A 288,358-nucleotide genomic window follows, 5' to 3' on the forward strand; every position below is an offset into this window, starting at 1 on the left:
GGATAATATTCTCCAATTGTGGCTGATTGAAGATACCAAGAGCTGTATGACAGCTTCTTTACTCATTTGGAGACAGGACATAAAGGAAGCTGGTTTTGTAAAATGAGTGAGGAAGCTGGACTCGTAGAAATACGTCTCAGCACAGCATAGTCCGGATTGAGCAGAACTCAGAACACTCAGAACTTAGTTAAACTATTGATTTTAACAAACCTTTTAAGAAACTGCCACTCACCCAAGACAGATGGATCCAGATGCATCCAACTGGGTGGCACGTGAATAATGCAAAAAAAAAAAAAAAAGAAAAGAAAAGAAAAAAAATCATAATAATTGCACAATCAACTTTGCCTGTGTAATGCAAGCCATATTTTCGTTGCATTTGGTCTGAACGTACCATTAATGGAGTAAGAGGAGGGCAGAATAATTGAGAAATGCGACAATTTACTTTGGAAATAAATAATAAAGACCTACACTAACCCTTCAATCATGTGCAACTCGTGAAATGTCACATAAATATCAAGCGTTTAGTCTTTAAATATGAGCGTACAGTACTCGACCCAAACTATGCCGAAAGTTATATTCATGATTTGTGCAACATATAATTTTTTCACTGTAAAATATTGCACAATAACATTAAGATTTAATGTGGTACGTGAACAGAAGCATAAGGATTTCTTAACACAGGTTTTGTGAACTGTCACAGTTACATGTCAGGATCGGGTTATTATAGACAGATTAAATATTCAACTGTCATGTATCATCACAGTAACAGCTTTACATACATTAGAAGCTGTAAACACACAAAAAAACATTATAAAATATATCCTGTGGTTTGGTGCCGACCTGTATACTGAACATATAAGAAGTAGATAACATTTTGAATATCAGAGAACGTTACAGACATTGTTTTTGGTTCCTTTCTGTTTCCTGAATATATCAGTATGTGTGTGAAAGTGTAAATGAGAGACATTAACTTATAGCACTTTATAGAAGGAGCTTTATAAAGTTCACTCCATTGACTTGTATCAGTTCAAGGGGCGGAGCTGCCACATCTAATATGGCGGCGACGCCGACGTATCGCAGCAGCGGGCCAACCCGCTCAGTGTGGCGTGTATAGATTCATGTCTAGGACCGTCACCAGTTCAAGTGTCGTACTGGTCGCGTGCACTATGGCACGTCAAAATTACCTTCGGTCAGACCTCGGCCGGTCAGGTTCAGCTGGCCGCTTTTCCTCGCAGCCTTCAGCAGACCTAAAGGAACAGTCGGCTCGGTCTTTTCCGTCCTAAAGCCCGCAAGAGAGTCCGCCTTCGGTCTTTTGAATCGTGACATTATCTGTGTGTATCCTCGTACCACTGGGCTGTGATTGTCTAAATTTACGGGGAGAGTCTGCTCGGCACTTGCCTGATAAAAATAACCCACAATTCATTGCAATCCGGATGTGACGTTTTCGTTTTTCACGAAAAAACAACATATAGGAGTAACCAATGATGAATGTTTAAAACAGTAAATTAATTTGGCAGGCGATTCTTTGTTTCACGTCAGTTAACGTCAGGCAATGATATATATCATAATGAACGATTACATTTCACATTTATGTAAATACATGTACAAGCAGGCATGACTGTAAAACATTCCATTAAATATAATGACACTGATTAGAAAATATTCTTTTTCAACCTATTAAAATATAAAATACCTTGAAGTTGTAATAATAATGATATATGGAACAGCATCATAAAGGAAGTTATCTGGTATTGTTGAAGAAGTTAACATCACAATAAAAGATCATTACTACTGTACTGAATAACTGGCTCACATGTCATTGTAACCTGAGATTTTGAGAATAAAGTCATATTATTATTACAAGTAAAAAGTCAAAATAATACAAGAAAAAAGTCATGGTATGAGAATAAAGTCATAATTGTAGGCTTTTTTAGACTAAAAGAGCAGTCCTCCCCTGCATTAAAGTGAAACTCTCAACAAAAATCAACCTAGGCTTTATTTGTGAATGTATATGAGTCAAACCTTCGTGTAAAAGCATAATTGCGACAAAAGAGGCACTTTTAAGATTTACCATAGTTTCATTTCAGGCAAACTAATTTTCAATGGAGCGCTGGGGCACTCTTACACTAGCATCAAAATCTCTTTTTCTCATGAACACGAGCATTGAGAACATTGTTTGTGTGCACAGAGTTTGCTAAAAAGAAAGTTTTTGAACAACTCACGTTAGCAGCTGTATCTTCGGCACGCCGCTGTCATGGCAGACAAAAAGTGTTGATCCCGGAGTGCGACCGAACAGGAAGGAGAGTAATGGTGGACCTCTCTTCAAGCATTTTGGCACTTCAGCACCACATTTATTATAAGTATCAGTTTTTTGAAAATAATATCTGTAATACTTTACAGTAATGGTATGTCAATTAACATTATTTATTGTTCAAATTACCATTAACACAATTAATGGTTAACTAATATGTCAAGTAATCATTTGTGTGAATGCTGAAGGCATTCATCTTCTTAAAATGCTCATCTTTCTGCCTTTTCACCTACGTTAAACATTAAGCTTCATGTTCAGCTATGAAAATGTTCAGCTATCAATATGTTCCACTTTTTAAGCTCTTTTGGCCTTTAACTTTGCAACTTTTCCAGATTTTCGACTTTTTAATCTTTTCAGCAGTACATTCAGAAGATTTCCGAAAGCGTTTCAGCCTTTCGTAGGAAATACAATTTTTTTCTAGTTATTTGTGATTCTGTGCGTTTTTTTGGCTCTCTTCTCCTTTTTCAAATCTTGAGCTATTCAAAACATTCAAATATCAAAATGTTCAGCCTTTTTAGGACATGATGGTGTGTATTTTTCTCGTTTCTATCTTTTATACTTTTGGAGATATTTGCCCATTCATCCTTATGGGGATTTTTTCAAATTTCATTCTGCTATAACTTCAGCATACCTTCAGCTATTGAAACCATTCAAATATTAAAATGTTCCGCTTTTTAAGCTCTTTCAACCAACTTTTTTCAAATACTCAGTTTTTTCTAAAAATCTTTTTAACATTGCCGCAAATGTGAAAAGCTTCAAATCCTCTTCAAAACTCATCGCCTTTCAACCTCTTCTTCTAACCCTTTTAAAAATCTTGTATGGTTTTGAAATCATCACAGTTTGAGTTTTAAGGATTTTTAGCTCTTCTGATTTTATAATGGGTGTGTATTGCGTCGGCTAGAGTGTGCACGCACCAACTGCCGCAGCCCAGAGTGTCGAGCAGCTGGAAAAAACGGGAGAAAAATTCTCTTCAGCTCAATTTGGTTCCCACATCTTTTTCTTGACATAGACAATATATGCATAGAAATGTAGGAAAACGTGTTGGCTTTCAGCTGATGGTCTTATTTCAGATGTGGGACGTACGGTTTTGGATTTAGAAACCCGAGAGCGACAAGAAGCCAGGCAGCTCTCCCATAAGCCGCAATATTAATTTTGAGCCGAAATTTCTGGGGAAGAGCAGACGGTACCTGTTCTCTCTCTCGCTCCTGTGCCCTCATTTTTCACTTTCCAGAAATAAAAACAACATGACTGCGTTCAGCAACTCCTCCTCTAACTCACCATATAGATATTTCGGTGACCACCATTACAGTTTTTTCAGAAATCGGAGGAGTTTGGGAGGCGTTTTCCCATTCATCCTTATGGGGAATTTTTCAAATTTCATTCTGCTATTACTTCATCATACTTCAAGCTATAGAAACCATTCAACTATTAAAATTTTTAAGCTCTTTCAACTTTTTACCGTTTAGCTTTTTAACTTTTCAACTTCTTTAGAAATTCGTCTTTTTCTAAACAAAATTTAACACTGAAGTAAATGGGAAAATCTTCAAATCCTCCTCCAAACTCATCGATTTTACACCTCTTCCTGTCCTTCAAACTTTGAGCTAGAGACACCAGTCCAACTTTATAACATATACATATTTTGGCAATAACCATTATAGTTTTATCAAAAACCGCAGGGGTTTGGCAGGAATTTGGCAGGCATTTTCCCATTCATTCTTATGGGAACATTGTCATCTTTGGCTCTTTATGCCTTTATCCTTTCAAATTTTCATCCTTTTCTCACCTTTTTAAGCTCTTTCTGCCCTCTTACCTTACAACTTTTTGGCCTTTTCAGTTTTTTTTCCACATTTTTAAGCTCGTTTGTACAGCTTTTCAACCTTTTCAGATATTCATCTTCCTGCCTTTTCAACTCGTTCAAACATTCAACTTCATGAAAATGTTACACTTTTTAAATTCTTTCAGCCCTCTTCAACTTTTCTGTCTCTCCATCTTCTTAAAATATTAATCTTTCTGCCTTTTCAACTCCTTCAAACATTCTGCTTTCTATTCCGCTATGAAAATGTTCAACTTTTTAAACTCTTTCAACCCTCCTCAGCTTTTCTGCCTTTTCATCATTTAAAAATATTCCTCTTTCTGCCTTTTCATTGTCTTCATACATTCAGCTTGATGTTCAGCTATCAATACAGTATGTTCAACTTTTTAAGCTCCTTCGGCCTTTAACTTTTCAACTTTTTCAGCTCTTCAACTTTTTCATCTTTTCGGCAGTACGTTCAGCAGATTTCGCTTCAGCCTTCAGCATTCACACTGTATTTTCATAGGAAATACACATTTTTCTAGTTTACTAATGGTGATTGTAATTAAGGTGTTAATTCATTTAAATAGTTAAATTAACACAAATTAACTAACAATATTTTTTTGTGACACTTTGAATTTGAAGAAATCACACATGTATTTAACATTTTATGATTCATTCCAAATTTGAAAAGATGAAGACTTTACATTACAAAGTAAATACAATTATTTCATCAACATTATTTATCATTTTGATACGAAATGAAAAACGAAAATATGATTCAAAAATTTTCCAAGATATGTTTGCACATAAGTCCACAAAGAAAATGAATACATGGTGAATTTGTTAGGCCGAGTGGAGTGTGAACCCAAGAGCGGACTTGGAGGCAGAACAGAGTTAGAAACTTGGTGATTTATTGAACACTGAATAACGAATGCTTGAGCGCACCCGACGTCCCTGTCGGGTAGAGTGCAGACAGTCTGTGTAGGGGTTTTCCCCAAGTATGCCGGTGTCGAGCCGGGGACGCCGGGCGGTGCAGGGCGAGGGAGAGCCGGGAGAGGTGCGAGGAGCTGGGAGGCTGGAGCAGGTGGTGCAGGTAGCCGACAGGTCGTGTGTCACTGGGAGAAAAGGACACGAAAGTAATTAGTCTCAACAAGAGAGTGGAGAAAATAGTTGAAGCCGTAGTAGCTACAATCTATGTGAGCCATGTACCACATCTAGTCGTAGTAATCATCTGGCAGCAGGCAGCGTGAAGACCTAGGCTTAAATCAGCAGCCACTGATTGCCAACCTGCTGCAGGTGCGTCTGTGACGGCGGCTCCAATAGTTGACAACTCCGCCCAGCCTCTCCAAGCGCCTCTGCAAACATAGGTCAGGAAACGCAAAAAAACCCACACCAAGCACACAATATAATACAGACATAACAGAATTATGGTTAAGTAGTGCTTCTTTAGTATCCTCTTGCAGTTACGATGTGTCGATTTAAGAATACATCTTTTCAATATCAGAACAAAGGTCACAAGGAGCATCAATAAATGTAGTGAAAGCATGATTGTTCATTTTGTATCAAAAAAGTCTACAATAAGGGTCACAAAAAGCATTCATTAATGATTGATTATGATTAAGTACGTAAGTTCCTCAATTGGACTGACCTGGGCGGCTATGGCTCAGGGGCAAAACCAGTGTTTTGTTACTGGAAGGTAACCAGCAACCTTCCGATCACTAGTCGACCTGCTCTACCCACTGAGCTACAGCCGCCCCACCGCAAGTGAAGTACAAGTACCAAATATGGGTTTCTGTTAGGACCCAATGCAGAGAACGGAGACTGGAAGTAGTGACTGAGGATTTGTCTGTACAAAATATGATCTCCAAAGGGTAGTGTAGATGAGAAGCCCGGTTTGCAAAGACAGTTCAGGGGAGATCAGGAAGTCAGGGTGAGGGGTAGTGGCTAATCAGGAGGCCTGTGGTGAAAGCAAAAGCTCTCTGGAGGCTGTAGGTAATGCCTGGAACCCACTGGAACCCAGTAGCGAAGGCGAAGGCTGGGACCCACTGGATGCCGGTGGCGAAGGTGCTTAGAAGCGCTGGCTCCATGCGCCTGGTGAAGGTGGCTACCAGGAACCTTGGTCACAAGCCCTGCCACCATGGTGTCCTGCTTGTCTCTGAGGCCTCAGATAGAACCTCAGGACTTCAGCGGTTGCTGAGGGCTTTCAGCCTGAGGGGTCGTTGATCTGTGTTCACCACAGTGGCAGTGTCTAGTCTAAGACTAAGTACATTAATACTTAGACTTACACTTGTGAGCCATTTTCCAGATGGTCCTATTGAATAGGTAATGCAGACCCAAAGTGATAATGGTATTCTAAGTTTGAGTTGAGTTGAGTTCTAAGAGTGATACTGACGTCAAGATTGATTAGACTATCATAGAATATTTACTGGAAACAGGAGAAACAGCTGGTCTGGTCCTCAGCTCCTTCTGCACAGCCTTCAGCTCCTCCTTGTTGCCCAACCTAAAGGCCCTCTTTTTCTCCTTAAGTAGGGCCTTCATGTCAGAGTTTGCTGTTTGAAAAACAATGTACAGTCCTGGTGGGTACAGAAGTTCTGTTATGCAGCCTGTTAAGCTGTCGATGTCCACATGAGAAACACACAGTTCTTCCCACACAGTTGAGTCAAAACAGTCCTTCAGAGCCTCCTCAGACTCTTTGGTCCATGCCTCCCTGCTGCTGACATAAAATAAGGAGAGGGTTTATTGTCTCTGGTGTGGCAAGTGACATGTTCAGTGCATTTACATGAAACTCGAGAAAACCAAATTACTGTGTTAGTCCAACTATGGTTGGATTTTTAAGATGCATGTATAGACCTTAATCTGACTAAAATCAGACCGGATCAGATTTCTCATAGTCGGATTAAAACATCTAGATTATTCGATTGATAGTCACATTACTCCTACATATCGGATCGGATCGGATTTTGCGTTCTGCACAGGCTTGAGATTTTTTTCCTGTGGCCATGAGCCGGAAGTAGAGGGACAGCGGCAGCGGTGTCTTCCTCCAAAATAACCGCAAGCAAGGGCGCCATTGTGCATCTAGTTTGTGTAATTATCATGTACACCATATACAAAATGTACAAAGATGTAGCTTCTCCTTGCTCTTCGTACGCCATCTTTCTCGTATGCCGAGGTAGAGTTTGTTGTTGCCGGTGACGTAAAGGGTCAGCCGGAGGTGACTTTATTACCGCTAGTTGAAATGGGTACAGCGCCACATAGCGTACCTGGGTATGACACGCCTCAGCCAATAATCTGATTTTCTCACCGCATGTATACACGGACAATTGCAGTTGTCTGACTGAGTAGTATAGTCGAACTATGGCTGTAATCTGACTAAGCTGTGCATGTAAACGTGCTGACTGTATGAATGTGGGCAGGGTGGAGGACAGAGAGGCATGATTGAAGTCCCCAGAGATGAGGAAGAGGGCCTGTGGGTGCTGTGTCTGCAGTGAGCTTGTGACTGAGTGGATGACAGTGGGGGGATGTACACAGCGAACACAATCACCTATGGCAAGCCGTTTTAACATTTAATAGCTAGACTGGATATGTATTGCAGATATCTGTAATTCAGTTCTTCCTAGTCAAAAAGAACATTTCAGATGTCCACAATAACATTCTTCCTATCCACAACTGTGATTTCAGATATCCACAATGACAGTCTTCCTATGACATTCAGATATCCAAAATGAAAAACTATTCCAGATATCCAGAATGTAATTTTGAATATCCAAAAATACATTGTGACTAGTAAAAATGTCATTATGGATATCCACAATATATATACAGATGTCCACAATTGCATTTTTACTAGTCATAATACAGATTGTGGATATCCGTAATGCCATTTTTACTAGTCACAATGTATTTTTGGATATTCAAAAGTACATAGTTATGCATTTTGGATATCTGATATGAAAATTATGACTAGTAAAAATTGGATTGAAGATATCCGAAATGGGAGTTTTTCCTAGTAAGATTTCAATTGCAGATATCCAGAATGTTCATTCTAGATATCCAGAATGTAATTGTGGATATCTGAAATTGAAAGCCAAATACACATGAATGGCAAAAGTGACGTCATTTGTCCTAGGAAGAACGTCATTGTGGATATTTGAAATGTTATTTTTGACTAGGAAGAAGTGAATTAAAGATATCGGCAATACATATCCAGTCTAACTATCAAATGTTAAAATGGCCACTTATACTTTTTAAGGATTTTTAGATATCTTAAATTTAGTTTTGACTAGTACAATCAAAGTTGTAGACATCTTGAACATTTCTACTAGTAAGAATATCATTGCGGACATCTTTAATTACCATTCTGACTAGTGAGAATACAATTTTGACTAGCAGAAATGCTATTATGGCTATCTAAAATGCAATTACAGATAGGAATGTGGTTCGATTAAATGTTAAAACGGCTTGCCATAATCACCTGTGTGAACTCCCTCGGGAGGTAGTACGGCCTCATGCTAACAGCTAAAAGTTCAATGTCCTTACTGCAGACCTGTTCTTTAACAGTGATGTGCCCAGAGTTACACCAACTGTCATTAACAACCACAGCCAGCCCTCCTCCTCTCTCTTACCGTTCTCTGCCGTCCTGTCTGCCTGCCATAGTTGAAACCCGTCCAGATTAGCGTCTGTGTCCGGGGTCAGCTCCGTTAGCCATGTCTCACTGAGCACCATGATGCTGCACTCGCGGTAGTCCCTCTGATGTCGGGTCAGTGATGTTAGCTCACCCATCTTGTTGGGGAGATTCCCCATGATGACAGGCAGGAGGATGAGTCTGTAGCATCCCTATGGCGATGGCGAGCAGCTCTGGCACGACACCTGCGTCTCTTCCTCTTCAGCTCGCCGGGGACATCAGGCCGCTGGTGTGGTGAAACCGTGGTGCTACTGACGGCCAACAGCTGATCCCTACTGTAAACAATAAGGCTGCCTACAGGCTCCCTGGGTACACCAGAAAACAGTGAAAAAAGCAGTGATAAGACCAGAGCAAAAAAATTATGGTCTCCATACTGCCCAAAGAGAGAGCTCCAAAGAGAAGTAATTAAAAACAGTCAAACAGTACAAAAAGGAATATAAAAAGAGGAAAAAGTTCTAAAATGAGCGAGAGCTGCTGTCACAAGCCCCATTCACACTGCAATTTGGATGCAGGGATCCTGCGCCAATTTCTCTCCACTGTGTGAATGTCTCTGGAGGTAATATCAGAGGCGGATAAGCCGGCTGCGCATATCAAGGGTGTGTTGATTGTACAGTTTGATAATTGCACAGGTCTTTCACTCAAATTAATAAAGAGAAATGTTCGACAAAGCAATGTTACATGACCAAACAAGAGTAACGTAATAACTGTAACTGTCTTTGGCAACTTATATGAGGAAAAATATACCAAAAATATACGTGGAGTAGTGTCTGTCATCCTGTCGATACCAGGGTACTGTTAAGATTCTGGACAATCAGTACTGTTATCGGTACTTTTTTTCCCCCAACTTTTTGTTTAAAATGATTTTTAACCAGTTTTTGATATGGATGGTTTTTGAATGTCTACCCAACTGTAATCATTATAAACCTAACAACAAACTCTGTGACTTGACGTTGCAGAAATGAAACCGGTTGCTGCTGCCAGGCGCTGCAGTCTTTAGCGTTAGCCAGGATGCTAACTTTACTGGCTTAGTTATAGCAATCAAACACACCGCACTCCTTTAGCTTCAGATTATGCACTAGCTCCAAGTGTGATGATGGTGTCATAAAAACAAGAACAACAAGTGTTCCCGACCAAATGATTAGTAGAAGAGCTTGTGTTTGTCTCTTTTTTGAGATTTGTGTGCCGGTGTCAACACAGAGTGTTTTATTTTGAAAAGTAACCGTTATATTGTTATTTCTGTCATTGACTTCCTGTCTGCTTAGCGCTTTATTCAGCTGAATTGCTGCGTCATGCTCCGGCATCCACCAGATAGAAAGTCCTGGTTATCTGTTGCAGAGTATTTGTAATTGTACAGCTTCTGTTCTGTTGAAGCTTTATTATTACCTTGTGGTAATAAAAAAGAAGATTGAATCTTTTGACATCTTGTAAAGTCTTTATTTTTTTTAAACTCAAAATTACATGCTGTAGTATTGATCGGTATTGGTATCGATAAAATCGTAACGATATACATCCCTAGTCACGCCTCTTAAGGAGCCACAGCACTGGCTTTCTGTGTGAATTACACAGTGGTTCATCTTCAAGGCAGTGATGCCTCCCTCTGTGTGAATGACCAATGGCAAAGTATTGGCAAACTGCTGTTATGGCGATAATGTGGCATCTCTGTGTGAAAGGGGCTAGTGGCTGCCACACACGCAGTGCCATCTTAACCAAGAACGTGTTCTACTTGGCTTTTAATGATGAAATACTTTAAGATGACACGGTAAAATATACTATTGTGAAGATGTTTTAAGCTGCACAGCTGGTGTCTAAGTTATTTTATGTTTTATAGTTAATGGGAGAAGTTTCCCATTTTCAACCTTACCGCCATGTTAAAAAGTTTGGGATATAGTGTAAAACGGATGAGGTTTTTGGTGATCTTCTGTGCCTCTGGGGCACTGCTGTTATTATTCCATTGCCATTTAAGACATTAGTTGACTGACAAATGACAATGTTAAAAATCTGAAAATATGTCCCTTTAAGATTATATACATGATACGACAATGTACTGTGGAGCTCTAGTAAAGGTGTTGTATTGAATAAAGAAATGTAGGAAACAAATACTTCTCTCTTTTGGGGGGATACATTTATGTTAGAGCTAAGTAATTATATGAAGCAAATTGCTCTTTTCAATAACACTTAATATGTTTGAATATAATTTAAATCAACAGTGGTAAAACTTTTTTTTTTCGTACACTATACTTAAAATGCAAGTTAAAGGAGAACTTCGGTCGATTTAAACATGCAGCTTCGTTGCTCAAGCTACCCTTGACTTGCCAGTACCGAAGACGTGAACACATTTGGTCCAACCATTACAAGGCTCCGTGAACGGAGCGTTAGCATTGACAGCTAACAGCATAGGGTCAGAACTTTACACTGTGTTTTAAGTGTCTTAACATGCTCCACATCTCACCCCAAAAGTCATGCAACGTCAGCAGACACCTTACAACACAGCACTGTAGTGTGTATGACTCAAAATGAATAAAAAAGTAGTTAAAACAGTGAGTTTGTGCAAGTCACCACACACCAGTTTGTTGACATCTGTGTCCTCTGGTAGTTAGACCAAACTAGTCAAGCTGCTTGCAAGCTTGCCTCTATTCAGAATTCCCTCTTATTTAAATCTGGGCAGCTTCATCACAATTGATCTTGGCCTTTTAGCTTGCTCTTCATATTTTTTCTGTGACTTGTAAGAGAAGCTTGGCTCCTTTAAGACATTGGGCAGAATGCCGTGGTAGGGAAAGGTGTGAGAGCAATGGTGGCTGCACTTAGAACAGTTAGGTTGAAGCATCTGGAGCAGAGGTAAACTTTATCAAAGAAGCTATCTAGTAAGAGTAAGTGCACTGTACAGGTTAATTAAATTCAATGTATTTTATTTGTAGAGGGACCATTTACAATATTAACCATAAATGATGCTATTTGATGCATTGTACCACAGTTAGCTCAGAGCTAATTTTCATTTGCAGTCTTTTTGGCTACAGTTTGACAATGAATAAACTCTGAAGCTCCTCAACTTCCTTCTGTTAAAGCAAAAGCTATCACTATCCATGCTAAGGCTATCCATGTTGATGTTGATGTTGCAAGAACAGCATTCCAAATCATATGTAATGGGTCACTGCAGTTCCGTTTGTCTCACATAAGCTGTAAAATCTTCATTGATGATGATCCAGTTGTCTTCAAGCTTTTTTTTTTTTTTTGCCTCTATTCAGAACTCCCTCTTGTTTAATTCTGGGCAGCTTCATCACAATTGATCTTGGCCTTTTAGCTTGCTCTTCATATTTTTTCTGTGACTTGTCATGACTCCTTCATGGACTCCATCAATGATGAATCTATTATTTGGAAGTGCTTGAAAATGTCTGAAAACCAGTTGCAAACCACATAACAATGTTCAAATTATATATTATAATATACTAGGAATCCCAAATCTCCCAAAAGCTTCTTCAGTATCATTTAAAGAATAGCTCTTCAACCAGCTTGTCTCATTTTAAGCAAATTATAATGCTAACTAATTTCCCACATAAACTCCTCCACTAGACATGCTCCCCTCAAGATTTCTGAGAGGCACTGCAGATGGTTGGCCCACATGTTCTAACCATAATTAAGATTAGTTACTGTCTAAGATCCGTTGCCACTGAATTTCCTAAATGAATAACAGTAATATTTTTGAGAAACATCGATCAGGTCTGGCCATTCGAGGAACTGCAGTTTGTGGCACTTCAGCATTGGCTTAATTAATAACAATAATAATAATAATAATAATAATAATAATAATAATAATAATAATAATTTTGTGTAATCTTCCACCTCCAAGCTCATATCGTCCAATATGACCAAACACTTTGGTCACTATCCATACAGGGTAGGGCATAGTCAACTGATGACACTGCCTCTACTGATTTTACTTTACTGCCTTTTTGGAGTGATGTGAGAAGACAGATGTTCCCACACTGTTAAGAGATGTGCTCTCATTAATTTATTGCGCCCCTTTAAATAAGTTTTGTTTTGTTGTGGCAACCATGGATTTATGTTGATGACATATGATGTGTGGTCATGTGACCCACCTGTTATGTTGATTACCTGCAGCTGTACAGAATGAAACCCATGTGTGCCGTGATTGCGGTTATTCACACAAAGAGAGCTAACATGTGCAGTGTGATGCGTTAAACGCTGTGAAAGAAAACTCTGTTAACACACACTTAAAGCATTGCTATTGATCTAGAATTTCACATTTGGTAGTCAGTTTGAAGATGCTTTTCAGTATCCCATTCCTTTTCCCCTATTATGTAACTAATGTTGCCACATTTTGTGATTCACAAGTAATGATGTATCCTTATATTACCTATGGTTTATGAAGTAAACATATCTTATTAATACCTGATGGGAAAATTGTTTTCACCTATTTATGCAGTTACCACAGTCCCAAATGTACAGAGATATACACAGGACTGTGGGCTGAGTTGGTGGCACCCTCAAGCAGTTATGGTTCTGATGCCTTACAGAAGTCACAGTGTCTTGTCCCCGTGGAGTGCTGTCTTTGTAAAGTCAAGCAAAGATGACATTTGGTTTGATCATTGCCAGTTTTGTTTCACGTGAAACAAAAAATTAACACTGATTATATGTAATCCAGACCATGATATTTTCCCATAAAACCTAGCAAGTAGTTTTATCTCCTAAATCTTGCCAACCAGCAACTGAAAAGTGGAAAAATTCTTTTAAATACCCGAAAACAGCAAATTTACTAAATCTCATGATAAAAAGCCATAAACAAAACGTTGATTAGGTGGGATGCATATTCTGCTCACCCATACCAAAGTTCTATGCATAACCCACTCCCCAGCTTATGATATTTATTTCTAATTTAAGGTAATTGAGAACTTATCATATCAGCGCCGCCCCTCCCTATACGCAGAACACGTATTATGCGCAGGGCCTCACGATCCATGAGGGGCCCCAGTTTGCGCAAGGGGACGCATTCTCCTCAAATGCGCAAAGGATGCGCATCGCTGTAGTGAGGCGCGCATAGAGCCTCGAGTCAGCTCGAGGAGGGAGAGAGAGAGAAAAAAAGATGAGTAATCTGACACCGCACGCGGTGCTGCAATGATTGACAGCGCGCTGCATCTGACCAAGCAGCGGTCAGATGCGCCGACAGGCAGCTGGATGCAGGTGGAGAGATTTCCTCCAAACGGCAATATGAATCGGGAACAAGCAAAAGAAAGAAAAAGTTAAAACAAGAGGAGGCTTGTGCTTCTCTTGAGGGTGGGTATGTTGTTGAAATAAAAAAGAAAAACTTTGAGGCACAAACACCCCAGCTGCTAATCATGAGACAGAAGAGAGGATCATTCTGTCTAGATGTGGACTGGAGATTACATTTTCCAGCGGCCCTGATTATCATTTACTGAATGTCTTGTTAACTGCATACATTCACCTCTGATGAAGGAGTGGTTAATGGACTAGTTGGTGGTCGTGTGTCTGTCTATGCTATCAGTAGAAGTTTTTGGCTATTTTTATGGAGGTAGAATGTCGCCATCTCTTGGTGAATTTAAATCATAAGATTAGATAAGATAAATTCAGACAATCTTTTATTTGACCCACAATGGAGAATTTTAAAACGTTGCAGCAGCAAACAGCAGTGTAGGAATGTAGAACCTAAGTACAAAATGTAAAAATAAGTATATGAAAATATTTAAATATAGAAATATCATCAAATCAAATCAAAATGAATATTATTATTAGTTACAGTCTTATGTGCATTAATTGCATTTTTAATTTTCCGACAGACAGCTGCTCATAAAACCATCCAAACAGTATGCAAGGAAGTAAATCATCTTTCTTGCACGCAGATGTCAAATACATACACTGTTGTAAAACTGTGTGCACTCAGAGCACTCGCTGAGACGGTCAGGAAGCTTGCTGACGCGTGAACTACCAAGTCGGGCGAAGCACCAAGTTTTTAGGGAGTCCCCACCTCTGCAGTACCCAGGAAGCGAGCTGCCACCCCTCCAGTTACCAGTCTACACTGTGACTTTAACCAGCCACCCTTCAGTGCTTGAGCCAAGTCCCCAAAGACCGAGCCACTGCTGCCCCAGCCACCCAAAGAAAAGAACTAACAAAATGACCAACGCACGGTCTGCTTACTGTGAAGTTTAAGTGCACTTTAAGTGGTCCTTTTCAGCAGAGGAAGTTGGATGCACTCATTTCAGCTACCACATTATAGTGTACTTTGTGAAATTTGTGTAGAACTGTATAGGGGAGATATGTGCCCAATAAAAAGGGACTGGAATGGAAGGGAGCAGAGAGAAAATACAGCAGGCTGGTGTGTGAGGAGGACCAGACAGTGAGAGGCAGAGTGGTAGAAGGTGGATGTAGCACAACTCTCTTCTGCCGCAGCCTACCGGGCGGGGGAGGGGGGGGAGGGTTACTGCCGTGGAGCCGAAGCTTGACGCGGGACGTTTCTGGTCTCGAGCACCGCGGATTTACTTCACCTGGCACGCGCACGATGATGGAAATGAATATGGAATGATAACGACCGACAGCGCAAGATGGGAAGGCGTTGATATCCGCTTTAACTTCCCCCGGTGGCGGCTCGGCTTCGAAATGGTAGGACTAAAACTGTTCCAGTAAAAAACGTAGTAGAGTGCCCATTCCTATTGGTGTGCTGTTCCGTGTTTTCCATGAAAGACGCAATGTGAGGAGTCAATGAGTGACATCAGTTACGCAGCTTAAAGTGAACCAGAATGTCAGCATGTGTCTTCTCTATTTCTCCTCATCGGATAGTTAGTTGCAGCGTCCGGACATGTAGCTAGTCCGGTACACGAGATTTGCCTGAAGAGTTTATCTGAGGCTAAATATCATTTAAAAATTTACCAAATAAAATATCCCATGCACACCTGCACACATATGTGTCCGACACAACATAACTTGAAAACGGGGTTGATTGTCAGGATCCAACCTCATATTCGGCAAACACATTACACACAATACACCACATACTCTCCCATAACATTAAGTTTTCCAATCGGTTTCGCCCATTCTTCCCATTGGCGTCTTCCGTCAAGCACACAGTGCAGTGCAGCAGTGTCAAGCGATTATCAAACTTGATATTTTATTGACATAACGCTCATTTACAGTATTATATATATGCCGAATTTGTCAGAAGACTACCAAAGGACAGAACACTCTATGTATCACATGAGACGATGAGTGTGTCTGACGTGAAACAAGTCTGCTTAAAAGTCTGACAGTTTTGAATGAAGTTTGGAGTGACGTCGCCTCCGTGCAGGAGAACGGGGCGTGTTGGCGTTACACGGGTTTTATCCCACTGTGGTTTCTGACCCCTGGCGGCGCATGAGTAGGCGAACATCATGCCTTGGTATATGCGTCTCTGCTCTGCAGTCGCGGTTCAAAGTTATCGAGTTTGGGGCTTTAGAAGAAGAGCGTGCAGCGGCAGGCCCGTCTGCCTCGTTGCCTTTCGTCACGCGAGACGTTGAAAGGCCAAGTTGAAGCTCGCCCCAAGCCTCCCTCTGTCCGTGTGTGTGTGTGTGTGTACGTGTGTGCGTGAGAGAGAAAGAGAGGGAGTGAGACACACACACACACACACACACACACACACACACAGAGCGATTGTGTGCACGCGCGTGTTAGTCAGCAGAAAATGGCCGCAGTTAAAGCCAGCGGGCTGTGTTAGAATGATAGGCCGTCAGAGGGCCTCCTGTCCCGGCATGCATCTCGAGTAGAGCGACCCTAAGATGAATACAGTGTTGCAGCTGGTGGACGCAGTCAGTCCAGTTGGAAGCTGCCACAGCTGAGCAGAGAGTCACCTGACAACAAGTCAGATGCCACTGTAGAGACGAAAGAAGTTTAATGTTGCCAGATAAATCCTTCTGAACACAGCTTCCAATGTCCACAGCCACTTACTTAAAAAGTATAGGCTATATATTTGTCCCCTTACAACCTACCAGTGTATAGGCACCCACAGAGCCTGCCATAAAAAGCCTGTCACAAAATGAGGTTTGTAAAGGAGCAGGGTTAAAAAGTCAGCAACATTGGCTGAACACACTAACAGCTGTAAAACATCAGTGCGTGCAAAATGAATCCAGATTACTCCATCCCCGAAATCCATGCAATGACCATGCTGTCTCTGTGACTGTCCTCATTTCTGCTCTTACTCCTTCCACATGCAGATGTCACCTTTTGCTGAGGTTGATCAGGGTCAACCTGGACAAACATTTTCACCATTTGTCACAAATCCCAACTTTTAAGATAAAATTGATATATAGGCACTGGTTCCTCCTGGCCTAACCCATACAAACAATGGGTTGTAGCATTATAGAATGCAGAATTTAACTGCACAGCAGCAGCAATGCCTGTAATTACTTTTCAATGTTACGTTTCAAACGTTAGTAGTGGAGGCTGATGTCTGCTGTTTTCTTCTAGAAAGGCGCATTGTGCTAGTGAGGGGCAGTGGTGGCCTTAAGGTTAGAGAGGAGAGTGTTGTGATTGTGACTAGAGGGTCACCAGTTGAAATCTCTGGATCTGGGTGGGGAAGTGAAGTGTAGTATAGGTTGCCCATGTAGGATGCTGCAGGAAAGTTTTGTCTTGTAGTCGCGTAAATGAAAGCATGTTCACACATTACGACCCTTTCTCCCTCAGACAAGTGTGTGTTGTGATGCTCAACTCATGCCCATGTAGGAAACCAGAGAAAGACATTTTAAAAATTCTCTGTTTGGCTCTAAGTAACTTTGAAGCTTCTGACTGAATCACTTTACCTCTTTGTATCAGACATCTGCTGTATTTTGCTGTTTCATTTTGTTCATCGGCTGTTTGGGGAGTCGTGATAAGTTACTACCGCTGAAACCCCATCTTTTGCTGAGTATGCTGTTTCATAATTAAAGCTTTTTCAACAACAGAATAATGGGGGATTTTATTGTGAAAAACTGAGGGAAAAATAGACTTTGTTAGTGGCTAGCTTATTATTCGTGTGTTAACCGCTGCTCTTTTGATCACCAGCCACAGTAACCCTGATGCAAAGGAGATGCAAATCCTGACAGGCTGTCATGTGTAGAGACCCCAGACAGACCAAAAGAGATGCACTGCAAGTTAGCACTTTAACTTAATGTTACTGTTATGGATCTTACCTGATTTCTGTGCCACAATTCAATTTCATTGTATTTTTTTAACCGGCAATACACAGAATCAGAAAAAGATTTATTACCAAGAAGGGTTTTACACCAATGAGGAATTTGTCTTGGTGGGGAAGTTGTATACATGTAAGACAATAAAGAATGAACAAACAGTGACTATGGTATGTACAATATAAACAGAGGCATAAAGTGTGAATGACATAAAGATAAATAAAGATGGAAGGACTGGAATGTGCAAAAGTTAAAGTTATAAAAATGCACACGAATTAGCAAACAAAACAAGACAGAACAATGCGCACCAACACACCGTGGCTGCTGTCCGTGGCGCCATCTTCCATACAATTCAAAAATCAACCCAAAGCTGCCAGCTGGTATTACATAGACACACAGGAACTTTACTGCACCCTTTTGATATCTGTCAGTCCTCGTATTAGATATGAAACCACATTTTATTCATAACCAAATGGTGGAAAATGTAATGGCTGAATCAGATCCAAGCTCTGCTTCAACATGTCATTAAGTAAATATTTATTGATGGATATAATGAAACCATCAGAGTTTACATTGGTTCCCTATAAACCTCACTATCGCTGTACAATTCTGTCTGCCACTGGGCAGGTGATCACCCAGGAAAAGGAAGGTTAACTAGCGATTCATTTCTTTTATCGACTAAATGCTTGAATAAACTGAAGTTTTGTGCTGTGTTGTTGTTATTTGCGACTCTGAGGAAATCAAAAAGCTTCCATTTTTTAGTGCCAACAATATTACCACTTGGAGACCAAGACTGGACAAAATGCTCTGTTACCACTTTAAGTAAAAGTGGCTCCACCACACAGTAACTGTTAAAACAAGCAAAATGACACAAGTATTATCATCAAAATATATTTAAAGTTAGAAAAGTGATGGTATGTATTTACTAAGAATGCAACCTTTAGTTATACAATTATATTATTAGATTTTTATTACTGACGCATTAGTCTTTAACAATGTATATAAGATGATCGTCATTTTTGTGTACCATCTTAATCTGTTAAGTTGTCCAACTTATAAATATTGCAATTAATATAATTTAGTGAAGTTAAATGTACAATGTTTCCCTCTGAACTGTAGTTACCTAGAACTATGATGTTGCATAAAATAGAAATTGGCACAGCATTTAATTGATGATTTTTATGATTCAAGTCCTTTATTTTTAAGGAGAGTTTTGGTCATTTTTATATGTAATAGTAGGGTCCTGTTGGCCATACAAGTGATAAAAGAAAACTTTATTTATCATCCTGACTATGAAGTTGTCAAAGAGATTTGCTCATAATCATTTACTACAGGTAGCAAATAAAGTAAGCATAAAAAAACATTTCTATTTCACAGTCAAACCTGATTAACTTGTTGTTTCTTTTCTTTTTTGCTTTTGTTCTGTCTGTACTGGTTTGTTTTTAAACTTAATCATCAATAAAAAAGAAAGAAATAATCGGTAGACCAATTTTTCACATCATTATCTGTTTTATATCAAAATTATATTTTTTTCTTTCGTTCCACATTCTGGTAATTAACTTACTGTAATATTATAAAATTTGACATAGTAGTAGTGTACAATGCTGCATGCTCATGCCAACAGTTTACCCATTATGTTGGCTCCTTACGACAAATATACTATAACTGAAAGTGTTTGTTTAGTGAATTATGGCATCAGTAAGTTACTAACCAAACATTATGTGCCAGAGAGATATGTATAAGTAACATGAGCAATATGTACTTGAGGTAAACGTCACACAAAACTTTAACCCTTTTTTGCCAGTTGTAATGTGAGTGACTAGATGCTCTAAGAGGTCAAACTAATGCATTGGCAACAAGGCAGGGAACATTTCATTGGTCAGCAGTAAATATGGCATTATATTGGCTCAGAAATTTTGACAGTATTATTGTACAGGATAATTGCAGAGAGCAGGATAGATCTGAGAGGAAGAGTTTTGCAAGCTGAAGCAGCCAGAGTAGGAGAAGGGCTGAAGCTGAGCACACAAAATCTGTACCAGCAATAATATATTAGCTTGCAAGCATACCATTTGAGCACAAGCAGAGGATTTCAGTGCAAGAGCAGGGCACTTTTTTGAGGAAGACAATACAAATTATAGCTGCTGCGCAGTGATGGGTCGGGTCTTTGGCAAATTTAGACAATTCTGAGCAACAAACAGGAGAATAGGAAGACAAGACCGTTGATAACAATGTTCATTTTGGACCACTTGAGGCTTGAAGTCAGAACTTCTGGAACCAAAGACTGTCATCTATCTCTCTGAGCTAATTGGCAAATGGCAATACAACAATGGCTTCACAAACTGAGTAAGCCATTCACTGTTGTGCAGGCAGATTTGAAACCACTGTAAACAAAATTCAGTTATCAAGACAAAAATCTGAAAATACTCTAGGGGTGGAACGGTTCATCAAAAAAAATCCGTCCCGTTCGGTACGCTTGTCACGGTTTGGGGCGCATGTGTACCCTCGGTTCATAGGCATGCGCAACTTCTTTTTCTCATTTACTAACGAGGCGAAGCGTGTACACTCCGGAACAGCAGGTGGCAGCACTGAGCTGGATGCCAACCGCCAGTAAACAAGAAGAAGAGCTACGAGTTGGCTGTGTGTCCGGCATTGCGGCTCGCAGGCTAGCTTGCAACATAGACATAATATATGTAGACGCCTCATTGCGTGCTGGAACATAATCCTGCTTCGCCGCCATCTTGATTTATCATTTTTGATAAATCAAAAATTTGAGAAAAAGTTTTGTGGAGGACGGTCTGAAGATGCTCTAGCAAGTTTGGTGACAATTAGGCAAAAATTGTGGGAAGAGAGGTTTTACAAGTTTTACAGGTTTTGAAAAAAACTGAGTGATGGACTTCATAATTTGTAATGAGTTTAAGTGGACTAAAGTTTCAGCAGTATTGGGGCTACAGTTTGGTGAAAGTTTCAAAACTGTAGCATGTACTGTTGATTTTGTAGGTATTTTTTTTGTAAGTTTTTAAAATCTAAATGCTTATTGTGCCCTCCCCAGGAGGAATATTGACATGTCCTTCGAATGAAGTAAATCTGGCATTGGGCTGGACATTTCTGTAAAGTTTGGTGAGTTTTCGCCCATGGGAAGTATGACTTCCTCGGAAGAAAGAAAGAAGAAAGAAAGAAAGAATTCCTAGGAATACAATAGAGTCCTGGCAGCTTAGCTGCCCGAACCCTAAAAAATAGTTAAGTCATGCACTTAAATTGAAAGACTGAGCTCTTAAATAAAGACAGAGACAGTTAAACAGTTAACAGTAGCCCCTTTTAGATAGAAAACCCCCAATATACTGCCTTCTGTCTAAATCTGTGGCCCTAGCTTCAGAAGGGACAGCCAAATTGGCGGCTTGCTGTGCAGTATAAAAACGGCTTATGATAAATAGGTTTCTGCAGAAAATAGTGAAAATCTTTCTTTGTTTCATGGGATAGTAGCATTTCTGTCAAACCAGAAAAAGGATAATTCTAGTGCTCCATATCAACTAACCAATGCAAACCGCTGTGTAAAATGCTGTACCTAACAGTCTTTAAAGCCTTTTGGGGGTTCTAGGCTTCCTGTTGGTTTTGTTGGTGGTGGCATATGTCAGCTTCCAGAAATACGTTGAGTCTCTAGTCCTGGGTCGTTGTCATTTCAAACTGTCATGGTTCCACAAATGGTATAACAGTCCAGTCTCCGCCTCCCTGTAGTCCCTAACATGTGGAAACAGAACACAACTGCTGAAGTGTATTTCATAATCATGCACAACCTATCTCGTCTAAGTATTAACTGTTACAAATTTTCATTCTGTTCGACTAAACATCATCCAAACCAACTCACCCATATCAATTTTAATGAAAGACAGTTTGCAATGTGAAAGATCACTGGTGAGAACCCAAGAACAAAGAACAGATCATGTTGCCAGGGAGGAGTAGAAAAACAGAAAAGTGCAGCTTGTCTGCATGGTGAACTGCTGTCTATTTTTTAGTCAAGTGTAATCTGTGTGTGTGTGTGTCTGGTTGTGTTTTTGTTAGACTGTGGGCAAACATTTTTCTCTGTCAATGCCAAGTATCATGTATTTAGCGACAAGTGTGACAGAATAGAGATGAAATAACAAAAGAAAAAAAAATATTGATAAAGTAATTGATCAATTAATTAATTCTGGAGAGTTAAATTCGCATATACACAGACACACATCTCATGAGCAAAACTTCCCTCGTAACTAACAATCTTGACAGAATTCAGCTATCAGCTAACAAGTTTTACCTACAAACACTGTCCAGTATATCATTTATTAGGATATGTTAACAACATTTTTCTTGAGGTGCATTCGATAGACTTGGAAACATCATTAAATATGATGACTTGATGGCTGTAGTCTTATGAAAGAATGCTGTCTGTATGAATATTATGAATAAAAACATTTTATTTGTGCTAGTGCATGTGTGTTGTGAAATAAAGTGTATTAAAATAATTTCATGGTGTCCATGATAGTTTAAAAGCTGGGAATTCTTTCTAGAACTTAATGCACAGTCAAATCTGTCGAAAACTGCTGTCTGGGTCAGTTTATACAAGATTAAAGGTACAAGGTGAATGTAACGTCACAGTCTGAGGAGTGAAGCTGCTCTGTAGTCTGGTGGTATGTTAGCAGATACTTCTGTATGTGTTGTCAGAAGGCAGCAGGATGAACAGTCTGTGGCTGGGTGGGTGTTGTCTTTTAGTATCTCTGTGCAGACATCTCACTTCACTGATGCCACTGATGCTCTGTAGATGGTAGCAGTGATGTTCTGCTGGGTTTGATCACCTGCTGTAGAGCCTTCCAGTCCTGGGTTGTGATGAATCATGCCAGTTTGTGAGGTTTCAAGTTGGAATGCTTTCTATTGCTCCTCTGTAAACGTTGACCAGAATCTTGCTCTGGAATTGAGCCTTTATAAGATTCCATAGGAGTTGTAGAGCCTTTTCTGTTTAACCGCGGTGGTTAAGTGTGATGACTAAGATAGGTTCCCAGTAATGGTAATTGGATGTTAGGAGTTAGCCTTGTCTCTGTGAAGATATGCACACAACAGTTTCTGATTCTTATTGCTGAGTGAGCCATAGTCACACCTCATCCACATTTTCCTCTGAAACCAGAAATTAGGCGGAAGAAGGCTTGTTAGAGGAACTGCTCTTGGTCCAGTGTTACCTCTAGGATTTTTTTAGCAGCGGGGGCAGGCTCTCTGGGGAGCCGTGGCGGCGTAAACAAATGACACTTGACTGCAGATTTTACTTTTATGCCCAGCATAATCCCCCTTTTTATTGAATGGCTGGCATAGAAATGGCTTTTTAAAGGCTGAATGTAACAATAAAAAATAATAACAAAAATACAATGATAAAAAAATAAAACAATATATAATAATTTCTTGGTGGAGCTGTAGAATCAGTGGCAAAGTTTGCACCCAGGCTCAGAACAATGAATTTTTCTGGGTTTTTTATAGAAGAGCTGTAAGGCTCTGGCCGGAAATTCTTGAGAGGTGGCCCGCTGATGCTCGGCAGCATACATGCTGCAAGGTGATCCCCCTGCAGTCTGTTTCTCAAGTCAGACTTCACCTACAAATAGAAACAATAATGAGATTGTTTCTGTGAATGTCCTACACCTTAATCATTTTAAAACTGTTTCTAGTTTGTGTCTGATGATATATTATAAATGTCTTACCATGTTCATTGTTGAAAAATCCCTCTCACAGTTTACACTGGAGATGGGAACTGTCAGGGCAATGGCTGCCAGCTTGCTCATTAAAGGATACAGCTGTGCCCATTTGTTATTCTGGGATGACAGTTTTCCCATTGCAGTCACTTTGTCCATATCCTGAAACACAGTGGGACGACACGTCATGACATAGGTTCCTCCATCATCTTTCTGCTGATCTCCTCCATTAAATTAATTTGGACCTAACATTTTATCTTAAAAGCTGCTTGTATGATGACCATTCCTGCAGCAGAGTGGTTTCAGGCTAGTGTGAAAACACTTCGCTTTCCAAAACTCCTCGTAGTCCCTTTTTAAAAGTATGTTTTTCTGTGATCTCACCTTTACTTTTAAGTCCTTAAGGCCCAAGGACTCTGCTGCAGCTTTTCAGAACAGCAGCTCTGTTGGCACTGTTATGGAAGTATAAGTGGAGCTACTAGGTGGTCCATAAAGGTAGCCATGTAAGGAACCTGAGATGAGGCATCTCTACATGCCAGGGCCAGGTGATGGGCAGCACAGGCAACTGGCAGCAACCAGGGAAAGGCATCCTGCAACTGCTTTGCTACACTATGCAACTTTCCTGTGATAAGAAAAGAAAATAATATATCAAAACACGTAACAAATTCATGTTCTCTCCAACTTCATGTTCACTAGGTATAATGTGAAACAAGCAGTAAAATAAACTTTTTTTTGTCCAGCACTCCCTTTATGGCTGTGACAATGCTGTCTGCCTTCCCATCAGTAACATGCACAAGGTCAAGAAACTGGCTGTAGAGTTGGCCTTCTGCGTTCATATATCTGAAAAACATTGTTAAAAAGACATCTTCAACATATGTGTATTACTGATTCAGTCATTAACTATTGTCCTCTCAACTTAATAATACCTGACATGCAGATCTAGCTGCCTCTTCACTGAGACATCTGTGCTCTCATCCACTTCCAATCTGATAGCCACAGAGGACTGGATGTCTCTGAGGATTGGCTCCTCCACTACTGCAGCCAAGATCTCCAACATCTCATCTATTACTGTGTGAGACCGGTAGTTTGTGGTTTTTCCAATCTAAAAGTAAAATATATTAAATATAGTTTTGAGATTGAGGCAAGCTGACTTGCAGTGATGATATGCAAATGTAAACAATACACAGTAGCATGATAATTTTTTACCTTCAACTTTTTGAAATAGCCACATCCTAGCAACTCGGCTAGCTCAAGAAGAGCTGGATAACTTGTGTGATGTGTTTGTTCTCGTTTGGTTAAATAGTAGAGGCATGTAAACCCCCCAGTGACTGCCCCCTCCAGTGACTGCCTCTTGCTCCAGTACAATGACTGGATCAAAGGCAGCCACAACAGAGGAACCTATGCAGAGCAGGTACAAAGATGTTATTGCAAGACAAAGCAGGTTGTACTAATAATGATCTGCTCCATCAGTTTAAATGAACTCCTATTAATTCACCTTGTGTCAGTAAGGCCTGTGACCTCACACTCTGTGTGTGGTGCTCCGTACTCATGTGCTTATCCAAGTAATCCACTGGTTAAAGTTGACAGCCGTCCTCAACGAATGGCCGCTTCCCTGTTCCTCTTATTGGTGCCTGCTTATGCTGCCGACATAAGCAGCAGAACATTCCTATAGGGACAGAGTAAAGTCAGTGGCATTATTGATCATTGAGCTTACAATGGAAATACACTGAATATACTTATTATTTTATTGTTTATTTATTTAACAGAAATATTTACATGTATATTATGCAAAAAAAAGGGTTCCACTGAGTGGAACCGGCTATTTTTTTTAACCCATTTAGGGTCCCAGCCTGATAGCCTGTGCTTCCCTTTAGGTTTTTCTCCTCTACTCTCATCTCTCTCTCCTGCTCCTTCACTGGGATCTCCCCCTGCTGTACTTTGCTCTCCTTCACTTTGTTCCACTGCTCCTCCCTGTCTAATGTTACTCGTCTTATATGATTACATAAAACATTAACATTAGATTATTTACACTCACATCACATCTGATTACAAGTGTGAACACAATTTTTTCCGAACCATCATCATTTGAGTCAGCAAAAGGCTAATGATACCTGACTAGTGTCATCTTCATCAGGTGTCTTTCTCTTCTTTGAGAAATATTTGAACAAGCTCGTCTGAAAATGCAGTCAGCAGGTACATCATGGCGTATATTCACTTAATGCTATCAATTAGTTTACTCACTTTAGCGACACTGAGATGAGCTGTCACCGGGCCCAATTAATTAAGCTACCGATATGTTACGTAACCTTAGCTGGCCATCAATATTTTGCGAATATCTATTGAACTTATAAAATCTATTATAAGTTTTCTTAAGCTAATAAGTCTACCTTTTCTCCGGTGAGTCGTTGCCCTGTTTTCAAGATGGCACTCCTCTGACTCTCCGACCTGGTGCCTGGGTGCTTGACATGATGTCACTTTCAAGGCTGCGCTCTCGTGAGTAATTAACATCGATAGCACCAGTAAGTTTCATTGCTAAATGAATGTAGAGGAAACACTGTGGTCCAATTCAGGTCAGCTTAACTCTGATGCCACCTCTCATTCCTGTTTTCTTGGGCCGGTCACATTGCTTTAGGTGACATTTTGTCCTGCTGGTCTGGCTGATGGCTCGGCAGATGCCTCTTGTCGAAATCCTCTCACTGCCTGCTGCAATCCAAACCTCACAGTTCCTTTTCCAATGTTGATGAGTGAGTCAAATTTAATCCAGCCCCTGAAAGAAATGGTCAAACAAAACATGAAATTTTCAAGACAGGTGGGAGCCAAAATATCTGGTCACTCACATAAAGGGTAGACCTTTTTGTCTGGCGTGTGGAGCTGATGTGGCCATATTTAAAGGATATAACTTAAGATGACACTATGAAACAAAACGCTAGGACAAGTACAAGGATCTTGACAAACAGCAGAAGCTACAGAAGGTGGAAGAGTTAAAATGAAGTTCAAAAAAGCAAGCCTCAAAGTTAGGCTTCCGTTAAAGCTAGTTCTATTGTCTACCTTGCCACCAATCTACAAAAACACCTGATGAAATGGGAAAAGACCTCATTCCCTTGCTGGAGAGCAGCGACAACTGATAAATTCATCCTTGGAGTGAACTCCAGCTTGAGCATTACAGAGGAAATTTGGGGAATTAAATCAATCACACAACCACAGGAAAATCTTAATGTGTAAATGAAATGAAGCTACCTTGGGACAAACTGGTAGGGCTGATGGCAGATGGAGGTGAAAAGAGTGGACTGGGGGCAGGATGCTTGAGAAGATGAGGGAGGAGAGTTAAGCAGATGAACTGACAGTTTATTCATGCATCATACAACAGCAAACGTTGTGTGGTAAAGCCCTGAAAATGGAACATGTAATGAGCACTGTAACACAGACAGTTAACTTTGTAAAAGCCAAAACAGCCCATATCACTATTATCCAAGCTGCTGAAGCCGGCATACTTTGTGGGGCCCAAGTAAGCACAGAGAAAGTTAGAGAAATGATAAACATGTTCCACATTACGACATCTTAGCGGGAGCAAGGCATGTTAAGTCGATCAATGCACTGATGGATTAGGAAATATAAAAGCAAAATACTGTTTACAGCTGCTAACGTAACAACCAGATCCTGACATGTAAATGTGATATCTGTGGGAATAAACATGTCAGGATCTGGTTATTGTAGACACAGATTCAATATTTAACTGTCATGTATCATCACAGTAACAGCGTTACATACGTTAGCAGCATTATAAAAATACATCCTGTGGTTTGGTGCTGACCTGTATACTGAACATATGAGGAGCAGTTAACATTTAAAATCATCAGAGAACGTTATTCACATTGTTTTTGGTTACTATCTGTTTCCTGACTATATCCATATGTGTGAGACATTAACTTGTAGCACTTTGTAGAAGGAGCTTTATAAAGTCCACTCCATTGACTTGTATTAGTTCATGGGGCGGAGCTGCCACATCCAAAATGGGCGCGACGTCGAGGCACGGTCCAGCTGATCCCTTCAGTTTATTGCTGGGAAGACTGACTGTAAAGTACCATGTGTTTCATGGGTCTGACTGTGAGACTGCAGTCTGCTCCACACTGACTACCAGCAGCTCTTCACAGCAGCTTCATTACGATCTCCGTAAATGTTAGAGCATTTGCGCACTGGAAAAAAAGGTGCGAAGTATACAAAGTATACTGGGAATTATGAGCCAAAATGCACTTTCCTTGATTACAGTGTCACCTAGTGGTGAAAATTGAGGACAAAGATAGATTATTAATTTTTTTGGCAGGTGTGACGTATATTCCAAGATTGGTGAGTTTTGGGGTGTGATCAGGCAGTGAGAAATGCAATCATTTGGGCCAAAAAAAAAAAAATCGTCATTTGAAAAACAAAAGGAACCTCGCAGGTTGAGACCTACTCGGGCCCTAATAATAATGAAAATGGTGAATTTCTTGTTGGAGTGACAGTTTGGTGTTTCTTGTGTATCTGGTGATGATACATATGCGTACCGAATTTTGTTCATGTATGTGCATGTAGGAGGCGGGGCTTGGATTGTTAATATTCCAGGGGGTGCTATACAGTCCCCTAGTAACCCCTGGTAACGCCTTTCTTCAGCTATCCTCAGGAGGGCAAGTTTCGTGTTAATCAGACCAACTGATGTGGAGATATAAAATACTTCAATTTAAATTGCGCCACCTAGTGGTCGTCTGGCAAATTTTGCACAAAGGCTCGGGAGCTCAAGGGGAAGTAGTCACCTAAGTTTCATGTCATCGGGACAGACAATTTGGAGTTATGCAACACTTTGTGTTTGAAGGAAAATGTTCAGGAAGTTGTTATTTAATAACTTATGATGCGCATGTGGCTATGGTGTGCAGTGATTGGCTCTGGGGCACATGACTATGGTGGCTATGGTTAACAATGCTAGCGGAGTTTGTAAAGCATTTCTGAAATAGTTTATTAACGGTATCATTGTAGTCCAAACAAATGCGATGTTGCACACCCTTGAACCAAGCAGCAGCCATGTTGAAACTCTCAGGTCAGTCTGATCCTGATCTGCAGAGATATTTGAGGCATACATACACAGACACACAAACAGACAGACACACACAGAGACAGACAGTGATTCCTTGCTTTTGTAGAGAGATTATTGTTATTATTAGTACTTACATTATCGAAAATCACTATTTGTAAAAATGATGTTTTTTTTAAAAAACATTCTTTTTATTGAATGTTTTCAAAATTATAACAGTGTATATACAGATTATATGAAATATGTAGCAAATTCAGAATACATCCACAGCAATGATCTCAAAAGTCCTTATTAGGTCTAACAGTTCAGGTAGTTACACTCTGAGTTCCAAGGTACTCCAACACCCAAACTTTGCTGTAAAAAGGTCCCTCTGACCATTAATACCAAATCTTAGTCTTGCTAGAGAAATATAGTCTGCTATCAAAGACTTCCACAGATTCCACTTCAGAGATATGAAGAGCATAGATAGAGTATAAATAATTTTGGGGAGAATAACCAGAAAGATTGACTCTGCCAAGAAAGGATACAGGAAGCTTCCTCCAACTTAACATCTTGTCCTTAATGTGTTTTACCATGGGGTTAACATTTTCGGCATAAAGTTGACTGATTTTAGGTGTTATTTTAGCCCCCATGTATGTGAATCCATTTGGTGCCCAGCAAAAGGGTTTTACAAAGTCAGGTTCATATTCATACGAGAAACCGAGAGGCATGATTTCAGATTTTGTAAAATTAACCTTGTATCCAGAGATTTGACCGAACTCGTTCACACAATTGATTAGTGCTGGTATTGAGTTTGGTGGGACTGTTAATGTCAGGAGGATGTCGTCCGCATACAGCAGAATTTTGTGCTGTGTTGTTCCTATCACCGTTCCTCTGATGTTGGAGGTTTGCTGGATAGCAATTGCTAGTGGCTCTATGGCTAAAGAAAACAACATGGGTGATAGTGGTGACCCTTGAGCTGTACCTCTGTTAAGTTGAAATTGGGCAGAAATTAGACCGTTTGTTGAGAACTAGGCACTGGGCATTTTGTTTAAAAGCTGTACCCATTGAACAAAATCCGATTGAAAGCCAAATCTTGTCAACACTTCAAGCATGTATTTTTGCTCAGTACGGTCAAATGCTTTCTCTGCATCCATTGCTACTATAGCACTTGGAGTTTGATGAAAGTTAAGATAGTGAATAATATTAATTAAACGTCTTGTGTTATTTGATGAAGTACGGCCTTTTATAAACCCGGTTTGTCCTGCATTAACTATATCAGTCACCACTCTTTCTAGTCGATTAGCCACTATTTTTGAAAGTATTTTTACATCCACTCCAAGTAAGGTAATCTGGTGATAAGAAGCACATATTTCTGGATCTTTCCCTTTTTTGGGGATAGCTATAATATGAGCTAAGTACATAGATTTTGGGAGTTCATCCTCTTCAAAAGATTCACCTCACATGTAAGCTTATAAAGCTTACATGTGAGGTATGATTATATCATTCATTCAGATTATATCATTCAGTCCAATAATTCTGACGTTTTGTCGACAACTCTGGTTCTTGTAATTCTCTTTTCCATTGCTTTTTTCAGCGCTGACTCCACCGATTCAAGCCGTGGTGTATTAGCCGCTGAGTTGTCCTCCAAGTTGGACACTCGTTGTTCCACCATCCCCAGTCTGTCCACTAGCTTGTCTAGCTTTTCTGACATCTCTGTGACTGGTTTCAGGATATTAGTGAGTTTAGTGTCCAGCATCTGCTCAATATTACGCGTCACCTGCTGAACCACTGTGCCATTGCTAGTGGCACTGGCAAACTCTTTCCCAAGGCTCGGCACAGGACTCTGGCTCTTCTTCGTTTGCTAGCTCCAGCTCTGTTTCGTCATCTGGATTAGCTAGCGCTTCGCTAGCCACTGACTTGTTGCCCTTTTTCCGAGTTTCTCTTCTTTTTGATCCAACAGATGTCACATTTACATGTCAGGGTCTGGTTATTATAGACACAGATTAAATATTTAACTGTCATCTATCATCACAGTAACAGTGTTACAGACATTAACAGCTGTAAACACTCGTAAAGACATTATAAAATCCATCCTGTAGTTTGGTGCCGACCTGTATACTGAACATATACGGAATAGTTTATAATCATCAGAGAATGTTACACGCAGTGTTTTTGGTTCTTATCTGTTTCTGATTGTTGCATCTTTGCGGATCACCTAAAAGGGTAAAGAGTCTATCCATTGTAGTTTGACAAAATATAGGCCCCCAAACAGCATCTTGCATAGGGCCCCCAAAAAGACAGAAATGGCCCTGGTAACGAACCATAGTAAACCAAGGCTTCAAACCTTTATTTACCAAACCATAAATTTTTTGTGTTATTACCACCAAAGTGTCTGTACAATGTTGACCGAAAGCTGATACATGTCAAGTGTAAACAGCATGTTACTATACTGCCTTTTCCCTCCCTTGATCAATGATTATGATCTGAATTTATCATTGGGACTGTCAGTATGTTTGTCCTGTCCTGGTGGATAGAAATGATCTGATACTGCTCTGTCACAGCTGGTGAAGTACTAGTCAGATCCGACCAGTGTAGGCAGATGATTCATGACTTGCCCACATCAGGATTACCAAATCCACCAGCATGGAAGATTCTGTACAGACCGGGAGTTGCCTGATTATGCCGATATATTACTGTTAAAATACAGTCCATGTGACATGTCTTAACTCAGGACATTTAAAGTTGTTTGGTTATTGATCACTGTGTGTGTACCATATGATTTATTTATGTTGATCTGTCTGTTTAACATGTAGGATGAATTCCATCCATTTATTGAGGCTCTGCTGCCCCAGGTCCGTGCCTTCGCCTACACATGGTTCAACCTGCAGGCTAGGAAAAGGAAATACTTCAAAAAACATGAGAAAAGGATGACTAAAGAAGAAGAGAGAGCTGTCAAAGATGAACTGCTTGGGGAGAAGGCAGAGGTGAGATGAATATTTTAGTGGGTGATAGTTAAAATATATATATTTTTTTACTTAGTTTTACAAAGTAATGAACATATGATACTTTTACACACTGAAGTAATTTTATGTGTTGTCAAAACAGTGTTTTGCAGCAAATATATATATATATATATATATATATATATATATATATATATATATATATATATATATATATATATATATATATATGAAGGTTTATATATAAAACATGAAGGTTTTTTTTAATTATGTAGAGGTATACATTTTTTGATATATTAATAGACGTGACTTTGTTCCTAGGTGAAACAAAAATGGGCGAGCCGTCTGCTGGCCAAGTTAAGAAAGGATATTAGACCTGAATGCAGAGAAGACTTTGTCTTGTCAATTACTGGAAAGAAAACAGCATGCTGTGTCCTGTCAAACCCCGACCAGAAAGGCAAAATGAGACGGATAGACTGTCTCCGACAAGCTGACAAGGTAAACAAAATTCTTCCTAATAGTACAGGTTAATTTTCAGTAGGCGAGTGTGATAAATAATAGTAATATTTATCAGCGATACAACTGTTGAAAAATTAAAAGCTGAAGCATAATATTGATGACCTCAGCCTAATAATCATTAAACCATATAGTGGTGAAACATGAAGGCCATTATGATAATTTGGCAATGGAACTTTATAATTACACCTCTCTTTGTCTTTCTTTCACCACTATCGCCTCTATTTCTCTTTCTCTCAGTCTCCTTTCCAGTACAAAAGTTCAGCTTTGCCTGACAAAGTCTTTTCATTTTTATCTGTATTAAACACATGGTCAACTGATATTTACATGCTACCACAGTCTGTTAGAATTAAGACCTGAAGATACCAAGGCTAGCTACTGGGCAGAGTTTACACTGCACCAACGTTTCCATCACAACACATCTTTACACCACTCGTTGTAACAGTCAGCAAGTTTGCATTTGTTTTTGCAACCTTATTACCATCCGTGTTTTAACAGATGCTGTATAGACACTGGTCTTCTTCCATACTGAGTTAATAAGTACATTTCTGCCACTCCTTTGCCAAACACACTGACCTGACACCAGCTGCACTAACTGATTAAAATATGAATTCACCAGTATTTCGTGGCTCACAGCCAATAGGGACCAGGTAAAAGTTTTAGGGGCGGGTCGCACCTTGAGTTACAGTTTTTCACAGCTTTTGGGCCTTTGTTCTGCTTCTCCTCACGTTGATAAGGCCCTCGTAATTAGGCTGTTGATTTCCCATAGAGGGCTTCTCTTTGTCTGAGCCATGTGGCACGAGGCCCAACACATGGTTGATCTGACACAGGTAAGATTTATTGGCCCTCTAGCTATCCCTGTCCTCTGGCTGGTTGTGTCCTTGTGAAGCCTTGTGTTTTGTCCCCACAAACAGCTGGAAGTGTAGCAACATCCCAACTGCTGTTTTTGTTCCCCATGGTCCCCAGATTACTATTTTAAGTAAGCATTTCCTCCCCCTTCCAACCTAGGAGGTGTTGCTCTCTGCAGCTGGTCTTCAACTTAAGCTCCCCTGTCTTCAATGGCACTCTTAACAGTTGCAATATGACTTCATTGATTTTAGCTAAGTATTGTACTGTTCTGTTGTCTGGCCGTGGTGTACCTACAGTCGTGGTTAAAAGTTTAGAGATACTTGTAAAAAACAAACACATTACTGCTGATTGTGGCCAAATAAGTCATGGCTACAAGCAGGGGATTCCTGCCTTTTTTTTGATGCCTTTGCCAAGTTGAATTAAAGCATTTTCCTCCAGAAAATAATTTTCTATGTCTGTGTTATTAGCAACAAACTTCAGTTGAGCTTTAAGGTGCCGCATCTAGAGGAAGGGCTTCTTCTTTGCACGGCAGCCACTCAACCCGTGAAAAACACCCTTAATTATGGACACAGGTGATAGTTTGTTTTTTTTCATCCTGATAGAATAAGGTTTGTAAGTGTCTTTATGGGAGAAATTCCCTTGGGAGAAATTCACAGATAACACAGCAGTTAGAGTTCTCAGCGGGTCGGGCCCGCCCAACAAACCCGACCGGACCCACAGGTTCGGGCCAGGTTCGGTCTGAAAAAATACGCAAATGAGGCAGGTCAGGCGTCCTTTTTTATGAAGCACATTTGCAGGTTGCAAATCATATATCATTTGTTGTGAATCATCGCTGTTCATGTGTGGTGAAGAGTAAGTCTGGCTGCTTGCTTGATGGGGAGGGGCAGACGCAGACCTGACACCGCTGCGTATCATAACAAGTGTATGAGGAAAACAATGCAGGCACACGGGGTGTCGGGTTCGGACCAGGTTTGGACAGACAATTCATGCTGGTGTGTCGGGCTGCGTCGGGTTTGGGCTTAAAATCCTGCGGGCCGGGTCAGGTCAGGTTGTAATTTTCAGGTGGGTTGAGAACTTTAACAGCAGTCCTGAGGGAAATAATTGAATAAAAACTATAATAATAATAATAATAAATATAAGCATACTATATATAGTAACTGTCCTTGTGTGTATGTGCTGTTTGCAATATATAATAAATGTGAAAATAGATGTGGCTGTGCAAATGTGCAGAGTTCAGAGTTCTGAGATATTAAAAAGACAACAATGTGCAGGCATCTGAGATATTAAATTAAAAACCAACAATGTGCAAAATATGGGTCTGAGATAATAAATAACAGCAGACCAAAAAAATAACAAAAAACAATCAGTCTTAAAGCTACAGTGAAGTGTATAGTTGAGTCCTTAAAGTGAGACTCCCTCTTTCATCGTAATTATGCTTTTACCGGAAGGTTTGACTTATGTACATTTGCAAAAAAAAAAATGCCTAGGTTGCATTTTGGAGCGAGTTTCACTTTAATCAGTGGGGAAAGGAGCTGTGGTGCTGTGTTGGTAGTGTTGTGTAGTCTGATCACTGATGGTATGAAAGAGCCCCCCAAGTGCTTTTAAGCATGTAGCTGGATGAGTCTGTGGCTGAACATGCTCCTGAGTTGCCTCAGCTCGATGTGGATAGGATGAGAGGGATTGTCTATTATAGCTTGCAGCTTTCCTCTCATCCTCCTCTAACCAGATAGTAAAAACTCCAGCGCCTTCCTTGTTCTTTCTTTCTCACTCGAAACCCTCTACTCATTTAATGCAAAGCTATTATTATTATTATTTGTTATTATTATTTGTTGTCTGCCGCTTGAGCTCAAATTCCCGTGAGCTGGAATGGGCCAGAAACTTGAAACTTGGCCCAATGATTGGAAATGATGTGCATCAACTTTTACTAAAATATGAGCCCAGTCAGCCACATGGTAGCGCTGTAACTAAGGCTTGAAAATGCATTTTTGGGAAGGCCATGCCCCTCACACAGTTAGTCTGATTGACTTGAAATTTGACACACATGTCCAGCTCCATGTGCTCTACAACAAAGCTTCTTGGACCATTAAGTTCCACCTACCTAGATTTTTTGCTAATTAGCATAATGTGAAAAACAGGAAAATGAATAGAACTTTTGAAAGATTTAATCTACCAACACCGGGGAATGAAAAGACAAATTTCTATTATAATTAGCCAGATTGGTCAAAAAACATGGCCGACAAGGACCAATGTATTTCTGCAATGAGCGGGGCTTAGAAATGATTGGCCATAACTCCCACACCCTAGGTAGGTTCACAACAGGACTGTGAATCTGCCTGCCAAAGCCTCTTGAGCTCAACCTATAGGGGGCGTTATAAATGCTACACATGTGTATCTCAAAGACCATTAGATGGAATTTCACCAAATGGTATGCATGCTATAGAGGCGAGTACTAACTAATATCTTGAATGCCATGTTTACAGGTCAAAGTGGGCGTGGCCTATTTGTCATTAACCATCATTGTTTGCGTTTTTATTAATTTATGGCGAGCTGGAAGGACCCAGAGACACGAAATTTGGTACGTTGAGTGAAAAATTTGATGCCAATCCATCAGATGGGGGCACTATAACATAGGGTGTAAACTTCGAAAGGCTCTCCCTGCCAAGCCATAAGTGTTATTCATTTGAAATTCTTTCATACACGTCCTCCTGATAATCCTCCACAAAAAACCTCTTGCACCATGAGAGCTGCTATTACATTAATTATTATGCTAATTTGCATAATTATCTCCACATTTCTCCCAAAATTATCATGATCATTGAACTGTGATTACTTAAATATTATAGTACCTGTTGAAACTTTGAAAAACACATCAATAGGCAAAATTTTAATTAATATTTTAACGTTCAAATAAAGTGCCATTAGCATGTAGCTGAAAACCCAGTTTGGAGAAATCTGGGGTTCATCATTGGTATGTGTGGCACAGATCTTTGAGGAACACGGCAGCCGATGTCATCAACTGTGGGGGATGAGGGTCAGGATGGCTGGTTTGGGGCGAAAGAGATTATAACCTACAGATTGCCGCTTGTGGCTATATTTGGTAGTTTGCTTTCCTAGACGGCTAATTCGACATTAGAATGCTGCGTCACACAAACTCATGGTCTCTGCATGCAACTAACCAACCTCTCAAACCTGGCATCACACACACACATGGACACACACACACACACACACACACACATACACACTCACACATTCCTTGAGGCTGGAGCATATCACACCTACATGTGACATCCGTGACCACCACTGTTTCTTTGTTCTGTCAGACACACACACGCACACGCACACACACGCACACACACGCACACACACACACACACACACACACACACACACACACACACACACACACACACACACACACACACACCTGTATGTAGTAGTACACATTAGTTATTGTGTGTTTTCATGTTTGTGTTGAATGAAAGACTTTTGAACCTTCTTGCTGTTTATTTGATTTTGTACAAGACTGAATGTTGCCAACCTCTACACTGTCAAGAACTCCAAAATCCTTCAGCCATTACAGCTGTTATGGTAATTTTGGTTGTAGTTATTAAGTTAATTATTAATCAGAGTTATAAATAGTTTAGTACCTTTTTATGAGACCGATTTAGTGAATTTGCTATGTTTTCCCTTCTTCAAGGGTAGTGCCCCAACGTAATCTAATGTAAATTTAATCATATTATTTATCATAATTAATAGTTATCCCTGATAATCTTTAATTATTATTGATAGTTAAATTTTAAATAAAACTCCCTTTTAATGTCGCATAAACACTACTTAATTGTACCTCGTGTAGCGCAAGGCCCAACAATAGTGACTCACAACTGTGATGCACAAACCCCCCACTCTCAGCCTCAAGATACTACATACTTAGTCAAGTTGACCAGCACCAGCCTTGCTTGCAGTAAGTTAGCTCATTGAAATGCTTTCCCTTTTTAACCTGTTTTGTTTGTAGTTAACAGTTTCAAGCTTTTCCATTTTCATGATAAGTCAAAGCAAACAGCATGCATCATGTGAGAGAAGTGCTCTTTGCATTATTGAATATATGTTTTATGCATGATGCTTGATGGTTGTGTTTAGAATGTCACAGGTTATAATCAATGGTGGAAAGAAAATAATGATAATGCAAGACATTTTTGAAATAGTGTTTTTTTGCTCAAAATGTCTCACATAGTTTAATGAGCCCCTGAGCAGATAACCTGCAAGGTCCATATTGTTTTTCGAATGATAATTCTTAGTCCAAAATGATCACATTTTTCACTGCCTGAACATACCCCAAAACTCATCAAACTTGGAATATAAGGCACACCTGGTGAATTTTTTTTTTTATAATCAATTGTGGGCTTTACTCTCCACCTCTAGGTGATGCTATAATCAAGGAGGAGTTTTGGCTTATAACTCCCATATACTTAATCGCATATTCAATAACCTTATATGCATGTGTCCACTGTATTGTGCTGAATCTCATGATATAGGCCCCGTCCATTTCTGCCTAGAGTGTTTTTCGCAAATTTGCAAAACGTCAGAAATCTATTTTTTAGAACTTAGAGGACTACTTTTTTGAGCCTACCACTCTGGATGCTGGAATGTTTGTGAGACTACTGGACGATGATACTTTCAGCTTCTTCCTGAAACTATTTCATTGCATTATGTGGACGTTCTCTTCAGACAGCTCCAGAAGCGGCCCATCGTCTCAGTCTTTGTCCGGGGAATCATGCAGCAGTTCACACAGATTTTCTGGCTTCAGAGTACATAACTAAATTCCAGCAGTAGCAGGCAACCGATGGCAGCATGCCCTGACATGCGGAACCTGCAAGGTCCCTATCTTTTTTCTAAGGAATATTAGGGCCTGAGCAGGTCTCAACCTCCTTATTGTTTTTCAAATGATTATTATTAGGGCCCGAGCAGGTTGCAGACCTGTGAGGTTGCATGACCTGCAGGCTCTGTAGCGCACCTTATTGTTCTTGCCTGCCTTCCACATGCATAGATGAATGAAATTTGTTATGCAGATTCATCATGAGCAGACGCACAAAAAAAGTCAAGGGACTGATACCATCACTCCAACAGGAAGTCGGCCATATTGATGTATGCCAGCTTTTTTTTTTTTCAATTTTTTTCCTTCGCCTTGAAGCATTAATTCTCTATAGCTTCAACATACAATTTCCTATGTACATGTAGATGGTGTAATGACATCCTTGAACAGATTTAACACAACAGACTTCACAGTCAGTCAGTATCATCCTCAGACCTTGAAGATGAAAACCTGTTAAAAGCTTTTGCCTGTGTCATACCTGCTGGCCATGGTGGTGCAGTCAATTAAGTCCTTTGCCATAATGCATCAGGTGGCTGTAGCTCAGCGGGTAGAGCAGGTTGACTAGTGATCGAAAGGTTGCTAGTTCAAATCCCGGCTCCGGGCAGGGCTGAGCTGCATGTCGAAGTGCTGAACCCCACATTGCTCATCAGTGAGGGCCCTGCGATGAGCTGGCGACCTGTCCAGGGAGTACCCTGCCCTCGCCCTGAGACAAGGCTGGGATTGGCTCCAGCAGCAACACCCCGCGACCTCATGGAAAGGGATAAGCGGTTACGGACAATGACAATGATAAAGCATCAAGTCCTTGTAACTTCAACATACAATTCCCCTCCTACACCAAATCTCTGTCATGAATGTAGAGGGAGAATGTAGAGGATTGAGTCGCCCTGAATATATCTGTGCATCAAAACTGTGTCATCATCACAGCGCCACCAATTGGAAGTTAGACAAAAAAACATCATAATGTAATGCCCCGGTGTGTGAGTTTGAGTTAGTTCAGTAGCCTGTGTCTCAGTAGTAGTTGTATAGTAGCCAGCAGTAACAAGCCCCGACGTCAGCGTGCCCGACAGCAGCACACCCGACGGCAGCATGCCCCAGCGCGTGTGGACTGCGAGGGCCCGTTCATCACTGCTTGCAGCTTTGATTTTTATTTTTTTCTTTATCCCAAATGATTGCGTTTTTCACTGCCTGAACAATTTTATTTGGCATACACATCAGTCTTGTCATCATGAATTTTTACCACTAGGTGGTGCTATAACCAAGTGTGTTTTGGCTATTAACTCCTATATACCTCATCACACATACCTCATCACACATTCAAAAACATTATATCCACACATTCCCTTTTTTTTCCGCAAATGTGTGAAATGTCGCAAACATATTTTTTCGAACTCCTCCCAGGCAATTGCACCAATTTGCACGAAACTCTGCACACAGCACCTCTGGACTATTGCTCACAGAACGGTGTGCAAAGAAAGTCCCGATTCAACATGATGGCAAAGTTAGGAATTCATATTTTTTTGGCGAAAATAAAAGAACAGGAAGTGTTGCATATCTCCACATTGGTGTGTCTACTTGACATGAAACTTGGGTCAGTACTTTTTGCTACACATTTGCTTTAGGCTCCATGCACAATTTGGGGATTCTCCCAGGTGGCGCTCTGGTGGCAATCTAAGTACATTATTGACACTGTGGCCCAAACCATAATGATTAACTGAAATTTTATTCATGTGGGTGGTACAGATTGGTGCCAGTAGCTCACATAGCAAAACTGACCTGTGTCCACCAGCAGGTGGCCCTATAATCAGGGCAAAGGTGTTTTGGCCAATAACTCTCACATACTATCTTGCATATTCAAAAAAACCTTATATCCACATGTTCCCTCATTTCAGCTGAATTGGTTGATACAGGCCACACCCATTTCCGCAAAATCGCGAAATGTGGTACATATCCCTTTTTCATCGCCTCCAAAATTCTGTGAAATTCTGTCATTCTGCTTGCATCGCAAAATAACCTAAAAACACACATCGCTGGCATTTTTCATCGATATGTACGAAAATCAATGAGCATGTATATCATGACCCAGATGCACAAAAAATCCTATTGGATCCAATACCCCAAACCCAACAGGAAGTCAATTGAATGGTCACTTTTAGCAAAAAAATTGCGAGAAAACAACTTGAGGGAGGTTTGGGATGGGATGAAAACAATCACAGGCTGCAAGGAGGCGGATAGCATAGTGGAAGGAGATGAGCTGAAAGCTAATCAACTCAACCTCTTTTATAAAAGGTTTGACTGCCCACCTTCAGCGGCATCGGCCTGCCACTCCCACAGCTACCCCTACCTGTCCACCCCATGCCCCTCCTCACTTTCACCTCCACCACCAGCTGCTGCCTCACCCCTCCCCCATGCTGCGACCACAGACAGTGTGGCTCCACTCAACCCAGCAACCACCAATCAGCCACCACCCGTGGATGCACCTGCTCCCAGGGGGAGCAGCAAAGACAGTGAGAGCCCTCTCCCTCCGATCATGACAGCAGACCAGGTTAGAGCAGAGTTGAGGAGAATAAGAACTCGGAAAGCGTGCGGGCCTGATAAGGTTTGTCCCAGACTACTCAAAGCCTGTGCTGTGGAACTGGGGGAGCCTCTTCAACATGTATTTAACCTGAGCCTCCGACAGGGAAAAGTTCCAGCACTATGGAAAACTTCATGCCTCATCCCCGTCCCTAAGAAGCCACATCCACGGGAGCTAAATGACTTCAGGCCAATTGCTCTAACATCTCACATAATGAAAACCATGGAAAGACTGTTACCTCTCCTCCTCAGACCCCAGATCCGCCATGCACTCATGCCACCACCGTTTGCGTGCCAGGAGATAGTGGGCGTGGAGGATGCAGTCACATACCTATTGCACAGAGCGCACTCTCACCTGGACATAGGGGATATGTGCTGTGAGAATCATGTTCTTTGATTTCTCCAGTGCCTTTAACACCATCCAGCACCTCACACTGAGAGACAAGCTCTTGCAGATGGATGTGGATGCCCACCTGATTTGCTGGATCACAGACTACTTGACAGAGAGGCCACAGTTTGTCAGACTGAAGATCTGCTTTCCTGACACTGTGGTTAGTAGCACTGGCGCACCACAGGGAACTGTGCTCTCACCAGTCCTGTTCACCTTGTACACGTCTGACTTCTGCTACAACATGGAGTCATGTCACGTGCAGAAGTTTTCGGACAACACTGCAATTGTGGAGTGTATCAGGAATGGGCAGGAGGATGAGTATAGGAACCCGGTGGATGGCTTTGTGCAATGGTGCTGACTCAACCATCTGCAACTGAACACTTCAGAGACAAAGGAAATGGATCACAGGGGGACAAAACCACCTTTGCTGCCAGTCTCTGCTGAAGGACACAAGGTGGAGGTGGTCACCACATACAAAGACCTGGCAATACACTTGGACAATAAACTGGACTGGTTATCCAATACAGATGCACTCTATAAGAAAGGGCAGAGTCGGCTTTAATTCCTGAGGAGGCTGCGGCCCATCAGTGTCTGCAGCAAGCTCCTCTGAATGTTTTACCAGTCTGTCACTGCAAGTGTACTCTTCTATGCTATTGTGTGTTGGGGTGGCAGCACTAACAAGAGGAACTGGGCGGCTGGACAGGTTAGAAAGGAAAGCTGGCTCTGTTGTTGGCATTGAGCTAGAGGGCATAACATCAACAGCAGAGAAATGAACACTGAACAGGATGCTGGAAGTCCTGGACAATGACCACCACCCACTACACAACATTTAACAGACAGAAGAGTATCCACAGTAACAGACTTCTGTCATTGACATGCACTACAGACAGGCTGAAGAGATCCTTTGTCCCCAGGGCGATCAGGCTGTTCAATGCCAAACAAAAGGGGAGGAGAGAACTGGATTTTTCAACATGAGTCTCTTTCTGCCCCTAACGTCACATCACTGTGCCTGCTGTCCAGTTTACAGGCTATATTAGCCCTCCTGCACACAACCTGGATGGTGCCCTTCACATGCACATTGACATTTACCCCTGTTGATGGGTACAATTTTTAATTTTAATTTTTAATTTTTATTTTATTTGTACTCTATATTTTAAGCTAACTTTTTGTGTTCTTATGTCTTTATTTTTGCTCTACAAATGTTATTTTTTTCTAGAAACTATTTTATATCATGCACATTCTTGTTATTTCCACATTCTGTTATTCTGTCATTCCCAAATTTACCAAAAACAACAAGCAGAGTTTGAGCTGATTATATCCCTGCACTGCCTTCTTCACATTCTTTTTACTTTTCTTTATTTTTACTATTATAATTCTGTGAGTGATCTGTATTTTATGTGAGTGAAATATGTGTGTATGTGTGTCTATCGATCTATCGATCTATCGATCTATCTATCTATTTATCCATCTATCTATCAGTACCATTCTGCTAACTCATTGATGCTTCGGTATTAATGATATGATCATGTCATATATATAATAATATAGCAGTCAGAGGTGCCAAACTTAAAGTGGTGGTCAAAGGTCCTTGCCTGGAAGTCAACAAATTTAGTTGAACTTCACATATTCTGTAAAGAGAAGTGGTTAAAAATTCAGCCAGAGGACTACCAGAAGCTTGTGGATGGCTTTCAGAAGCAGCTGAGATGAAAATGACCAAGAAACATTGAACAAAATATTAGAATAACGGTATGTTTACTTTTTACCAAGCAGATTTAGCCACATTTTTAGAAGACCCATAGGAAATTCATGATTGAAGCAAACTTCATGAATGTTTTTTGTGACAAAGTAGTAAGTGTTCCACTCATCCCATCACAGAAAATGAGAGCTGTATAAATCATTGGAGCACAAGACTGCCATGATATACATGTTCTTTACAAATTGATGTAAATGTTTGACCATTACTGTAGGTACTTTTGCACTTTGATAAAGACAAGCAGTTTCTGCGTGAGTGTATGAACAAGATTGTTGTGCAACGGTATTTGTCTAAGATGCAGCGGGCACCAGCCAAAATCTTGCCAGGGTCAGGCACCAAATTGGTCAGGGCCGGCTCTGGCTATGACCGTAACAGAATATTGCCATGTTAATGTCTTCAGACTGGAATTCTTATCAAACGTGAAGTTTTGCGCAGATTCAACTTTGTACAGTTGAGTTACAGCAACTTCCTGTTTCATGGCGAAACATGTCCACAGCTTTGAGTGATAAATCAGTCTTCAGAATAAAGCATCATCAATGTCTGAAGTGTTTTGTCAGCATGTTTGAACTGGACCAGGTAATTTTGCTAGATGGAGAACATCAATGTTTAAAAAAGTAATTTCCCATTGTCACTTGGGGGTACTGGGATTTAGTGTTTGCATGTAGATGTGTTCCGGCCAGGACTGAAAGAATATTTATGAATTATATTCATGGCCTAGTTTAATGAAAACGCAAGGTTTAAATAAACTTTTGAATGTAGGGATGGACTGGCAAGCAATTATGCCCCGCCCATGGCCCATTAAACCATCTGCCCAGTTTCAGTAATTTTTCCATGAAGTTAAAAAGCAAGATGTTCTACATCACACTGCCAGTACTGCCAGACTGTAAGTTGTGCTGTTGCCGGGCCTTAGCCCATGTAAAGCTGTAAAACCCCACTTAAGCCCCCCATTTGAATATTTTCTAAATTCAAATAAATATGTAAGTTAATAACCAATTTCAACAAAAGGCAATGGAAGGGGAAACACATATGATCTCTTGTTCAAATATTAATCTGAACACACATACACACTATCATCCATTCTCCGCAGTTAGAAGAACTTTTACCAAAACATATAGAGCTTTTTCTTGTATAGCCATATAGTGTGCAGTACCAAGAGAAGTGAACTTGAACCATTTGATAGTTACACAACGTGCCCTGTGCCATAACCTCGCTCCTAGGCCATGAAAAATACGGGAATGGACGCAGTGGATGGTAATAAATGTAAAGTATTTATTATAATGAATTAAACAACTGATGAAATAACTGCAAATGTGAGGTGTGTCAGTCAGTAACGTCAGTGGTGTAACTGTAGATGTGTGAGCAATGAGGTGTAAGGTGTTGTGATGCAAAACAGAACAGAAATCAAACAAAAGACATCATTAGTTAATTTAGTTAAGGACAGACAAACATCTGGTTTCATAGGTATTGCACTACAATATCATCTGATTTGCTTCATGTTCATTTTCATATTTAAGAATCTGGAAAAAACAGCCTCAAAGCAGGAGCATGTCCCCCCCCCCGCCAGTATGCCTTTTGCCTTTAAAGTACTTCAAATGAAGCAGTAGGAGAGCACAAGTGTAGTGTTTCCATGTGGTTTATTGACAAAGATTTATGTTGTTTTTAGTCAATAATGATGTTGTTTTTTGTCTTTTCAAGGTGTGGCGGTTGGACCTGGTAATGGTCATCCTGTTCAAAGGAATCCCATTAGAAAGCACAGATGGAGAGCGGCTGGTAAAGGGAGGCCAGTGCTCCAATCCAATCCTGTGTGTCCAACCTCGACACATCTCTGTCTCTGTCAAAGAGCTCGACCTCTACCTCGCTTACTATGTACAAGAAAGAGGTATGCAATAACAAATCAAAGTCACTATGAAGAGCTTTCAGTTTGTTGATTCTAGTGGCCCCTTTTGACAAGAGGGGTACAACAGTGCCTGCTGTTGTAAAGTATTTCCTAGAGTTAATGTTAATGTATCTATACGTGAAATGTGAAATATGTAATCAGACCCAAGCACAGGCATTATTGATAACTATGGGTTCATATACAGTGTACTTTTGTTAAAATTTAAATAGCAACTTACAACATTGGGATGTTGTACTAACTCAGTGAAAGACACGACTGACACAGACTGTGAAAATTGCAGTAATCCACTGTCACCATTATGCAAAGTACAGGATTGATAAACACACAGAGATGATGCTGTAAGGCTGAACCTGACTTCAAACAATTTTACAACTGTTTTAAAGAGAAATCAATCAATCAATCAGTCAACGCTTTCTTGTCATTTTGCTGTACCAACACATTAGTACAACACAAGTTAGATTATGTTTCTCCAGGATAAATAACATAGGACACAATAAATAACACACAACAGCTTGTGGATGGAAGGTGTTGATGAGTCTGTTAGTTCGGCCTTTTTGACTCCAGAACAGCTTTCCTGATGGCAGCAGTGGAGAGGGTGGGAGGCGTCCCTGATGATGTTCAGTGCCCTGCTCCTGCAGTGGCTTTGGAAAAGTTCTTGGACAGAGGGGAGGGAAACTCTGATGACCCTCTCAGCTCCTCTCACTATTCTCTGCAGAGCTTTTTTGTCTGACATACTGCAGGAGTACCATGTCGAGATACAATATGTCAGAACGCTCTCCACCAAACCATTGTAGAAAGTCCTGAGGATGCTGATGGGGAGATGCTTGTTTCAGCTTCCTCAGGAAGTACAGTCTCTGCTGGGCCTGTTTCGTGGTCCCTGAGATGTTTTTATTCCAGCTTAGGTCCTGCGAGATCTGCACTCCGAGGAACTTGATGTTCTCCACTCTCTCCACTGTGCTGCCAGTGATGCTGACTTGGGCTGTGACCTCCAGAAGTCGATAACCATCTCCTTTGTTTTGTTTGCATTGAGCACCAGATTATTTTCTCTGCACCAACCCTCTAGGTGTTTAACTTCTTCTCTGTACATTGATTCCTCAATTCTATGAATGAGTCCCACCACTGTGGTGTCATGCGCAAACTTGATGATCTGGTTCCCCTCATGTCTGGATGCACAGTCGTGTGTTAGCAGTGTCACAGCCTTGAGGTGATCCAGTGCTCAGTGTGATGGAGTTGGAAGTGTTATTTCCTACATGGACAGACTGAGGTCTCTCTGTCAGAGAGTCCTGGATCCAGAGACGTGGCAGTGTTCAGTCCGAGTAGGAGGAGTTTCTCCATTAGTCTTTGAGGGATGATGGTATTGAATGCTGAGCTGAAATCAATGTACAGGATTCTGGTGTAGGTGTCTATCTGGTCCAGATGAGTGAGGACTGAGTGAAAAGTGGTGGATATTGCATCCTCTGTGGAGCGGTTTGGACGATAAGTAAACTGAGACGGGTCATGTGATACAGAGAGGCTGACTGTGATGTGTGGTTTGACAAGCCGCTCAAAACACTTTATCACAATTGGTGTCAGTGTGACAGGTGGTAGTCGTTCAGACAGGATACAGCTGATTTCTTTGCTACTGGTATTATAGTGGATGTTTTGAAGCATCTGGGGACGATGGCCTGACTGAGGGAGATGTTGAGGATGTGAGGCAGAACATCTGCTAGCTCACCAGCACAGGTTCTGCGCACATGTTTCAGGATGTTATCCGGGCATCCCGCTTTCTGTGGATTGACCCTGGTTACCCCTCTGGTTGTTGGGTTTGGTGCTTCAAAGTGTGCAAAGAAGATTTTGAGCCTGTCTGGAAGAGAAGCATCATCGTCGTTGACCCCCTGCCTGGACTTGTAATCCGTCAGTGCTTGGACTCCTTGCCACATCCGCTTGGTGTTTCCTGTGTCGCATAAGTGTCTCTGGATTTTCTCAGCATAGGTACCACTCGCAGCCTTGATTCCCTTTGGGAGCACAGACCTGGCTGAGCAGAGATCAGTCATATCTCCTGCCCTGAAGGCTGCATCTTGTGCTGTCAGCAGCAAGCGCATCTCGGTAGTCATCCAGGCTTCATGGTTGCCACGAGCAGTGAAAGTCTTAACTACAGTGACATCCTCTGTGCACTTTGCAATGCTGCTGGTTAAGTAGGAGCAATGGTACTGCTGGTCTGGAGGGGTTAGCCTTAAGCCTAGCAAGGATTCTGGCTTTCTTCCCCCTCTTTTGTTTATGTTCACACCGCTATGGTTGGCTGGCTCCGATAAGATCCCGTGCTGGTGTAAAATGTCCAAAACAGCTGTAAATTTTGAATACTGAAAGTCTGGGATAAGTAAGACACACAAAACTTTCACTGTCATTGATCCCTGGAGGGGCCGCTGCATCCATGCGCACCGCCATTACCATAGCAACAAATTTAATATATAAGTAACAAACCAGATTTGTTGAAGATGTTTCTGAAGGTACCAAGAAACCAGTGTCTTTCTGTGTTTGACAGCATAGATCAGAGGATTATGGTTTTAGATGTGGAAGATTGACAGATATAGATGGTGTAAGGGATGGAAGTAGGTGATGAAGAAGTAAGTTTGAAACACCTGAGAAAGAACATGGCTTCAAAGGTTTTTTTCAAGTGTGGAACTGCTGCCTAGTTGCAAAGTGCAGGATTTGGGAAATTTATATTGTTTAAACTCCATGATTTGCTTGTGGGTCACTTTCTCTCTCACCTCCTTCAAGAGTAACAGGGGTAATATCAAGCAGTCATTATCTTTAGCAGGTAAATCAGGTCGCTGACCAAACATCATTAAAAGTGTTGTTATTAATGAGATATAAAAGCATCAGACATGTTAGATCAATTTGATGCACACACAATGACACACCACAACTTAATTTTTTTTTTCATTGTGGTGTGTCATTATGTGTACATCAAATTTAAGATCAATCAGATGTACACACAATGACACACCACAATGAAAAAAAAGATTAAGTTGTATGTAAGCTAATGGGTGATCCAGGGGGTTTTCTATCCCAGAAGTTGTGATATGGTCTAACTTGGCAGGTGGTACCTTATAGTCACCTGGTCATCTTACAGTATTTGCTTTTACAACTGCAAACTAGTGGCAAGGGTTAAAAACAAAGATATATTTGTGTGAAGGGTTTGATAAAACATGATTTCAGCATCTAACTTGTTGACCTGAAATACTGAAATGTATTAATACAGCAACATTTAATTGTATTTGTTAAAAGATAAAAAGGGTAGTTGTAGCCTGAGGAAATATTTTATTTAACTTTCCATTTTGGAACAAAAAAGACAAAATGTATGACACTTGCTAGCTTTTCAGACCTTTCAACCACATCCCACAGTCCTCATTTACAAATGTATGCTCAGTGTATGGAACACCATTCATGGTTAAGGTGAGGTTATGTTTTAGGAACCAAATGCAGACACATACACAGGAGGCAGAAATTCCATAAATGAGCCCCAAATCTTTACATAAGTGTTATATTTCCCTTTGATAACATATGTATGTCTCTCTAGCGCAAGGCATTGCAACCCAGACTCACTTGCCTGGTCTGTGAACAGACTTCCATGACAGTGCAATATTATGTTTAGCTTCAAGAAGACAAAATATTACCATCTTCTTACTGCTACTGCTAATTGTACAGTTTGCTGGGAAACATCCAAAAATACAAAGTTTGGGACATAATGGAAGTTGTTCCTTAACAAAGATGGATATAATTATAATAAGCTCTTTCCAAAATTCTTGAATGTGGTTGCATTCCCAGAGACAGTGAAACAAGCTACCTTCATGAATACCACATTTGACACAAGTACCTGGAGTAGTACGGTAAATGCACTGAAAAAAGGGAAATATTGGGTCTTTGAATTTACAAAAGTGAAGTTAGTAAAAGCAACATAATTAATTTATATTCTATTAGTGAACATGATTTAATCAAGTACATTTAATGTGTTTATAAAGAATGTTGAACTAAGTAGTTTCTTGCAAGTTGATTAGAATTAATCAAATTAAAAAAACAAACTCATTGTAATCAAGTTTAGTCTCCGCAGTTCAAATGTCGCTGTCGTTATCCCTCCGGAACAGAAGGGGGCTGTAGTTGGATGCCAAAAATAGACCACGAAGAAGACCTTTCAGAAGGAAAGACCGGGAACCCTAACAAACGGATCCATGCCGTGAATGGAACGTTGTGGGAAGGTCTCCATGCTTTACAGCAGGAGGTCGCGACCTACTTTCTGAAAAAGTAAGTTCTTCAAATTTATATATGTTCCTGTTAGAGTGAGTTGGGCAACAGTTGACTTGAGCCATGTTTTCAAACAGTAACGTAATATAACAAGCCTGTTAACTCTGTGTACTCATAGCCTATTTGCATAACATATTGGGGAACTTTAGCTAACACCTGCTAGTTAATTTACTGTAGACAGTAAGCCTCAGCGTGTGTTTCTCTGCTGAGCCTGCAACTCCCGGGCCCGCTGCTGCCCACAGTGCAACAGCCGCTGGAGAGCAGCCGTAAGCCAGCTGTGTTGAGTGAATTTCATCGAACTTCGCCTCTGTAGCAGACTGTGATGATGGTGGGTGGGGGAGGAGGAGAAATAAGAACTTGTATGAAGTTATGACATGTTTAGGATTGTGTGTAACTATGTGTGTGTCATGATTTGTGTGATATGTAAGTCATTAAAAAGCTTTAAATTAGAATTAATGGGGTTGTTATTTCAGTTAAAATGTTGGTGATTAAAAGGTCTTACATTTAAATTCACGGGGTCTTAATTTACTCTAACCTAGCTTCAAAATTCTGTGCAGTGTGTCAGGTCCTTGAAGTGCTAAAATGTCGGAAATTCAATTAAATAAATATTAGTTAACTATTCTAATTTTTTCCCACCATACTACTATATTTTATACTGGATATGACATTTTAAATTATATTGATGTCTGATTAATATTCTTTGTGTTTCTGCAGAGTAAAGGGCTTTGAAGATGGCCATGCCTGTGATTATGAAGATCTTACTGACTGATGGCAGCTGTCAGAGGCTGAGTCTTGCACGTGGACTCCCTGAATCTCTTGAAGACCTCATGGCTGAAGTCAAAAAACAGTGTAACCATCAGGGAAACAACAGACTTCAGTGTATGGACTTGTTGTTTGGGATTGAGTTTATGAACCTAACTTCAGTTTCAAAGGTGGAGGACAGAGGGACTCTAAAGGGGTGTTCAGACCAAACACGATAGACGCGAATACAATCGCTTGAGATGCTAGTATTGCGCCACTTGATCATTTTGGACTATTCGCTTCATTCGCGTCATTCGCACTTCTCGCGCTTGACGCTCAGGAGGAAAAAAAGACAACGTGCTTGCCTGCTCATTTTTGAACCGGTATTTCTCAACCTGCTCTCTTTCCACGTCGATCATGGCTGATATCACTAGTGTGCACTGTACCTGCTGTACAAGTCCCAGAAACGCCGGAAAACCACCCACCGTCGTGTCTGGGTTCATGAAGTCCCCCGGAGACACACAGAGCTGGGGGAATTTCACTGTCTGCTCCAGGAGCTCCGTCTGGATGACGACCGGTTCCAGCGGTACCTCAGGCTGACCGGAGCCCAGTTCGAGGACCTGTTAGCTTGGATCTGTGCCCACACACAGCTACAATAAGCTTCTCCTCCATGTTGGTCTGAATGTAAACAAACGTAGGTGAGGAGACGTCGTCGGCTTGAACTCGTCGCTGATTGGATGTCGCGGCGCGATGCAGCCTGAAAAGTTCAATATTTTCAACTTTATTCGTGTCGCTTCAGACGCTCCAGACGCTTCATTCGCGCCACTGCTGCCTGAATCGCGTGTCATCGCGCCATTTACAGCAAATGAGTCTTCATCACTGTCAGGTGAACTTCTAGATACAGATGTACTGTCATCAGATGAGTCTACAAGCTCAAGGTCCTCCTGGCCAGCTGTGTTTCATGTACCTAAGTTCTCCCATGATGCAGAATTAAAACTTCCGTAAGCAAGTTTAGTCTACTTTAAAAATGGCACTGTACTCATTCCAGATCCCAAGTTGAAGTCAGCCATCCTTGATGGGTTAGTGCAGGAAAATGTGCAGTATAAAATCTATGTTAGCAATAAGGAGATGGAACAAGTAGCCCAGAGTCTCATCAAGAAACAACCATGTCGAACTGAGAAGGGGTCCCGTAGTGGATATGATGGATGGAAGATGACTAACTACCGCACACAACTGAGAAAACTGGGACGGCTAGAAGTGACAGTGAACACTTTAAAAAACAAACCTGTTGGAAAGCATGTGTTGTTGTGTTGTTGTTTTTTTTTTTATATATTTGCTGTTCAGGATGCACTTGTGCAGCACTAACTGTTCACAGTTTTTGAATGTGCTGCAATACATGACTTGGGGTTTGTATTTTGAATCCACTGGTGTTATAATGGTTACAGCTTTGTATTTCTACACTAAAGTTACTGTATGCGTGTGATTTGCAAAGTTTCAGGGAAGAATACAGTACATTTTTTCAATTTAATAACTTTTGATTTTTGTATTTGCATACAACACAAAACTGATGTCCACAATGCATTTGGCTGCATTCTAACCTGGGTTGAAAGGAAATAATAAAATTGCTTTTAATTTACGTGATGCATTAAAAAATTATTAGCATTAACAAATCAAGTTAATTATATTTAAAAATCAGGTATCCTGAACGTGATATAATCACTTTCACACTACTTAATTAATTGATGTTGCAGTAGCTTAAAAAAATAAGTTTACCCAACTAGATTATTTTAAATACCTGAACATGACTGAAATATTTTGGTTTAACAAGTAAGAATTCATGGTACAGATGAGTGTACAAGTACTGCCACCCCTCTTGCATGAGAGAATGAGAGAATGAGAATGAGGCAGATATGACTTGACCTTGCCACCTTTTTTTAAGGGGGTGTATTCACTGGAAAGTAAATGGGTTTCCTGAATAAACGCTATCTGTGTTTTAATCTGGTTCAACCTGGGCGCTACTTGTTTTAATTTCACTATCTTCCTAAGACCCCTAATGTTCCATGAAATGGTATTTATTTTAGTATGACCGCTTATGATGGAGTCAGTAAGCTTAGCTTATTTGCAACCAACTTATTAACCATGTGTTATAATAAAGTGAAAAGTGTGCCTTCAGAACAAACAAATAAAACAGTAAATAACAAGGGCTTCTCCCAAATGAGGCAACATCAATTAGAATTAGGCTAAACCCTGTGTGGCTGAACACGCACATCTCCCCTCCCTCCCAGTTACTGGATCCCAATTAGACCGAAGCCTGATCCTGTAGAGGAGCAGTATTGCAACCAGTAGTGTGAAAAGAAAAACAAGTAAAGCAAAAATAAGTCGGATGTGCTCCGACGGAATGCATATTTATGTGGATGGAAAATACAATGTTCACATGCGATCCAGTATGGTGAGTCTTTTGTTAGTAGCCTGCCTGATAGAACAAAGTCTATGTCAACCTCCAAGCTCGTTACCAATTAGGCAAAGAGTTTACCAGCGATCACTCAGTCAAAGTTCCCTGGTACTTGCTGCGTTTCAGTTGATGACTCTTTCTGCATGTCGTGGTTGGTGTTCGCCTTCTTAATTTTTCAGATGAATTCTTCAGCATGGGATGGGGAGGTGAAGTAGTGCCAGCTCTTGTTGTGTAGGATTCGCATTTTTGCCAGAAACAGAATCCCATATTCCTTATGCATTTGGCACATACTTTGTTTCACTCCGTCAAAAAGTTTCCTCTGTCTTTGGACTTCATCCGGGAAAAACATGACACGGCCACCTGCAATTATGATTTCGTCTTTCAGATGCGCTGCTTTCATAACTTGATCTCTATCTCGATAAGTCAGGAATTTCACCAGAATAATTTGTAGCTGAATTCCATCCGACCCCCGCCGATCCTGGGTCAGCTGTAGCATTTTTTCCAGTCTGTAGGCTTGCTCGATAATTAACGGTTGTCCTGTTTCTATGTCAAGTGCATTGGGAAGCCATGTCATCAAGAATATACAGGCGTCTCCCTTCTCCGATCCTTCGGGTAATCCAACCAGCCTCAGATTGGAGCGGCGTTGTTGGTTTTCCAGCTCTTCCATCTGAGAGGTGAGTTTCTGGACTTTCTTCTGCGTGGTGTTGGCTAGGGTTGCTAGCGAAGTGATCCGGTCCTCCGCTGTGCTAATGAGGGTTTCTGCTTCTGTGGGTCTTTCAGAAAATGTCCCTATAGCTTCTTTTATTTCATGTAGCTGTATGGAAAAATCATTCCTCAGGGCTTGTATGGCCGTTCAGATCTCGCTTGTCGCGGCTAGCCTCAGCTTGCGTTAGCATCTCGCCAGGTTCCTGGTCCACTGTGTTTTTAGGAGGTAGGTTTCTCCCTCGGTTTTTTGACATCGTGCAAAATGTGTCTTAGCAAATATTTTTGGTCACAAATAGTTCAATTCAGATACAAAGAGATGGTAGAAATATATTAATTTTGTCGGAGTCTAGCCAGACATGTCTGCTTAGTTGCGTGTCATAACTGGAAGCCCCAGAAAAGCAAAGTTCAAATCAAATGAAAAGATAAGAAATCAAAATTGAAACATACCAACGGGGAAGACACAGGAGGAGACACTAGACACTCACTCGCTGTGAGATGGACGGAGGCTGAAAGAGGCTGACAGAAACACGGGGTACATCGTGGAGGGCATCCCAAAATTAATTGACAAAGACAAGAGGGAGAACAAAGACTATATACAGACCCAATAATGACAAGTCGAGGAACAGCTGAGTAGAATGAGGAGGGAAGAGAATGGGTGAGGTGACGAAGGGAAACACAGAGGGAAAAACACACTGGACACACTGAAAAGCCAGAAGAGACACAAAAGGACATGGATTCAAAATAAAACAAAAAGACACTGATTCATAAGATTTATCTTATATCTTGTGGGAGTTGATGTAATCCCTGCCTGTGATGGCCTTCTTGTACCAGATCTGAATGTTCTCCTTGATCTATCTCCTGGATCCTGGTTGACGACATTTGACCTCTTCTCTGCTGATGCTGTGAGCAAGTTTGAATTCCTAACCTGCACCCTTCTGCTCTCTCTCCATTTGAATGTTTATTTAGAGGCACTGCCACAAAAAGTGTCATTCCGAATCAGTTCACCTTATGGGGGAGTGGGTTTTTATTTTTTAATATTTTTTTTGGCCTTTTCTGGCTTTATTGACAGGATAGCTGAAGAGTGTGACAAGAAACAGGGTAAGAGAGGGGGTGTCACACGCAGCAAAGGGACCCGGGCTGGGAGTCAAACCCGGGTCTGCTGCAGAGCCTCGGCAGATGGGTCGTGTGTGTTACCAACCGAGCTAAGCGGCGCCCCGGGGAGTGGGTTTTTATGCCCTCCAACACTGAGTCCGCATCAATTCAGGCTTACAAACCACAATCCTCTAAGGTAAAGCACTTAGTAGATCAGGCCAAAAGAGGTACTGTTGCCAATTCTCCACCATTGGTTGTTCACACAGAGCAAAGCATCTCCAACGTAAAGACGAACCGCTGTGTAATTCACACAGAAAGCCGGGTGCTGTGGCTTCTACAGAGCACCATACAGGCCACAATGATGACGTCTTTGTGTTTTCAAGGTGTTTCCCAGGTGTCCTTTTGTCAGTCTAAATCCGCTGACAGTTTTTAATCATATGGATGCTGTTATAATGTGTTCTGAGTGAGATCCTGACCTACCAAACATCCTGGAAAGTGACAAAGTTACGTGTTTCGTTCTAAATTACATAATTACACATTGCCCTTCATCGGAAGAATGCAATGGAAAAACTATACTGCATTACTGATTGATAATACACTGGCCAATTGGAAACGTGCTTGTAAAATTTTAAAAATGGATAACGAATGTATATTAGTTAGAGAGATGGCAGAGGACCCAGACTTTATTCTTAATAGAACAGATAAAATTCTGGAAGGGTTAGGGCTAAAAAGGGACTGACAAAATATTCACAATTAATTACAAATCACACAATCAACTCTTATGATTATATGATGATTATATATTGCAAATATGAATTAGAATCAAAACATTTCTTTAAGTACCTGCAGGTCAGAAGCTACATGAGTAGATGTTTAGAAGAGGGGACATCAGAGCTTGAACTGATTAACTATATGACGCAAAACAGAAATAAAATCTGTCAAAAATGTATAAGATCCTGCAGAAGTATAATGAGGTAGAGAGTAACATAAAAGAGAAGTGGGAGAAAGATTTAAAAATCAACATAACAGAAGAGTGGAGAAGAACACTAGGCGGAGAACAGGAGCTGAAATATATACATATGCTTTTTACATGCCCTGTATTAAAAACATACTGGGAAGGAGTTAGGGAAATCCTAAAGTACATTTTTGAGCTTAAAGAACCTTTGCAGGTACAACATTGGTTAGGTGTTTATTTAAAAGGAAAGATAAGAGCAAAGGACATTTATTTTTTTAATATACTGAGAGTAACTGCCTCAAAGCAGGTGACCAAAGCATGGAAACAACCAAATACACCAAATTTAAGAACATGGCTACTAACAACAGAACAAAGTTTAGAGATGGAAAGACTAACTTTTGTAAATAGGGAACAATTACTTATTTGGAAGAAGTTATACTGTAAAGAAAGACTGATAAAAACGGTGGAAACATTTCATCAAATTAAAGACATTTAACTAAATGGTCCCCACACCACCACTAATACTCACATGCACCACCCCTTATTTTCCCATTAGTTTAATTTACGATATTCTCTTATATTATTATGTATGTATGTATGTATGTATGTATGTATGTATGTATGTATGTATGTATGTATGTATGTATGTATGTATGTGTGTATGCATTTATTTATTATTATTTTATTTATGTATTTATTTTTATCTTTATTGTTAATTCCCTTTCTTTGAGATCCTCATTTGGGAAATACCAGTTTGCATTGTGTATATGTCTGTCCGTTTATTATATGGTTTGATATTTACTTTGTGAATATATACCTGGGAAAAGAAGAGAAAGAGGGAAAAAGCGGGGAAAATGCAAGGTACAATATTGCAAAGAAAATTAAATGAAATTCCAATGCCACCTGATCCGTGCCATTGGAATTTCAACTACCATTTGAGTTCGGCAACAACAGTCACTGACATTATGATTGTCCTCTTTCTTACCTTTTAATTATATTGTTTATTTTTTACTACTGTTTTACTACTGTCCTTTGGCTGCTGTGGCAAACAAATTTCCCTGTTTGTGGGACAATAAAGGAATACTGATTCTGAATCTGATTCTGAATCTTTTGTATATTCCACAGTGTGTTAATAAAGTATTGCCTTATATAATGTTGTACTTGCTTTTTCCAGAACTAATACTTTAAAGAAGGTACCGTGCACCTGTTGAATTTGATCAACAGGTGCACGGTTTAGAGGTCTTAGAGGTCTTAGAGGTCAAAGTTCACCTCTGATCTGCAAATTTCAACTTTTAGCAAAAAGAAACAATGCTGTTTTTTGTGTCTTGTTTATAGAAGCAGAGAAGTCAGGTCTAGTGATGTCAACCAGTCCAGTAAAATATTACACTACCAATCTGCAAACTGCCACGGCACTGTTGCAGGCCTTTTACACTTTGTCATCAATATCATAACACTTAGTAACTCTGGTTGATGCATGACATCACACCGGGTTCAGTGCCTCACTAAGGTGGGCATAACCTCTACAGTGACTGAGAATGCAAGCTTATTCTATTGATTAAGATTTGCATTTCACACCATTCCTTGGGTGAATGATGAGACCAAGTAATTAATCCTTGGGGTCCACTGTAATGTACTGAAAATCTTGACAATTCTCTGAAAGGGTTTGAAAAGGTTCATGCCCACAGTCTGCCAGAAGGATCATTCGATTCATAGATTTCATTGCATTTGCCCATAGAAACAGTGTTCATATTTAATGATTTGTTTGTTGTGAGCAGCCTGCTCCTCTGTGTCCTCCTCCAAAGGAAACAAAGTTAAAGTACATAAAGCTCTAATTTGCACATATGACTGAAGCAATAAACGACAGTCAGGGGATCAAGTACAATTATTTTATTAATAGTTAAAGTGGCAAATTTCACAAAAGTGACAGAAGTTGTGCAACACAAAAAAGGGCACAAGGTTAGGTGTATCATGCAAAGACAAAAAAAAGAGTGCAAAAGCAACGTAGTGCGCGGTCAGCAACGGCGTTTAGTCGAGGAGACTGATGACGGGTCAAAAGAATCAAATTCTTCCATCGTGCGGTTGTGGTACTGTGCGGGGGGCAGAGCCTTCTCTTGAGGGCTGGAGCAGGGTATTGTCTTGTTGGGGTGGCAATTCTGCGCCACTAAGTCACACAGAAAAGAGGAATGACTCTGCATCTCCTGGACCAAGACACCAAACATGTTCATATGTTCCGACATATCCCGTCTGGCAGTCTCTCTCACCTCCCTCAGGACCTCCCTCTCCTCTCTCCACAGTTCCGCCTCGTGGGCCCTTTGTTCGCTGCGACGTAGCTGCTCCTGCTCCTCATGTTAGTGGTCAATCTCCTGAAGCAGGTCTTTAATTTCCCTACTGATCACATGGGGCTTCCATTTTTTGTTCAGAAAAGCACACAGAGAAAAACACGTAACAAAAGCACGAACAGCAAGATTTACCTGGTTTGTCACAAATGGGATCCCTGTCTTCACATGCGTTGGTGTCGGTGCCGCTAACCTCCCCGGTGGCCGTGTTGCTGCTGCAAGTTGGAGACGGTGTGACCACGTCCTCAGCCGCCTCCATGCTGCCCACCAGGTTTACCGGATTAGCTGAGTGGCTTGTTGCCCAGATGAGAGATGACTGACAAAGTCCAGCTGTTCTCGGCCACTCCTGGAGTTGTGATCGTTGACCTGGTGATATTTTCTCCTGAGTGACTTGAGCTTCGTAGTGACCTCGCATTTGTCTCCCGCATAGCCACACTCATTGAGACATTTGGAGAGCCTTTCTAGCAACAGGCCATCCTTCACTGTCCCTGAGAAATGCCTGTTGATCTCAGCCTCTGCTCACAGAGTAAGGAGCTCGCGAACCTTGTTGTCACCCCAGTTCCCAGCCATGTTGTACGTTGTAGGTAAATGTTAAATGCTTACTGCTGCCAGCTGTTTTTTAAATCCGCTGTGGGTAACCCCACTTAACACGTCATGGTGGGTACAGTGTTATCAACACAGAAGTTTATGTAGTCCGTTATGCAGCCTGTTAAACTGTCAATGCCATGAGAAACACACAGTTCTTCCCACACAGTTGAATCAAAGCCCCCTCAGAGCCTCTTTAGACCTGTCAGTCCATGCCTTAACTGCGCGGGTTTCCACTGGTTGCCTGTTTACGAGGGGCTTCTACACAGGCAGGAGATGCACAATCTTCCCAGGGGAGGGAGGGGGGATGAGTTGTATGCCTCCTTGTTGTTGGCATAAAATAAGTCCAGTGTTTTATTGTCTCTGGTGTGGCAGGTGACATATTGTGTGAATGTGGGCAGAGTGGAGGACAGAGAGGTATGATTAAAGTCCCCAGAGATGAGGAAGAGGGCCTGTGGGTGCTGTGTCTGCAGTGAGCTTGTGACTGAGTGGAGAACATCACAAGCTGCATTGGCGCTTGCAGAGGGAGCGATATACACAGTGAATACAATCACCTGTGTGAACTGCCTCTGGAGGTAGTACGGCCTTGTGCTAAAAGGTAAAAGTTTGATGTCCCTACTGCAGACCTGTTCTTTAACGGTGATGTGCCCAGAGTTACACCATCTGTCATTAACAAACACAGCCATCCTCCTTTCCTCTTGCAACAGACACAACCAGTAAGCATTATGCAAACGAGTATGTGATTATGTCATCAATATGTAAATGAAAGTATGATGTCACCTGGCGACTTTTAGCGACTTTTGGAGCTAGTGCCAGCTACTTTCATAGGAAAAGAGTTGGCAACACCGCCTGGACCATCATCAAATGTCAAGATGGTCTATGTTGTTTGCCTCAATGTTCCATATGTTTTCTGATAATCATCCACCTTCCAGTAATTGTTCCAGAACTTGTGTATATATAACCATGACAACCACCATGTTTGACGCAGGTGAAAGCTTTTGATAACTTTTCTTGTTCAAGGTTTGAGGATGATACTAAGTGAATTGGAAGATTGTGGTGTTCAATCTGTAGGAGGAGTTTGTAGGAGCCATGGAAATCGATCAAAGTGGGGGTGAAATGGGAACTTTGAATCAAAATAGCCAGCTTCCTGTTAGAGTGACAGTTTGGTACCATGATGTTTTTTGTTTCTGAATGTCATTCATGTATGTGCATGTAGGAGGTGGGGCTTGGATTTTTAATATTCCAGGGGGCGCTTTAGAGTACGATGGTAACACCTTTTGTCAGCTATCGTTAGGTGGGAATTAGCAATAATTGTACCAAGTTTGGTGTTAATCCGACCTCCTGATTTGAAGATATAAAATCCTTCAATATAAAGAGTGCCACCGAGTGATAATCAGCCAACATTTTGCACAGAGCCTTAGGGGCTCATGGGGAAGTAGTAACCTGAGTTTCATGTCATTCGGACGGACCACTGTGGAGATTGTACAGGAAGTTGCTATTTAATAACTTGAGCATTCTTTGGACTATCAAAATTCTTTTAATAGCATTTTGTCAGAGGGATCCACAGATGCTGTGTTCAAAGTTTCATGACAATCTGTGAAATTTCCTGGGAGGAGTTCGAAAAAGTAGGTTTGTGACATTTCACCAATTATCAAAAAAAAAAAAAAAAGAGGTTGGCAGAAATGGTTGTGGCCTAGACCACAATTCAGTGAACGCGTGGATATAAGTTTTTTGAATGTGCGATAAAGTATATGGCAGTTATAAGGCAAAACACACTTTCCTTAATTATAGTGGCACCTAGTGGTGGAAATTCCCAATGACAATAGTCAATTTTCGCCAGGTGTGACCTATATTCCAAGTTTGCTGAGTTTTGGGGTATGTTCAGGCAGTGACAAAAAATTCATCACAACAAAAACAAGCAGGACCTTGCAGGTCTGTGACCTGCTCTGGCCCTCAATATAAAAAGAGGAAAAAGCTCAAAAGTGAGCGAGATCTTGCGCCGATATTCCGCTTCACTGTGTATAAACTATTGCAGTGGAATAGGGGGGACAATTTGGTTCTGCCCCGATCCGCCAGTGGAGGTAGTAACAGAGCTGCAACAGAGGCAAGACAACCGAAGGGTGAACGTGTAACTCGGCAGCATGGAACTGGGGTGTGTTGGTCTGATGGTGTTCAGTCTGACAAGTGTGTCTCACACACTCACAAAGCAAAGTTACAACAACAAACAACAGTAATGTGGTAGCAGGTAGTGTCTTCAGCATCATATATGAGGAAAAAAATAACAAGTTTGTATGTGGAAATGTGATTCTGTCTGTCTGTCCAACCAACTAACCCACCCAAACAACAGCATCTGTACAGCTCCTGCAGTTGAATGATGATGAGTATGTGAAAACAATTTAAAGGAAAAAAATAACTTACCATGTCTTTGTCGCCTTGAACTATTATATTGTTATAGTTACTGTCTCTGGCACCTTACAGAGAAAAAAAAATTCTGTTCAGTGGTTGACCCTCCCAACCGAGACTTGGGAAACAGCACCCCTCCTCACGAGTGAAAGCCAGGCAAGACCTGCTATCTACTGATGTAAATTATGTGATTCCTTACATACCTTTTTCACTTTCCACGATGCATGATGGGTCAGGATCTTAATCACAACAATTTATAACAACGTTTGCACGGTGTTAGAAAAAACAAAGGTGGTCAGATGTCAGAAGTTGATTAACTGCTGGTATGGGATGCAGGGAAGCAGGTTAAATGTATTGATTTGTTTTTCCCATAAGCTTACAATTGTAAATAGACTGCATTACTACAGTACTTTTCCAGTTTACTGACTGCTCAAAGTTCTTTACAACACTTGTCACTGCTGCCATGCAAGGTGCCAACTGGAGAAGGAGTGGAGGGTTTAGGGGCAATAGAGGTGGACAGGTTGCTGTTGATATTGGCAGTTTTTGTTTGGAAAAATGAAAGGAAGGAGTTGCATTTATTGGTTGTGAAGGAGTTTAAGGTGTTATCAATGGGTTTGAGAAGTGCGTTTATGGTGGCGAAGAGAGCTTTAGGGTTGGTGGAACCAGAGTAAATGAGTTGGGAATAGTTTGGTGAGAGCATCCTTGTATGCTGTAGATGGTCTGTATATGCTTGGGGATGGGTAGTTAGACTAGTTTCCTTGCAAGTCTTTCAATTAGAGAAGGCGTGAGCAGCAACCACAGTACTGGAGCAGGAGGACCAGAGGAGACCTAGTTGGGACATATGCTTTAATTTCAGAACGGGACATTAAGCTTTTCAATTATCTTTCCCAAGCAAAAGTAATGAATCCAACTGACGACTATATGGTTGCCAGAGAATTAGTCTGACTTCCTGAGTATTTCTGATGACCCCTAACAGCACTATCTCTGCCTCCATAGTCAACCCACACTTTCAGTCAAGGCATATTCACCTGCTATGACAGCCCCCTAAATTTCCGATGATAAGCCTCAACCAGTGACATCAAAATTTGGAGCGCTAACTGCACCAGTCGAATCATGAATTGAACTCTCCTTGATCAGTTCCAGCTTATAATGCTGTAACTGCTAACGCTCTTTCTCCTGTTTCTCCTGTTGCAGCTCAGCCTCACATAGCCTAACAATGCTTTTTAACCTCTGAATTTCAACAGCTTGTTTCTGTGCACAGGTAACCTGATCCCTTTCCAGAGCCCCTTTCTCATGTTTTCTCATGTTCCAAGTTATATTTATACTGCAAAACGAAGATGTTCACAATTCCAGATCAAGTCTCAAGTCTTTGAGGGGAAGGTCCAAGTCAAGTCTCAAGTCTTTTATGGTTTTAATGAGCATCGCTGCATGCCATCTGGTCTGCTTAAAACACTGCATAGTTATATCTAAGGAGTTCAAACCATGTACTGTAGTATTATCACTCCTTTTTCTATTAGCATAGAGTATTATCAGCCTTGATTAGTTGTTAGGTATTTGATAACTTTTAACAGGCTATTGCAATGTAATATGATAAAAAAACAATGAAAACTTTACTTTAAAATGAATAACTGTATTTTGCTTTGCAACGTAAATACACAGCTACAGTAACTAAATGCAAAACACTATAGCCACCAAATAATTTGAAATATATTGCCAAAAGTCCATAAACTGGCAATATTTAAACATGAGCAGTTTGAAAAAAAAAAAAAGATAGCTACCATTTGTCAAAATTAGCACCTGTCTTTCTGTGACAAAAATGATTTCTTGCATGAACGTAAAACTCGTGATAAAGTTAATCTCCCTTAGCTACCAAGCTAGTAGTAAGCTAACGTTAACATTAGATAGCAGATGCTAAACGTTTTTGCTAACCACCCATGGTTGCTGAGGTTAACTTTTTCATTACCAAGTGACTGACCTATCTGGGTGTGTTTTTCAGGTACCTGATGAAGTTTGATGTGGTCGATCCAGCATACTTTATATTCATTCAGCAAGCATTGCATTTGGTGATTCTTTTGTTTGCACCTTTTGTGTAGTTTCTATAGGCAAATTTATGACAAATATGACAGCGGCAGGTGTTGTGCCCATCGACATAGGGTTGCTGTCATCTGTGGCTGTGTGCACCAGATGTGTATGCTTGTGCATGAGGGAAAGACACTCCTTCTACATTTTCTTGATGGTGATGCACCAAAAAATAAAAAATAAAGATTGTTCACAAATCTCAAATCTGTGTCGCGTCCCAAGTGTTTCGAGGATGAGTCTCAAGTTAAGTCTCAAGTCACTGAATGTACTTAAGTGACACTTGAGTCCAAGTCCCCATTTCTGCTGCAAATTAAACTCTTTTTGCTCCTCAAAAGTAACTAACTACATTCGTTACTGCAGCAGACAAAACCTCCAACTGAACTAAAGTCCCTGTTACCACACTCACAATGCAGTTGCTCTGTCCCTGACCCGCGAGTTAAATCTCATATTGCTCTGGTACTTTATGTGCCATTTTGGTGCAAATTAACTGAACCTGAGCCTTTGTCACTACACACCTTTTCTCCCTATTCAAGACTCCCCTTTTGTCTTTTTCTGTCTTGTTACGGCTTTAGTATTTTTTCCTCTGGCTACGTATGCTGTGCGCGATATGCTCTGAATCAGTCAGTGATGTTGATGCTGTGTGCAGAGGTGCAAAATAAAACTAATGGATAATTCCCCTCAAATGCATTACATTAAAGTAACAAGCCTGATTTGAAAATGTAAGGAGTAGAAAGAAGAGACATTTGTGTTGAAATGTAGGGAGTAGAAGTAAAAAGTTGTCAGAAAACACAAATACTCCAGTAAAGTGCAGTGGCTATGTATTTGTACCCTGTTACTTCTCGCCTTCCCAACAACTAATCAGTGAGCCAGTAGTTTGGCCTCCTGGGAAAGACACTGAATTTAATTGGCAGAGCTGACAGCAGATTCCAACAGTTCTGCCTGCCATCCTCCTCCAAGGAGCCTAAAGGTATACTACCAATAAAATAAAAGCATTCTCTTGCTTTGAATACAGCATTTACATGTATTTTTTGTTGCAGACACAAACAACCTTTTTTGATAACAATTCACTCAGCACGTTTACATGCACAGCTTAGTCAGATAACTGCCATAGTTCGACAATGCTACTCAATCAGACAACTGCTACTGTTCGAGTATACATGCCGGTGAGAAAATCAAATTACTGTCCAAAGCATGTCATACCCCAGTACGCTAGGTGGCGCTGTACCTACTTCAAGTAGTGGTAACAGAGCAACCGCCGGCTGACCTCTTTAAGTCACCAGCAACAACTCTCGGTATTCGAGAAAGATGGCGTATGAAGAGCGAGACAAAGCTACATCTTTGTACATTTCATATATGGTGTACATGATAATTACATAAACTAGATGCACAATGGCGCTCTTGCCGCTTCTGTCCTTCTACTTCCGGTTCACAGCCCCCGTAAAAAAATAAAATAAATCTCGAGCCTGCACAGAGCGCAAAATCCGATCCGATCTGATGGAATGTTTAAATGCAGGTGTCACGCTATGGAGATAGGAGGTGGACCCAAAATGCAGTTTTCTCTCAAGACAAGAGGCAGGATTAATGGGGAAAACAAAAGGCAAGCTTTATTAAACAAAGCTGAAATGTGACAAACAAAACCAATGACCACAAAGGAAAATGTGTCCAAGGACCAAAACCTAAGTAGCAACACAATAGCGAGACAAAGTTGCAAAGGAAAATACAAAGTGCAAATCAAAAATCAAAGGTCAACTCAAACATGGAAAACTGAAAACCAAAACATACCACGAGGGGACTGGAAACAGACAGGAGCAGGAGCAGGAGCAGGAGCAGGAACATGAACATGAACATGAACATGAACATGAACATGAACAGGAACATGAGGCAGACAGATTCAATGAACAGACAAGGGCCACGTTTCCCAGATTCGATTGTTCTTAAGGACTTAAGAAGGCTCTTAAGAAGGGTTTGGCTAAGAAGGATCACTAAGATATGGGTGTTTCCCAGACACGTTCTTAACTGCCTTCTTAGGAGAACCTTAAGATCAAGTTTCTTAAGAAGCTCTTAGAGGCAGCATAATTAAGTATGGCTTTACAGCCATACAGAAAAGTGACCGTGATTGCCCGAAATGCATCATTTGTCTGGAGACCCTCTCAAACGAGTGTTTAGATGTTAGTTAATAATTTTCTTATGCCAAAAAAATGTAATAATTATTGAGTAGTGAATAAAAGTTAGAAAATACATTCTAAAAGTTTATGTTTCTTTACATATTTTGTAGCATTGTCTGTGGGTTTGTGGGTCACCAGCCAGAAGGTAATTCTGTTTGGGGGGCCTTGGCGTGGAAAAGTTTGGGAACCCCTGGCATGGAAGACAGCATTTACTTATATTCCCCATTATTTTACATCATTTTGTTTGTTCATCTTTTAAAAAAAGCCCATGCACTTACTTTACTACTGTTTACTACTTACTTTTAAAAGTAAAGTTACCGAACACTGCTGTCAAGCAAAAAGTGTGCCTTTTTTATGAACGCTGTCATCATCAATGTTGGAAGCTATAAAGCATATCATAGACAAATGTAAAAATAGCCTTTAAAGTATTTTTTCATGAAAGGGTTGAAGGAACCTTGCTTCTCTTTGTGACCAACAGTGCCTGTTAGCTGTGCTAAAATCACAGTTAAGTACAGCCATAGATTATTGCTTGTATATTGACCTTTGTTGCAGAGAAAGTAAATGCTGAAAATACAATTCTTCAATGGCTGATAAAAGAGAAAAATAAATTCTTATACTACTAAGTGTTTGTACCATCAAGATTCCACATCCATGGTGGTAGTTCTCCTCACTTGAATAAGTTTAGATACTGGCAATTGCAGTGTTGTCCCAACCATAGACATATTATGTACATAGATTCTGCACTGACTCACTGGGTGGTATGATGACGTTGCTGCCATATTGGATGTGGCAGGTCTGCAAATACAAGTAGATTTGAAAACTCTGCGTTTTCTGATTAAAAAGCACTAAAGTTTACATTTAACTTATTTTGACGAATCGCTTTTATATTCATTTATTTTTTATATACACTTAAGCACTAATAATGACAATCATTGAGACAAAAAAATTAACAAAGTCTACAACTCAAAAGAAGACACTGCAACTGAGCCTGTTTTCTTTTCTTTCAGTGAAAAGATATACTCATGACAGAAAATTATACACTTTTTTATTTATATTTTTCACATTTTGTTGTAGCCTATATAATAACATTTCATTGTAAAGAAAGTTACCTATAACTGCAAGTCAGCTATCCTGAGGAAAATTTAGTGGACATAAAGGCTGCCACATAAAAAATACATACACTTGGTGCAGTAACAGACAGAAGTGTGACACAGATTTGTGATGTAAATGGCCTTCCCCTGTGGAACGTTGTACACACACGGACCTAACATAAAAACATGAAAACAACAAAAGTACACTTTCTAAGCACATGCTATGCTTTTGATCAGACAGTTTTTGACTAACTAACAACTGAAGTATTTATGGTCAGATACTTCCGGTTGATTCAGTTCAAACCCAAATTCAAGAAAAATTTCCTGGTCAGGCATGCACAGGTCATATATATATATATATATATATATATATATATATATATATATATATATATATATATATATATATATATATATATATATGAAGAAATATGTATATAGATTCTCCTTGAACCTCCACCATACCATGGTAGAGGGGTTTGAGCACCTGAATGATCCTAGGAGTTATGTTGTCTGGGGCTTAATTCCCCTGGTAGAGTCTCCCAAGGCAACAGGTCCTAGGTGACGGGTCAGACTAAGAGCGGTTCCAAAGCCCCAGATGAAAGAAATTAAAACAAGGACGTTCACGTCGACTGGAATGGCCGGAGGGCGTCTGGCTCGGGAGCCACTGGATTTCATCTCTGCTTTTCGCAGATGATGTTGTCTTGTTGGCTCCTTCGAGCCAGGACCTCCAGCATGCCCTGGGGCGGTTTGCAGCCTAGCCAAGTCTGAAGCAGGTGGAATGAGAATCAGCACCTCCAAGTCTGAGGCCATGGTTCTCGACCAGAAAAAGGTGGCTTTCTCCCTCCAGGTTGGGGGAGAGCTCCTGCAAGCGGCCAAAATGAGTTTCCTCTGCAGGGGCGCTCCTTTAGAGATAGGGTGAGGAACTCTGTCATCCTGGAGGAACTCAGAGTAGAGCCGCTGCTCCTCCACATCGAGAGGAGCCAGCTGAGGTGGCTCGGGCATCTGTATCGGATGCCCCCTGACACCTTCCTCAGGAGGTGTTCCTGGCATGTCCCACCAGGACAAGCTGGAGTGACTATGTCACTCTGTTGGCCTGGGAACACCTTGGGATCCTCCCGGATGTGCTGGAGGAATTGTCCGGGGAGAGGGAAGTCTGAGTGTCCCTGCTCAGACAGCTGCCCCTGCGACCCGGCCCCAGATAAGCGGAGGAAGGTGGATGGACGGATGTATGGATATATATAGATTAGTTTGAAGTTTATTCAAGTGGACAATAGTATTGTCTACAGCAGGTTGTACATCTTTCAAGTTGTAGGGTTGTCGAATAGATGTGCAGAATAAGTTGATGCATCTGTTTAAAAAAGATAATAGGGTACAATAATCTATTTGAAGTTTACAGTTTATGTTAGCTAATTGTATGTACTATGTAGAGTGCAAATAACCACTGTCTATGTTAATATTACACGTTGTCTATCTGTAATCTTACTCTTTTTTACCTCCATGAACTGATTCTAATTGTGTAAAAGTCATGCACAAGTGTTGTGTTGTTGCCTTGAAGACACAAAGGCAGAATGAGTGAAAAGACTTTGAATGGAGACCTAAGTTAAAAGTGGCAGAAGAGCCCAGTGTGAAGGGTGCTTTTCCCCCTGAACAAAATGACAGGTGACTAGCGGTGGAGGATACTGCAGGGAGTGCTAGCAATCATTAACTATCTAATCTACTACATCCAATAAGTGTCCTTTCTGTTGCCAGAGATAATTAATCTCTCTAACTGTAATGAAAAATGGACTAAAGTTGACTTCATCTTTGGTGTTGGCATCAGAGGGATGAGGTGGAAAAATTACATCTGACAAGAGACAATTTTTGATTCAAACAAGCTAAGCTAGCAATAAAAAAAATACTGAAAATGGTTCAGAACCGGATTTACATTCTTGTGTCATTCAGTGTTTGTTGCTCATGGGGAAGTTCATGAGGATTTCAGATTACTTTCCCTAACAAAGAAATTAGATAAGTTTATTTTACATTGGTGTTTCTTTACAGCAAGTTGTGTAGTGATGTGATTAATTTGACCAAACTTTGTTACTTGTTAGTTGTAAGTAAATAGTTTTGTCTCTCTCTCTCTCTCTCTCTTTCTGAATGTTAATCTGGTACTTAAAATTGTCTCTATTGTGAAGTGTTTGAAACAAACAAGTCTCTCACACGCCCATTCTCTTTCTCCAGAGGCGGAGCAGAGCAGCAGTCCCAGTCATACAGGAGTGGGCTCTGATCAGGAAGACAGTCGAACAGCTACCATGGGTAATGTAAAGGATCTTTCATAATAGAGAAACATTGTTTGTGTTTTGAAAATTCACTTTGTTACAATTTATTATGTAAAGTTCATGCACATGTATAATCGCAATTATTTCTGGGGGCCGCTGTGGCTCATGAAGTAGAGCAGCTCATCCACTATTCAGAAAACTGGTTTGTCCGTTTGGCACTGCGCAGCTTTTTTCATTTAGATTCAAACTGGCAATCAGAAATCATTTTTACTCATCATACATATTTATGAGAAGTTGTAGGATCTGATATACATTAGATCACCTTGGAGTACCACCCCAGACAGATAATTTTCCTCCCTTGACGGCTGCCGGGCATCAGTTCACAACACCTGCATCGGACACAATCAAACTCTGGGACCGTGCAAGTAACTGTACATTTCCATTTCTGCTGACTGGGTAGATAAGGTAATTACAATTGGCTTACCTTCACCTGTAGTAATGGCCTTATTTTAAGTTTTTGCTGCATTTCACCAGGTTTCCATTAATTTATCCTTCATTGTCTTGTGTTTGTGTGATCCAGCATTCTAGTGCGCTGTTGTGTTTTGTCCTTTGTGTATAGTTCAGTAATAAATGTGTTACCTGTACACAGATTGGTGTTCTGGTTTTCTGTGAGCTCTAGTTCAGCCACTGCATGTCTGCACAATACTTTGTTACACTGCTATCTGAGTTTAGAGTTAATTCCTTTCCACACCTTGGTGGGTTTTTAGGCCTATTCTTGGCTGTACAGCAAGATACTTTATTGACATTACTGAGTGGACTAGGCTGTCATCTCTGTGGACAAATAATGACCTTAATAATTCCTATTGATGCATAAATCCCCAAAATAAAGCTAGCTAAATTTTAATCTAACTCAGTACTACAACCTTGATGTGAAAATCTGTTTTGTTTTACTAATTGTCAAGCTCAGTGGAAGTATTTTCAGAGATAAGTACAGGAAAGAGAGAAGGGCTGTGAAGGAGCAGAGGAGTGGGGCAGATACCACTGTGATGCTGCCATTGGTCCATCCACAACTTCACCCTGCTCTGTTGCACCACCACAGGCACATAGATCTGCTCCCCCTGCTAAAGCACAGAGAGGTCAGTGACTGGCCTGGCCCCCCCTGGGATGTGGTACATGGAGCCAAATGAGGAAGGGCCACACCACCTCCACCAAATGCCCTCTGTGTTTCAGCAGGAAGATCCAGAAGTCCTTAACAAAGACTTTGCTGAAGAGTAGCATTTCCCTCCAAGTCTAGTACTGGCTCTTAAAAGACTTGATAATAGAAAAAAAGCACTTCCGCACTTCAAATTCCCTATGTTAAGCTTGTCTTTTTGCTTATACTGTAATCAATAAACATGTTATTGTCATAGTGATATTAAAAAGTTCAAATGTGTCTAGATGTTTAAGTCTGTAGATGTGTAACAAATCAAATGAATAAGTTGGTTTCAAATGTACCTGTGTCTAGATGTTTTGTTTTACAGGTCATTTGTTTGTATTTCTTTACAATTTTCTGTTGATGGTTAATAAGTTACGAGGTGTTGCTTTAAATGATATGCTGAAGATGAAGATATGGAAAATATTTGTTTTGCATAATTCTACTTACTACAACTATTACTCTTTACTACAACCTACTAACACTACTGCTGCTACAACTACTACAGCTTTGACTCTTACTGCAACTATTGCTGTTAAAACTATTTGCATCAATTGTATATTAATTATGGATCTGTAGGAGGTAAAAAAGTCCATGTTATGTCCCGTCATAGTCCCTGCGTTTGCGTGGGGTCTCAGCATATCTGTTCTGAGAGGGAAGGACATAAAAACATAGGGGACAGGGCCCAGTTCCACTGCTACAGGGAGAGGGGTGTATTCAGGCAGGTTAAGGTGTCCCTTGGCTCAGGGCCCTGCCAAAAGCAGAGGCATACAGCAGCAAGGAGACTGAATTAAGGGTTTCCCTTATAGTTAAAGACAAGTCAACCATTGCAAGCTGGGGCCTGGAATGTGATGTGCTTCCCATCAATTGCACCAAGGCAGTTGGTAAAGGCACAGAGGATGCTGAAATAATGAGCAATTATCCTTCCAGGGCATAGACATGTAGTCATCTGGAAGGCAGCTCCATATTGCTTCACAGACATCCTTCACTATACCTCCAATGCAGCACTCCACTCGGTTGCTAGGTATCATAGTTCAGTAGGAGTCTCGTTAAGCCTTTCTTTTACAGTCCCCTAATTAGCAGGTATTTACCTGGTAAATTCATGGTAACACAAAAGTGTTACTAGGTAATTGCCAATGGTAATATGAAAGTAAATACAATGAAACTATGGCCAAAATACTGGGCATTTACCTGGTAACTACATGGTAAATTGTAGTGTGTTATTGGGTAATTACTAACAAGGTAAGTGCAATGAAACTATGGCCAAAATGCTTGGTATTTACCTGGTAACTATGGTGAATTATAGTGTGTTATTGGGCAATTACTGCTGATAATAAGCAGGTACCTACAGTGCCCTAATTACTAGCAATTTACCCAGTAACTATATGGTGACAAAAATGTGTTACTAGGTATTGTATTTACTATCTCATTACCATTGGTAATTACCTAGTAACACTTTTGTGTTACCATGAATTTACCAGGTAAATACCTGGTAATTAGGGGACTGTAAAAGAAAGGTTTACCGTAGTCTCCTATTGCAAGGAAGCTGTACTGTGAGAAAATGAGACAAATGTTAATGGAATTAATTTGTCAAGATAACTTTTGTCAGCATAACTGTCAACTATTCTTTATTTTCATCTAAGTGGTTGTCTTATTAGTAATACCTAAGTTTAGTCCAATTCAATGAGGGAAAAAGTCAACAAACAAGAGAAAACTGCTTAATTTACTTGCTCATGACAGATTAAACCTCTTTTGCATTCCAAAATGTTTTAACTGCTGATAAATATTGATCCCAGCCATACTCATTAAAATGGGTTACTAAAGCAAGTACTTATCAAATAATGTATTTTTTTTCCTAGCAAAGTATGGAATGAGAGGGTTAGGATTACAAAATCCCAAATCACCATTGGCAGATGCACAGATGCTCTGTTGGGCTGATAGTCTCCCTGAAAGTTGTCAACAAACAGAAAAAGAGTAAAAACCAAAGAGGCACTATCGTACATATAGCTGTGAATGTCAGGATACCGTATTCATAGAGACAAGACCCACATACAGCATTTTCTCTCAATGCACAAGCTCTCCATCCTAGCACTCTTGAGTGTATTGCCAGCACTTTTATCCCTAAAAAACACTATATAGTATTCCATGCAGTGTAAAGCATAGGGAAACATAAGTGACGTCAACACAGGAACTGGTTCAGGGGTAGGTGTTGAGCCGGTTGGAGTGAGGACCCAAGTGCGGACAAGCAGTGCGGAAGCAGATAATAGTTTCGAAAAAGGTGATTTATTGATCTTTGATATTGCGGGAGTTGAGTGCTCCAGGCATACTGTCCATCTGGTAGCGTGGAGGTGGTGGCGCAGGAGCTGTAGCTTACAGGGATGCAGGAAGTGCCGGGGAGTTGAGAGTGAGGCAATGCCTAAAGAGGTACGGAGGGCTGGATGGCTGGAGCTGAGCGCACAGGAAGCCGGCGGGTGGGTGATCACTGGAGGAAGGGCACAAAAGTAATTAATCTCACAGAAGAACGAAATAACATAGTAGAAACTGTAGTAATCTACAGTCTATTTGCAGCCATGTACTATTTCTAGTCGATAGAATCATCTGGCAGCAGGTAGCGTGAGGAGCTAGGCTTTATCAGCAGCTGCTGATTGCCAACCTGCTGCAGGTGCGTCTGTGACAGCAGCTCCGGTCATCGGAAAACTCCGCCCAGCCTCTCCAAGCACCTCTGTAAGCACAAGGCAGAAAACACAAGAACCCACACCAAGCATCACAATACCCCACAAAATATTACAGGACATGACACTGGGCCCACATGCATTTTCAGTTTACGCTCCATGTATGTCCACATGCAGTCGAGTCTCCGTCAAGTGTTTATAAGGCGAGTTAATACATTTCTAAAGTACACTACAATGTGGAGACTGGCCATTTTTCCTTAGTTAAAAGTGAGGTGATGGGGTAGATTGGCACTCCTGTCACTACAATTCCAGTCAAGCTAAAAAAGTTAGTCCTCAACTTTTACTTGGTGGAACATGGCCTGAATGTCACCCATGAATGCCACCACTTCATTTCTGAAATGAAGAAGAACTCCAAGCAATGAGCTGGTGAGGTTAGGACCTGGCAACAATTCACTGTTCAAGGATGCTCCTTGAAATGTGGCCCGGAGTGATCCTTTCCTCGGATGGTGGACACCATGGTGAGGGATGTACCACACCTTACCCCTTTCACCATGCAGCTGTTGCTGAGGCACTTGCTCTGCATAGTTCTTACTGATGAGCGTGTTAATATGCCCAGCATACTCCTGATGCAAGTGTTTGTTGTTCAGCAATTTTCTCCTCAAACCCTGGAGCCTTTGCTTAGTCACTGCAAAGTTTTTAGGCAGACAGACCTCTTTTTCAGTTTCAAACAGTACCTTCCCTCCTGAAGTACTGCTGAGCACTCCATGATTTCCAGAAACCTATGGTCTTCTCTGGACATTTCCCTCTCCTTTATGGTCTTCTCATTAAACTCATGACTGTACTGCTTGACCAGCATTTCTTCAAGCTTGCCCACAGAAATCCTGTTCTCTATCGCCAAGGGCAGCTCCAACTCCGAAGCACCACTGTTTCCATTCAGTGGTCCATTAACAACCCATCCAGGCACTGTCTTTATAGCATATGGGCCATTCCCGCTACTGTTAATGACCCAAGGTTCTAATATCTTGGGAGCATTGGTTCCAATTAACAGGCTGACATTTGCTTTTATGTTTGGGATGTTCACCTAGGACAAATATGGCCACTTTGCCAGTTCTTCAGACGTTACCATGTTATTACCATTGACCGGCATTTTTGTCTGTGTGAGAACCTCTGGGAGAATATGATAGTCATTGCTGTCCAGATTAGATACCTCCAAGCCAGTTAATGAGTATGCTGGAACCACTGTTTTCTGCCCCATTGTGCTCAACAGAAAGTTGTTTTTTCTCCCTGTGATGTTCAGCTTCCACATTAGATGTTCTGAGCAGAGTGTTGCCAAACTTCCTGGGTCCAAAAAGGCATAGGTTTTTATTGTGTGATTTCATTTTGCACTTTTGACCTTTACAGGCAGGATGGATAACACACACCAGTCCTTACCAGCCCCTGTATGTCCACATGTTTTAAGTGAAGTTGGCTGGTGAGATGTTTCAAACTGTTCTGGGGCTGGTTGCCTTTTAATATGAAGCACAGTGGGATGGGTATGACTACATATTTTACATGTCAGGCGGCTTTCACACTCATGGCTCACGTGTCCCACACATAAACATGCAAAACCCCATTTCGCCTTAGAATCTGAATCTTTTCCTTGTGCTTCCAACCCTTGAACTGTTTACAGTCCTCCAAGGAGTGGCTACGAGCACAGCAAAGGCATTCAGCCTTTTCTGGATGTGATGTGGGCTCTTTAACCTTTTCAGGCACTCCCATAGATGTTATGGTGGTGGCCAAGACATTTCCTTTCATTTTGTTTCTAGGTTGTGCTTTAAACCCAGTGACAGTCTTTATCCCAGCAACACCAGATGACTCCTGTATCTCACAAAACAAAGGGTCAGAAAGAATCCTGACACGACGCTCAATAAAACATGACCATATCCATGAAGCAAGATGGTTGAGTTTGGCTTTCATATTTACTGGCATATTCAGTTCCTGCATGTACTGAAGCTTTTCCATTACACTGCAGCATCCACGCAGAAATAAGGAATAGGCTTGCAGTGTTTTCACATCCTCAGCTTTAATTGTCTGCCAGGCCAGAGCCTTTTCCATATAAGCACTTGCGATTTTGTACTGATTTCCAAAATGTTTCTGGAGAAATTCCTTTGCCACTGCGTAACCATGCTCTGGAGCCATGTGCTGGCAGCCTTGCACCAATTCACGTGGCTGTCCTCTTGTGAACTGTTCCAGATAGTACAAACTATCCGCTTTTCCTGCCTTTTCCTCTACTCCTAGCTCAAAGGCTTTGATGAACGTCCTGTAATGGAGAGGGTCCCCCTCAAATATGGGAATATCTCGTGGTGGCAGTGACATCATATGCTGTTGCTGTACCAGGGCTGCTGTTATTTCATTTTGCGTTTGCATGATAGTATGAGTGCCAGGTGGACTGTGGCTGATGTGGTGATGGTATATAGGTTGAGCAGTTGATGACTGGTGTTGAGAATGCAGCAATGTTCCAGACATATTAACCTGTTGCTGTTCATTTTGGCTGCACTGATGCGTTGAAGCAGCTTGGACCCATTGCTCATTTTTGTTTCCTTGGGTCACACATACTTTAATAGGGTTTTGTTGGGTTGTAGTGACCATTGTGATGATTCATTTTGTTGTGTTGATTTCCATGCAACAGGATGGTACGTCTTTGCCATAGGGTTTAACATGTTGACAGATTGTTCCAGCCTTTTATTTTTCTCTTCCAAATAGGAATTCATACCATTGCTGTGTGCTTGAGAAGAACTTCTCCGCTCTGAAGCCTGTAATACAGCCAGCTTAGCAGTGGATGCAGCTATTTCAGCTTCCAAATCAAGCTGCTCTCTTTTCCTTCTCAGCTGCTGTGCCTGTTCCTCCAAGGCATGCTTTTCTTTTAAAGCTGCAGCCAGAGCAACAAGTGCTGCCTTTTCAGCTTTAGCCTATATGGCTGCAGATGATGCAGTACTTGATCTTGCACTGTTACAGCTCCTATGGCTTGAGCGTTTACTAATATTTGAAACACTGTCATTAGGATTGATGTCATCCACAACATTACCATTTTCGTTTGCATTACCTTCATCACATGATACCCACTTTTTTGTGTTAGCAATACACTCATTAATAGGCAACATTTTTGCCTTAAACCATATTTCATGTTTTTCCTTTTCCTCACATGGCAACAAACCCAACAAATTGTTATGCATGTTTTTTACTTAATAACAGAATTCATACAATTGCTCAAGAGCACCCTGTACCTATGTTTTATCATGCTTTAGCATCAAACCTTGTATTGATTTTCTTATGATGACGGTTTTGTTTAACGTAGCGTTTCTGCCAGATTGCAGCCTTTCTAATTCATTAGCAAGCACCTTTGCAGTGAGTTTAACCACTCGTTTTTGAGTTTGTGTTTCAACACCGCCAGCCACAGTATTGGATTTATTTACAGTTTGCACATTAATCCCGGCAGCTTTAATTATGTCTGACGTAGCGTCGTGCTTTTCCATGATGAATAGTCAGTTGATAAACAGTCCGCAGCAAAAAAAAAAAAAATAATGACACAAAGTTTATTGTCCCCCCTGCTTCGGTGACCAGTGCATTGGGTTTATGCCTGGTTATGTGTGCACACAATTTGAATGGCCATTTACCGGTGTAGCGCGATCCCATGGTCCGGTGGTCCGATGCTCCACAGCCAGTTAGCCCCAGCACCGCGGCTCCGGCGTCTTGATATCCACGTCCAGACGCTCTCCAAACTCCCTCGAAGTCCAAAACGCTTCCAGCAGCTCCACTCGTCACCTCCGTTCTGTACCAAACGTGCTGGAGTGTCCCACAAAGCTCCAACTGGTGCAGGTTTTCGACTAATATTAAAGGAGCTCAGTCTTGAGCTACTGAGGTTTCTAACTCCGGGATCACCTGGTTGACACGCCTCGCCTTGGCCAATGCTTTCATACCGCATTGAATGAATGTCCACGCTGTTACCTGAGTTGCGACACAGTGGGTTTATTGCTGTCCATTGTCCATAAACAAAAAAGAACACACTAACAAACAAAACAACTTCACGAAGAGCGGCTCCGTGCCACAGCGGTCAAAAACCTGACAAAGAGTGTGCAATGCCACCTATATACACCTGAGTTCCCCTTCTGACAGCACAGCGACCCCCCACACACACTGACTGAATTACACCAGAAACCTCAGAACACAACCAAACACATCCGGCTCCTATAGCAGCTGTCACATTGTAGGCAGTAATCGTGGCTCTCTGAAAGTGATGGGGGATCTTTAGAAGCTTTTGCCCACTCAGTTTTTAAACTAGTGTCTAGTTCAAATGTATTTATCTCCGAAGGCCAATTGGTTCAGCAGCATAGAGTGCTTCATAATAAAAGAACAACAAACATGAGAGAGCATAGGCTAATGTTAAGGTCAGCCTCAGTCTCAAATAATTGCTTGTCATATTAGTAGCCACCCACATGCTCCTATTATCTCACTCTAGAGATAAGGTTTTCACAAGAAACCTGCTGCTTCTCCACAGTCTCCACAGTCTCCACAGTCTGTTTCTGAAACTGTGGTTCATGATGTTGAGATTTTCTGAAAGTAACCACCATAACATTGTCACTGGCCTCCAAGTCAGTACCCAGAACTTGCTGGCTTTTCAATCAACTGGCTACTGCATATGTGCTTTCTCAACAGAGATGAGGAGGAAACATAATCTCTCCTAAGCACAAAAACAAAAACAAAAAAAAGTGTCTGGTTCGGAATCTTCTTCGATTAAGATTTTTTTTTATATTTTATAATTTTTTAAGTTAAAACAATGCCGACGTCTCAGTGCAGTCTGATGCGGTATATGGTCCACTGCTTTTTTAGTGTTCTGTTTTTTCCAGTGTGTTTGAAACATTAAATGTGACACACCAGGGGCAAAAAAACATACCAGCAAACTGGTCTACTGGCAGTTGTTGGTGTGATAGTGGGTTTTCCCTGCATTGAAGATAAAATGAATATTGAATAATTTTGGTGTAAAAATGGTATTAATGTGTAACTGCTGCTGTGTTTCCACAGATGGTCCAGAGTATCAGGAGAGTTTTGTGACATCAGGAGTTTTCAGTGTCACTGAGCTGGTCCAGGTCTCAAGAAGTAAGTCTTCTTTATTGTTAGCTTTAGCTTTTACCCTACTAAAATAATACAATTTATTGTAATACCAACCCTTTATATATTAGTTTAAATTACATTGAGCATGTAACATCATCTGACACCTCAAGAAGGTTGTATGATTGCAGGGTTGGCCATTGGAAGGTTAAAAATTCTGTGGATTGACCAAATATCAAAGGGGGATCAGAGCGATATAACAACCATTTAAAAACTATTGATATATTTTCACAGTAAGATATAGTTTTAGACAATACTGTATGGTATACTGATATAAAGTTGCACCACATGATGCCTCTCTTCCATCTCTCACTCACCCTCAACACAGCGCCGTTTCACTCACTGACAAGTTCTCCTGTTAAGCTGAAAAGACACAGCACACACCACCACTCCATTTGAATCAGTGTGATAATAATTCTAAAATGTAACACACACACCAATCAGGCATAATATCATGACCATCTGCCTAATATAGTGTTGGTCCCCTTTTGCTGCCAAAACAGTCCTGACCCATCGAGACATGGACTCCATTAGATCCCTGAAGGTGTGCTGTGGCATCTGGCGCCAAGATGATAGCAGCAGATCCTTTAAGTCCTCTAAGTTGCGAGGTGGGGCCTCCATGGATCAGACCATGTCCAGCACATCCCACATATGCTCGAGTGGATTGAGATCTGGGGAATTTGGAGGCCAAGTCATCACCTCAAACTCATTGTTGTGTTCCTAAAACCATTCCTGAACCATTTTTGCTTTGTAGCATGGCATTATCCTGCTGAAAGCGGCCACAGCCATCAGGGAACATCATTTCCATGAAAGGGTGTACATGGTCTGCAACAATGCTTATGTAAGTGGTACGTGTCAAAGTAACATCCACATGGATGGCAGGACCCAAGGTTTCCCAGCAGAACACTGGCCAAAGCATCACCGTAGCTGTCTCCAAATTCAGGGGCTGCATCCTTCGAAGGACACATTTGAAGGCCAATTATGTCACAACGCTGTGCAAGGGCTGCCCCCACAAATGCGGCATTCTTTTCCCTCTTTTTAGAGGATGCACTGCTACTATTCTTCGTGGCCTCACATATCCCAAGATTCTTTGTGGCAAAATCATGTGGTGCAGATTTAATAATGAAAACATTAATGTGGGTTCAAATAACAGATTTACCTCTCTATGATGCTCTCTTAACCGGAAATATGCCAGCCTGCGCCGATGCCAACGGAGCCGCTTCTCCTCTTCCTCCAGCACCAGCAGGATTAAAAAGAAAATCAAAAACTGTTCTAGGTAAAATATTTTTACTTTCTACACGTTTTTTCACTCTTACTTTCGCGGGCCTGGGTGGCAGAAATCATGATGTAAGAGTAAGGGCAAGGAACATCTGGTGACGCAACCAGGAAATACTCTGAAGGCTGGACCATCCCATTTAACAGCAGTTGACACAGCCTTTGAAGGTCTGTCAGAGGGAGTCACCTTCGAAGGCCGCAAAGGCTACAGCCTTCGAAGGATGCAGCCCAGGAACTGGGATACAGCTACTGCCTCCACCGGTGTGCCTTCTTCTCAAAGTGCATCCTGGTGCTATGTGTTCCCCAAGTAAGCAAAGCACAGGCACCCAGCCATCCACGTGTTTTAAAAGAAATCTTGATTCATCACACCAGGCCACCTTCTCCCATTGCTCGTGGTCCAGTGCTGATGCTTACGTGCCCACTGTTGGTGCTTTCGGCGGTAGACAGGTGTCAGCATGGGCACCCTGACCGGTCTGCAGCTATGCAGCCCCATACGCAACAAACTGTGATGCCCTGGGTATTCTGACACCTTTCTTTCAGAGCCAGCATTAACTTATTCAGCAAATTGAGCAACATTAGTTTATCTGTTGGATTGGACCACACAGGCCAGCCTTCGGTCGCCAAGTGCATCAGTGAGCCTTGGCCGCCCATGACCCTGTCATGGTTTCATCACTGTTCCTTCATTGGACCACTTTTGATAGATACTGACCACTGCAGACCAGGAATACACCACAACAGCTGCAGTTTTGGAGATGCTCTGACCTAGTTGCTATCACAATTTGGCCAATTTTTCCTGCTTCCAACACATCAACTTTGAGGACAACATGTTCACTTGCTGCCTAATGTATCCCACCCACTAACAGGTGCCATGATGAAGAGAGTTATTTACTTCACCTGTCAGTGGTCATAATGTTATGCCTGATCAGTGTACATGTTGCTAATGCTACGCAAAATCAATCTGTGAGAAATGTGCTGCATGTGTGAGGGTTGGGGTTTTTGTGTGGACCCAAAATGCAGAGACAGAGGCAGGAAAACAATCCAAGAGTGTTTGTTTAACAAACAAATGGAATATGAGGGCAGGCAGGATGGGTGGTGTGGTCGGGACAGTGTAATCAAGTGTGGGTTGAGATCCAATCTCAGACAAAAAAAGCACAGTGACAAAAACAGGTAGCAAAATACTCTAGGCGCACATAGTGTCAAAATTCATTGAGGAAGTAACTCGAGCTCATCCACCATATGCGATGGAACAGTCTGGCACCAGAGTAGTGGAGAGACCCGGGTATTATGGCTAGAGGATGATGAGCTGATGGGAAACAGGTGAATCATAGTGTGCCACAATTCTACTGGGTAGAGTCAGGCTGTTTTGTGATAGTGAAACAGATGTTTTTACAAAGATGCAGTACAGTTATGATACAGACATTTCATACACACATACCTCTGTTGCCCTCTCCTTCCCTCACACTGTCCATGTGTATGAACATAGCCATGTATTAAATATCAATTTTATGTAAATTGTCATTTACATATGATGCAGCTGTATATTTTCATATGGGGAAGAAAACCCTGTCTTTGCATTTTTTGTGATCACAGTATGTTTTGAAAAGGTGCTTGTGACAAATGTGGCATTGACATACAGCTGAACATTGAGCCCCTTACGTAGAAAATTTCAAGATTTATATCATGCATTGCCAGTCAGCCTGAAAATACCGTGATATGATTTTTTGTTCATATCGCCCAACCCTAACACTAATTGGAGCCTGGTAATCTCTGTCATATAACACAAACATAGTGTAACATTAATGGTGTATTTTGGAGGGAAATCCTATTTTATTATTTGTTCTACTATGGTTTGCCCTGCCGCATGTGCACCCAGAAGAGAAGCACTGTTGTGCACGGGTTATCTTCTGTTTTTTGGATAGCACATGGAAATATAGCAGTCACTTATTTGCTCTGTGTTGCACATACAGAGAGAATGGTGCAGTAAGAACGTGGACTTGAGAAAGCTCAGCCAAATTCAGCACAATGTCTGTCTTTCAATGACACCTTGGCACAAAAGAGCATCACCAAACATTATTGTTTGATAGTGTCAACTGTATCTAGGTGTATGCTGGAATTTAGCAACTTTGTTCTTCTATGGGAATCAAACTACTGGCTGCCAAAACTTAATAAACAAAACAAACAAACAAACAAAAACTTACAATTGTCTTTTTGACAGCATGACATTCAAAACCCATTTGGATTTGATGAAACATCAGAGGATAGATATTAAAGACCCAGTGTAATGGAGTTTCTTATGTTTGAACAAGGTTACGATTAGTACAGTGGACCTAAAAAAAAATAAGATAGATATTCTGTTTTCACTGTGACCATCATTACCACATTGCATATTCTCCCTGTGTGTGTAGCTCCAGTAGTCACAGGCGTAGGTCCTAGTTTCTCTATGGGAGAGCTCCAGGGTCATCTGGCCTACGACCTCAACCAGTCTGTCAACCAGCCAGTCAGCCTCAGACGATCACTGGCCAGCACCTCATCTAGCGGGTAATCTCATACACACACACACATGCACACACACACACACACACACACACACACACACACACACACACACACACACACACACACACACACACACACACACACTGCATTGACTACCTTGCATTAGCCTTTTCTATCACATCAGAAAATACGCAACCGGCTTTGTTAATTCATGTTAGCTTAATCCCAGTATTAAACCCTATAATTAGCCATTATTAAATGGCCAACATTAGCATCCCTCAAAACCGCTGAAAAGGATAGACCCACAAAATGTCTTAGTATTGCAAAGAAATTCTCCCTTTACATGTCCTATTTTAAGGATCACCCTGATTCTTTTTGACGTAAGTTGATTCCAAAGGCTCCACCAATGCAGCCACCAAATGCAACCCTCAATCTCCCAAATGTGGAGGACATTATTGCTGTGTCCTTTCCAGTCTTCAGATGCTCAAATCCGTTGTGGTCACTGTCTTCAGAGAATTTAGTCTTCCAAGGGGCAACACCTGTGGGTGCAGCATTATGAACCACTGGCTTCAACACATGCACTTTGCCCTGGTGAGTGTCCTTGAGGGACTATGGTTTTCTTCAATAAAAAAACATGCAAGTTCAATTCAACCAGTTACTCTAATTAACCTATGTGTGTAAAGGTTTTTATGTCAGCCCTATGATAGACTTGCAACTTATTTAGTTGTACCTCGCCTCACAACTTGTGAGTGCTGGGATAGTGGTTATGATGGATGGGATATACATGAAATCAATTGAAATGGATAAACCTGCGATACATAAAAAGCATGATTCTGTACAGAGATTTCATACACATTTTTTGAGGGTGACCCTGACAGTGACATGCACTTTTGCACTCTACAACTTGCATTCAAAAGGTCAGCGGCTGTTTTTGTGCATATTTATGGTGGATAGTGTAAAAATATATACCAATAAGCCATAACATTGAAACTACTTATGGGATGTTTGTAGTGGATCTTTTGGGTCCTGTATGTCGGGGTGGGGCTTCCATGGATCTGACTTGTGCTGGCAGAACCTACAGATGCTTGATCAGTCACCTTGAGCTCTTTTTTTGTATCCCTTGAGCTGTTCCCGCGGCACATTGTCCAGGTTGGGGGTGCTGATCCCATCGGGATTGGTGTTGCCATGGGGGTGAACTTGGTTCACAGCTGAGTTTGGATGGGTGGTGTGTGTCAAGTGACATCCACATTTTGCTAGGACCCAAGGTTTTCCACATAACATTGCATTGTAACGACATAATCAATTTTATTCACACCTCCTGTCAGTGGTTTTGATGTTGTGGCTGATTGTTGTAAATCTATATGCTGTGTGCATTTTGACTATTAGTCCATAGGCCAAAGGTCAAAATGTGACTTTTTGGTACCACTCAAGGTGGCAAAACCTAGCAACATTTTTTGAAATTGTACATGTCCGTAGATGATATTTTGGTATGATAACCCATCCTAAGTGGTAGCTTTGTGGAAGTTATCAGCACGTGAATTTAAACACCCCCCACAATAAATAAGCCTCCAGGCGCGGGTGCATATCCTACTTTATGCTAATTTTTCAGAGCTTTACTCATCTTTTATGTGGGCATGTTTGGTAGCATTTTAAAGGGTAGATTCATAGTGTTCAACTAAACCAGGTTTTGGGCCTGTCTATAAAATACAAAGGTCACATGGGCTCTTCAAACTGTCAGCAACAACTATTTTTCCTAATTTTTTGCCTAAACTAGACTTTTTTATAGCATTGTGACGGTAGGAACAACACTGACACAAATAACAAACATTGAAATACTCACAGGACTGTAACAATTCAGGAAATGTATTATCCTCCCATATTATCCTACTGTGGGGGTTGTTTGTGGGCCTTAAAGTGGAACATGGGCCCAGGCAACAATTGTCAATAATTGCTAATTGTTTGGTACTTTCAAAGAGTCTTTATTTAGCAGGCAGATCAGATCAGTAGATTTTTATCCTGATATTTAATATTTAAAGACTGCTCATCAGTTAAGATTAGTGGGTGTCCAGTTGGGTTGTTTTTCAGCCTTTCAGGTGTTCTTTCTTTTCATTTTTTGGGGTAATCCTTGGCTAAAGGGATAAAGTTCCCTGGTGGAGGAAAGTAGTTCAGAACCTTGGCTGCTGCTAGTTTGCCTCTCAAGTTGCCTTGAGTCTGGCATGCTCCAGAAGATAAACAGGTATGGTTTATGATAGGAAGGATCTGATGAGTTTGTTCTTGTAAGGCTGGAAAGTTAACAATTGTGGCATCAGGCAGCAGTATTATCAAGTTTGCGGTTGATAGACGTGGTGATTGTGATTTGTTTTCCTCACCAGTCAGGTGTAGGAAGTTGGAGCTTAAACTTGAGAGGCAAAGACTGCCATTACGATGAGTCAGCCAGAACTTCAGAAGGCCACAGTCTGTTCGCTTGTTGGTGCCCTGTCTTTTTCCCGATTCCCAAGTATGAACGCTATGAATCTACCCTTTAAAATGCTACCAAACGTGCCCCCATAAAAAAGAAAAAAATGAGAAAAATGAAAAATGAGCATAAAATTAGATATGCACCCGCGCCTGGAGGCCTATTTATTGTAGGGGGTGTTTAAATTCATGTGCTGATAACTGTCACAAAGCTACCACTTAGGATGGGTTATCATACCAAAATATCATCTATGGACATGTACCATTTCAAAAAATGTTACTAGGTTTTGCCACCTTGAGTGGTACCAAAATCTGGTCTGGCCCATGGACTATATGTGCTGTGTATACATTTTTGGTGGTGACTGTGATCTAACATGTCAGTAAAAAGAGGAGGGTTGGCTACTATTGCTTCTAAGGCCTTGATTTTAGATATGTTTCCTTTGATGATTTTAGCTCTTTTGAATATCTTTCGCTTCTATTTTTAAATGCCAGTCACCCATATTAACAGCCAGTGTATATAGAGTTATCTATTCTTTGTGATTTTGAAAGGGCTACTGATTTTTATTAATCCATTAGAAGATTTTGGGTTCACACAACATGTCCATGGACCAACCCCCTATCATGGGCATACTTTAGATCTGGTAGTTAGTAAGAGGCTCAATGTTGATAAAGGTTCTCAGTCATCCAGGTCATGGTAATTCTAAGTGCTGTATTGTAGTCAGCTGGACTTGTTTCAGTTTCTTGAAGACATTTCACCTCTCATCCAAGAGGCCTCTTCAATTCTAACAAACTGGAGGGGAGTTGCAGGCTCTTGTGTGGGAGTGTCCTCACAGAGTCATTGGACACATGTGAGCTCCGAGTTTCAGAGTTGTCTGGGGAGGGAATTCAGTACGGCATTGTAGGTGGGTGATAAGTAGTAAGTCTTAGGCCACCTCCTCTGTTCAAAGACGGTCATTCCAGTTTGACATAGATGATTCGTTTACTCCTCTTTCAACCCTGCTAAAAAAAACCAGCATACACCAGCGCCAAAACACAACATATGCTGAGTGACCGGTAACTAGACCAACATATGTTGTGTTTTGGGGTTGGTTTTGGTGCTGGTCTAGCACCATCAGTATTCTCCAGCCAAGGTTTTCACATTGTTTTCCTCAAGGGAATGATTTTTCTCCTTCAGAGGTGGACAGCAGTGTCTTGACCTGAGGAGCTGGCCCTCCTGTGTTGTGCCATTCATTTATGGAGAGGTAGTTTTGTCTCCCAAATGCACACATCTGTGCAGTCCTGGCTGCATTACACAACATAAACTACTTTTCTCTGTTTATGCCTGGGTGTTTGTCCTTAGGATGGACATGTTTCTGCCTCATTGTGTTAGTAGTTTTAAAGTGAACTAGAATATGATGTTAATTAAAGATCCTCCTTAGTTTCTCACATATATCTCCATGACAAAGGGAATGACGATGTTATTATATTTTCTCATCTCCTCCTCCCTGTCTGCTCTGGATCTTTTAGAGGTGTTGACAAAGGTCCGGTTTGGGTAGCGACAGGTTTTCAGTGTTCCCCTGATGTGCTTCTGTTCCTTCGCCTTCCCCTCTGTCTTTGTGGGTATGGTTTCAGCCCGATGGTTTAGGGTTCTGATGGTTAAACACTGAAATGTCAACAGTTGATCTTGTTGTGCTGCTTCAACTAAAAAGACCTGTTTTAAAATGTAAGCCACCATGGAAACATTTGACTGTTAAACAAACTTTAAAGAAATTGTCTGAAAGCCGAGCATAGATGAAGAAAAAAGTCAACTTAAGATTCACTATGGTATTCTGTGCAACCACCTTTCACAATATAATAAGCCGCTGAGAAATGGCAGACAGGTTCACTTCTCCGAACTTATAAATAAGAGCCAAAAAAAAACAAGGGCCCTTTTTAGACAGCCTGATAATCCATTTTCTCTATTAAGTGCAACAAATGCTCAGCCTATTACAGAGATAAGATATTTAGAATTAGAAGGAATATTATTCAGACAAGGCAGTGTGTTCTAAAAAACACTAAGCACTTTCAACATATTTTGCACTCTTTTACTCTGGTGGATGCAGAGGTAATTAGAAAGGTGGTCTCTGAATTGAAACCATCAACGTGCCTGCTTGACCAATTTCTACCCCATTTTTAAAAACTGTTTGTAACTGCATTTTTAAGGAATTATTAAGTATTGTCAACCACTTCTTGTTCACAGACACCTTCACTGATGCCTTAAAGACTGCCATGTTCATTTAGATTCCTCAGCTTTTAGTGCTGATTCTGTTGAAACATTGTTGACTTCTCATATTTTATCAGGCTACCAGATGATGAAGTTTAATGTTTTTAAAACTTGTCTTGGCCATTGCATATCAGCCAAAAAGGTTAAGTCTTGCCTTTTTGGTTGATACGCAATGTAGTTCTCCTGATGTCTGGTAGTGCGTTCATGGGTGTACAATGTGAACAGGAGGGAGCTGAGCACACAGCCCTGAGGGGCTCTGGTGCTAACTGCTAACAAAGAAGAGGTGTGACTGCCAATCCGAACTCTCTGGGGTCTGCATTGAAGCCCAGAGTGTTTAGTTTTTTCCAAGCAGCTTCATGAGCATCACCTCTCTATTCATCCAGGCCTTCTGGTTGGGAAGTAATCTTACATTCTTTGTGATTGCCACGTCATCAACACATTTGTTTATATATGATGTTACTGAAGATGTATATTCCCTCAAGTACAGTAGCTTGATTTGGGATGTTAGTGGTCAACCACATCAAAGATGTGTTAACAAGATGTGCACATGGCAGTCTCTGATTTCCCTTTTCTGTGTGAGCCTCAGTTGCACCTCATCCACTTTATCCTCCTGCAAAAAGATATTAGCCAGAAGAAGACTTGGTAGAGGAACTGCTCTTGGTCCAAGTTGTGTCAGCTAACTGATGCCATTTCTTTTTCTGTACTATTTATACTATATGTAATATCACTGGTCTGGCTTGCTGCTTGGCCACACGACAGGATTTTACTTTATACCCTGTTTGACTACAATGTGCTAAGCAATGGCAGAGGGGTGTAGTCCGTATTGTGGCTGGTTGACTCCATAGGAAGCGGATGTATGTTAGAATGATTGCTTCGGCTGATATTTAACTTAAACAGCTCTTCTGTTAAAGTTAAATCAACTAAAGATGCAAAACTGCAAATTTTTCAGTTGCCATTTCATATACCCACTTCTAAATCCCCTCTGATGCACATCTTCATCACATTGTTTTAGGTAACTTGCATACTTGTGGAGGCAACTGTCACTATTGCTAAAATAGCTCCTCGGGGATTTAAGCTCGTATTTTTCTAATTTTGACATCACATTGGACAAGGTTTTCAGGACTATGGCTGTTTGTAGATGTTGATCCTTGATTTTGTTATGATACACCAAATTGTAATTTTATGGGTTATAGTTCTTCAGGCAGTGGGGTTACCTAGCTAATATGTGCTAACAGCAGTTGCCAATTGTTGTCATGGCAATGGTAAACATAATATTCAATATTATAGAGTGCAGTGCTCTTAGTGTGACATTGCACCTTGTTGGGGCTGGACGACATGTTAGACAACAGCCCATTAACCCTCTGGGGTCTGGGGTAAAACTGGCTGTTTTTGACTATTTTTGATTTTAGCATTATATTTCACCTTAAAAACTATTCACCTTGCCTTGTTTGGTGTCATTATTTTCAGCACAACCTCACGTGTGACTATATACTACTACTATACTATTATTTTTTCATTTTGACATACTATATTAACACAATGGACCTAAAATCACAGAAAACATACATCTGAATAGGAAAAAGTTTTTTTAACTGTGAAAACCACAAATATGTTTAACAAACCATTTTTTATTATTTATAATGCAAATATAATTGTTGTCTGCTAAATTTGTGCAAAAGCTTTTGAAATTGTCAAAATAGTTGAGATCTATTTCCTCCTGTCTAAGATAAATGCCAGTATGTACACACACACACGGAGACAGTGTCAGAAAAGTTGACATTCATACACACCTGCCAGACACTAATACAAAAAAGGGACATCAGACTTAGTCCTGAAATGATTCTGAAATATATTAAAACGTTGCCTGCTGCATTGTGTTTGCATAGATTCATTTGAAAGTGTTAAACCATTACATTAAAGGTGTGTTGAAACAGGAAGTGAAGAGGAAATGGCACGTGTGTGTATGAAAGAGAGAAGTATTACACTCCAGGCTCATTATGTCATTATGTCTCTGCTGATTTCAATGAGAAATTAAGTATTAACTTTGCAAAGTAAAAGGATGTATAAGATGTAACCATGATTTATTGAAGTTTAGAAATCTAATGAAATCAGTAAAGAAAAAATTCAACATAAGTGCCTATATTAAGTCAAAAGTCTGGAAACATGTGCAGACTGGAGACAGAGACGATGCTGACAGTGTCCAAGAGTTTGGAGACTGAGTTGGAGACAAACACAGCTTTCACTAGCTATTAGCCATTAGCTTCATGGTGGTAAATGTAACAACACATACAAACAAACTAACATTATACAGACACACTAACCATTCTGAAACATCCTGCTGCAGCCACAGAGTCTGTACTTCTTCAGGAGCCTCTCCTTCTGGGTCCCATTCTGGGTCAAACTGGTGTGGTTGAACGAAAAAAATCTCTGCAAGCTACATCCACCGTAAACATTAGCGCATGCTACTGCTAATGCAAAGGCCATCCTCTCCCTGAGAGTAATGCAGCAGGCAGGGCTCTCCAAGTAGGCGCTGACAGACGGAGCTTATTAGCATTTAAAGGTGCATTCACAGAAACAGACTGCTCTGAATAGAGCTCTGTAGAGCAACTTTTAGATAGCTGAAATTCAGGACCACGGATGGGTTTGGGGCAATGCATATCGAATACAGAGCTGTTGGACCTCTGACAGCTGTGTGAAATTGATGAAAAACAGTATAATATGGGACCTTTAATAAGGACATAAAACCGAGTGAGTGTCTGAAGCAAGAGTGTATATAACCTGCACCAGCATGGACTAAAGTACATTTTTCCACTTGCTCAAGCCTTGAAGAAACACCTGAGACGGAGAATGTGAGCAGCCTAAACATCGCAGAAAGGACTTCAAGAAATCTTCAGCAGAAACAGACCAAGGAATTAAGAGCACAACAGATCAACCATTTTTGCCAACATGCTGTGGATTACAATTTGGATATTGGAGTACTTTTGTTCACTCTGCTAGAGTGAAGTTTGTACTTTGAGGAAGTTACAAGACCTTGGCCGGGGTGGTGATTTGCCTCAAGGACTTGGACTTTGAGCAGGAAGGGAAAGGCTAGCCATGAAAAGACCTGACCCTCTCCATCTCACCTAAATTTAAGTATTTCCTACCAGGCCTCTGCTCTTTTAGATTAATTTGTTATTTAAAGTATTGTGATTTATCAAGAAGTATTTTTGATAATGAGTGAAAGTAATTGAAGTATTGCGCTGTATGCTTTGCCCTTGTTAAAGTCTATGCAATAAAACCTACATAACATAGTTAAAGTTAAAGTTGTGGAAATTGATTTTATGTCTCTTTGATGGAAGTAACAGTCAAGTGTTAAGCATGCATAACATCTTGAAGGTCCCATATTATGATAATTTCTGCTTCTTGACATGGTTCCTTGATGTCTAAATGGAATGTTAGTAACATGCTTTAGTGGAAAAAGGCTGAAGGATTGAGCACAGCAGGGTTCTTGAAACATCAGTTTCACAGCCCTGCTCTAGGTGGCCGGTTTCAGTGCCTTTCCGTTTAAATGCTAATGACCTACTGCGCATGCCACCTACAGTGCTGCCCACCTCTTCCTGCCTGCGGAAGATGTGAGAATGGCATCGTGTGACCTTATCAATGGCTGAGATTGTGGAAGAAATGGCTGCCGCACGACAAACTGTGGTGGAACCTTACATGTTCAAGCTGGAGTCCGACCCAGAACAACAAGAGGCTCCAGTAGAAAGTCAGCAGCCATGAACATGGATGTTTCTCAGTGGTTAGTAGTTAATTTTGTTACCTCGAGTTACTTTTATGTCACTGCGGACTAATGAAAGTTTTATGGGCTTACTGGCCGTCTGCCCCATGTTGTTACAGATAACAGCCCCCTTCTCCTGCATCGAGTATTTACATCATAAAGCTTCGCCAACCTCGGCTGGCGTTTACTGCCGTTCAGTTGCACTAACGCGGATGCAATTTAGCAATTGTTGTTACAAGAGAAAAGAGTAACCCCATATTATTATTTACCTTTATGTAGCAAGGCAAGCCAATTGAGAACCTGCTGTTATTTGCAGTGACAACCTGTAATTAGCTACTGCCAGCAATTTTCAACAGCTGTAGTTTTTCAGTAAGCCACACTTGGCTCCCATCATCTCTCTACCAGCAGGATTGTTTTTTTAACCAGTTACAATTGTTTATAAACTTTAAATATATTACAAAAGAAACAATGCGATGTGATTAGCCATCATAGTTTCCACTTAATAACAAAAATTCTGCTTAAAAACAGGTGTTCCTGTGGCAATTGTGAACAAATACCTACAGAACGTGACAATATCTGCTGTATGGAAATACCACAATTAAGTGTGAACACTGAGCAAACAAGTTAGTTTCTAGGTTACATGATGACTACAGCAGCTTCCTGAGCCACCATCATGCATGGTGGACCGCCCTGGCCTGGAACCTGTCTGCCTCAATGTATTTGCACTGCAGAATGCACTGAACATTTATCGGGCAAACTATGGACTTTTATGTCAGAGGGGAATAGTGCAGTAAGCTTTTAGTCACATAAATACTATTCATTTATCACAAGAGTGTTATGATGAAAAGATCATAACTGCTTCCTCTATCTTGCATTGCTTATAGTTTATTATCTAGTTACAGATAATACAGTTGAACTTTATATATTAACTTCAATATCAATATTAAATAATAACAAAGAAAGTATGTAGTTGCCATGAATGTGAACATTCAGTGCTGACTTTATATTTAATTGTGTTCAGCCAATATAGCCTACAGAAGCTTTGTAAGCTGGTGCTGGGGCTTTCTGGGGCAGAGAGTTAGGGTTGTGCTGCCTGTCTGTGTGGTCCGAGAGGTCTTCAGGGATTATGAGTTTCAGCAACTCGTTCACATATGGGGCAGGGTCCTAGAAAACCTTCTCGAAGATCAGGTCCAATAGTGCATCACCGCAGTCTGCAGTGCAATAAACAAAAATTTATGTTTACAGGAAAACTGCAGTTGAACCAAAAAGTCTTGTCCTCCAGTGTTGTAAAGTTTCTCATATTTCCCCTAATTACTTCTTATTTATACATTCTCCTTATTTAGTATTTAATTTGAAAACAGATTTTATGTATTTGTGTTTATTTTCAACCTTTCGTGTTATGCCTGTGTGTCCATGTTTATTTTAATTTGTGATGTTCAAATAAACGATTGGAAAACTTACGTAATGTCACCTCGGTCTTCACGGGTTTGGCTCTGCACTCTCCCTTCCTGGACTTTGGAAAGCTCAGTTTGAAAAGAGGATCTCCTGATGATGTGGTGGCTTGTCCTCTATCAACATTCTCATTGTAAAGCAGTGCAGCCAGGTAGAGTCTTGGAAAGTAAAAAAAACAAACATGAAAACAATTGCAAGAAATAGACAAATGTTCTCAACAAGTAATCACACTTTAATTTACCTGCACAGCTTTCCCAGATATGGATAGGAGTAACACATGACAGCACTGTTACAGTATGAATTCAGGCACTAAAGGCTGCAATGCATTAGGTTACTCTATTCTGACCATTTTTTTTCAGTAAGGACTAATCTAACGTTAACATTTCCAAACCAGTAATCAGATTATTATTCAAGTCACTGTGCGTTATATTATTTTTGTCATTTTCCTTAGTAAAAATATGTATTTTTGCTTTCTTCTAGCATCTCGGGGAGTGATGTCACATATGTGACAAGTCACGTTTTTACCATGAGGATAACTCCGTGTACACCACACAGCAACACAGAAATGGACGGAGGAGAGAGATGCACTTTTTTTAGCTGGAAATATAGCCATTACTTTGAGTTATTAAAAACAAAAAAACACAAATTCTTGATCAAGGGCCCAGCCCAGCCCGACCCAGCCAAGGATAGTGGTGGAGTCGGGCTCGGGCAGAGAATCTAAACTCTATGTAGCAGTCAACCATCCACTCGTTTTGCCCTGGCATATGCTAACATATTCCAGTTTAGAAAACACTTTCAAATGCATTATTTCACAAAATCCTAAAATCTTAGACCAGGCAGAGGGTGAGTGTATATACTGCTTGACCGACCAGGTTTGCATGTGGAGACCATGCTGATCGCGAACGCGAAGCTTGCGGTTAGCTTGGAAGCGCACGGTTAGCGTTAGCTTGTACTATGTGACACTGCTTTGTTAGTTTCTGTAAAATTGCTGAATAAACACAGCTAATTATTTGTACATTCAGACATTTTCCTAGGATATGCATTACATAATGTGCATGATCAGAAACGTAATACACACAATGATTCTGCTGTAACAATAACTTGTGTGGTCAGAGAAGCTACGTTTGTGTTTAGCTGCTAACCTTACCTTGTTCTCAATGGCAAAACACACAGTACATCACGCAGGCATTCACCCTTATCTACAGAAACATGCAGCTGATTATTTGTAGACTTACATGTCCCTCATCTGCAGGTATTCCACGCAAGTTGGAAGGTCTGCACCATTTAGAAAAAGTCTCCCGAACTCCTGCCTTGTACTGACCAAGGTTGGAGAAACAGTCAGTCTGGAAGTGGTTAGCACACACGAGCAGTTTTTGCTAAATGTAGCAAGGACGTTTCCTTTGAAAATGAATAATTCCATGCCGCTCTTATGTCCTCTGCGGCTGGGACACAATGGATTGTTGTGTGCTCATCTTTACAGCCAACAGGGCACTTTGTGTTGCACTCTGACATGGTGCTTTCATAACGTAATGCCGGATCTCGAGAAGGTAATGCTGTAGTTGGTGGGCAGAGACACCGTAGGTATGCAGTGAAGAGATGGGGGTAGTGTGTGGGAATATGAAAATGACCAGTCGATGACAGAGAAAACCAAAGCCAAATTTGACTTGCTCACCTGGAAACTGGAATCAAAGTTTCTAGACGTGTGGCAGTACCATAGACCCAAAATAACACCCCAAATACCAAAAAAGTCAGTTTTTCATAATATGGGACCTTTAAAGGTTCCCAAAGGTTACTCTAGCCTACCAAATTGAAATAGTCCCTTAGGGTTTACCAAAAGCCCTTAAAATCCAACCTAGCACCATACCAAGTGCACAGAGGAGATTTGCCATAACTCAAGGGTTATTCATGTCAGGTGCCAAACCAGAGGAAGCAGGGTAGACTTTCGGATTCAGGCAGTTAGAAGCTAGGTGAGTCTCCTTACCACCAGCTTAAGAAATCCCTATTTAAATTCTCTTGTAGGTTTAGGGATCTAACCCTTTAAACAGAGAGCTGGTCAAGTGCCTCCTAGACAGGGGCAAAACTCGGGCTCTAACAAAATTTACAAAGTTATATGTAACTATTTATATTTAAATGCAGGCAATGCCTCAGGCTCAGGCCTCCCTCGGCTCATTCCAGCTCAATGAAGAGCTGCACTGCCTGCGCCACATTCCACAATCTCCTCAATGTTTTGACTCATTAAACAAAAAAACGACTCTACTACACACTAAACACACTACACCAAACATTACATAACACACTAACTATATACTCCAAACTTGCTAAATGTCACAAATCTCTCAACTCTCAAAACTTGCTATCTCTATCGCTGTCAGTATCTCCATCACTGTCGCTGTCACTATTATGCCGCCATCCCTCCCACAACTTCCCCCTGTTCCTCAGCAACCAAATCACGTGGTTCGCCATATAAGTTTGTGATTGGCTGGTGTTGTGCCTTTTTCCACCTATAGGAACGTATTTCTTTTTGCTTGCAAACACTTCCCGCTTACGGAGAGAAGCCCATCTTTATCGTCTCTTCCTGCACCAAACGCACAGCAAACGTGACGGCAATGTTAGCAAAAAAGCATGCCGTACATAATATATTGTAAATCCCGTTTTACTTGGCCTATCAACACAATGTCAAAACTGGTATATAGTTTGAAGGCTGCTCCAACACATACAGTTGGAACCTAGACTCACTGAGACTCTGTCTTGCTGCTACGTCATCTTAAATTGGTCACGATTTTGATTTTGACGCGCTGGCAAAAAGAACAAAAAGTTCCATTGCTAATTAGGTATCTAGTCACATCAACCCCCCTGATCTGGCCCTGAAGCTGCTGCCTGCTACACACACACCCACACAGACAGTGAAGCAAAAAAAGAATTTAATTTTATTTGACCGTGTCCCTGTCCCAGGAAACCAATCAAGGGGAAAACCCCTCTCCTCTTCTGATTACACATCACAAAAGCAACAAGAACAAACAGTTCATAGTTTGAGTCTTCCTTGTGTATTATCGATTTGCTTCTTACTCTGTTTTTTTTTTTTACATGTGGTTGAGCAATAAACAACATTTATTTCCTGTAGGCATGAGAACCTCTCTTAGCTCATTGAAAAAAATGATACTAGCTACTGCTTGTTAGCGGCATGACTGACCTAACCACAACAACATTGCTAACCATGCCTGGTGCGGACTGTGCACTCCCACTGCAAGCAAACTAAAAGTTCTTTGACCTCAAGGATGATATCCAATGGCTCTATGATGAACTCCAGAAGAAAGAGTCACTGCTATCCAACTTCATGGAAATAGCATCCATTCAATCCAAAGAGATCGCCAGGTTCAGTGCAGTCCTCCGGGACATAGTTGTTTGGGACCCAGCTACTGGCCCACAGATTTCTTCCTGCTCAACACCCAAGCAGCTGCTGTGGAGGTTTTGGTCCACGGTCGAATTTGGCACCCTGATGGGTCTGCTTCTCCGCCCTACCTGAACCTTTCAAACCGCTTTGTATCCCTGTCAGCTGACAACCCGGCTCATCCAGATGACCCCCCTGCTGCTCCCGTTCACCTGTTGACGACACCTGCTGCTCCCTTTTGCCTGACGACGATGTCCACTGCTCACGTTTGCCTGGCAACGAAGCCTGCTGCTCCTCCTCACCTGGCGGTGACACCGGCTTACCAAGATGACCTTCCTCGCCCGGGCCCGAACCAGTGGCTCCCATCCAGGTCCCAATCCTCCACTTCACAGCACCAGATTCTGAGGGATGCTATAATGCGGTGCTATGGTGCTCTTCCTCACACCAAGCCAGCTATTGATACTACCCCGAGGGACGTAGCTACTACACGGCCACAGCACTCCCCTGCTCGGAAACAGAGTACTGAAAGCCCACAGCCATCGTCTCCTCGTCCTCTTTTCACTCCTACCACACTCATCATAGGAGACTCAATCACTAGGAGGATTCCCTTTTTTAAAGCAGCCACACTGCTTTCCTGGAGCCACAGTGCTGGTTATCCTCGATAAGCTTCCCAACTTACTGTGCTTTCTCCCACCATCTATTAACCAAGTCATAGTTCATGTCAGAGCCAATGACACGGCTCGTCAGCAGTTGGGGCTGGGCTGGAGCTGGGCGTTTCTCCAGAATCCTCAGTCTGAACACCTGGCTTCAGTCTGCCTGCAGAATCCACAACATTGGTTTCATCGACAACTTCAACCTGTTCTGGAGCCGCCTCTCCCTTTTCCGTACTGATGGGATGCTATCCAGACTGCTGCTCCGCATGACTGACAACTAACCTACCACGCCCCCCACCTGGAGTCTTCTACCTCTCCACCTAAGCTTGCAGCACACTGTACTGTGTCTCTCACAAGCTTCCCCTGGGAGTCAACTAAAGTACTGACTCTCTCTATGGCCTAACCCCCCTACCATAGTCCACTGTGTCCTACTGGCTGTCATAAAGCTACTTCCACTGCTGTGATTAACTGGATTCCAATTCCCATTGTTATCTCATATCGCAAATCAATACTCATGCACAGGTGTAGTCGAACTGTTGATCGCAGTGTGCTTGTTATTTCAATAACATCAGCTAACACCAAACCTCACACCAGCAATCTAACCTTTGAGTTATTTCATATCTGCTCACTGACCAACAAGGGACCTCTGCTCTTTGATCTACTGAATGACTGTAAATTTGATTTATTTTGCCTGACTGAGACATGGCAGCAGCCTAATGACTTTCACACCTTAATCAAACAATTCCTCCTGGATTTGTCTACTCATCACAACCCCGTACCTCTGGCAGAGGGGGTGACCTTGGTGATATTTTACAATCAAATATGGAAAGTGCCCTTCATTATACTGCCTGTATACCCCTCATTTGAGTCCATTGCTTTACAAATCAAGGGCCCAGCTCCTACTATTCTGGCCACTATCTATCAACCACCCAAGCCAAATAAATCCTTCCTACAGGAATTCTCTGCCTTCATCCACTGGGATAGCACCAACAATGTTTTTACAAAGGACTTCACCTCATGCCTTGACAGCTTTGGACTACAGCAACATATTGAATTTCCGACACACTCAAAGGACAAATTCTTGACCTGATATGCTGCTCTGGTGTAACCCCCCCCCAAACTGTTTTGCCCTTCTCAGACCACAAGGTAATAGACTTTTATGCCATGCTAAGATTATCCAGGACTAACATACCTTGCTCTATCACATTTCCAAACATAAAAGATATTGACTTGTCAGCCCTCTCTAATGGAATAGATGACTTTCCCAGCAGAGACAACTTATACACCACAGATAAACTGGTATCCCACAGCAATCTCAGACTTCATCGACTATTAAATACTCTTGCACCTCCGAAAACATGGTCTGTCTCCTTTGCCCACTCTGCTCCTTGGTTTACACAGGCACTATGCCAGCTCAAAACTAAAGGCTGTCACCATGAACACCTTTATGTCAAAACCGGCCTAGCAGTGCACAAAGAAATGTATCATGATCACATACAATACAAGGATGCAATTTCTTCAGCCAAAACCACATATTACTCAACCTTAATCAGGACAGTTCATGATCTTCTTCAATGCAAAATTGAAAACATTCACCAGACACTGACTGCTTCAAATAACTCTACACCCTCTCTGCACTCTTTGCCCACATTGCTCAGCTGAGCAGCCATCAGCAGCCTCCTGAGTCCACCTTCTCATGCTCCTAGTGTGGAAAGGCTGCTGCTGAACAAGAGGGATATACTTTGGGGTCAGCAGGACCAGGTTGTGTGACTGTCCAGTGAGACTGACAGGCCCAGGCTGAAAGGAGGACTCAGAAGCAGAGCAAGAGCAGTTTAATCAAGTCTTTATTCTGAAAATTCCAGAATTAGAAAGAAAAAGTGAGAACTCAATAGGCTATCAAACACTACTATTTCTAGAACAGGAAAAAGGGAAAAGGGGAGGGGGACGGAACGAGAACAAGTCCAAAAACAAAGCAACAAAAATACACTCCTAAGGAGGGAAAAAATAGGCTCCAAACTGGTCTACTCTATCAAGGACTTACTGTAAGATATTATCAACAGAAAACTCTCCAAAAGGGAGGATGCAAGGGCCACAAAAACGTTCCAAGAGGAGGGAAAACCAAACTACAAACAAATTGACAAGAACAGAAAACACTCCGAGAGGAGGAAAACCAAACAAGACCAAAACCTAGCTACAAGTGAGCTGAAAAATACTACAAAGAAAAAGTCACTCTTCTCAAGGAGAAAACAAAGGAATCTAGAATACAAATGAATACTTGGCATGGATCAATGGCTGTGGTTAGGGCTGGAGGTACACGCAGGATGAAATACTCTGGCAACGAGACAGGGGAAGACACAGACTATAAATGAGGGAAGGGAGCACAGGTGGAAACAATCCGAGATTAGGGGAGACATCAGACCGGTGACACAAGAGGAAGAGCAAGTGACCTGAAACGAGAGGAGAATTACTTTTCAAAATAAAACGTGAAATACTCAAGACAAAAGAACCAAGACAGGACACCCTCACTGCGGTGTGACAGAGACGTGATTAAAATCCCCAGTGATGACAATAAATGCATTAAGATGCTGCGTCTGTACAAAAAAGTACAAAAAGAAATAGAAAAGAGGTAACAAGCTCAAAGGTAAGTGATAGCTGCTGTAACAGGCAGCCACCCACTTAACACCATCTTGCTCACTAAGTGGTACTACTTAGTAGTTCAGACATGTGAAGCTGAACCAGACTACATAGGGATTTAAAAGTAGTCAGTAAAATCCTAAAATTAATTCTATAACAGCCATTACTTTGTAGCCTGTGTAATTTGGCTAGGATCAGAGTTAGTGATGGGAACGGCAGTTCTTTTTACTGAACTGAATCTCTAGAACCCGTTCAGTAAAATGATTTGTTCAAAAGATTCATTCACCGATTCGTTCAGTGCTCTCCAACTCCCTGAACTGATAAGCTGCCAAACGATCTGTCATTCAGTTCATGATTCAGCCCTGAGGTTCATGTTCACTTACTGAGGGACGGTGCACAATCATTCGCGGGAGACGCAGTGCTGCTCTGAGTGGTATACATGCACTAAAATTATTACACGGTGAAAGTGTCCTCTGTGCACAGTAAAATCATTTAACATGATGCTACACGGATGTTAGCATCACAGCGCTAATTTTAGCAGTACGGTTACTGAACATGAATCATCTCCTCTGTCCTGGCTGAGTGACACAGCACCATTTTCAGCACAGTACCTGAACGAGAATCACGTCCTCAGCGTCAGTTCTCTGTGTGCAGTAGGTTCGCGAATCATGAACGAATCACAGGGTGAACGAGAATCACGTCCTGACAGTTCTCTGAGTGAGTCGCGGCAGTTCCACTCCTGGCCGGCATGATTGCGGCTGAGCTCAACTGAACTGAGAAAGGAACGAATCAGTCCATGAAGTGATCCCGTTCAATTCGTTCACTGAAAAGATCCATTTGTTCGAACGACACGTTCGCGACCGACACAACACTAATCAGAGTGATGTAGCCCCAACCATGAATGTTTCAACTACTATTTTCTACCAAGTGTTGATGGGTAACTGCTGTATTGTTTTGGCAAGTGAGTAATGAGTTACAGTGGTCTAGGATGGAGAAAATGAGGATGTGCCTGCCTTTGAAATGACATATTTGAACAACATTCAGTGCGTTTACATGACACTCGAGAAAACCGAATTACTGGGTTAGTCCAACTGTGATCAGATTTTTAAGATGCATGTATACACCTTAGTCTGACTAAAATTGGACCGGATTGTATTTCTCATAGTTTGATTAAAACACCTAGATTATTCGATTGATAGTGGCATTACTCCTGCAGGTATGCATTCCATCAGATTGGATGGGATTTTTGGGTTCTGCGCAGGCTCGACATTTTTTTCCTGGGGCCGTGAGCCGGAAGTAGAAGGACGGCGGCAGTGGTGTCTGTCCTCCGAAATGACCGCAAGGAAGAGCATTGTTGTGCATCTAGTTCGTGTAATTATCATGTACACTATATACGAATTGTACAAAGATGTAGCTTCTCCTCGCTCTTCATACACCATCTTTCTCGAATGCTGAGGCAGCAGGTGACGTAAAGAGGTCAGCCGGAGGTGACTTTATTACCACTAGTTGAAATGGGTAGAGCTCCACCTATCGTACTGGGGTATGACATGCTTCGGCCAGTAGTTTGATTTTGTCACTGGCATGCATACTCGGACAATTGCAGTTATTTGATTGAGTAGCATAGTCGAACTATGGCTGTAATCCAACTAAGCTGTGCATGTAAACGTACTGACTGTTAATGTGTTGATCTAAAGCCCCTGTAACTTGGCCAAAATTTCTCTCCAGTCTAAAAAAATTAAAGTAGGGGCTCATAATATGCCAAAGACATAACAAAAGAAGTCGATCCTCGGCAAAGAATCCAGACAGAGCCCCTCGACCAACAAATCTCCGGTGGATGAGAGCAGTGCTAGCTTGTGCCAGCTAACCACAGAGAGTTGGTTGGTGGAGGAAAACATGGCGATCTGGGATGTAATTCTTCAATAACTGTAATAATAATAATAAAATAACTAATAAAAATTATAAAAAGACATTTCCGCAGAGAAAATGGTGAGAAACTGACAAAAATCAAGGAAGACTATCAGGGTTGATGAGGTCGAGGAAAGTATTGCAGAGGCGGAGGAGAGAGTACAAGGCGTGGAAGACGCACTGTTGGAGCCACTGAAGATACAGACCTGCTTGGAAATTAAGCTAAAAGGCCAGGAGGGCCGCTCCAGAACGGACAACATCAGGATCCATGGTGTTTGCGAAGTAACTGATAACCTGGATCTTTCTCCCACCTCGGACCTGCAAATAGAAAGAGCTCATTGGGCATTCAGTCCCCGACCAAAGAAAGACGCGTCGCCAAGATCATTTGAAATGTTGAAATGGAGAAAAACAGATAATCAAACATAAAAAAATGAATAACAGCATTTGCAAAAGCAAAATGTGGCTTTCAGGAATAATTAAACACACAGACAGATACAAAACAAATGTTATATATATGTGTATATATATATATATACAGTATATATATATATATATATATATATATATATATATACAGTATATATATATATATATATATACAGTATATATATATATATATATATATACAGTATATATATATATAGGACGTTACTTATAAAAAAATTGTACCAGCTTCAGATCAACAGATCATTTCAAAATGGTTAAGAGCAGACACTGAATGGGATTATCATATTGGAGTTGGATTGACCATATTGCATGGTCAATTTTAGTGAAATACATAGCTAGAGTTGAGGAAAAAATCTGTATAAATGATTTTTTTTTTCTGTGGATAACATCTTAAAAGATGTTGAGCCTTCACAGGGGAACAGTTTTGGGGTATGTTTGGCTACAGCGTTAAAAAGAAATCTGTGTTTAAGTGAAAGAGACAGGCTGCTTAAACAGCAGCCAGCACACACATATAACACAGTGCACCATTATACCATGATCTAAATGCCTGTGTGTATGTTTATGTGTCTCTGTTTGTGTCTACAGGAGTAAGCGTCTTAAATCTGGCTCTATGGAGGAAGAGGCTGACAGTCCAGGGGGGGAGTATTACCACTCACCGTCCTCTCCTGCCAGCAGCTCCAGGAACTGGACTGATGACATGGAAGGAGGTAATATTATATAAGAATAAGAGAACATATACGTAACAATAAATGTGAGTAAGAATTTTAACAAGAAAAAGGCCTAAAATTTCCAGCGCCCCAACAGCATTTATCACTAAAGCAAGAGCATGACTGAAATATTGACTTACTGTCAGTCTTTATTTCAGTCACCTTTTTTGCAGGTTGCTAAGCAAATAGGGCAAAGAACAGAGAGATCAGAAATTGAAAGCAGCCAGATAGATGTATTGTAGTTGACAGATGTATCATTTTTTATGCATTTTTAAAAACAGGATAGAATTATAAAATGCAATCAGAATTGCATATTTGCAGGAAACTGAAGATTTAAAAAAAGAAGGTGTGTGGCAGTGAATACTTTATACAATATATATGGTAGAAACATATGTGCAGGTGAAAGCAAAGTAGTGTGTTCATCTGCCACACAGAGATAAGCTGTTATATACCGATTTGGTGAAACAAAACAATTATTGACCTCCTGCTCCTAACTGATTCAAACTGTTCATGTTTTGACCAATAATAGTTTGAGTCTTATGAATGACTTGCTGGTGCACTGACACATACTAATGGACTTGTGGGTGAAACACCTTCAAGATGGCAGCATACTGAAAGCTCCTCCAACCATTCCTGACTAGAAAGTTCTGTACCCTGAAATGCTGAAGCTCCAGATCAAATGAGATGCCAAAATAATAAACCAGGAAAGCCGCTCCAGGCATGAGAATATTAAGATGCATTGAGCTCTGGGGGAAGCAGAAATAGAGTCACCATTCATGATCGCCTTAATGGAAAAGTTACTCAGAGGAAATCTTGATATACCCAGTGAAGCAACTATTCAAATCGAAGGAGCACACCCTGCCAAGATCTATTCTGCCAAAATTCCTCAACTTTGAAGAAAGATAATGTTTAAATTGCGTTTCTGCAAAGTTACACTGAGCCTACAAAATTTAAGTCAAACATGTATACTCCTCTTCACATAAATCAAGACGCCACAGGGTAGCCATACTGTTGTCAGATGCTATAAGTTAACACATAGAACTCATGGACAAAGAAGGCAGATTTATTTTGATAACTGAAGGAACCTTGGTGAGTCTATATGTATTCCCCCTGGTAGTGACTAGTCTTTCTATAGACTTATAGTTGAAATAATGACAACAGAAAGCCAGCATAGCTTTATTTTCAGATGTGATTCAAATACATCTTAATGCAAGGTCATAAGTGTTCATCTGGCAGAGATTACACTCACTGTTATTCACCCCCTGGAGTCTTTTCCAGGATAGATCATTTTCACCAGAGACCTTCATAGAATAGAACAGTGTGATCGGTGTGATCATGGCTGTAGCCAGCTATGAGGTCACCCAGGTGCAGACCTTAGTAATTATTTCAGTAATTATTTGTGTAGCTGTGCTGGAATGGTACTCCTGATTATACAGTTATATAGCACTGATTTTTCTTAAAGTGAAACTCTCACCAAAAAGCAACCAAGGCTTTATTTGTAAATGAGTCAAACCTTTGTGTAAATGCATAATTACAATGAAAGAGGCACTTTTAAGATTTACCCTAGTTTCGTTTTCGGGCAAGCTAATTTTCAATGGAGTGCAGGGGCACTGTCATGCTAGCATAAAATCTCTATTTTTAAAACAGCAAGAAGACTCGACACAACATGAAACTGTGCTCATAGTATCACCAGGGTCTCTACTCAAGAACACCAGCATTGAGAATATTGTTTGTGTTCACAGAGTTTACTAAAAAGAGAGTTTTAGGACAACTCACGTTAGCGGTAACGTCCCCAGCAGGCCGCTGTCATGGCAGACAAAAAGTGTCGATCTCCGAGTGTGACCTAACAGGTAGCAGAGTAATGGTGGACCTGCTACCTGTTAGGTAAATTAGATTGCTTTTTGGTGAGAGTTTCACTGTAATTCTAATTTTCTGTGAACATAAAAAAGTGGGGCTATATAACTGTATCATCAGGAGTTAAGCATCTGGTCAGACCCTTAAGTAGTGGCAGCACTCCTATTATTAATCATTTAATAAATTCAATGCAAATTTCCTTCAGAGGCTTTTGGTCAGCTGGTCCCAGGACTGCTGGTGACTCTTGGTGTTATTTCACCACAGCTACACATTTTTTGTGTACACACAAATTTATTCATGCGACTCTCATAAAAGGCTATTCAAAATAATATTTCAGAATTTAATCCAGATTAATTTCCCACAATCACACTAATGTGTGTTTTTGTGTTAGGTCTGTCTCCCCCAGTGAAGAAGGCAGAACTGGACAGTCCCTCTCCTCAGGAAGACTCACCAAGACTGGGCTCATTCACTCAGCACCACCGGCCAGTCATAGCTGTTCACAGTGGTCAGTCTCTCTCTCTCTCTCTCTCTCTCTCTCCTGCTCTCTCTCTCTCTCTCTCTCTCTATCACTCACTCACTCACACACTCACTCTCTCTCACACACACACACAAAGTATTTTACCAATTTGTTTCTTCTCTTCATCTTTCAATCTCTCTTTCTACCTCTGTCCAGGTCTGTCTCGTAGTCCCCACCCCTCTTCAGCTCTTCATTTCCCATCCTCCTCCTACTTTCCCCATGGAGCAATCCGCTATCCTCCTCATCTGGCCCAGGACCCTCTGAAAGATCTGGTCTCATTGGCCTGCGACCCTGCCAATCAAACCTCCAGCTCAGTGAGTACAGCATTCAAAGAACTCCAAAAATGGTTCCTTTTTCTTCACTATGACTTCAGCTGACTAACAATTGGCCGACTTGATCAACAATTAAGATTTTAATAAAAAAAAAATAAAACAGATGATCTGTTGTCACGACATCATGGTTGTACCTGATTTGGTAGCTCAAAAACACTGGAAATGTCCACATTTTTTAAAAATTCTGCAGCTTTTGATGCACAAAACAGCTGGAATTATTCCCACGTGTCACTGAAAAATCAAGTGGTATGACTTGAACTGCTGTCAGTTGTTGGGCAGCCTTTTTACCTTTACTTCTACTTGACTAGAGTTTTTGGCTACTCTAGCCACCTCTGTTTACACCATCTTCATCTTTAGTGTGAGTGAACAATATTCTAGCTTATTGGCAAGCTTCCTTGTTAGTATTGTCTGGTCAGCAAGGTAACTTGCAGCTCCAAAACCATATAACTACAACTCTAGGTAGGTACTTGACTATACTGATTTAATATTAAGGACATGAAGACCTGCAGTCAAGAATTTTCTTCAGTTTTAATGATGATGATTTTGTGAAATTGCATGTGATTCAATTTGGTAAAACTTAGCTGACCTCTGCAGATGCACAAGGGATTTTTGAAAGGTGCCAGGGGGGTGCTCTCCTCGTCTGTGTTCTGCCTCTCCAGAGGGGAGCCACTCAAATGCAGCACTGAGCTGTGGTGATGTCATTCCATCTGATTTCAACCAGGAGAGGGAGGGTGGAGCTGTCAGGAGTAATTTGTGATTTAAAAAAAAAAAAAAAAAAATCGTAGGAAAAAAAAAAGGAAATTAATGTAACAAATCTGTCACCTGTGCATAATGGTTCATGTGTATTGTAAACCCAGCCAGGACACTGTGTGATGTTACTCTAAGTTATTCTATACATTTTAATCCTTCTGGTATTTGACAGATCTGATGGGCACTTCTCTGATGGCATAAATAAAGTAAAGTGAATGTGATGTATCATATTTTCGGACTATGCTTTATAAGTCCAAGGGCTAGACCTGGCTGCACTTCTGGGGAAGAGCGAGGCTTTATAATTTATACAGGATCCAGCATTGTGGCGAAAACTCATTTTAATGAGGGTTGTCCATTTGGGCGACGGCGGTCTGGGCCGCAGGAGCTTCTACAAAAAAATGCAGCCAGCTACGGTGGAAAAATTTAAGGCCACTCAACTTTTGAAGAATTGTAGCCCGACATCACATGACCCATCACATAAGCTGCCGATCATAATATGACTGAAGCCACAGTGAAGTAACGTTCTGTGTGTATTCATGTAGTGTGTGTATTCACTTAGTTTGGCTTTGTGCACCACTTTATAACATAGATTTTAATGCCAGTGATGCCAAACAGATCAGTGGGGTTTCCAAACACATCACAGGCGGGGACCATGGAGTGACACCGTCCCATCAACCTGCAGCATTTTGCCGCAAGGTTGGATTTGGTCTTTATGTACCTTAACCAGCAGATTCAACTGGGCAAGTGTGCATCACATTACGGCCATGATAGATTCTCGGCAAAGAATACGCGCTCAGTCTATTTTTGACGGAAGTCGACAGCAGCAGCATCAAGCTGCACAGAGCATGTCAAGCTAAACAGTAAGTCAGACAGCGAAACAGCATAGTTCATATGATCACTTTAGAAAATAAATCACTCTGTACAGACTAGGAATATACAGCAACAAAGTCAGAAATATAAACCATAAACAAAGACAGACAAACAATAAAATGATTTAACTATGTAGCCTACTCAACCATGGTAGAAACACAAAAATGAAGGAAAATGACAAAATATAAATTATCTGTGTGTAGCCGGTCTGGGCTTGACACGTTGGTTTGCTACGGGCTCTGCGTTGTGTTTGTGGATGATGGAGAATGAAAAGAGGACAATTTCTGCCTTGCTGACCAGGAGGATTTATTCTGTGCAAAAAAACATCAAAATGAGTACAGCAACTTCTTTTACAGCTTTCCTTAAGCACACCTCTCCTCATGGGGTCTGGAAACTGAGTGAGCGACTCCATTTACCACCACTGCTCTCTATCAAATAATAAAACTATAACATCAGTAAGACTGTAGGATAAAATTTATGATTTATTTAATTTATACATTTATTTAATATTCTCCACCCCATCAGCAGAATTTTTAGCATCATTTCATTAAACAAATTAGCCTTAAAAGAAATGACATAATGGGAACATGAGAAACTACTGTGATGCTACTTTAGCTTAACATAGCATGGTCCAGAAAAATGCTGCACACTGAAATGATAATAATAAATGTGTCACATTTACCAAATAACATTTGCATGTCTGTTTAGTGTTTGTTTTTTTTCCACCACATTTTAAAGGGATATTCCGATGTAAGTTTAATCCATAGTCTAACACACCTTGACACCAAATACGACCCCCCCTCTAGAGATAAAGTTTGCGGACCGCTAGCTAATGTAGTTTTAGCATCCTCAGAAACGACCGCACAAGAACAATACACTGCAGCAGATGGATCCAAGTATAAATCGCCATCAAAAAGCCACAAATAATGTTCAGAACAGCACCAAAAATCTTAACAAACATGAAAAAGGAACTTGGTGAAATATAAAGAGTTATACATAGGTTACATTAGCAAGTCAGAGATATCAGGCAGACATGGTGCTCTGCTTTTGAAATGCTCCCAGTGGGATATAAAGTTGCAGTGTCGCACACACCAGGAAACAGAGAAGTGCTTATACCAACAGCAGGAAAATCATCAGAAATATTTACATATGCTGAAATACAGCAATATAATTAAATCAACCATGTAATTTAACTAAAAGGTGAGGTGGATATGCAGGGATAGTATACAGACAAGATGTCTTCCATCAGGATACCTAAATGGTGTAAATAATGGTCATTTAGGGAAATTGGTTTTCCATTTTAAACTGATCAACATGTAATGTAGACTCTACACTGTTAGTTTAAGTTAACTCATTATCTTTATCCTTATCCTACTCTTGATACTCTGGCATGGCCTGTTCATAGTAGTTCTCTCACATTCACTATTACCCCTCATATGTACCTGTCAGTGAAGCCCCATGGTGCTCACCACTCTCCCATACACATAGTTTGGAGCCCTAAAAGGGGAATTATGGGTTTATTTCCACCAAACCACAGTTGGTAATTGATGGTATAGTGGCATTGTGAAGCATTTTGGATTTGGTGAGTTTATTTTCTTTTTCTGTTGCTTCATGAAGCAGGGTCTAAGATCATAAAATCACTGTTTCTGTTCAGTAACTTTTACAAGCGGCTGTTTCTGGTTAATCAAAAAGGTCTAGCACTGTAGAACACAAAACATTGGGTAATGGTTGGGAGTGAGTTGTGGTTACAAGTCATCATAAATTGATATTATTTAGAATATTAGAATCAAGAATACCATTGCCCACATGATTTTCCAGTTAAAATTGCTTCACCAAGGTAGAATTACTATTCAAAATAGCAAGTACCTTTTTTTGTTCAAAAATGCTGATCATTTCAATTCTGAAATTCAATTTAATTGATCCAATTTAATGTTCTTAACGGTGATGATTGCTTGCTTCAAAGATTCCTGTCAAGCTACAAGTTATAGGGATGTTGGCTATGTCTAGTTTTGCATCACTGGGTTCTCAAACACTCACTGAACGGGTGCTTCTGGGGTTAGCCCCATACAGAAAAGCACTCTCTTTAGCACTATGTTAAAGAAATGTTAATGAGAAGAGAAAGCTCGTCATTGGTAGATTTTCTTTTCTGTCTAAACAAACGACGAATGAACAAACTGACCTTAAAGGACAACACAATTTATACTGTCATACTAAATATTTCTGACTTGGTATTTTCACTATATTATTGTTGTGCATATTCAAGTTGTACAGTTTCAATTTCTTCTCCTAAACTTAATTTTTCCACCTTTAAAGATGAAACCTATTTAAGATATAATATACTGAGTATTTAACATTGATTAAATTATTTGTTTTTAGTAGTTTCCTTTGGATTTTTTTTAAAAACTTGCTGGTAGTCCGGATCTAGTGCTACAAAGTTGCGCTCCCCATAGCTAACTTCCTAACTAGCTAAGATTTGTTCATGTGGTTGCATAAAATAAGAAATTTTTGCATAACGCAATGCATCTGTGACAAGCAGCATTTTCTTCAGATGCATGTCAGGAGATTTTATTTACATTGCATCCCATTTTGATGTTATAGTGTCAGTGAGCATTTTTAATGCATCCATATTCTTGACATTGGATGTATAAAGCTGTTTGTACATGTGCTTTTGTTTTTATAAATCTCAGTTTTTGTTGAAATGGATGCACATACAGGAGTTTCAGTTCTACTCCTACCACTAATAAGGCCTGTTAATGAGAAGATTGGCAAACAAGAAAAATTACAACTTAGTGTATTGGCGTGCCTCTGTGATTTTTTTCCAACAGCATCTGTGGCTTTTTATAGCACCTGTGAAAGTAGGGGGCCAAATTGTCATCAACTGAATAACATGTGCACTCTCAAATCTATTTCCAGGGATCAGCACCATAGTAAACAAAAAGACATGCGACAGGTGTTACGCCCCCATGAGGCCAGGGATGTAAATGCTAATTTCAATAAAATAATCAACTATATTTTTAATCAAATATATTTTAATCACAAATGTATTAATGACGCTTAAACTTGCACTAAAACATTTGATTACAATCTAGAAAAGTTTGTTCTCAAACCTATTCTGTTTGATTTTACAATAAAGACACAAAAGCAACTCCATGCAAGTACACACACATGCAAACACAGAGAGCGAGAGAGAGAAGAAGAAAAAGCATTGCTAAGAACAAATAAACTGCAGCGATAACTCACTGTAATACGTTACATTTGCATCAGCTCATTCTTGTTTTGACCATTTAAACAAAACTAAAACTCAAAGATAAACTAATTAACTAACACTTGCAAACATGATGTAATAACTGCTTATGAAAGGCTTTTAGCTTCATGGTGCAGTAAATAAAAGCACATTTGGGATTTAAGCTTTAGGACTACACCAACTAACTGGATACTTAAAGGGATAGCAGTGTTGCAGCACGTTAAATATGAATATATTTGGTTGTCTGCCTTTCTGATTTTTCCAGCTGAATGGCAGCAATCAGGTTAAAGTGCCCAGTCACTACATCTCATCTCAGATGTTGGCACCCCCTGGACCAGCTCCCACCCTGTGTCCTGCCCCATCCTCCCTTCCCAGGCCAACACTGCCTGCAGAGTCAAAGGCCACTACCACCTCCTCTGATGGAGTGACAAACTCCCCCACATCCCCCAGTAAGTGGTCTTAATGCTAACAGACTTCATTGACAGTATTGATTTGTGGCATGACACAGTATGTGCTGTATAAACATAACCCTCCAATGGTTGTTAGAAAGGAATATGTCACCATTAATAGTTAATATTTGTATATTGAAATGGAGAAACTAGAAGAAAGATAACACAGAGGGTTTACTGTCATAAAGGTTCCTGGGGAGTGTTCCAAACCAACAGTTTTATGAATACAGTATATAAAATATAAACAAAGACAACAACATCAGTTCAAGAGCAGTAGTATTATATAACGGCCGACATGTATTTAAAGGTGCACTATGCAGCTTTGGGGAAGACTTTTCAGATCTTCACAGATTGTTTTTTTATTTAAACAAACAAAATCTCTTTGTTTTCATGACTGAATAAACAAACACAATTTATACTGTTTTACTTTATTTACTTGTTAGCTTGTTTATTTACTTACGGAAAAATTTAATATTTTTCCTTTGTATCCTTAATCTGTGAGGAGCTGGCGACTTGTCCAGGGTGTACCCTGCCCTTGCCTGGAGACAGCTGGGACTGGCTCCAGCAAAAACCCCTGTGACGCCATAAAAGGGATAAAGCGGTTACAGACAATGACATGACATGTATCCTTAATATTGTAAATATTGAAATTCCGAGTTTGAATTTCTTCTCCAAAACTACATAGTGCCCTTTTAAAATGCAAGTTAGGGCTAGTTAGTGTTCTTGTTAGTGTATTGCCTTGATTAGTCATTTAATATTTCTTTGATCTTTATCTTTTTCGTATTGTTATTATTAGTTGTAGTACAGTAGTATTGTAGCACCAGTGTTAATTTTGGGTAATGAAAACTGTGATTAAAAATGTTCATCAATTAACTTTGTATCCTGAGTAAGAGGTGATGATCTCTGATAATGAAAACTATGAAGAAATGTATGTTTAATTTTTGTTGACGAGACGAGGCGGGACTAGTGGGCAGATGTAGCTCAAGAGGTAGAGTGGCTAGTCTAATAATTGGAGGGTCTCTGGTTCGAATCCCGGCTCCTCCAAGCTGCATGTCAAATGACCTTGAGCACGACACTGAACCCCAAATTGCTCCTGATGAGCAGTTGGCACCTTGCATGACAGCCTCATCAGTGTATGAATAGTGTATGTGTGAATGGGTGAACCTGACCAGTGTTGTAAAGTGGCTTTGAGCGGTCAGTAGCACTGTAAAAGCGCTTTAGACATACAAGTCCATTTACCATAAAATGTTGGTGTTGGCTATCAGACACGAATCAGTTGTGCATCTAGTTTGTCTGTCAAAACATGTGCATGTGCAGAAACGGCTGCATATGTCTAGTTAGCTGTCTTAACCAGATACATTTTGTCCAGGAAAGAGAAGCTGTGAAATTACTGCTGGTGAGTAAGAGAGAATTGTAGATCTAGTATTAGGCATTTTGTGAGGAAAGTTAGCTGTAATCTTGTTTGTTTACTTTTTGGGTAAATTGTTGTGAAACTGTTGAAACTGAGTGTTAACAGGCAGCTTCAACAGTTTGACTGTAGGGCGGACCTAAGCCTGCATGAGGTAAATCTAGCACATATGGGCTACTAACTACAGCGTCAACTGCAGCGTCAGGACAGCCGAACAAAGGCTTAGGGAGTCTCTCTGTGGGAGCCTATCAAGGAAGTCAAAGTAACTTGCTGTCCATCTCCGATTGGAGCCATGACTTCTTCCCAGTCCCAGTCAGGACTTCAAACCGGAGAAGATTTCACTGGAGACACATTGCTTGAGGCTGTAACCCAGCCAATCTCTGCCATCCAACTTTCTCCACTAGTACTGATCTTGAAGTACTGGGGGGTGGCTATGGAACTGCCAGTCTGCAGTCAAGAAGGCAGACACTATTTCAGCCTATGCTTCCCTGCAGACTCTCCCTTTCCTGGCCCTTACCAAGACCTGGAACACTGCCACTCCTGCTGCCCTCTCAACTGCCCATTCTCACACTCCCCGAGGCAAACAGGTCGAGGAGGAGAAACTGGCCTCTTCATCGCCCACGTGGTCCTACCAGGTCGTTCCGTTGGACCACCTACCCAGATCTGCTTTTGAATTCCACGCTGTCTGTGTCATACTTCCTTTCAAACTCAACATTGTGGAGATATACCACCCTCCCGGTCCTCTCCGTGCCTTCTTTCAACTTGACCTTGTACTCATAAGGTCCTGTAGAACATCGGCACTTTCTGTTACCCCACTCACTGTGTCTGACCACCACTCCTGTCACTTTCTCTCCCCTTAAAATTCACCACCTCCCTCGCCCCTAAACCTCACACAGTTAACCACCCGCCGCAACCCGAAATCCCTCTCTCCCTCTGCTCTCTTCTCTACTGTTCTTTCCTCACTACCATCCACGGACCAATTCACTAAAATGTCTACTGAGGAAGCCTCTTCCACTCTGTTATCCTCCCTCTCCTCCATTCTAGAATCCAAAAATACAGACCTGTACCTCTTCTTTCATTCCTCTCTAAAACCCTGGAACGCGCAGTCTACAACCAACTGTCCTCTTATCTTTCAGAAAATTACCTCCTTGACCCAGTCAAGGCTTCAGGACTGATCAGTCCACTGAGACGGCCCTCTTCACATTGTCTGAGTCACCTGGTGCCGCCAGAGTTCTCAAAGGGTCGGACCGGCCTAACAAACCCGACCGGACCCGCAGGTTCGGGGCGGTTCCGGCTGAAAATATATGCAAATGAGCCGGGTTAGGGTTATGGCATTGAGAACTCTAAGCCAGAGTCTCATCCCACTCGTTAGTCTTCATTCCCCTTTTAAGATTTAGACTAAGTCATTGTCATTCGAATTACACTTTACGGTGTAATGGGAAGAACATTTTGTTTCAGTGGCTCTGGATAGTGCAGGATAAAAAAAACAACAGCATTTATTTACATGAAATATGAATAATTAAAAAGTGAAGACATAAATACTTGTTAACTAGGTATCTTAACTGCAACATAACAATGACAAAAAGTAGGCTCCTGACGAGGGGTATTTATTTACAAAATGGGTTATTTAGGGAATTTAAAGGATATCAAGGATGTGAAAACATAACAAAAGCAGGAAAACAGCAGGCGCACCAAATGGTGTGGACCCTAACCCTAACCCACCCCTGGGATGAGAGAGAGCCTGAACCCTGCAGGAAAACCTGCTCTTATAGATAGTGGCTCCAACCCATGATTGAGATTCACACCTGAAACACATTAGAAATAGTTAGAGAACTCGAGCAGCCAACAGAAAATACAAACAGGGAGAACTACACCACCCAGAGTTGGAGGAGGATGTAACACCTCCACACCAAAATGGTGACTGTAGTCTCCATAATTATATGCAAACAACAAGACAACAATACATTAGGCCCACACATCCATTGTCAAGATGTGCGGAGCACCATTTTACAAAGAAAAACAAGAAATACAGCAATGTTGTAAAATTTGAAACACACACACATCAATCCTGACACAACAGATCAAACAGACATGCATTCACACTCAAAACATGCACATCGAACTCACAAAGTCAAAGGCTAACACTCTCAGTTAATACTAATTGTAGAAATGAGAACAGGGACTATGGTACTCTCAACAGAGCGTCTGCAATGACGTTATCAGTACTGCACACATGCTTGATCCCGATGTTAAAGGGGTGCAAGATCAAGCCCCACCGCATCAGACGCTGGTTAGTGTTTCTCATAAGGCACAGAAATTTCAGAGGGTCATGATCACTGTACACAACAATTTTACAGTAGTGGGTGTGTGGGGGGCTGGGGGTGCTGGAGGGGTGGCAGGAGGTGAGCTACACCTGTTAAAAAACTGGTTAAACTGGTTTGCTCTATCCAGGCTCCCTGATGTCTGCCTGTCTTCCCCCTTCATCCCTGTGATGTTCTTCATTCCCGTCCACACATCTCTCATACTGTTTTGTTGGCGTTTGGCCTCCAGCTTCCTCTTGTAGCTGTCCTTAAATGTCCTCAGCACCTCTCTGAGTTTGTGCTGTACTCTCCTCTGCTCCTCTCTGTCTCCAGACCTGAATGCCCTCTTCTTCATGTTCAGAAGTACCTTCAGGTCACTGGCGATCCAGGGCTTGTTGTTGGAGAGGCAGGCGAAACAAATGCAGAGATCTCCTTAGCCCTACGCATAAGTGGTATCTGCCAGTAGCCTTTTAGCAAGTCACAACTTGGTCACGTAAACAGATGATCCCACGCGGTCAATGCAATCATCCAGCCTAGGCAATGGATAACAGTCAGGTTTAGTTACTGCATTAACACGTCTGTAATAAGCACAGAAATGGAATGTACCGTTGCCAACAAGAATACATGATGAACTCCATGCACTCATGCTGGGCTCAGCAATGTTATTCAACAGCATGTTCTCAACTTATTTCTTTAACATGGCCCATTTCACTGGATTGACGGTATGGGCGTTGTTTAATTGGGACTGAATCCCTCAATTACAGTGGGTTCTCATCTGCACCAGGCTCATGAGCTCATGAGCCCGGTGCAGACAAGAATGGAAATTTGAAGCATAACTAAAGATATGCTTTGCAGGAGAGTCACTCAAATATTGATCATTCAAAATGTCCAAGGGACCTAGCGGAGCGTGTGCAAAAACAAGATTGGTGGGACTAAACACACTAAACTCGACAAGCAAACAGTAACCAAGGAACAGCATCTACCCAAGCTTTACCAGACTCCAAGAAATATGCACGCAACATGATCTTCATCGTTTGGTGATAACTCTCCAGCGCACCCTGGCTTTCAGGGTGATATGTGCTGGACACATTGTGCTGTATATGAAGCTGTTTCAGCACGCGGGTGAACACACAGGATATGAAGTTCGACCCGCAGTCAGTTTGGGCAATCTTAGGCAGACCGAACAGGGACAAGAATTTGAGTAGCTCTTTTAGCACCATCCTGGCCGAAATTGTCCTCAGAGGAACAGCTTCTGGGAAACGGGTAGCAGCAAACATCATCGTTAACAGATATTGATATCCCCCCATTGAGCGAACAAGCGGACTTACAATATCAGCAGTGACATGATCAAAGGGCTGGCCTATAACTGGCCTTGGGTATAGGTGAGTGGGAGGAATCGTCTGGTTGGGCTTGCCAGTAACACGACAGGTTTTACAGAAACAAATGACATCCCGCTTAACGCCTGGCCAGAAAAAATGCTGGTTGGTGTGGTTGGGTCTGTTAGAAATATCCAAGTGACTGGCCAAACCATCATGAGCCACACTCAAAATCTCATCTCTATACCCAGATGGCATGACAGTCTGTTCTAAAGAGTTACACTGGTCTGGAACATGATAAGGTCTCCACTTTCTCATCAAGATGCCATCTCAAAAATAAGCATTGTGGTCCTTATCCAGATCAACATCTGATGAGGCAAGCTGAAACAATGAGGCACGGGACGCATCAACTTTTTGAGCTTCAATAAGTTTCTCATGAGACAGGTGCACAGTCTCACTACTCACTTTACTTGATATCTCAGACCCAGCACAAGAAGCACTGGTAGAAGTCTTAGGTGTCTTCTTAAAATCATCAAGGGCAACAAGAAATGAATCAGACAAATCACAGAAAGAATCAGAAGAATCCAGATCAACGAGAGAAGATGAGCACTCTTTCCCCTAAGAGGAGCTGGAACACGTTGCCATAGCACGTATTACCGCACAGGCAGGGATAACATTGGAGTGTTGCTGTACGCACTGATGAACTAACGGCTTGTCTGGTACAGCAACATGAAGCAACACTTCAGCATCATTTTTCCATACATTTCCCCAACCAATGTCATTCCCAATTGTGTTACCGCCAGCAACACAATTGGACTTCAACTCAATTCGATGGAGAGGAACCACAGTTGAGTCCATCTCAAGCCATGGACAAGAACACTCTTACCGGTCTTTGACTCTTCAGACACCGCTAGAACCCTTTCCAACAGCAGTGACAACGCAGCACCAGTATCGTGCAAAATGTGCACTGGGACGAGATGTTCACCACCAGGCAAGGCCAGGAAACCGTCGCTGAGAAAAGGCTCGTACCCAGACTAGGAGTCATTAGGAAATGCAACAACAGACGATGGCTGTGGAGTTGTTTTAATCAAACCCATGGCCCTAGCAGCCTGTTTCTTCTTCAGCACAGGACGTTCCACCACTATGTGCCCAGGCTTTTTATATTAGTAACAGATTGGCTCAGAATTACTGGAAAAATGATTTGACTTGTCAGTATGACTTGACTGGGAAGAGTCGGACTTGTGCCTCTTTTTAAAAAGAACGCAATGGGTCAAGGCAAACTTATCTGCCAAGACCGCAGCTTCATGCAAGGTATTAACGTGACGTTCAATAAGATATGTCGACACAGCCATAGGTATACAATTCTTAAACTCTTCTGCCAACATTAATTCACGCATCTTCGCCTGACTCACCTCCTTCGCAGAGCACCAGCGAAAAGCATGAAAAGTGTTTCTTTTCGCATGCAAACTCCATATAGGTTTGATGCTCAGTTTTCTTGTAGTGCCTAAAGCACTGCAGGTATGCCTCTGGAACAAGCTCATGGCAGCGGAGAATAGATGCCTTAACTTTGTTGTAGTCTGCACTTTGTTCTACAGACATTGCCCCATATACCTCCTGAGCACGGCCAGTTAAAACAGACTGAAGTAACAGCGGCCATACCTCCCTAGGCCACTTAAGAGTCAATGCCACCTTCTCGAAGTGCGGAAAATACTTTTCTTCATCCTTCTCAACAAATGGTGATACAAGACAGATGTTCCTCATGATGTCAAACGAGCCAGATTGAGCTAAATCAAGATTATCTTCTCACGCCTTAATCTCGAGGCGTCTCAACTCAAGCTGATTTTCAGTTACCAAGTTCCCTCTCTCAGAGAGCTCTTTCAGCCAGATAGGTTCTCTCATATCTACAGGTGGCAACTTACCACTTTCAATAAGAAAAGGAAGCATTATTGACTTAGCTGTGTGTTTTAAATGTTTTTCTGAGCTACTAAGCTCAATGTCAAATGCAGTTCCCACCTCGACCAGTTGATCCTTTGTGAGGCTATGGAATGTCTCCACTGATGGATTTTCAATGAAATCTTCTGCCACTGATGTCATGGTGACAATAAATCAACAAACAAACAAACAAACAAACTTGAATGGCTGCAACAAGAATGCAAAATCCCCCAAAATGACCACAGCTTTCTCAAAAGGCCCTTTAACCACACCACAACACTAGGAGAATCAAAGATTTAGACTAACGAATATGGGTAAAACCCACAAAATCACACAAGCCCAAAGCCTAATCCAATACAGATCAACCCATTACAACACTGCACTCACAGTACACAAGACTACAACTAAAGCAACATCTCGCAAGCACCGGTAACTGGATGTTTTGCAATTACACTTCAACCCCTACCAAAACAAAAAACTGAACTCACCCTCTCTCTAGTCTTCAGTGGGTTCGTTCCCTAACCAAAATAACAAAATGACAGAGTCTGTTTCCACCCGGCAGCTACTAATTGAGGTGCAATCACTAACATCCAGCAAAACTTGAGGTACTCACCAAAAGTCACGATTAAAGCCTACAACTTCCTACTTCATCAAAGAAAGTTCAATAGAGGACGAGTTCCCATTATGTTACATAGCAAAGACAAAAAGTCACCAGAAGCTTGTGACTAGGGGTATTCATTTACAAAATGATATTTAACAGGGAATTTAAAGAAAATCAAGAATGTGAAAACATAACAAAAGCAGGAAAACGGTAGGCGCAACAGTTGCCATGGAGGCACCCCTGCCTGAACACTGCAGGAAAACCAACATAGGTAGTGGCTCCAGCCCATGATTGAGATTCACATCTGTGTCATATGCAAACTTCACAATGTGATTAGTGGTGGACCTGGCACAGCAGTCGTGGGTCATAAGGAAGAACAGCAGAACTCAGGACGCAGCCTGGAGGGGAGCCGCTGCACAGAGAGATGACACTGGAGGTGCAGTCACCCACTTGCACAGACTGGGGTCTGTTAGTGAGGAAGTCAAGAAGGCAGTTACACAGGGGGTTCTGAAGCCAAGGGGGGCCAATTTGCTCACCAAATACTGCGGGATGATGGTGTTGAACGCCGAAAAAACATTCGCACATGTGCGTTCCTCCCTTTTAGATGTTGTAGGCATGGCATCTACTATGGAGCATTTTGGCCGGTAAGCAAACTGGTTTGGGTGAAATGTTGGGGGGGGGGGGGGTTGGAGTCTGGGACAATATTGTCCATGCCTCTCGAAGCACTTCATCATGATTGGGGTGAGCGTTAGTCATTGAGGGAGAACATTGTGGGTTTTTTAGGCACCGGTATAATTGTGGCAGTCTTCATGATGGTACCATAGCCTGGATCAGCAAGGTGTTGAAGATGTCTGTGATAACTCCTGTCAGCTGGTCAGCACATTACTTGGGCACCCGTCCTGGTATGTCGTCAAGGCCCGCTGCTTTCCTGGTGTTCACTTTCCTCAGGGTTCTCCTGACAACAGCTGTGTCCAGACTGAGTGGCTGCTCACCCAGGCGAGGGACAGATTTCCTCGCAGGAGTGGTGTCAAACCTCCCAAAGTGGTTATTTAGCTCATTTAGAAAGTTGTTGTCTATTGTCACGGGGAGGGAGGAGTAGGTTTATAGTCTGTGATGACTTGGATAGCCTGCCACATTCGTCTGGTGTTAGTGGGGTCATGGAAGAAGTTCTGTGCTTTTTGAGCACGCTTTGCAATTCTTGTGGCACGGTTCAGGTTGGCTCTAGATGTTCTAAGTGCCATCACGTCACCAGATTTAAAAGTGACCTTGGGCGCTGCATAGCTCAGTCGGTAGCGCGCGCGACCCATGTGCCGAGGCTCTGCAGCGGACCCGGGTTCGACTCCCGGCCCAGGTCCCTTTGCTGCGTGTCACTCCCCGTCTCTTACCCTGTTTCCTGTCCAAACTCTTCAGCTGTACTGTCAAAAAGGCCAAAAAAAATACTTAAAAAAAAAAAAAAAGTGACATTGCGTGCTTTCATCATTGCACGTACCTCACTGTCCATACAGGGTTTCTCATTGGCCCGTGTGGTGATGTTTTTTATCACACAAATGTCCTCCATGCACTTCTGATTGTATGCAGACACAGACTCAGCATACTCCCCCACCTGAGTGTGACGATTGTAAGTAGCAGCTGCCTTGAACATGTCCCAGTCAGTACACTCAAAGCAGTTCTCTAATGCTGCTATGGCTCCTGCAGGCCAAACCCTCACCTGCCTCACTAGCCCCTTTTAGATAAAAAGGTGGCACATTTGCAGCAAGGTAAAGGCTGCAATGTGCCACCTTGTCTATCTAAAAGGAAGGTGTAATATTCCTTCTTTTCCAAAAAGCCACCACTTGGCCATCACTGGGGTAGGCGTAAACATGTGACGTGACGTGTAGCACGAAGTTGGCCGTGAACAATGAAGGTTCATTTCATTTCATTTCATTTGTCTACAATATAAGAGCTTTACGTTGCACCCCACTGGAGTTTAGAACTGGGTTCTTAGTGGGGGGCATGTAATTTGAAAGTAGCGATTGTTAGTAGCTTGCCTCTATAACAACAAGCGGACATCGAAGATAGCTACAGAGACCGAGGAGACGCTGCATCCCCTGGATCTCAGCGGCTTTCCAGTTGCTCATCTTGAAGTCTGCGGATGAAGTGTTGGAAAAACTCCTGGCTGTGGGTCGCACAACCGTGCAGGTCATCGACACCTCTGCCCATCTCCCACAGGCACATCGACAGCTGGGATTTACATAGCATTGGAGGTGGCAATAAGTGTACCTTCTGAGGCGTCAAACTGGTGGACCAAAAGAGACCCCTAATTTGCCGCCTTCTGTCTAAATCCGTGAACCTTGCTACAAAAACCACAGCGGCTTGCTGCCCGGTATAAAAATGGCTACTGTGGGTTTTTTCCTGATAAGCCGGGGCTTGTATGCAGGGATTAGCATCACAAAGAGATTGTCTGAGGAGCCAAAGTGGGAGTGGAGTGCAGCTCTGAATGCCTTTTTGATGTAGATTGCAGTTCACTGATTGAGCGATACAGAACATTCAGGGCTTCTCTTGTGTTAGCACTGGGGGGAATGTACACTGCTGTGAAGATGATAACAGTAAATTCCCAGGGTAGATAGAAAGGTCTGCATTTGACAGTCAATCGTTCAACATCAGGGGAGTCGTAACTTGAGACCAGCTTCCCGTTGTTGCACCAGTTGTTGTTGGTGTATATGCAAACACCGCTGCCCTGGGATTTACCGGTGAGAGAGCTGCTTCTATCAGACTAGAATGTTGTTAGCCCCTCTATGCTAACTGCATCATCTGGGACGGATGGTTTTAGCCATGTTTCATTGAGAATTATGCCGTAGCAATCTCTCACCTCTCGTTTAGTTGTAAAGTCCAGTTTAAGGTAGTCCAGTTTGTTCTCAAGGAGCAGACGTTGGAAAGTAGGATGGAGAGAAGTGGCATTCTCCACAAATTTGCCTTTAGCTTAGCTATTAGCCCCGCTCGACAACCGCGCTTCCATCTGCGGTGACACCTCTTCAGCTTGTTCGTCTGTCGGCTTGTGATGCTAGGAGCGTCCATTGCAACTGGGTCTTGTCGGCGAAGCGCTTGGTCACACTGCTCCTGTCTGCTCCTCTGTCGGCTTGTGATGCCAGGAGCATCCATAGCAACTTGGTCTTGTCAACGTAGCACTCCAAGGCTATGTAAACACTCCCAAGTAGTGGAGTCTACTAAGCCCAAGTGACTGGATGATCTTAATTCTTGCAAGAGATGACGATCATATATTAATTTGTAAAGATTTTTGCAGTTTTTTGGCATCCTAGGTGGCAGATTTTGATAAGAATTTATTAAACTATCATGATCCAGTGTAGCTGCAGCCAGACAGGCCACCACCATCTTTGTCATTTTTTTTTTTTTTTCTCAACCTATCCTGCATGTTTGACATAGTCAACTACCAAATCCTCCTCTCTGGCTGAACTTGGCTTTGTTGACTCTGCTCTAACCTGGTTCACATAATACCTGACAAACTGCACCTTTCAGGTCACATGGAACGGCTCCTTGTCCAAACCCTGCTTTCTGGAAACTGGTGTCCCTCAAAGCTCAGTATTAGGACCACTTCTGTTTTCACTATACAGTTCACTAGACTCTGCAATCACTCATGGATTCTCTTACCACTGTTAATGTTGATGACACCCAACTCTTCCTCTCTTTTCCCCCCATCCTTCTCCAACACCCACATTGTGACTCGCAATGTGGGCATAATCCTCGATGACAGACTGTCCTTCACCCCCAGCATCACTGCTGTGGCCCGATCCTGCAGATTTGCCCTCTACAACATCCGGATCTGGTCTTTCCTCACAAAGGACGCAATGCAACTCCTGGTCCAAGCATTGGTCATGGACCACTGCAACTCCCTCTTGGCTGGACTCTCAGCCTCTGCAACTAAACTGTTGCAGCATATTCAGAATTCTGCAGCACGCCTAGTTTACAATCTACCCAAGGCTTCAAGGCCATCAACGGAACTGCACCAGTTTACCTCCAAACACTGGTCAGACCACACGCCCCAGCAAGAGCACTTCGCTCATCTACATCAGCTGGCCGGCTGGTACCGCCATCACTGAGAGCAAATAAAGCCTGCTCGGCAAAGTTGCTTCTGTTCTCTGTTTTGGCACCTTAGTGGTGGAACAAACTCCCAAGTATAGGGATACATTTGCTAATCTTAAATGGGCCCCCTGCACCCTGATCTCTCCTTTACTCTTCCTCTTCCTCTTCTCTGCTCTTTCTCTCCTGTTCTTCTCCTCTGCTCTTCCTCTGCTCTGGCTGAAATTAAATGTGTGATCAGTCTCTGATCCATCCGGCTCATTCGGGGCAGCGGGCCCCTCCTGCTCCACTGTGACTCTGTCTCTCTCGCTTCTCTCCAGGGTTTCTGCAGGTTTGAACAATTCAAATTTAAGACATTTTATGACCTTTTAAAGACCATTTTGAACTTAATTTAAAACCTACACGAAGTATGAAAAAGTAAATGCGGTCCCAGATTAATTTAAAAATAACCACATTTATTGCCATTCACAGAGCAGCTCAGACAATGAAGAATTGAGTGAGTTATTATAGTTTTAAATGTTTCATTAGTTTTTATTTTAATTTAGTTTTTCAGTTTGTTTGTTTTTGTTTTATTTCAGTTTAGTTTTCATTAGTGTAACAAGTGATTTAAGTAGTTTAAGTTCAGTTTTTATGTAGGAATTTCATTTTTGTTAACTATAATAACGCTCGTGCACACACACATGCACACACACACACACACACACACACACACACACACACACACACACACAGTGTTCAAAATCAGGTCAAGCAGAACTGGATAAACTTGGACCGGGAACTGGTGACAAAGCCGTACATAAGTGTGTGATTATTTGACTTCGCTTGAGACTTTTAGAAGCTAACTGGTGTTTTTCTTATTGACACCTGCACTCTCACACTGAGTGTGCCCAATCTGAAGGTTCTCTGGCAGATTTCGCTGTTGAAGTCTTTCTGGAAATGACGAAGTTGTACGCCAATAAATTACAACCGCGCTGCTGGCAAAATGCCACTTACGTTCCTGATGCTTAAGACAGAAGAGCACACGGAGCTGACTGTGAAACTCACCAACACATTTCCTCAAAACAAAAAAGGTGATGACGGAAGCGACAAATGAAAGAACATATTTAAGACCTAACTAAATGTAATTTAAGACCTACATGCAAAATATGGATGAATTTACGACTTATTAAAGCCTAAAATTGAGATTTTTAAAACTCTGTGGAAACCCTGTCTCTCTCAATGGTAGCCTGACTCCGTCCCTCCCGTATCACTCTCTCTGTCACCTGACTGCAGCTGGAGCTCTCTCCTCTCTGTGTAATCCTCTCTGATGGAGCTACCAAACTCAACTGTTTCTGTCAAAGACAACGTGTGGTGTCAAGCTTTTATACAAACTATTTACATTATGTTTTTTTCAATATGCATGGATGTATTTAATGTAGTTAAAGATAAATATTAGCTCACCAAATAGAAGCTCACCGAGGATTTGCAGACCACTCTTAAGGTCCAGGGTCCATGGAAACAGTTGTCTTCTCCCTGAAGAATATCTACAGCTACTGTTAGTGGCTTCATTACCATACAATACTCCCTCAGGAACTGATGCTCCTGTTCTGTGATGGCTTTCAACCCGAACTTGGAGGACATGGCATTCAGTTTGACTATAGGGATCTCACAGATGCGAGCAAGGCATCATAAAACAAGTTCCATCTCATAGTGCAAGGGATTAGCAGCTTCCTTGTGACAACATCATCAACAGTCTCTATAGCCACAGTTGAACAGCTAGTCTCGTTCCATAAGGTTGTGCATTTGGTCCTAACAATTCTGTATATCGCTTTTGTTTCTGTCTCGACAGTATCCACTTGTCAACATCAGTATATGAAACACACATACATAGATGATGCAGCCATTTAAGCTATTTCTGCCTTTAACTTTCAACCGATTCAGTGTTTTTTCACCTTTTTAAGTTCATTCTGCTTTTAACTGTCCACCGTTCTAGTGTTTTTTTCACATTTTTAACCTCTTTCTGCCCTCTTGCTCTAGACCTTTTTAGCCTTTTCAGATATTCATCTTTCTGCCTTTTCAACTCCTTCAGACATTCTGCTTCATGTTCAGATATGAAAATGTTCAACTTTTTAAACTCTTTCAGCCCTCCTCAGCTTATCTGCCTTTTCATCTTTTAAAAATATTCATCTTTGTACCTTTGCCGCTTTTTTATACATTTTGCTTCATGTTCCGCTACAGAAACTGTTCAGCTATCAATATGTTCAACTTTTAAAGCTCTTTCTGCCTTTAACTTTCCATTTTTACAGTCTTTTTCACCTTTTTAAGCTCTTTCTGCCCTCTTATTCTACAACTTTTCGGCCTTTTCTGTCTTTTTTCTCCTTTTCAAGCTCTTTCGGCCCTCTTGCTCAACACCTTTTTAGCCTTTTCAGATGTTCATCTTTCTGCCTTTTCAACTCCTTTAAACATTCCGCTTCATGTTCAGCTTTGAAAATGTTCAACTTTTTAAACTCTTTCAGCCCTTTTCAGCTTTTCTGTCTTTCCATCTTTTGAAAATATTCATCTCTCTGCCTTTTGAGCTTCTTTATACATTTAGCTTCATGTTCAGCTACAGAAACTGTTCACCTATCAACGTGTTCAGCTTTTTATGCTCTTTCTGCCTTTAGCTTTTCAGCTTTTTCAGCTTTTCAGCAGTACATTCAGCAGATTTCCCTTCAGCATTCACACTGTATTTTTGCAGGAAATGCAATTTGTCTAGTTAATTAATTAATAACAATGGGTGTCAGCAGAATAAGTTATAAGTTAAAATAAATATCGTAAACAATCACACATATGGTCAAGATTGACCCCTACTCTTACATGCAGAGAGGGTATCTGCCCTCTGGATCAAGACTAGAATATGGTTCCACTGGAGAGGAAGGAACCACAAGAAGCCCTGCATCCATGTTCTGCTGGGTTGGGGTATTGCATGAGCTCAAGATATGTGTGAGGTTTTCTTAACTGATCTGCATCATCTGGCTTCATTGATTCAAGTATTTTCCAAGTATTAATGGGTATCATCTGCATAACAAGTACCATGTATGCAGTGTTTCCTACTAATATTACCTAAAGGAAGCATATGTAAGATGAATTGTATTGGTCCAAGCACAAAACCTTGTGGATTCTTGTTTTAATGATCAATTCTTTTATTGATTTTTAAACATAAATATGCTGGGTGAGATTACAAATTGAAGAATCATTAAAAAGGTTTAGACAAAGTAATCTCACATGTCCTTACAATATAGAATTAGCAAGTAGCTATAGGGAGAAAGGGAAAACAAATAATAATAATAATAATAATAATGATAATAATAATAATAATAATAATAATAATAATAATAATAATAATAATAATAATAATAATAATAATAATAATAATAATAACAAAGCAAACAACAACACGAATAGCAAGTGAAAACAGAAATGTTGGAGTTGTCACTAACTTCCAGTGAATAAGGAAGTGTTTTGCCAAGTATTTTAGATAGTGTCTCTGCAACCATTTTTCAGAACTGAACTGAAATATGTTCAATGCATGACATTGAAATTGATAACTTGGTGGTTGGGGTTCCTGGAAGATAGTTGTATGTCCAGGTTTAGGTTGGAGCTATTTGGAGAGAGGTCTGTCTTCCACGGTCAAAGAATGGTTAGTGGCATACAAGAGGCCTTATTCAAGATAAAATATATAGTTTTGAGGCCAGTCCACTGGGGCTGGTCAGAGCCCTGTGAAATGCATGTATGGGGAGAGGTATTTTCCAAGACACACCATTCCATCATGAGTACCATAGATGTCACCAGGAGTGTGCATCCTTTTACTACTCAATTGAGAAAATTAGATTGGTTGATTTCCCAGTTGGAGATTATTATTATTGAAAATGGGAGAGTGGAGGTAAGGTTGGTCAGAATGTTGCAGTGCTTTTCAGCATGATGCCAGGTAGAGGTTGCTTTGGTTAAAATTGAGCCCAATTTTTCTTGTGAGTGTTTGAGTGTAAGGTTTTCCACTGGCCACCAAGACATCTGAGAAGCAGGATTCAACCATATGGAGCTGGGGTGCATTAGAAAAGACCAGTGATGCCACTGGAAGTTTGGGACCCTGAGAATGATATTGGAAGAGTATTCCATCTTTGTAAGTCTGCTTCCATCTGTCTCAAGAACCTTACAGTTTTTTGAGATCGAAGGGAGGATTGATACTCCTACATATTTGAAGTTTTGGATCAATATTGGGTATTGTGGTCAACTGTCTTGTTGAAGCTTGAGAGGGAGTAAAGCTGATTTACTCCAGTTAACTTTATATCCTGAGATTTGACTAAAACCATTGAATATGATGAGGAAGAGACAGAGAGTCATCTTAAATAAAAAAAGCAATATTTCATTGGCACATAGAGAGATAAGGTGTTGGGTGTTATGTATATTGATATGTGCATGACTAACTGATTATCAGACAGGCTGGGCCACAGGTTCCAGATAGATGGCATTTAGTAAGGAAGAGAGAGGCAAGAGCTACGAGAAATATGGAACTGTTTAGAACAGATGTTCCCTGTCAGTACCATAGCAGTGGGATTTGATTAACGAACTTGAATCATAGTGATAAAATGAGTACCAAAGCCCAAAGCTCAGTGTAGTACTGACCATAGAAAATGCCTACCAAGGTGATCAAAAGCCTTTTCTACATCAAGAGAAAGGATAGCTGTTGAAGAATCTCTGTTATTGGAAATCTCAATGTTATGATGAAGACGGCTTACATTGTCAGAGGCAAGGCAGTTTTTGATGTAGCTTGTCTGATCCTCATCTATGAGATGATTCTATGGAGATTCAATCAAGAAGCTAGTGCTTTGGCATAAAGCTTGATATCAGTATTTTGTAGTGAAAATTGTGGATAATTTGAGCAATCCTGTGGATCCTTGACTTTTTTTTAGAGAAGCAAGATAAGGGCTGTGTTGTTATTTTTACAGAACAACCCTTTAGATATAGCAAAGAGAATCATATCAAGTAAGAGAGCTCCTACCTGGGGCCAGAATGCTGAATAGACCTCGAGGGGTAACCCGTCCAAGCCTGTTTGCCTTTATTCATTTACAGGAGAGCTTTATGGAGTTTAGGAAGAGATAGAGGAGCACAAGATCAATGTGATCCTCCTAAGAGAGTTGTGGGAGCTATAGTGGGTTTAAAAAAGGCCATACAGTTATCAGTGATTTCAATTGGGTCTGTACATAATTGTCCAATTATAGATTTAATAGAGGTTATATTTGCTAGTCTTTCGTTGGTTTTAAGTTGTAATGCCAGCAAGCGACTTGGTTGTGTACCTTGTAGATAATAATCTGCTTTTTGTGTAAGTATATGATTCAAGTCTTTAGTGAGTAACTCCCTCTTAAGCACCAGCTCAGGTTTAACATTCAGGGCCATTATGTTTTCTACCTCAGAGACGTCTTTTTCAAATTTCTGAAAATGCTGCAGTCTAGATTTGTTTAGATTGGAAGTGAACCCTATTGTAAAGTGACAACGTGCTGCACATTTTGGGGTAGAGATAATGGTTATTTTACCTGTCACTGCTCTGTGATCTGAGAGAGACATGGCAAGTAATTTGAGGTCTGAAATGTTAGCGCACAGCTGGGTAGAAACAAACATGTAGTCAATACGCAAGAGAGACTGATGTCGCGGAGAGAAACAGGTAAATTCTCTCACTGGGGGGTGTGACATTGGCCAGACATCCACAACCAAACATTTGCTAGCCCATTTCCGTAATGCGTTACAAGCTAGATGTTGTTCTCTTGATTCAGTTATCCTAGTTCTGTCCAAAGAGTGTGTCTGCATTAAATTCACCCCATTATAAGAGAATCTTCAGCTAGTTCGAGCATGGTATTCATAGAATTCAGTATCAAAAACATTTGGTGCATATACCAAGAGAAATGTTGTTTTGGACCCATTAATTAATGTTTTCCTAAAAACAAGTCTCTCTTCTGTATCGCTCCCAAATCTGTACATTGAAAAGTGCATTTGACAAGGATTATTACACCTTTTTTCTTTGTTTATGTCTGAAGAAGATGCAGTAACATGGTAAAATGTATTTTGCAATCTAGCACATCTTTTTCAAATAAATGCTTCTTGCAAAAAAGCCACCTCTACTTTTTTTCCTTCATAGTAAATTATTATTTGTTTTAGAGGGATGTTTAGGCCTCGCCCATTCCAAGATAGTAGTGAGATGCTAGTCATGGATATGTAGAAGTAACAGCAGGGCTACCAAAGTTTGCTCAATGACCAAAATATAATTGTTTAATAAAGAGAAATAAGGTCAGGCCCAGTCCCATGTTCATCTCTACCATGTCCCCCTTTCTCCTCTTGTTCCCAACCCTGTTCTCCTCCAAGAAAAGAGTCCCTAAAAAAACAAAATCACTACCCACCCACCCTAAAAATAACTGTGACTGTGAAAACACAGTCTGTGAATATGGGATGTTCACCTAAACCCCTCCCCTTAAATCGATCCCTTATCTGAGTGAAAAATTGTTCAACAGAAACAAACTAGGGCAAAACTGACACGTCTCAAGGCAGTAATATAATAAAGAAAAGAGAGAAAGAATGCAAAAGAGGCAAGGAAAAAGAGAGAGACAGAGACAAAAAAGGGCAAACAAATCAAGTATCCTTATATTAATCCAAATGCTCAGATCAATTATTGAATACCAGTCATCAAACATAAATGTATCTAATACTTTCCTATTCGGAAATGATCGACCAAAAATCACACAACATCACTTATCACTTGACACTGAAGTAAACAAACCTTGTGGATTCTCAAATCTTAAATCTAACAAAACAAGTAGAGAGAAAAGTCCTTCATCTGATGTAATCAAAAGCTGTTAAACTAGAAATCTGGGACTTTCAGAAAAGCTGTCTCTGTGCTATGACGCACTCTAAAACCTGACTTGAAACCCTCAAACTAATGTTACGTATAAAGTCACATAACTAGTGACTACTTTCTCAAGGATGTCAGACAGAAACAAAGATTAGAAACATGTCTATAGTTTGCTAACATCAAGACCAAGATCACCATCAAGATTAGGGTTAGAGTTAGGAAACTGTTTAATTACAGCTACTTTAAAGATCTATGGTATAAAGACTGTTGAAAGTATCAAATTGATCATACTGTAAATTACCAAATTATAGCCAGGTTTCAATTAACCGCCGTGTCCCCTTTAAACGGCGGGTGCTGGTGTATATTTTGGTAAATAACCGGCAGTTCCTGATAAATGTTGGGTCTAATTTATTTATTTTTTCTAAAAATCAAGGAAGAAGACGTGATGTGACATTTTACTTCTCTACCTTTTTCACGTATTGTGCTTGCTTTCTGTCAGTCAATATCACATTGATGATAACCATGGCTCCAGTGTAGCAAAAAAAAAAGTATGACATGCAGGGTTCTCCCCAGAAAGTCTTAGTGTAGCAGCGCACCGTCATCGGGGGGGTAGAGACGGTAGATCGGACGGGGCGGCAGAGGAAAGTTCGGGAGAAGCAGCCGCTAGACGTTTCTCTGTTGACCCCAAGAGAGTGAGAGATTGGCGAAAAAATCAAACTGAGCTTCAGCGTCTGTCCGAGGAGGACAGCAACAGGGCCAGGCTGCCTGGTGGAGGGAGGAAGAAGGCTAGTGAGGAGCTTGAGATAAACATGCAGGGTTGGCTTATGAGCAAACGGGCACACCACGAGAGAGTGTCCCGTAAAATGATCAGGGCCATGGAGAAACAAATGTGCGCCACCATGAGTGACAGCAGAGATGAGGAGTTTGCTGTGAGTGCTGGTCGGCTGAATCATTTCCTCCGCTGCAACAACTTCACTTGCAGAGGACGTACAACTACTGCCCAGTAGGATGCCAGAGAATTAACCGAGAAGCTGGCGAAGGTTGTGACATTTTCATCTCGGATTTTTGAGAGGAAGGAATTAAACGCCTGTCCCAAATTGCCGCCTGGTCCCAAATAAACGCCTGGTCTGTTAAGTGATTAAAACAAATAAACGCCCCGGCTATTATTTGGTATTTTACAGTATCTAGTATGGTCAGAGGTCTAATTGCGGGTATAATTTCTTTAAGCAGCCTATTTGGGATGTGGTCCAAGAGACACAATTTGGATTTTTTCGAGAGGCATTATGATTGAGTGACATTTGCAGCGAGCTTGCAGCACTATCAATGAGACAATCATTTGGTAGAGACTAAGTCATTTTGGAGTCCTCTATTGTATTGAGGCATGGCATTGAATTAAAGGCTGATTGAATCACTTCCTTAAATGTAGCTCCATCACTGGGAGCTGTTTAGCTCAGTTGGTAGAGCAGGCGTCCCATGTGCAGAGGCCTTGTCCTCACTGCAGTGGCCCCGGGTTTGAGTCCTGGCCAGGGGACAATTCACTGCATGTCACTCCCTCTCTCTCTCACCCTGTTTCCTGTTATATATTCAGCTGTGCTATCCATAAAGGCCAAAAAAAACTTGTAGCGACATCACTATGGGATAGACATATTGTGTTGGTTTTTTTTGTCCTGTGGCGTGCAGGCTAGTAATAGCAATTCAAAAGTCATTAAGTGTTGGTCCAATCAAAGAGGATTCTGTAGAAAGACTTTTACCATTTTCATTTCAATGCAATACTCAAAAGCAAGGTTGAAGGGATACTTGAAAGAGTGAGTGGGTTTATGTACACACTGACTCTGAGTCCAGTTGATCCTAGGAATGAGATATATGCAGCCCCAAGGCTGAAGTTGTTGTGGGTGCACACATACATATTAAAATCCAATAATAATCACCTTATCTGTTGTAAAGCAACATTGTGTAGTAATTCATATTTTACATGATTTGTATGAATGTATGACTTTGATATGCTACTTACACATCCTGTCAAAACAGGTTGGTTTGCCTAATGGTCAAAAACTAGTAAGTTGACAATGTGCTGATAGGAGCCATTAGCTCTTCCATCCACTAGGCGGATAGCCTAGTCCTGAGTTCTACTTGTGTTGCACAGTTACATTGCATAGACATACACAGAAGTAAGTGGTGTAGAATAAGTATGTATCGGACCTCTTGTTAAAATACATTAAATGGCTGAGCTGGCCGAGTTTTTTTCTCAGATGTTTTATTGAAAACATTACATGGTACCAGGAGTGGACCAGTTGCAGGAGTCATGGAAAGTGTGCAGTTGTGACGCTGTGAATTGGTCCAGGAATGTCAATGTAAATGGCGAACTTTCAAGCAGCGTTTCGTGCTGTACCTGCAGGCCCTCGGGCTAGATGCTAAACCAGATGTTGGAAGATAGCACTGCTTCTTACTGTCGCAGGACCTCAGGTTGTGGAAGTGTACAACACTTTTGTGTACACGGAGGGTGAGGATAAGGATAAGTTCGACAGAGTTGTACAGAGCTTTGATGAAGACTGTTTGCCTAAGAAAAATGAGACTTTTGAATGGTACGTGCTTCGGTCAAGCGTTCAACAGCCTGCAGAGAGCTTTGATGTTTTCTTGATGGACTTAAAGCTGAAAGCTCGAACTTGTAACTTTGGAGTGCTACAGGATTCGATGCTTCGTGATCAGATTGTGTTTGGGATTAAGGACATAAAAGTCCAAGGTTGTTGGGAGAGACTGAGTTAACTCTTGCTGGTGCTGTGAAAGTTTGCCACACTAGTGAACTAGCCCAGCAACATGCTAAAACATTCAGTGTAACGGTGAGGGATGCACAGAGCGCAGCAGTAGCTGTAGTGTCAACCTTGACACAGAAACCGAGAGCAGCTTATGCTAAATGGCAAAAGGGCACAGAGACTTCTGACTGTAAAAGGTGTGGCACCAGACATTCAGTAAAACAATGCCCGGCAAATGGAAAAGTCTGCAACAAGTGTAAAGGACTAAATCATTTTGCAAAGCAGGTAAAAAGAGCCAGAGTGAACATATACAGACGGTGGAAGAAACTGCTCTCTGTGATACATTGTTTATAGGCATGATGACACAGGAGGAATCAAAGATGGATAAGTCACAGACTTACACAGAGTGGAGCAGGACCCATGGGTAGAGGCACTGCATGTAAATGGAACTGTTGTCACTTTCAGAATAGACACGGGGGCAAAGCCTTACCTGGTGAATGAGCATGACATCAAGGCCATGAAAATAAGACCACATATTCACCCAAATCGCAAGCTGCTCACAGCTCACAATTGTTAGCCTATTCATACTACAGGCACATACAGACTTAAAGTAAGAGTCGAAAGAGCAGGAACTCAACCGAATGACGTCACTGAGAGTGACTGGTGGTTCACGTGTGTGCATGGATCCGAAAGATTTCAATGAGAACGTAAAGAGGGCGCACTACCAGATTCCAACCAGGGATGAGATCACAAGTGAAATGACAGGCGCAAGGTTTTTCAGTAAACTGGATGCATCACAGGGATTCTGGCAACTAAAGCTACATGAAGACAGCACTAAATACTGCACATTCAATACACCTTTTGGCCGTTACTCCTTTCAGAGGATGCCTTTTGGAATCTCCTCTGCTCCCAAGGTCTTTCACAGGACTATGGAGCCCATCACAGAGGGCATTAACAGGGTCCGGGTGTACGTAGATGACTTTGTGCTTTGGGGTTCCACCCTCGAGCAGCATGATGAAAGGCTCATGGAAGTACTGCAGTGGATCCAGAAATATGGACTAAAGCTGAACAGAGCTATCACCTTTCTGGAAGACAAGCTGTCTGGAGCAGGTGTTGAGCCAGACAAAGGGAAGGTGAAAGCAATATGGAGATGCCACGCCCCGAGGATAAAAAAGGTGTGTTGAGAGCACTGGGTATGATAAACTTCATCGGCAAATTCATCCCTAACCTGTCTTCAAAAACAGTGCACCTGAGGCAGTTGTTGCATGATGGATGTGAATTTAAGTGGTCTGACAGTCATGAAAAGGAGTGGTCACAGCTGAACTACACTCACTACAGAGCCAGTGTTGGTGTAGTATGACCCATCTAAAAAGACAAAAATACCCACAGACTCTTCAAAAATTGGGATTGGTGTGGTGTTACTGCAAGCTGAGGGAGAGCATTGGAGGCCAGTGGCCCATGCCTCAAGAACGATGACTACAGCTGAATGTCGATACGCTCAAATTGAGAGACTGTTTAGAACTTGTGTATGGCTTTGAGAAGTTCCACAGCTACGTATATGATCCACCAACATTTGTGGCAGAGACGGACCATAAGCCATTAATTGCCATAATAAAGAAAAACCTCAGTGAGATGTCGCCATGCGTCCGAAGGCTGATGATGAAGCTGTCAACAGTACTATAACATCAGAGCGGAGCTGAGTGTCATCAATGGAATTCTGCTCAGAAAGGCCAGAGTTGTCATTCCACTGGCAATGCAACCAGAGATGCTAAAAAGACTGCATGAAGGGCATCTAGGCATGGAAAAATGCAAGAGGTGGGCAAGAACAGCCATGTACTGCCCAGGGATGAATACAGACATTGACAGAATGGTCTCAAGTTGTGAAACTTGCCTAAGACACCAGGCAAAACGACCAAAAGAGCCCATGATAATAACAGACTTGCCAGAAGAACTGTGGTAGAAAGTTGGAATGGAATGGAAAAAAATACCTGCTGGTGATTTACTATCTATCAAACTATCCAGAGATGGCGCTGCATCCCAGCATGTCTGCTACATGTGTTATCAGACACATGAAGCATATATTTGACAGACATGGAATTCCTCAGATTGTGTACAGTGACAATGGACCTTACTCTAGTTGCAAGGAGTTTGAGGACTTTGCTGCGGAAAATGATTTCAGACATGGGACTTCAAGCCCCATTTTCACCCAGTCTAATAAGAACGGAAAAAGGAGTGCACATAGTCAAACAATTACTCAAGAAGGCACAAGACAGTGGCTCAGAACCCTATCTGGCTCTTTTAGTTTACAGAACCTCACCATTGGAACATTGTAAATCTCCAACAGGTCCTCAAGAAGTCTGGTTCCACTGACGAGACATGACACAGTGAGAGTGGAGGATTCCAACCTCTGGAGCAAAAAAGTTACTGTGCTTGAGGAAGTCAGTCCAAGACCATACTGCATTCAAACAGAGGATGGACAGATCCTGCGGAGGAATCGTAGGAGTTTGCTGAAAACACAAGAGATACTGCAACAGCGTGGTGAAGGAGTTGTTGCCACATCAGCTGACCCACCACCTTCTGCTACAGATAGCAGTGTATCAGCTGAGCAGGCCAATACATCACCTGTGCTTAGATGGTCTGCATGACGTGTTACTGCACCTGACAGACTAAACCTTTGATCAAGAAACTAACTGTACTGTTAGAAGGGAAAATGTCTTGTTTGTTGATTGTTAACAATGTGTTTGGCAGGATCAAGTTGTTCATGTTAGATTCTGGTTTAGCAGTCTGAATACTGGATAAATAATAGGTTTGTAAAGTTAACTTCTAAAGAAAGGGGGGATGTGGTGATAGGACCCAGTGGCCCTTCCATCCACTAGGTGGCAGCCTAGTCCCGAGTTCTACTGGTGTTGCACAGTTACATTGCATAGACATACACAGAAGTAAGCTGTGTAGAAGAAGTACATATCGGACCTGTTGTTAAAATACATTAAATATGGCTGAGCTGGTTGACAGAGAGTTTTCTCAGATGTTTTATTGAAAACATTACAGACAACTTTGCCAACACAGCAAACATCAAGCAAGTGCAACAACACGAGACACTTAATTTAGCAAGCCAGCTAATGTTATTTACTATTTAACAGCAACTTAACAAGCTCTCAGTCTGTCGTACTGTCGTTTATTTGGCAAAGCTGTGCAAGAGGACTAAAATAGGCAGTCTGAGACTGTCACTTGCCCTTTGCTCCGTTACTATCTTCATTTCTCTTATTCGCTTCCAACACCAATGTCCTCTTTGGTCTCTTGTGCCGCTTCTTGGTCGGTCGCTGTCTCTATTTCTCTTCTTAGTTTCCTCCTCTTCGGTCTCTTCACCTCTGTCATGATGTTCGTAGAGGCTGCAGAGTCCGGTTCCACTGCCCGCTCTCATGGCTCCACTTCTGGTGCACATCTTGGCCCCCATCTGAAAATACACGGTCTGGCCATGCTCCGAGCAGAGTTCGCCAGGCTTTCAGAGTGAACTATCTTGCAGCCACACTTCACAGCAGTTAACAAATTGCTTTCAGGAAACTCCATAAATTACTGATAGATGCGGTAGAGCAGCTGGAGGCCTTTAGAGGGAAAACTGCAGGACATTGTTTTGCATAAAATGTAATTTGGTTTCACCAAAATCAGTGATAGTTGGAGCTGAGTGTGATGTAAAGAATGCATGGCAACCCGCTCAAATAATTAACTGAGTGCAGAAACAAGCATAAAATGGCAGATTGGAGCTAATTACATTTAGGCTAATGTGGTCTTCATGACACAGCTAGGAACTTTGCCAGGAGCCAGGAGATTTGATGCTATCGGCTTTTGCAGCTCCATTGTTGTATCAACAGATGTTGACAGATTTTGTTAAAAGTATTTCCTCATGTAACTTTACAAATAACATGGAATTATAATAAAGATTATGAGACTGATGTTGTTTACGCAAACACCCTCAGCATACTCAGCCCCTGGGACCCCCCCTGCCAATCGCACCTCCTTCGTTGGAGTCACCCCTCGAGACCCAGGTGGACTCTACCAAGCCCAGGTTAGTCGGTTCATTTGACATTGTCAAGCTAAATTTAGGGGGGGATACACTTAACCCCTATAAAACCCAGACTATTGGAGGATAATGAGCCTTTTGCATCTGTTAAGAAAACCAATCAATCCCCACTTACTCATAGTGGTATGAGTCTGTAAGTTTTAATCGATCCATCTCTGGGACTGAAATAATAGGTCTAAGAGGTTAATAACTTGTTGTGTTAAAAAAGAATATTTTTGAACAAATTAGTTGTGACTCATTGCATCTCAGTCAAATGTTGTCCCTCTTTTGTGCTAAACTTGAATGACTAAATGTGATGTCATGTATCCCCTCTTGACATTTTAAGTAGGTCTTCTGTTTATGTTATGCTTTCTTCAGAAAATTAAGATTCTTATCTCCTCCATTGCTGTTTTTTTTTTCTGACACTCTTTATTGGTGTGTCTTACTATTTTACACCAAAATATTTATTATTCTATCTTCTTCATCGTCCTTTTTGACACTACTAGTCTTGAATGGAGATAAAATGTGTTAAAATTGCAGATAGAAACATGGTTCCATAGCTGAAATGAAACCTCTAACGCTTGATTTTATATTCATTTTTTTTTTTCTTCAGAATTTTAAAATGAATGGTTTCCTGTGGGAGTAGATACTCATTGACTTTCTATGAAGTTCACAAGCTTACCGTGGTGACATATTGCCTCAAGAGCTCCCCCTTCTGTTTCACAATGTGCTACTTAGTGAACTGTCCCCACTCCCAATAAGTGAACATTTTCAAACTGCACATAATTAAGTTCACATTCCTCTCTGTTTATCGCCAAGCTAATTATTTTGTTTTTGACACTGTAAGGGTAAAGAACACCTACTATGAACTTTGGGAAGATTTCAGTCTGTGTCATGGCAAAACACAGCACAGAGACTGCCCTGTTATCAATGACCTGACTCTGGTTACCTCAACATATGTACTTATACTCCTCAGTCTCACTGCTGCTTTTGACACAGTCTGTTATAGTCTTCTGCTGAGCCGTCTCTGTCACACACAGTCCTGGGAGCACATCACATTATAACATACTTCTCAAAATTAAGATGGGAATCTAATATCAGTCACTGTTAGAAATAAGATGGCTGTGTAGAAACTCACACTGACTCACGGAGTACTTTTACCAGATACATATATATATCTGCATCTGTCATCTGCATAAATCTGAATACCTGCTCCAAGACATGACTGTGGTAAGTCATTTATATTAAAACTAAAATGGAGCGGACCAAGAACAAAGTCCTGTGGGACTCCTATTGCCATAGGAATATTTCTTGTTGTTCAAATAAGTATGTACATCATCCTTATCTTTAACTTTATCCCAAAGCATGTTTTGTAGTTCACTCTCCAGAAGCTCACATTTTATAAACGATAATCCATAGGTTTTAGATGGACTGAGTCTTGAAATATGCTTTTTAGTCAACTTCTGGTAGATTTTGTAATACGGATAGCACTTTTAACAATTTGGTTGAAGTCAAATTTCGTCATTAACAAGTATTTTTTTTTATTGCTTTTTATCAGTCCAATTAATTTTAAAGTTGTCAAAAATGAAAACTTTGTTGTTGTTTGGCAATTGTTTTTTGTAGTTTCGTAGGAAGATAATATAACCCCATTATTTAAAAGTGCATTTAACCAGGTTTCACTGAGGCAGAGAAAGTCCAAATGTCCAAATATTAAGATGTGCACCAAATATGCCCCTCAGTTTAGTCTCTGGTTAATATGACCTTTGAATGATTAACAGCTGGGACTGGAATCAAGTCCTACATTTGCTCCAGCAGACTGTCCCGCAGTCGAGAAGTCCTGCATACTGATGTTCATCACTAACATCTGCCTCCCAGCCTCATGCCACACTGACTTCTGGCTCAACAGCTGAGCCCAGTGACTCTGGCCTGATCGCTGGTAGTATTTCCACCAGATGGGGCAGGCAATGGAGCTGGCTTCATTACAGGGAATGTAGGCGGAGTGCGGAGGGACCGGAGCATGCAAAATATAGTCGGAGCACAGAGCGGGTTTTAATCAAAAGGCCAGAGCAATGGTTCCATTTCGCTCCAGTTTCTTTCCGATACCGCTCTCCATGAGTCTGGGGCATGCACAAGTCCACACAGACTCACTTGTGCCTTCAAGGGTTAGCCTACATCAGAGGTCATTCGTTGAGAGATGGAGTTCGTAAAATATTTTGAAAAGCAAGCAGGCAGGTCATATAGGTGCAACCTCATGAATTGCTCCCTCTTTTAAATTTGAGCAAGCGTGGAGCAGTTTTACTGGAGCTGAATGAGATTTTAGGTGAGCGTAGAGTGGTCTTTGAGCGGAGCTGTCTGGTATAACTTTGAGCAATGGAGCGAAGCAGCGAACACCCACGTAAGCGGGGGAGCGGAATTTCTCGCCGCTCAGCTCCGCTCACATGCTCTGCTTCATCAGCTGTGTCAGTTTGCACAAGGGGACCTGGCTTTAGCTGAACACCACCCGCAGGGGTAAATGTTCAAATCCATTTTTCTGTTTTACTTTTAGAATTATGTCTGGTTGATTTTATAGTCTTAATGATTACACAACCATTATCAAGAATTGCCATGAAAATGATGTGGTATCCATGGCTGAATTTATATAAACAATGTTGAAACTGTTCCTGTTATCTCATTGTATGTATTTGATGGCTTTCGGTATAAACACATGACACCAGGAGGAACAATAATCCCCAACTAAACAAATATAGTACATGTGGGGCAGTTGTTTGGAGTCAGCCTGTCGCTCCGGAGCGCTCAGTCTTTGTTTATCACACTGGTGCCTTTTCACATCTTATTCTTTGTTTGGATGGCCAGATTAATGGTGTTGTTAGAAGACTGTTAACAAGGAAAGGCAGTACATGTAGCATGCGGCCAATCAAACCATGCTTATCTGTGGCTGCTTGACCCGTCTCCAACACCTCTCTATACCATCTGACTCTGCTTCATCGATTCTTTACAAGCATCTCATGTGCTTTAATGATGATGATTAAAAATATTATCCATCTATTATAGTAATATTATACTACATTTTTGGGTGTGGCATAGTATTAATTAGATAATACCGTACTTTCCTAGGAAAAGAGAAAGAAAGAGAGAGACAGAGGGAGAGACAGTGATAATAAAATAACTTAAAATTTAAAAGAAAAAGAATAAAGCACTTTTTGGACCAGTCAACAAAAAAAAAAAAAAACTGTTGCTTGCAGCTTAAATATTATGATAAAAAATGTCTTTCTAAACATTGCAAATTATTTCAACTTACGTTGTTTCCGAGCAAACCCATAACCAATGGCCACAGGGTTATTCAATTACAAGTCAGAGTACCAGTTAGAGAAAACATCTTCAAGTGACCAGACCATCATAACTGTCTAACTGGCATTACAGTTCTGTGCCATAAACTGCACAGTATAATTAAGGAGACAAGTAGGTTTAGTTGTATCAACATTTGTTTGTAGTCAACAACTGACTGTCAAATAGAATGAAATACAATTCTATATTTCAACAATATTGTCAATTTTCACATTGAACTGAACAGTGAACTGGGTTGCATTTTAAAATAAGTTACAGATCAGAAGCTTTTGAAAACTTTGCCTCTTGAAATAAAAAAATATTTTAGAAAATAAGACTATTTTGCTGTCAGTTTAACGCATTAATTAGATTAATTAATTACACTGCAAATTAACACGTCATAAAAATTAATGCAATTAATTCGAAGTGGCAATTCAATGCGCGAGCATTTTATATTTGGCCCACTGAATGACCCGTAGACTACTTGGCAGTGGCACGTCACAGTAGCACTAGCACCGAGGAACTTGTCCGGACATGTTCATCACTTCCCAGCTGCGTCGCAAATCAAAGCAGGGTGACAACAGACATGAGCCGTTTTTAGACAGAGCGCCAATTTGCCCGTCCTTTTGGCGGCTCAGTCCGCGGTTTTAGACAGAGGCTTTTCGGGGTTGGGGATCTGTTTTGGTCCACTTATTTCCACCTCGCCTGCTATCTAAAAACGAGGCAGAAATGTGCCAGCCTCTGAGTGAGATGGGCCGAGGTGTCGATGACCTGCACTGTTGTGCGACCCACAGCCAAGAAGTTTTAGAACCAAGAAACAGCTGATCACAGCAGTCAGTCCATCACTTCTTCCACAAACATTAAGATGAACAACTGGACAGCTGCTGAGATCCAGGAGATGCAGCGTCTCCTCGGTCTCTGTAGCTGTTTGGTTGTGTTAGCTTGTTGTTGTGTCGGCAAGCTGAGGACGGTCGCTACTTTCAAATTAAAAGCCCCCCGCTAAGAACCCAGTTCTAAATGGGGTGCAATGTAAAGCTCTTATTTTGAAGACAAATTCATGTAACTGTTCAAAGCCTTATACTTCTAATATTCATCTTGAATTGCCGTATTTAGTCAGCTTTGATATTCATTTTGAATTGCTGTATTGAGCCAGCCTTCCCAGCAACCATTTCGACGTCTATTTCATGTATAATCAACATCGGTCAGGCATCTTGATTCAACGTCTACCAGAGGTGCTGAAATGAAAGTTTGTCTGGCGTCGTTCTCATGATTGACGTCATTTCGACGACTAGTAGACTGCATCAATTTACATTGTTTCAAAGTCGAATTGACGACATTTCAACCTTTGTCAAAATACGCACGTAATGTATTGCATTTAAAAACAGGTTTACCTAAACTGAGTGTTTCAACTAGTGCCTACATAACTGGCATTACCACATCCATAAATTCTATGACAAGCACAGCTCTTGTGCTGTATACATGTGTAGTTCTCACTGTTCTAAGGTACAACTATTTGAATCAACTTCTCAATTTCAGCAAACATTCCTCAAACTGCATCAAGGTCAAAAGTCCAGTAGACAACAGCAAATTTCACTTTTGCCAACTTAAAATATCACAGGAATGGTGAACCTGGTTGAAACTTTGATAGTAAATAAACTCACCTGTGATAAAGTTAAAAATATCCGAGTGATGTCACCCATACTGTAAAATACAAGTAGTACACGGACTAATCTTAGGTAAAAAAAAAAAAAAAAGACAGCATTCAGGAACAGATACATGTATCGAATTATCTACATATTGAATACTTGAATAAAAAATGAACATGTTTAATGTAACAAATGTTGTATTCAATTAAAGTCCAGGGGGGTCTGCCCCTTGCCCCCACTCCTTGCTGGGGCATATTTCAGGTGGATCTGGATAACGCTTTCTATTTCTGCACCCGTGGCCTTCACGTTCCATCTCTTCACAGCAGCTGGAGAAAGGGCAGAAGAAAAAATTCAACATTTTTACAGAGCGCCTATTTAGATGTTAAATGCACCTTATAGATGGCAGGAACACTTTGTTTTGGGAGTTCAAAGAGTAATGAAAGAACCACTTCTCAGAGCCACACTGATGGTTCTTAATAAAGCCAGTAGGCATTAACAGTCTGGACTATGGTAGCCCAGCTGAGCCCTGGATAGCCACATGCAAATGAAGCCCATTCAGTCATTTCAGTTATATCAATCTTAGTTTCTTACACTTGATCACATGACACAGCTTTGTCACCTTAAAAGGCAGTTTGTCACGTTGTCCCCCTCCGTACATGTTGTATTTCGCTATGACTCCATTTGTCATGAGCCTGTAAGACAAAATTCCAAGTATTTTGTACATATAACAAAATAAAAACAGCACCAAGAGTTTGTCATTTACATCATCGGCTCAGTAATATAGGAAGTTTTGTGCTATAACTTTTACATTCAAATGTGTTTTTGTTCTACTCAATCTAAACTCCCTCTGCTGGCAAATTGGTAAATTCCTTTGATTTACCAGTGTTTCAAATGACACATCAAATTAAATTATATGGACAACAGTTGTTTTGGTGCATGTGTGTGATAGCTTGTCCTGATGGTGGTGCTGTTTTGGTTGTAAAGTCTGGGTTTTCGCAGGGCTTGGTCATTTGACCTGGAATTATTTTTGTCTTCAGTGGGTAGGGCTATGCGTGCTCTGTGGTGATGTTTTCCACCTGTCAGAAGTTCCTGGTGCTTGTGACTGATGCAGTGCTAAACCAGCAGAGACATACCTGTTCATGCACTTTGTAGTGCAATCCCTGAGGTTTTTGCCACTGACTCTGGACAGCAAGGTTATCTGTAATGATAGAACACGAATGCTTTACCTGAGACAATACTAGTGTGGTCCAAAAAACATAACATCATTCACACAGGTGCCTGGCTGTTCACATAGGGAGCACAATAGCACATTAGAGGGTTTTTTTTAAAGGACGATTCTATTTCATATAAAACATAAACCTCTCACAATAAAGCGAGTGAAATGAGGTAAATTGGACAAATAGTTATCAAAACAGGCCTATGCGAGGGACAGAGACACACAAATAGATTCCTTTAATATGTAGAGAGATAATTACATTGATTAATCTCTTCAGCCCTAGCTTCATTTTGAAGCAAACACACCTTGAGCGACATGCAAAAATTAAAATGATAGAGTAATGGGCCTCTGAAGTCAACAAAAAATGTAAAAATTTTAGTACGCCTAAAATAAAAAATGTGTTTCAGGATTAATAACTGCTTGTGGCTTCATCTGAGTATGTCAATGACATTATGGGGCTGTAGCCACACTATCAGTGAACACTTGCTTCAAATTTGAAGAAGATGGCACAAAGTATGACCATTCTACAGTTTTTAGTCCATGTAAAGATCCAGCTGAGCTCCATCTGGAGGCACCATATGAATATGATACTTTGAGACACTGAAGGACTTTTTTCTTTACATTCTGATATATTTAATTAGTAATAATATTCATACACTTTTAGCCATAAAAGGTGTTATTTCTCGGTGGACACATACTGCTCTGTCAGTCTGACAGGTGGCTGTGTGATAGAGCTGCACTGCTCGATGCTAGGCTCGGTTTAGCATCGATGCTAGGCTCGGTTTAGCTTCGATGCTAGGCTCGGCTTGGCGTCTGTTCCCGTACAAGTTATGTGATTACACAGACCCTATACCTACTGTAAATGGTTCAGAAGTAATTTAATGTTTTGTAAAACACGTTTTAGAGGGTTAAGGGACTGAAAACAGTACGAAGCCTAGTCAAACAGTGTTTGTCCTCGCCTCACGTAGCCTGTGAGCTAACTCTCATCGTTTCAGTCCCTCAGATAGACGTCAAATCAACCTGCCTGCCCAACGTTAATCAGACGTGAAATAAATGTCCCGACATGACTGGATATCTTCATCTCGACACAGCAGTAGGTAGAGGAAGTAATTCTCGACAGTGTTTTTTAAGTTGAATATGTTTTTTTTGAGATCGTATTCTCCCAATGTTATCATGTTGAAAAACAGTCGAATTAAACTCACAATGTGAAGCAACGTCGATTGGACATCTTTATCTAGACACAGGTTGAGAAAAAAGTTAAACCGCTCTAATATGCATATGTATAGAGGTCATATTTGCCCCTATGTTATTTTATGATGTTGAAAAACGGTTGAATTAAAGTCATGACGTGACGCGACGTTGATTGGACGTCTTCATCTAGACGCAGGTCGAGAAAATGTTTGCTGGATTAGCGTTCATTTTAAATTGAGAGTCTGCTTAAGTGCCTATTTGAGACACAGCCTTATTTTATTTCTGAATTTTATTTATTTTAGTATATTTTTATTGCATTTTTGAATAATGCACCTGGCCTAATTGGTTTGCTGGGATGTGCTTGACCATTTTCTTTTAAATTTCATTTATGAAACGCACTTCACCAAAAAAAATGTGGATTTCAAATATTCTCTTCTTAGTGTATTCAATTGATTACTCATGCAATACAATTTTGTAATGTCCTAGAATTCCAATTCTTTATTTGCGTACCTTTAGCAGATATGAGATTAAAATGTGATTTATTAGATTAATTAATTACTAATCCTGTAATTAATTTGATTATTTTTTTAATTGCCTGACAGCCCTATATTTTACAAAACACAAGTACTTTAGAGTAGATTTCCTTTTATTTACCCCTTCATCTCAACAGCTACATAGTCGTTCTTTCCCTCATACATCCCTCTCTCCCTATTTCTTGTGTCCTTTGAGAGAAGTGAGCTCTATACCTTTACGTGGCAGGATTTTATGTGGGCGGAAATGTTGTCAGGGCCCTCCTCACACACACGTTTACCTGGGATGATATTTTATATTAATAATGTTGATCATACAGAAAGTTGAATGTTCCCTGAAGACTAGAAAAGTACGATATAAAAACAATCCATTTACCATGAAATGTTCTCACTGGATTTTCTCTCTAAATATTGTTTGCAGCAAATAAGGGTTAATACAGTTCCCCTGATGGACTCAAGGGATTTGTCATAGAGAGCAGAGTAACCAATCAGCAGTCTTTACTAGCTAACCAAGGGCCAAGAGGGTATCTCACTTAGCTGTCAGTTATCGAGTGTGCTGTTGCCCTCCCTACCATAGCATTAGTCCTGTTCATGAGATGCACTGACCTTGATCAATGGTCAGTAAGAAAAAGTAAAACACATGTAAATTGTTAAGCTATGAGAAGAGAAATAGACTGCAAACTGCTTGGCTAATTTATTCTATGTAAAGTGCCATATTTTAAGCCAGTGTTATAAAAAAAACGACCAGTTTTGTCATCTTTGTAGTGATACAAAGTCTTGTACTTGTGTGTGAGACAAATACAGATAAGACTGTACACATTATCCTACTCATTTCAAAGCAAATTTTAATTGTGTGTTTGTCTCTTTTCCAGTCTTGGTATCTGGGCAACTGAGTGAACTCTGGAGGAAAGGTGATTGTCACGGCAGTGCTGTCCTGGAGGAAAGGGAACGATGCTGTCAAGATATTGCCAGAGGAAAAATATATTCAGCTTTGTAGAAACATGACATGTGGTCATACATATATAAAAAACATACAAAGTAATGTATTGATATATATGTATATACCAAGAAGTGACAGCCAGGATGAAGATGGATGCTGCTCTCACTCAGCCATTCTGCAGCCATAAAATGAACTATACTGTATGACACTCATCAGTTCTCACAAATGGCAAGTCAAAGTAATGGAGTGTAGTTGGTCCAGATAAACTGTAGACCACAACCAGGCCTCAGCACACCAGATCAGAAGAAGCCTGTAACCTAACCTAAACTGTCCCCAGGACGAGGCCTGTTTCCCAGGGATGGATATCAGTCTTACCTGCGTATCCTGGGTCTTAACTAAAAATCTGGTATAAGACCTCCTCTCTGGAACAGACATAGTCCTCATCCCTGTCAACACCCAGAATGCCCCTCTCCGCTGCAGGTGCTGCTTAATATATATGCAAATAAGCCTCCCGTATTTTCTGAACCAACTAGAAAGAGAGCTCCTGTTGTTAATATTTAATGTTTCTTTGCACTTTTTAATGTTATTGATATGTCTAAATATTTTGATTAGCCCAGTGTTTCCCTCCCTTCTCACCAAAAGACAGAGGCTTTGTCTTTTTTGACAATCACCAGCCTAAAACCATAAACTTGCTTTCTAAGTTCATGTTTTAAAGACTATTTGATAAAATCAGAAAATAATGAGTAACAGTGAAATTCAAGAGCTATTTTCAGGGCCCCTCCAACACAACAGACAATGCTACAGTTGGACACGACTATAGAGTTTAGCCTAGTGCTACTGCTATCAGAAAAGGTTGTTTTGAGCAGGGGACATCTTTTTACATGAACGATCGATTTGTCATGAAAGTACTTATCCAAGTGGCCAAAGGCACATTGTTTGGAGGAGACCTGCACCCTGCCAAAGAGAAACGACTCAGAAGAAATGAGAAAAGGCAAAGACAAGATTATGTGGAAACACAACCACAATTTAACTGGCTGTATAACACTAAATGTGTCTTAAACAGCATTGTGTGTGTGTGTGTGTGTGTGTGTGCGTGCTTGTGTGTGCAAGTGTACAGTATGTAAGTGCATGCATGTGAGTGTGTGTGTGAGTGAGTGTGTCAAAATGGGAATGTTGTTCCTGTATTTCTACACTCATCTTTGCTCTGTTTTGAGAAGATGTGTAGCTTTTGTTTGTGTCTCAGAAGTCAGTAGTGAGGTTTTTCATTTCATATAGGTAGGATAGAAGGAACGCAGCAGGCATTGCACTATGCTTAAGTTATGCTGGTGTGTGTTTTCTTAAAGTTATTGATGGTTATGACATCAGGTTGTTTGCATACTGACTTGACCTGAGCACAAAAGTCTTGTCTAGATGGTGTCTCATACAAGTTCTGGACTGTCTAGCTCAACTCCAGATCAACCTCAACAATCTTCGGAGGAACTGTAGCAGTTGGTTTAGGTAGGGGTGGGCTGGAGACAGCTGAATAGAAGGGCATTTTTTTGGCAATGCCAGGGTTGGTTTCAGATCAAACCTTGATGATTTACCACTTGAAACAACAAAGTCAAGCATTTAAAAATAAATAAATAAAAATAAGCCACAAGCTTGCTTTTTCGTGTCTAACTTTGACACAGAATATGCATTATGAGGGTGCTTTTGTGAGGATAAGATAGTATTCCCTTGTGGCTGGCTTTTCACAGCTTAATTTAGTCAATAACCTTATGAAAGCCATTTAATAGCTTAAAATCTTACATGCTGCATTTAAAGTTTAATTAGAATTCTTTCCATCCTTTGCATTTAATAGAGCCCAAAGGTTTATTCTTTTCTATGGGAATGCTGACATCTCACACATTCATAGAAGTCATAAAGAGTGAGATGTCAGTTCAAGGAACAGTAACAAAAGTTGTTGTCAAAGAGCTGAATGTAGATGAATAATACAATCCGGAATCTTCTTTTAAATTACAAAGCAGTCTGTTGAAATTTGTTGCATGGAGATGTGTATTGGTGTATCTTTGTTAAGGTGGCTCCAACTAAATGCCAAGTGTTTTTGCAGACTGTAGGCAAGGTCCCACAGTCTGTGTGCTTACATGTGCTCAGACTTGGGATTCCCCAGAGGAAGTGGGGGCTGATATTTTCATCCACTTTATTTTCCTTTTTCTTGTCTGTTTGTGTCTAGAAATTTTAGTATCATAGTTTTGGAATTAGTGATTTTGCACCATCTAGACCAAGGGTCTTCTCTGCCCACATGCATTTTTCTATTGGCTTTATATGCAGTCAGGCTGCATCTAAAAAAAAACTAAGCTTATGTCCATGTTATTCCCCTTTTCTTTCCCAGGGTTTGGGATTAAAGTTGACAGCAGTCAGTGTCTGCTAGGGGTTCAGATTTTGTACTGAGTGTGCTGATATGGACTGGGTTTTCAAACAAGGTTTCAGGTTTGGTTTAAGTTGGCCTAAAGCTGATGTATGCTGCATGCTGCTGCAGTGGTCGCTGTGCTGACCTAATGAATGCATGGCTCGAACTGATGATACCTCTTCCTCTCTGTCCCTATCCCTACCCCCGACCCCTTCTTCCTCTGTATTCTATGCTATATCAGAGGGCAGCGGAAGGGCTGGCAATTTCTTTAAATTTTAATAATAGCCCTGTTGTTAAACTTCTATTTTGCACGATATTTCATAAAACACATTATGTGCCTTGCCTTTAGTTAAAGTTCAGTACATTAATGGACAGTGTTTACACTTTTCATGGTACTTCTGGAAGCTTTAAAAAAGCTGCATGTGTAATTGCTTGGTATTAACCAGTGTAGCCGGTATACAATTTTAGGTTAAGCAGAGCCAGTGCCTGCCAGTTGAGATACTAGCAAACTTAGATTGAGAGAAAGCTCTCAATGTGGCCATTGAGCTAATATTATTTTGTCAAACATCGTCATTTGCCATAAGCGGTGTTGACACCACTTGTAGAGATGATCTGGTGTAGTGACTCTGGTGTTTAAAGGGAAAGTGGTAAAAGTGTGTGTGAACTGGTTAATTGACATTGACAGTGTGACTGTGTCAAATATGTCGTTCACTGTTTTGTTTTTCAATTAGGTGTGTGCTTTTCCAAAATGTGAACACTAATGTGTTGTAAATAAACCATACACTATTTTAGTGTTTAGTTACAGTATGCCCACCTTGGATCTGAAAATGCCACTTTGTAAGAGCAAAACCATTGGTTGTAAAAGTAGCCTGAGTCCTGCCTAAATGTTCACAATACAAACAAATTACAAAGCCATGAATTAGTTTGCGCTTTATCTGGATGCATTCACTTGACTATTTAACTTGGCTTTAAGGTTATTTTTTCAGCTACTTCTTCAGCTGTTATTATGTTTCTTGTAAAATTCAAGTTTTAAACAGCAGTGTGTTGAAAAATATGAACGTGGACCTATGACTAGTAGGGCTTGTACATTTTACTTTGACTGTGGTGGCCAAGATGTAGAGCAAAGGACTCGTGAAATGACAGCAAATTTGGGTGGGCTTATTTAGCAATGTGAGGGATGATGAATGGTGATGGGTGAAAATGTTAGTGGGAGAGAGACAATCCTGGAAGTCAATGTGAGTGCAAACCAGATTTCACAAAAAAAGGCAACAATTGTTCAGATTGCACAGTCCTTTAAATGTGTTATTTTGATTACAGTCAGCATTTAGAGAAATCTGAAATTGGATCTGGATCATGAACAAGATAGACATGAGGTTATAAGATGACCGATGATGCCTGATAGTGGCAGCAACACTTATTAGAATGTCTTAATCTTGTACTGAAACATAGGGGCTTTGTATAGGATGAATCATGCAAAATTAAACAATTAATTATGACCAGTATTATTTTCTATTGGCTGTAGTATCATCCATAAGGAAATTGCAGTTGAAATTAGCAGAATGGGTGTGGTTTATAACCCACAACAGGGCATATTATGGTTCATTATCTTCTTTTACAACTACCTTCGAGCCCTTTTTACATACTCCTGGGTGTGGCAAACCAGGCGTTCACCCGTGGTGGACTGTTGGACTACAATGTCAGGAAGTATCAAGATAGAGTTGCGCATGCGTAGTGTTGAACTTTTTACTCAAACGCTGTCCCTTCAGTTGTTGCTGCTTAAAGTCCCTAATGTGCTGACACAAGGTCTTTGCTTAATACCACCACCAATCCAAAATGCAACAAGACAAACAGTTTGCTTAGTCCTCTATATCAAACTCACTCAAACATAATATAATACATATACATAATATAATTTCTTCCACCCCTTGTGAGGAGGGGAAGTCCAATTGAGGAATCAACAATAATCAACTTCATTGTGCTCAGAATATCTGGAAATTCCCCACCTTGAGTGTTGATAAGAATAATGTATTTATCACAAAAATTAATTTGACATGCTTTTCAGGTCTAAAACCACTCAAAGCGAATCACTCCACAGTTGACATTCACCTATTCATAAGAACATTCATACACTAATGATAAAAGCTGTTGCATCTTTCTGAGGTTTTTATCTCTTGAGAACTGTTCATCCAATCTATTTCATATTTACAAAACTCACTCTGCAGCAGTGGTTGGGAGACAGAGACCTCAATTCAAGTCACTCAAAAAACACATACAACACACACACACACGTACAAACAGCAGCAGACATTTGTAGATAGGCTCAATTTACAGTATAATAGTTATTGAAACTTTTATGCAACGTTAAGGCATCTTTCCTGCATTTTTCACAGCAGTTTTAGTCCAGGCTGTACAAAGTTATGGGGCATTTCCTTTCACATATGTTGGTTTATCCTGGCTAAGTTGGACTCAGCATGTCAGCCAAGCACAGCAGGTTTTAACATATCCATTATAGCCAGCCACTTGATGGCCTTTAATAATGACACTCTTATGTTGAGCAGTGCTTAAATGAGCGGCTATAAAAACACTTAGCTCTCTGCAGTGGAGAGGGATCATCCCAAACAAAGCACTGCTAATTCAGAGATAAGACACATTCTTAAATCCTTCACAGTTAAAGTCCCCAGTGTAAAGTTATTCAAATCTTTTATCATGAAGCACCAAAACTGGGAAACATTGGCTTTTCATCAGCAGCAACTCAGCACGACATCTGGAACAGCTGAGAGTGGACATGGGTTAGGAACGAGGTGGAGGTATAGGTGCTGGTTATGCCTAAAAAGATGTCATCTTATTTCAGTTTTAAATATTTTGATTACACACTGCAAACAGTGTGAAGTGTGAAGTAGTTTGGATGAGCATTTTCAAGAAAGCTGCAATGCCTAATGCCAGAGGCCAAGCAACAGACACATTGGTAACAGGCCTTTCCATGCAACACTTTTCTCATGAAAAAGACAGCTGAATTGAAGTGTTTTCTCTGCTTATCAAAATAAACCAGCAGGGCAATAGCATGGAAACTGGAAAAAAAAACTAAAATGATTTCAAGACGCAGTGCCTTTCATGTTTATGTTTACTTTGTATACTGTACCTTGCAGTACATGTTAAATTTAAACACTACATGATTGTGTGACACGTCAACCTATTGATTGGTTTGAAAACATCACTAGCTGTGTAAATGAGCTGGCCAGGTCGTGAGACGATAAGCCATAAAACAACCCAAAGAGTTAAAGAAAACCTAAATGAACACTGACATCTGCATTTGAGTGGAAGTGAACGTGTTTTTTTGCAGTAATAACACTGCAGGTAAATGATTCTTCATTTTAGGTTGGATTATTTTCAGAGACTATACCTTTGTCCTATTTTAACCTCCTTTCAAGGCTGCACTTGAAAAAGGCTGTCAGAGTCCAAATGCTGCTAAATAATGTGGTGATATCACTCTATATAAAGGCACTAAAATTGTGAGAAGTTACCAAAGACAGAGTTCAGAACACATCAGAAACTTAATACTTCATGATAAATAGGTATCATGTATTTCCTGAATAGTGTTAAGGCATTAGCAGGAGAATCAAGTTACTGTATCAAGGTTCATTCCTTGCCATTCTATAACACACTGATGCAGAATGAAATGCCATAGTACACACACACAGTCTGTAATGTATACAAAAATTTAAGTAAAAAAACATATAGTTATTGATATATTTAGACACCTAAATACCAAGAAAGTCTCTTCATCTTATCTTGTTCCAGTGTATTCTGTCTTAATGATAACTTAATTCTGCTTCATCTTAATATTGCAGACCTAATGGGCCTTTTACACTGAAGACATTTTAACATGTATGTGTCAGTTTGGAAAGCAGAGGTGTAACTGATAAAATAAATGATGGCTGAGTTTCATGTAGCTGCTTCAGTTTCAGGGTCCTATATTGTGCATGTTGGCTCACTTTCACACTGTCATGGCTCACTTGGATGGATACTTGAAGAATGGTGCCATTGTTAATGTTATTAGAAACCCCTGTAATTTCCCTTCTATGACAGGTCCAAATGTTTAAAATGATCATGGCTTGTTGCTTATATACCCTTAATCCAGAGCTTAATGGCTGACAACATATTACTGACCATTGCATTATTATTACACTTACATTAATTATAGTAGGAATTGCAGTAAAATATTATTAGACATTATAGACCCGATTATAAATGTACTATGTTGAAGAGCTTTCGGCCAAGGACTACATGTTCAGCCACTTTTTGCCAATTTTATTCTTTGAAGATGCATACAGTCCATACAGTCAGGATTCTTATTGCCAATGTTATTAAAAATGTTTGACTATGTTCATAGTGTCTTTGTGGTATGTAACATTTACTTTAAATGTTGGCAGTGAAAGCATTAGACCAGACAGATGACTAGGGTACTCTGAGTACTAGGAATGCTGCTTTAAGGAAAATAACCAATGTTAAGTATTGGCAGTGTCATTGTGTTCAGTACCCAACATGTACATAATAAAAATGCAGTGTTAAGTTGTTGCTATGGACAGTTTAGGCTTTGTTTCATCATTGTTTGGGCATTTGACCTACCACATGAACAATTAGCAGTTCATTAACATGTCTGGCATTTTAATGAATTTAATATCTACATTATGATCCTGCTATTAGTTAACTATGCATTAGCTTCTTCTCGATAGTTGGGAACTACTTAGAATTGTGCGTAACTGGTTAAGTGTGACCACCAAACTGTTATGCTGCCTGAATGTGTCCCATGCAGTTGACAGTATCTCAAATGTTAATGAAGCAACCCATGAATTCACATCATCCACGACTTGGCTGTCTCTGCTGAACTTATCAACTTATCCATGACATAACTGTAGTTTTTGCCCCGAAGGCAAGTTGAAAAATCGAAAATCCTGCTTACTTTTGTGGTTAAAAGAAAAAAAAAAAATAGCCACCATATGAATGTTGTCAGTTTCTTGACACTGTCAAAAATATTTAGAAATTTGTTGACCACATTTATTGGGATAAATTTATTAGGTGTGAAGTTGCCACTAGATTTTTCTATACTTTGTGGTACAGACCAAGTGTTGTTTTGACCACTGTTAGCAGAGAATAACCAATATTTTTGAATGACTCCATTTGAGATGCATCATGGCAGAATTATAACTGCTTTCTGAAGCTTTTGACTGTAATTGGCTTATTAAAGTTAGTTTTGTAAGTAGTTTAACTGAATAGTGGCACTATGGGTGGTCATTCCCATTTTATAACGTATCAGCTAACATTGATCAATCTTTACCCGACAGCTGTGAGAGGAGCAAAGAGACTGTTGAATATCTAACAATTAAGTTTTGGGGGATGTTTTCCTAGAGGGCTCTTTTCTATAAAGTTATTATCATTCAACACCCTACTGCTGCGGTTGCCTGAAAACTTTGTAATTCTAATATGTGTTTGTTTTTTGTGTTTTTTTTACATGAATTGCAAGTTTGTTTTTTTTATTGCACTCAAAACCTTTTCTGTAATTCAGACTCACTGCAGATTGAACACCTTTCATACTTACTGAAAATCAGATTTTGTAGAGCTACAAGTTTTCCTGTGACAGTGATGCAATGTTAATTCCTTTCTGTATCTGCGGTTATATCACTTCTGCACACTGTTACTCCATGTGCTGAAGACGAGTTGTAATGAACAAAATAGTTATTTCTCACAGAAAATTTTATTGCAGTCTCATATTTTAAGTTTTCTTCCTATAATTTTTCAGTTGTTACAGTATATGACTGCTTCGCTAGCTTCCAGATATATCCCTTACATCAGAGAGAGCATAGGCATGATCAGCTTTCACCAGTTATTGCATGACTACAATTCGCACAGACCGCAGTTATGTTTGCATTAAGTGCACACTGGGACATTATATAGATAATTTAGCTATGGCATAACACAAAATCTTCGATAATCAATTATACATATGATAGATGATGAGTTGCTCTGCTATCTCAAAACAGTTGACATAGTGTGGGTGCAACACAGAGTGCATTATGGTCACTTCCAAAAGAAGACATTAAAACAACATCAGTGTGATGGCTATAACTCTGGTCAAACAAGAAACTGTCTTGTTTAACTTAACTAAATAACTTGTCCTAATATACAACTTTAATTGACACCTGCCAGTATGAAATGTGCACAATTTGGTATCCCAACATGAGAAAATAATAGATGAGGCAGAGGCAAGTTATGCTTCTTATCTACTGCTTACATTAACTCTGGCCTGAGATGTTCACTGTGGCTGACAGTGACAAAGGGCTGCTACTCTGGACAGGATGTAGTTTATAGCTTTAACAAGCACTTTAAGTAATTTTCCTGTGTAAATGTCAATAATCAACCTTCTCTTGCATGATGTAAACTGTACCTCTAAGACTACATTTAGACAGGGATAGGCAATTGTGTCAACACTGTTGCGTACTTGTCTTCTCATGGTTACATGAACTTGACAATTGCCCGTTTAAAGTTGGAGTGCTGTTCCCGTTTGAATGAATCTGTCTGAATCTATCTGAATCTGTTGCTCTGCCCTAATGTTATTCATCTGCTGTGGGGGATATTAACATCCTTAATAATGTGTCATTCTAAACATATTTAGCCATTGCTATCAGGAAATGCTAATGAATTCATTGCTGGAAATGAGTATGATTCCCTATGCAAAAATATACCATTAATAAATAAACTATACCAAAACCAGCCAAAAAAAAATGGATTGTTCCTTTCATTCATGTCATGATGGCAGTGTAAATTTGCAGTGACTCTCAGGCAATAGCCCTGCATCAATATTAAAACAACACAAATGGCTTCACTGGTGTGGGTGTATGTTCTTCCAAGTGTTGAAATATGATGAGAATCTGGCAGAATCTGAGGGGAGCCTTTAGTTGAATATTTCCAACTTGTGTGCATATGCAAATGTTTGTTTAAATGTTTGTAGTTGTACTGCATCATATCCATTCAACTTTCAAAGTTCCTCTTTGGGAAAGTCATTTCTAGAGGTCAAATTCTTCACGCCAGAAAGCCGGCATCATACACCAGTTTACATACAGTTTGCCCTTTTCAGTCGTATACATCTCATTTACTGAAAAAAGTTTGTTGCTTACAAGGTAACAAAAGGTTTTTTTAAAAAAAATAAAACTATGTTTGAGTCCTTTGTGCTACATTGCTTTTATAAAATGGAGTTTTGATGATGAATCAATGAGTCTCACAGCCTCGGGAATGAAGCTGCTCTATAGTCTGGTCGTATGTCAGCAGATACTTGGGTATCTTTTGTCAGCTTGCAGCAGGGTGGACAGACTGTGGCTGGGTGGGTGTAGTTTTTCAGTATACTTTGGGCTCTGTGCAGACATCACACTTTACTGATGTCACTGATGCTCTGTAGATGGTAGTCCAGTGATACTCTGGGTGCAGGACCTTTCAAGAAAAGCTGGAAATTGAGTAGAAAGGTTGACCAACCTGCCACTAGCAGCCCAGTCCCTGGCAGGGAAAAGCTTTTCTTTCCTTTCATTTTACATGTACTTTTCATTCCAACAAATGAAAGATCCACCTCGCTTTCAGCGACATAGCAAATTGTATTGTTGTGATTGTCTATTTGTGACCAACCAAAATATTTTTTTTATGTCATGCTGGGTTTTTACAAAACCTGAATTGCCTTACCAAGGCTGCAATGTGACACCAGAGCACAGGACACTTCCAAGCCATAGTACTAAATATTATCTATATATACGACACCTGAATGGAATTACAAAAATCAGATGTAAAGGGAAACTGAGCTCCACAAGGAAATACTGGAAAGACTGATGTCTGGGTAAATTGCCTGCTTTCCACTACTAGAGTGGCAATAGCCAGCTATGGGCTCACCAAGGTTCAGACCATGGTAATTGTTTCCTAAATATCAAAATAAAAAAAATTGGTCCTATATAACTGTATAGTCAGAGGTTGAAACATCTGGCCAGTTCTATTAGTGTCTGTGTGGAAGCATTAAAGCTTATTAAACTTTGTCTGTACCCCTGGGATCTATTTCTGGATAAAATTCTCACAACAGTACTCTAAATTAGTAGGCCACTGCAAATGCAAGATTTCTCCAGAAGTTTAGCTCGGGCATCTGGAATATTCCACATACACTGCACCAATTTAATGTCCTTGAATGAATGCACACCCTCCTTTTCCTCCTTTTTTGCAGACCGAAACTAAACATGTCTGATATTTTTTGGAAAGTTAGGAAACAGAATACAAAATACGTTAGCTACATCTGCATAACTGATTTTCTGAAGTTAGCAATGCTAAAAAAAAAAAGAATTTAATTACAGACGTTCTTTAATGTCATTAACGATGTTGTATGTAATTGCCACGGTATTCTTTTTTTAAAAAAAAGATCGTGTCGCGAAACAAACTGTAGGAATCGTACAAGAAGAAGAAGAAGCCGTGTCGCGTGAAGAACACGTGATGAAACGTCACGAAACGTCATCCTTAATGCGACGACGAGGGTCTCCACGCTGCTTATTAAAAAGGTGGCACTTACATGGTTTCAACTCTATATTATTTCTCTGTCCTAAACCATGGAGAAAAAATGCTCCTTCGGGAAGACGCGTAAACCCGCGAAGGTGAAAGACGACACCGACCCTGTCAAAAATTTCGAGAAATGGAAGAAAAAGTACAACAAGACGAAAGAGCGAGTGAAACGAGAGAGAGCACAGAGGAAGAGGCCCGAGTGGCAGGTCGAACGGGAGTACATCGAAAGGCTTGTTAGCAGGTACGCCGACATAAATATCAAGGAGGCTGTCAAGTTTTCAGACTTTCCCATCTCAAAGAAAACCTTGTTAGGTTTGCAGGAGGCTCAGTATAGACAGCCCACGGAGATTCAGCGGCAGACTATAGGCTTCGCTTTGCGAGGTAAAGACGTCCTCGGCGCGGCAAAGACTGGCTCAGGCAAGACTTTAGCTTTCCTCGTACCGGTGCTGGAGTGTCTGTACCGCCAGCAGTGGAGCTCCGTGGACGGCCTCGGTGCTCTCATTATATCCCCGACCAGAGAGCTCGCCTACCAGACATTCGAAGTCCTCCGCAAGGTGGGCAAGAACCACGAGTTCTCCGCGGGGCTCGTCATCGGCGGTAAAGACCTCAAGAGCGAATCGGAGAGGATCCACCATACCAATATTGTCATCTGCACCCCAGGCCGGCTGCTCCAGCACATGGACGAGACAGCCACCTTCCACGCCTCCAGCCTCCACATGCTAGTCCTAGATGAGGCGGACCGCATCCTTGACATGGGCTTCGCGGACACACTCAACGCCATCGTGGAAAATCTTCCAAAGTCTCGACAGACGCTGCTGTTCTCCGCCACGCAGACCAAGTCCGTTAAAGACCTGGCCCGGCTCAGCCTCAAAGACCCAGAGTACGTGTGGGTTCACGAGAAGGCCAAGTTTAGCACTCCTGCCACGCTCGAGCAGAGCTACGTAGTGTGTGAGCTCCACCACAAGGTCAACATGCTCTACTCGTTCATCAGGAACCACCTAAAGAAGAAGATCATCGTCTTCTTTGCCTGCTGCAAGGAGGTGCAATACCTTTTCAGGGTCCTTTGTCGCCTCAGACCTGGCATGCCCATCTTGGCTCTGCACGGTAAGCAGCAGCAGATGAAGAGAGTGGAGGTTTACAATGACTTCCTCCGAAAGCAGAATGCTGTGCTCCTCGCCACTGACATCGCCGCCAGAGGCCTGGACTTCCCTGCGGTCAACTGGGTGCTGCAGTTTGACTGTCCGGAAGATGCAGACACTTACATCCACAGGGTGGGCCGGACCGCCAGGTACAAAGAGGGGGGGGAGGCTCTGCTGTTGCTGCTCCCCTCAGAGGAGAAGGGCATGGTCAGCCAGCTGCAGGAAAAGAAGGTTCCCATCAATAAGATCCAGGTTAGAGCTCACACATTCACAGCATCACATTATACACACAGTGGGCAGAAAAATAGATGGTGTACAGTGTAATGAAATCCACCACAGAGCAGTACTGGACAACTCAACTGTGGGCTGCATTTATTGTTATTGTTGTATTGAATTGCAGCATTCATTTTATGTTTAACTCGCAGTTTAAAGGTCAGCACACAGGTCAAATATAATGCTACTTACTGTTACCATTATTGATGGAATCAGAGACTTTTGAGTAGTTTTTTTTTCCTTAAAAATAATTATTTGAACTACTTAATTATCAAAATAATTGGCAATTAATTTGCCTCTGCTTTCTGCGCATGCAACACAGTCCCCCGCACCAGACAGTGATCCAGAAGTCGTCCATGGCATTAAATAAGCATGAGGGCTATCGTGCATCTCATTTGTACTAAAAGTAGAGCGTAGAGTACATACGAAATGCACAGTGCTGAAAAGTGTTCCACGTTTCCACCGTTCCACCCGTTTGCTGCTTCTCCACACGCACACACACAGCATCCAACATTTTGCGTGACATGAAAGTGTTTTAAAATCTGCACATGTAATCAGCTCTGTTGGAAGTGTGTTCCATTGATTTGTGGCAACAAAAGAAAAAGATGACTTGCCAAATGAAGCCCTGCATTTAGGAATACTGCACTCTTCCCTGGTAACTGATCAGGTAGCTCTTGTTTTTTTTTTTCAGCAGATTGTAACCATTTTTTCAAAGGAGGAGCTGTAGTATTATGAATGATTTTAAACAGTAGGCATACATTTGTGTGCATCATTAGATTTTCAAGATTTAAAATACTGTATTTGGTGAGTACATGACAATGATAATACTGAGGTGTTTTTTTGTTGTGAATGTTAAGGACGCTTTTAAATAATGGTTCAAGTGGTTTTAAGGCTGTTTTACATGCCTGAGTCTAACTTGTCATGCAGTAGAAAAGATGTGGGAAAATCATTGCATTCAAAGATGTGATGCTTCAACAGTAGTTTCTAACTAACAGAGTTTCTTATGTGTGTAGTTTATGAGGTTAAATTTCAGTGTGTTACTCAGATTTTTAACATGATTTTCAAAACTTTATAAAGAGTTTGATCATGGGTAACCCCTAAATATTTGAACTCATCCACATTTTTGATTTTTTTGCTAAGATTTCAGGACAATCCCTGAGTTTGCTCCTGTTTGTAAAAAACATGGTCAGTCTTTTTTTTATACATGATTTTTCAAATATTTTTACATATCGTCTCACTCAGTTACAGCTGTACTACTACTACAAAGTCATGTTTTGAGTCTTTTCATTCTTCAATTATCCAAATGTTGCCCTTCCAAAGTATTTTTATTTTTTTAAACAATAGGGCATAGTTAACTATGTCTAGTCGAACATTGGAAGCTTTTGACTCCATGGTTCACCAGACTTCTATGGCAAGGAATACAACCAACGACACACACCTGCATATCTACCTATATACCTACACACACATATCTACATAAATCCACATACATGCATACATAAAACAAGATCAAACAGAAACTTGCATACACATCGTTTCTTACTGATGTCCAGTAGTACGTAAATCTGTTAATTATGTCAAAACCTCTTCAAACATATTGTCAAGTCAATTAAAATCTAAGCCAACTGGTTTTATGTACTCAGTCCACTTGGTCCAAATCAGGTAAAATTTTTCTTTTTGGATCCTGAGGGAAAATGATAGTTGCTCCATAATATAATTTTCATGTATTATTTCTATCCACTCTTCAGTAGTTGGTGGGTCTGATTTTAGCCACATCTTTGTGACAGCTTTTTTACTTGCTGCCAGAAGTATATGAGCAAGTTTCTTATTGTTATTACTCCATCTGTACAATTGGATATCACCCATTTAAATAGTATCATATCCAAGAGGAATACTGCAACCAAATACACTGTTAACATGTTTGTTTTTCTTGCCAGTAGGGGATAAGTACCTGGTAGCTCCAGAATATGTGGAAGTGGTTGGCATTGTTTTCCCCACAGAGCCTCCAGCACAGCTCCAAAATGTGCTTTTTGCTGTAGCATAATAAAGAATGGTACAATATTTTTCCAGCAGAATTCACGCCAAGTGGACGAACTAGTTGAACTCCATTGTATTGCACACACTCTTTGCCAACTCTTTCAATGTTAAAATTACCCTCTTCCTCCCATTTCCTTTTTATATAAAGTGAGATATCTGATTTATATTGAAGAATACATTTGTTTTGGAGATGATATTGCTGCATGTTGTGGATTTAGATGCTGACAATACTAGTTTTGGGATACCGAAGTCTTCTGTTTTCAATGCTGTATTCAAGTTCTGAACGAAATTGTGTGGGACTTGAATTTACCTAAAGAAATCGCTCTTTTCCAGTTTTTCCTGTAGGGATCCAAAGTTTTGGAACACCCCCTTATGGACAAATGTATAGTAGTTAGTAAGACCCAGGGTTCCCGTGTGGATCTTGGCGCAAGCGCCTCGGTCCTGACCTCATTATCATTATCATTATTATTATTATTATTATTATTATTATTATGTAGTATTTGTAATGTGTTTTTTTTATTAAAAATATATTTTTACATGCCATATTTAGGCTTTGGTGGCCGTTTTTGTGAAAAAATGTTACCTCCGCATTTGAAAACGCTTGACCGGAAGTGATGTACGCAGAGGGAGAGCGGTCGATTTGAACAATAGCAAAACAATGGATTCTGGTGCCGGCTCTGACCCCGATGTGTACAGTTACACATACGACGGACCACAGCCATATGACTACGAGCCCGTTGTGCAACACAGAGAGCAGAGAGAGACTGGGGGACGAATTAATGGCCAGAGGAGAGAGATAGAGCTGTGGTGCCTGGAAAATCAGTGGAGAGTAGGGCAGGTGTCTTGGCGAGAGACCGGTGTTAGCTTATACGCATTAGCTACGGATATGAATGCTGTGCTCATATAACAATATCGTACACATTACGATCATGCATCAGCCAATAAAAACTAGCATTGGTTATCTAATACAGCCCTGAGTATTGACACTTGCAGTGCCAATAACAGAAACTAAAGAACTTGTTTACGTCCTGTCTCATACTCGTTTGCGATAAAGAGTGAGAAAAAGGCGAGAGAAACACCGTCCCGACACACCTTTTATTTGATAGGTGCTTGTGTGGGAAATGCGACTCCATGTCCACAGCCGAGGAGAGTATGTGCTTCAGGGAGGTAGATGCCTATTGGGCCTTAGTGGACACCGTTGCCCCCAGGATAGAACTGCAGTGCTTAACACAGCACCCAGGGTTTGAGGCGTGCTGCCTCAATCCCTATGTGCTGCAGATAGCCTACACGCACTACAGACAGGAGCATGGACCTTTCCAGGCCAGCAGACACGAGTAGGTTTAGGGCAGAAATAATTTGTTACTCTGAGTTCTTTCACTTATTCTGTTTTCTTAACACTATATGTATGTGTGTGTGTGTGTGTAATAGTTTTATAAATAATGGTAAACGGTGCAGTATATTGAAAGCCACCATCACTTTGTATGACTTAATAAGTATGAAGTAGAATGAGCATCTTCCTTGCAGTATTTACAAACACTGAAAATGTTTATAATTCACACAGTATATACACACAGACACACGCATATAAGAAGTACAAGTGGCTTATATGTATGTCATTGTCATTTAGTACAATATGTGTAACAGAACAAAAGTTAATATGGCTCAACACAGAATTTTAAATGTATAAAATTATACAGCTATAAATAAATGAATAAATAAACAATTAAATGCAAAAAAAAATAATAAATCATTACTACCTGTGTCCCCGCCATAGTAATTTTTTGTCCCTATCCCCAGGCAATACCGATACACTGCATACAGGCAGATTGTCCACTGGGCCTATGGCATTCTGGGCAGGCACATCAGAAAGCCTCTACCTGCTTGTGTTGTGTCTGCCATTAGAAAGCAGTTTCCAGAGGAAGGAGGAGATTATAAAGGGTTTGAATGGCCTCATTTGGGTGGAAATTAATAATAAAAAACAAATCACAATTACCAAGTCTCTCTCAGAACAGTCCAGTGTTTTATTCGCAGCCATTCCTGAGTGTTTGTTGCTGCTGTGTGTTTTAGGTCATTACCCTGTTGGATGACCCCTGACCTGTGACCTACACTGGTCTTTGTGACACTTTTGACAAATTTAGCCTCTGAATGACTTGATAGTCCTGAGATTTCATTGAACCCTGCACAGATTCAAGACACTGTGTACCAGGTGCAGCAAAGCAGAACCAAAACATAGCTGAGCCTGATCCATGTTTCACAGTAGGTACAGTGTTCTTGTATGTTTCATTTTGCATTTGTGTACAAAGAGCTGATGTGACTTAAAAAAAAGCTTCAGTTTTGGTTCAAAAAGTTTCAGCAAAGACCAAAGGACATTCTCACAGAAAGTTTGTGGACACATGAGACAAAGCTGGAGATACAAATATAAATATATACATCATACACAGCATCTACAAACACCCAGGAATGGCTGCGAATAAAACACTGGACTGTTCTGAAGTAGCTTCTTCTATGAGCCCTGATCTAAAATCCTGTTGATCATCTGTGGAAGGAGCTGGAACATGCAGTCGCGAGAAGGAGCCTGAGTCAGCTGGAGCAGTTTGCTCATGAGGAGTCTGCAGGTGCAGAAGTCTGACTAAGAGTTAGAGAAATCACCTGACTGCAGTGATTGGCTCAAAAGGTTGTGCAACAAAATATAAATTAAGATTTTAAGAAGTTAAGGGTACCGTCATTTTTTCTGTTGTTTGTTTTTTAAATACTTCTGTTGAAACAAAATTCAAAAGCAATGTCTGATTTTTCATTTGTACAATCTCAAGCAGATCTGCATATGATGGTTAACCCTGCATGCAGCAGCAGTTTAAGACTGCTAACAAACGTAAATCTCAAATTATATTCATAAATAAAGTTGAAATTAGGCACATTCTGTACAACACAACATTGCAACTTTTATGCAGATGTGCCAAATACATTTAAAAAATATAGAAAGTAACACTGTGTGTGTACTTTAAGTATGCAAGCCTCTGTGGGGGCATAAACGTTTTGTATTAAGTCGTGAATGCTGTGCAAGGTACACGCCAACAGCCTCATCCTTGTTGATTCTCTGTAGGGAAAGGGGCGCAGGTGCGGAGGAGGACAGAACTGCGCTGTGCTCTAGTAGAGCCTGGGGGAAGGATAAAAAATTTTGGATCACATTCACTCACTTACGGACTGACACAATCATATTTAGGAACTGACTGAAACGGCTAACCATATGATGGTTTTTCCTTGACAGGGCGAACTACCCAGCCACCTTGGCGAAACCGTGGGTAGCTAACGGCATAACACACCTCACCATCACTGGTTTGAGCAACTTCAAACCGAGTGTCTTTGCATAAGACAAGTTCTATTAAAAAAAAAAAAAAAGTTGCTAAAGTTAGCTAGCGTAAGCTAGCGTTAGCTGGCATTGCCCGCTTATTAGCTTGGCAGTTGAAAACAACCTATACAAGTCACATTGCTTCTCATGAATTAAATCATTATGTTGAGTAAGTAGATAGTTAACAAATGTTAGAAACAAGACTTACAGTGCGCAGTTTGCGTTTACGCCGAGCTGAGTCTCTGCCTGATCCTTGACCGTGTCGCACGCCGGCGGCAGCACCAGCAGCTACTGCTGACAGCGCTCCGGATGAAGCTGTGGGAACCGAAGGCACCGCACCGGGGGTCAGTCGCACCTGGTTCTTGCTTCGGCATACCACGTTGAACTCCAACAGGTCGCTTGGATGATAATCCTCCGGTCTGAAGTGAGCGCCACACACGACCGCGTTTTTTGTAGCTGATGCAGAGGAGAAGTCCCGTTTCTTCAGCTGCACAAAACGGACTCAGGCACGAAAGATAGCACCGTTTTTTTTCCTGTTAGGAAACCGGTGGACTCGGTGTTCTGACAGGCTGGAGTTTGTGCAACCTCCACAAACGCAATAATTTACCATGTTCATAGTAAATTAACGCAGTCCAAAACTACTGACAACACACTGATTCACTACAACACAACCGCTCTGACTGACTGACAACGTACCTACTCCCACACTGAGCTATGGCAGCTGCTAGCATGTAACTCTCTCTCGTTACGTAATATGACGCGATGTTGAAAAAAAACCCATTTTTGGCGCTTTGCTCCAAACTGTCACTTTTTGGTTAAATATCTCCCCTAACGTCTTGAATAGCATTTTAAATCCTCAATCAACTTTTCAAAGGTAATTTTTGGACCAGATTACACATGCATTTTGTAAAAAAAATTAACCTGCAATATGCTCTTTAAGCTTAGCCAGGTAAAGAGTCTGGAACGGGATTTGTCTGTCTTTCAAAACCTTCTGTATTTCTGCATGTTCCCTGTGCTTTGGAAAAATACGTGGGGCGTAGTCATCATCCAGGTTTACCTTCTTCCCGTGCTGTATGAAACCTCTCTTTTGCCATGCCAGGCGGTGTATGGTTTCCTTAGTTTTAAAGCTAAGGACTTTTATTAGGATGGCTCTTGCATCCTCCAGTGGCTGCCGTCCAAGTGCATGGTGGGCTCTCTCGATTTGCAGCGTTATATCCGCAGGTATGTCGAGGTTTTCCCGGAGTAACTTTTCCACAAGGGAGATCATAGATGAGGCCTCTTTTTCTGTTCCCTCTGGTATGCCATATATCCTTACATTGTCCCGTCTGGATTGGCTTTCTTGGTTGGTTACTTTTCTTCCAGATTAGTTCGGAGCTTAAGCATTTCTTTCTGGATGTCCTCCGTATTCTCAATTCTCTCGCTTTTGTTATCCTGCCTTCGGCCTCATCCAGTCCGGTGCTTTATTTCATCCAACTGCTCTGTTGTCCTGATGAAAACCTCTCGACTCCTGGAGGATCGTTTCCAAGTGAACGCTCTCATTGCCAGACATGGTTGCTTCTGTTATCTTACGAGCATTAGCACTCACGTTAGCCTCTGGGTTGCATTGGCGATTTGACTTGTCCTGCTTTTCTTGCTGTGTTCTTCTTGGGTTTATTTCTGGTTGCCATTAAGAACCCCTTTCAAAATTGAATAGTTTGATGCAAAAATAGAGTTTTCGGGGTTTCTCTGGGATATCTCGTCAGGGTTTGACGGGAGAGATTCTTTTATACAGCCATCTTGCAGGTGGTCAACCCAGAAGTCAATGGTTACAGTCTTCTCAACATTTAAAATCAGATAGGAGTTGTTTAGCCATTCCACAACCTTCTGCATTTCCTTTGGGGAAAAATGCAACTGAGGTTGCTATGAAATTAACTGAGTATATGCAACAGTATCATCAGCATACATTATTAAATCAAAATCATTGCACACAGATAGGTCGTTAATATATATACTGAAAAGCAGTGGCCCTAAAATTGACCCTTGCGGCACTCCCAGGGTGCATGTTTTAAATGGGGATAAAGTATTGTTCACCCGCACACACTGATGTCAGCCACTCAGGTAAGATTTAATCCAATTTTGCGTGTCTATGGAAAGGTCATGCCATTTTGTTTAAAAGTATGTCATGATTAACCGTGTCAAAAGCTTTGCGCAAATCAAGAAAAACTGCTCCCACCACTCCTCCCTGATCTAGGTTTATTTTAGTTACTTCAAGTAAGTAGAAGCATGCTGTTTCGGTTGAATGTCTTTTCCTAAAGCCAAACTGCATAGGATGTAAAAAAAAAAAAAAAAAAAAGCCCTGGAATCAAGATGAGCAATTAGTTGTCTGCTACAACCTTTTCAGTGACCTCTGAAATGGCTGGCAGGATGCGAATAGGCTTACAGTTACTAACTTCCTGTTTGTCACCAGATTTATACACAGGGGTTACTATAGCAGATTTCAAGGCACTGGGAAAAGTGCTCTCATTAATAGATTTATTATTTTAGTTAAGCGGAGGTTATAGATTCTTTATGATTATTTATTTATTTTTTTAGAGATGCAGTATCAAGACCATATGTCTTTTGCTTTACTATTGGACAAAATTGAGAGGACCTTTCCAAACGTTATATCATTTGTTGGTGTTATACGAAAGGCAGAACTGTCACTAACCAAGGAGTGCTGAGGGTGGATCTGTGGAAAATTCGGACCCATAAATATATAGTTGCACAGAATTTAAAAAATAATTATTAAAATTTGTAGCGACAGCTAGGCTATCATCTTGAATATTTCCATTTATTTTAAGCTGTATGCTATCCAGACCATGTGAGCGGAGCTGAGCGGCGAGAATTTCTGCTCTCCGCTTACGTGGGTGTTCACTCCTTCGCTCCATCGCTCCAGTCAAAGACCGCTCTCCGCTCATCTAAAATTTCATTCAGCTCCGGTGAAATCGCTCCACGCTTGCTCATATTTAAAAGAGGGAGCAATTCCTGACGTTGCACCTATATGACCTGTCTGCTTGCTTTTGGAAATATTTTACAAACTCCATCTCTCAACGAATGACCTCTGATGTAGGCTAACCCTTGAAGGCACACGTGAGTCTGTGTGGACTTGTGCATGCCCCAGACTCATGGAGAGCGGTATCGAAAAGAAACTGGAGCGAAATGGAACCATCGCTCTGGCCTTTTGATTAAAACCCGCTCTGTGCTCCGACTATATTTCGCACGCTCCGCTCCACTCCGCTCCACTCCGCTCTCATGCTCTGATGATCATATTTAGGCTTTTCCTTTCCAGTTAGTTTGTCAGTGCTTTTCTATAGTCTTTTAGTGTTCCCTTTGGCATCTCTAATAATTTCAAGGAAGAAATCTGCTTTTGCCTTTCTAAGTTGTATTATGACTTTATTTCATCGATCCTTATATGTTAAATGATGAATAATTAAGCCAGATTTTAGACATTTTTTAGGGAGGCATCTCTTTTTTTCATTAAGTCCCAGAGATTGCTATTAAACCAAGGCAGACTCTGTTTTGCTGGCCATTATTTTTGTATATTTCATTAAAATATCTTTAAAAGCTGACATTAGATCATTGCATGCTTGTTCACATGATTTATTCCAATTTGTTTGTTTTATTTCATTTTCAATAAATACAAGAACTTTCTTTGGAATAAAAGATATACTGGGGTTATTTTTCAGTGAGATTTGATTCCTATACCTTGATGTAGTTAGCAGCTAGAGTAAAATAATGATATGAAAAACCAGTAATCAGGTCGTATGTTTTAGTTATCCTATCTGGTTTATTTGTCAAAAAAGAAAATAATTAGATTCAGTAGGGTTTGAGAAGATTTTGTTATTCTTGTGGGTTTATTTATCATTTGTATTATCTGATGTTTTGGCAATATCCTTGAGCTTTTTCCTGCATGCTTTGTCAAGTCAATTTAAAGTGAAACTCTCGCCAAAAAGCAACCAAGGCTTTATTTGTGATTGAATACGAGTCAAACCTTTGTGTAAAAGCGTAATTACAATGAGAGAGGCACTTTTAAGATTTACTGTAGTTTCATTTTTGGGCAAGCTAATTTTCAATGGGGTACAGGGGCACTCTTACACTAGCATCAAAATCTCTATTTTTAAAACACTAAAAAGGCTCGATACGACATGAAACTTTCCTCGTAGTATCACCAGGGTCTCTACTCAAGAACATTGTTTGTGTACACAGAGTTTACGTACTAAAAAGAAGGTTTTTGGACAACTCACGCATCTCTGGCGCACCACCGTCATGGCAGACAAAGTGTCAATCCCCAAGTGCGACCTAACAGGCAGGCTTGAGGAGCGGTCCACCATTACTCTCCTGCCTATTACACAACCAATGTTCTCAATGCTCGTGTTTGTCGCCTTTCACTTTACATACGTCTCGTCTGTATATCTTATAGCCTGGGACATTAGATACAGATAAAGGAGTTGTAGGAGATAACCAAGTTTCTATTAGACACAAGTAATTGGGGTTTGAGTCTGTTAATAAATGTTCAAGTTGTTCAGTGTTTGATATGGTGCTACGTATATTTAAATGTCCACCAACGATGCCTTTTGGTTTTGTTTTGGGGTTCCATGCTCACGTGGTTTACAGTCTGAAAGAGTTTTGTTTGCTGTTGTATGAAGAGCACCGTGGTAGTCTGTGAAGCATTTGTCTTAGTACATGGTCCAGCTTTTATCAGCGTTTGGATGATGTCATGTTCAGACACAGAGTTTGTCGGAGGATTTTTACCTTGTGATCCTGTGGGATGAGCGTCACAAAAGTAGGTCACCGGCCATGCTGCGGGTCCATGGGGAACAGCTGATTACCAAACATCCACATGTGGTTGCGGAAAGTGTACCGGTCCAGGGTTTAAATGGACGTCTCCGCATAGCAGAAGGACAGTACAGAGAAAGATGGAGTAAACCTGTTTTGCTGGTAGAGGGGCCATTCTCTGTCCACGCTGTTCACGTTGCTTATACCTGGCAGATGCTACCCTGTCATCTAGATGGTCGGAGTATAGGCTGTACTGACTCTATGAATCAAGTGCAACAGCAGGGTTTGCTGGTGGGAGGTGACATGCAGATAAGAGTGTTTACAAGCAGCAGACCAGTTTAACCACATTTGTGTTAACACGAATAGGCACAGGACCAAGACAAACGCTTTTCAAACCCGATTGCCATGACACCCATATTTTGCGTGTAATTTGATTATGATCAGGCTGTCTCCAGGGGCGTGGCAGCAGTACCTGCCAAGCTGCTGCAAACACCTGCCGCCATTTTCAAATGCTTCACACATCAATAAATCTAGAGAGAGTGAAAGAGAACCTGTAGAGTTTTGTGGGGGGGGGATGCGTGAGAGATGCTCACAAATACCACCTCAAGATCATGCTCCATAGCGGTAGTTTCTCTGGGTACCTTTTTAGCTGTAACACAAACATAAGGATTTGAGAGTTTGTCATAACAACAAAAGAGCTGTAGAAAACATCTGTAATCATTTCATTGTCTTATTCCAGGTGAATGCGGAAAAACTGCAGAATGTCAAGCAGAAGCTGGAGGCCTTCCTTGCTCAGGAGAAGGAACAGAAGGAGCGAGCTCAGAGGTGTTTTGTTTCCTACCTGCGCTCAGTCTACCTGATGAAGAACAAAGAGGTGTTTGATGTCTTTAAACTCCAGATTGAGGAGTACGCACTTTCTCTGGGCCTCGCTGTGGCTCCGAGGGTGCGCTTCTTAAATAAAGCTCAGGCACTGAGAGCTGAGAAAGGACAAAGAGAGGAGCAGTCTGAAGAAGAGGAGGAGCTTAGGAGCTTTAAGGCACGGCTGAGAGGAAAAGATCCACATGAGGAAAGTCAGACCTCCAAGTCAGAAGATTCAGATAATGAGGAGGAAAGTGATAACAAAACACTGGTGGATGAACCCAAGACACCACTTCTTGGTGAAGAGGATGAAGATGATCTAAGAGACTTGGACCTGCTGACAGTCAAAAGAAGGGATGTCTTCAATCTGACAGAAGAAGAGGATAGTCTAGAGGAACCTGCTACAACATTCAAAAAGAAAATGGGGAAGGATACAAAGTTCAAAGAAGCCAAAAAGGTCCTAAAAAGAAACTTCCAAGTCAACACCAAAGTGTCTTTCAATGAACAGGGAGAGGGTGTGCAGCTGTGGCCGCCAGTCCAATGTGCAGTGACAGGTGAGGGAGGGGAAGAGGAGGAGGAGGTGTCAGGTATCAACGTGGAGAAGGCCAGGGAGAGGCTGAAACGTGAGGACCAGGAGTTTGACAAGCCAGAGTACAGCCGTAAAGTGAAAGCTAAACACAGAGAGGAGAGGCTGAAAGCGAAAGCAGCCAGGAGGGAGGCAAGCAAGAAGTACGGACAGAAATCTGAAGAGGAGGACGAGGTGGTGGCGTACCTGGCAAATCACAGCGAAGATGAGTTTGACCCCAGCACCCTGCCAGATCCTGACAAACTGCAGTCCGAGAATGATGAGGATCAGATGAGGTCCGCTAAACGTCAGCACATCAGTGAAAGCAGTGATGAACAAGAGGAGCACACAGCAGAGAAGAGGAAGAAAGTGAGGCATCTGTATGATGAGCACACAGCCCTAGACACAGGTCTCTCTCTGGCTGAGGACGAGCAGTTAGTCTTACATTTGCTAGGAGGACAGAGGTAGACAAAAAGGAGAGGAGTTGAGGGATTCATGGAGGGTTTACAGATATAATGACGTTATCAGTTAAAGTTAGATTGTAACCGCAAAGTTCAGTGAGAACATCATAAGACAAACTCAAGACTACATGCTAATTCTACCCATTTGAGACTGGAATGTGTTCACATTGGAAAACTGACTGATGTAAAATGGTACAGCATTTTAATGTTGTATCCCCATAAGTTTGAGGACATGCCATGCCCATAATTTGTAAAATAAATAAATGAATACTCTGCATATTTTGTACCATATCTTACCAAACAAAGAGGAAATCTAAAAATATTGGCCCTATGTGAATCAACAGGTGGAGATGTATTTCTGTTTTCCATTGAATGAAAATTTGATTGCGGCTCACATGTTCAACAGAAGTTAACATCTGTGCTGTGAGATTGGTTTTATTGATGTTTAGGTGATGACAGACTCTTTAGAGCATATTAAGTACAGCCACAATGCATCATAAAAGAGCTGCATGTTTGTTTAACACAGAGGCAACTGGGAACATCAACTCTAAACTATATTAATAATGTGCCTGCTGAAGAAGAGATGCTAATTCTTTGGGAGCTGATTGTCACACAGTTTTCATCATATCCAGGAGATGATGTCTGTAAGTTTGAGGAAAAATACAGCCTTATCCAATTCAAAAAGGATCTGGCCTCCCCGAGCTTTCTCCACCAACTCTCATTGTTGTTTCATGATTTAGCATGCAAACTGAGCAACCATACATTCTCTCCTTGTTGCACTCAGTTGTAATATTTCACTGAAGTGGCTGTGTGAAGAATGAAAAAAACCTCATGTTTCTAATATGTTAATTCTTAAAAATCTGAAACTCTAAACCTGACCAGCCACTTCTTAAAGTGGGTCTGATGGTCACATTGTTTAGGGAGGTTACAAATATTGTCCCCACTCAGCTCTGCTCTCAGAAACGGCACTGATCCTGTAACTTGCAATATTGACAAAGTAGGGATGTCGTGACGTGAGGAAGAAATGGCTCTTACTCACTGAATCGCTAAATGAAATGGCAGTAGTTTTGTCTTCTCTGCCACACATAACTGGGGAAATATCTATACAACAGACAGACTCAATTCACCAAATAATACCATTGTGTTATTGTGTGTGTGTATATATATATATGTGTGTGTGTGTGTATATATATATATATATATATATATATATATATATATATATATATATATATATATATATATATATATATATATATATATATATATATATATATATATATATATATATATATATATATATATATATATATATATATATATATATATATATATATATATATATATATATATATATATATATATATATATATATAATACACACTATACATGGTTTATTGGAGATTGTCAGATGAGTAAAATATATTTTTGATGTCAGGACAGTTGGTAAACATGTATCATTTTATCAGTTTATGTAATAAAATGTCTCACTTATTTATGTGTGGTCTGCTTAAAAATGAAAAGAGAAATCATAATCCTTGGGCCCTGTTGCCTCACAGCAAGTTGGTCAGGGGTTCGATTCCTGGCTGGTGTCTGGCCTTTCTGAGTAGAGCTTGCATGTTTTTGAGTTCTTGAGCTGGACCATGACCCTATTCATAATTGTCATAAGTGATTCTTAGTATCATGAAATCTGAGTATGTAGAAAGAGGGTTAGGTTTAGTCACATCTGTTCTTTGTGCATCCTCATTTCTTTCATGAGAATGTAAGATGTCCTCATACCCTCTCACAGAGTCCGTGCTCCTTTGGTGCGTGTAGAGATTCTTTGTTGAAATATTCCAACAAGCTCCAAGACTGACTTCAAATAAACCTGGTTTAATCCCCAGGTTTCAGTGTGTTTATTCAACTGTGGTTCACTAAGAAAATGTATCTTTCAACTATTTTTGAAGAAAAAAAACAGGAATAATTTACAGATAGATAAAGAACATGTAATATTTTATAGTGTTGAAAGAAATGCTCATCAGCTGAGGTCAGCTCTAACAATATTGTCATATGCCACACATTCAAAACCTGCACATGCACTCACATACACAGAAACAAAACAGAAATTTACAAAATGCAATAAACACATTTTGTACAGTTCAATGTTTGTATCTCTGTGGTAATCCAGTAGTTACCATTTAAGCTGTGTCTCTTCTGTCATGAAATTCCTGTCATATGCATGTGGGATATTCAGGGTCTAAGCTCTTCAGCCTTTGGGCTGAACAAGGCTTGCACCAGTCTTGTAACCTAGAACCAGAAGAAAAACGTTTTGTTTTGTTTTGTTTTTTTAATTCAGACTTTAATTGTGGTTGAAAGAAACGTGTGAGAGTCGCTACCGGTGCAGCCTCCAGTCTCAGGCACCTGTTCCAATCTCAGGACCAGAAAAAACAGTTTTTTAGCGTCTCCCCAAGGCCTCAGGTATTTTCAGCTTTTTACCATCGTGACAACAGTAAGTGGCTTAATTTATTTATCCAAAAAAAAGGTCTGAATGCACGGGTCTTGCATATGTTTGCCATTTTAATATACATCGTTATCAATATGTGTATCTAAAGGACGCAAATTACTGAATGTTACAAATGTGGATGCGCTGTATCAATGACGTGCAGTCAGGGGAGGCTGAAAAATATTATTTTTATATTATATAATATAAATAAAACCTGCTGTGGTTTATTCATTCAAAGTCGGACTTAAGCTCATGACTGTTCCATAAATTTGTTTTCTGCATGATTTCAACATTTCTATGCTCAAATCGCTAAATGAACGCATTTCCTGTTCAAATACATGAAAGAACGGCGAGTTGAGGCAGCGATGAGTCATGCCTCAGCTCTGAAGGCGCTGTGCCCTGATTCAGGGTCTGCACAAAAAAAATGTGATGCCGTTCTATATAAAACTCTGCATTTTAATGACATTTTTGACTATCATTCCCATATTAGTGAAAACTACATCACGACAGTTAGGTGGTTTCTGCTCACTGTCTCCCTCATAGTCCCACATTTAGGTCTAATTTTTCTCCACAGCTGTAGACTCACAGGTGTGGCTTTGGATTTGGGGTGAAAAACTACATACATGAGGCTATACGGTCGTTGTGATTTAATCTTCTGATTTCCAGAAAATATAAACATTTATCTGATTGTACTGAGAGTTGTATTGAGTCACACAATCTGCATACACCAGAAATGTTCTCCTCTGTTCCTACTGCAAAGCAGGAAGGCAAGAGTCCCAAACTACTGACCAAACATTCTACTTTAGTGATAGCTGAATTTTACCTCCTCCTATGCCTCCATGAGGATTTCTGCCTCTGGCAGGGAAAAGTAAGCCGCTCCACTTGCCATGGTGAATCAGTGACTCTATGATCGGTGGTGGGGTCTGTTTGAGAGAGCCGTGAGCGCGCACGTATCCAGGATTGGTTTCACCTGGCTTGATGAATCCGTGTCGGCTCGGTCTTTGTGCAACTAATTAAGCCTGGACGCTCTTGTTTTGGATTCATCGAGTTCAGCTCAGTCACTTAATCCTACTTTTGAGCAACGGGCCCCGAGTCATCTACGGTTCATCACAATCAAAGTTGTTCTGTTTTTTCAGCCGTGAAGCCCATCTTTACATTGTGCCACAAACGCAGCACTGACCCAGGATCAATAACAGCCACAGGATGTGAGCGCGTGCCTTCGCCCCTCTCTCCCGGTCTGCGCGGTGGATATGAGTCTTGATGGACGGTAACGTAGACGCCAGTCATTTCAACAAACGTCGCATAACGATAATTCAACCAGAACAGTTTATTCTGGCTAAAATAACTCCATTCGAAAATCTGCCATATAAACGAAACGCATAGCAATGTCAATTTACGTTAAATGTGTCTTTGAATGATGACATTTAGGTTAAAAGTTTGTGGAACTTGGTCTTGTCTCAAGCAGAAACACTAGTTAAAGTTCGTAAATTAACAAACGTTCCAGTGAGCGCTAACCAGGATTTCAACGTAGATTACTAGTTTGTGGTTGATGGTCTGAATGAACATGTGAATCAACATCAACATGTAACAAACCACACTAGTCTGTTTGCAGGTTTAAAGAAGGACGATAGTGATAAATGCAAAGGTTTTTCTCGGAGAACATATTGCGCTAGCTGGTGAAAAGGTGGTATACAGGAAGACGACATTCCAGTGCATTACGTTTTTCATGCAAAATGTCACTTATACTGAACTATATAAAGCTGAAGGACATCGTAACAGGCAGTGTTTGGGAAGCTACTATGCAAGCATAGCTTGTAGCACTACATATAGTTCAGCCTGGCAGTTTCATCAAACTACATTTCTACAACTGGAGAAATGTAGTTTGTAAAAATACTGCTAAAAAAAAAAGTAGCTTTAGCATCTACTTATACTCATTATACTCAGCGTTAAATAAATCAGCATATGGTGTTTATGAAACAAAATATAATAGCTTATAATAACCAAAAAATTAAAAAAATCACATGCCAGCAGAAATATGCCTCTCAAGTTTTATTTTAATTTATTTTTTTTCTTCAGTTTTATTTGGAAGAACAAAAGCTGACATTTTTGGTCAACATCACAGGAACTACTGAGGCACTAGAACTAGATGCCAGGGCAGAATTGCTTGTTGACACGACACATGAGCAGTTTTTATCAGACAGCCAGTTCCGTAGGTCGTGTCTGTAGATGCATCTATATCCAACATGTACATGCTCAAATATGGCCATGGTTGGGCTGGTGCGTTAGGGGGTAGCAGGAGGGTTGTCCATGATGTGCATATGAGCACTGCCTTCCTTGGCACAAAGGCCCACTCTGTGAAGCATCTGAGTGCTGCCAGGGCGAGTCAATCAGAGGCAGCGTTGGCTTAGCATGTCATGACATATTTCATGCTTATTTTCAAAGAAAAATAAAACAAAATTTATATTATATTATATAGGTTTTTAATGAAAAAAATACGTAATGTTATTGGCCAAAATTGTAGTTTGTAAATTGAGTAGTTATACTATAAACAATGACCCAAAAAGTAGTTGAAATACTTGATGCAGCACAAAATATGAAGGTAGTTTAACTACCAGCAAGTTACAGCAAATTGTAGTTAAGCTATGTAGTTCAACTACATGTAGTTTAAGTCTCCCCAACACTGGTAACAGGAATAGTTTCATACATTAACGTAAAATAAAACATTGCACTTACTGCTGTAAAGCACATGAGCAGCCTATTGTGGGCCAACTTCATGAGCTGAACAGGTCCTGAGTTTCCATCGTTGCTGTGGTAGATAATTAAATGTCCCGTTGCCTGTTCACATTGTTAGCTTCGCAGCGTCTATGCCATTCCACTTGGTATTGCTTTTATAGCAAGTTTAATTATTCATATGCAAATATAAATGTATTGTCATCTTGGAGCCCGACTAACAGAACCACATTCAAAATGTTCAGCTCAAAGCCAGCATTATGAATCCTAGTGAAAATATGGTCTTACTGTGAATTATTAATGAACGACCTCAGATGTTCGCTGAACAAGCTCTAACATTTGAACCAGTTGTGAACGTCTTCTCAGTGTGTTCGCTGGGAGAGCTTGCACGCACCAAACAAGATGAACAGAAGTCAAGTTTAAATATGGTTTTATCTTTTGGCTAGCTGACTTGTATGTGTAACTAGCAAGTCTTTCAACAACACATAGGTAAACTCGGCTGATAAAAGTGCATAGTTACAGTGGTTAAATTGTCGGCGCAGACCCCTAGAACATGGAATCTGTCATTGTGTTTTAAATGGTTTTTTTGGTTGTTGTTTTTTTCCCAAATGGGTACCGATCATACCTTAGGTCAATTTAGCATGACATAATTTAGAGCATTCAGAAAAGAAATCAATTCTTTCTTTTGTATTCTTCTTACGAATAAAATCACACTGTTCTTCCACTTAGAAATCATTATGGCCACAGATAAAGTGTCTATTGAAGCCCAGAAGCTGGAATCCTGTGGAGCAGCAGGATATGGAGACATCCCTATTCAAGTCAAGATTTTACAGGTTCCAGCGAAATGTGTGCCTATCACTCCTGTGCAACACCCACCTGCTACTGCATGTGTCAAAAAGGGTAACTCTGTCTCTTCACCACCTAAAGTCATCCCCACCAGCCAGGGCCACCAACCCTCCTCCCCTACAGTTAAAGTCCCAGCACAACAGACCACCTCTTCTTCTGTCATGGTGATGGCAAAGGTGGCCAACGCAGGAGGAGTAAACAGAAAAGGCCAACCGCAGGCAAAAGAAACAGCTTTCAGCCAGCTGGCTTCCATGAATCAGGCCACAACCCCAGGAAGGACGGTGTTGATAACTGTACCAAGAGCAGCAGCTGCACAGACAGTCACTGTGGCTCCTCAGCTCCCAGCCAATATCCAGATACCAGCAGGTGAGCATGAGGCCACTGTTAGTGATCCATCCGATGTTGTTATCTCTATTCATATAACTTTATGAAAGAACACAACATTTTATTGACAGTAAACATGTTAAATGAATTTAAAAAAAAAAATAAAAAAAACAATATAGTGAACTTTTTTGGTGCCCATGAAGAACGTCCCTAGGACCCCCTTAAAAAAATCCCTGAATTTTGTGAGCTGTTGAATTAGAAGAAAACATAAACACAATTTTTTTGGCCTCCTGGTAAATTTGACTAATATTATACATTAAGCTCTTTCATCCTTTGTGTAAAAAAACATAGTGTCTGTTGGTCCTAGTGATGTTTGTATTTATAGGCATATAGAACATGGAGGTGTGCTCTCATCACAAAGTGATCACTTGAGATGCATGTAAAGATGCATCATAATGCCAGGTGTCAACTGACAGACTCAGAGCTGTTCAATTGTGATCTGATAACTTAGGACAGATATTAATTCCAGGTATGAAGAGGCTCATACACACAGTATGATTACACAGGGCACTTGCTTTTTATAGAGAACTCATCAATGAAGTACAATTGTAAGAGATTTCTGACTTCTGATTTCTGGCAGGTATGATGTTGATTCGCAGTGACAATGGTCAGCTGATGCTGGTATCTCAGCAGGCTATGGCACAACAGGGACCAAGGGGTGTCACTGGTCAAGCTCCTAGAATACTGGCCCCACAGGTGTGTGTGTGTGTGTGTGTGTGTGTGTGTGTGTGCGCGTGTGTGTGTGTGCGCGTGTGTGTGGGTGCGCGTGTGTGTGGGTGCGTGTGCGTGTGTTCTAATTAGATATCACGTCTGGAATTTAGTTTTCTGGAAATAAAAGTCATGAGACGATGACAGTGATCAGGATGGCAGCTCCTCACGGTTTCCAACCAGCACCAGTTCAGAAGACATCTGTGGTGAAGGTACAAGAGCTTGTTTACACTTAAAAATCTCTGATGGCAGGTCATGTTATGTTTCTGCAAATGAGCTCACCTGTCATAAATAATGATTATACATTATATGATTATACACATTTTATATATGGGTTAGGCTGCAGTTGTTTGACTACTGCCAGAAGCAAAATGCCACCAGAATAACTTTCCTTTGAGATGAACAGGTGCATAATGGTTTAAGGGCAGTAACACAATTACAATCTTTGTTGTGAGTTTGTCTCCTGCTGCTCCCCACAACCACATCCAGCTCAAGCTAGTCTTGTTTTTGTCACCCGTACATGCATGTCTACTGACACTATAAATTATGTATTGTATTTCTCCTCAGGTGATTGGTGTAGCTCCCAAACCAGCTGTAGTCCAGATCCCCAGTGCTGTGTGTGAGCAGGGGAGCCAGCCTCGCATGAAGGCGGTCATCACTAAAACCAAAATAGAGCCACCAGCCACGTTTAGTCAGGTGAGTCCGGCTCCTCCTACTTTGAACCTGCATCAAGTTTGAATTTCACTCAGCTAAGAGAACCAGTTTCACTGTGAAAGTGGAAAACATGGAGGCCCTCAACAAACAGCCCCATCATCACCTATGCAGATAGCATTTTAATAGCTGTGTTGTCATTACAGATACAAGGTTCAAGGTCATTTATTTGCTATTACAAAACATGGCTGCATAGTGAAATTAAAGTTTATGAACTGCCTCATGCTACACAATCATGGAACATACACGTTTGATTATATACATAGCAGCAATGAGATCATTATGGAATGGTCAGAATCCTCACATTAAAGTTTGACAGCAGGGAAAGCTATCAGCTTTGACTATGACTGAGTCCCATCTGAGTCAGCGTCAAATCCAAGCTGGATTACCATGACTTCCATGATGCTGTGGCCAGTACAGTTAGTTGTCTTGGTCTGTATCAATTTGTCAGACACATCTTAGATGCTAACTTCAATCAAAACAATGTTATGTCTTGAAAACTTGTATCTTGAAGTAATCAGTTATGTACGATGTGATCCCACCATCTCACTGAAGTAACATAGAGCAGAAACAATAGGGGGGCAGAGTGGGTGTGATAGACACCACCCTATCCAAGACACTGTACCATAAAATAATTATTGAAGCTGTTCTTTTGAGGTAAAAAAAAGTTGCATAATGTTGCCTATATTCAGTGTATATTTCTTTCAATTTTTTTCTCCTCGTGACATTGAAATACAAACAGGTCAGTACTTTTTGGAAAGAGGCAAAGAATGAAAAGAGAACAACGAGTAGTCTTTTTGCATCTCTGTCATTGCCAACTGAACTATTTGAACACCAAGCATATTGTGTGCGACGCTTGGTGTTTTATTACCACAAGCTTGCAAATTTTACTTAAGGCAGCAGTTACCATACCACACTATTTGTGGTCCAAATAATGCATTAACCCAGCTTAGCTCGTGCGTGGTTAATTATGGATTTTGAATTGCAGCTATATTCAAACTAGTGGAGTTCCATTTTTTTTTACATTTTTTTTTTTTTACATTTGTTGGCTGGAGGAAGGAGTACTTACTATTCATGCTGACCTTCTTCTCTGTATATTTTACCGTGTGTACACTTTTGTCTAAAGATCTTATTTTGATCTTCCAATTTATTATCTGTGCTGGATATGTAGTCTTCAGTTGTAGTTTTCCCTTCACTGTTACATAATTTTGCCACAACTGATGCATCAGTGATTTGGGCAGTGAATATCGTTACATTATATAGTCAGTCCCTAGTTTATGTATGAATAAGCGTTATATTACTTTTAATACACTTCTGAAAATCAATGATTTTTTCCTGAGTTTTGGTGTAAGATAACAACTTGCAGTTGTACAAGGAATCCACATAGCTGGTTCATAAACACTGATGCATCAGTTGCAAATTGGCAAAGAGGGATAAGACCAGTTGTCATTGACCAAGTTGACTTTTATGAAGATTATTTGTTGGCTGTCATTTCACCAACAGGAGACCCTGGAAAGTGTGAAGAAGTGCAAGAACTTCCTGGTGACTCTGATCAAGCTAGCATCTAGTGACTCCAGGTCTGCCACCATGGCAAACAATGTCAGAGCACTGGTCAGGAGTCTGCTGGTATGTCTTCAGTCTTTGTTTTAAACATGCATTACAGATGCTTGCCTCCTGTGGATTAGAGGAGAACTAGGACTACATGTGTCATATCTACTCTTGTCAACAGAATTTAACACCAATTTAAAGAAAAACTTGCTAGCAAGTAGACCTAAAATAATCCCTATGTTTAAAAGCTAGTTAACAGAGCTTGAGCTAAGATTATTGGATCAAATCCCTGCTCCTCTTCTTATAATGTCCATATGTAGTTGCATAATGTTTATCAGTTTTAACTTCACTGCTTTTTTGGGTGGGGGGTGGGCAGGGAGTCACATCAAAATGTATGAAATGCTTCTTTCCTTAAGTATATATACTTTTCTTATTCTGCAGGAGGAAAAGCTTGAAGCAGAGGAATTTACAGAGAAGCTCTATCGTGAGTTGAAGTCGACCCCACAACCCTGCTTGGTTCCTTTCCTCAAGGTGACCGGAGACTCAACAGTACTTATTATTATTGTGTCCTCTTTGGGTGTCTGCAAATCTTCTAAAATTTACAAGTCTGATTTTCAACTCAAGACCGTAGACTTTAGACTTTAAAGTAGGGTCATCCCGAGCCAATCCAAGGGATCAATATCGGGGCTTAACTGAGCATCTTCTAGTGGATCAGTGTTGAATAAAGTAAAGCTGAACAAAATCTGATCTGAGCTTTACTGAACTTCACCTTTTAGTTCAAATCAGTCTCCAAATGTGGCAACATGCTGCTCTCTTTTATGTGTGGGAAAATTGTCACATGGAAGGCTATGCTTGTTATTTATGTGTCAGATACTTTTTTTAATAAACATTTTCATAGATAAATGTTTTTGATTGGCTTTAGCAGTTATAGATATGCTATATTTAAGGAATCTGATCAAGATCAAGGCAAAAAAACTTCTTTCACAAAGGCAAATTAATTTTAATCTGAACATAAAGTAGTTTCTCATAGTTGGACATTGCTCAGCTGAATAAGTTTCTCCTTTTTAAGTTTTTTCCTTTACAGATTGTTTTTACCAGAAGTCTTATCATTTTTTGGGTGAATGAAATGACTGAGTTGGAGCTCCAGTTATTAGTAGCCCCATTCACACTTACTTTTGGGCGTGGCTTTAGTACGCCAATTCCCCACCTCCGTCTCAGTGTGAATCTCTCGGAGGCGGCGAGGGGTGAAATTTCACTCCAGCCCTGTTACGCCTCTGGAGGGAGTCTCAGGGCCATATTATTGGAGAACTGAACCACTGTGAACAGATAAGTCGTCTTCGCGTATCAAGAGCCTGTCAATCAGATCGTTTTTTAACTACACAGTTCCTTCACGCAACTTAATACAGAGAAATGTCCCACAAAGCAACGTTACCTGACCAAACAAAAGTAACGTAGTGACTGTAACTGTCTTTGGCAACTCATATGAGGAAAACAATACTGCATATATACATGGAGAAGCCTCTGTCCTACCGACTCCTCCTCACATTTCTGCCGAAAAACAGCGTCTGTCACTCGCAAAAAACTTCAACTCACTGAGTGTTTGTGATGGAAAATAAATCACAGCGATGGTCAGCCCTCCGGACCGAGACTTCAGTGAACTTTCCCCCAGAAAACAGCATCCGTGAGGGAGTCAGATTGACAGGGGGGACACCGAGGAACACCTTGAATGTCATCATCATGATGTGTACCATCACGCTTCTTTAGGCGCCGGCTTTCTGTGTGAATTCCTGGTGGTTCGTCTTTAAGGCGAAGATGCTTCGCTCTATGTGAATCACCATCGGCGGAGAATTGGCGAACTGCGGCTGTGGCTTTTATGCGTCTTCTCCTCTGTGAATGGGGCTACAGTATTATATATCTATCTATCTATATATCTATCTATATCTATCTATCTCTATCTCTATCTCTGTATATCTCTATATATCTATATCTATATATATCTATATCTATATATCTATATCTATATCTATATATCTATCTCTATATCTATCTCTATATATCTATCTCTATATATCTATCTCTATATCTATCTCTATATATCTATCTCTATATATCTATATATCTATATATCTATATATCTATATATCTATATATCTATATATCTATATATATGTATATATATGTATATATGTATATGTATATATATATATATATATATATATATATATATATATATATGAGAGAGAGATAGATAGATATATAATGTCTTGTGATGTCTTTTCACTCATCTTTTCCTCCTTACCAACAGAAAAGTCTTCCTGCAGTGCGTTGTCTTACTGCCGACCCCCAGTTTTTTATCCAACAGGCTTTAACCTCCACCTGCAACCACAGCAGGCTGTCTTCAACCATAAAGCAGTCTAACACTGACACCTGCCAGCAGGTGAGGAAATGTTGCCTGGTTGTGTGATGTGGTGAGCAGTGTTTATTTTTTATTCTTGCAGCGCTGCATAGTGAAAGTAAAATGCTCCATGCAGTGCATGTAACAAATCACACAATGCAGTCTGGAAATGAAGACATTTAAAACAGTATTAAACATCTCAATAAACTCTTCAAAATATCTGGGGTTATTTTTGCATTTTGCCATGTTCCCTAATAACTATGATATATATATTTTCCTTATTTAATGGCAAAGGATTTCAAGATGTCCATTTAGATGTCCAGATATCTGGACTGTCCCACAATTGCCATTTTCAGAATTAACATGTCAAAGAAAGGCATTTAAGGGACAAACCAACATTTTTCAAACTCTCAACATTATTACAATGTAGTTTCTTCGATACCCACAAAGTTGAAAGATTAATATTTCACTCCCCTGCCCAGGCTGTATCAGCCCACATTATTTGATTAATGATTTACCTGTATGACTCCAATAGCTCAAATCAATGACTTAAAAGGGGGAACACCTAAATATCTGAAATGTGTTCAAAAATGTTGTCAAAAGGCTAAGATGTTGAAGTGAGATAGAAATGTAAAAGTGCTTGTCATCTGCATTACAACTGATATACAGTAGATGGCATGTTTGGGACTGATGCACATTGATTGCCCTTAAAATGCAGATTATCCTGAAGCCACGAGAAATTACTGTGAGACCTGGGTTGTTGACATGTTGCAGACCTGTCTCTAAACACACAGAAGTCGAGTCAAGAAAACCGTTCACAGGTAAATGCTGTGAAAATTAGGGGTAGGAATGTTTCATGGTTCTATTTTGATTTTTTTTTTTTTGTCACAATTTTATTTAGAATCAGTTATACATTTTAAACCAAATGGTGATTGAATTATTTTTCCAGTACACTATGTGAAAACTAAACGGAAGCAAGAGGGAGCATTACTATCTATATGGTGCATGATATCTCCTATTATTACACCCTCAATTTGAGTAAGGAATAACTTGCCTAATGGGGAAAAAACTTTTAATAGTGGAAAAAGATGGAAGAAACCTCAGGAGCCACAAAGGAGGGATCCTTCTTCCAGGAAGGACAGACATGCAATGGATCATGCGTGTACAGAACAGAAAAACAAAATCACAGTTGACAACTTACATTAATAGAATATCTCATACAAGTAGTTATATAGTTAAGTGAAGTGTGTGGATCCAGGAGGACGACGGAGCAGTCTGAAGCATCGCCATGGTGTGCCTGAGTCACACAACCTTCACTCCACAGGAGGACAGACCACACCAGATAATTAACAATAAAAAAGAAAACATCAGATGAAGAGGCTTCAAATTTTACAAAGGTGCTGATGTAAGGAGGTGGTTAAACAGAGGAGAGCGATGATCCAGATCATCAGTATTTGAGGTAGCAGGAGCCGGGAGAGGGAGAAGTTCCCAGTAGGGCATGGTCCAGTAGAAGGCAGCCTGAGTAAGAACAAAAAACTAAAATTTTAGAAATGCTATATTAATCAGAAATAAACAGATTGTTTCTTGTCTGCAAGACAACATACATTCTTATACTGCAGGTAAGAGACTAATTGAGACTGAGAACAAGTCAATGAATAAGGCATGAACTACAGAATGGCAGTCACACCTCATCTATGTTAGTGCTCAGCTCCGGAGCTCCCTAGGGCTGGGTGCTTCAAACACCCATGACTGCACTTCCACATACCAAGAGAACTCTAGTGTGAAGAATGAGGACGACGTCACCGTAATCAGCTGCATTACAAACAACAATGAGAGTTCATATTGGGAGGAAATCAACAATCTGCAGAGTGGTGCACAGAGAACAGTTTACTGCTCACCATCAGCAAACCCAAGCTGAATGTTAGAAAGACGAAGGCAAAGACACACACCCCTGTCTACATCAGTGGGGCTGAGGTGGAGTAGGTGAACAGTTTTAGATTGCCTTCCACAGAGAAGCTGCCATAACACATTTCCACCCTGCCTTCGCATGGATCCAAGGCATCCCACCGGAGATGGCGAGACCGCTGGGCACCCCATGGATTGTTATCGGGTCCAGTAAGCGCTAGAGGTGGTGCAGGGAGAGGAAGCAGAAACGACGATGCTGGGCAGGACTACTAAATCAGCTTAGGAACCAACCACACAGACCTCCGCTACCATCTGTCTTCCTCACAAACGCAAGATCCCGTGCAAACAAGATAGATGAGCTGCAGTCACAGATCGCCTACAACTGCCACATCCATGACTGTTGTCTTTTGATTGTTAGAGAATCTTGGCTGCGTCCGCATATCCCCAATGCTACCGTGGAGCTTGCAGGACGCACCTTTCCCCTCTGCGACCGGACCAAAGCCTCCGGTAAGCGCATGGGACGGGGACTCTGTGTTTATGTGCTTGAGGACTGGTGCTCGGACAGCAGAGTGATAGACACCCACTGCTCACCAGACTTAGAGGTGCTGACCCTTCTACCTGCCACGGGAGCTAACAGTTGGCATAGTAACCTTTGTTTACATCCCTCCTCATGCTAACTTTTGCACAGCACTCGGCCAGCTTGAGCTCATGGTATATAAACAACAGGGGGCTCATCCGGATGGCATGCATCATTGCTGGGGACTTTAACAAAGCATGCCTCAAGACTGTTCTCCCCAAATTTAACCAGCACATCAAGTGTGCAACCAGGGGAGAAAACACACTTGATCATGTTTATTCTAAAATCAAGCATGCCTACGGAGCTACCCCCTCCCCCACCTCAGACAATCAGACCACCTCTCTCTGCTCCTCTTCCCTGCCTACACCCCCCTTAAAAGGCAAACAAAACCAGCCACCCAGACCATCAAAGCCTGGCTTGAAAATGCTCTCAACCAGCTGCAGGACTGCTTTGCCTGGACAGACTGGAGCATTTTTGAAGATCAGGACCTGGACACACACACACCAAGTCTGTCCTCTTCTATATCAGGTGCTGTGTAGATAGCGTCACCAAGGATAGACACATCTGGGTCTTTCCAAACAGAAAGCCCTGGATGACAAAGGAAGTCCAGACCCCGATCAGAGCTTGTAATTCGGCCTTCAGGACGGGAGACAGAGCTCTCTACAGCACTGCCAGAGCTGACCTGAGGAGGGGCATCAAACAGGCCAAGGTCTCCTACAAGAACAAAATAGAAGGATACCTGACGGACAATAACCCACGTCAGATGTGGAGGGGCATCCAGGCCCTAACCAACTACAAAGGCAACCCCCCTCCCACATCCTCCAACAGCAGCAGCACACTGGCAGAGGAGCTTAACAGCTTCTTTGCCCGGTTTGAGACCACCACCACACACCTGCAGTCAGTGCCTCCCCCTGGTTCCAGCACCCCACCTCTCTCTCTCTCCAGGAGCATGAGGTGAGAAAAAACTTAAGAGCAGTGAACCCCAGGAAAGCTGCTGGTCCTGACAGTATCCCGGGGGTGGTAATTAAAGCATGTGCAGACCAACTGGCAGGGATCCTCACCAAAATCATCAACCTCTCCTTGACACATGCCACAGTCCCCACATGTCTGAAGGCCTCTATCATCATCCCTATCCCCCAAAAACCTGCCATAGACAGCCTGAATGATTACAGACCTATCGTTCTGACATCTGTAATCATGAAGCACTTGGAGCGATCAGTTTCCCAGCACATCAGAGACTGTCTCCCTCCCTTGATCCCCACCAGTTTGCCTACAGGGCAAACCGTTCTACAGAGGACGCCATCACCCTCACATTCCATACAGAGCTGAACCGCCTGGAGAACAAGAAGAGCTATAAGAGGATACTCTTCGTGGACTACAGCTCAGCATTTAACACCATTATTCAAGACATTCTCATCACCAAACTACTGGAACTACAGATCCCCCTCCCCACCTGCAAATGGATTAGAAACTTCCTGTCAAGTCACCCACAGTCTGTGAGACTCTGCCCCCACCACTCCACTGCACTCACACTCAGCACTGGTTCCCCTCAAGGCTTGCATTCTGAGCCTTCTACTGTACGCCCTGTACACCTACAACTGCTCTCCAACTCATCCAACCAACCGCATTATTAAATATGCGGATGACACCACAGTGGTTGGACTCATTCGAGGCGAGGACGAGACAGCGTACAGGGCCGAGGTGGAGGAACTGTCGCTATGGTGCTCAGACAACAACCTGACCCTGAATGTCCAAAAGACAAAAGAACTCATCATGGACTTCAGGAAGAACAGACATGACCACACCCCCCTCCTCAGAAATGGAGAACAGGTGGAGACTGTCACCACCTTCAGGTTTCTGGGTACCCACATCTCCACAGACCACTCCTGGACCTACAACATCAGGGCCCTTGTTAAGAATGCTCAGCAGCGGCTACACTTCCTGCGTGTCCTCAGGAAAAACAAACTGGACACAAATCTGCTGCTAGCCTTCTATCACTCTGTGGAAAGCGTACTGTCTGGATGTGTGATACGCAGGCTCAACAGCCGAGGACAAGAAGGCGGTGCAGAGGGTCACAAACACTGCCCAAAAGATCATCGGCCGCCTTCTGACCAGCCTGGGACACATTGCCACATCCTGCTGCCTCAGGAGAGCCAAGGCCACCCTGCATACCCCCTGTTTGATCTGGTGCCCTCTGGGAGACGCTACAGGTCCCACACCAGCAGGCTGACAGACAGCTTCTTCCCCTGGGCCATATAAACTACAAATAAGAATGGATAAGGCCCCCCCCCCCCAGATAGATAGATAGATAGATAGATAGATAGATAGATAGATAGATAGATAGATAGATAGATAGATAGATAGATAGATAGATAGATAGATAGATAGATAGATATTGTTGCTGCGGGAGCACCCTTAATTTCATTATACCCTCTACTGTTAGTTACCCAAAAACACACTTGATGAAATGCTATGATACAAATAACTTTGCTTGTCTTTTTAGGGATGTTTTCAGTGAAGCAGTCTTTCACTCAGGATCCATCTCGTCACGCCAGATTTGCATTAAAGGATAGTTCTGGCTCTTACAAGTAATACTTAAAGTTGATATCTCAAATATAAAGCTGGCTAACTTGCACAAAGCAGAGTTATTCTGTTGCATGTGTATGTGTGTTTTTCAGAGAAGATGATGACATTAATGATGTGGCCTCCATGGCTGGAGTCGACCTGAGAGAGGAGAATGCACAGATCTTGACCACCATGGTTGGCTCTGTGGTGCAGTCATGCCAGGATCAGCTCTTCCTCTTACCCAAGCCAGTGCTCAGCCGAATCCTTCATACAGGTACAAGAGCTGTTGTGATAGAGATAGAACCTCGGGGATGCTGGCTTGATAGCTCCTTTAAGGATGGAGACTCCAATCAGAGAGTAGGGTACAGAGAGTTCAATCATGATAAACTTTAATGATCACTTGTTGGCAGTTGCAGGTCATCGATGAATGCAGGCATTGGTGTAGATGATTGGGTATGTAGGTAGGTGTGTGGTTTCAATGAAACCAAAGACAAAAATATATAGTTTTAGTCTTCAACAACATATACTTTTGTATATACATTCATAGTATTACAATTCATCTTGAAGAATTACATAAAATAGAGTGGTTAAATTAATTCCAAGTATTCTGGTTTATACTTGAAAAAAGCAGTGTAATCTCTGTAACAATCACTGGAAATACACTGCAACTCAATTACTGGCCAGATTGAACAGTTCTTTGGGCAACAGAGACCTCTTTTGACCAAATAGCGTAACTGCAGTACTGAAAACAGTCAGATGACGAAAGTAATGAAGACATGCCTAAGTCCGTAATTCATCAAGGAATTGCTGAATTGCCGAGGGCCCTTAACAGTATATCCCCGGATTATGACACTCGGAACATAAAAACATAAGGAAAGTGAGCTATATTAGCAAGAAATGTTGCTCCATGTCCACATGTTATCTTTTCTAATACATATAATATGCAGTAGAAATTTAAACGACTCAAAGATACAATTTCAGGCTGTGGTTCAGAGCCAGCGTCTTGTTAATGGAAGGTTGCTGGTTTGATTCCCTTGGTCTGCATGCTGAAGTGTCCTTGGGCAAGATACATTACCCCAAACTTCTCCTCATGTTCTGGTGGGCACCTTGCATGGCAGCTACCGCCATCAGTGGATGTAAGAGTAAAATATCCACATGGGTCTCTGAATTGGAGAAAACAATTATTTAGGGTAGGTGATGGATCAGTTATTTATATGTAGCCCATATGCGGATCCAGATTAATTTTCATCGCTACGAGCTATATCATTTCCTCAAATACAAGCTATATCATTTCCTCTAATTTCCTCAAATACAGGCTATATCATTTCCTCAAATTACATCAAGTACAAGCTACATAATTTCCCTTTATTTACAGTATACATTTAATTGTTATTATACGTGTAGTGAAAGAAGAGTAGAGAAGGGGAGATCCACTACTGTCCAGCCCCATGCTTCCTATTCCTATGCATAAGTTAATGTTAAATATGTCTACTAATTATGTGTTTTTCTTCCATTTTTTTAACTTTACTTCCTTGAAAATGCTACAGCTTAACTACCATATGTCTTTGTGTTCAACTCTTCGTCTTATACTGATGCTATGTGTTCTGTGTGTCCTGGGGTAGGATGGGCACTGGGAGTAACTGATGTCAACCCAGAGGTGGTGGCTCTAGTTTCTCATGCTACACAGGAGTGTCTCCGTGGGCTGATAGTGAAACTCTCTGTGATGGCAGAACACCGCAAGGCAGCCCCGAAGGTACATCAGTCTGATTTTTAAAACCAGGGTCAACCTGGTAAAAGTTGTGAATGCCCTGGAAACAGTTGTAACAGAAGAGAAAATAATAGACTTGTTGTGAAAGAAGTGTCTGTAAAACGGTGGATTAGTCAAAACAACTGCCAATGACTTATTTCACTATCAAAATTTGAGCCATTCGGACCAATAACAAAGTCTGGAAGAGCTGCGGGATTGAATTATTTTACCCTCATTCAAGTTAGCCGGGCGGTAAACCAGAGGTTAGCCCAGGACATTTTTTGTGTCTTATAACTACCACTGAGCAGCATTCATTGGAATGAATGGCTCTCCACCTCCAACACTGTGTCCAGTAATACAGCATCCTTGGATAGACAGGGTGTCACGATTTTGATTTTAAATTGAAGTCAACCGAAGTTAAGGCGCAATCTCGAACTTTGAATTAAAAAATGGGATCGTCGATGCTGCCACACCCCCATGACACATCTGGTTGGCTTACCAAGTGGAAAAAAACACACGTGTTGCAAGTCAACCTCCTCTAACTAAGGTACTACTACTAGGTAACTACTAGGTAAGCCAGTAGCTATAAGCGACAGTCAGCCAAACGATAGCATGGTGTTACACAATTCCTGTTTGGCTCCCAGACCGTGGTCGGGAAGCACAGGGGAAATGATTTCCTCCAGGCCCGAAGTTTGTGTTTACCCTCAGGGTGAACCCCCGTTCACACTTTTAGCTGGTTGTGAAATAATTCTAGGGCGATATGGTCTTTGTTCACAGTCAGGAAGCAAGAAGTAGAGCAGGCGTCCCATGTGTAGAGGCTTTGTCCTCACTGCAGCAGACCCGGGTTCAACTCCCTGCCCGGGTCCCTTTGCTGCACATTACCCCCCCCGACACAATTTTTTTTTGGGTTGCTAAGGCACCATACTAGGAGGCAGCCTGTTGCAGCAGCTCCTGTGGGTTTTCCAAGTTTTTGTAGTTTGTTTTGTGGTTCCATTTTGATTTTGGTTGTGAATTTTTGCTAATTTTTGGCAACTCACCCCAGAGTCCGAGAGAAGATGGACACTTTCCTTTTGTTTCCTTCTTGTGGCATTTTGTATGATGTTTCTGCTAGCAGAGGGTCTAGCAGAACAGAGGGTCAGGAGTGCAGCATTGAGATCATTGTTTGCACACGCGACCAGCCAATTGGGCTGTGTAAACCTGCACTGCTGTGTAAACCTGCACTGCTGTGTGAACCTGCACTGCTGTGTGAACCTGCACTGCAGAGCCTGAGCGAAATGGAGGGCATAGAAGAGGAGACATAGACCATAGTAAGACAGACGAGCTCGCCGTACTGATAAAGACTCAGAGGTAATATCATGAGTGCATTGTGTTGTGTTTCACGGAGACATGGCTTTACTCACACTTCCTGGACCACAGCGTGGTGGTTCCCAGCTTCAGCACTGTTCGGGCGGACAGGGACGTGACAAGCAGTGGAAAGAAGAAAGGAGGAGGGATTGCACTGTATGTGAGTGAGAGGTGGTGTAATCCCGGACACGTTTACGTGAAGGAACGTCTCTGTAGCCCGGACATTGAACTGCTGACTGTGGGGATGCGACCCCATTATTTACCCCGGGAATTGACATCTGCCAACATTATCAGTGTGTACGTTCCTCCTTCAGCTAATGCAGCGGTGGCCTGTGATGTCATCCACTTCGCTGTTGCCCAGATACAGACGCAGCATCCTAACGCAATTGTCATCACTGGGGATTTTAATCACGTCTCACTGGACAAAACCCTCCCACTATTTCACCAGTATGTTGACTGCCCCACCAGAGATGATAACACACTGGATCTTTTGTGTGTAAATGCTAAGGATGCATACAGTCCCACAGCCCCTGTACGCTGATTCCCTAACAATAAGACTTGGATCACCAATGACCTGAAAGCTCTTCTTAACAAGAAGAAGAGGGCGTTCAGGTCTGGAGACAGCAAAGAACTGATGAGAGTGCAGCATGGACTCAGGGATATGCTGAGGGCCTGTAAAGACACCTACAGGAGGAAGCTGGAGGCCAAACTCCAGCACAACAATGTGAGGGATGTGTGGACTGGAATGAAGCAGATCACTGGGTGTAAGGTGAGCAGCAGACAGTCATCAGGCAGCTTGGAGAGGGCAAACGAGCTGAACAGTTTCTTCAATAGGTTCAGCTCACAGGCCTCTGTTGTCTCCCCAACACCTCCAGACCCCCACACACCCTCACTGCACCATATGCTTCCTCCCCTCCCCCCTCACTACCCTGATGTGAGCTCTCCTGTGCAGCACCTCTCCTCCTCCTCCTCTTCCCCTTAAGACACCAGCACCCTCCCCTGTATGACTGTGACTGCAGGCCAGGTAAGGAGACAGCTGGAGAGACTCCACCAGCAGAAGGCTGCAGGCCCTGACGGTATCAGCCCCAAGATCCTGAAGACAGTGCCAGCCAGCTGTCTCCTGTCCTACAACAATTGTACAACCTGAGCCTGGGTCAGGAGAGAATACCAGTGCTTTGGAAGATGTCCTGCCTGGTTCCTGTTCCAAAGAAGTCACTATCAGACCTCAATGACTACAAGCCCTTTTCAGATAGAAAAGGAGGCACATTTGCTCCAAGGTAAGGGCGGCAATGTGCCGGCCTGTCTTTCTAAAACCGAGGCGTAATATTCCTCCCTTTCCAAAAGCCTCCTCTGAGGTAGGCGTAAATGTGTGATGTGACGTGAAGCTTGAATTTGGGCTGTGAACAGTGACATAGAATTTGTCTTTAAAATAAGAGCTTTACATTGTACCATATTGGAGTTTAGAGCTGGGTTCTTAGCGGGGGGCGTTATTGAAAATAGCGACCGCCCTTGCTTGCTAACACTAAAACTCGTGGTTGTGGGTCACAGGTCATTGACACCTCCGCCCACCTCACACAGAGGACGGCACATTTCCGCCTCATTTTTAGATAGCAGGCGAGGCGGAAATAAGTCTACCCTCTGAAGCGGAAAATCGGCAGACCAAAACAGACCCCAAATTTGCTTCCCTCTGTCTAAAACCACGGACCGAGCCGCCTAAAGAACGGGCAAATTGGCGGCTTGGTGCTCTGTATAAAATTGGCTACTGACCAGTGGCCCTCACATCTTACGTGATGAAGGTGCTGGAGAGACTGGTCTTGGCCAACCTGAGGCCGCAGGTGAGAGTCCTGCTAGACCCTCTGCAATTTGCTTACCAGCCCCACTTGGGAGTTGATGACGCTGTCATCTACCTGCTGCAACGAGCCCATTCGCACCTGGATGGTGGAGGAGGCACTGTGAGAATCGCATTCTTTGATTTCTCCAGTACTTTTAACACCATTCAGCCACTGCTACTGGGGGAGAACCTGTGGGTGATGGGTGTAGATGACACAATGATCTCCTGGATTACTGACTACCTGACATGCAGACCACAGTTTGTCCTTACAGGCAGTGTTCTGCCTGATGCAGTGGTTAGTGATACAGGAGCTCCACAGGGGTCTACAGTCAGTGCGTTTACATGCACAGCTTAGTCAGATTCCAGCCATAGTTCGACTATGCTACTCAGTTGGACAACTGCAATTATCTGAGTATACATGCCGGCTAGAAAATCGGATTATTGGGCCGGAGCATGTCATATCCTGGTACACTAGGTGGTGCTGTACCCATTTCAACTAGTGGTAACAGAAACACTTCCGGCTGACCTCTTTACGTCACCAGCGGCCTCGGCATTCAAGAAAGATGGCGTACAAAGAGCGAGACGATGCTACATCTTTGTACACTTCGTATATGGTGTACATGATAATTACACAAACTAGATGCACAATGGCGCTCTTTCTTGCGGTGATATCAGAGGAAAGACGCTGCTGTCCATCTACTTCCGGATCAAGGCCCCGAGGAAAAAATCTCGCGCCTGCGCAGAATGCAAAATCCGATCTGCTGGAACGTATACATGCAGGAGTAATGCGACTATCAATCGAATAATCTGGGTGCTTTAATTCGACTATGACAAATCCGATCGGGTCCGATTTTAGTCAGGCGAAGGTGTATACATGCGTCTTAAAGATCCGATTATAGTCGAACTAACCCAGTATTTCGGTTTTCTTGAGTGTCATGTAAACGCACTGACTGTCTCCTTTCCTGTTCACATATACACCACAGACTTTCAGTACAACACCGGGTCGTGTCACTTGCAGAATTTTTCTGACAAATTGGCTGTTGTTGGGTGTACAAGTGAGGGACAGAAGGAGTAGTACAGGGCACTGGTAGACAACGTTGTGGAGTGGACTGGACAGAATCACCTGCGGCTGAACATCAACAAGACCAGAGAGATGGTGATTGATTTTAGGAGGAAGAGCAGGTCGGCTTTCCAACCACTGTACGTTTTTGGAAAGGATGTGGAGGTGGTGGAGGATTATAAGTATCTGGGCGTTACCATCAACCACAGACTGGACTGGTGATCTAACACTGAAGCTGTCTACAAGAAGGGGATTTACTTCCTGAGGAAGCTGAGATCCTTCAACATGTGCAGCAAGATGTTGGAGATCTTTTATCAGTCTTTGGTGGCCAAAGACTCATCAGGAAGGCTGGCTCTGTGATTGGCTGCAAACAGGACACTCTGGAGGCTGTGGTTGAGAGGAGGACACTGAAAAAACTGTTATCCATCATGGATAATCCTCTCCACCCTCTTCACCTCACACTGGTCAGACAGCAAAGCACCTTCTCTGGAAGGCTGCTTCAGCTTCGAAGTCACAGCAATAGATACAGGAAATCTTTCCTGCTACAAGCCATTTCATTACACAATAACTCTTTCACTTCTGCCTGAAAGAGTAATCTGATCTATCTATTGCTCTTACTCATGTTACATGTTACATTACATGTTTACATCTGCATATTCTATGTTCTTTTAAGTCTATTTTTCTATTCATTTTACTTGTGGTTCTGCTATTGCACATTCATAGGAATTGTCTATTTCTTGTATAGTTGTGTATAGTATTATTGTTTATAGCATAGTTTGCACTGTACATATACAGTGTGTATATCTTACTTTCTATTTATGTTATGTACAGAGTGTTTTTTTGCAGACCCACCGTTGCTGTAACAACACTGAAGTCGCAGGTGTGGAAGTATTTTGGATTTTCAGTGAATTATGTTGACAATCTTCACATTGTCAACAAACAGCCACAGTTTGCAAGCTCTGCAGAAAATAGATGGCAAGTTTCCAATTGACTGAAGATATAAGTTATTGTTACATTATGTTGTTAATAAATGTTTTGAATTTGACAATGTAGGGTGGTACATTGAGAACAAAGGTCAGATATTATATTGCTTAAAAGTCTAGTCTAAAAATGACATAGCAACCTGTGCTTTAAAAAAATAATAGTGAAAATCGAGAATCGAATTCAACATTGAAACATGTCCTGGTGTGTGTGTGTGTGTGTGTGTGTGTGTGTGTGTGGCAACAGGAGGATCTGTGGCATGCCAAAGTGAGTGACACACGCTCCCAGCTTTGCTTCCTTGGTGAAATTGGGTGTTTAAAGAAGAAGAGGGAAGATGAAGAGGAGAGAGAGCGACTGCTGCGTTTGGCCAGAGTAAGCTAGGCTTGGCTAGAAAATCGAACTGCTATTGTTTGACTGAAATGAGACTTGGACCACAAGTTTCTCTTAGAAACAAGAACATATTACGGTATGTACTCAAACACAGATAGTTACAAGTTTATGTGTCATTTTAGGTCACAAGCGCATTTTGTCTGAAACAACAGTGATTATCTGTTGACATTTCATTTCCTGCCCATATTTTGGTATTAAATTCTGCTAGTCAACATCTTTCTGTTTGTGATCAGAGTCGCTCACAAACTGAGGACCCACAGCATCAGCAGCTCAAGCAAAGAGCCAAAGAGGTGTGTATATACTTTATTCTGGAGAATGTTGTGAGACTCACATTGGCCACAATCTAGTTATTCAACAATGTATTAAAGGAGCAGTATGTAGTTTTGGAGAAGAAATAACCATTATTTTTTTGTTTTTGTTTTGTTTTTAGGGCCCGAGCAGGTCTCGACCTGTGAGGTCCCTATTGTTTTTTGAAAGACAATTTTTTTTTTGTCTCAAATGATCGTATTTTTCACTGCCTGAATATGCCCCCAGACTCACCAACTTGAAATATGCGTCACACCTGCCAGAAAATGTCATAATCCATTGTCGTCCTCAATTTCCACCACTAGGTGGCGCTATAATCAAGGAAAGTGCATTTTGGCTTATAACTCACATATACTTTGTTGCACATTCAAAAACCTTATATTCACGCGTTCACTAAATTGCACTGAATCTCGTGATATAGGGCACGCCCATTTCCACCTACTGTTTTTTCCCGCAAATTCATGAAATGTCGCAAACCTACTTTTTCAAACTCCTTCCAGGCGATTTCACCGATTTCCACGAAACGTTGTACACAGCATCTGTGGACTCTCCTGACAAAAAGTTATTAAAACAATTTTGATATTCGAAACAATACTCAAGTTAATAAATAACAACTTCCTGTCCATTTTGCTCAAAACACGAAGTGTTGCATATCTCCACATTGGTCTGTCCGAATGATATGAAACTCAGGTGACTACTTCCCCGTGAGCCACTAAGGTTCTGTGAAAAAATGCTGAACTTACTTTTTCCAACTCCTCCTAAGCCATTTGACCCATTCGTAACAAACTTTGCAAGTAGCATCTCCAGACAAAACTTATCAAAAGCTTTCACCTACATCACACCCAGTGGCCGTGGTGGTGCAGGCCACTGTTTGAAGCTAAGAAGTTGGCAGGGACCACCAAATATAAACAAAGTAAAATGGTATGAAATTGTGTTGGCCTTTAAGGTCAGTTTGTTTATTCAGTTTATTCAGTCATTACAGAGTTTGTTTATTTTGTTAAGGTTAATCCTCTGATTAAAATGTCTTCCCTCAAGCTATATCATATAAGCTATCACTATACACATGTACAATGAAATTGTGAATGGTTTTCTCTTCAGGTTAGTAGAAACAAATAGTGCAAAGTATGAAAAGGAAAGTATACCAAATAAAACACAGTAAAAAAAGGCAGGGATGGGCAACTGGCAGCACTCGCTCAATGAAGCCCACGAGTCCATTTCCAAATATCAATAAAACTGTTAGTTTCACATTGTGCTTTTTTACCAAAGCACGTGAGTCCTCTCTCAAGGCATCTTACGCTGTTTCACTTGAGCTAGCTAAAGCAAAGAAGCCCCTGTCAGATGGGGAAACAGTGAGGCAATGTGCAGTAGCGATGGCTAAAGCTTTCGGAGATGACAACATGGCTAAAAACTTTAAGACAGTCTCTCCGTCCCTTCGCACCATGGCAGGAGGGATTTTCGATATTCAAAATCAGAAGGAAAGCTAAATCGATCATGCATCACTGCAAGTACTTCTCCTTGGCGTTGGATGAGAGTGCGGATGTGACGGATGTTAGCCAGCTTCTCATTTTCACCAGAAGTGCACAAGGAGTTGTTAAAACTGGTGACTTTACATGACGCTAACAAGGGAAAGGACATTTTCTATGCCATTAACAGTGTAAATGAGCATGGCGACTTTGAAAAACTTTCCGTGGTTGTTACAGACAGCGCGCCATCAATGCAGGGAAGATGCACCAGATTTTCCGGACTCCTCAGACAGAGCGACATTGACTGTCCGATACTTCACTGCATCATACATCAGGTGGGTAATGTTAACGCTGGCTAACTGTTAATATATCAGAAACATTTATTGATCCCCATAGGGAAATTGCTGTGTTACAACTGTTCAATAAATAAATAAAATATAAGTAAGTAAAAAGGTAAAAAAAAAAAAAATACTATAAAAAATAATCAACACACAGTGAGTAAATACAATAATGCAAATGTTAATAAAAGTAAAATTGCAGTATGATGATCAGTAGGTGCAAAAAATGAAAGCAAAGTAGATTAACAGTAAATAATGTGCAACAGTAAAATGAATGAAAAGTGTATGTGTGGATCAGCAGTTTAACGGCAGACAACTAATGGAGATGTGGCAGTAGATTGTGGAACTAGTAAAAATGAAAAAATATGGTTACAAATGTAGGTATTCTTTTTGAGAATTTTTATCATAGGCTAAAATCCTATTTCATTTTGTTTTTACAGGAAGCTCTCTGTGCCAAGACAGTGAACTTCAGCCATGTCACTGGATTTGGTTACCAAGGTTACCAATCTGAGTTGAGGGGGGAACAGGTCTCTGAATCATAGAAAATTTGTAGCCTTTTTGGTTGAAGTGAGCGCTGCTTATGGAGACTTACAGATGCACACTGAAATCTGATGGATGAGCTGCGGGAAGTGCTTGGAGAGGTTTTTTGCGCTGCGCACTGAAATCCCAGTGTTCTTGGAGGAAATCATTCGATGTGATGCAGTTGCTTACTGAAGTAAACTCAGGGATACAGATTTTAATCACCTGAATTTGCAGTTGCAGGGAAGAGACCAAACGGTGTCAGATCTCTATGCATGCATGAGTGCATTTAAGCACAAATTAGCCCTGTTCAAAGTAGGCTTTTCAGCCGACCATTCAAATTTCTCACACTTTCCGGCCAATGAAGAAATGTGCAAAGATGTCCCTTAATGCAAGAAAACATTTCTCAAATGCAGATCCAACATAGAAAAACTGCAGAAGCAATTCCAGGACTTTCAGCTTTCCGCTTTCAGAATTTCTACACCATGCAGCCACAGATTGCATTATTTGCTGCCCCACTCTCCTCTGCTGTCATTGAGCAACCCCAGGAGTTGCAGCTTGAACTGTGCGAACTGCATTCAGACCCCTTTTTCCAAACAAGGCCAGTGAGAGGTGAATTTCATTTTGGAAACTTTTACCCAAGTCCCGCCTTCCACTCCTCAGGGATTTTGCCCTCTCAATGGCCAGCATGTTTGGGCACTTACATCTGCAAGAGCAGCTTCTCAACAATGAAGCACATATAATCCAAAGAGATAAACAGGCTGACAGGTGAAACTCTGTGCCAGCTCATGCAGACTGGATTCACAAACATTGACATTCAGTCTATTGTACGCCAGCAGGAGAGGCCACAAGTTTCTCCTAACTTTACACTGATCCACCTGTTGGTGAGCATTAGTGGCTTTTGAGATAAATGCATGCTTATTTTTATGGTGTGATATTTGTGCCACATTTGTGAAGGAGCAATGGAAGATTTTGAGAACAGAATAGTATATTTTGAAAGCACATACATTTTGTTTTGAAAAGAAATTATTCCAGAGAAAAACTTAATTTAATTTGAGCAAATAAAAATATATTCTGTGTTCAATAAATGTATTCGCATCTTTGCCTTTATCCATTTTAATGTGAAATAATAACCTCTGTCACCTTGTTATCATTGTTGCACTTTCTTATTGTTGATGCAGTTAGTGTTTGATAACTTTTATTGAATGATGATATTTGAGAGGTCATTGCACTAAAATAACTGTATATCATGAATTTGCATGTTTTGTTTCTGTATTAAGTTCATTAAATATAAGCATTATTAAATGCCTTTGAATATGAAAAATAGAGATGTTGGTAAAATAAACTTTATTATTGGCATACGTTTAGTTGTTTTCATTAATTTTAGTAGCTATAATTGGCTAATCGAATGATGGGGTATCTTACTGAGTATCTTACTGATGGAAGTGCACGATTACAATCTGGCCCTCAAGTAGTGAGGACAAAATTTTGTGGCCCTCTCTATCATCAAAGTTGCCCATCCCTGATAAAAGGTATACAGTAAAGACAGAGGTGGGAGCTCTAACGGTGTAATTGTCAAAACCATGGTGGTGCAAAATAGTCCAACTATGTCAATCGCTGCTGCAGTTTCTGTGGGTGGGATTTTTCATTGTGGGGGGTGGATGGAGGTCACAGCTCTGAGGGAGACGCTGTTTCTTGGCTGTTTCTTGGTCTGTTGGTGGTGATTTTTTTTTTGTCCAGAACCATCTGCCTGAAGGCAGAGAGTCTGGGGTGTGTTCAGTCCTTACAGATAATGTTTGCTTTCTTCTTTAGCCTGGCAGCATAACCAGTGTCCAGTGTAGGAAGCTCCATCCCAATGATGTGCTGGGCTGCTTTAACCACATAGTGCGGGTCTTTGCATTCGGCATACCGCACCGTTGGTATGTGGTCGATGGTGCTCCTCTAAAAGCTGTCCAACAGTTTCTGTGGGAGCTGGGACTGTGTCAGCTTGCTGAGGAAAAGCTGTCTCTGTTGGGCCTTTTTGACAAGCTGTGAGTTGTTAGAGCCATGCCAGCTGCTTCGAAACGGTGAGGTGGGTTGTGAGAAATTACTGTTTTCCATTCAGCAATCGATATGCTGTAAAGAACGGATCAGGATCTGAGAGGAGGAGAGGAGAATTCCCTTTGGGGTGAGGGTCAGAAAGTCATATGAGAAGCAATTCTTTCTGAGTTGTTACAAGAAGGTTGATAAGATGACGTTTAGAGGCCATCCACACGAAAACGCACATGTATTGCATCGTTTTGGCCAACTGTCCACACGGAACCTGACAACGCAGTGAGTGAAAACGCACTTTTTTGAAAACGGGTCTTAGGGTGGAAAAAACGCAGCCCTCCCGTTCTCGTGTGGACGGCGAATCCGCATACTTTCCGAAACGATGACACCATCGCCCCACCCCTCGACCTCTAGCCTCCGACCTCTGAACCCTGCGACGTCTCACAACAACAATGGCGAACTACTGCTTGTGTTCATGTTTCTTGCATGCTCCGTCTCTTCTTCTCTGTTTTTGGTGAATTTCAAGCGCCACCTAGAGGCCTGTAAGATGAACTACAGAGTTTTCTGTCATTTTCAGTGGATCCGTATGGACGTAAATATTCTTGAAACGATGCTGAGGAAGATGGAGGAAAAAAAGATTGTTTTAGTACGTGTGGACCAATAATGAGGTGGAACTGCTGCTGCGACTTACACCCAAGCCTAAGAGGCTCTTGATATGTTTCAGCTCTGCATGCCTATGTAAATTCCCAGGAAATGTTGTCTGGGAACGTGTCAGATCCCTGCTGTTTTTCATGCTAATTGCTCATTTAGTTATGCAATAGTCTGTGTGATGTTTTTTGCTGGCAGGGAAAGGTGTGAGGGAGATGAAGGGCACCAGTAACAGTGGCTATTTAAGAAGGCGGTTACACTGCGCAACAGTTGTGTAGCTTGCAGCGGTCATGTTTCCAGAGGTTTCTACAGAGCGAAAGAAACTGTTCATTTACGTGCCACACTACTGCCACCCCCACACGCTACATTCACCACATTTTGCCAAGCCTGTACTTACACACAAATACTCTGACAGCCTGAGTAGGTGTGCGGCTACGCAGAAGTGATTTTAATTGGGGCTCTTTCTCTGGTTGGAGAATATTCTGTAAATATGTGTTCAGTGACAGAACCATCTATAACCAACTTTTTGTGGATGTTGTTAAACTCATGGATTTGTGATACAATTAACTGTAATTCCCTCATGCTGGGCATCATGTTAATTAGTCAATTTGTTAATTTTGAGAGTTTACTTTTATATTCAAGGTTTAAAGGATCATTCTGTTTTTGTTTTTGTTTAATTCAAAGGTCATGAGTCTAAAAGCATAAACCCTTAACCCTAACCCAAAGCATACCAACCAATGTATCACATGTCACATTCTTTTTACTTTATTTTGTTTTATAAGGCAGCGAACATGAGGTCACTTAAGTACATTGGAAGATTTACACAAGAGTTACAGATGACAAATGGTACATTTTCATATTTCGTATTTGTCATTTCTATCCATTATCTAGCCAATGTTTAAGGGTGGCTTTATAAGTATTCAATGTCTGCCTTCTTGCTTGTTGATAGAATATTCAGTAAATATTTGCATCTGATATTCAGTTCTTTAGGTTTATTTCTAAGTAGAGAGAGAGACAGGTGAACCCAATAATGAATGATAAGCTCTGTGTGGACAGTCAAATATAAGCCCAGAAAAGATGCAAGATGGAACAAAACCAAGCTGAATGTAAGCTGAAAATAACTGATTACATAATGTAGACCTTTCTTCTTAAAGACTTAAGTGAAACCAAACTAAATAATCCATCCACTCCGGTTAAAGATCTCAGATTCCTTTATTCTCAAGCATGTGTTTTCAAACTACATTTCTCATAATACTTGTGGGCATGTAAACAAGAAGTATAATTAAACTGTCACTGAGTTGCAGTGTGGGCTGCTTGAGGGGGATTTTCATATAAGTCATGGAGATTGAAGTAGCATCTTCGGGGGGATTTCTAAACAGATTCATGGATATTTATTTGTTAAGGATATACAAACTTTTATTAACCCCGGGAAATTTTATAATTACTGGATCTAAAAATATGTGTCTCTGTGTTATTACACCACGTAACCTACAGTAAGTACCTTAGTAACCTTCCTAAGCTTTGTGTCACAACCGCTGCTGCTGCAGATGCTGACAGTGTTGGTAATCCTCCAAATCAGCAGCCAGACTATCATAACCCTGCCCCTCAGAGCTTGAAGCCCTCGGTTCTAGAGCAATCGACTAGACAAGGCTGCCTGTCAGGCTTTTTTTTCTTTAAAGTTTTTTATTGATGTGCTGGGTTGTCACAAGGAATAAGGTGAAAAGATGCAGCTAAAAGGGAATTGAAATGGCTGCAGATGAACAGAGATGGGCTTTATATGATGAAGATGATGATGATGATGATGATGATGTACAGTAGCTCTATATTTAGACAGCCCAGCATGATCCCTCCCTGTGCTGATGTCACATGGATCTTACTCTGGTCATAAATCAGTCTGTTGGACATTATACTGAGCTATTCAAGACAGGTAAAACAAATGTGATATAACATCTTTAATGCTAAATAGTAGTTTTAGAGGTGTTGACAGGCAGAATTTGTTACCTTTGGACAGAGCCAAGATAGCTGTATCAAAATCGATCCTACATCAGCAAGTATTTTCTCACTTTGCCAGAGGTGGCAGAGACACACACATTCTTTATTCAAGTAGAAGCACAGATACTTGTGTTAAAAAAGGACTGGTAAAAGTAGAAGTACTGATCCAACTTCTTTACTCAAGCAAAAGTACGAAAGTACAGTCTCTGAAATATACAAAACGTTTCAAAGTAAATAGTACACCCCTGAAGGACCTGTGCAAAACTAAGTGAAGCTTATGTAATAGTACTATAATTCAAAGACTATTACACTTAAAGGTAGAATCAGTTGGATTTGTCTGAGCTATTTGTGAACACACCAGGAAGATAGCTGATTTCTGAGACTCTTCCAGGATGTCAAATAGCCACATTTTGGCTCATAGAAGCATCCCGAGCAGCAAAAAGTGAGAAAATGACTGGACTGCAGAGTCTGCAGATACAGCCACCACGACACGTCTACTGTCCAAAGGGACAAATGCACATTTCGCCTTTTAAGCCATTTTTGCCTCATAGAGAATAACATCACATCAGAACAACATTACATTTACTTTGCTACAATACTTTTTTTTTTTTTTTTAAAGCAATACCTTTGTTGATACCTGACGAAAAAGAAAGTCTTAACTTCCTTTGTCACAATACCCTTCTTCTCCCTATTCGTCTCCCTCAATGTGTTTCTGTCTTGTTACATCTGTTTTCATTTCAATCTCAGAGATTCTGTATGGATGAAATTGGTGCGTCTTTGTGTACCTTCATTACCCAGTGCAGAGATCGGCATTATCACTCCTTAAACCCCAGGAGTATTGATTTTGTTTTAAATTGTAGCTGCATCCAGACGCATTTTATGAAAAGTAAATGAAGGAGAGGATCCCCAAGACAATTTTGTCCAGAAAACTACATTTTATTAAACGTAAAGCCAGCCTAGAAATAAATGAAAAGATTTCTGAGCTGAACTATTTTGTTGGGATTTGACCTTTTTTTCTTACTGATCATGTCAAAGATGTTTTCACAAGTATTTACTGACTAAGACTAAGATACCAGTTGTACTGTCTGATACATATGAATTGGGATGGTGGTGATTTGATTTTCAGTTTGTAGTAATGCTTCTAGTTTCTCATTATTGATGACACTAACTAATCGAACCTACATGTCTTAATTGTATTTTGTATAACAATTAGTTATTGAAGTTAATTTTAAGAGCTAAGTGAGGCAAAACTCTGCATACATGTGATTTTTAGAGAATTTGATGTTTCATCTTATTTAGCCAGAGATTTGATAGATTGATTTGAGAGAGATGAGCAGTGGTTGGCTGCCCTGTACAACATAATATTATGAAATAATGTTAAATTGTAGTATAATTACCACTTTACTGTTGCTTGCTATTTCAGTGCTGAGGTACAATTACATTAAAAGTATTGTATAGTCATACAACCCAAGAAACTGTTATTGGGACTCTGACACAGCACCCTGTAAGCATTGTATCTTATTCAACTGCCTGCGTGAACCCTGAGTAAATGGACATAGCTTGTAAAAAGTAGGGTTTCTTATGGCCAATGTATGAGTTGGCAGCCTTGCCTTGTTAGGTAGGCTGATGTTGCAATGCAGCAAAATGTAAAAAATCAATCAATGATGTCCCTCAGATGCATTATTAACTAAAGTAAGGAGCCTTTTTTTTAAAAATTCATGGAGACATTTTGGTTAAAATATTGGTATTAAAAGTAAAATGTTGTCAGAAAAATAAGTACAGGTACCTAAAAAATATACTTGGGTACAGTAAAGAAGTATTTGAGTTAAGTTTGGAACCATTCCTTTCAGAATCAGAAATCCTTTAATGTCCCGCAGATGGGAAAATGTGTTTGTCACAGCAGCGTCGGAATATTACAAGAACAGAGCAATAGCAAACTACACTGTATAAAACAGACAATATGAAAATAGACATTATAAAATAGACAATATAATTAAAAGGAAAGAAAATCAAATCGACGTATATACATACATATTTACATGATAACTTGCATAGCATGCTCAGTGTTGAATAGTAAAAATAAAAGGTCACTTAAGTTGATGTTAAATGTGAGTATAAGAATAGAATGGAGAGTAGCTGTGTGAGTCTTAATTCATCACATTTTCACAGATCTTTTTGTCTCTCTTCTCTTTTCAGTTACAACAAATGGAGGACGCTCAGATGCAGCAGAGAGAGACCAACCTCACTGCTCTGGCTGCCATTGGGCCTCGTAAGACGAGACCTGTGGAGCACACTGAAAGCCAGGTTGGTCTGTGTGGTGTCTTCATTCTTTGTTGAAAACAAAACCAGAAACATAGAAAAATTTCCATTAAGGAACTCGATAAAAAAACCTCAACATTACCATCAGGGCTCTACACTGTCACCTGTGAGACTTGTAAATATGCCGTGATATATCCATGATTTAGTTTCCTTACAATCTTCATCTTGTATGTGAAACAACAGATGCAGCATTTCTGCTCCAAAGCAATACAAAAAAACTCACAAAGGCAAAATGTTCCTTGGTCAATCAATGGATCCACTTCCTCAATTCATGCACAATTATTATGTTACTCATTTGTTACTCTAACTAAGACAAGAAGGAGGGGGTGCGCCAAAGACAAAGACACAAAAAACAAAAAACAAAGACAATACACAAAATGTTGCTTTTTAAGATGGATCTACCAAAGTGCATTCAACCCTTCACTGGACCTGTTGACTCTGTTGGTCTGTTGGATTTCCATCACTGAATGTTGTAATCATTCTAAGTTGTACTGCTATTGTAGTGCACTCTGAAAAAGACTTGAAGAATAAGGGGTCTGCTACTGATTAAAAAATAAATTTAAAAAATCAGTATATTTTTTTATTTGTTAAATCTTGGCTGTTGGTAGTATTACCACTAGTGCTTGTAACAGTTCCTTACTGTACCTTAATCTGTGGCCTCCAGTAGCAAACAGACATCTGGTTTAGTCTCCAAAATGTTGCCCATCATCCAAGAGCTTCTGGGAGCTGTTGCATCTGCAATGATGACAGTGTCTCCTGGGGTTAATTTTTTTTTCTGGCTCTGGACCATTTTTGTCTCTCTTGCATCCCAGTTAAGTATTCAGAGATCCACCGATTCCAATGTCTGCAAAATCCTGCACTTGCTGCTTTCTCTTTCTGATGTATAGATCTCATTGCTACAAAATCCTGGTTGCAAGACTGTTGTACTGTCTGTCCAAAAGGATGACTTTTGCAGCTGAAGTTGCTACTCTTTCTGGAGCATTCCATCAGGGGAGTGGTGGTTTGCCTCGATCATGCAACTCTGGCCTTTCCAAATAGGAATGCAACATGCAGCCTTTTGTTATCATTCTTCAGGAGTTCTCCATTCTCTTAAGGAAAAACAGCTGCAGTTGTGCTCTAATGTGTTTTCAGGTATGGAGCAGCAACCCACACTGAATCTTTCCAAGACCCTATAGCCATTCCAAGTACTGTTTAGCAAAGGGTTCTGGACCCTGTATCTGTTATTTATCCACTTAGGGAGGTTAGACTTTAGACTTTACTTTAGACTCTACACTTGTATTCATCCCACATTGGTGAAATTCACTTATGTTTAAGAAATCATTCAAGTCCTGTTGAGCAGTTTGCTGTGGTGATGTGTTTATTCAAAGAATACCAGTAAACTGGTGAACCAACAGGCACAGAGCGGATCTGAGCCGGTGAGTGGACCCAGAGCAAATGAAACGGTAGCATTTTATACAATGAGCTAACCAGTCACGTCATTGTCCCCAAATCAATATCAAGATTTTCACGAACAAATGATCAGCCATGTGTAACGTTACTGTGGCTGCAGCCTGAAGCTGAGAGTTGAACAGCGAATGGGATGTGTGAGTGAGTTGGTAAGATTAGGACCTGGTAACAGTTGGTAAGATATGGTTTTCAGATTTGAAAGAAATGGCCATCTTTCTGCACCGCGTCTCCTAGTGGTCTCCGAAGAACTTCAGACTTCAGCGTATGAATTAGATCTCTTTTTATAAATTATAAATTATTATAAGTACAGAATCAGACAGAAGGTTACCTTCATTTACAACAGTCATAAAACAGTTTCTTTACATAACAATGATTCTTTGATGCTTGGATGTATCCTGTCCTTCTCAGGGCAGTGACTGTTTGATGTAACAGATGGGACAGCAAATGTCATCTTATCTACACTTCTGTATCTTCCCATGTGGGGGGATGTGCCCCCACCTGTGGCTCTCCTGACACCTCAAGCAAACTGACATTCTCTCTTTCTCCTCCTGTCCATACAGCACATTTGATCACTAACAGGAAGACTGTCATTTCTTACATTCCTCCCTTTTGACACAGTGTCGACACAATATTTTGGGAAATTACATTGAAAGTTTCAAAATAAAGGGTCCATTAACAATTTTCAAAACAAAAATCAATGAATTTGATGTGTGTTACACTATGAAAATGATATTTTTAAAGAAAAATAATAAAAATAGACAAAACTCATTTTGTCGAAACAGTTCTCGTGCTCTGTGGCAAGGTTTAGTCCAAGTCCTTTTAAGATATTTTGATCCTGTGTTGATTCTTCTGTGTTTTCTTTTATTTTTGTAGACAGTCTATTTGTACCCTTCTGTAAGAGATGGAGTGTCTGAGTATTCAGTATAAGTGTCATCAGTGTGATTGATGAGTGCAATTGCTAACCACGTCCAACTACCTCATGTCTCACTAACATGTAAAAAAGCAACAACATGGCAACAAACATTTTTAGTATTCACTACTGCAAGTATGGTAGTATTAGGAAATGTTGGCTGCACTTTCTCTGCCAGACTCCAGTTATGCACTTAGGTACTTATGTACGATTGGACGGGCTTATTAGAGGCCTGCGACAGCTAAATCAGAGCATCTGATTTATTGGTTGCTGTGTGGATGTTATGAGATCTTATACAAATATGATGCCAAATGCATTGAGAATAACTTACCAAACCTAGCTTTAAGGTAAGGTAAGTAGTGTAAGTAAGTATCTTTGTTTTATTAAGGTAAAAGTTTGATTTGGGCTCATAACAGCAGTTTGGAATTGGATGATGTAACAAGGAAAAGTGCATTGATTTCAAATTTTCAGATATTATCAGTCTATCCATTTTGTATTCCTGCATTATCCTGCATAATCAAACACATTTTATCAGTATTGTGTAATGTGTAAAACATTCACCACCAGCTTTATGTCAGTGTTATCACTCACGCTGTCTGCCTGTCTGCCTGCTAGGTGACTCTTCTGCCCAGACAGGGTGTTCACAGAGTGACTCGGGTCATGCTGAGGGATCTACTGGTGTTAATGGAGGAGGACCACTTCTTACGCCACTCTCTCCCTCTTTACAAAGCCATGCTCTGACTGCCCTCTGTGACTCACCTCACTCCCTCCCTCTGTTGATGACTTAATCATCTAATAATGATTTTTGGGTTTGTAATCTTTTATTTGTTCACCTCTGAGATGTTTGCACTCTGTTGTAATTGTGGTCTTTAGTATGATGTTTTGAGGAGAGTGCTGGATCAGTGTTTCTAAACAGCTGGTCTGTGAAAGCACACAATTGTGTTTGATTTAAAAAAAGATGTAAATAGAAGATAGTTCTGTTTATTGAAAAGTGCTGAGAAAGTGCAGTAAGTATAGTTCAATTTTCAGTTGGATGTTGTTTTTTTTTATTAATCTGGTTATTTATTGTTTGATCATTGAAAAACTGGACTTTGCATCCTGATGTCTACTATGTCTCGGTTGTTTTTTTCCACAAAGGCAGTGTGGCTTTGTGGATGGCAATGTGGCTCTGTTTGCCTACAAATTTTCAGAATAAAATATCTCTGCAATTATCGGATGGATTGCCATCAAATGTTGTACACACAGTCACCACAGGATGAATTGTTTGAACTTCTATGATGTCATTATTTTTAATGTGTCACCATCACCAAGTAAAAACTGGGTTAAATACTGTGCTATTACATACATTTACAGTAGGAATGATTGTGGCATTTCAGTTTACAAAACACATATCTACCCTGCAGATGATTCATTTGTGAAAAATTAACTGGATGATAAATAATTATCACCCAAGGATTCTGTTCATCTTCCAATATGGCGATGAGACCCTACTGGACACTAGAAGGGCATTTAAACAGACTGACAAAGAGCTGGCTGGCAAAAACGGAAACCTTATCACATAGTGTTTCTGTGTAATGCAATGTTTAAGGCTATTGTTAATTTCCCAGAATTATTCACACGTCTAGATTACATACAAAGTCAATGATAAAACACAAATTCACAAGAAGACTTTTTTTTGTCAACCTCTCACTGCTGCCGAATTTCAATCTACCAATAAAGTTAGGCGTAGCTTGGTAACTGCCTTTCCGTGGATGGATTCCTTATTCTAAGTATTCCTGCCAGTGACAGAGCCCAAACTCTACCAGATTAAAGCCTGAGTGCACGGCTGGAGATGAAGAGATACTGCAGCTGAAAACAGGGAAGAAAGACTTGCAACTAATTTTGCTCAGGACGTTGTTCAGAAAATAAGTACACTGATGGATCAGAAGTTTGCTGAGCTTCATCAACCATACTGAAAGCCACACTGAGCGCATCACAGGCTGTGTCTCATATCTCAGACGCAGAAGACTGCATGATTTCCCTAATCTATAAGCATGCTGCCATTGAAAAGCAGGTGAATATTTAGACTCAACGACTTAAGTACAGCAAAAACTGCAGAAGCAGAGACAACATACAGATTGTCAGCCTGAAGGAGGGTACTGAGGGACAACACCAAGCACTTTGATCCTTGGCTCCCCATTAGAGCACACAGGTTTTTGGGGCCCCCTGAAGGAAAACGATGCAACACCAGGGATACACACTGCAACAAATGGGATCATGGCGGCTAAAAAAACAGGGAGACTTGTGTGCAAAGGCAACCAGATCTACCTTCAACTGGACCTCTCTGCAATAGTCAGACAAACAGGACATGACTTCAAAATCTGCAGGTGTATCATTGCGTGGGACATACACTTCCAGATGTGCTTCCCCAGCCTTGATGCTTCACGCACAACAATGAAAACTTCACCTTCAAGTGTCCACATAAGGCCATAGAATTCTTGAAAGTTTGGGATTGTAGGATGTCTCGCCTTTCTTTGCTCTTTTTGACACGCCCATAGTAAAATGTCTCTGACTCCAGTTTGGGCACCAGGGATATGCACAGACATTTTGTGTTGTTTTCACACCCTTTTCAGTTGGATTGGGACTTAGAAATAGGACTCACCTTATGGAGGCTTCAGTGGGAAGGGGTATGTAATGAAAAATGTATACATGTATACATTCATTCGTAATCCTTACATAGACAAAGCAATAGCCATTGCTCATCCTTATGGCTCACATTTTTATGTTAGAATTTTATCATTATGAACTCTTGCCCTTTTTTAAAAATATTATTTATTCATCCTTTTTTTAATTGAATGTCCATCCTTTATACTCCAGTTTAATTTGACCAGTTATGCACATAACATCACATTCACATTCACCCATTCCCACAGATGCTTTTCTGCATTCTCTTGCTTCTGCTTGCTTTCTTTTCCAATGTTATTATTTTTCTTCACTGAGAGATTACAGGCAGCAACTCCTGGATATTTAGAAACCACTGGGACTACAATTCATTGGCGATAGTGTAAGCTGCTGCCTAATTTCACATTTTTTCAGAGCTATTCAGTACTTTCAGAAGGCCTACGAAGTGGCACAAGCCTATTAGTGGCTAAAGCTAATTAGTATCAAAATCCTCCCTTTGGATGACTTTCAGAGGATCCTTCAGAAATTTGCTGTGCTGGAAACCAAGGTCTACCAGATAGAAGTAAATGTGGAAGTGAATGGATTATGTGGGAATGAAACTACTCTCCCATGGAATCAAAACAGCAGACAACCCTGCTGGAAAAACAACATAGACCAGCACCAAAACACAACATATGCTGGTCTTGCTGGTGACCAGCATATGTTTATGGTGTGTTTATATGTGTTTTGGTGCTGGTCTATGCTGGGTTTTCCAGCAGGGAAGAGCCTGCTAACACACAGCTAATTAGCACCAAAAATGACTTTACGAAACAGGAGTTCTGTGGACTGGATAATAAACCCAGCAATATTTGTCCTTGTTGGAATACTCTTAGTGCAAATCCTAAAGATAAATCGTTTTCTGGAGAATAGGCAGAGCCCAGCACCCTGAGATCAGTGATGCCACTGGTTGGCCTGCACTGTCCTCTGAAAAGAGTACCCCCTCAACCCCCATACGAAAGAGATGGGGGAAATAGCCGAGGATAATAGCGAAAACAAAAAGTAAGAGCAAAACTACCTAAATAACAAAAATACAACTGAAGAACAGATTTGCTCCACTTTAGCAAGACCTCGCAAGCTCTCCGTCAACAAACAAGGAGAGATATGACACCAAATCCAAAAGTAAAAAGCCACAGAAAGAGCTAATGACTGGGCGTCAAACACAGTAAACAGCTTTTGCAGCAAGAAGAACGCCAAAGTACTCTGCTTCACCAACAATATGGTCTCTGACATCTCAGAAAAAATTCTGGACATCGTTGCTGAACATCCAACAGAGAAATCTCTCATCTTACACACAGGGGCCTGTGATGCTGTGAAGCAACAATCTGAGGTACTGAAACAAGAATTAATCTAATTAATCTATTGAACAAAGTCAGATCTCTCGATACTGTGGTGTTTGTCTGTGGCCCTCTGTCCGTAGAGGTGATGAGAAATTCAGCAGGTTATTGATGTTGAACAGATGGCTCAAAGCTACATGTACTACTCAATTAGTGAACTTTATTGACAATTTTAACATTTTCTGGGAACGCAGACATCTCTTTAAGGCAGATGGATTCTGCCTTAACAAGTCAGGAGTAAAGTTGTTAACCTCAACAAGATCCCACTCTCCAACAACCCCAACCAACTCTCTGCTGTCACCACTTAGCCTCTCCCTCTCCTCTCCCCTAATGGATTTCATGGTTGAGATGAAAATGCTTGTCAATGTTGGACTCAAACTCACAAATCCGAATCTGTCACCACCACCAATATGTCATTGTGCCCCTTAGGGGGGTCACACCCCTAATGCACCCACAACACACACACACACACACGCCTAGTACCTTTTTTTGAGCCTCAATTATTGAATTGGTTAGTTTTCCCTTCTTCATGGGTGGTGCCCAAGGTGATCTAATGTAAACTGGATCTTAATTGTCTCTGATCATCATTAATTAATATTATGTATTCATTATTAATTGATTAATTATTATTGATAGCCACATTTTACCCAAAACTCCCTATTAATATTGCATGAGCACTACAGTTTATGATTCACATTTTTTACCCAGACTTCTTGTGGACATTTCTTTATTTTATTCTCTCACTGTACCAGGTGGTGACTTCAACTGAACTCCTGATCCTCTGATTTGATCAGTCTCCTCCTAGGTCCAACCCATCTCATAAAGGCCACAAACCAACAGAATGTACTAATTTAGATCTGCATGATGTATAGAGAGTACTTAATCCAACTAACTGGGAGTTCCTTCTTCTCTAAACCACATCAATAAAGAATTGTTTTCCCTTTCATCCAGAATATTATGAAATAGAATTAAAGATTGTGCAATAGGAAGCAAGTTCTCATGTGAGCACCCACCTGTCACTGTGAACATCAAACCTCAGCTTATCCTTTGTTGATTATGTTTGTAAAGAAATGAAACAAACAATTCATTATTGAGAATAAATCTACACAGAGCCCTACAGCTCTATGGGAGTCAGTGAAAGGTTGTCTGAACCAAAGGCCAGCCCCACACCTCGGTAAGTCTGACCATGAGTCTCAGAGACAGTCACAGTTAATAGCACACTCAGCGATACCTTGAGAAGATTTCACAAAACAACATCCAGATGGCCTTGGACATACCCACAGCACCCAACAAGCATTTAGGGAGCACAGAATGCTCTTGTGCACAAACAGCTAATTAAAACCAGTTAACACCCAGGCCAGGTCATAGTTCACAGTGCCAAAGGTGTTGAGAGGTGCAATAAAACATGAGTTTATAGGTCAATAAAACAGTGCAACATAATGGGAGGATAAAAACAATATGTGTGGTTAAATGCAAATGATGCATTTTGCTACTACAATGAACAAAAAGAAGGCTTGTTTATGCCAACAACAATGAAGGCCCAGTAAGATACAAAAAACTGCCAAGTAACACAGTAGGCCCCCTCACAGAAATGTTCAAAGACTTATGTAGCGGCAATCTTTTGTCCACTTTGTACTCCACCACATTACCACTACTATTAAGTGGTCCTCTTGAAGAACCTTTGGAGGCAACTTCTGTTCATGAAAAAACTTTACTGCAAAAGTAAAAACACAGTTACCATATTCTTCTCTATTGTATGGTCAAAGAACTGTGTAGCTTCGTGGGCTGTTTAACTTGCTTTGCTTTGGGGGCGGTGATGTCATCACCTGTTTATATAAAGGAGCATTACAAAATGTTTTAAAGGTAAACTACTAAAACTTTACAAGTATCAATATGGCTCTTACAACTTCTTTGAAAAGGGCTGCCCCCCCTCAGCCAAGAACCTAGCTAATATTTCTATCACCTTGAAGAAGGAGGAATCCACCTGATCTTTGCGGTTCTGACAGGCCTATCAGCCTTATACCAGTAGAAAGTAAAGTACTTTTTAAACTCTTTGCTAGGAGGTTAGAAGGGCTCCTTCAGAGTATTCTTAAACCTGACCAGATGTGAGATGTATTCCTACAATTATTAAGTCAATCAAATATGGCAGAAGATCTCTAAATACATGGACAGATGGGGCAAAAAGTCCAGGTTCTCCCCCAACACTAATAATCCAAAATTGTACTTGAATCTTGACATGACAGAGGTATCAGGGATAACATCTTAATGTCTTTTTAACAACTTCAAGCTTAATTTAGCTTCTGTAAGGACCACTTTTATGGTTACTTGCAAGAGAGACATTACATTAACACTCTCTCTAAGCCGCCTGGGCATATACCGCCTCTCTATAGTGAAGCAGAAATGCTTATCATAGAGGAGAGGGAGTTAAATAAATGTATCTCATATTTCTATCCACCAGCATGGAAGAATGTGACTATCACTATTTTTCACATCCAAACCACACCATACATCCAAGATGGTTGACAGGAGTCCTTACGTCTATTCAAATCTACCTTTACTTGCAATAGACAAAGTGGTATCGTTAAGACTGCAATAAGAAATGATCCAGGGTTATTTATTCTAGGCTTGCCCTCCAAGGAGGTGGCACTTCCTCATGATCACGGTAGATAATTAGACAAACTCTTTGTTCTTTCACCCAAACCTATCCTTTTGAAATGTATTAAAGACATTACACCAACTATGATTCTATGGTATAAGAGACACCAGGCCTCAGTTTTTCGCATCCTCTTGTCAGCTGATATACCCAGTAATGGTCTGCTGGTCAGGTAATCTGTTATCCAGAACATAACCGAAGTGTAAAATGGCATGACTTTGACCTTGTCTCTAAAAAAGATGGGCTCAATATACCCTGACTCTTTCAGTCCTCTCCCTATCTCCTAAAGAGCCACAGGTTAATCCTACTTCTATAAGAAAGTATTTTTCTCCAATAGCAGCTTCTTTTGAATACGGGTTACGGAGTCAATGTGACAGAGAGGATGATGGTTCCAAACCCCCTGCCACGGCAAACAGGGAAGCAGACTGTCATTGAGATCCAGAACTGTTTGTACACAGCCATGTTAGCCGAACAAATTAACGGAGGTTGCAGGGAACTACCTGACACCCAAAAGAATGGATATGGTGAAGTCCTGGACAAATATGGCTCAGATGCTGATTTCCATTTCCAGCAGGACTTGGCACTTGCCCACAGTGCCAAAACTACTAGTTACTGGTTTGCTGACCATGGTTTTTCTGTGTTTGATTGGCCAGCCAACTCACCTGAACTTAATAGGGAATCTATAGGGTATTATCAAAAGGAAGATGAGAGACACCAGACCCAACAATGCAGATGATCTGAATATCAAAGCAACCTGGGTTTGCATTAACCTCAGTAGTGCCACAGGCTGATCAGCTTCCATGCCACACAACATTGATGCAGTCATTCATGCAAAACGATCTCCCACCAAGTTTTGAGTACATAAATAAACATACGTTTCAGAAGGTCAACATTTCTGTATTATATTTCAATATTTTGAGATGCCAAATTTTTTATTTTCATGAGCTGCCATCATCATCAAAATTAAAACAAAAAAAAGGCTTGAAGTGTTTCACTTGTGTATTGAATCCAGAATATATGAAACTGTCACTAACTTTTCCATGAGATAAAAAGTTTTTTATCTGCACCCACATATGTTCTTGTGCAAACTGGTAATGGTTTTTATGAACTGACAAAACTGCGATGTTGGTCATTGGCCTCGTTCGAAACAGACACCATTTTTATCTGGTGAAGGTACATTTTGAGAACTGAGCTTGTAACAATCTACCTCAATTATTATCTCAAAGGAAAAGTACAAATGCAAATTTAAAGGGAATGGGCAGACTTGATATGGGCTGCGAACGTACACTGCCAACTGACTGAAAATATAATTAAACCACCAAAAATAAACAGCAAATCTCTCCCTTACCCCTATGGCAATCTTGGAATATATTATATAGAAACACATAAAAACACACAGATGGTTAGGGTCATCACTATGTATTAACAGAAAACAAATTAAATTACCTCCGACCCGAATGCACACACCAAACAAAGGAAGGGAGGTTCCTGATAAAATTGAACCCTTTATGGCACCAAATAAGAAACATGTTCACCACCACAATTACCATACATTAATGTAGACTTGGGCGACCCTTACAAGTTCTAAAAGTTCAGCAGTCAAGAAACTTGGTGTTACATTTGATTCTACCTTCTCTTTCAGTCACCACATTAAAGAAATAACCAAGATTGCATTTGACCAACTATGCAACATAGCTAAAACAAAGCCTTTCCTGACCATGGCTGATGCAGACATCTTAATTCATGCCTTTATTTCATCCAGACTGGGTGACTGCAATGCCTTATTTTCACGTCTGCTGTTTGAGAGCATAAAATGTCTTCAGATGGTTCAGAATGCTGCAGCTAAAGTCTTAACATGTACAAGAACATGTGACCATATCAGAGGGTGGTATGATGAAATGCTGCAGGTTGGTGCGGCAGTGTGGGAGTGTCACTCTGTGGTCCATGTGTGTGACATCTTGGGAACCCCCACTGATCAACATACTGACATATTAACGTATTAATCATAGCAAATCATATTATGATCCACATGAAATCCTGTAGGACACACTGACACCCCATTTCTGGAGTTGTCTCTTTCAAAGAGGAAGTTCTTGTTTTCTTTCATGGGATCCTCTAAAATTTTTAGGGCCCGAGCAGGGAACCTGTGAGGTCCCTATTGTTTTTCTAAGGATTATTATTATTAGGGCCCAAGCAGGGAACCTGCGAGGTCCCTATTGTTTTTCTTTTTTAAATTTTTTTTTTTTGGCCTTTTCTGGCTTTATTGATAGGAAAGCTGAGGAGTGTGACAGGAAACAGGGTAAGAGAGGGGAGTGACACGCAGCAAAGGGAACTGGGCTGGGAGTCCAACCCGGGTCCGCTGCAGAGCCTCGGCACATGGGTCGCGCATGTTGTTTCCTAGGACCAGCGGTGCTAGGAACCCTATTGTAATTGTAAGGATTTTTATTTTTATTTTTCTCTGGCTAAAAGTGGTGCTGCAGGCTAAACCGTGCAAGGAAGGGTGGTGCAATTTGGAGGGTTGGTCCAGACTCCTGCAAATCAGACACAAAAGACTACATATATTTGCCTGCAGGGGGTGCTATAACCTAGACCAATGCGTTTTTGCCTATAATTTCCACACCGCATGTGGCACATTTAAAAAGCACTTTGTATCCCCAGATTCCCTCACTTTGCAATTGGCCCCACCCACTTCCGCCAGAGGGTTTTTTCCCCAAAATCGCACAAACTGGAAAACCTACTTTTTCAAACTCCTCCTTTCTATTTTGTCCGATCTGCGTGAAACTTGGCACGTACACTCTTCAATTGGACCTGATCTAAAGTTATCAAAAGAATTTTGCTCATTCAGTGAATTGTGCTGAGTCTCGTGGTATAGGCCACGCCCATTCCCGCCAATGTCAAAAACCTACTTTTTTGAACTCCTCCCAGGTGATTTCACCAATTTGCACAAAACTTGGCACACAGCATCTGTGGACCCTTCTGACAGAAGGATATTAAAAGAATTCCGGTTATTAAATAACAACTTCCTGCAGATTATGTTCAAAACAGGAAGTGTTGCATATCTCCACATCTTGCATATCTTTACGGAACACTGTCTGATTATCACATAACTGTTCATAATTATGTTCCCTGGACTGATAAGTCTTTTTGTAAAATTTGGTGCAAATCGGCCAATAGGTGGTGCTCTGGTTGCAGTCTAATTAGTGTGAATGGAAAGTAAATGGGAAAATCTTCAAATCCTCTTCAAAACTCATTGACTTTCAACCTCTTCTTGTGCTTCATACTTAGAGCTACAGACGCCATTCGACATTTTAAAGAGTCAGAAGACCTTGAAGTACTGGGAGAGCAGACACTACTTGTTTTGTCTCTTGCTCTGCCGCCGTCATTTTTCACTCTACAGAAATAAAAAATGACATCACAGAGTTCAGCAATGTCTCCTGTGAGATATATATATATAAATATTTTGGTGATAACCATTACATTTTTTTCAAAAATGGCAGGAGTTTGGGAGGCATTTTCCCATTCATTCTTAAGGGGACATTTTCAACTTTGTCTGTGCTACTGCTCCAGCCTATGTGCATCCACAGAACCTGTAAAAAAGCTCTACAGGTCAAGGTCCAACAGCACCCTCTACTGGTGTAAAGACGACTAGTGGTGAACAAGTCAGGACATGCTCAGTCGCACTAAAAAGCAGCAGACTTGTCAGTGAGCAAACCATGTGAAGCTGCATGGACTCTGTGTTTCCCTAATGATGTGTGCGTTCTTGAGGAAATGTAAGTGGTTTCTGCTTGTAGTTATGGATAATTTGATCACTATTGCAGTTTGTGTTATTTTACATGGAAATATGTTGTGAGTTTTCTGTAAATTCTGGACCATTCAGCCTTGCTAATGGATACAAACCAAACAGTGTACTCCTCTGGTTGCTACATACATCTTGTAATGCAGATTCTTGGACACATCCTCAGTGATAGTCTTTCAACTTCAGACCCCCTCACCCAGGCGACCCGACCGGGAGTGATCAGTTCCCGGCCTGTGTCCAAGAAGCTGTTCCACTGACAAGCTCCACTGCTTGTCCCTCCTGATCCACTGCCATCGTGAGGCTTTCTCTGCAGCCTCAGATGCTGCATTTATGGCTTTTCTCTTGCGTGCTACGGTGATGCCTAGGAGGCTGTAGGCCTTACAGAGTGACTTTCCTGCAAAGCCCCTTCCTCCAACTGCAACGGGAAAGCACCTCGCACACCACCCCCATCTGCAGCACTCCTCCACCAGCTCCACGTATTTCTCTCTCTTCCTCTCACTGGCTTCCTCCATCCTCTCCTCCCAGGGCACCGTTAGCTCCAAAAAAATGACTTGCTTGAATGACTCTGAGAGCAGGGGCATGTCTGGTCTAAGGCTGGTTTCCATGATGTTTTCAGGGAATCAAAGCTGTTTTCCCAGGTCCACCCTTAGCTGCCAGTCCTTCGCTGCTCCCAGGAGGCCTGTTTGGGCTGTCGGTTGGGAGGGTAGTTGTTCTCCAGCTCGCATGAATAAAATTTCACACCTTGGTGGTTGCAAGTGCTTATTCTGGTCAAAGGCAGTGTTGATGGACTCGGCAACCGCCTTCAGCATCTGGTCATGGCGCCAGCGATAGCGACCATCTCCAAGTGCTTTGGGACAGCTGCTGAGGATGTGCTCCAGAGTTCCTCTTCCTTGGCACAAGGGACATGCTGGAGTATTGACCTTACCCCAACAGAAGAGGTTTGACGGGCTGGGCAGGACATCATAGACAGACTGAATAAGGAATTTGATGTGGTGGGGTTCTGCCCTCCACAACTCAGGTCATGAGATCTTCCTATTAATGGCTTCTTCCCATCTGGTCCATGCGCCCTGTTTTCTCAATCCCACTGTCTGGCTTGCACGCTGTTCCTCGACCCCAGCCCTCACTTTGCGTTACACCAGGTCCTGAGTTTTCCTCAATAAATTGTTCTGCCTCCTTGGCGCTGGTGAAGCTGCAGCTCCTTCCATTCCATGTAAAGCGCAGGGTGGCCGGATATGCCAACTTGCACCTGATGTTATGGCACTGCAGAGCTTTCCTCGCTGCGGTGAACGTTTTCCTCTTCAGGACCAGCTCTCTTGACACGTCTGGGAACACTGACAGTCTGAGGTTCTCCTACAATATACCACGCTTTTCTCTCGCCAAGGCAAGCACTTTCTTCCTCGCCGAGTATCGCAGAAATCTGATAAGCACTGGTCTGGGCAGCTGGTCCATGCCTGGCCTGGGAGCAGCCATCCCGTGCGCTCTCTCCACCCAAACTCCCCATCCACATCGATGTCGAGCCCCTCATATAAAACTTTCTTCACACACACGCCTCCATGGTGCCATTTGTTCCATACATCTCCTTCAGTCCCACGAGTCTCACATTACTGTACTGTAACATTTCCACCTTTATGTCGCGGCCATCATTATCGCTCACCAACATGTCAGCTGTGTCTTCTAGCTTAGAGATTCGTACCTCCATCTCTTCCAGTCTCTCGTGTATACTGTTCACTGCGCTCTTCAGCTCCGTGGTCGTAACTTTGATGGTTGCAGTGTCTGCTGCGACACCCTGAAGTGTAGCACTCATTTTAGCTATCTCAGCAAAAATGCTCTTTGGTTCAACATCCCGTATGTCCGACTCTACTGTGGCTGTCGTATCGTCCGTTGTATGGCTGGGGCTCTTCCTGGTGGATAAGCGGCTTGCTGCCTGACCTCCCTTGGAGTGTTTGGCCATACAAGTAATTTTGATTCCAAAACTTCCACCGAGTGATTCCAATATGTACAAAAAAGCCAACTGAGGCAGATTTACAAAAGGAAAGTGGCAAATACTCGGGTGTAAAACTATTTGGTAGATAGGACGGGGAGAGGAAGATAATGCAGAACAATTTGTCTCTGAGTGGCAATCTCTGGTGGTTGTATTGCTTAACATTGTGCTAATGTAAAAGATGCATAGAAGTATGTGGGCAGTGACAGTTATGTTGTTTGACACACTAAACACTGGAAAGATGGGGCCTGAAGTGTTTGTGTTTTTTCAGTGACCACAATAGTGGATGGTGGGACAAGGGTATTCAGTTGGTTGCAACCTGGAACTGCACTGCTAAATTCCACCAAATCCAACACACAATAATTTGTTAGGTCTGAACTGTCCAGACAACAGCATGAGGAATCAGTGGAGATTTGCCTTAACAAAGTAAAACTTGTGAGAGATGTCTGCATTTATCCTTTGAAAATCCTTATGTGGGAGTTTTTGTTTATTAATCATGACATGTCTTACAATAACAAAGCAAAATGATGAAAATATAATATACAAATAAATAGTGCTTGCTCAGGTTACTGTTCCATGGATATGAGTTAATCCCCATCTTGCCCATAAAACATATTTGAAAAATAACTCAATTCGCATGGATCTTTTGCCTCTATTTTTCAAAAAGAATGAAAACATTGTGCATCTAAAATAAAGATTCTGCATGCCAAAAATGAATTTAAGGCTGTACAGATAAGAGTTTTTTTTCAACAGTGAAGTCTGTGCTTGTGATCTATATTTATACTTAATTAAATGTAAATATATGAGATTTGCTCCAGGTACAGTAACTGATGGTCTCTGCAAGTAAACAATGCAACAGTACATGCACAAATGGTTCATGCCTCATATTTGCCAGTGCAACTTGTACACAGTTGCATTGAGCATGTACATTACTTATATAACATATACAGAACATCACAACCAGTAGCCTTGGCTGTAAAAAATATTGTTTGCCTTAAGATTTTTGTAGCATTCTCTGCAAAGTTTTTGTCTCTATGTAACACTGCAGCAGAACTATATAATATAAATATAATATGCTGTAAATTGTGTGATTTGTCATTGCCTTCCAAAAACATAAAAGGGTCCCTATCAGCATTCAGATGAAGAAAGCTAGACAGATGAGTGAGATGATCCTTTCAGAGAAATTCAATAACACTATCAATCTGTCATTATTTAAATCCACAAAAGAACACATTAGCATCTTGATTGAGAATGTTTTCACATATATAACAAAATGTACAGTACAGTACAGTTTCATTAAAACTTTTAAACTGCATAAAAACCCTTGTGAAAGTAATGCAGTCGGATTATGAGATGTAGCACTCCACAACATTTAGCTCCTGAGAATAGCTTTAAGAGCGATGCAGCAATTAACTGATTTCACAATTAACCCCACTTTTGTTTCTTATGTTACTCTCTAAAAATCATAAAACTTCAAATCAAAAAGTGTTCTCAATTTATATAAATCTATACTTGTGAAATATATGCATTATAATTGTGAAACCAAGACACCATGATTTTTCCTTAGACTATAGTCGCACCATCAAAATGTATTATCATTGCATCCCTAATGAGGATGAGGCAAATTTTCCAGCCTCAGCAAAGACCATGGTGGAGATGACTAAAGGGTAGGGTCTCAACTGTACCCATGAAACAACTGTTAAAATATTTCATACAGTAGTGGTTCTCCATTTTAAATTACTTAAGGTATCATGCCAGTGCTGGCATGGAAACCACTGAGCACAACCTTTTGCATCAATGTGATGAAGCACCTCAATTTGTTAGGTATTTAATTCAATGGATTAGCCAGAGCAGACATTAACATCTGGTTATCAATGGTGTCCCAATTGAATTTGCAGGAAATATACTATATATTACAATATAAATGTACATGTACCATAAATCAATAAACAACCAAGGATCTGATTGTTGATTTCATAAAAAAGGAGGCAAAGACACACACCCCTGTCTACATCAGGATGCCAAACTGGAAATACAAATATCCTCAAAAACACATAATAACCGCTGAGCTGAGGTGGAGCACGTGAACACTTTTAGGTACCTTGGAATCACCTTCACAGAGAATCTTAGTCATCACACTTCACCACCCTGGTTTAAAAAAGCACAGAAAAGGCTCCAATTCCTACAGAAATGTAGAACACTTACATTCCAGAGCAAGATTCTGGTCAACGTTTGCAGAGGAGCCATAGAAAGCATCCTGCCTGGAAACATCACAAACTGGCATGGTTCAGCACGACCAGGACAGAAAGGCTCTACAGCAGTTGATTAAAACCACCAGAACATCACTGGTACCATCTGCAGAGCATCAGTGACATCAGTGAAGTGAGATGTCTACACGGAGCCCAGAATCACTAAAAGACAACACCCACCCAGCCACAGACTGTTCACCCTGCTGCCTTCTGGCAACACATACAGAAGTATCTGCTGACATACCACCAGACTACAGAGCAGCTTCACTCCTCAGACTGTGAGACTCCTGTTTTTTAAACCCTTGTGTTTTAAAAAAAAATGTCAGTTTACCTTGTAATATTGTAATTTACCTTGTCAAAGATCACATGGATTAGCCTCCATTCTGCATCAATAGAAATGCTAATGCCAATGTACCTAAAAACTACATGACATTTCTCATAATTTCATGCCAGTCCCTGCACTGATGCACCTATTTCATCATTACAATGTATAATGTACTGTCTGAAATGAATGTGGCAACTATTACTAACTATCAAAGAAGATACACCCCTGAACACAGTCACCTATGTAGTGGTTTTCACTGCAGCATAGGAGACTGTGTATTTATGTCTGGTGAAATTGTTAATTTCTTTGATTGGGCAGAGAACCTGTTCTAGGTTTGTGATGTGCTTTCTAAGCACATAGTTTCACAGGACATTGTTGCTGATATGTGTACAAATGTCCTTGGTGATTTCAGATGAGTTCAGTCCATGAGTTCCTGTTTGATTTGGATGAGGGTGGGGGGCTGTTGGCTGCCTCTGTTCTCTCTCCTTAGAATGTATTCGCTGAACTGTGAAGAGTCAACTCCACCACCACATGAACATGTGATCCAGAACCCGCTGTGCTGCAGTCGCTCCAACACCTGCAGTCACACAAAAGGCAAACAACAGCAACACAAGAATGAGATTTGACCAGGAGCCTTTGAGAAAGACATTAAGATTTTTTCTCCAATGGAGTGCTCAAGTCAGGAAGAGCGCCTGGACAAAGGAGGGAGCTGGTTCAACATTTAATGGCTCAATCTAAAGACATTAGATGTAGATTTTGAAAATGTTTTCTTTCTGAGGCACCACCAGTTCTTTTCACAAAACAAAATGAGTTGTGAGCTCTGCATTATTTCACTGCATCTTCAAAAATCAGAGTGATGCAGGTGGACCGCCTGAGCTACTGGAGTGCCTCAGCTCTCTATACTTTTTTCATTCCATCATAGCATTAATATTATGTAACTGTTTTACCTTAAACTAACAGCTTCGAAATTATCTTGATGGTACAGTGACTTGCACTAGGGTGATGGGTCTCTCAGTCTCTCTGCCCCCATATCGCTTGTTTCTGCACTGTCTGACTTTGGTGGGAGCATCACAGTGTGTAATGTTTTATGGTAGTATATCAAACACAGCAACAACCATCAGTGATTTCGATTAAACTGCTGTTTTTCAAAGGTCCATCCATTCTGACCACAGCTCCTAGCAGCCACCTCTACAAAGAAGGCTTTGAAAAATTAAAAAGTGTCTGAGCATTAGCCTGAGGATATGTAACTTTACTCAACTTAGGTTTAATAACCTCTGCACGGATAACCTCTGCACGGATAAACAGATTAAACAGATGAAGGTTGTCAGGAATAATTTTGAGGTAAAAGAGACATTTAATTAGCCACTATCAGTGGCATTCTGTATGAAAGTTATGTTATGCTGTTAAAACAGCAACAACACATAATTTATAGTTATGGCTCTATAAAGTGACATTTATTTTTGCTCTTCTTCTGCTGATGGTTCAGTGAGTTTTTTCTCTCTCAGAGTCTCAGCATTCATGAAGTTGACATAGACATGAGATGTAGTTTGTATGGTTGGCATGTTGTAGCATTGTCATCAGCCCCAGCTTTGCAGGCAGGCACCTTTAGATAGTATTAGAAATTTGCATATTTAATTGGTTGGTAATGAAATTGTGTACCTAATGTGTAAAAATGGTCACCATGAGCTTTTAGTAGAGCTTCACTTTGTTGAGTGGGTATGATGCATGACTGTGTTGCTCTATGGTTAGCGTGTCCTTTTGTGGTGTTTTGCTAGATCTGCCACTAGATAGGAAACATGGTCAAAGAGTTTATGAATGGTGGCCGCATATGTGAGGAAGTTCCTCTGTTCTCAGTGCCTCTTCGATAATATAATGCAAATTTCTGCTAACTGGTAGGCTGTTGCAGCTCACGGTGCATCAAAGATAGGGATATTCCAACAGTGGCCCTAACCACATGCTGACTGATAAAACAGATCCTGAGAGAGAAAAAAAAGGTCAGCCAATACTGTCTGATTAACATTGGTGCTGAAAGGTTTAACATTTTAAATCAGTGTTTTTTGTACCTGGACAGAGTTGAGATGGCAGTAGCCATTGAGTGGAAAGCGAATGATTTGCTTGGAGTCCTGGTTCCAGCTGGTGGTCAGGGAATTGGACATGATATCTTTCACCTCAGGAAAAACCTCCTCAATCACATCCCGGTGGGCGCTCACACTGATCCTCTCACCAAAATCTGGAGCCACATGTATCACAACACACTCACACTCCAGACACACCCTCCCGCATTCTCGCTTGTTCCTCCAGTGCTCCAGCTCTGCCTGTAGTGGAGCCAACTTGAAGAAACTGGCCTCTTCATACAGCAGGGAGTATTCCTGCAAACACAGACAAAAACAGAAATCATATATATTGAAACAAGGTCTGAGACACATACACATAGACAGAAGAAACAAGGGAAAAAAAGAATGTCTCATGAAATTACAAACAAGTGAAAATCTACGCATGAACACACAAAATACAGTGATGTAAGCACAAACCCCCAAATATAAACAAAGCATTGATCAATACACATGTAGATAAACAATTTATAACTGATGACCCTGTGTCAGTGTGGAGAGGACTGCAGAATGACCCCATCAACTGGCCAAGGACCATACTACACTAAAACCTGCAACACCTCGACTCCCGTGGTGATACACAAGGATCCTTTTTCTGGACTCAACGCTCAACACAATCCCAGAAGTCCTCCACTCCCAGCTCTGTGCCAGCCTCCACCAGTCTCTAAATAAGAGACACACTGACAGTAGACAGACAGCAGTCACATCCAGCACCTGGACAGTCAAGGATGTGTGCTCTTCCCAGTGCTCCTTACACCAACAACTGCACCTAAAAAGACCCATCCAAAACTGTGGAGGTTTGTGGAAAACATCTTCTTGTTGGAACCCAGCTGGATAGGGGAAGGGGACAGACACATGCTAGCAAAAGTGAGACATATGACTTATGATAAGCTACATTGCTTTATGAGTTTGTCGACCACCAAGTCCTATTTGCTGCTAGTTTTACACTGTTAAACACTGTGCTTGTTGCTTGCTTTTCTTTGTGCTCATCACAAGCTGATTCGAGCCTCTCGGTGGAATTAAAGTATTAGCATTGCCGATGTGTGAGAGTGCAATAAGCCTATAGTATCAGGCCAACATGATTACACAGCATGCTTGTTTGTTGTTTGTTGCTTGAGTGTGTCTTGCTGTTTTAGTTTCATAGTTTAATGGCTGCAGCTGAATGATAGATGTTTGTTGATTTCAGTTTTATAGACTATTGATCAATTTGCAAACATTAATACATTCTCTTATACTTCTCATAGAGAAGCAGCCAGCAATTTGTGCTGCATTACTCTCTGCAGAGGTGCCGAAGAATGCTAAGGACTTGTGGACTTTAAATGACGCCAATCTGTCCTGTGCCGAGGATGTTGCCAAGGCCTTGGAGACACTTAAAGTAGCAACTCATGTCATGTCTGAAGAGAAGACCCCTACGTTATCCATCATTGCACCGCTGCATTCTCAGCTATGCCACAGCACAGAGATCCAAGCTACAGACTTGGCAGCAACAAAAGAGATCAAAAATGCTGTGGCCATGGATCTTGGGAAGAGATGCGTGAGTGACAAGCCCTTTCCGTGCATGGCTTCAGCACTGGATCCACGCTTCAAGGCTCTACCCTTCCTGGAAGAGGATGAAAGATGGGAAAGTAAAAGATAATAAAAAACAAAATTGGCCCTTATGTTAAAAGCTCCTGTTTGTGCTGTCCTTGTATCTGGTTTTTGGTTTTGGGTTTTGATTCATGTCCTTTTTTCTATGTCTTGTTGTGTTCTGTGTTTTGTTTTTCCTTGTCTTGTGTCTCATGTTCTGATTTTTCCATGCCCTCATGTGTCCTTTAAGTTCTCCTATGTTCTCCCCTCTGGCTCCCTCTGTCTGTCTTGTTCCCTCCTGGTCTGTTCCTCTGTGCTCCTCCCCCTCATTATCACACCTGGCTTCCTTCCTCCTCTCTCCTCACCTGTTCCTCGTCATGTCATTAGTGTCTGTGTATTTAGTCTCTGTGTTCCCCTCACTCCTTGTCCGGTCATTGTTTTCTGTCTGCTCTTGTCCACGCTCTTGTCCACGCTCTTGTTCACGCTCTTGTCCACGCTCTTGTCCACGCTCTTGTCCACGCTTTTGTCCACGCTCTTGTCCACGCTCTTGTTCACGCTCTTGTCCACGCTCTTGTCCACGCTCTTGTTCACGCTTTTGTCCACGCCCTTGTCCACGCTCTTGTTCACGCTTTTGTCCACGCTCTTGTCCACGCTCTTGTCCACGCTCTTGTCCACGCTCTTGTTCACGCTTTTGTCCACGCCCTTGTCCACGCTCTTGTTCATGCTTTTGTCCACGCCCTTGTCCACGCCCTTGTCCACGCTCTTGTCCACGCTCTTGTCCACGCTTTTGTCCACGCTTTTGTCCACGCTCTTGTCCACGCTCTTGTCCACGCTCTTGTTCACACTCTTGTCCACGCTCTTGTCCACGCTCTTGTTCACACTCTTGTTCACGCTCTTGTCCACGCTCTTGTTCACACTCTTGTTCACACTCTTGTTCACGCTCTTGTCCACGCTCTTGTTCACGCTCTTGTCCACGCTCTTGTCCACGCTTTTGTCCACGCTCTTGTCCACGCTCTTGTTCACGCTTTTGTCCACGCTCTTGTCCACGCTCTTGTTCACGCTCTTGTCCACGCTTTTGTCCACGCTCTTGTCCACGCTCTTGTCCACGCTCTTGTCCATGCTCTTGTTCACGCTCCTGCTCCTGTTTCCTGTTTGGTAGGTTTTGGATTTATTTTGCAATTTTTCCATGTTTGATTTGTACTTTGACATTGATTTGAACTTTGCATTTTTGCTTTGCTACTTTGTCTCGTTCTTGGTTGCTACTTTGTTTTTCATCCCCGTCTGTCCGCTTTTGGTTTTTGTAAACAGCTTTTAAATAAAGATCGCCTTTTGTTTCCCTGATCTTGCCTCCAGTAACTGCGTTTGGGTCCACCTCCCCTTCCTTAGTCTTCTCTTTTTACCCCAACCTGACAGTAGTTGTTGTTGTTTTTGTTTTTTTTGTTTTTTTGTTTTTTTTATTTATTTCAGTTTAAGGCTGTCTGAGGACTTGAATGTAAGCTGCAAGGCCTGGAACTATGCAGTCCTAAATTTATTTACAATAAAGGACTGTTGTTAATTGTGTAAAAGATGTTGTCATTTTTCAAAATTTACGTGTATCACGATATGTATCGTATCTTAGCCTCCGTATCGGGATACGTATCGTGAGGTTGTAGGAAATACAAATCCCTAGTTAGTATATTGTATAATATAGTTGCTATGGTGATGGCAGCACGCATGGATGCAGTGGCCCCTCCAGGGATAAATTACAGCGGGTGTCCTACCTGTCCCAGACTTTCAGTATTAAAAATTTACAGCGGAGAGACTTTATTAAGAATCAGGGTAACGCAGGCTGCAAAAACTTTGACAAATGGTTGTGATTTGGACATTTTACGCCAGCACGGGATCTTATCAAAGCCAGCCAACCATAGGAGGAGAAAGTGGAAGCGGTGCAAACATAAACAAAAGAGGGGGAAGAAAGCTGGGATTCATGCTAGGCTTAAGGCTAACCCCTCCAGACCAGCAGTACCATCGCTCCTACTCTTCAATGTCCACTCACTTGACAACAAGCACAGTTGGGACAGTTGTGAAGGAGTGCTTGAATGCCGTTGCTGAGACATTATTTGGGGGGAAACAAAAAGACGAGTTGTGTGAAAAAAAATCAAACAGCAACCAGAAAATCTGAAATATTAGCAGATTATGTATTGGCACAGCTTGATCCAGCTATTCAGAGTGCCCCATGCATATCCTTGGCCACTGATGAATCTACAGATGTTACTGATAATGCCCAGCTTTTGGTGTATGTGAGATTTTTTTCACAAAAATAAGAAATAACTCTGTGAGGACCTGCTGGGTGTAACACCACTTCAGACACATACAAGAGGAGAGGACATATATGTAGCAATAAATGAGATGTTGAGAAACAGAGATATAGATCTGAAACAGGTGGTCTCAGTCACCACAGACGGTGGGAAGAGAGAGGGGGGCTGTGCCACGGATGAAAGAGGACAACCCTGACAACCCTGACAACCCCAACACAGTATTCTTCTCTGCAAGATGAGCACAAAATGGATATGGTTGCTTTTTTTGGTTGACATTACATCACACCTTACTGAGCTGAATTTAAAGCTGCAGGGCCAGAGAAATTCAGTTGCCGATTTGATGACAGCTGTTTGATCTTTCCAGAGGAAGCTGGACATTTTCAAAGAAGATCTTGAAGGAGAGTGTACACACTTCCCACAACTGCAGGAACAGACTCATGGTGAGAGAGATGTTTGTCCCTATGTTGACTTCATAAACAAACTGGAAACAGTAAAAGGATTGACACCTTCAGCCTTGGGCAGCAGCTCCTCCTGCTAATCCAGAATCCTTTCCTCATCAGAGAAGTCAGAGGATTTTCAAAGGAGGTTTTCGTTTGCACTTTGTTGTCTTCTAAAAGAGCCACTTTTTATTTATTGTTTTCTGAATATATTGACTTGTTTTTACTTAAAATAAAGGCCTTAAATTCTTTCACCTGGGAATACTTTTATTTATGGTAAAATAGCTAGCTGATTACTATACTACACTATAAGTGATGAAAATTTGATACTGTTGAAAATGTGGGGTAGGCTGTAAGACACATGTTGGACTTTTTGAGGTTCGGACCTTTTACTTAGAGAAAATGTTAGTAACTGGAACTCAGTGACTTTTAATTGAATACCCCTGCTCTAAACAGTTCCACATCGTAAATTGCTGGCCATTCTATCTGCAGAGGGATTTCACCAGAGTGATCCCTGTGGAAAAAACGGCATAGACCAGAACCAAATCACAACATAGGCTGGTCTTGCTGGTGATCAGTCACTAGCAAGACCAGCCTATGTTGTGTTTTGGTGCTGATCTATGCTGTTTTTTGTTTTTTTTTCAGCAGGGATTGTAGTTGTTGTTCACATAGCTCCTAGCGCACATGCTAAAGCTAATGCTAATGGGGCACTTGGAGGGCTACATGATGCCATCTTGTAGTAGTGGCAGGAGATTTTAACCACACAAGTTTAAAGGCTGTTTTCCCCAAGTTCAAGCAAGTTGTTGACTTTCAAACCAGAGGAGAGAATATGCTGGACCTTGTGTATACAAACTCGACATGCATACAAGGCAACACTCTGCCCCCACCTCTGCTGTTCTGATCATCTATCTGTCATGCTGGTGCCTGCTTACAAACCAAGACTGAAGCGTAGCAGGCCAGTGAAAAAACTGTGGCAACAGCAAAGCCTGGATGACTGCAGCGGTGCGCTTGCTGCTGACAGCGTGAGATGCAGCCTTCAGGGCGGGAGATACTATGACTGATCTGCTGAACCAGGTCTGCACTTTTAAAGGGAATCAATGCTGCGCTCACCCATTCAAATGATCAGAATCAGGTGTTCTAATCACTTGGCCTGGCCCCAGGTGTATAAATTCAAGCACTCAGGCATGCAGACTGTGAAACAAGACATTTGTGAAAGAATGGGCCGCTCTCAGGAGCTCAGTGAATTCCAGCGTGGAACTGTCATAGGATGCCACTTGTGCAACAAATCCAGTCGTGAAATTTCCTCGCTCCTAAATATTCCACAGTCAACTGTCAGCTCTATTATAACAAAATGGAAGCGTTTGGGAACAACAGCAACTCAGCCACAAAGTGGTAGGCCACGTAAAGTGACGGAGAGGGGTCAGCGGATGCTGAAGCGCATAGTGCAAAGAGGTCGCCGACTTTCTGCACAGTCAATTGCTAGAGAGCTACAAACTTCATGTGACCTTCAGATTAGCCCAAGTACAGTACGCAGAGAGCTTCATGGAATGGGTTTCCATGGCCGAGCAGCTGCAGCCAAGCCACACATCACCAAGTGCAATGCAAGGCGTCGGATGCAATGGTGTAAAGCACGCCGTCACTGGCCTCTAGAGCAGTGGAGACGCGTTCTCTGGAGTGATGAATCACGCTTTTCCATCTGGCAATCTGATGGACGAGTCTGGGTTTGGAGGTTGCCAGGAGAACGGTACATTTCAGATTGCATTGTGCCAACTGTGAAATTTGGTGGAGGAGGAATTATGGTATGGGGTTGTTTTTCAGGAGCTGGGCTTGGCCCCTTAGTTCCAGTGAAAGGAACATTGAATGCTTCAGGATACCAAAACATTTTGGACAATTCCATGCTCCCAACCTTGTGGGAACAGTTTGGAGCGGGCCCCTTCCTCTTCCAACATGACTGTGCACCAGTGCACAAAGCAAGGTCCATAAAGACGTGGATGACAGAGTCTGGTGTGGATGAACTTGACTGGCCTGCACAGAGTCCTGACCTGAACCCGATAGAACACCTTTGGGATGAATTAGAGCGGAGACTGAGAGCCAGGCCTTCTCGACCAACATCAGTGTGTGACCTCACCAATGCGCTTTTGGAAGAATGGTCAAAAATTCCTATAAACACTCTCCTCAACCTTGTGGACAGTCTTCCCAGAAGAGTTGAAGCTGTAATAGCTGCAAAAGGTGGACCGACATCATATTGAATTCTATGAGTTAGGAATGGGATGGCACTTCAGTTCATAGAATGAGTAAAGGCAGGTGAGCGAATACTTTTGGTAATATAGTGTATATATATATATATATATATATATATATATATATATATATATATATATATATATATATATATATATATATATATATATATATATATATATATATATATATATATATATTTGTTTGTTAGTTTTGTGTTTCAGTTTTGTGCGTTTCTTTCTTTCTTGGTTGTTTAGTGCTGTCGATGCACTTTTTGATTTTGATTTGAGAACTGGCACCTCAGCGCAACTCGCCTCGCCTCCGCTCGCTTAGCAGTACTGGTCGTCATAGCAACATAGCAACACGCGGCATGGTAGACACCAGATCTCACCAATCGGTAGAGAGCAGATCAGACCCATCAGCGGGCCAGGTGCCAGGTACATTTCACACCTTTACCGTTGGTGTGGGGGCCCTGTGCACCTGCATAGTCCACATATAGCAAGAATTAGCTCTGGTAACTACACTACCATTCAAAGGCTGAACACATTCTCATTCAACGGTTTTTCTTCATTATTATTTTCTACATTATAGATCAATAAAAAAACAAAGCAGATTATGATTTTTTTTTAATTCATAGTAGCCACTTTTGGCTTTTATGACACACTCTTGGCATTCTCTCAATCAGATTCATGAGGTAGACACCTGGAATGCTTTTCAACAAACAGGTGTGCCTTGTCAAGTGTTAATTTGAGGAATTTCATGCCTTCTTAATGTGTCTGAGGCCATCAGTTGTGTTGTGCAGAGCTCAGGTTGGCACACAGTTCAATACAGTGTATAACCCTATTCAACTACTTTTAGTAGCCATAATATGGCAAGAACCACTCAGTTAAGTAAAGAGAAATGAAAGCCCATCATTGCTCTAAGAAATGAAGGTTAGTCAATCCAGAAAATATCAAGAACTTGAATGTATCCTCAAGAGCAGTTGTGAAAACCTCATGAGTTTGTTTCCATGACAATTTCCATTCCATAGAAAATTATGGAGAGAGAAATAGATTGCAGAAGCAATTTTGGTTGTGGCTTTTGGTAGCCCCAAAAAGTTGTACAAATACTTTTCCTCAAACAAAAACATGCTATCAGACTTATTTGAAAGACATAATGATCAAAAAAATAATATATACATGCTTAATGCTTTTAGGTGCTGTCAAATCATCGCAATTAATTAAGGAATAAGAATGTTAGATAATTACATTTTCTTTAAAGCAACATTATGCAGAAATTGGCATTTTGCACAATTTGGTGCCCCCCACAGTTTCTGAGTGCAACACCACTGTCATAAGAACTGTACAAACCCCATGCAGGTCTGCAACAGTTTGTCAGATTAAAACTCATTACATCATAACAATGTTATGTCATGAAATCGTCTTGAATCATGTATGTCTGTAAAAGACCAACCAGCCAGTGAGGCTGCTTAATGCAGGATCATTTTCTGGGTTTTTTTAAGTTGATGCATGGCAATCTAATCTTATGTATAGTGTAATAAAATTACTGAGTTCATTTTCAGTGCTAAATATAATGTAAAAAAATATAATATTCAACAAGTAATATTAAATGTGGTAGTATCTTGTAAATTCGGACTAAAACAATGCAGATTGAATTTTACTGTATAAATAATAAGTGTAGTTTATTGAAAAAGTTAAAATGTGTAGAATGTATATAGAATATAGTATATAACTATATAGAAAGTTATCACAGTAAAGAACACAATGTAACAAAATCATGTTAGTCAGTTCAAAGTTTTCTGCCCTTTAGCATGGTTTAATGGTAATAGGGACACTATACAAAGCCTATGTAATTGGTATTTTAACTCAAGGGTATCTGGTTTTGATAACAATCAAAATCTTTAATTTGTTAAATAGTTTCCATGTGATTTGGGACTATTCAGAGACACTGCAGTGATAAACTTTAGTAGTACCTGATTAAAGCTCTAGACAGACACTCACTTTGAAGTCATCAGGGATGAGGAGTTTTGAGGTGCGGAGGAAGTTTAGTATGTAGCGGAACATAGGGCCATCGCGATCAATGAAGTAGTGCTGCTTTAGACAGTCCAGCACTATGGGCTCCGTTCCATCAAAGAGACGACTGATTCTGCCAGAAACAAGAAAGACAAATAGAGGCCTTTTCATTAAAAACCTAACAAATATCTGTGGTCCACAGATATTCTAAATAATACTGCAGCACCTTAATGTTCAGAGCCTGTTGACTGATTGAAACAAGTATAACTAGACCACCATTAGAATTGATTTCTCTTTCTTTCTCTCTAAGCCCAACTATCTAATTTATAATTTGAGACTCTTTCGGATGGTCACTAAAGCATCTCTACTATGAGAAGTGGAAACTGCTAACAGTACTAGCTTCCCAGTTTACTGTACAGGGTGTTGCTTCTCCTCTAGTATGGAGAGGAGGACAGATTACTCCATCAATATGGTAAAATTGATAACTGTGAACCTATGCCTCAAAGAGAAGGTCCAAACTACTTTTTTGAAATTGAGGACGTCCTGTCTGAATACATTGGTGGTAGCCTGCACACAAGGTAGTGTTGTGATTTTTCCACATTTTCCCACATTTATTTTGGTCAATTACCTATTCCTGTCAGGTTTCTTAACTTTGTGGTAGCCTGCCCCACCCTAATGATGCTTGCAAAACTGCTGGCAATCATGGATAATGTCTCTCACCCCCTCCACAAAATTCTGGACAAGCTTAAGAGCAGCTTCAGCAACAGACTAATTCAACCGTGCTCCCTAAAGGAACAGCACAGGAATTGTTCCTTCCTGGTGCTATCAGACTTTATAACCCTCATACCACAACAGTCAAATACTTTAAATTATTACAAATGTAAATACTGCACTTTATCATCTGGCACAGAGTAAATGTTCCACTTACCTCAGTATTTTCTTTTATTTAATAGCTACTTAAACATTTTATTTTATGTTGTACTTTATTATTTCTATATTTGCCCTTGTATTTTGATTGTATTTGTTCTTGAATTAACTGCTGCGATGATAACCTAGTTTCCCTTTGGGGATTAATAAAGCTATCTATCTAATGTTTTTCACCTGTGTCTCATTGTCTTCCTCTCTGACCTCTGACTGTATTTAGTCTGTAGGTAGATCTAATTTCTGTCATTTGTCATTTCCTTAGTCCTTGCTTGAACCGAAAGGTGTTCCCGTCCACCATCTTGCAGGCCCTCCCAATGCTCTTATTTGTGCTCTGAGGAGTGAGGAACAATCTCTGAGAAGCAATAAGCTAAGACACATGAGAGCTGCCTTCACAGAAGTTTCTTAACTGGCCGACCAATCCCTTACTTATTGATTGAAGGTTGCAGCAGATCAGACGTATCTGATACATCACTGGAGTATCACACTGGAGTTAAGAAAGATAATAGATTTAGCTCAAATGTATCAACATCAAGGTTTAGACTTAAAGTTAAAAGGTGTGAGCCTGATTGGAGGTGAACAAATGGACCAAAAACAACTTTATAATTGATCAGAAACTTTTCATGGTCTCTTTTAAATACCTGAGGCTGATAATTCCTGAGCACTGGGTTTGATGTGTTACATTATTTCAGATTTTGCTGAAATATTTAGCCAAAAAATGATTTCACATTCAGAATATCAATGAATATGGAGGCAAATAATGAATACATGTATAAACATATTCTGTGAGTTAAAATGTTTCCTGTGCCTCTGAGCAGACACAGTATACAGTGTAAATACATAGTACACAGGATGAATACACAGTACACAGTATGAATACACAATTACTGCACAGTTGTTTCTTAAACCGGTAACAGATTATTATCACGGTTGTGATGACAGGTCCTGTACATCCATGGACACAGCAGGATATCTGTGGATTGAGCGGTCTGGGTCATAAAACTAAACACTGATATCAGATGGTGCCCTCCCTACCATGCCCACTGACACCCTGGATGGTCAGTTACTTTGTATAGTAAGGTCACTCACCACACAACCCCAGTTATTCTCACCAGCTAATTGGCCACAACCCCCACATAGTTTGGTCCACAGGCAAGTCAGGGGGTGGGGAGCAGATTGTGAGCATTGCTGTTTCCTTGACAAGATCAATGACTCTGAAGACCAATGAGTCAGTTTCTCCTTTCTCCAGTTTCTGTTTACTTTGCTCGGGTCATGGTTTCACCTGAACCTCCCGCCTCTGAAGATTACCCACCTGATCTATCAAACATGCCTTCCTGTTACATGAATCCTCAACAATCTAAGGCCACTTCCCTTCCTGATGATGGTGCCATAGCCATGCTGAGATGCAGGCAATGAAAGATGGCACTGATTTAGCTTCAGCAGCAGGTATTATCTAGATGTCTTCCATCCGAGCCGATACTGGTTTCTAAGACCCTGCATTGACTACAGAGGTCTCAACCAAATCACCATCAAAAGCAGGTACCCCCACCCTTTAATTTCTTCTGTTTTTTCTTCAATAACATTAATAACTGGCTGACCCCTCCCAATCAGAAGGAGGTCCAATTCTTCCTGGCATTTGCAATTTTGTATTAAGTTGTTCAATTCCATAGCTGCCCCTTTGCATGTTCCAAATTCATCCAGGTCCTAGTTCTCCTGGAGCCCACAGGCTAAGACTGCCTTCCAGAGGCTGAAACAAAGTTGCAAAAACGCACCTGTTGTCATCTTGCCAGACCCTTTTGACCAGTTGAATCTCAATTACTCTGATGTAGGGATTGGCACCATCTTGTCCCAGAGGTAAGTGAATGACAACTAATGCATCCCCTGTGCTCTTCTGTTCAGAAACTCTCCCCTGCAAAGAAAAATTATGATACTGGCACTTTGCCAAAGAAACAAGTTCTGCACCATGTTTTTCAGCTCTATGATTTCCCTAGGGATGTCCCATCTGACCAGGGGCCACAGTCAGCCTGTCCTCTGGCCATTATCCCCACAATGACTGACCCAGAGTGTAACTGGAAGGATGGTACATTTCAGTGTACATATCAGCTTCTGCAGTTATCCTCCATGGAATACGAGAACAGTGTCCTCTCTGTGCTCACTCTATGCCGTTGGTGCCACCGGACACGGACCCGAGCCTGGCAAATCCTCATGAGAAGCTTTGAGACCCACGAAAAGGCTGTGGATTGCAGCCAGACTCCTGCCCCATACTACCAGAGTGGCAAGAGGGTGTGGCTATCCACCCGAGACCTCCCTCTGCATGTTAATCCCATAAAGTGGCTTCTCGCTTCATTAGTATAATGGTGTCCAAGGTCATTAACCTTGTGGCTGTCAAATTAACACTGTAAGACCCAAATATAGAAAAACCTAAAAAAAAATAATATTTTTTTAACCCTGTTGTTGTTGTAGGAGGCCTCTGATGCAGAACTGAAAGAGTTTTTTTATGTTTATGTACATTTTTATATAATTGTTGTGATATTGCATCATTGGGCTTAGTTGGGAGCAGAATTTCTGTATTTGTAGTCACATTCTCTGAACAGCAATTCAGAAATACTAAGGGTTCATTTGCAGGGTTGATTGCATACTTAGCCCCATAAAGGTATATTACATTAATAATAATCGCACATTATTCATATTTTTATGAAGAAAAAAGAAATGATTAAAAAAACTACTAAACAGCATTTTCTAGTGACTTCTTCATTCTGTTTTTTTCCTTTTCATGGCTGCCTTTCATTCATAGTGGACGTCCCAAAAACAGTTCTTGTTCTCTGTAAGGGTGAACATCACACTTGCTGCATTGCGTGTTAGTATATCCTTTAATGCAGTGTCTGCAGCGTCCTGTCCCTGTCTACACTGGGAAATGTGCAACTAGGTCCTTGCATAAATCCAATGGGAGGTGTGCACTTCTCTTGGATGGTCTCTTCTGAGCATTCAGAGGGCTTCCTGATGTCACTGTTGCTGGGCTCTCTTTGCCTGAAGATGGTCACCTTCTCTTTGGAGTTTGGAGCGCCATGTTCACCAGGATGAGAGAGGATGCTAGCTGTGCCTGAAACTGTCTCTTGGTCATTGTCTCTTTGCTAGACATCTTGAGAGAGGATGATGGCGTGCCAGAAGATGTACATGTACCAGCAACAGGATTTGATGGGGAACTTATATTTGGCTGTAAATGAGTCCAACAAATCCACATCTCCCATGTACTTGTTGCTGGCACCAACAATGTAAGGCCTCTCAACTTCAATGTAGGTTCGGCTGGCTTTGTCCTAGCCTTGAATCCTCTGCACAGATCAGGTCTAGCAAAGGATAACACAAGTGTGATGACAGCACAGATGTTGTGATTCCCCTCCACTCTGACATCATCGCTTCCTCTGACCTTTTTCTTCAAGCTCCTGCCTGGCTATTCCCACGTAATGAATTCCCCAATGTTTTCCAGGCAGACAATACTGATAGTGTGATTACCCGCAGAGAACAACGGTGACGGTCACGCAGGTGGGGAGAGAGCCAGTGAAGCTGCACGAGCCGGTGAAAGGGAATCAGCACATACATGAGGAGTGAGAAAGAACATAAAACAATGAGCTGATTGTCATACCGCGGTGAGGGATGTCCTGTGGTTGGGTTTTGTGTCTTGTGAAATTCATGTCTTATTTTGAAAAGCAACTCTCCTCTCTTTTCAGATCACTTGCCCTTCCTCTTGTGTCACTGGTCTGGCGTCTCCCCTGATTCCTGATTGTTTCCACCTGTGCTCCCTCCCCTCATGTGTATAAAGTCTTGTCCGCGTTGCCAGAGTATTTCGTTCGTCTCATCGAGTACATCCAGCTCTGTTCACAGTCTTGGCCATCGCCATAGTTAAGTGTTGTCAAGTTTAATTTTCTGTTTAGGTTCCTCTTGAGAAGACTGATTTTGAGTTCATAATTTTGTGGTTAGAAATTTTGCTTCAGTTAGATTTTCATAGCGTTTGTTTTCCCTCCGCTTGGAGCATTTTCTGTTGTAAATTTGTATATAGAATAGAGTAGTTAATTTTCATAGCCTGTGTGCCTTCCTTCTGAGTGAATTTCTGTTTGTTAAATTTTCATAGATTTAGACTTTTTAGAACAGTGTAGCCTTGTCCTCCTTCGAGGGTGCTTTTCGTTATTTTGTGTTTGTCTTTCCTCGTCTTGTCCTCCAGACTTGAAGATTTTCATAGCCTGTTTTGTCATTCTGTCTGAAGATCTGCTACTCAGAAAATAAAACCTGTCATTACTGCTGCCTATCTGCATCTGAGTCCTCTTTTTCTGCCCAAGTCTGACACTGATGAGACATGCCAAATGGTGGCACGCTACTGTCAAACAGCATGGCCACAGACACAGATTGAGTTCAGGGATTGCACCCTATTGGCAAGTCAGAGCAGAGCTGTATCTCGCTGGAGACACTGTGATGAAAGGGGAGAGAATAGTCATGCTTCAGACACTCAGAGGGGAAATATTTCACAAACTCCATGTAGGTCACCAAGGGATCTCCAAATGCTGTGTCAGAGCTCAGGCATCTTTATGGTGGCCAGGTATCTCTGCACAAATTTGAATTGAGTTGCTGTGAAGGAGGCTTTTGCTCATCATGGATATCCAGAGACTGTTGTATCCAACAATGGGCCACAGTTTTCTTCAGAGACATTCAGAACATTTGCAAAAGAAACCACATGACACGAGCAGCACTTGCTACCCATAAGCTAATGGCGAGGCTGAACGTGCAGTGCAGACAGTCAAGTATCTGAGCACTTTAGTATGCAGAGCCACACCATTAAAACATGGATACTCACCTGCACAGTTACTAATGGGAAGAAACCTGCACACATCCCTTCGTCAGGTCACTCAAAATGGCCTGACTTAAAGGCTTTTTGCAGGAAGGTTGAGGAAGGAAGGCATAAGGAAGCAACACACTATAAACTTTGCACAGAGAAAGTTCCTGGGACTGTTCTAGGGACTGCGAACATGCCAAGGTCATACTTAATAGAAACTGACAAGGGCATTCTAAGGAGAAACAAAATCCACCTAAGAGCCACTGGGAACTCCTTTGAAGCCACCACCAAGTCAGGCAGACTTTCCAAGGCTCCTGAGTTCCAGAGAAAGGTGTTGTGATGAAAAATGTTAGCATAAGAATGTTTAGAATTTGATGAGTTGATGTCAGAAAAGAGCTGACAAAGGTTTGATAAAAGAAAAGGTTTGAAATGAGTTTAATATTCTGATAACAGTATACAGACTTGTTCTGAAAAAAAGATGTTGTTTAGCTAAAAGGAGATGGTGTAGCACTAGACTACACTACCCATAAGTCTATGCATTGGTATATGCATTAAGTTTCGGTTTCACTTAGTAAACGAGTTGAGGTGAGATTACTTCGGCGCCCAGTCTCTTCATTATACATTCATCTCCATTTTTTTTTTCTCTCTTCAGTTTGATGTTCTTTCCACTAAAGAGGTTGAGGAGCATAAAGAGGTTAAGGCTAAATATTGTTATTATGAATATGGGGATAAGGCGACCAAACTTTTGGCCCATCAGCTTCGACAGGCTTCCTCCTCTCAGCAGATTCCACAAATTCATACTCCTTCTGATGTCACAACCGATCCAACCGAAAAAATTAATGATCAGTTTAAACAGTTTCCCTCCTCTTTCCCTCTGAGGTTGGGTCTGATCTGTCCGCCCTGGATAGTTTTTTTGGCTCACTGGAGTTGGTTAGGGTAGATGCTGATACTGCCGAGTGGTTAGAGGGGCCAATCACCATAGATGACCTTAAATGGCCAACATTTTCTATGCGGTTTGGAAAATGTCCAGGCCAGATGGCTTTCCGACCTTTTTTGACAAATTGGCACCAATTTTGATCGAAATGTTCAATGAATCTCTTATTATTTCTAAAATACCTCAGACCCTAAATCAGGCCTCCATATCCACCCATCCATCCATTTTCACCCGCTTATCCGGGACCGGGTCCCTTGTATCCGGCATCTTATTCTTTCGGTCATGACCCAAAGTTCATGACCATAGGTGAGGGTAGGAACGTAGATTGACCGGTAAATCACAAGCTTCACCTTTCGACTCAGCTCTCACTTCACCATGACAGACCCTATACAACAACCGCATTACTGCGGCCGCAGCACCAATCCGCCTGTCAATCTCACACTCCATCCTTCCCTCACTCGTGAACAAGACCCCAAGATACTGAAACTCCTCCAGGAGGCAGTAGCTCTCCCCCAACCCAGAGGGGGCAAGCCACCTTTTTCCTCTATATCATTACTCTTAAAAAAGAATAAGTACCCTCTGTCCTGCTCAAGTTACCATCTAATTAGTCTTTTATCTGTAGATGTAAAACTTCTGTCCAAATTATTAGCTCTGTGACTGGAATCAGATTTGCCTTTGATAATCTCTCCTGATCAGACAGGTTTTGTCCAGAACAGACATTGGTTCTTTAGTCTCAGACGACTTATTAATGTTGTTTATAATCCTTCTACGTCAATGAGGCCAGAAGCCGTAATCTCATTAGATGCGGAGAAGGCTTTAGACAGAGTGGAGTGGAATTACCTTTTTTACGCTTTGGAGAGATTTGGTTTTGGCCAGGAGTTCATTTCTTGGATTAAGTTGCTCTATTCATCCCCTGTGGCTTCAGTCAGAACTAATGACACCCATTCAGATTATTTCCCTTTGCACCGCTCCACTCGTCAGGGCTGCCCTCTGAGTCCTCTTCTATTTGCTGTTGCTATTGAACCTCTGGCTATTGCACTTCGTTCAGAGCCACACATTACTGGAATAACAAGATATGGTCTTGAACAGAAGGTTTCCCTCTATGCCAATGATTTATTACTATACGTATGTGTCCAATCTCTCTGTTTCAGTTCCAGCTGCTCTTGACATCCTTAGTTCATTTAGTCAAATTTCAGGCTATAAACAAAATCTGGACAAGAGTGAGCTGTTTCCTTTAAATAAAGGTGCCCAAGATGCTGCTCAGGGTTTCCCATACAAAATGGTTCCATTTGGCTTTAAATACCTTGGTATCCAGATTAGAGACCGATTTGAAGATTGGTTTGATTATAATTTTGCCCCTTTGTTAGATCAGATACGGAAGGACTTTGAACGGTGGTCACTGTTGCCTCCTTCCCTCGTGGCCAGGGTTAAATCGGTTAAGATGAACATCCTCCCCAAATTGTCTTACCTCTTCCAATACATACCTGTCTTTCTCCCTCAGTCTTTTTTTCACAAATCAGACAAATCAATCACTGAGTTTATATGGAACAGGAAGGTCCCTCGTTTGCAAAAGGAGCTGTTGCAGAGACCTAAGACCATTGGGGGCTTGGCCCTTCCTAACTTGAGGTTTTATTACTGGGCTTCCATCCTTAGAGTAATTCAGCTTTGGATTTCTCTGGAGGGGGCACCAGTTCCTCCTACATGGCTGAGTATGGACATGTTTTCAGCCGAACAGCTAAACAGCTTTCAGCTTCATTGACTGCTCTCATCCACACTCCTCCTAGCTTTACTCTCTCCCTTTTTTGTAATAATATCTTGGTTCAATCCATTTTTAAAATTTGGAAGCAATTTCAATGCTATTTTGGTCTACAGACCTTCTCTTTCCTAGCACCTTTATCAGCTAACCCTGTTTTTCATCCTTCCTTAATTGATGGGTTTTTTTCTTTGTGGTCTGACTACGGCATGAAGGCATTTAGCCATTTGTATATTGCTGGTACATTTGCATCCTTCCAACAACTCTCCAAGAAATTCTATTTGCCTAGGCAACTTTTTTTTTTTATATATACGTATCTTCATGTTCGTAGTTTCATCCGTAATCTTGACTCCTTTTTAATCTCATTTCCTACCATTAAGGCTGCTATTTCATGTCTATATAACCTTATTTATTCTTTGCAGCTAACCTTGCAGCATAAAATTAAAACCCAAAGGGAAGAGGATCTAGGGGAGGAGATCTCGGAGGAGCTGTGGGATGCCATTTTGCATCGGGTTGGGTTGCACTGGGTTCACTCCTCATCTATTTGTGCTAGACACGGTCTGACCCAGTGCAAAATCCTACATCATACCCATCTCAGTCGAGTTCGGCTTTCCAAAATCAATAATGATGTTGATCACATGTGCATCAGATGCCATCAGGCTCCAGCTACCCATGTCCATATGTTTTGGTCTTGCCCTTCACTACTTAATTTTTGGACGCAGATATTTAACTCTATTTCTGTTTGTACAGGGGTTAAATTTGATCCAACAGCATGCACCGCTTTGTTTGGGGTTTTACCTCCTACTTTGCAGCTTCCTAATTATAAAGCTGACTTTGTAGCCTTTGTCTCCTTATTGGCTAGACGTTTGATTTTATTGAGGTGGTAGTCTCCTGCGCCGCCTTCTCACTCGTATTGGATCAGGGACATCCTTCAGTCTGTGAAGCTGGAGAAAGTTAGGTGCTCGATACATGGTTCTCTTGCAAAAATAGACCCCAAGTTTAATAAAACTTGGGGTCCATTTTTTGCACATGTTGAGGGATTGATTTTTGTGGCTATTCCAGAGTAGCCACCCTGACTGTCCACAAATTGTGAGTTTTTTCTTGTGTGAATTTGTAGCATGCCGGGATGTTTTGTTTTTTTGTTTTTTTTTTATCTCTATTTAAGTGAACATATTGGACTTTTATTTAGCGGTGGGTGACCATTTTGTGTTGTTGTTGCTTGACACTGTTTTGACTCTCAAAATGTCACCTCTTGATTGTGTTATGTCATTGAAAAATCAATAAACAAATGTTTTAAAAAAAAAAGAAAACCTCACTGCCTCACCTGGACCCCTGCACGCCCCTCTCCTTTTTTCCTGCCCCCCTCTCCCCCATTCACACACCCCACCCCCACACCAATACTGTCCCTGTCACCACCAATTTGTGTGGTCCCCATTTTGGTAGTTTCTAAACATTTTTTGTGGTGGAAACCCTTAGTGGTTTCTCTCTCTCTCTCTCTCTCTCTCTCTCTCTCTCTCTCTGCAAGCTGCAGATGTATGCTAGCCTATATTACAATGCTAAATATTATGTTCTGTACTGTGTGAGTGAAAGACAGAAAGTAGTAATTTTTACACTGAAAAGCAGGTATGAGCACTGCTTGGCAAATATTACAATTTCCTGTCCTGCCTTTGTTAAACCAAGGGGGTTTATCCCTTGTTCTAAGGAAGCCATCTATTTGGCAAACTGAGTAGACATGAAAATGTCAATCACACCTAGAGGAATAGTCAGATTGTCTGCCCACACATACACATTACGGTGGTTATGTGTTCAATTGTCCATTACTTTCTGTCATGTAAAAAAAATATATTTTACCTAGCTGTAACTTAGTTTGATTATGTTTAAAACCAGGTAAAGACAAGGAATTAGTTTGTGGTTTGGCTATCTTAAAATGTGAAACGTGAATTTAGACATTATTTTCATTTGACATGCCAGTATTAAACTGAATCCTGTATTTTTTTCTTTTGCAGCCCAATTGATATTCACCTACCTGTGGATGTTAACATGCCGAAAACCAATCGTACAAAGAGAGAGCAAAAATGTCAGGCAATGCGCCGTGCACGTGATGCTGAGTCAGCCGAAACCTGAGATGCCCACCGGGCCAGAAATGCTGTTCTCCAGTCAAGGCTCCTTGCAGCTGAAACTGAAAACCAGCTAAGTTGGCGACTGGCCAGCGACGCTGCACTCCACTCAAGGCCCTGTGCAGCTGAAACTGAAAACCAGCGAAGCTGTCGACTGGGTTGCGACGTTGCCTGTCGTGAAAGGCTTCGAGATGCTGAAACACCTGAAGTGTGAGCAGCGCGCCAGATGCATGACCATGAACAACACAACGGCCACAGATGGGAGGAGACACCTCAACAGCAAGAGGAACGATGGGCAAGAGATGCCCTGTGCAATCAGGAAACTCATTGTGCACGTGTGGAACAGGCACGTAAAAACAATCACAACCTCGCTCGGTTTGATGATGCAAACTTCTTCCAAGAGAAGCTGTATGGTAAGTACACACACACTTAGTAAGACCTCACTGTCTGAGTGTCCAACATGTTCACACTGCAATGCCTATGTATGGAAAGAGAGGAATGGATTCTGTTGCATGTCTGGAAAAGTAGACCTCACATACAATCCCACAAATCCCAAGCCCGGCTCAATCCCACCACAGCCACCAAATGCTATCAAGGACCTCTTCATTAATCAAAACTTTGTAGCAAGTAGCAAAACAATACAATAATTAATTGGCTATGGCAAGTATTGGCATTAGAGAAGTTGCTATTCCTGGTTTCAACCCAGGCGTACGAATACAAGGGAAAGTTTATCATTACATTGCCAGTCCCATTCCTGAACAGGGTCAAGTGCCCCTCTATGCTCAGATCTACTTCCATGATCCAGCCCATGAAGTGGAATTCCGCTGCAATCATGCCTCAAACAGTAGGCTAAATGAAGAATTCTTGCTGAGAGCACAAGAGGCCATTCACAAGTGCAATCCATATGTGCAACAATTTAAGTCAGCAATTGAGTATGTGACCCAAAATGATACTGCCAATGAGCTTAGAATTGCTCAGCTCACACTCGACGTCGTAACCTTCATCGCATAACTGTGAATCTTCCATCACTGCACAGCGATGTTGCTGTCATTTCTCCAGGAACAAGTCCTACTGAGCAATTTGGGAAAGTGGCAGTCACTCTTCACCTCAGAGGAGGACAACACCTTCAAACAATCAGCGGCATTCATCCAGCATATGACCAACTATCATATGTGCTTCTTCTACCAAAGGGGTCCCAAGGATACCACACTGAACTGAGAGTTGTCACCCCAACATGCTTTTACCATTTCCATCTGCAAGTGGGAAACACTGCTAATCATTTCAATTTACTGCTCCGTGGTGGAAGACTAACATAACAGTATGTATGTGACATGATGGCAAAAATTGAGTCACAACGTCTCAACTGGATTCGCCACAATCTGAAATCGATCAAGGCAGAAAAGTACAAAGTCATTGTTGTTGCCCTGAGTAGTGACACTGAGATAATCCCAGGATGCCTACCCATCCTGCCACCCACAATTTCTGGATCACCAAAATGGTAAGCCAGAGAATTCCAAGACGCCATGGCCTTGGTTAGAGTCAAACTGGCCTGAAATAAAAGGACCAATTTTTGAGAGTCAACAGACCCACCAAAGACCAGACATCATTGCCAGAGTCTTCCACTTGAAGGTGGAGGCTCTAGGACATGTGGACGCGTTTGTGATGGTGACAGAAACTCAGAAGAGGCATCTTCCTCATACACATATGAGATTCTGGACAAAGAAACAAATCCGGAATTTCATTGCATTGTCACATCACACATGATTCATGGACCATGTGGACAATGGAATTGTGACAGTCCATGCATGGTTGACAGAAAGTGCTCCAAAGACTACCCCAAACAATTGAGGCAAGACACGTGCTTCACAGACAACTCTTACCCACTGTATAGAAGACGAGTTGAAGATGCGCCTGGCTCTCCCATGTCAAAGACGATCAGAGGGGGCCTTAATGTGTCTCTAAATAATGCGTGGGTTGTGCCATACAATCCATACATCCTTCTCCGATACAATGCACACATTAACCTTGAAATTGTCTGTGCTGTCTCCAGTGTAAAGTACCTGTACAAATACTTGGAGAAGGATCCAGATCAGTGCCTGGTGACGTTAGATATAGCTGATGAGACCTGTGAGGAACTTCATCTCGATGAGGTGACGCGCTATGAGTTAGGACGTTACATCACTTCAGCTGAGGCGTACTGGTGAATATACAATTTCCCCATTCAACGAAAACAGCCACCAGTAAGGATGCTGGCAATTCACCTACAGGATGAACAAATCATCACGTTTAATGATGACGGCGCTGCCCAGAACATAATGAACGCAGGGCCACCTACCACTACACTGACTGCCTTTTTTGGAGCCATGTCTCTACATCCACACATGTGACACATTGCGTACCCAGATGTATTTCAACACTTCACGAGCACACAGAACACATTTTAACTGCGGAAAAAAAGTTCCCACAATGACCGCCTGGCAGACACTTTTGGACACATCCCAATGATTGCCTTCAACCCAGACACTGCAGAACTGTTCTATCTTTGCATGTTTTTGTACTGTGTGCCAGGACCAACTTCATTCAGAGACCTCTGAAAAGTTGGAGATGTGATGATGGACACATATTTAGCAGCCTGCATTGCACATGAGATTGTTGTGACCTTTGGCCCAGCACTGCGTGAAGTATTTGCCAACATGCTCATGTTTATACTTAGAGGAGAGCACTTGCAGTTCTGGGAAAGGCACAAACGTGTTCTTGGTGAAGACTTCATGCACAGGGCAGCGGTGAATGAGCCAGATGAATACATTCTGATCAAGTGCTACTTGACCTCAAGGTGGTGGGACAGGAAAAACTTTCATATTATGCCACATCTTCAACAAAGTCCGTGCAGAAGGCAAAGTGGCTCTTGCAACAGCTGCGAGCGGCATTGCAGTTACTCTTCGGCCAAAAGGCACCACCTTTCACAGCAGAAAAAAATGTCCTCTCATTCTCACTGATGAATCCACCTGCAGTGTGAGTGAACATGACAGCACTGCAACACTCAATAGGATGACACACCTCATGGTTGTGGATGCAGTCATGATGATGGATCACCATGCATTAGAAGCAGCAGATCGTACATTTCAGTGGCTCCGAGGATCAGCCAAACCATTTGGTGGCATCACAATGGTCTTCAGTGGCGATTGGAGGCAAATCCTTACCGTTGTACCACATGATAGCCGAATCGAGATCATAGGAAGGTGTAGCAAGAGTTCATACCTATGTAAAAATGTTGAAAATCTTTGTCTAACAGAAAACATGATGATTTCTCAAGCTGCAGAACATCAACAAGCTGAAGAAGACTTTGCCAGATTTCTCTTAGACCTTGGCGAGGCTAAAATTTCAGTAGTACCAGAAGAGGGTGAGTTTGCCATTAAACTCAATGACACACTGACAATTCCTGGTGACAAACTGAAAGACATTGTCGATTGGGTGTATGAGGACATGCTGGCCAACATTTTCAGTCCAATGTAGCTATATGAACGTGTCATTTTATGCCCAACGAACTCTGAAGTTGACATGGTAAATGGGTACATGACCAAGATATTTCCAGGAGAAGAACACGTTTGCAACAGTGTTGACAGAACAGATTCTGAAGGTCACCATATGTACTCACCTAAGTTTTTAAATACACTCTGCCCATCTGGAATGCCTCCTCTTCACATAACTTTAAAGGTGGGAATGGTGATCATGCTACTGCGAAACTTTGACCAACAAAATGGACATTGCTCAAGATACATCATAGAACAAATACTGCCACACCTCTTAGTTGCAAAAATCTGTAATTGGTGTCATACCGGACACACTCTCTTAATTGTCACACTCATAGCATCTGACAACATCTTTCCATTCACCTTGCGACGGAAACAATTTCCAGTGAGACCCTTCTTTGCCATGACTGTGAATAAGTCACAGGGTCAGTCTTTACAACACGTTGGTGTTTTCTGCAGCGAGAGAGAGAGATTTCTTCAGCCATGGACAATTCTACGTTGCTGCCAGCAGAGTTGGCAGATCAAACAGACTTACAGCATACTTGCTCTAGACGAAGAAACAAAGAAAATGCATCACTTTCTGAGCAATGTCATTTTTACAGGAGTGCTGACATAGTTCTCTGGAAGTTCATGTTTCAGCCCAGAAAAATGAACCTACCAGACTAAGTACAAGTAAATAACCTGTTTGGACTACAGTGTCAGCCATACAAATGATTCTGAATTAGGTACTACTCAACATAAAGCTGTGTGTGTATGAGTGTGTGTGTGTGTGTGTGTGTGTGTGTGTGTGTGTGTGTGTGTGTGTGTGTGTGTGTGTGTGTGTGTGTGTGTGTGTGTGTGTGTGTGTGTGTGTGTGTGTGTGTGTCTACGTGGGTAAGTACACGTGCGCCAACCTGTATGTTCTTGCATGCTGTGACATGCATGATGACTGAATTACTCCCATTTTGTTACATGCATGAATATTACATATATTTAATCATTTAGCATTTATGATTTAACTCACTGCATGACCCTCACTAACACTAACCCTCACCATAACTGAACAGACAATTTCTCATTCTAAAAAGATCATCACTGTGCTACAACAGCCGTCATTCTCTTTGTATCTTCCCAATTTCTGTCTTACAACAAATTATTCAAAACTTAACATGTTTGTTTAACCATACTAAGGGTTAGTGTTTAACACCAATGCAACAGCATAACCATGATGGAAAACAAATTCATACTTATTACAATATTCGACCACACATACCCTTCAATTATCCTCAAAACAGAAATCTAACCAGATTTAGCCTTCAAAACACTTTCAAATATCATCCTGTTGCATTAATGTTTTTGCTTTTTCCCAATAGCTAAAAAAGCAAAAAAGGCACCTTTAGTGGTACTTTCTCATTAGTGGAATGGGGTTCAACTCCCCACAAAATATATGAAAACACAATAGTTATCAATCTACACATTTCACAACAAACCTAAATGTCACTGACGTCCCACCTTCAAATTCAACTTCATTTGGCCATCCATGAAAAAGCTACTTCACCTCCCACTTTTCTATAGCAATACATACTTCCTACAGGCACTGCACTAGTGGAGTTAATGTGAAGGGTTCAGTTTTTAGTGGTTATGGACAAATAAAGGGACGACTATCATGATGACTTTGTGTATCATACCAAACATCTTGATTTCAGGAAAAGTGTTCAGTGTGTTATCAGAAGTTCAAGGTTGTTAGGGATTGCTTTTTCATAGTGGATGTGTATCTCTCACCGTGATTCAGGGTACTTGGTGAGGGTTCCCAGGCTACTGGTGTACATGTGTCCACCCACATCGATGTGGACAGGTGCATTGGTTTTTGTGAGCTTGGCTGGTGTGGGGATGCCAGCGGTGCCCAAAGGAGACCCAGGACATACAGAGACCAGCTTACTCGACATACTGCTGCTACTGCTGCTGCCAAGAATTTCCTGGGATAAAAAACAAACAAACACACACACACACACACACACACACGCACACACACACACACACACACACACACACACACACAGTGGTGATAGTAGCAGTGTAAAAGTCACAGCAGAAGTTTTATAAGTGAAGATAGTAGCAGCAGTGTAGTTGTCAGAATTCAACAGTCAGACATTTGACTGCCCAATAAATAATGCTTAATACTGTTTTGATTTCGACCATCAAACACAATATTTGTAGCTCTAAAAAAGGTTTTATATTGGTCCTGCAATTATTGAGTGGCCAATGGACACGACCCCAAATTAATGCTAATGTTGCTTAGTGTCTGCGGGATGTTTAAGAGGCAACTGTTTGCTGCCTTTGAAAGAACAACTTTAAAAAGTGATATGTTGATCTTGTATTGCTGCCCCCTAGCAGCAAAAAAAATAGTGAATGCAGCTTTACACAGAATCAGAATCAGAATCAGAATAGGAATCCAGTGATATGAGATTTTCATGTTACGATAACCATCTCAGAAAATATTTCCTGGTGCCAATGTGCATGGTACTGAATATCATTATTATTATCATCATACTTATTATTATTGTTATTGTTGTTGTTGTTATTATTATTATTATTATTATTATTATTATTAGTAGTAGTAGTAGTAGTAGTAGTAGTAGTAGTAGTATATAGACCAGTGCTGTATAAAAGCAGTCCACTTACAGTTTGTATTTCATTTTTCAGGTCTTTGGGACTTCTAAGTCCTGATGATTTAGAATCATAGCCTCAGGACGGTTAGATAACGCCAAAAATCAGACAAGAAGCAAATACATACAAGGACAGCCTTTGAGGTTACACATCACATTGTAAGCTATATATATATATAAGCTCAGAAGCAAGCAATTGGTAGCCTGGTAGGTGGTCAGTGCCTGACAGGTTGGGAACAAAGGTCCCCTGACTCATCTCTCCTCCTCACAGTTTTTCTGTTTTCTTTCATTCTGTTCCAGACTGCTCTCTTCAAACCTGTACAGTTGTACTGTATGTCTTCTATTCAATTCTATGTCTTGAAACATCAGATTTAAAGTCTGTGACTAGATTTTCAAAAGTCTGGCAGAATGAGCATGGTTTTCTACTAAGCTGAGCAGGTTTCCCACCCAGCACAACCAGGGATTTACTGATGGGTTCTGACATCTATTTATAAGTTATAATTTGTGATAAAAGTTTTGGGGGCAAACACATTATCAAACAGTTGCCTATTTACACATCACACAGAGGCAGAGCAACATTACAGTTTTTTGGAGTCGTGTTTTTGTGCATCTGATTAATTACATCCCAATATTCACTCTCCTTTTAGCTCTGGTTTTCTCTCCAACAACTCAGAAAAATAACTGGTTCTCTGGCTAAATGCTCCACTACAATAACCAGCTAGCTATCTCCCTGTCATTTGCTCCTAAGCAGGTGTACAATGGGGTTATCAGAACTGTTTTTACTTAAAGCAGCTGCCTGCTGAAACGAGGTTCATGAGAGCTGTGAGTGAATCAAAAAAGGAAGACCAAAAGCTCTTTTAAATTACTTTTTAAAACTCTGGAAAAAAGATCCTTGTTAAAAAAAGCAGTTTCCTAATCTTTCACATAGGTTAATAAATATGGTCAAGAAATGTGGCTGTGTCAATTCTCTACTGTAGATAACACTAAAACTGGGTGAAAGAATGTTATTTTCAAAACGTTATCACTTAACACAAGCTATTACATCTCTTTCAATACTGTTATTGTTGTGCATCACTTTGACATTGTGCACTGGGCTTCACTGTAATGTATTGTGTGCACAAAGAGGCACTCTGTGCTCACAAAGAGTGCAGTTTTGGAGAAGAAATTCAAACCCATAATTTCAACATTTACGATGAGGTAATGATACAAAACTCTTTTTTTTTTCTTTTTTTTTTTTAACTGAAAAAAAACAGCTGCACTCCGAGGAAAATTAGATCACAAAACACTGTTTGAAGCTAAAAAGGTGGCAGGGTCACCACATATAAACAAAGTAAACAGTATACATTGTGTTGTCATTTGAGGTCAGTTTGTTCATTCAGTTTATTCAGTAACTGCAGAGTGCTTCTTTAATTTAGAAATACTATGCACTCCCTTAAAGATGGACTGATGTGGAGTGACCAATAAATTGGCAGTGTTTGCATTAATGACCATTATCTGTTACCCATGGTGCTGGTGTTTAGACTGACTATTTTGCCTTCCCTGTGGCGGATTTTACGCATGAGCTATTAACATATAAGCTAGTGAAGACGACAAAAGATCCCATGTCTTGTGCTACCTGTACGGCCAGAGCAGCCGGGGACCGAACAGTGGGCACTGTATGATTATGGGACTCATTGGCTATAGCTGGCACCGCTTCGCTCTCGTTCTGCTCCACAGGCGACTCCGCGCGTGTCCTGGGGCGCAAGCACAGCTTCTTGGCGTCAGGAGCCCCCGTGTCCTCCTCAGGGATGGCTCTACTCGCTGTTGTTGCCGCCGATATGTTTATTGCTGCGGATGCCGTATCTGTCATCGTCCGCTGCAGCTTCAGATCTGCAGCGTCGCTTACCCGGCGGAGGTACGGGATCACGAGCTGGAGGTGGGACTGCGTGTGACCGATGACCGTTTCCGAGGCAACATAACGCGTCGTTGTTTTCCCGGAGCCCGCGGCGCCAACGATGCTGTTGAGCGTTGCTATGGAGACAGCACCGATGCAGTGGTTAGTGTAGGTCTTGGAGAGCTTGCCGGCGCGCGACAACATCTGCATCCTTGTGCCCAAAAGGTTCTTACCGATGGCTTTATTTTCGTACCATGTCACGTCGCTCGCGCAGCAGTGGTCTCGAGGTCGCTGGAAGAACGCTCTACAGAGAGGGTTCCGTTTAGACACGTACCGGACGAAGCTGGCGTACGGGCACTGCTCCGTGCCCGTCTCGTACATCCGCGGCAAGGTGTCCTCATCTGCTTCCGGGCGTTTCTTGGTCCAGGCGGCGGAGCGGGACTTGTGGTACGGTCCAAGAGCTTTAAAATAGACAAACTTTCTCCCGTCCTCATCAATGGCCAAGCCGAAGGAGTCCTCCTCCAGCTCCCGCTGGTTCTCCCGGCCCCTGGTGCAGAAGTACATACAGGTCTCAAACCATACTTTGTTGAGCAGTCCGAATGGCGTGTCGGTGTTGAACACAGAGGATTCGTACAGTTTCCGCAGGTCGGAGCGTGTGATGGCTTGCTTCTGCACCACGGGGCCAGCGCCTTGCTCCTCCAGCCTCCGTATGACCGCGGCCAGGGCCAGGTTGGCGCTGCGTAGCTCCGGGTCTTTGGTGAGGTCTAAAGTGCGACAGTAAGGTGGCTCGTTCAGGTACCGGTTCAGTGAGCTCCGAATGCTAATAAGGGAAGACTTGCTGTACAGCTGTCCACTTTTCGAGCGTGCCTCCGCGTAAAAAGAGCGCAGCACAGCGCAGAGCGCCTCCTTGTCCAGACTTTCAAAGTCTGGACTTTGTGCTTTCTCAGTGAGGTACTCCCTGAAGATCCTCACTGCGTACCGGGTGGCCAGACGTGTGTTTTCGCTCAGCCTGTTCCGTTCTGACCGCTGAAGGTCTCCCTCCACGTGAGACTCAAGCCGAACTGCGTTATTGCCGCTGAGGGGGTCCGCCTCTCTATCCTCCTCTCCTTGGTCCATACTCCGAGTAACGACCGCTTGTGTCTCCGCGGCGGAACCGCTGGAGTCCAGCACTGTACTCCCTGACTCCCACTCCAGCGCAACACCATCTCTATCGGACTCCTCATCCCCTTGCTCACCGGTTATCTGGACCTCCTGGATCTCATCTTCATCTTCATCTTCCTCCTCATTATCCTCCTCTCTGCTCCTCTCGGGGGGGCTCATCTGCCCCTGCTCCGCGTCTCCGCTGGCAGGCATTCTCGCCATATTGCGGTCTGTGAAGCAGTCCTCCGGCAGCGCGCATGCGCTATATTGGACCGCAGCGCTGAAAGCCTTTTGTGTTTGAGTGACCTTCAGCCATGCACGCGCTTTTTAAGGTGCGAGCGCAGCGGAGGGTAATTTTGAAAGCACGCGCCCCACCAAAAAGCCTGCAGTGTAGGACTGTATATTGGACCTGCAGCTGGAATACTGAGTGATGTGAAGGATAACAGGACTGCATGAGTGTGACCTCCAGTATCATCACGAGCCAAACAAAACCAATATCTAGACTTTTAAGAGTTCAGTGATACATATATTAAGTAGACTCTGTATAATTTAAAGTGTCAGCTCGTAGAGTACATGGAACACTGCTCTGAGAATCTCAAATCAAAACATCATTGCATGTCATTTTGACAAATCTAGTCCCGGTATGTGTTTCATCTTGGTTTACTACTGTTAGACACTGTACTCACGTGTAGCTTGTAGCTGTTTTACATGTACTTAAGCATGTGTGTTGTGTGGCTCAATCATCATTTTGCTTGACTGCACTTTCTTATGTGTACTCAGTTACAATAAGGACACAAATCATATAACATATTCTACTCTTGCATGAGATTCTGGACATTTCAAACAACCTTTATCAGAAAACTGAGACTGCAATCTTACTGAACAATTTTTAAGAGCTCTAGTCTCACAGCTCAACCTTGACCCTATATTTACATGTTTTGATGTGAAAGTGTTTTGGCACACGTCCAGCCTGAACTGTTAGCCGCGACACAGCTGCATTGGCTACAACGTGATCCTTAGGGGCAAATTTGTCTGTCAGTGTCAAATAAAAGTGCTTGTTTTTGTCACTGACAGGCTGGGATTGTTTATCAAAGTGTCTGAAAACATGATGAAAATTATCTCTACAGAGAGAGACATTTATTTGGAATGATAAGATGCTTTTTAGTGTCACTCTAAAATCTTGTGAGATGAGTTCATTCAGACAACTCACATTTGAAATGTTTATTACAAAGCAGAACATAGTTAGAGTTTGGCATCTTGGCTCTGACCTCATCACTCCCTGCAGATATGTTTACATGACATATTGGGGAGTGATGATTAAATATATTCTCCCCTAGACAGAGCCTGCAGGTGGATGCTGGGGTGGTGGTGGGGCAGGGGCAGGCAGCGATGCTTGTGCAGGGCAGCAGCGGCATTGACAAGCAAGAGTGAGAGAAGGAAAGTTTTGCAGCTTAAATAGCCAGTCAAATAGCGAGGGTGCATTTGTTAGATGGTCTAGAGAGTGAAGTGTGTCACGTGTGTGTCAGTGCAGCTCGATCTGACTGCCTGAACTAGCTTGCAGGCGTCGCTTCATTTGTGGCAAGAAGACCACAATGGAAGCGTGACTGAGAGGAGTTTGAATTTTACCAAGAGGAACTGCCAGCAAGAATTTATTTCCAAAGTAATGGCTTTCTAATTTTGACAGTGATAATCTAGCTGAGGCAACAACCATAACAACAGGGCCGAGGTTTGGAAATACATAATTGCCCTGAAGTAAAAGTGTAACACTACACTGCTGGCGTAGCCCCTTTAGCACTCCCCGATTTATCTTTTTATGATGAATATAGACTATACCTAAATTACATTAACCAAAAGTGATTTTGTTAACACTGTTCAGCCTTCCAAATGACACACCTTACCCACTTTTATATATATCAGCAATTGGCTAGTACAATTCAGTCAAAACACATGCACCATTATTAAGAACTTGAAAGACTCATTGATAATAGACGTGTTACAGTCCAACACAGTGGTACAGTACACTGACACACATACATATTTTGGTCAATGCATTTATTTGGTATAAAATCTGAGCTCTACTTCTGGAAGAAAGTAACAATGATCCTTTTGGTTATTTTAGCAGCTTCTTTATATAGTATCCCATCATGCTCAAAGCCTGCTCCCAGCTAAGAGCACTGGTTCCTCCCCTGGGCGAACATGACCTTGATATACAGTTTGCACCCCATGTACTGCTCTCATTGCTACTCAAAACACACTGAAAAGAGAGTTTTTTTTCCCTTCCTTTACAAACAACAGTGCCAGCCCTCCACTTTTCACCACACAATTCTTCCAGGCATAACTGCAATGCAAAAACACATTTACTCTGTTACAGTATATCACACAGTAGCGTAATAAGTACAACACCAGTTCCCCAAAAGTTGGGTAAAACAATGTGATAATTTGATATTTTTGTTGACACAAATTCAATTGTATACAATACAAAGAAAATATAGGGACATTATGCAGTTTGAGAAAAAAATTCAAACTCAGAATTTTCAGAAATGTCTGACTTAATTTTTAAATTCTAATGCACAATATGGTCCACATGGTGTAGTGAGTGATCCAATCATCATTATTCGTTTGCAATGTACCACACTGAGGCCTTATTGTCAAATTTTAATTATTTCTTAACAATAGAAATGTAATAATTAAATTGCAAGCAGTGATGAACAGGCCCTTCCCATGTACACCAGACTACACTTACATGTAGAGGGTCTTTCCCTGATTACGTCTAAGTTAATAGGATGAGGATAGTCTTGAAAAAGACTTTCTCTTTGTTGTTTCGAGTGATGGTTCTTAAGTTCTGATTCTTAAACTAATTCAACTTCTTTTGGATCAGGCGGTGATACTTTAACGATCTATTAAAAATCAAACATCAAAAAGAAAAGACTGTCGTTCTGTTAAAAACTTGGATAAAATTAAAGCACTTAAAGTAATGACTGAATTCACTTGTCTTAGAGATTGTTGCAAAAATAAAAGTAAAGATTACTATTAAAATGAAATAAGAATGAAAGAAAAGAAAAGAAGAGATAACCCTAACCCTTCATAATGGCTTAAAAGTGGAATTTTGTATATGTGAAAAGAAAAAGTTGGTCATTTTCATTATAAGGGCCCGAGCAGGTCTCGACCTGCGAGGTCCCTATTGTTTTTCAAATGACAACTTTTTTGTTCCAAATGATCGCATTTTTCACTGCCTGAACATGCCCCAAAACTCACCAAACTTGGAATATACATCACACCTGCCCAAAGATTTCATAATCTATTGTCGTCCTCGATTTCAACCACTAGGCGGTGCTATAATCAAGGAAAGTGCGTTTGGCTTATAACTCACATGTACTTTGTCGCACATTCAAAAACCTTATATCCACGTGTGTTGCATATCTCCACATTGGTCTGTCCGAATGACATGAAACTCAGGTGACTACTTCCCCATGAGCCACTAAGGCTCTGTGAAAAAATGATAAACTTACTTTTTCGAACTCCTCCTAAGCCATTTCACCGATTTGCAACAAACTTTGCAAGTAGCATCTCAGGACAAAACTTATCAAAAGCTTTCACCTACATCACACCTGGTGGCGCGGTCCATTTTGATGCTTCACCATAAAACCATCAAGTCATTATAACTTCCATATACAATTTGCTATCTACTCCAAATTGCTCAAACATGTAGAGGGTCTTGCCCTGAATACCCCGACGGCAGCATGCCCTGACACATGTGGACTGTGAGGGCCCATTCATCGCTGCTTACAGCTTTAATTTTTTACTTCTATCCCTTCTGAGTTGTGTAATTATGGAACAAACACACTGACATTTTCAGCCTCTCTCCTGAGCTTCCGCTGCACCTAGTGGTGTCACTCATCCTCCAACGCTGTTCTTCACTGCAAGAGTTTTTCAGTCCATTCAGCAGAGCTGTATCTAAAAGAAGAACACATATTAGATCGATTTTCATTGTCTATTTTATCTGTTATTCTTATAGCACTGGCTTGATGAGAAGGAGCAGCTACATATAGCACTAAACTTCGAAAAGTATTTCATTTACTAAATTTTATATGCAGTATAGTCATGATGCTGAAACACAGCAAGACTGACATGTGATTTGCATTGTTATTGGACATGTGATTCATGATATACAAACTAGTGAGGTGTATGATTCAACTTTTGTCATTGTGATAATACAGAATCGCAATACTCAGGAATCACGATACATACCGAATTGGCACCCAGGTATTGTGATAGTAGACTATTGAATCAGGAGAGCAGGTAAATACATAAATGTTATCAAGTGCACATCTGCTGTATTAGATGTATTATCTAATGTATTTCAGTATAATCATTGTGGAACATGAACAGGGAACTGATTTCCTTCATGGATAATCAAATCAAATCAAATCAGACAATTTTATTTTAATTTATATAGCCCGAAATCGCAATCACACTGCTTCAATGGGCTTTACAATCAGTACAGAGAACAACATCCTCTGTCAACATTCAGTTCGAGTGAGGAAAAACTTGCCATGTTGATGGAGAAAAAAAGACCCTTTTAACTGGGTAAAAAAAATGATGGAAGAAACCACAGGAAGAGCCACAGAGGAGGGATCCCTCTTCCAGGATGGACAGACATGCAATAGATGTCACGTGTACAGAAAAGAGCAACAAATCACTGTTTACAAGTTTCATTGACAGAATATCTGATACAAATTATATCTGTAAAATGTGAGGATCCAGGAGATGACTGAGCAGGACGAATCATCACCAAGTGGGGCCAGAGCCACACGACCTCCTGTCCACCCTGGTGACCTGGAAGAGGGCAGGACACACAAGATAATTAGTAACAGAAACATCAGAGTTAAGAGGCATCAAAATTACAGAAATATAGACACAGGGAGATTGTGAAACCGAGGAGAGCAGGGCGTGTGACGATCCAGATCCCTCAGTATTTCGAGGCAGCAGGAGCCAGGAAAGGTAGATTCTGTGATCAGTATCTGGATTTGTGTATTATAGGATGGGATTTTAGTGTGTCTTTGCATTGTTCAACATAAGAAAGACATACATACTGTTTAATTTGAAGAATGTCGTTTAAATGTACATGCAATTATATTTTATTTTTAGTCATGTCTCATTTACTTAACACATGAGTGTTGACTATACGATAAACCACTTTTTTTTCAATGGTATGTGATGGGGATCAAAATAATCTTCATTTGATTAAAGAGGCATAGTCAAATCGGGGGTGATCTTATTAGGTATGTGACCAGACAGCAGTGTGGAGTTTTGTGTTTGTGTGAATGATAGTGATGATATTTTTGATGATTTGTTTTAATCGGTAAATGATGTATTCAGTTTGCAATTCATAAATGGTAGTTTAATTATATTTTGACTTTGTTTTAGTCAGTATTTATCTCATGCTGGATGGGAAACCCCCTAATCACTCAAGGATTTTAAAACATACATTAAGAGATAGACTATCAGTGTTTGGTCTCTATGTAAAAAACAGGACAGTTTTTTACTATTTAATTAAAGAATGTTGTTTCAATTTTTTTATATTTCTTAACACACATTTTTGCCCTCCCCTTTGCTGATACCCGACTATTGAGCGGGATCCAGCTTAGTGGGTGTGGATATCTGAGCACATATATAGCTAACTGTAAAGAATAGCTCTCTCTCTCTCTCTCTCTCTCTCTCTCTCTCTCTCTCTCTCTCTCCTGGCCTACTGCTTTCTTGGGTGTGCTAATGCTAGCTACTTTAAGTTTTCTATATCCGCTATTTTTGCCAGTTTCTATAGTTAAATTCTTTTGGAAAAAGACAATTTTTGATTGCAGTACCAATGGATTCTCTGAATGGTGAGTTATTATTATTATTATTATTATTATTATTATTATTATTATTATTATTATTATTATCATTATCTCATCATCCTATTCATGATAGATTTGTTTTAATGATGCTATAATTTTTAGTATGATGTAGTAAATATTGTTTTGCATCGTGTTTTAAAGGTTTTGTTTATTAGGTAATCGCATGGAGGTTGCTGTGCTGGACATTGACAAAAACTCGGGTACTAACAACCAAGTTTTTGATGTGTTACACTTCTTTGTTTTACCATTTTTACAGATGGAAAATGTATTAATGCGTGATGTGTTTTTTTGCAGCTCTGTCTGTTGGAGGTGGCGAATCATCTCTACAAAATAGAGCTGATCTCCATCTGCTCACAGGTCACTCAAATGGTGTCTTTTCATTATTGTTGTCATTACTGACTTCTGATGAAGTCCTCAGAGCAGAGCGGAATAAACTTGATGCACGGTTAGCTATTTGGAAACAAAAAGCTACTGAGGAGGACCAAAGAGACCTTGACGATAAAACACTATTTTGTTTAATACTTAAATAGGAATTGTCAATATATTGGAGTGGGTTACATCCATACTAACATACTGTTTTTGATGATGTGTATAGATTTCCAGCCCCCTCTTACAAAATTCAGAAGGCCAGTTAGTGTTAAAGCCTTCGGAACTTAGTCATTATAGTGCCAAAAACGCCTCACCAGAGCATTTTGCTCCCCCACAGGGTTCTGAACTGACCGATTTAGCTAGGCAATATGGACACAGTCTATACATAAGTGGTCTAGGCCTTGTGGAACCACTTAACATTGAGACACAAGCATTAACTAATCTGCTCGCCTCTGTGACCGATAGACTTGACCAGCTAACAGCCATAGTTAAATAGTGAATTTGCAGAGTTAAAACAACACTGCCAAAAAATCTGCATGTGAAGAAAAAAAAACCTGTTAAAAAAAGCAAAAACCTTATTCTAAAATAGTACAACGATGGAGGAGTTCTGATGCTCAGTACAAAGAGGACCTGGTAAATATGAGACAGCTGTTAAGGGAGCATTTGGCATGTAACAACTCTGTTTCCATTTTACTTGATAACCTGGTGGAGAGGCTTAATACAATCGTTTAATAGTTGTCATTATGCCACCCCTTTGAAAAAGTTAAATCTCATAGATGGGGCATGGACTGTTTTAGACACCAGCGATAACGACGATGAATGGAACAGTGATGATGAGAGAACCATACCTATTGTCAGTGAAGGTGTTCACGGTAGATGTAATCGGTTTGCACAAAACAATGGCTTATGGTGATGGTCGACACAATGTCTAGATGGGCTAAGGCTCAGACTAAACGAGTCGAGGCCTTGACAAGACGGGTGGCGATTATTGCTGTCACCCGAGGTCGTGCTGCTCGTGCTGTTGCTAGCGTTGCCTGTACTAATAATGATGATGGTGCTGTTGCTGCTGTTTGTGCTACTGCTGCTGCTGCTGCTGATGATGATGATGATGATATTCACAATGTTGATGACGGTAATACTGCGGGCCTTGACATTAATGCTGACCATGTTCTGGTGTTAGTTAATGACGATGGTGACGCCGATGATGTCATTGAGATAGTTGTGATGATGATAAGGTTGATGCTGCTGTTGTTGCCGTAGGGCTTGATATGATTGACGATGCTGATAATGGCTCTGTTGTTGTTCAGACTGACGGTACAGTTGTGCCGAACACTGTAGACCCCTCCAGTGTTAACAGGTCTTGCTCTATAAATCAGACAGGGGGCAGTGTCAAAGATAGAGGGTTAGAACAGAATGCAGGGGTTGAGCATGAGGAGGCGCCTGTTTCCTCTAATGATGAAGATGTGACACCCCCAATACAAAACCGTGATATACCTAATTTTAATGCATTCGAGTCGTGTCAGCGTCTTGATTTCAGAGACATTAGTCTCGATAATCCTGAGTTAGTCCCCATGAGAATTAGAGAGAGGCTGTCTGGCGTGATTGATCGTGCATTAGATGGGACGCATCCTGGTAGTATTTTAAATGCGGCATTGAGAGAACCATCCCTGTAATATTACCAAATTGTAATATTACATCATACAGCTGGGCGCAAACTTTTGGAGTGCTACAAACACATGGTGATATCAGCAATTGAACCACCTGGTTATACCTATGGGATAATCATTATTATTTGATAGAAAACCTGAGAGGATTCTTTGGTACTTCATACACTATATTACCAAAAGTATTCGCTCACCCATTCAAATGATCAGAATCAGGTGTTCTAATCACTTGGCCTGGCCCCAGGTGTATAAATTCAAGCACTCAGGCATGCAGACTGTGAAACAAGACATTTGTGAAAGAATGGGCCACTCTCAGGAGCTCAGTGAATTCCAGCGTGGAACTGTCATAGGATGCCACTTGTGCAACAAATCCAGTCGTGAAATTTCCTCGCTCCTAAATATTCCACAGTCAACTGTCAGCTCTATTATAACAAAATGGAAGCGTTTGGGAACAACAGCAACTCAGCCACGAAGTGGTAGGCCACGTAAAGTGACGGAGAGGGGTCAGCGGATGCTGAAGCGCATAGTGCAAAGAGGTCGCCGACTTTCTGCACAGTCAATTGCTAGAGAGCTACAAACTTCATGTGACCTTCAGATTAGCCCAAGTACAGTACGCAGAGAGCTTCATGGAATGGGTTTCCATGGCCGAGCAGCTGCAGCCAAGCCACACATCACCAAGTGCAATGCAAGGTGTCGGATGCAATGGTGTAAAGCACGCCGTCACTGGCCTCTAGAGCAGTGGAGACGCGTTCTCTGGAGTGATGAATCACGCTTTTCCATCTGGCAATCTGATGGACGAGTCTGGGTTTGGAGGTTGCCAGGAGAACGGTACATTTCAGATTGCATTGTGCCAACTGTGAAATTTGGTGGAGGAGGAATTATGGTATGGGGTTGTTTTTCAGGAGCTGGGCTTGGCCCCTTAGTTCCAGTGAAAGGAACATTGAATGCTTCAGGATACCAAAACATTTTGGACAATTCCATGCTCCCAACCTTGTGGGAACAGTTTGGAGCGGGCCCCTTCCTCTTCCAACATGACTGTGCACCAGTGCACAAAGCAAGGTCCATAAAGACGTGGATGACAGAGTCTGGTGTGGATGAACTTGACTGGCCTGCACAGAGTCCTGACCTGAACCCGATAGAACACCTTTGGGATGAATTAGAGCGGAGACTGAGAGCCAGGCCTTCTCGACCAACATCAGTGTGTGACCTCACCAATGCGCTTTTGGAAGAATGGTCAAAAATTCCTATAAACACTCTCCTCAACCTTGTGGACAGTCTTCCCAGAAGAGTTGAAGCTGTAATAGCTGCAAAAGGTGGACCGACATCATATTGAATTCTATGAGTTAGGAATGGGATGGCACTTCAGTTCATAGAATGAGTAAAGGCAGGTGAGCGAATACTTTTGGTAATATAGTGTACGTGTGTGAATATTGTTATGAGACATATGAAATGGCCTTGTGTCATAACTGTAAACTCAGATGCAATGTCTGTTTTACAGACGCATGTCATGAACATCCAAACAACACCAGGAAATGTGACGATTGCAGATGCATATGTAAATCTCAATTCATGTTTCAAGCAACACAAGCTAGTGGAGGAAGTACACAAAAAGATACCATGCAACATGCATAAATGCTGTGAGGCATGCAGCCGTATCTATACAGTAGGAGAAAAAGGCAAAACACACAAGTGTGTGCCTATTAGGTGTCGACACTGTGCTCAAGAAATAATGGATGGCAAGGCACTACACTATCAGTGTTATATCCAGCCTATGAAGAGGGAAGATCTGATGAAAAAAAAGTACAAAATATTTGAGACACGGCATCATAATGGCAGACATGAGGCACATTTCTGCTGTGTAAAAGACACTGACGGGGAAAATATGTTCTGTTTCACAGGTTAAGATTTTGTGAAAGCATTTGTGAACTACTATAGAGCACCCAGATTTAATGAATATACATTCATAGCGCATAACGCATCAGGATTTGACAAATATTTTCTGCTAGAGTACTTTGTCAAACAAGGAATAACCCCCGAGCTGACAGTGAGAGGCAGCAGGGTCATTTTAATGTATACGACAGAGCATAGAAACAGCGCTGGATAGCTTCTTTCAGCTTTCTACCTACGCGCTTATTGAAATTACCCGCAGCCTTAGGCTTTGAGGATATGATGAAAAGATATTTCCCTCACAAGTTTAACACCTTAGGGAATGAGAAGTGAGTAGGGCGCAGAAAAGACTGTCCACCAGCATACAGATTTATAAACTCTGTATCATAGTTCTCAAAATTAGATGGATCATGAGTATAACTTCCTGTGTATCATTCGTTATCGACAAATACGATAATAACAAATTTAGGGATCTGGCCAATGTAGAGATTTTCCTGGTTGCACACTCTAGTTGCGGCGGGGATGGAGAAAGTTTTCAAAGTGACTCTGTCTATAGCTTATTTAGCATTAGAATGCTGTAGAGCTCTGCTGTGAGCCAAGCACACCGTTGGGACTACAGAGACTTTTTTTACAAATACACTGGCAGACATAATCTTAACATGATATTGTACATTTGCAGCAGTCATAAGAGAGAATTCGTCTTTTGACCATATAAATTTCAGAGAAATATCAATACCATTTAGCAGTAGTTTTTCTTGAAAAAACAACTCCATTAACTCCACAATTCGACTGTTTCTAGCATATGTACCTCTGGTCGCCAACCCTCTGTTGTCCCCAACTATGGATGTGTCATCCATATGGCTGCTGGTGTGCTTACAAAACAAACCTGTGCTGAATTGTGTATCCAGAGTGTCTTTCCCTTAGTTAATTAAACATTCAAATATGCCTTGATATGGATATGTGTTAGAGGATTGTGTTATAAGCCTGTCTCCCAGCATTATATCAACCTGTGAGAATAAGGTGCATCCTGGATGGTTTATAAATCCAACTTCTGCTGCATTTGCTGCATCCTGCATTTGTAATCCTCACACGTGTATAAAGATACAATTTGTTCAGGTCCAGGTAGTCCTCCCCACTAGCCAATATGTAAAATTCCAGAGGACCTGTGTCCATTATCGCAGAAACAGGAGGGATTTCAACATAAGTAGATTTTAGATATCTGGGTGTAGGGAACGTCAAACAGATACAACTCGGTCTTCACACATTCTTCAGACTGGTTATGAATGAGAACCATGGTTGTCTTCCTAGAATTCTAGCCTAGAATATGTCTCTAGACAAAGTCCTGGGATGTCTGTTCGGAGCTCTGTAACTCCTGGTGACTGACTTCTTTTTGACGGCTTTGCATTTTTTAACAACTCTTTTACGTCTACGCCCAGGTCTGGAAGGAGGTCTTTATAAAGGTCCACTCCCATCCAGTGTATTGACAGTGTATTTCATGCAATAATTTATACAACATCCCCTGCTATATTTGTGGCAGCTGTCTTTAAATGGGGTTTAACCAGACTGAACCCGCTTTTTAACAAAGGCAATGCGATCCTATATAGACTACGAAGTATCCCTTCTAAACCATTACCATATTGTGTACTGGCCCCTATAAAGCCTGGCAAGTCTCCCCCGGCCTGGTTCATATAATATGACATTTATCTACCATCATCACAAGCCAACGGGATGTGTGTCATTTTCCAAATGGTAAAACTGTTTCACAGGCCTGAAGTGCCAGCTTGATGATTACTAAATGCAAAGGGTATATACTGGTTTTGATCGTTTTTTAAATGAGATCTCTATATTATCTATAACCAATTTGGAGAGCGATGTGTAGTGCGGTTTGTCATAAGTCAGAGTGGGCATATGCCTTGGCTCATCCTACACATTTTTTACATCAAAGAAGTGGTAAATAACGATCCCCAACTAGCTGATAATTCACAATATCACTTAAATAGATTGTTAAAGACTGTTATCTCGTTGTCTTTATTAACAGCATCAGGGGTCATCTTTATCGATCTATGGTGAGATTTGTTATAAGAGGCAACCAGGTCCCTCAACATATCTACGAGAATTAACAGACGATAGATATCTCCACATTCGAGTCTTAAAGGTTCTGTTAAATCACTCCACCACACTAGCCTTAGTCTCGTTTGATGTTGTAAAATGTTGGATTTCATACTGATCCATTAGCTGTTGGAAGTGTTTATTATAAAACTCTGTGCCCATGTCTGTTTGGAGTTTCGTAGGTATACGGCCGTCACTCAGAATGTTGTTAAAAGCTTTTGTAATACACACTCCTGATTTGTTCTTAAGACATCTGACCCATCCGTTTTTAGAAAACACATCAATACACTGGAACTGTTTGTCAAAACCGCTAGGATTGCGCAGCTTATAGATACTTCCGAGACCTCCCGGATGAGCAGGATCGTGATAAGTCTTTTGTATTGTGCTTTCCATGTTAGAGATGAGACTTTCACACACGTACGTATATATTCAGGAAGCACATAGGAAACAAAAACAACATCTGTAACGTTCTCTGATGATTATAAATGTTAACTAGTCCTTATTCAGTATACAGGTCGACACCAAACCACAGGATATATTTTTATAATGTTTTTATGAGTGTGTGCAGCTTCTAATGTATGTAACGCTGTTACTGTGGTGATACATGACAGATAAATATTGAATCTGTCTATAATAACCAGATCCTGTAACTGTGACATCTGTGGGAATAAACAGCACCAACATTGTTTTTCATAAATACAGTGATTTTTGATCTAAGTACTAATAATAACAATCATGGAGACCAAAAATTAACATTAACAAACATTAAGTCTGCAGATCAAGATAATTAATCTTTTCACCACTACCAGTACCTCCCCTGAAATTGCACCACTGTTATAAAATGTGAACTAAAATAGAATGTGATATTATAAGGTAATCAGATAAACATACAATTGGAACAAATATGATAAGGAAATGTAAACAGATTATTGAAAAACTGTATTTTGAAATAAAAGCTCAAATATTAAAATAATATTCCTCATAAAATTCAGACTTCAAGATTCTACTTCACACTTGTGCATACTGAATACTGGACCAAGATTGGCATCCAAAATTTTTGTGATATCACAAACCAGCCTTTTATTGTCAACTCTGCACATACATCATGCTACAGAGTAAAGCTCAAACATTCAACTGTAGGAGCAAGAGCATATAACGCACTCTGACTAGAGGTGACTATTATTGAACACTCCATATTAATGGGTACTGGACCCATGAGTATGGCTAACAATATGGTGCATGTGGTAAAGTCAAATGACCTAACTTTCAAAACTCACAGGAAAGAGGGAAGCCAAAGCCTGGGCCTCATCTGGTGTATATAAATGCAAAGTAAGTACATCCCATATCAGTGTGAAAACCGAAAATCCTTTGATGTGGTGTTATTTGATATTTGACACAGCTTTGTAGACAATGTTGAACAAGCAGCAGCATCTCAGAGTCCTGCTATGGCAGTGGTGTTTGTCAGCGTGTCTCTTCTCAGGGACATATCACTAGGAAGTCGTAGACACTTCACAGGCATGCAGTGCCTCCGCATTTTAATTCTTATTAGCCATCCCTGCTTCAAACCTCGCGACTCAGTTAGCTATTAGATAGCCTTTTATGTGGAGACCTTTGCTGTGGTGTGTGATCCTGGCCTGATATGTATGCAGTTTGCACTTTAAGAGCACCAGGAGTACATGTGCAGTTTTTCAAATTTAATTTTATGGTGATTTGCATGCCAGGACCGCTGCAGGGTTGGGGAAAATAACATGGCCTGTCTTCAGAGGGAAATCACCAAGCACAGCAAAATGTGTAGGATTGCACTTTTTCGGGCAGGCAGGTAATTTGCACTCTGATTAATCTGCAGAGTTAGGGATATGTTCAGAAAAAGGACTTTCACAAAGACCAAGCTTTAGCTTGGGGGCTTGTCAAAATCTTAACGAAATTAAAAACAAGGTGTAATAGCTAGAACAGACGAGGGTGATGACGGTGAGGAAGAAAATACATATTTGGAGTGACGGAGCCCTTTGACCTCCAAACCTTAAATGATTATTCCCGTCTGTCTCCTATCCCCTTAATCAAAAGACATTTAGGACCGATTTGATTACCATGTTAAATGTGATCAAACTGATGTGATCAGCTGTGATGAGCTGATTACACTCTCCACACTCCCCCCACCCATCTTTTTTTCCTAGTGTTTGAACCTGCCATTTTGTCTCCTTTGTTCTTACTGTATAAAATGCTGCAGTGTCATATGCTCTGGGTCCACTCACCGGCTCACATCCACTCTGTGCCTGTCAGTCCACCAGTTTACCGGTGTTCTTTGAATAAACACATCACAACAGCATACTGCTCCACAGGACTTAAATGGTGTCATCAATAATGGCGTGTGTGTACACATTTGCTGGCAAGTTAATCTAGAGTAAGCTATTTACCTCTATAAATGTATTGATGTGTTCATCTGCATGGATACATGTGAGTGCATGTGTATCTGAGGATAATCAATTAATTGGAGTGATAGGAGAAATACCAGTGTTGGTGCACTCAAGTTTGTGTGTTTCAGATGAGCAGTGTGTGAGTGTAGGTGGGCGTAGAGGTTGGATGAGATTAAAACTAGAGCGCGACCAATTTATCAACAGGCCAATACCGAGAGTTTTCCAAACTCTCTTATATTGGCATTTATAATGGTCGATAAATGAATGTTTGAAACATAGAATAAAAAGGGACGGAACACCCTCCAACCAGGTTATGAGTGTTGGCATCCAGCAGAGGGCATTCTACAACAGGTCGAGTCTATGCCACCTGATTGACGTACAGGACAGCCAGTCTGAGATCCCTTCATGTAGGGTCACATGTCACATGTCACCAGGCCTGTGCCAACACGCTAGCTACTGCAAAATTCCCATGAGCTGGAATGGGCCAGAAACTTAAAACTTGGCCCAATGATTGGCAAAGATGTGCATCAACTTTTATAAAAATATGAGCCCAGTCAGCCACATGATAGCACTGTAACTAAGGCTTGAAAATGTGCTTTTGGGAAGGCCACACCCCTCACACCGTAAGTCTGATTGGCTTTAAATTTGACAGTACAATGAATATAACTTTTGAAAGATTGACTCTATCAACTCTAAATTTGGTATAGGGCTTCAGGGGATGAAAAGACAAATTTCTACAATGAATGAGCCAGACTGGTCAAAAACATGGCCACCACGGACCAATGTATTGTCGCAATGGGCGGGGCTGAGAAATGATTGGCCATAATTTCGACACCCTTTGCTCTATCATCACAAAACTTGGTGGGTAGGTTCATGACTGTACTGGGAATCTGCCTACCATATGTTACAACCCTGGCTCTCAGGTTGAAACAAAGGAGAGGAGACACACAGAGCTCTGAGACGATTTCAGTATTTATTTAACTAAACAACCTGAAAAGAACATAATGTGGGTGTGTGTTGTATCAAATGTAGTGTGTGTGTGCATGTCTACATGTATTTAAGACAGCAAACACCAAACCACAGCAGGTTGTAGGCCATAGCAGCAGTCAGCTGCTCAGCCACCAGAGAGAGAGCGCAGACTGACTGAGGCAGCTTTTTATCAGTGATGCCACACCCTAAGGTGTGGTCTGCTTAGGACGGCCCACTGCTTCCTGGTTCTCCTAGAAGGCACTGAGAGGACAAGCAGATGCTCAACAGGGCCGTCACATCCCCCCCCATAAAAAGAGGAGCCAACGGGTATCCGAGAAACTAAAGTGAGTCCTGTAAAACACAGAAGACACAACATGGTAATACAGCAATACAAGTACACTCTAAACTGCTCCCTCGATCCCCTCCAGCTCAGCAACTTTGGTACCTAAGAAGCAAATTAAGAGTGGGGAGAGAGGCTCAGCTGAAAGAATAAATGGACACTGTCTACTTAAGTCAGAGCACGTGACAGGGCATCAGCAACAATATTCTCGGACCCTTTGATATGACGAATATCTAGGTTAAAGGGCTGTAAAAACAAGCACCACCTCATCAGACGCCGATTTGGATTTTGTAATGAGTGCAGGAACGTTAGCGGGTTATGATCAGTATAAACTACTACGGTTCTACCTCCACCAACATATACTTCAAAATGTTGCAGGGCCCAAATGAGGGCCAGGGCCTCTTTTTCAACAATGGAGTAATTCAACTGATAAGAATTGAATTTTCTGGAGAAAAACCCGACTGGATGGTCAATACCATCAGGACCAGTCTGCAGAAGTGCTGCTCCAGCTCCCAAATTGCTGGCATCGACCTGAAGGTGGAAAGGATCACCTAGCCGGGGAGCTGCCAAGACAGGAGCAGAGGAAATCAGATTTTTAACATTCACAAAAGCACGTTGACACTGAGAGGACCAGTCAAATTTAACCTTCGAACTCAGGAGCTTAGTAAGAGGTGCAACTACCGAGGAGAAATTCTTGCAAAATCCTCGGTAGTAACCTACCATACCCAGAAACTGCATCAGCTCTTTCTTAGTGGTGGGAGTTGGAAACTGATCAATGGCTATGACTTTAGCTCTAACTGGACGCACCTGACCCTGGCCAACGACTTTTCCCAAATAAGTCACTGTACCTTGAGCAAACTCACACTTTGCTAGGTTAATGGTCAGGTTTGCCCAAGCCAACCGCTCAAACAAAGCACGGATCTGAACAACATGCTCTACCCAGGTTTCACTGTAAATGACAACATCATCCAAGTATACTGCACACCCCTTTAAACCTGCTACCACTTGGTTCATTAGCCGTTGAAAGGTGGCAGGGGCATTTCTTAAGCCAAATGGCATGACAGTGTAGGAGTAAAGGCCTGAAGGTGTTATGAACGCAGCAATTTCTTGAGCACGTTTTGACAATGGCACTTGCCAATACCCCTTTAAAAGATAAAATTTGCTGACATATTTTGCAGTGCCCACCTGATCTACACAATCCTCCATGCGAGGAAGTGGATAAGAGTCTGGCTTTGTGATGTTATTTACTTTACGAAAATCAGTGCAGGGTCTGAAAGTTTTATCAGGTTTACTAACCAGCACACACGGGGAAGCCCAGCTAGAGCAGGACGGTTCAGCAATTTTATGCTCTAACATGTATTTCACCTCTGCCTCTAACTGAGTTTGTTTCTCCTGAGGGAACCGGTAAAACCTCTGACGAATTGGCGCCGCATCGCTCACCTCAATATCGTGCTCTATGAGGTGTGTCCTTGTAGGAGTGTCTGAGAACAAAACAGGAAATGACAAAATGAGATCGGACAGCTCCTTCCCCTGTGCTGTTGGCAAATGTCCCAACAATCTTTCCAAATTTCTCAGGGACTCTGAATTTTTAAGCCTGCCCTGCAACACACCAACATCTGGACTCTCAATCTTCTCCTCTCCATCATCCAAGGATGGAGAGACCACATCCCCCACTGAAGACACTGAAGACACCAAAGCCACCGGCTTCACTTCCCCCCCACTAGTACGTGGAAAATAGGGTTTCAACATATTAACGTGACACAATTGGGTAGTCTTCCGTCTGTCAGGAGTGGAAATCAGATAATTTAAATCTGTAACCTGTCGAACAATAGAATAAGGCCCCCCAAACCTAGCCTGAAAAGGAGATCCCACCACCGGGAGGCTGGCTAGGACCTGATCACCGGGGCAAAAGACATGCACCTCAGCTCGGCGATCATACAGTCGCTTCATCTTATCTTGAGCCTTTTCTAAATTTAGTTTTGCCATCTTTACTGACTCATACAACCGTCTCTTGAACCCATTTACATAATCTGTTAGTTCTTCCGGAGGAGGAGATTTCTTCCAATCAGACTGTAACACAGCCAAAGGACCACGAACTGGGTGACCAACACAAGGTCATTTGGACTAAAGCCAGTGCTCTCTTGTGTGACCTCACGAGCTGCCAGCATTAGCCATGGCAGTCCCTCCTCCCAATCACGATCCAACTCAGTACAATATGAGCGCAAAAGTGACTTGAGAGTTTGATGAAAGCGTTCAATTGCCCCCTGACTCTCAGGATGATAAGCAGTTGACTGGATGTGTTTAATATGAAGCTTTTCCAGAGTATCTGCAAACATCCCTGATGTAAAATTGGTTCCCTGATCGCTTTGAACCACCTTAGGAATACCAAAAACAGACATGAACTGTGTCAAAGCTTTCAACACTGATTTTGTCGTTATGTTGCGCAGGGGAAAAGCAGCCGGATAACGAGTTGTCTGACACATCACTGTAAAAAGATACAAACTTCCAGACTTAGACTTGGGTAGTGGGCCAACACAATCAATTAACAAATGTTCAAATGGTTGATTTGCAACTGCTATAGGATGCAAAGGAGCTGGCTTAATGCCCTGGTTTGGTTTACCTGTGAGCTGACAAGTATGGCATGTTTTAATATAGGCAGCGATGTCTTTCTTCAGCCGAGGCCAATAAAAATACTGCAAAACCTTGTCATAGGTCTTTTTAATCCCCACATGTCCCATATCATGAGCAGTTTTCAATATGCCAGCCCTCAGTCCAGATGGAACCACAATTTGGAAAATGGCGTCACCGACAAACCTTTCGCCCTGGGGCAACCATTTCCTCACCAACATGTCATCTTCAAAGAAATACCCCTGCGCCACACTCTCCATCTCCTCCACTGGACGCGCCTGCTGGAGCAGCTCTATCAGAGCAGGATCCCTCTGCTGCTCCTTCACCAGCTCAGCTTTTGAGACAGAGAATGGAAAGGCAGGTAAAGGAAATTGGACATGTGGAACATTTTTGTCTTTAACCACCAAGTCATTTTTGTTTAGTGTCTGTGACCTTGTGACCACACACGCTGGAAAAATCTGTTTGAATTCCTCACACTCAACCTCCACCGGGCCAAGAGCTGGCAAAGAGGTGACAACTAATGAGTGAGGAGACTCAGGAAATGGACCATCGATCAGATCATTCCCCAAAATCACCTGCACCCCTTGAACTGGAAGAGCCGGCCGCACTGCCAAAGACACCTCCCCTTTAACCAGATCTGAAAAGATGACAACCCTATGCAAAGGCACTGGAAACACATTCAACCCCATACCTTTCACCAGCACAGAGTCTCCAGTGGCAGTGTCTGTTGAAAATGGCAATATAGAGGCTACAATGAAAGAGTCCAGAGCACCAGAATCTCTCAGGATTTTGACTGGAACTTTTTCCTCACCCCCAACCAAAGAAACAACCCCCTCACTCACATGTTTTCGATAACCCGGATCAATATCTTCAACCTTGTCAAGGTTGTGTTTTTTCTCTGAAGGGTTTACAACAGATTTCTCAGAGGGACACAACGGCTCCTCAAATGAGAGTCGGGAAACCAGTGCAACAGGCTTAGTGTGCTGCTGTACTGCAGCGATGGCCTCAGCCTTCTCACGCAGCATGTTCACTGTCCCTCGCAGAGGAGCAACTAAGGCTGCAGGTTTAACAGGATGGTAACCTGTGTGGGACTTGTGCTTGGATCGTAAAACAGGACAGTCAGCTTTCCAGTGACCATTTCCCAAACAATAGTTACAAGTTCGACTAGAATCCCATTTGCCAACATGGCTAGCTGGTTTAAAACCAGGAGAGTCACTCCCTGAACTCCTGAGATAACCACTAGCTCCGCCCTTACGTCCATTTTCTCCCCGGACTTTATGCGTCAAAGCATATTCATCGGCTAAAACAGCAGCCTCAGCTAAAGTTTCAACACTCCTCTCACTCAGATAAGTGGTTAGGTTCTCGGGAAGAGTTTCTCTGAATTGTTCCATCAAAACCAGTTCACACAGTTGTTCAAAAGTCTTAACCTCAGAGGCCAGCCGCCAACGGCCAAAAAGAGTAGACAGTTCACGTGCAAATTCAACGTATGTTTCCCGGTCCTGCCTCCGGACGCCCCTGAACTTCTGCCGATATGCCTCCGGTACCAATTCATAAGCCTTTAACAAGGCCTGTTTGACCATCAGATAGTTTTCGCTGTCTGACATTGATAAAGCAGCATAGGCTTCCTGGGCCTTCCCCGTAAACACACACTGGAGCAGCAAGGTCTGCTCTGAATCACTCCAATTCCTGTTTCTGGCTAACCGCTCAAAGAGTAAGAAAAACGTGTCAGGGTCCCGCTCTGAAAATTTTGGCACCAACCGTAAACATGAAGACACATCAAAATACGGAGACCCACCAGCTCCATGGACTCCCATGTTACCCGACGCTGGATTAACCATCTTACCCTCCTTTAACAAATCTAGCTTGTAACGTTCAACTTGTTGCTGTTCCCTCTGCTGAAGTAATTCAGCCTCACGTATCTTGGCGGTGCATTTCAGTTTCTCCAGTTCAACAGCATGTGCCTGAGCACGAAGAACCTGGGCCCTCTCCTGAGCCTTTTCCTCCCGTTCCATTTCCAATTTATGCTGCAGGGTCAACAACTCTTTTTGTTGCTCAAAAGTCAAAGACATGCCAACCACAGGCCGCACAAATTTCAAAGACTGCTCTGGGGGACTGACCTGGGGAAAAACAGTAGGTAAGGTAGGAGTTGATGCATTTACAGCATCACCGCTTTCAACAGCAGCAGGCAACACCCCCAACTGCACCAAATGATCCTTAATCGTACTCAAGATACAGTCCTTGAGGGCCTTACTAGGGATTTCCACATCAAAATAGTCAGCCACCTTAAATAACTGCTCTTTAGTGAAGGTGTTTAACAGATCCTCCCTGGGATTCTGCAAAAACTCAACAGCAGACATGGTTCACCCCACAGCAACCAAACTCAAAAGGAAAAAAAAACACCGATACAAAAAAAAAATTTCCCTGGCAAAACTCAAGTTAGACTAACCTGCACAGCACAACACTTGGACAAATTCCCCTTAACCCAGGGCAACAGCCAAAATGTGGAACATCGTTTCCCCTAGCTGACTACCTAACCAGGAAGCTAGCTGACTCTCTCAACCCTAGTCTTCATGCACTAGCATTGGTGGGAAATTGAAACACAGAACCCAATGACCCGGCCGGGCAACTATCGAAATAGCAGCCCACCTGGACAGTCACGGAGGTGTACCCAAAGCAGAACTTGCTGTGGCCACGCTAGTGCACAAAAATAACAAACTAAAACAATAAACAACGAGCTCACGGGTGGAGGTTGTTCTTATGCTTACCGGAAAAGTAGTTCCACTAACTTAGGCTGTTTCAAAGCACCACAATGATTAAGGGCAACAAAATGCAGGCAGGTTAGCAACACCAAATCCTGAGCCTACAACCTCATCACACACTGACCCAACACACATTTCCACAGAGATGTGAAAACCTCTCCCCAAACAAATGCTTTCCGCAGGCTGCAGCAACAACATCAGCTTTTGGTACTCACCACAACAGACCACTGATGAAGCCAACAACACCACACAGCTGAAACCTACCAAGCCACCATACTATCCAGGCTTTCAGAATCCTGGACGAGCCCCCATTTGTTACAACCCTGGCTCTCAGGTTGAAACAAAGGAGAGGAGACACACAGAGCTCTGAGACGATTTCAGTATTTATTTAACTAAACAACCTGAAAAGAACATAATGTGGGTGTGTGTTGTATCAAATGTAGTGTGTGTGTGCATGTCTATATGTATTTAAGACAGCAAACACCAAACCACAGCAGGTTGTAGGCCATAGCAGCAGTCAGCTGCTCAGCCACCAGAGAGGGAGAGCAGAGAGGACAAGCAGATGCTCAACAGGGCCGTCACACATAGCATGTTGAGTTCAACCTATAGGGGGTGCTTTAAATGCCACACATATGTATCTCAAAGACCATCAGATGGAATTTCACCAAATTTGGTATGCATGGTCATGGTCTAGTATTGACAGGCAATTGTGAGGCTCATGGCTCATGACAGGCTGTAACATGGACATGTACATTATGAACAGAAAAATGAAAATGCTGGAATATGTTTCTGTCTGCAAAATTCAAGTTTCCGTCTCTGCCAGTGAGGGAGTAAGCACACGCTCGACGGATTGACTAGATCGGTCTAGCTACCGGAAGACACGGATGTCAACAAATCGGTATGTAGCTACTTGCACAAACTCACTGTTTTAACTACTTTTTTATTCATTTTGAGTCATACACACTACAGTGCTGTGCTGTAAGGTGTCTGCTGATGTTGCATGACTTTTGGGGTGAGATGTGGAGCATGTTAAGACGCTTAAAACACAGTGTAAAGTTCTGACTCTATGCTGTTGGCTGTCAATGCTAACTCTCTGTTCACAGAGCCCTGTAATGGTTGGACCAAATGTGTCCGCATCTTCGGTACTAGCAAGTCAAGGGTAGCTTGAGCAATGAAGCTGCATGTTTAAATTGACCGAAGTTCTCCTTTAACCCAGCCATTTTATACTAATTTTTGTCATTTTTTCAAGAATAAAATGTAATTAGGTTAATGTTGAAATGACATATGAACAACCCTCTCTAAAAAACCCTTCAGAATACAGATGAAACTGGTGTGGTGTAAGTTGAAGAAGAGTCTGAGAAAAACTAAAAATGTATCTTTTATAGACAAACAAATGAAGGAATAATAACCAATAGAGATCACCATAATGTACACAGAAACATTACTAAATTAATAATGTTATGTTTTTTAATTATTTTATAAATTAGATTAACTCACATTCAGTGTTTGGAGTTGTAGCAGGTTGACGATGTGATTTATTTTTTCCCTACAAAAACTGATCTCTCTCCGTGGAGGTTTGTAGTGAAATCTTCCCTTCTCTTTGTGTGTTTCTTCCTGGAACAACAAATGTTTCCTTGTTTGCTTTTGATGAGTCCAGTGATAGCTGGAGCCATTGTTACCTATATAACTCATAGGGCTCTGTCTTAACTATCTGAAACGCAAGTATCAAATGCAAAATCCAAGTAGCTTTGCGGGCGGCTCTCAGGCACTGTTGCTACCATGCTGGTGGGATAAATGACTCTTGTGCCCTCATCTAAAATGGGTTGGTCTGAAGTAGCTACATTACTCACAGGCGTGGTTTGGGCATAACATGCAATAAACGAATTAGAGCGTCATCTCACATTCTCTTTAAAAGCAGGCGCGATTGTTCCATGGCGGATTTGCCAGGCGCACGCCGAGGAGACCTACGTTCTTGTCAGGGCCGTAAAGAGAAGTGGAATTGTATGGGGATGGGAGAAACCCACCCAAATTAGCTTTGGTTAAACAGGAGTGGGAGGAAATTGCCACAGCTGTTTCTACGGCTGGCATCCCCAGGACATCGCACCAGTGCCGCAAGCGCTACCACGACGTCAGAGGAAGGGGGAAGTCCAAGTTTGCTGTCAACTATCGGACACGTTGTAGGGCCTATAACTGGAAGTGGATCTGCCTCTAATCAAGACCTGACGCCAGCAGAGGACATTGCTGCGTCCACTCTCACCGCTGAAAGCGTTGAGGGATTTGGGGGCTTGGAAGTCTGCACCCAACCCAATACACTAGCTGTCCAACCCCACTTACAAATCGAGTTCACATACATAGAGATTTCTCATGAAAATCTTTTTAATCATTACTGACATGAAATAAATTTAACATAGCCATACAATAAATCAAAACAATGTAATGCATTTTCGCAGGAAGAAGACCCTGGCCTCGGGAGCAGTGCACACAGGCCGCAAGGGCCAGCTGAGGGGGCAGCAACGCAAACACCCATGTGCAGAGGCTCCAGACCCACTACACACCGTGGCAGCATTGTCAGACTCTCGTTACGACCACCCGTTCCTGCAGCTCCAGCAAACCGGGTTTGATATGCTGGAGCAGGAGCTGTCCGGGATGTGGCAAGGCATTAATGCCCGTCTTGGCTGGGTGGTGATGTTGCTGCGGCCTCTCAGGCGCATCGCCTCAAGTCTGGAGAGGATTGCTGCAGCCATGGAGCGTGGGCCTCCAAACGCGCCACCTGCTCCTGTTGTCCTGACTCTAGACCATGTTTTTCCTGGTCTGTTGCGGAGTTGTTTTCTGGAACAGCAAAATAGCACCAGGGAACGTTTGCGCCAGAACACGCCTCCTCTTTTCGCTGAACCCCCAAGGAGCGCAAATTCATTCCCTAATTTAAGGACGTGCGTCTGAGGAAGATAAAAAAAAAATCCAATGTGCGTCGAATGCAAAATAGGAATTATATGGGCCAGCCTGGGTTGTATTTGTGGCAGCAATGTGTTGAGATAGAGAGACACACAGGTTCCCACCATTTTGAGCTGCTTATTATTATTATTATTATTATTATTATTATTATTATTATTATTATTATTATTATTTGTCTTTGTAAGAATTCAAAGTACATATTTAAAGCACACAGATCAAATGCTTTTTTTCTATTATCAGTTGCTGCCTCTGGCCAGAAGGTGTCCCTGTTGTCATACGGGAAATACAGCACTCAGCTCTGGGTCATACTCTGGGCTTAAATTTCCTAAAAGACAGTCTTTCTCTCTCCAAACTCTTTGAGGTTAAACTGGTCTGGTAAAGTTTAATTCTTATTATCTGGGGCAGGTTTGTTCAGGTTGTTTTTAATAATAACAAACAATATCTATGGAAACAAATGAGTCAGAATACTCAAATCTCAGTTGCCTTTTTTTTTAAAAAAGAAAAAAAAAGCAAAATACTAAAGACAGGACTGAAAAATAATATAAAATCAGATACGAAAGAGTCCGGATTTAAGTATCATAGATCATACAAATAGAAGTTAAGACCATGAGAAAAAAAATTGGATTTCATATTGTAAAGAAATGTTTATTCCTCAGTTGCTGCACCTCGTTCAGATCAGTGGGAAAAGTATTCACACTTACTGAAGTAAATTATCAATAGCACAGCTTAAACATACTCTATTACTAAAATTAAGTAAAATTCCTGCCTTCAACAGTAAAAGATCAGACCTATGAGAATAAGAAGTATAAAAAGTATTCATCATGCTGAATGGTCCATTTCAGAAGAATAGTATTAATGGACCAGTTTACACTTATTGATTAGGTGTAGTGACACGTGAATGTGAGACCTAGTTTAACAAGCTGGTTCAAATCCCAGCTCCAGGCAGCTCTGAGCTGCATGTCGAAGTGTCCTTGAGCGAGATACTGAACCCCACATTGCTCATCAGGGATAAGCGGCTACGGACAATGACATGACATGACATTTGTCAATAATATTTTAAATCTGAATCAAATGAATATAGTTGAGTGCATATATATAGTACAATGTTTTCCCTTAAGAAATGTAGGGTAACAGTATAAAGTAGTGTTAAGTAGAAATACTCATTATCTCAAAGTTGTACTTAAGTGCAGCTCAGTACAGTACAGTACATTTAAATCCAGAAGTCATGTTTTGCAAGTCAGAAGTAAGTAAGTCTCAAGTCTTCAAGTCCTGAGTCAAGTCCTGAGTCAGTACAGGCAAGTCCCGAGCCAAGTCCAAATTCAAGACTGGCTCAAGTCAAGTTCCAAGTCCTGCAGTTTGAGTTTCAAGTCCTTTCAGGTCCTTTTAACCACAGACTAATATATTTACACAGATTGTGTATGCTTTTAAAAATCTGTATTTATTTATCAAAACAAGTGCAACTGAAATTGCACTATTAACCAGTCATTTTTAACATTTAACTCATTCCTTTACAGAACAAACACATCTGAAAAAACAAGTGCAACTGTACTTATTTGTACAAAAGTGCTAACATTGTATTTTCATGGCATATTGCATTTAACTAGTTCCACAGCAGTTTCTGTCTTGTCCTTATCTCACCTCATTTATCTCATCTCATACTGTCTGTGTCTTTATGTGTGGGTGTGTGCACATGAGAAACATAACAAATACATGAACATAACAATGAACAGGGTTGTGCTTTTTATATGTCAGGGCCCTATGTTGCATTGCATTTGCAAAAGACCAAATTGGCCAAAAGTCTGTCAGTCATTTGAGGACGATGGGGACGTAGTATGATGCCACCATGGCTGAAAACTCGCTCCACTGTAGCACTGGAGGCAGGCACTGCCAAGACTCTAATGGCCATTTGGAACAGTCAAGGAAGACTCTTCATGTTCAATGTCCAGAACAAAAGGGTATTCTGTCCTTCAGCTATGTCAAGGTAGTGACTTGGCTGTAGTGCTGTGGTAGTCCCAACATACTTCTTCTGTCTCGTATGGTATGCAGCAAACAGCCCTTCTCCTTCTCTAAGGTCCTCTTGCTCTTCTTCATGAACAAAAGGATGCTCAGTCTCTGATTCTGGCAAAACATATAGCAGAAACAAAAGAGTCCTTATTACCATTTGTGTTGGTGATATGTGTTGGTTAGACTGAAATACTTAAGTATTGTTGCAGTCAATTAGATCAGATTATGATGGAAAAAGTTACTTTAGTCTCTGAAACATTTACCTTTAACTCATTGTGCCACCTCTGCCTTGACATCACGACTGACCAGCACATGGGGCTCCACCCACAACAGAGCAAAGGCTGGACCCAAGGCAGCTGCTTTGACTGGATCTGAAAAGGGGGCAGTGGTCCCATCTTGTGTCCTGGCCATTTTCACGTTACTGAAGATTCCCAGAAATCTTTTGCTCAGGGATGCCTGGAGACTTCTGACTAGGCTGCTCAGGAAAACAGACTTGATGCTTCAGTTTCTCAATGCGGTCGTTGAGGGAAAAGATGGATGGAACAACAGCACTGATTGTGATGACCTTCTCCCCCTGTGTCAAATCAATTGCTTCTCCAAATGGCTTCAAGATATCCACCAAGCCCTTCAACAGATTCCACTCCCGCGCTGTGAATGACAACTCCCTGTGTCCAGCCTTTTCGAGAACAGCACAGAGCTTTAGATGATTGCACTGGATAACTGCCTTCACTTGCCTCAGTGTTGCTCCATCTTATGTTGACTGCAGCAGGGATGCCCTTCTGTTCCCCAAATTCAGCATAAAACACATAATTGAATGTTGTGCTTGTGTGCAGCAGTGAGCTGAGTTTTGATAACTTCGAAAAAGAGATGGAGATACCACTTTTGTTTTTTTCAAACCATCTCACACCACCAGCTGAAGAGTTTGCGCAAAACACTGCAAGCGCTGTTTCTTTTCCATAGCAACATCTGCTGTTTGCTGATCTTCCAGGGTTAAGTCACACCAGAGCTCAGGGTCATCAAGATGATCTCTGTCATCATCATCCTCTTGTTCAGTGAGGAAGCACACAGTGAATGCTTTTCGCACATTAGCAGCACTGTCACTAATAATGTAGTCCAGTTTAGCTTTAATGTTGTATTCATCACATATTGCCTCAAATTGGTCACAGATTCTTTCAGCTATGTATGAGCCTTTGAAGCACTCACAGGCCAAGAGATTGGACTTGAGCTGTGTCCTCTCTGCCTCCTTGTTTATCCAGTGCACAGTGACACCAAGGAATCCCTTCATCATTCTGTCACACTAAATGTCCACAGTGACTGAAACACTGTCAGTGTTGCTCAATTGAGTACGGTATTTAATTTTAAACGTCTTTCTTCAGTTCTCTGTCTTTGATGTCAGTGTTCTGCAACACACTGGGCTGTACTTCCTCTCAAGTACTGTCAGAAAGTGCCGAAAACTCTTGTTTTCCACAATAGACGGGCAAGTTGCAATCAATAATCAAGTCAGACTGTATTGCATTGGTGATACCTTTCTTCTGTGGATGACTCATACTGTAATGCCCGACACGATTGTCCAGGAACTGCAAGATTGAAGGCTGTTGTGGTTCATTTTTGATGCTTTTGTTCATTGGGTATTCTTGAAATCTGTAAGAGGTAAGCATATTAAACAGATGTCAGAAAATCCCTTATAACCACAAATGAATTGTACTCTACTCTTTATTACTGATATTATTAATATTATCAATATCAGTGTCACTGGTCATGGATTTCACTTATTAAAAAAACAACTTATTTCGGGTTGAAGGGATAGTTCGGGATTTGTGAAGAGGGGTTGTATGAGGGACTACACAGAAGATGGTGGTCAACACATTCACAATACAGAGAAGCAGACAGGCTACCAGCACAGGACTTTAGGCTTTCCATTGGTGTGGATGGGGTCAGCAGCGAAACGTATAATCACCTGCGATAATCACATAATCACTCGTGACCGCAGTTATATGTCAGTGTTATTAAAAGCAACACGAAGTGTTTCTGACCGAAGGATCAGCAGAAGAGCTTGTGTTTGTCTCTTTTTTGAGATTTGTGTCCATTAGTGTCATTTTTCTATACACTGTTCGTTGAGAAATGTGCTTTAAACGTGATTTTTTTAAACAGGTGAATCGAATCACATGCCTGCTATTAACGACACGATAATCCATCTATTAAAAGGTAATTAATACTGTGAGTAGTTTTTGAGAAGAGTACTTTGTACTTTTACTTTAGTATTTTTTAAACACCAGTACTTTTACTTGTAATTGAGTACAATTTAAGCAATATAACAGTACTTGTACCTGAGTACAGTACTCGTTCCAACTCTGCTGTTTACATTCTTCTGTCTCCTCTGTTGTTGTCTTTCAGGACAGTGTCAGTGAAGTCAGCTTTCTTCCTCTGTTTGAGTACATATCTCACTCTACTGTGGGTAGCTCCGCCCCACCGGCCTGCCACATCCTCAACACTAAGATGAACTAAATTACTGAATATAAATATAGATGAATAAATAAACTCTCATTTCAAAGTGTTATCATTTTTATTTAGTGAATGTATAGTGACACAAAAGACACAATTGTTTTGTTTTTTTTTTTGAATAGGTTGTGCAGCCTGATGTGGCTTTCCTATTATGTATAGCCTGCTGTATTATACTACTTCCCTTTCCACTAGTAGGTGGGTGGATTATGAGGGTCCTTTCCTTTCCTTTCCTTTCCTTTCCTTTCCTTTCCTTTCCTTTCCTTTCCTTTCCTTTCCTTTCCTTTTTGCACCTTACCGCACTGCTGAAGCTAATGTTACACATGCCATACCAGTTGGTGGCGGCAATGCGCCTACTCATTGTTGCCAACAGCCAATAAAACGGAAAAGAAGAAGAAGAAAGAATGCGTTTTACTTTGAAAGATTTGACCGGAAAATACATTCGCTGTCACCATGTTGAAATGACTTCACTCTACGAACACCTGATCGAGAGACAAGACAGATAATAAACAAGTATTAGGAAGGATCATTTTTCACAAACCTGAGTGAATCTTCCGAGGCTCGCTACCATCCCTGCAGTCCCTATGCTATATGAGGCATGGCAGAGAGACAGGACAATGAGGTAACATTAGCTTTAATGTACCGTGATAATCACAGGAGTAGCACTGATGCACAGTATTCATGAGGTTGTTTGTCCGAACAGTCGGATCCACACTTTTCAAAGTGAATTGTAGGTAAATACTGTCGCCAACAAACAGCCTTACTGACCTATCTGGACGACCAGAAACTTGTGTTAGCTTTACGTTAGCTCAGGAGCTAGCAATATGAGCTAAACTGTACAGGAGCCACGGCAGTTCTCTAACGCGACCCACATTAAAGTTAACAGAGTTTCCTGTGTTTCTTGCAGGTCACAGTGGTGTCAGGATGAATGCATATGAAAGACAATGCTTTGGTTCACAACACCAAATTAGTTGTTTTGATAGATATTGTTTAAGACGTATTTTAGTTATTCCATTCTATTTGACGTATTGTAGATTAGTTATGTATTGTGGTGAACTCGGAGTAATGTTACAAGTTACTCGGGAAGATGCTTTGCATTTGAATAACATCCATTCTAACATGATAAATAATATACTTCATGCCAGCCTCCACATGGGGCGTTATTGGGAAGAGTGTTGAGGTTAGCAGTGACGTCCAGTTATCATTGCAGCTCTTGAATCACATTTTTGCACTTAGTTTAGCAAGTGAGAATAATGTGGTAGAGTTTAAACTGCCAGATTTTTAAAAGGAGTATAGTATAAAAGATAAATGAAATAAGGTGCTGTATATTGTAGCCACTGTAATAACAACTTGCCTTGTTATATGAAATTCCACTTACCTGAATGTTTGTACATGTCTCTTCTCATGAGGTGGAGGAGGCTGACCAGATCTACCTGCTGATGAAGGAGGAATATCGGATCTCGAGAAATGTGCGTCTAGCCTGGTTCCTTGGCAAACTTAACCAGGTCGTCTGGCCAGCCTCAAAGCCTGAACTGGTGAGCTAACAGTACCATTGACTTTCTTCCTGTCGTCATGGTTGCCCTGCAGCGGTAAGATCAAAATATGACAAAAGGTGTTACACTTGCCAACATGGTTCGGAGTAGTTCATCACTTTCAACTATGATTATGCTGCTGCTCTTCATGGCATATACTACTCCCTGTTAACATACAGACTATTGCTGGCATTTCCTACTACTGCAGTAGTGCCGAGATCCAAAAGTGGCTGAAGGTACGTCGATTGCTGCTCAGCGGCATATAATGATCCCCAGACAGGCATACAGATTCTCTGAGTGGTATACCAATCCCTACACAGGCATACAGATTCTCGGAGTGGTATGCTGCTTTTATGCCACTGTTATTCCACTGACACATGATGGTATTTTCTTAATTGACAATGCTAACTTAACACATTACCGTTATGTTGGGATGTAGGCATATAGACAGTAATTACACGTGGAACTCTTGCGAGATGATAGTGAAGTAATATGTCTAAATTTCTACCTATAAACTAGAAAGAGCTAGCCTTAGCTAATATGGCTAATGTTAGCCCAGCCACCCTAGCCAGTCTGATTAATCGATAGCAGAAACTTTGAGCCATCCAACAAAACAATACTTAGTGACAGGTTTTCATTATTAGGAGAACACAATAATACATTACTTAATATAAAATCTACTTCGCAGGGCATTGACCATTGTGGCACATTAAGGATCATGTTCACTAGTGAACATAATACATAATATGCCATAATTGGTTGGCTCAAAGTTTCTGCTATCGATTAGTCAGAGTGGCTACGGTGGCTGGGCTAACATTAGCCATGTTAGCTAAGGCTAGCTCTTTCATTAGCTTTAAGTAGTTTATAGGCAGAAATTTAGACATGTGTTAAGTTAGCATTGTCAATAAAGACAAAAAAAAGTGTATACATTTACGGCAGTACTTGTCGTCAAACCAGCCCAGTGGCATTATATTTGCATATTCATCAGGGAGCGGTACCCATCCAGCAGTCTCTCAGTGCCAGAACAATCTCAAGTGGCAGATACCGCCATGTGTCGGTGGAATAACAGTGGCATTATAGCAGCATACCACTCCGAGATTGCCACTCTGGGGATTGGTACATACCACTCCAAGAATCTGTGTGCCAGTCTGGGGATCGGTATATGCCGCTGAGCAGCAATCGACATACCTTCAGCCACTTTTTGATCTCGGCATCACTCTACTACTGATTGTGGTATGTTGCTGCATTGTGTGACTTATGAATTGCTTGTCACATGTACTTCAATGACAGATTCAATACCACTCTCCACTGTCATACCACTGGTAAGCCATGTTTTGCAGTAATACATTAATTATTTGACAATCAGTATGTTCCTGCTGTTTTACTGGTTTAAACATAGACAAGGTATCGTGTTGTATTTTCTCATAAGTAACAGCTGCTTACAAGGAGTACAATCTTCCCGTATAATGTTATAATGGATTGACTAGTTCGGTCTATCGGAGGACACGGATGTCAACAAACCGGTATGTGGCTACTTGTACAAACACACTGTTTTAACTACTTTTTGAGTCATACATGCTACAGTGATGTGTTGTAAGGTGTCTGCTGATGTTGCATGACTTTTGGGGTGAGATGTGGCGCATGTTAAGAAGCTTAAAACACAGTGTAAAGTTCAAACCCTATGCTGTTAGCTGTCAATGCTAACACTCCATTCACGGAGCCCTGTAATGGTTGGACCAGATGTGTTCGGGTCTTCGGTACTGGCAAGTCAAGAGTAGCTTGAGCAATGAAGCTGCATGTTTAAATTGACCGAAGTTCTCCTTTAACAGTAAAAAAACAAAACAAAACAAAAAAAAAACTGTAAGTGAAAGCATGATGGCATATGGCATTAAGAATACGCTGGTGAAGAGGGGAACATGAGTGACGTAGCAGAATTCCACAGTGACATTAGCAGTTAGGCATGTTTGAGACAATGCATTGAAGGTCCAATGTGTAGGATTTAGTGGAATTTATTGAATGCCAAGCTGCCTAGATTCAGTAGCCATTTTTAAACTGGGCAGCATGCTGCCAATTTGGCCGTCCTTTTTGCGGCTAGGTCTGCAGATTTAGACAGAGGGTGGCAAATTGGTCCGCCAATTTGCCACCTCGGAGGGTACACTTATTTCTGCCTCGACTGCTATCTAAATCCGAGGCGTCAATGTGCCGGCATCTGCGTGAGATGGGCGGAGGTGTTTATGACCTGCACTGTTGTGTGACCCACAGCTGGGGAATTTTAAAACAGCTGATCACAGCAGTCAGTCCATCACTTCATCCGCGGACATCAAGATGAGCAACTGGAGAGCTGCTGAGATCCAGGAGATGCAGCGTCTCCTCGGTCTCTGTAGCTGTTTGGTTGTGTCTGCTGTTGTGTAGTGGCAAGCTACGAACGGTCGAGACTTTCACATTAAAAGACCCCCGCTAAGAACCCAGATCTAAACTCCAGTGGGGTGCAATGTAAAGCTCTTTATGTTAAGTACAATGATTTTTTGTTTCAGGTGAGCATACATTGAAATGAAAAAATAATTAGGAATATCACATCCCCTGGGTCTTCAGCGGGGGGTTTAAGACCTTTAGGGGGTTCTCAGAGTTACTGCAGGGGTCTATGTTGAATTTTTTTTTTTTTTTGAAAGTTTGAGTATTTGCAATTACAAATTAACACCAATGTTTTTTTCAGCAATGAAAAAACAAACAGAAAAAAAAACACCGAAGATAGTCTACCCATGACTGCTTGTGCAATAATGCAAGCAAGCTGTATGCTAAATCAAACAAAAGTTAAATCCAAATACTCAACTTTAAAAATGTTTGTACAGTAGATTGAGAATATCCCTAAACAAACAAATATTGTGAACAGTAAGACACTGATGTCCTGTTTTATTGTGACTTCATTTACAGCTAAACTCGGAGAATGAATTGGACTTGCTGAGCATCTTACCTAAAGGATGGCAGCCAGATTTCTTCCCCACCATGTACCCCTGCATGCTGATGCCATCCACTCGGGCCACCTTCCTAGCCCGGAGGTACCGCTTTATCATCGAGCTGGACCTCAGCCCCTCGACAGGGATTGTGGTGAGACTTAAACACAGTTAAATGGTGGCTAGCTTGTCTCCTGCATGAACACGGTTGACACAAATAGTAGTGAAGTTTTTGGAGTGCTCTTCTCTCACCAAAGCAAATACATTCTTCACTATTGTTTTAATTAATTCCCTTGAAAATTTTGCAGTAGTGGAAAAAATACATATTTCAATTGTGTCACCATTTTGTTGTGGGCTGAAATGTAAATTATTTAAGTATTTGCTATCAAATTTTTCAAAGTATTGACTTGGCAGTGAGACTGTTTTTGTGCTGGTGACAACGAGTCAGTGATATGACACTGAGGATTGTTTTTTCAAAAACTGGAAATCAAGATAAACAAATTCAGTGGATTCATACACCACATACATTTAGCAGACTTTTTTGTCATACATACATTTATGGTGGTGGCTGCCATGCTAGGTGCTGACCAGCACATCAGTAGTAGTTTGGGGTTTAATATCTTGCCCAAGGACACTTTGACATGCAGACCAGGGGATTCAAATCAGCGACCTTCCGATAACAAGAAGCCGGCTCTACCCCTGAGCCACAGCCGCCTCAATGATGTTTCTCATAAACTAACTTTGTCTCAAACCCTTTTTGCAAATACAAGACTGTTCTGCACTTTTCACATGCTTCAGTGTTAAACCAGAGAATCATGAATAATCTCATAACAGAAGTAGTACAAAAGTCAAGGTTCAGTTTCACTTCTCTTTGAATTTTTCCATTCTTCAGAGAAAGAGCATCAGAAACATGATCAACATGAGTGACTCTTGCCTCCATGTCTTATACATTTCTACTTTAGTTCGATGATTTCCTAATATCCCGCAGTGTACAAGCATTGATGTTAAGTTGGGACTCTCACATGTTGTCTTTTTGCTTTTGAAGGATCATCATTTATTCAACCATGTAGTTGGCATGATTGAAATTTTAAAAATATTGCGAGAAACTACAGGTCACGTTGGCTGTAAAGGGCCACAGATCAGACTTGTTCCCAGTGCAGCTGGGATGAGGACACAGTCTCTGTACATTGGGTGTGTACTCTACCGGAGCCACTCAAAACAGACAACGCTGTAATCTGATAAATTACTCGGATCACATTGTTAAGGATCATATTGAAGTTCTAATGGTGATGTTAGTTTATGGACAAGAGTATTTTAAATAGGCTACATGCAGTGAATACACCCCTAAGTCACATAAAACAATAGCTCCTGCAGGCTACATGACATTACCATAGCCTGAAAACATTGCTCCTAGCCAGAGCAATGTTTCAAATGTGAATTGGGCTTTGTTGACGGAGTTTGATAATAATGGATGGTACTATGTTGTCTTGGGTTTAATGCCCCTGGTAGGATCTCCCAAGGCAAACAGGTCCTAGGTGATGGGTCAGACTTCCAATGTCCCTGATGACAGATATTAAAACAAGGACGTTCATGTTGCCCGGAATGGAATTACCGGGACCCCATCCTGGAGCCAGGCCTGGGGTTGGGGCTTGCAGGCCGTGGTGACATGGAATGTTGCCTCGCTGGGTGGGGGGGGGGCCACCGGCTAGAGATAGTTGGGCTCACCTCCACACACCGTCTGGGCTCTGGAACCCAACTCTTTGAGAGAAGCTGGACTCTCTTCCTCTCTGGAGTTGCCTGTGGTGAGTGGCAGCGAGATGATGTGGGTTTGCTTATAGCTCCCCAGCTCAGCCGCTTTGGAGTTTTTCCCGGTGAACGAGGGGGTCGTCTCCCTGCACCTTCGGGTCAGGGATAGGTCTCTCGCTGTTGTTTTGGCTTAGGGGCCGAACAGCAGTGTAGAGTACCTGGCCTTCTTTAAGGCCCTGGGAGGGGTACTGGAGAGTGCTCCAATTGGGGACTCCATCGTTCTACTGTGGGACTTCAACGCTCATGTAGGCAGCGACAGTGTAACCTGGAGGGGTGTGATTGGGAGGAACAGCCTCCCAGGTCTGAACCCGAGTAGTGTTTTGTTGCTGGACTTCGATGCTAGTTACAGTTTGTCCATAACGAACACCATGTTCAAGCATAAGGGTGTCCACCAGTGCACGTGGCACCAGGACGCCCTAGGCTGGAGGTCAGTGATCGACTTTGTGGTTGTGTCATCTGACCTCCAGCTGCATGTCTTGGACACTCAGGTGAAGAGAGGGGCTGAGCTGTCAACTGATCACAACCTGGTGGTGAGTTGGATTCGCTGGCAGGGGAGGAAGCTGGACAGACCTGACAGACACAAATGTATTGTGAGGGTCTGCTGGGAACGTCTGGCGGAACCCTCTGTTAGGGAGGTCTTCACCTCCCACCTCCAGATTGCGGGATTTATCAGGAAGAATCACACCCCTGCTTATCCGCGCAGGCAGGCCAGGGTTGTCAGATACTACGAGAAATACCCCTGCAAACCTTCTCGTTTCCTTCACTGTAAAATTGGGAGATTAATGGGAGAAATTACTGACCAGGAGCATCGAGGGAGATAGGGTCAAAAATCGGGAGAGTTGGCAACTCTGGTATAGTGGCGCTGAGCTAGCAGTATAGCGACGCAGCGCCGTTATTCCACAGTCTGGGGAGAACCCTGTAGGCATCTGTGTGTATGTTGGCAGAGAGGCTTGATATTTTTGTTAAAACAAATAATCAAATAAAGAGGGCATTTTAAGAAATGCTTGTGGCTCTGTAAAAGCTATAATATGCCAATATAATGAATTGTGTTTTGTTTGTATTTTCTACAGCTTACAGCTGTATGAACCTACAATTTAGTGTGCCTATCTATCATAACTCTGGCATAAGATGCTTTAGAAGATAACATAACACAGCAAACTGAAATTCTCGATTTGTGTTTGACTCATGTTTTGATTTCTGTTTTGCAGGATGACAGCACAGGAGAGATGATCTTTGACGAGGTTTTTCATGCCTTGTCCAGATGTCTGGCTGGTCTGGCTCAACCATTTCAAGTCCCTGGAACCGATCAATTTTTCGAGCCAAAAATCTTTGTCACCATCTTGGCGTATTCATCAATCATTGGCCTTACCTCCCATCAGGTCATTACAGTAGCTTACATGTCATGGTGTTTTTTTTCTGTTTACTGGTGCTTTTCCAAGTATCGAAGTTTCCAGTATCCGAGTATCGTAAAAAGCCTTTTGAGCCATGGAATGGATGATCTTAAATGAATGCCCTCAAGAGTACTTTAACGCCAAGTTGAAAAGGAGTGTTTCTCTTTCCTCTCTGTTCAAAGTGTTTGTAGTGTTTCATCTGTGACCACAGCCAGCATCACTGTATGGTTTGGTTGCAAGTGTTTACTGTTGAACCTGTAACAACAAACCTGCACCAATGAACACAGGGTCCAGGAGTCCCTGGACCCTGTGTTCCTGGGCGACGAAGGCATTGCTGCCATTGACTGGCCCTGTCGTTCCCCTGACCTAAATCCAATTGAGCACCTATGTTATGTGTGGGTGTAGCTGACACCACCAAATACTGCCACAAACTGTCCTAAATGTACTAAGTAACATTCCACCACTGTCAAACCCCAATGCTTAAATGAGCAACCTCAACACTGTCTGAAAATTGAGTTAAATCAGCTTGTAACCAGTGTATATTTAATAAAAAAGATATCTTAAGGTTGTTCTTCAAACAAACTGTAGTCAGCACTTGTGCTCACTAAAATAAAGATAAGCATAGAGCCTTGATAAATTGCTAGACATGTTTTGCTGTCTGCTGACAAGTTTGATCTCCTCTCCAGGTTTTGATACAGGGCTGTCAGCTTGATAGAATTGACCTTGACGAGTTCCTGCATCACATCTATCAGCAACTCAGAGCAGTGGAGAGCAACATTGCGCAAGTCCTACATCAACAGCATGAACAGGCAAGTGCTCATCAACAGTATTACATTTTATTTGAAACTGTCTCATAGAGATGGAAAAAATATCTAAATGAAGATCTAAATAAAATTTAACAAATAAATAAATCTTTTAATGAGTATGGTGTGTGTATCCAAAGCCTGGTGTATCCTCTTTATCTGTACCATAGAATATTTTAAAAACTATTGACAACATATTTATTTTATCTTTTAGGCTGTGGAGCCAATCCAATGTCTCCATAACAACACCTTGGATGACCAGCCCCACAGAAAGCAGGGCATTTCCATGGTGTCAGCTGATATGAGTCTGGTCAGCATGGTACGACAAGGCATCTTGGCCCTTCAGCTTCTGCCCCCAAACTCCAGTTCAGGTAGGTTTATTTAAAGTTCCCAAGTTGTCATATAGTTTCTAGATCAATGATCTTTCAGTTGTTCCTTGGTGAGATGCTAAAATGTTTGTTAGAACCTCTTTGAAAAAGTACAGATACCTTCTCCAAATTCTGCAGGTCTGCTCCAACTCTCACCTCTTTTAAATCAAGGCTGAAGACCTTCCTGTTTGCCAAAGCCTTTCACTAGCCCTTTTTACACAGGAGAAGAAACATTATCTCTGCAGTGTTGGTTCGCCAATTCTCCACTGATGGTGATGCACACAGAGCGAAGCATCTCCACCTGAAAGCTGAACCGCTATGTAATTCACACAGAAAGCCGGCGTTGCGGCTCCTAAACAGGCGTGACGGTATACGTCATGAAGATGACGCCCGTGTGTTTTCAAGGTGTTTCCCCGGTGTCCTCCTGTCAGTCTAAACCCACGGATATAATCATATGGATGCTGTTATAATGTGTAATGATTGAGATCCTGACCCACCAAACATCCTGGAAAGTGACAAAGTTGCGTTTTTTTTTTTTTTTTTTTAACTGGACACTGTCTGACTCCCTCACTCACGGGGACGGAGGCAGTTTTGCGGGGGAAAGTTCACTGAAGTTTCAGTCCGGGGGCTGACGGTCGCAGTGATTTATTTTCATCACAAACCCTCAGTGAGTTAAAATTTTTTGCTGGTGATGGATGCTGTTTTTCACGCAGAAATGTGAAAGTTGGTTGGACGGGCAGGAGAACAGTCAGGAGGACAGATGCTTCTCCATGTACAGCTGTGGACAGTTACTACGTTACTTTTAGAATAGAATAGATTCTTGTTTTCAGAAGAGAACAAAAAAACACAGATAGCAGCTTTTTGCTTGACAAATATAAAATATGGACAAAAATAGATAAAAGAACATTTACAGCATTTTGTTTGGTCATGTAATGTTGCTTTGTGGGAAATTTCTCTTTATTAAGTTGAGTGAAGGACCTGTGCAGTTATCAGACTCTACGATCGACACGCCCTCGATACGCGCAGCTGGCTTATCCGTTCACACTGGCCCTGATACTCCCTCCAGAGGTGTACCAGCGCCGGAGCAAAATTTCACCCCTTGCCACCTCCAAGAGATTCACACTGAGACGGCGGCAGAGAATTGGCCCACTAAAGCCGCATCCAAACGGCTTGTGTTGCCTTGTGTCTGAATTGTGTTATAGAAATAAACTTGTCCTTCCTAAAACGGCGCCACTTTTTTTTCCTTTTTTTTTTAATCATTCTGAGAGTTGCTCTGACAGTATGGGTCCTAATGTTGTTCCTGTGAGCCTTGTGTTTCCTGGCTATCTTTAGTTAACTTTTGCCTTTATTCAGGCACAGCGCTGGCTGCCATGCAAGGTGCTGACCAGCACATCAGTAGCAGTTTGGGGTTCAGTATCTTGCCCCGAGGACACTTCGACATGCAGACCAGGAGAATCGAACCAGCGACCTTCCAAATAACAATACGCTGGCTCTACCCCCGAGCCACAGCCTCCCCACATTCAGTTTATACCTCCAGAAATTGTTGTTTAAAGTGTGTAAACATTAATCATAGATAAATGGAAAAGAGAAATTCATTGTCCACACTATAGATGCTCTTCTTGTGAATTTATCACTCTTCATAATCAAACTTGTGTGTATTTCAGGTATCATTATAATCACAGATGGAGTAACTAGTGTTCCTGATGTTGCTGTGTGTGAGACCCTCCTGAACCAGCTAAGGAGTGGAACCATTGCCTGCTCCTTCGTGCAGGTAAAGAAAATGTTTGCAGCTCTGACTTTGTTGTTCATTAGTCATGGAACTTCCTTTTTCAAATGGAATGCCAAAAATATTCATGGCACACTGTTAATAGCTCATACTGTGTGCTTACAGCTATATTATTTGTGGGTCTGTATTTTTTTGTTTGCTTTAGACATACTTGGACTTGTTTAAAAAAAAAAAATTGCTAACCAATTTTTCTGTTTCTAATTGTAACACTGGATTTACCCTCAACTGCTCTTGCAGCTGTGACATTACATAAGTGACAAAGACTGCAATTTTAAGCATAGTGTTAGAATCATGACTATAGGGATAAGAATAATGAGATTGCTCTGTGCTCTTTGTTCCATGAAAACATGATATCCTGAATATGATAAGTATCAGGGGGATTTTATAACTACGATACTTGTGGGCATTTGTCCCTTTCTAGGTTGGTGGTGCATACTCCTACGACTGCAGCTTTGGCTACATCCCCAATGTAGAGCTGATGAAGTTCATCTCATTGGCCACCTTTGGTTCATACCTACCCACCTGTCCTGAGGTGGACCTGAATAGCCAGGAGATGAATGCCTACCACAAGGCCTTCTTAACGTACTCCTTCCTTAAGACCCCAGAGTCTATGAACTCAGAGTATTTCTGTGGTGAGTCCTGAAATTGAGCCTGTTTGGAGGTTATTACTTTGAGGGATGCAACACAAAATTATTTTCTTCATTGATTAAGCTAAAGATTTTGTTCTAGATTAATCAAATAATCTTTTGGTCATTCAAATGTCATATTTATGAAATTTGAAAGACCAAACGACTATTTGATTAATCTAGAAAATATCCATTGAAGTCCAAGGTGATATCTGTATTCACTCTCAAACCCAAAGATAGTGAGTTTAATGTGATTAACAGAGAAAAGCAGGAAATCAACATATATAAAAGGCTAACAATCAGCATTTTCTGACATTTTAGCA

General features: G+C 41.3%; 6 protein-coding genes and 3 long non-coding RNA genes across 39 annotated transcripts in view; 5 read left to right on the plus strand and 4 right to left on the minus strand.

The window, feature by feature from the left end:
• lrrc40 (leucine rich repeat containing 40) overlaps positions 1-1,429 on the minus strand; it is a 32,963-nt gene extending 31,534 nt beyond the window's left edge. Inside the window, exon 1 of the mRNA XM_037114225.1 lies at positions 1,185-1,429. Within this exon, the coding sequence (XP_036970120.1) occupies positions 1,185-1,326 (142 nt within the window). The 5' untranslated portion in view covers positions 1,327-1,429. The remainder of the gene's footprint in view (positions 1-1,184) is intronic.
• A 13,815-nt stretch (positions 1,430-15,244) lies between these two features.
• Positions 15,245-151,398, plus strand: nfic (nuclear factor I/C). Of its 11 annotated transcripts, none has more exons than XR_005077956.1 (13): positions 15,245-15,417; positions 31,511-31,681; positions 31,982-32,158; positions 44,309-44,492; positions 67,616-67,690; positions 76,576-76,650; positions 80,343-80,475; positions 99,951-100,072; positions 102,318-102,431; positions 102,600-102,757; positions 133,300-133,388; positions 140,564-140,665; positions 142,162-142,287. XR_005077956.1 is itself a non-coding variant. In XM_037116021.1 (13 exons), exons 1-13 carry the CDS (start codon positions 15,337-15,339, stop codon positions 142,180-142,182), a joined length of 1,584 nt encoding a protein of 527 aa, XP_036971916.1. In that variant the 5' UTR covers positions 15,245-15,336; the 3' UTR covers positions 142,183-151,398. The 11 variants fall into 11 exon arrangements, 9 of the variants coding, with proteins under 9 accessions (XP_036971916.1, XP_036971917.1, XP_036971915.1 ...); XM_037116021.1 differs by lacking the exon at positions 140,564-140,665 and adding an exon at positions 107,905-108,088 and having other exon boundaries at positions 142,162-151,398; XM_037116022.1 differs by lacking the exon at positions 142,162-142,287 and adding an exon at positions 107,905-108,088 and having other exon boundaries at positions 140,564-140,636.
• LOC119029293 lies at positions 23,300-24,301 on the minus strand. Its single transcript, XR_005077958.1, has 3 exons — positions 24,038-24,301; positions 23,666-23,818; positions 23,300-23,559 (listed from the first exon to the last, which is right to left on the minus strand). It is a non-coding gene; the product is annotated as an uncharacterized LOC119029293 (long non-coding RNA).
• Positions 151,399-153,112: 1,714 nt separating the features above from the next.
• ddx10 (DEAD (Asp-Glu-Ala-Asp) box polypeptide 10) lies at positions 153,113-167,143 on the plus strand. The gene is made up of 2 exons (XM_037116018.1): positions 153,113-154,589; positions 165,527-167,143. The coding sequence occupies exons 1-2, from the start codon at positions 153,246-153,248 to the stop codon at positions 166,676-166,678; spliced, it is 2,496 nt and encodes an 831-aa protein (XP_036971913.1). The 5' UTR covers positions 153,113-153,245; the 3' UTR covers positions 166,679-167,143.
• Positions 167,144-170,174: 3,031 nt separating this feature from the next.
• On the plus strand, positions 170,175-204,063 carry LOC119029137 (transcription initiation factor TFIID subunit 4B-like). 7 transcript variants are annotated; one of them, XM_037115761.1, is made up of 17 exons: positions 170,175-170,420; positions 172,613-173,095; positions 173,694-173,809; positions 173,935-174,033; positions 174,389-174,517; positions 176,036-176,158; positions 176,522-176,611; positions 178,386-178,517; positions 179,194-179,296; positions 183,461-183,545; positions 183,636-183,796; positions 185,145-185,275; positions 190,732-190,857; positions 191,109-191,165; positions 192,882-192,979; positions 200,369-200,476; positions 203,463-203,597. In XM_037115761.1, exons 1-17 carry the CDS (start codon positions 170,414-170,416, stop codon positions 203,464-203,466), a joined length of 2,052 nt encoding a protein of 683 aa, XP_036971656.1. In that variant the 5' UTR covers positions 170,175-170,413; the 3' UTR covers positions 203,467-203,597. The 7 variants fall into 7 exon arrangements, 5 of the variants coding, with proteins under 5 accessions (XP_036971656.1, XP_036971657.1, XP_036971658.1 ...); XM_037115762.1 differs by lacking the exons at positions 200,369-200,476; positions 203,463-203,597 and adding an exon at positions 193,423-194,860; XM_037115760.1 differs by lacking the exon at positions 192,882-192,979 and having other exon boundaries at positions 170,176-170,420; positions 203,463-204,063.
• A 13,698-nt stretch (positions 204,064-217,761) lies between these two features.
• Positions 217,762-249,309, minus strand: LOC119027990. Of its 5 annotated transcripts, none has more exons than XR_005077538.1 (6): positions 246,887-249,309; positions 244,388-244,581; positions 228,538-228,682; positions 219,949-220,254; positions 218,241-218,462; positions 217,762-218,202 (listed from the first exon to the last, which is right to left on the minus strand). XR_005077538.1 is itself a non-coding variant. In XM_037113440.1 (6 exons), exons 1-6 carry the CDS (start codon positions 248,504-248,506, stop codon positions 218,304-218,306), a joined length of 2,328 nt encoding a protein of 775 aa, XP_036969335.1. In that variant the 5' UTR covers positions 248,507-249,309; the 3' UTR covers positions 217,762-218,303. The 5 variants fall into 5 exon arrangements, 4 of the variants coding, with proteins under 4 accessions (XP_036969335.1, XP_036969334.1, XP_036969337.1 ...); XM_037113440.1 differs by having other exon boundaries at positions 217,762-218,462; positions 246,887-247,281; positions 247,378-249,309; XM_037113439.1 differs by having other exon boundaries at positions 217,762-218,462.
• A 24,410-nt stretch (positions 249,310-273,719) lies between these two features.
• On the minus strand, positions 273,720-278,281 carry LOC119028135. The gene is made up of 4 exons (XR_005077617.1): positions 278,151-278,281; positions 277,314-277,359; positions 274,537-275,914; positions 273,720-274,387 (listed from the first exon to the last, which is right to left on the minus strand). It is a non-coding gene; the product is annotated as an uncharacterized LOC119028135 (long non-coding RNA).
• Positions 275,799-276,817, plus strand: LOC119028136. The gene is made up of 3 exons (XR_005077618.1): positions 275,799-275,923; positions 276,425-276,478; positions 276,668-276,817. It is a non-coding gene; the product is annotated as an uncharacterized LOC119028136 (long non-coding RNA).
• The window catches only part of szt2 (SZT2 subunit of KICSTOR complex), a 175,207-nt gene continuing 164,035 nt past the window's right edge, over positions 277,187-288,358 (plus strand). For all 11 annotated transcript variants that reach the window (XR_005077613.1, XR_005077614.1, XR_005077616.1 and 8 more), the window contains exons 1-8: positions 277,187-277,394; positions 278,182-278,307; positions 281,236-281,409; positions 284,270-284,440; positions 285,139-285,261; positions 285,470-285,626; positions 287,288-287,394; positions 287,831-288,041. Coding sequence is in view for 7 of the 11 variants with exons in the window: in XM_037113705.1 (XP_036969600.1) it covers positions 277,371-277,394; positions 278,182-278,307; positions 281,236-281,409; positions 284,270-284,440; positions 285,139-285,261; positions 285,470-285,626; positions 287,288-287,394; positions 287,831-288,041 (1,093 nt within the window). In the remaining 4 variants the exon portion in view is untranslated. The remainder of the gene's footprint in view (positions 277,395-278,181; positions 278,308-281,235; positions 281,410-284,269; positions 284,441-285,138; positions 285,262-285,469; positions 285,627-287,287; positions 287,395-287,830; positions 288,042-288,358) is intronic.

Source organism: Acanthopagrus latus, chromosome 11, assembly GCF_904848185.1.
Source record: "Acanthopagrus latus isolate v.2019 chromosome 11, fAcaLat1.1, whole genome shotgun sequence".
Classification (NCBI taxonomy): Eukaryota; Metazoa; Chordata; class Actinopteri; order Spariformes; family Sparidae; genus Acanthopagrus; species Acanthopagrus latus.

Coding starts and splice junctions, on each gene's coding strand:
- nfic (XM_037116020.1), top strand. CDS start 15,337: ATGATAACGACCGACAGCGCAAGATGGGAAGGCGTTGATATCCGCTTT. Junction 15,418..31,510: donor GGCGGCTCGGCTTCGAAATG/GTAGGACTAAAA, acceptor TTTAACATGTAG/GATGAATTCCATCCATTTAT. Junction 102,758..107,904: donor CCAATCAAACCTCCAGCTCA/GTGAGTACAGCA, acceptor TGATTTTTCCAG/CTGAATGGCAGCAATCAGGT.
- ddx10 (XM_037116018.1), top strand. CDS start 153,246: ATGGAGAAAAAATGCTCCTTCGGGAAGACGCGTAAACCCGCGAAGGTG. Junction 154,590..165,526: donor TTCCCATCAATAAGATCCAG/GTTAGAGCTCAC, acceptor GTCTTATTCCAG/GTGAATGCGGAAAAACTGCA.
- LOC119029137 (XM_037115760.1), top strand. Junction 174,518..176,035: donor CACCAGCCACGTTTAGTCAG/GTGAGTCCGGCT, acceptor TTTCACCAACAG/GAGACCCTGGAAAGTGTGAA. Junction 178,518..179,193: donor ACACTGACACCTGCCAGCAG/GTGAGGAAATGT, acceptor CTTAAAATGCAG/ATTATCCTGAAGCCACGAGA.
- LOC119027990 (XM_037113439.1), bottom strand. CDS start 248,506: ATGGCGAGAATGCCTGCCAGCGGAGACGCGGAGCAGGGGCAGATGAGC. Junction 228,683..244,387: donor ACCAAGTACCCTGAATCACG/GTGAGAGATACA, acceptor TGTTTCTGGCAG/AATCAGTCGTCTCTTTGATG. Junction 220,255..228,537: donor TCATCCCTGATGACTTCAAA/GTGAGTGTCTGT, acceptor CTGTGTTTGCAG/GAATACTCCCTGCTGTATGA.